Source organism: Tauraco erythrolophus, chromosome 23, assembly GCF_009769465.1.
Source record: "Tauraco erythrolophus isolate bTauEry1 chromosome 23, bTauEry1.pri, whole genome shotgun sequence".
Taxonomy (NCBI): Eukaryota; Metazoa; Chordata; class Aves; order Musophagiformes; family Musophagidae; genus Tauraco; species Tauraco erythrolophus.
In genome coordinates, this window is record NC_141487.1 from 3304712 (window position 1) to 3563399 (window position 258688).

General features: G+C 41.8%; 9 protein-coding genes across 16 annotated transcripts; 3 read left to right on the forward strand and 6 right to left on the reverse strand.

Annotated features, from left to right (window-relative positions):
- Positions 1-12109: 12109 nt before the first annotated feature.
- Positions 12110-115256, reverse strand: VPS13D (vacuolar protein sorting 13 homolog D). Its single transcript, XM_086625671.1, is given in 71 exon segments — positions 12110-12626; positions 13421-13661; positions 17848-17979; positions 35560-35755; positions 37429-37561; positions 50660-50827; positions 51166-51300; positions 53718-53866; positions 54751-54847; positions 55659-55808; positions 56753-56902; positions 57285-57401; positions 57668-57847; positions 59007-59115; positions 59471-59631; positions 60196-60304; positions 61072-61307; positions 62136-62259; positions 62387-62562; positions 62801-62931; positions 63790-63932; positions 64838-64964; positions 65491-65682; positions 66356-66603; positions 67564-67774; positions 68416-68566; positions 69434-69481; positions 70230-70365; positions 71061-71213; positions 71541-71646; positions 74044-74118; positions 74764-74886; positions 76490-76630; positions 77622-77711; positions 78189-78395; positions 79063-79137; positions 80122-80347; positions 80947-81102; positions 82043-82176; positions 82354-82619; positions 84611-84820; positions 85376-85488; positions 85919-86090; positions 86216-86426; positions 86902-87121; positions 89498-89680; positions 90704-90884; positions 91841-91967; positions 92510-92600; positions 93516-94115; positions 94117-94551; positions 95326-95477; positions 95831-98050; positions 99539-99671; positions 100589-100719; positions 101362-101532; positions 102040-102112; positions 102863-102993; positions 103429-103608; positions 104183-104393; positions 105124-105216; positions 106532-106700; positions 107315-107415; positions 108409-108579; positions 109148-109252; positions 109477-109593; positions 110911-110991; positions 111120-111310; positions 111548-111625; positions 112541-112711; positions 115216-115256. Coding segments are annotated over 70 exon segments (13182 nt in total). The 5' UTR covers positions 112638-112711; positions 115216-115256; the 3' UTR covers positions 12110-12494.
- Positions 115257-117461: 2205 nt separating this feature from the next.
- On the reverse strand, positions 117462-124980 carry TNFRSF1B (TNF receptor superfamily member 1B). The gene is made up of 8 exons (XM_086625507.1): positions 124878-124980; positions 122015-122164; positions 121427-121520; positions 121149-121342; positions 120302-120376; positions 119291-119328; positions 118560-118830; positions 117462-117795 (listed from the first exon to the last, which is right to left on the reverse strand). The coding sequence occupies exons 1-8, from the start codon at positions 124978-124980 to the stop codon at positions 117497-117499; spliced, it is 1224 nt and encodes a 407-aa protein (XP_086481633.1). The 3' UTR covers positions 117462-117496.
- A 3094-nt stretch (positions 124981-128074) lies between these two features.
- LOC104375675 (tumor necrosis factor receptor superfamily member 8) lies at positions 128075-149398 on the reverse strand. 2 transcript variants are annotated; one of them, XM_086625559.1, is made up of 11 exons: positions 149231-149398; positions 139439-139529; positions 135879-136004; positions 135308-135463; positions 135114-135207; positions 134396-134676; positions 134094-134204; positions 133484-133531; positions 132304-132329; positions 130233-130437; positions 128075-128504 (listed from the first exon to the last, which is right to left on the reverse strand). In XM_086625559.1, the coding sequence occupies exons 1-11, from the start codon at positions 149300-149302 to the stop codon at positions 128260-128262; spliced, it is 1455 nt and encodes a 484-aa protein (XP_086481685.1). In that variant the 5' UTR covers positions 149303-149398; the 3' UTR covers positions 128075-128259. The 2 variants fall into 2 exon arrangements, with proteins under 2 accessions (XP_086481685.1, XP_086481684.1); XM_086625558.1 differs by having other exon boundaries at positions 130233-130440.
- Positions 149399-159859: 10461 nt separating this feature from the next.
- Positions 159860-172448, reverse strand: MIIP (migration and invasion inhibitory protein). 7 transcript variants are annotated; one of them, XR_015222830.1, is made up of 12 exons: positions 168943-168973; positions 167426-167565; positions 167134-167321; positions 166080-166571; positions 165336-165438; positions 164764-164875; positions 164511-164575; positions 163946-164075; positions 163480-163576; positions 162521-162628; positions 161716-161880; positions 159860-159955 (listed from the first exon to the last, which is right to left on the reverse strand). XR_015222830.1 is itself a non-coding variant. In XM_086625823.1 (11 exons), the coding sequence occupies exons 3-11, from the start codon at positions 167302-167304 to the stop codon at positions 161845-161847; spliced, it is 1314 nt and encodes a 437-aa protein (XP_086481949.1). In that variant the 5' UTR covers positions 167305-167321; positions 167426-167565; positions 168943-168973; the 3' UTR covers positions 161258-161844. The 7 variants fall into 7 exon arrangements, 6 of the variants coding, with proteins under 6 accessions (XP_086481949.1, XP_086481947.1, XP_086481945.1 ...); XM_086625823.1 differs by lacking the exon at positions 159860-159955 and having other exon boundaries at positions 161258-161880; XM_086625821.1 differs by lacking the exons at positions 159860-159955; positions 168943-168973 and adding an exon at positions 172410-172448 and having other exon boundaries at positions 161838-162232.
- A 27-nt stretch (positions 172449-172475) lies between these two features.
- Positions 172476-182633, reverse strand: MFN2 (mitofusin 2). The gene is made up of 19 exons (XM_086625818.1): positions 182593-182633; positions 182124-182257; positions 181699-181877; positions 180858-180993; positions 180332-180494; positions 179678-179802; positions 179246-179354; positions 179046-179153; positions 178514-178667; positions 178215-178282; positions 177926-178047; positions 177476-177602; positions 176665-176769; positions 176059-176161; positions 175155-175375; positions 174862-175011; positions 173719-173915; positions 173213-173347; positions 172476-172545 (listed from the first exon to the last, which is right to left on the reverse strand). The coding sequence occupies exons 3-19, from the start codon at positions 181871-181873 to the stop codon at positions 172476-172478; spliced, it is 2268 nt and encodes a 755-aa protein (XP_086481944.1). The 5' UTR covers positions 181874-181877; positions 182124-182257; positions 182593-182633.
- A 1200-nt stretch (positions 182634-183833) lies between these two features.
- PLOD1 (procollagen-lysine,2-oxoglutarate 5-dioxygenase 1) lies at positions 183834-200627 on the reverse strand. The gene is made up of 19 exons (XM_009990252.2): positions 200546-200627; positions 195931-196022; positions 195280-195416; positions 193880-194043; positions 193280-193392; positions 191502-191565; positions 190788-190885; positions 190352-190453; positions 190106-190237; positions 189705-189826; positions 188912-189016; positions 188351-188476; positions 187388-187529; positions 186746-186859; positions 186403-186468; positions 185947-186051; positions 185387-185533; positions 184978-185103; positions 183834-184707 (listed from the first exon to the last, which is right to left on the reverse strand). The coding sequence occupies exons 1-19, from the start codon at positions 200625-200627 to the stop codon at positions 184552-184554; spliced, it is 2193 nt and encodes a 730-aa protein (XP_009988554.2). The 3' UTR covers positions 183834-184551.
- A 3284-nt stretch (positions 200628-203911) lies between these two features.
- On the forward strand, positions 203912-208904 carry KIAA2013 (KIAA2013 ortholog). The gene is made up of 2 exons (XM_009989456.2): positions 203912-204893; positions 205667-208904. The coding sequence occupies exons 1-2, from the start codon at positions 203912-203914 to the stop codon at positions 206524-206526; spliced, it is 1842 nt and encodes a 613-aa protein (XP_009987758.2). The 3' UTR covers positions 206527-208904.
- A 7203-nt stretch (positions 208905-216107) lies between these two features.
- On the forward strand, positions 216108-221212 carry LOC147527167 (uncharacterized). The gene is made up of 7 exons (XM_086625508.1): positions 216108-217142; positions 218668-218802; positions 219037-219211; positions 219654-219752; positions 219969-220060; positions 220591-220728; positions 220919-221212. The coding sequence occupies exons 1-7, from the start codon at positions 216108-216110 to the stop codon at positions 221210-221212; spliced, it is 1968 nt and encodes a 655-aa protein (XP_086481634.1).
- Positions 221213-248144: 26932 nt separating this feature from the next.
- On the forward strand, positions 248145-250601 carry LOC104371431 (natriuretic peptides A). Its single transcript, XM_009987270.2, has 2 exons — positions 248145-248711; positions 250281-250601. The coding sequence occupies exons 1-2, from the start codon at positions 248592-248594 to the stop codon at positions 250596-250598; spliced, it is 438 nt and encodes a 145-aa protein (XP_009985572.1). The 5' UTR covers positions 248145-248591; the 3' UTR covers positions 250599-250601.
- The last annotated feature ends 8087 nt before the right edge of the window (positions 250602-258688 follow it).

Below are 258688 nucleotides of genomic sequence, written 5' to 3' on the forward strand. Positions count from 1 at the left end.
TATTTTTAGTGTGTCTGTTATGTTTCTTTTGAGAGTCTTGAGCTGCAGAAATGAGGTAATGGATATACTGGGCTAACTGTTGTCTTGGAGATCATGAGACTAGTAGAACTGCGTGACAGTCCCCTTCAAGGGCTGCCAGAATGGATCAGGGCTCTGTCACAAGCGACCTTAGGAAGTGCTGCATCCTTGGAAGAGCAGCAGGGTGCAGAAGAGGTGGAGGTGCAGGGTGCGTACCATCCAGCCTTGGGAAAACCGATAAGCTTGAACGCAGTATCAGGCAATGTTGCTGACTGTGGAACTTTTCTGCTTGCTCCTGAGGATGAGGCCTGTTGAAGTTTAGAGCATAAATAATGATTGTCTCTCCAGTGCAAGGGCTCTTGCTCTGTGCTTGGCCCTCTGTCCCAGCCCCCGCGCCATTCCGCAGGGTCAGGGAGAAGGGAATAAGAGGCGGTGTCTTTGGCTGACACGAACCCGCTGGGGAGGGATGAGAGGAAGGGGGTCTTGGGGGCTGGGTTCAGAGCAAGGTTAGCCAAATATCGGATAAATTAAGCAAGAGAAACAGACAGCTCAGCTTGCAGTGAACTTTTCACCCAGCTAACCTGTTCCTCACCCTGCTTTGCACAGGTGGAGTACAACTCCAGTAGAGCACAACCCTTGCTCTCCCTGCCTCCTGTTTGTTGCTGCAGCAGGAATCATGGCCAAGGGGAGAGCAGGACCTGAAAGGGGTTTGATTTGCTATTTTGAGTGCAATTCTGGTTCTACTTGCTGTCTTTAAGAGCACTGAAGTTGACACCACTAATTGCAGAGGGGTTAGTCATTATTTGCTCCAGTGTAGAAAGAGGACCAATAATTTTTGGTCGTAGAGGATTGAATGGAAGAAATTCCGTACTGGGGAGGGCAAGGAACAAATGACAGTGTCTAAACAGGAGAGATTCTTTGTGGGAAAACACAAGACTGGTGGGAATTCAGTGAATTCTGGTGTTTTTATTTCTCTGACTTTTCTTCTGCAAGTAAATACAAATAATTGCTGTCAGATTTCGTAAAAACATAGCATTATGCTAACCATTAACCTTAATTTTTTTTTCTTAAGTTAATAATATATATTGATAACTAGACATGACGTACTTGGGCTCTCACTCACGTCACCTCTACGTAATGGGCTTTGCTCCAGAGGTGCGGTATGGAACCAAGAGCTGAATTTGTTCTTTTGACCCTTTCCTAGATCCGTACTGTTTCCTCTCCCTCTCTGCACTTCCAGCAAATTAAAGTTACTAGTTTTTCAGTAGTTGCTCCACCTCAATCAGTGTGTACTGGTGAGGCTTAAGTTTTCGATGTGCTTTCTTAGGCCTTTTTTTTTTTTTTTTGTAGTGTGGCAGATTTGTTGCAGAGTAATATCTGGTAAAGCACTTGAACCTAGTTTAAGGCTAAATCACTGTTTTGAAATTGAGACTCTCAAGTTCTCTTCTGATCTTTTTCACTCATCATAGGTCAGGAAGGTCTGAAACCAATACAACCTGTCTAATATACAGTATTTCCAGGAGTTATGTCCTATATTTTTCTGTGTGCATGCCTGAATTCCATAAAAAGGGTCCTTGCATACCCCCATTAAGAAACTTTAACTGGTAGTGCACTTTCAGATGGTGTCAGGAGCTGTGTGTCTAAAAAGGAAAGAATGTTGTATAAACCTAGAGATAATCTCTGACTTCAGGAAGCTGTGAGCCTTCCTGGAGCAGTGAATATTTTCAGTTTTGCCTCTTGCTCTGCTCAACACAGAATGATGTTTTGCAGCCTCCATTTTGGATCTAGGAGATCAGGTTCTTCTCGGACTACATGTAAATGTAAGTTCACATACAACAGGTTTACGGTAGGTGATTGACTGCAAAGTAGTACTGACAGCATCTCCCTTGGTATCCCAAATTCCTGGGTATTGAGGAAGGACAGGAGCTCAGAGTTCCATTGAGCTCCTGAGCCTGTGTGTTGCTGATGCTACTAGTTGTTTATCAAACAGTTTTTCTTCTCATGCAGTTGTTTAAAAAGATGAAAGAAGAAGTTGAAATCTACACAAGGCAGCACTGCACTCTGCTGCCCCTTCCCCTGCAACGACAGGAGCCTTTTTGTATGTTTGGCAAGCGCAGTCAGAGGATGGATTCTGTTCAGACTTATTTTTTATTTGCTTGTTTTGGGCTTTTGTTTTGTTGTTCTGGTTTTGTTTTCTTCCCTTGGGATGGTTCTGGCTGGCTAATTTTACAACCTGTAGTTTCAAATGCAAATACCACCGCTGGGAAAGGGATGGAGCAGGGACAAGTTCAGTGGTCATCAGATGAGCAGCACCACTCTTTTTCCATGAGTTTAAGCAGGTTCAGCAGAGCTCTACGTAACCTCATAATCTTCCTAAAGACAAATTTGCTTGTCTGAGCTGTCAGAGTGGATATTCTTTACAAAAGTTGCCCCCTTTTACATGTGTTGGTGAAGTTTCCCAGACCTGCTTGGCCATTCACCTTGTGGCTCGAAACCCTTGTGTCAGGGCAGGCTAGGTTCTTCTACTGTATTTTTTACTGCCCCTTGAGTGACATCATTTAAATGATGAGTCTCTGAGAGATGATTCATACCAAAAAAGATCTAGTAATTGTTACCAGTTATTCAAATCAGTGTTACTGATTTCCCGCATCCTCCCACTGGTCCCTTGAGCTCCCCCACCCACTCATTTTTCCTAATAATTCCCAGGCTTTCTGGCTGTTGGCTCAGTATGCCCTCTCCTGTGTTACTGTGCTAAGGTGTAAGCATCTCGCTCTCCCCAGAGGAACGTTTAGGGCTTGGCTTCAGCAGCTTGCGTAGGCAGAGGGAGCTGGAATTGAACTGGCAAGGTAGATGGACTGCTGGCAGCTCCAGTACGGCTTCAGACTGCGTTCACAGCACGTCTGCCTCGCTCTGCTGGCAGTGGTGGTGGGGCAGTCTCTGGGGTAGCTAGTTCGAAGCTAGATGGGTAACGTGTCTGCGGGCTACAGCGTTGGGAGGCACGGAGCTACAAACGGGATTCTTGAGAGGAGTTCTGCAAAGAACTGCCTGAATTTACACACTGTGCTAGCAAAGACTTGCATCAGTAGCAACCCCGTGTGCTGCTGGTGTTCCCATCTGTAGTTAGGATTGTTTCTTTTCTTTCACAAATCAAGATCTCCGACTCATGAGGCTTGTTTTTCCAGCACCATGAATTGAAATCTGTGTTGTGCAGTGATTCGTATTGTCAATGTGAACAGTAAGCTGCTGTTGAGAGCAGCCGTATTTTTTTCGAGCAAATCCTCTGTCTGGCCCTTTCTTCCCATCATGTTATTCTTTTTTCAGATCCCTGTGCATTCTTCCTTGATCTTGCCAGTCCACGTCCCTTCCACATGTGTTCTTATTTCTTTTACCTTCCTCACTCATTCTGTCTGTTAGTAATTTCTTCTGTTGTCAGGAAAACACTTGATTTTTCCCCAGAGTTGCGTGGATCTAGAGTCCCAGAGATCGAAAAGGTTAAAGCTGGATCAGTTTTGGATGCCCACAATGAAATATTTCAGAATACATTGACATTAGGGCAGTTGAAGTTACAAAGGTGATTTTAGAGGTATTTCTGGCTGTTTTAGATTGTCTCGTGCGAGGCCCAAAAGAAACTGAAATCTGTAGAAGTAAAGTTGTATGGATCTACAGAGTTATTCTCCCCTAAGCAAGGAAAGCAGCATTCACCCTTCCTATTTATTAGCCCTGGGGGTGGGTGTTAACCTGACTTTGAGGGGGTGGTGAGCTGTTAGCTTGTTGAAATTTGCGCTGTCAGAAATCCTTACACAGGAACTGAAAAGCTCCTTGTGTTGTGGAGCCCCTTTGTTCACTTGCTGGAGGGGTTGAGATGGCAACAACTGAAAACAGAATGTTCTTCCCCAGGTTTGAGGTGAGCTGTTCATTTCACAGACAGTGGCAAGGAGAATGACAAGTATATTGAGGGAACAGGGTGCAGAGACAAGGTCTTAGTTAATAAGAGGACCTCTTCATCTCCTAATAACCCAATTCTTCAAAGGTAAAAACCCCCTCGTTTGGGTTTTTTCCAATAGAGGAGATACGAGGATATGTTAATGCATTAAAGAAAGGAATGTGACACATAATCCATCCATCGCACAGGATTCCTGGATTTTTTAGCTCGCTCAGAGGTTATTTTGATGGTTCTAAGCCATGCAAATCAGTAAGACGACGGCAAGGGCTGTGGCTTGTTAGCCGTGTTCCTGCTGCCTGTGAACTTGGTCCCCCAGAGAAACCCACAGCTCTTCTGGAGAGACCCGCTCTACAGAGCACCTTCCTCTTGTCTTGGATTGTATCCACCGTTCTGTTTGGGGCTGGGAAGTCCTGTGCAGTGTATGTTGGCCTGGCAGAGAGAGCTCACACGAAAAGAGCAATATAGCTGCCCCCTTTCTTCCCTTCTGGAAAAGCCAGGGAATTTATGGCTGTTCTTGTGTATGTCGTGTAGCTGGCACCACAGCCCCTACTTTGTCAGCAGTGGGACAGTGGAGGGGAAGAAAAGCTTGGCGTAACCTTTGGTATGTTATTTATTATCACTTTGCAGCCCCCTGGAAAATGAACTTTAGAAAATTCTGAGCCGATGGTAACGGTGAACACTGGGAAAACCCGGGAATCAGCAAATCCATTGTGTTGTGCTGACAGAAAGATACTGTTACAACACACTTTAGCTGCCAACTTGCTGCAGTCACTCAATCCATCATGGTGGGCTGTTGTATCACAAGGCAGTGAAACTCAGCCTGGCGTGTTATTTTAGTCTTACATGGACTGTGAGATAAACGGGGCATGAACCGGCCCCCTGGCAGGGGGTCGACCCCTGGCGCCCTCATTAAAGTGCCAATCAAAAAGAGTAATGGAACAGGGAATGGAAAGCTGGCTTCTTCAGCCTGTTACTGCACTCAGTCTGAGCAACTTTCACAAGCCAAGGGAAACAGTTCTCTTCTGAATAGGAGCCAGACCTCCAGAAATACCTCCTCCCTGCTCGTCTCCGTGAGAGCACGTGCTGAGGCTCTTCTGAGTGTCTTCCTTGCGGTGGAAACCTGTTGCTTACTCCTGCCTGTTCAGTGCAGGCAGTGGGAAGAAGCGTTGCTGAATGCAGCACAGGAAGGGTGCAGGTGCCTGTTGTGTGGAAGGTGCCGCGCTGTGCTGGGCTCATCAGTCGGTCCGTGGTGTGGTTTCTGTGGCAGATTGCTCGTGTTCCTGCGTTTGAGTGTGACATGCAGAGAACCCTGCTCTGCCCCCAGAGCAGTCAGTTCCCAACGCGAGTCTGGAAGGCTTGCTTGTGAGCGCACGGTGCGAAAGTGGATTCTTGTGCTGTGCGTGGGTTATTTCAAAAACCCACAGCGAATAGATCCCGCAGTAATAGTGTAATCTTTGGGTGAATATACAGCTAAGGCTCAGGCACACGTGCAGTGCCAAGCTGCCTGTCATTGATGGTTACTTACTATTTCAAAAAGGCATGAAACCCCTGCTTTGACAATGGGTGCTTGTCTTTCAGATTCTCAGTGCGACCAGCTCTGCTGATGCTGTGGGAATTTCTGTATGTCTTGTGAGCCATGTTGGATTTCTGGTGTAGGAACACATGTTCTTCTGCGTGTCGTCTTCCCTCTGGTGTGTGCTTGGAGAAGAGGGCAAAAAGGTAGGTACCGAAAAGAAAGGAAGGTGGGTGAGGGTCTGTGTGTTATGTGAACTTAGCGTTTGAAATCAGGGAGGTAGCTCTTAAACCTGCTTATAAGTGTCAGCTCTTGGTGTGATCTCGCTGTGATTATGAACTTGGCAGCTGTTTATTTTTGCTCATAATGTTTTATCAAAAGATAGTTTTTCCAGGTGGATATTGGTTTGGTTTAAAATATTTTTTTAATGGGTAGGATAAGCAGTTGGAATTAGTCAGTGAAGCAAAATGTACAAGTAGTAACTTGTATGTAGTAACTTCAAGACCTAAGATTGAGCAGTGTGAGTAATAGATTCTCCTGCCACATAACTAACGAGGTGGTCAAATTTCAGGTTGACATAGTATTGCATACTGAGGCTGGTACAGATTAGAGAAGCCCTTAAGAAGCATTAGAGGAAAGTAATACAGGCAGCAAGGAAATAGAGATCAGCTTTATACTTCTGAGCTAGGTCAGAAAGAACAATTTTACCCATTTATGTACAGAACTGTGTTCTTGGGTTCGACATACACCTGTCTGAGCTTGGGCTGTAAGGGTGCTGTCGCTGCGTAATCCTCTGAAGAATCACAGTGCATGCAACTGCTGTTACACCACAAATAAAGATGTATTCTGGCACAGAAGGTAGTGCTAAATATAAGCTTTTCATTACAGCTGCAGCATCCAGGGGATGTTTTTTGCTGGCATTTTAAGTGTGCAGAAAGAATTGTTCCGTAGCTCTCATCCACGATCCTTGTCCTTTGGGTGACCCATCCATTTGTCCCAAATGTAAATGCACATGAAAGCTGTTTACTTCTCTCATGGCCTTTTCGTATTTTGGAGCGAGACCAGAGCAGGCCCGAGATGCAGGGTGATTCTTATCCACCGAGAGAACTCTTTGTGCCAGGCACATTGCTTGGGCAATAGTGTGTCGGCTACAGAGGGAAAAAAAGCCCAGAAACCTCTTGTGATACTGGAGTCCGACTGCATTGAGGCAACAGAGCAACTGTACAACCAGCCATTAACAGAATTGATATAATGCAGTAGGCATGCATCTCTTATGTAACTGCATTTTGCTCCAAGATTATTTTTATTTCTATACTAGAATGTGCTGTAGTTCTGCTGAGGAAAATAGCAAAAAACCCTGCATTTTCCCCCAATGTTTGTCAGTGGTTAATGAGTAACTTTTTTTTTTTTCCTTTTTGGCAAGCCTCCTTTGATACGATTAACCCTGCACTCTCTTAAACCTATGAGACACGTGCAAAGCCAGTCACAGTGTGGGGACCAGCCTTCTGTGCACATCTGGTGCTGTTTTTTCCTCCCATTCTCCCACTTCAGAAAATCTACTGATAGAAGAGCTATGAAAAGCGCAGAGTTCAGTTAAACTGATCTGTGTCCTCTGTTAGTGAAACATTTTCTCAGCTAAGGTAACTGTACGGCGTCATTGAGGCAGATGGCTTTGTGATGTCCCGACTCCTTTCTAAGGCTGTCAGAGCGTTGGGCCAACAACAATAAATAGGCAGTAATAAAGTTGAACCGATGATACAAGTGGAAAACTAAGCACCATAACGTGTACTGAGAGTCTGCTATCAAGCCTGAATTTTGCAGAAGCTCTGAGCACAGGTGTTTGGGGTTTTTTTTTCAGAAAAATAAGACTGTGTTCTTTCTTTGTAACAACTATGCTTTTAATAATAGAGGAGTTGTTTGGAGTATGGCCATTGCTTTTCAAGATAAGGTTTTTAAAAAAAAGTGTATGGATGTATATACATATGTGTGTGTATTTAAAAAAAAGTATATAAGCATACACACACAACATACAGTGTTACTGTTTGTAAAAAAGAGTTGTGTAAGTGGATTTTGAGCAGCTGTTGACTTAATTAAAATGTATTTTGGTTTTGGTTTGGGTTTATGTATCTTTGCAGCAGCCTGTATCCTGAAGACAGTATACTCCTTGGAACCTGCTTTTTCAGACCCAGGTACCAGAGGTGAAATCATTGTGATTAGCAAATAGAAGCATGTTCTTCTGAGAAGCAGAGCAAGCAAGGTTATTCCTGGAGGAATCATCATCTGGTGGTTCGTGTACTGTAGGAAACAGGTCAGTGCTCAGCTGTGTTACAGAGAAAAAAAGTTAAAAAATACATAGAATTGACCTAGGATCCTAGTAAGTGTTCTGTTATTGAGACAACAGATAAATGCTGAAAACCATCATGCAGTGTAGGACATGGGATGGCAAGTAGATCAAAACTTCCTTGGCACAGGGAAATGTTATGAATATTTTTCTGTTTTGAGATGTGGACCATTCAGCCACTTGTGTTCTCGCCACAAAAATGTAAGCACTGCACTTTCTTGGTAAACAGCATTTACAACTTGAGCTGTTCCGATAATACCACCTAGCTGATTTATTGGAAATCTGTTCAGGAGCAGAAGGACAGGAGGATGTTGTTCACATCTTGCACACTGTTTACCTCCTTTCAGGCATGCTTCATTTTGTAGTTCCTGTTCACTGCCTAGATTTATAAATGGCTGTGTTTAAGTAGGTAACAGAATTGTTTATGATGCAGTAATGACTGTAACAAAAAGTCTCTTTCAAGCTGATCATACCATAGTAGGACATATAAATAAATGTAGAACTACATTTATTTATGGTCTGACTAAAGTGTCTGAAAGTTACCAAACTTTTTTCCAGTTTATTCTGTGGCATCGGAAAGCAATTAATTTATCTTCTTCCAGAGGCAGCAAGCAGGCAGACACCTTATTTACTCATCCCACCTGTACTGTGCTGGATCCTGCTACCAGCTGAGGGCTGGCTCCAGGAATTACATGTGGTTACAGAATCATGCATTGATGTGGGATTTGCCTCTTTTAGCAGCGCTGTTGTGCACATGTATCTTTATACTTTTGCATTATCAGGTTGTTATATATTTCCTCAGAGAAAAAAAGGTCTCTTAGTGGCCTTATCACATTCCTGGTCACTGTGAACATATCATAGAGCTTAAAACAGTTTGATCCAAAATAGTAATTCTCTGTGTTTTGATTGCTTTGTCAGATATAGAGAGGTTTGCAGCCACAGCTGTGGATTTAGATCAGAACAGAAAGGACTTTTGTAGTTCTGCCTGTCCAGACTTGCTTCTAGAATAAAATGACATGGCCATCTGTGTTCTTCTGCGCATCTCACACATTAAAAGCTTGCCTACCTAATTCAGTCACAAGCCTGTCTCATTTTAGTGACAGTAGACTGCATGATTCTGGATAAGTGTTAGAAATATTAGGATGCAGTTTTCCCATATAAAATTACATTGATACCTAAAGTGCCATTTTTTGGAAGTTTATCTTTTGACCTAGCTTTGGCATTGTATAGCTTGGGTAGGTGACGTACTGTGAGGTGTTACTGTAGCACAAAGCATTTATCAGCCATGCGCGTCATCCAGATGCATAAGACGTCTGGATTTTATTTTACAAGATGTGCCTTTTCTTCAAAGTTCAAATAGCTTTGTGTCTAGATTTCCTACTCTTAAATGACTTTTGGAGAAGTAGACTATCTCAAACACAGATACCTGAGCGTCCATGTCAGAAAAAGCAGTGTAAGTCTGGCTTTGACCTACAGAGACACCAGCATTCCGGGGGTTGTCCAAGTTTTACCTCAAACATCAGAATTATGTGATGTAAGAACAGTCTTGAGGGCTGTTCTGCCACTCAAGAGGCATGCGTCTAACTTCTCAGAGAATTATTCCTTCCTGGCCTCTACACTTATTTTCTGTTCCTGTACATAACTAATGGTTTTGCAAGCAAGGGCACACGAAGCATGTGGGTGGAATGAATTTATTGCACTTCTCCAGAATGGTGGTGAAGTAACATTTATGTCAATAATCTTTATTTTACCTTTTTTTTTCAGTAGCAACTCCAGCAAGAAAACAGAGTTGGTCAGGGTAGGCAGAGAACAAGTGGTACAGTTCTCAGCAAAATATAGATAAAATCAAAGCCACTGGGCCAAACCAAAGTATTTCTACCTCAGCATACCACTGTATGGGTTACAGGGTTTTTGAAATACTACCTGCGTTCTTGATGGGTTATTTAATCTTTATTAATTAGAGTATGAATCCGAACAGTGTTTTAGAAAGACTTGAGCTCAAGAGGCATGAAAAAACATTGTCTTTCCTGACGTGTCCTGGCTGTGTGCTATGGACAGTGGGCAGAGGAAGAACGCTGTGTTGCTGTGTCTCATCAGAGAATCTTTTCCTCCCCAGCTTCTGAAATCTGAAGACTGAATCTGCTTCCGTTGCTGCAGCAGTCACACCTCCTCCAATGAAACCAGCCTTCATAAGGCTCGATGTGAAGAACTCCACAAAATTTGGTAAACAGAACTGTTATGTTGTCTTGTTTGCTTACAGCTTGTGTTTGAGTTCTTAAGAATTTGAGTGAAAGCTGGAGACTACTCTCCACATCCTCTGAAAAGTATGTCTGAGTGTGGCTTCTGGAATCTGAAAGCTGTATTTATTCACTGAGTAATAACATTACTAGTGCCAATAGCAATAGGAAGTCCACAGTAAGAGTTCTGAAATTATATAAAAATAGTTGGGTTTCGGCAATAAATAACATCACTTGCACTTTTAAAAAAACAAAGTTCTGATTCAATTTGTTTTGGAATGCTAACCGAGGCAGTATGCTTATTTCAGCTATGTCTGTATGTAATCAGTGTAGTCCGTGCTGTGTGTGTACCCTTCAGAGAAAACCTGCCCTTGCCTGTCGACGAGGGAGCACCTTCAGCCGCTGTGCTCAAGAGGAGCACACGATCAGGAACAATGTAGTAACATACTGGAGTAACCTCACCCAGTTACAGTCCCTGGTACTCATACACATCTAGGCTTTTCAAAGGTTTAAACAATGTTCTGTTTAATCATTAGCAGCAGTCAAAGGAACAGGTTAAGCAAAGGCCAAAAGAAATAAACAAATTCACAAATTGGATCCATTATCTACTCTACCATGGCTCCCTGATTCAGGTAACCCAAAGGGTGTGCTATCAAAGTGTTTTTCAGGTGTTTGGACATCAGCTCCTTACATAATTGTTACAAAACTTAAGTATTCAAGCCATTCGCCTTTATATTCTCAACACAGAGCTGTGAACTACTTTTTATTTTCCTTCCCCATCTACTTACCATCTTTAGCATCTAGATATTTGCTGGATTAAAAAATAATTTTATAGGGGAGAGAAGCGGGGAGTCTTGGTAGCAAAGTCCAACAGGACTGACATGTTAAAGCACTGTTGAGCCAATGCACTTGTTGAATTATACGTTTTACTTAAAAATTACACAGAGAAATATACAAAAGTGATGCAGTACATCAGTTTCATTTGTGTAATGGACGTTTATGGATTTGGATTTCCAGTCACAGACCATACACACATCTACTGAGACCACGTTTTCTCCTTACATGATAATCCTCTGCCTTTCCCTTTACAGGTGTTGAGAACTGGTTTAATTCCAACCTTCGGTTTAAAAATACACCTGTATGCCTTTATGAGAGGACATTAAAAGGTAAACTAAGTTGAAAATAAAGCTCCTTACATTGAGTCAAAGGTTTACAAAGTAACACTTTCAGAATGTAGGTTACTCAGCAGTTTTAGGGAAGTTTTGTGTCACACTTGAACCTTGCACGGCCAAGTGCTGTAGTGCACGGGGACGTTCAGAACAGTTGCTGAACTACCTCCAGGGAGCAAACATGAAAATAAGATTTCCTGGTTGCTGTGAATAAAGGTACATAAGTATGTTCATTCCCCAATCTTCACTTGGTTAAAGCTGATGAGACAAGTACTGATTTCATGTATGACATCTGAAAAAGTATGTTATTTTTATTATTTCAAAAAGTTTAATTTTGAAGAGTTGTCATGAAGACAAACGATGCAGTGATTTCCTCTCCCTCCACCCTCCCAGCATTTCCAGGGCTAGCAGAATTCCCTCCTAACCAGCTAACTATATACACCTCCTCAATCTGAGTGAAGGGCAAAAGAAGTCAAGTTAAAGATTTCAATTTCCAAGGCTGCTCGCTTGAACTGTTTTAAAAAGAACTCAGGAGCACGGGCCTTCAGAGGTGCAGACTTTGCTAGGTTTGAGTGCTGTATTCAGAACAGCACCAGCTTCTTTTCTAATATTTTGAAAATGTAATTGAATTAGTGAGTCCTCACTGCAAAACACAATTATTTTTGTTGAAAACGAGGATGAAATTCTAGTGGAACAAAAGGTGTACATGCATTTATCTGTAGTAGTGATTGAAGAAAAAACTCCAAACAATGCACCCTAACCTCAGTGTTAAAGCTCCCAACTACAGGACGTTTTTGCTCTAACAGCAGCAATTAACTCTTTATTTTTTTTTTTTAAACTTTCATCTACATTCCTGCACCGTGAAAATGAACCTTCTCAAGGAAAAAAAGAGAGAGAGAATGGCTAGTTTCAGGTAGTGCAGTAAGACTCAGTATAGCTCCTTTAATTTCTTTACACAGTAAACAGACTTTTATTTATACCAACACCCTGGTCTTTACTTTCTTATTTACATGAAACACTTTTACATATATACATGTTAGCAAAATACAGGGCTTCTCCCGGAACCAAGTGCATTGCAGCTATATCTTTGATATACAACTAATGATTCAAAAAAAAAAAGCCCACCTCGCTTGCTTTCTCATGGACAATGGTTCCATTTAACTACATACCAAATCATATTTATCTCCTTCCCATGTAGTACTTTCTGTAGTTATGAAATACCATCAGCTCCAGACTGATACTTGCAGTTCACTCTGGCAGTAAGGAAGATGTTTCAAGAGTCCAGCTCTAATTGTTCCTGATTTTCACTGAGTCTTAACATAAGCTGTTGTTCATAGTAAAGGCTCTTTGCATAGTTTATTTCTTGAGATAGCTTTACTGCAAGAACTTCCGATTTCACTTTCACCTGCAAAAAGAAACAGGATTTTTCTTAATGTGGTACTGCTATCACTTTTATTACTTCACTAACTGAAGGGATTACATTTGAAGTCTCCTGTAAGGAACAGGAAAGTTTCAGTGGAGATTCCTTCTCAGTGCTGTGGCTGAAGTAAGGAAGAAGTGAGAGACAGGTAAATAGAGAGAGGTATTTTAGGATGAGAGCAGAAACATCTTGCAATATTTTAAGTTACTTCCTTTGCTTCCCCTCCTACCTTTTATCTGGCTTGTCTGTTTGGTATGTAAACTGACTTGGGTCAGGGGTGAGCTTGTAACCTTGTCTGTAAAACAGACCCCTGAGCAACTACTGTAATGGAGCCAAGAACTGAGAAGGGAGAGTTCTGATTAACCTTTACATGCATGACAGTAAACATTGTTTCCTATCTTAGATACTTTGCAGTAAAAAAATATATGTATGGGAGGAGAAGACTAGAGCAAACAGACAGCAGAGTACTTCAGTGTCATGTATATATTGTAAAGTTAAAAGCCCTTCTCAGGTAAATACACACTTCTTATTACAACTTTTCTGCCTGCAGAAATATTTTAGATTTTGCCTTCAGCTTTTCTCAGGAGTTTAGGGAGCAAGTTCTGCTCTCACCTAAACCTTTTCAGCAGCAGCAGTTTTCACTGCTGACAGAACAAAGTTTCATTGTTACGTGGCACAGGAAACCAAACGCTAATGACTACAAACACCTTCAGCACCAGCAGCCCAAAAGGGGAAAAGAAATCCCCGAGTGAAGGAAACAGTAGGTGCTAGATCCTTACCATTGGCTTCTGTTGCGAGGGGCCTGGCATTGCCACGCCACTGCTTGTATTGACAGCTTTCCTGGTCAGCTGTATGTACACGTTCCCGTGGTCTTTGGAAACCAGGCAGTGGTAGAGATCATCATACTTGACTTCTAGGAACATGGCCTCGTGGACCGTGTAATCGCCATTTTTCAGGAAATAAACGGCTTTGGATGAAATGAGAACACAACAGCCGCCTATGTTTTCTACTGCTATGAAGCTGCAAAAAAGAAAAAAAGAAAAATTACTCACTTGAAGCTAAAAATAGTAAACTAACAAATGTCTTCACCTGTTATGTTCTGAGAGACCTTTAGAAGTCTTTCAGGAAAATTAATAGCGTAACATGTACGATTCATCTGCATTTAATTTAAACTGTCCTAAAAATGAAGCTGATGAAGTACCCTTTCACCCAGTTAAAAAAGATCATGTTGTAAATCAAATACTAGCACTAAATGCCTGGCTTCTAGCTGTGGACACTGAAGGGGCACATAAAAATATCCTTTAACAAGGCTTAAGAAGAGTAAGTTCCTTGCATTGAAACATTGCAAGACCTGATACTGAAGTTAAATGTAAGTTCAGTTCCACTGCTGACACACAAAATGTTTGCAGACATTTATGACAAGAGCATTATCCTTCTACACGTTGTAAACCTACTGTGCTTGCTTTTACCACACACCTCCCTCGCCTTTAAAAACAAAAAACAAGTTTAACCTGCTGCCTGGATCAGTAGCTAGAAAAGAGAAATTAGCTGTTTAACACTGGGGTGAAAGGTTAAGCAGCAAGCAGGTTTCCCCAGAGAGATTAGTCCGAGTGATGAATAGTGGAGGTAGAAAAGAGTGAATTAAGAATATTGAGAATTATGATGGCTGAAAAGGTTGATGTGTAAAAACCAGCAGTAAGGAATGCAAAAGTGAAATAGATATTTCACACATGAACACTTCTCCCCCACTTCTAAATTTACTACTGAAATGAACCAACTAATGAGGTTCATTGCTGAAAAATTCAAAAAATGAAATATGAATACAGAACTCGGAGAGAGTGCTAAACAGAACAATAATATTCTGTCAACAACCCATAACAGTAGAAGCATATCTGTAAAGCTAAGATTCTCATGATGTCAGGTAGGTTAAAAATTGTTATTTTCTGAACTGGTGCTTGTACAGATCTGTCTGCTGTTGTCCTAATACATTCTGAAAAATACTCCACTGTCTTTGAAATCAATGAAGATTGTCAGTACGAAGGTTTTGGTAGATCAGAAAAGCTTAGCATCACCCTAACTACTGTCAGCTCTACTGTAATTTAAATAACACTTTGCACAAAGTAACTCTGAGCTATATCCAAGTAAACCCAAAGCTATAAATGGGAATTTTAATAGCCAAAACTATTTCAAGAGGTCAGATGGCTGTTTCTTTTTGTGGTATAAAAGAATAATTCCAGTAATTTTCTATTAACAGTCTTCTGAAACATGGTATTCTGCGCTGAACTTGTCTTTTCCCTGCCCTGTGCCTCCCAGCCGTGTCAGCTGGGACATGCCCTTGGTTCCACAAACTTGAGGAAGGCATAGGCGCTTACTCAGGTTAACAACTTACGTTTTCCTTGGAAGTGCTGAGAAGAGCACCGCCATCCTATTAAAAGTAATGTACTTTGCCCAGCTTTAACCTTGGATAAAACTACAGGATACGATAATTGAATTGTGTTCCAAACAAACAAAAAAATGTGTCTTTAAAAAAGCCGAGGTAAAGACAATATGAACGCAGTTACTGAAACTAGCAATTGCCCTCAGTTTTCCATCAGAGTTCAGACACTTCGGGGTAAGGTTTTGTCTTTGAAATAAATTAATTAGGATGGAGAAGGATATTTTTTATGAAGTGTCATAGAAAACTTAATTTTAAAACAACACAGCAGTATAGCCTGCAGAATAATAATCTTGTTCTTTAGGACAGGCACATGAAAGCAAGTACCATATTTCACAGAGACCCTAGTTTTGAGTCAGGTCAGACTCCACTAGAAGTGGAACCGGAGGAAACTTCCTGGCACATTGGGTTTCATGGCTTTTTTTCCAGAGGGGAGAGAAGATGAAAGTTCATTATCAGACACACCTGATACTGTATCGCTGTCCTTTGCGACTGTCACAGCGAAGTTCTGAAACCTGAAAAGGTTTTCACACCCACAAAAGCAGAACAGCTGTTGCCCTGGTGTGTGGTATGACAGCCCTCTGTACGGGACATCCATGGAGAGAAGTGATGCACTAAAAGCTGCCATAAAGTTCAGTGGGAGAAACTGGGTCATCAGACTACAGGTTTATATTTTCTCCGTAAGACCAACAGATTATATCTCATTTTCCATACAAGATTCTTACTGGTGTCATGTATGCATGTTGAGGAGTGGAAGCAGAGGACGGTGATTTAATGGTGAAGCACAGAAACGTTAGCTAATTTGTAGTTGAGGCTCTAAATTTCTGTTCTAAGTTTGAGTCATGCATCATTACCCATTTTCTCTTGCCAGCTGTTACTTCTCTGTGTCTAGTTCTCAAAATGGGTATTTAACCTTTTAAGATACTACTTCAAGATACAATTTTTTTTTTTAAACCCATACTCCTACACTATTAAAAAGATCTCAAATTAATAAAATGAAAAATTAAACTAAACGTGATCCAGTAGAACAAAGTAGAAGCAACCAGATCTCTGGAGAATTTGTGGGTTTTTTAACAACATCAGGAAGTAATTACACAATATTTTCCAGAAGTGAAACAGTGAGCCTAACTGGAAAAAAATGTGGAAACATTTAGTTAGAACAGTAGAGCAAGGTATTAAACCCCCTTTTATGGATTTAACTCTGAAGGAAAATATGCAAATAATCAGGTCTTTAAATGTGTTTCTGATTATGATACTAGGATAAAAGTCAGAGGCATGATTTTGTACTTATTTTCCATGACAGGAAACACTGTTTTCTTGTTGAGTGATGTTCCTAGTGGTGAACATCACAGTGAATGAGCAGTGTGACTCGATGACAAAAGCCCACTGATCTACTTATGGGGTAACACCTGCAAAAAAGCTGACAAATTGCTCTTTTTTGATTCTCCCTACTTAAGAGCCAGACTGTATATCCATATTTCACCCTTAAATGAGGTGAAAATAGGATGACAGAGGGAAGATCACAGAGCCTCAAGCAAGTGGCAGATGATAAACTTCCTCAAAGGCAGCTGAAGGTGGAATCTAGCGTGGCCCATGGCTCTCAGGGCCTGACCATTGACAGTGGTGAAATTCAGATACTCTGCTGAAGGTACATCCCTCTACCAGCTTCACCAGCACCAGTTCCAACTACTTTGCCTTAGGTACATCCCTCTACCAGCTTCACCAGCACCAGTTCCAACTACTTTGCCTTGGCAGAGACTCTGAGGGATAATAGCTGCAAAACACAGTATCTTACACTCTCGACTGAAAACAGCTGTTCAGGTAGCTGTGGCAGGGGTCAGGTTAAGTAATGAATTATGCCTTAAGAACCCAGTTCAACAGATGGACATCTCCTGTAGAAACAGGTGTAGATACCTTCCCATGCATTCACTCTGCATGCAGTTGTTTTCCACACTCTCAAACCTGACCACTGATAACATTTATACATTTTCACTTGCTTTCATGCACCCATATCCAGGGCATTCAAATGCAGATGCGCCTTTAGTGTATTACCCATTCAAATTATTCAGTAGTGATTTTTCTGGGGAAAAAAAAAATAAAATTGTGCAGGTTATTCTGGTCATTAACTGTTAACAGCTGTAGCTTAGGAATAATGTGTACCACAGGCATCCAAGCTAGCCTCTCACAGAACCCACTCTGTGCAGGTTAGTGCTGGTTCACGTACTGCTCTCACGGAATCACTACTCACTCTCCCAGGCTTTGGGCTGGGAGAAATAGAAGATAAAGGACAGATCTGCCTGTAGGAGTGTTAGAGGATGAAGAGTACAGGGTTAAAGCATGTACTTATTTTAGCAATGCGGGTGGACGGTTGGACATGTATTAATGCATGTTAAATGACTAATGATTACCTAGAAACTTCCTGAGGTGTCATCTTTTGTAATGACAGAAGGGAACCAGGGCCATTACTAGGAGCAGAAGTCGACAAACCAAGGCTTCGGTTGTGCCCCAGCCCGTATGTGACGTGCCATCAGTGGCAGAGAGCAACGAGTGAGCCACAGCAGCCCCGTGGCACCTGCAGAGGCACCTGGACAGGCTGCTGTGGAAGCCATCAGGTGCTTGTACTGTCCTGCTAACAGGTACCAAGAGAAAACACATGAAATGCATGTGTGTGTGTGCCTGTATAAACCAGTTTCAGCCCCTCTTCCCTAGAGACACAAGGTACAACAGCAGCAAACAGAACTACTTAACATCACGGTGTAAGTCAGTACTTACAACTCATCTTGGATGTTGTCAGTCAGTTTGAAGAGCTGTTCCTGTCCTTCTGCTTGACTTTCTAAATAGCAGGGCAAGAGCCCTTGAGGTCCTCGACAGCAGCGTGGCTTTCTCACTCTCTCTGCTTGTGTCCTACACACAAAACAGACGCAGAGAAATGACTTAGTGCACCAGCAGTGCTCTTCCTTCCACTTAAACCCGTCAACGCATAAAGTTTTATTTATTTTAAAATATGAAGCGTGACAAAGCCTCTAAAAATACAAGATCTTCACAGACACAGCATATAGATTCTGTAATACTTGATCTGGAAGCCATGGTGTCTACTCATGTTGTTTTACATTTCCAAGAAACGTCTCCCAGTTCGCTTCTACAATTAAGGGGCAGCATGCTAAATTAATAGGAAGAAGCAACCTAAATGGGATGTACTGTCTGTAGATTTTGGGATCTGTTTATCAGCAGAATTTTACTGATTTGACTCTTTTCTTCTCACTTCTCTGCAGAAAATAAGAGTGCATCAACCTAGATAGAGCTCACACTGATGGACAGTGTCGGTATTTGGAAAATTGAAGGGTTATGAAAATATGCACATGCAGTTAAGACAAAAGAAAAACCCACAGTCTGTAGTATTTAGTTTAGCATACCTTACCTTTCTTGAGCATCTATTAAATAATGACAATAATAAAAGGCAAACGTGGCTTAACAGACATCAGAAGTTGATACTGCCCAGAGTGCTACAGAACTGCAGGCTAGGTTCCTCCCTAGCAGTATTTTGTTAAAAAATAATATTCTGAATTCCTTTAAGCTTTTGGAACGCCCTACCCCTGAAGAACTGTGTTCCAGGCTGCCTAGCCCTATTTTATTCTCTGTCCTTTCCCAACAGCATCACTCTGAGTCTGCTGCATGCTTTTTCATCTCTTTCAGGCTACTGCTGTTTCTAATTTTCCAAGCCAAACGCATCATTTTTGACTAGTGCTCTCTACTTCCCATCTTGATGCTCTGTAAAGATCCTGTACAATAAACCGCTTCTATCCTTTTTGATCAAAAGACCAGGACAAAATCCATGTAACAACACGTTTTCTTTTTAAGCTGCTTGGCAATAGCACACAAGAGTACTTGCCTTCTAAGCTTCGCTTTCTGCAGATGTTTTCTCTGGAGCCTTGTTTCTTTCTTACCTTTTACTTTCAGCAGTCCTGTCCCAGACTCGAAACCCATGCACCTTTTTAAAATTTGTTTTGAGTCTTTGACACCCTTACCTTTTAATGGTGTCAGACTTTTTTTTTTTGCCCCTTCCCTTCTTGGCTGCAGTAAATGTTACTGGAACAGAATCTCTTGCATGTCCTTCATTACTTAATTATAATTTTTGCTGCTCCCCCATTTGGCGACTGGTCTCTGGGTATGTTTCGGGTATCCTTGCTCTGCCTGGTATCAACAATGTATTTTGCAAACAAGGTGTGGAAGTGAAAGATACTGGCTTTCCAGCACAGTTGAGAAAAACATCAGCCAGTTTATATTTTTAATACATTATGACTATCTGGCAAGTTCTGATTTTGTTAATGAGATTATTGCATCCCTGACCTGTGTAACAAATTACAGTGGCTCAGAAGTAGTGCTTACACTGATCCTCTTTGAGAGAAACTTCAGGGGAGAAAAAAAGCTCTTGACTTCACTTCAGCTGAATTATGGTTATGTTAAGATGGAAAGTCAGTTTACTGTCAGCAGGGAGGGTGAAATGAAGAGTGGAAATTCTCCAACTGAAAGAATGCGAAACAGAGCAAGGGCTTAAGAAACCATAACAAATGTTGTCATAAACAGTGCCAGTAAAATGTTATCAGTCAAATTTTCAGTTTTACCTCTGCTGACAGATGTTCTCACTGCTTTACCTGTCCTGCTGCACTGCTTTTGCTTTTGGTTAGACATTCATTAATTAGTGTTATGCATCCAAGCTAAAAAACACCAGCATGAAAATTGCAGTTTGCTAGATAAAGGTACTTAGTTTTCCTCATTTGCAAATAAGTGCAATGTCTTGAACTGTATTCTTCCATTAGTAACATTTCTCCGAATCAGGATAACCTAAACACTATGCAAATAGATTACTTCCACAACCTATGATGACTTAAAATTATTCCACTGAGTAACAGCTGCATGCAGTGGTTAGAACTTCACTGCTGAGTACTAGAACTCTGGAGAAGTCACCTCTCCTGCCCCTTAGGGTTGTTTTTTTTTAGATATAAATAGGATTGATCTGTACCATGTACAGTTACATGACAGACTTGGTACCTTTCTGAACCCACACCAGAGGTGAACAAGCACCTGCTTTTACCTTTTAGATTCTTACAAAGTAGTAAATAAAAGTAAGTGTTTGCCTTCATGACATGTAAAATTTTGAGGTAAAGTTCCATGGAAATTCAAAGGTTCCAACCAATGTAATTCACATCTTGCTGCTTGTCCTACTTCCTAACCTCCAAAAGCAGTAAAATGGCAAATTTTCACTTATCCAAGAAGCCCTCATCAGCTGTTAAATCTCTCTACAGCACCTGTGGCTTCTGTTGATGAGTTTAAAGGTAAATGTCTGAAGCATAATATACAGTTTTTAATTAACTATTGGCCCATCAGTAACTTTTTACTTGGACACTTTCCTGTTACCCATCCAGGAAAGTTAGATAACCATCTGTACGGGAGCAAGCAACAACACTGCGTAACGGTTTTTACATTAACCACCTTTCAGATAAATGTTCAACTGTGCTGTATGCTGTAGTACTGTGAGAAAGGGGTATCTGGAGCATTGCAAGAAAGACTGCTGCAAAAATGAGGAAAGAATAGGGCCTTTTAATGAAACCTATTCCATAGAAACCAGAAGCCAACACTGGTGTCTAATGTCTGGCTTAGAAACAGGTCAGAGAGCAATTCACACTACAGAAGTACTGGGTACCACAATGAATTTCTGGAAGGCTGGGCAGTTTCCAAGTGTTGCGTTTGGTTGTGGTTGTTTTCAGGTTTTGTTTTTAAATGGAAAAAGTACTTAAGAGTACAGTGCTTGCTGTCCCCACTGCTCCTCCGTGCTAAAACGTTCATTGTGGTGACGAAAGATAATTCTCATCTTGGTGATAAGAAGGTCAGCTGCTTTTCAACTAAATGCCACTAGAGCTAGCGTAAATTGCATTGATAGTCCATCGGCCCCTTGGCAAACTGGTCTGTTTGGTCTGGACAGCTAAAAACATTCCACATGACTTGAATTTTTTAATCAAAAAATTTTTTCTACTGTCTCAAGTTACGTTCTGTAAATAATAACCACCGCTGATGAAATACAAAAAGCTGAAGATTTGTAAAGCAGAATGAACGGTGGTGTGCCCACATCTGTGTTACATTAAACATGCACTCAACAGATCTGCCGATTCTTTTTTAATAAGCACACAAAGGCAATACAAGACAGAAATGCCCTCACGTCTACTAGTCACAGCGGGGAAGAGTGCTGCTGAATGAAGACACAAAGAGATTGGAAATGGTGTCAGAAGGTTGAGGCACACACTCCAGTTCTTCACTGCTCAGACAAAGCTGAACACTGGAGAATCTCATTTCAGATGACTGTACGCACACTAAAAACAGTTAACACTGTTAATTGGTTGGCTTTTGCTTAGCAGTTCACAGAATTCTTGTGATTCAGTTGACCAGTTCTGAGCCAGAAGTTTGGTAATCAAACGTGTCACTGACCCACTGACGTAAGGAAGTTGTTCAGGTATTACTGGTGATGATTATTTGCCGACTTAGATTGAAAAAACTCTACAAGAGACACGGCATGTTTTACAGAATTACTTATCCCTGTTCCTTCACTGTACGTTCTCCCCCGCCACGTTTACACTGTCAGGTAGGTAGATGTGATTCTTGCTGAGGTGCATAAATACACAGTGGTTTTGAGAACAGTAACTTACTTCTCTTTGAGTGTCTTTTGGACCTAAAAAATTTCCTTCAACTGTACCTAGATTGCTTTGACAAAAACACTAAAAAAGTAAAAATCAGAAGGTATGAAACTTTGTATATCAACAGATGATAGTCTGGAAAAACAAAACATTGCACTTCTAAAATTACATACAAATTTACATCTTTCAGTTTCCTCAGTATCACACCCAGAATTATGATAAGAATAAAACAACTTTAGGAAATTACCAGCCTCTTCTGAGAAAAAAAAAAGCAACAAGGAAGAACCCTATGACGGACACAGCAAGCACCACAATTTTTCATTTAAAACGTCCATCTGTGGCATTTCTAATCTGTCCTCCTGGTAAGAGAGCAGCACTGGCAGCTGCAGATCTGTTCGAAAAGCCCAACTTGAGCGTGTGTACAGATTGCGATCCATAACTGGAAGAGCACAAGGACACCCGAGATCCTGCACAAACAAGAGTTGTAAGTGCAAAGAGATGCAATTCTGCATCTGAAACTGGAAGAGGCTCTTCAGAGAGACATCACCTGCTGCACTGCATGTCAGCAAACCCCCAGGTCCATTCCAGCTGACAAACACTGGTGTGCACATCGGCCCTGTCAGCCCTCCACAGAGACCTCGCTGGCCACAGGGCTCTCCCCCACACTCTCTAGTAATGATTTTCTTCAGCTAGACCCAGTTCTTGCTGCCTTCCAGCAACTGTCATCAATGTGTCGCATTCATAAAGGTGTTCCAGTTTAACAACCTCATCATTCCAACCCGTTTAAAGCATTAACTTACTGGTTCTGGTATAGCTCAAATTCTGTCAGTGTTTCCATTGTAAACTTGTTTTTTCAGGTTTGCATAAAATTTATTGATAAAAGCCTGCTCTGGGCTGTAAACTGGCATACTGACTTTCAGCCTGGGAACAATTTTATCCCCTTGAAATAATTATAAAACTACCTTAGTTCAAACAAAGGAAAATTGGCAGGTAATATAAGCCTATGAAACAATTCAATTGCTGATAGTATTTTGAAGAAATAATATCAAACCTGTTACTTACTTGGCTCTGGAAAAAGTCTGCTTCATAAATACAAGGAGTGCTTTGTTTAAGGAGGCTTTAGTGATTTCAGACATTAAGAAGTGACTTGATCTGGTTAAGTTGAAGGAGGAATGGCCTTACATCTTCTATCCTAAAATACACAACAGCTAAAATAGCTGCTACAGTTGCTCAAGTTCAAGACTGAAATGCACCTGCAGCCTTCCATAAGGGTCCGTCATCCCCCACACACAATTTCCACAAAACACACAACGAAGACAGTACTTGTCTCACCGAAAAAAAACCCACAAACATATGCCATTACTGTTATGGTCTATATTTCCTATCACACCTTCGCAAAATACCATTTCCACAATTCCTTCCTCACTGATGCCCTTGCTCTGCACTTTGTTTCAAATGTTGAACCCTTGCCGCAATCAGGAACGTCCCCTGCATTTCACTGAGCAGCATTATTTTTGTGTGCTAGTCCACTGCGTTGTGACAACATTAAATGACTTGGGCCTAATTTCAGAAAAACCTGTGGCAATCTAGATTTCTTGTCCCACTGTGACTTTACTGGCTGATGGTAATGTTGTATTTCAGAGGGTAAATACAACTGCCTCCTTCCCAGTGTTGGGACTTTGGGGGAGCAGCTCCCAACAGGCAGATAAGTTCTTGGAGACTGGACGCCTGAACGCAGAGATCTGGCACAGCTCTGTGGTGGAATTCATTCACCAGTGCGGACACAGATGCTTTTAAGGTGTGTTAAAAATGCACACGCAGTGCAGTCAGTCTGAGCGTTGGATTTGGCATTAGAATGTCTCAGTTAGATGCAAGAATGTGTAAAATCACAAGCCAGACAGCTCCCTGCTGACTGCATATCTGAGGAAGCTTATATGCACCGTTTATTCCAGCAAATGCATGGAATATATTGTGCTTGTTAAATGTGTTCCCAAAATGCTAGTTTCAGGCAGAAACATGCAAATAAATGGTGCCTAGGGTTAAAACCTCCCACTTACAGTCAAATCCCTCCTCTTTTGAGGGATCTTCAGCTCAGATGCTGAAGACCTTTATCTGACCCAATATACTTTTAGGAGAACTGCAGCATGCTGAAGAAGCAACTGTTTATCGTGTAGGCTGTTCCTGCCAACTTCTTAGAGATGTAGCTCTTCTCCCCCCTTCCCCTTTCTTTTGTACACAAGATCAAACCAAAACTGAACACTATTCATGGGGCTTATGATTGTTTTCCACCTCTTGAGGCTCCAAGTTCAAAAGGAAGTGAGAAGAGCTTAATTAAGACATCAAGAATCACTTCCTTAAAACTAGCAGAGCAGCAGGTGTACTTGCCCAAGTGGCAAGTTCTTATGGTGTCTGTATTGCAAATCCAAGATCTGCATAACCTGGCTGTGCTTGCGTGCTGCATGGCACTTACACCAGTCACACTCTGTGCATCAACCAGTGTCCACCCGTTGACCGTAATAGCTGTGCAGCAAACGAACACTTTCTCATGCGCTTTTGAGATCATCAAGCCTAAGAAGTTAACAAAATGTAACACTGCCATCTCAGTTTCCCATTTCTCCGAGTCTCTTCCTGTACTGATCACAGAGTGATGACCAGAGTTGTCACCTTAAAGTTTCCTGTTTCACAAACGTGTTGAAAAATGCTCCCATTCACCACCTGATTCAACGTAAAAGATACGGTTCTTAGCAGGGACCTGTTGCAAACACCCATCTGAAACACATGAGCTAAACATGCCTTAGCGAAGATTAAAGCGCCCAGGGCCATAATGTTACTTTGCCCGAGGGCACAGCGAGGTATCTTAGAAGTTCTGAATAGTCTGCCGTCAGACAGGGCAGCGTAGCAGATGCTGCATTAGCCTTACTTCTGTGCTAATGTTTATAATAGTCCCATCAAAACCCATCAGTGCTGGCCAAGCAATGCCCCTTTCTTGTAAATGCAAACACGGTCACGTCACTTTGAGTGTAGCAGAAATGTTTCCGTATTGTACTCCTACCTTTCTGGGAAAGCAAATCCACTTTGGGGAAAAAAGCAAACCAGTGGTCTCTGCCCAGCACCAGGACATTAACTGGTAGGTGTGAAATGAACTGTGCTGACTCTTGCTCTTTCTCGTCAGGCCCTCCTTTATAGACATTCAGTTACTACAACTGGGGCTGCAGCAGGCACAGCACAAACGTCACCTGACAAAAAGCTACTCAGAAAATTTGGTTTGATTTTTCAAGTTAGCAGTTGCAAGAACAATTCAAATCAATTGGCTGGACCTACAAAACTGATAAAAGAGCATTCCACATGTTAACAGCGACATTAGGGGGAAAAATTATCTATAAAAATACCAGCCACATGCTAAATGAGGTGACATCAAGGCAATAAATAACTCCATCTGTATGAAAGAGTTTGTAGAAACCCCAGAAAACATCCCTGAACAGAAAAGTAACTATGGATAAAGTAGTACTGGAAAAAGAGTGGGTTGGATTTTTTTCTTTGTAAAAAAAAATAAAAGATCACTTTTACATATTTTTCTCAGATCACTTTATAAATCTGCCGCACATTAGAAATCAGACACACGTGTATTTTTTTCCAAGTAAAGAAAGCTGAAGGTTTACATTTTTAATAGCAACGTGACTATTTCTGAATGGCAGCAGTGTATATTACACGCAGCGTGAGAGGGTTAAACAGGACAGCCTCAACTCTTTATAAACTTTTGCCCTCTGGATATGTACTCATTGGCTGCTGTACAAGGCTGGAGCTGTATTACACGCCTTAACGATATGGTTCAACTGTCGGTCAGGCTCGGGGCCTGGCAATGGGCCAGACCGCAATCAATGGGACACAAACCTCCCCCTTTCAGATCATCACGAAGGCTCACATTATCTCCTTTTTGTCGTGCTGGTTAAATTTATGGAGCAGAACCCCGAAGCTGCATTCCTTGGCTTGGGCCGGCCCACGCGGGCCTCCCTTTGTTTGGTACTGTAAGCGAGGCGTGCTTTGGAGGATTGCGGGGTTGTTAGTTCAGGCACTGACTGTTTGCTCATGACTGAAATGAAAAGAGTTCAGTGGAAGGGCAAAAGGACAGCACAAGTGTAAAACCCCATCCCAGCAGGCCCCGGGCTCCCATCTACAGACTCTGGACTGAGCCGAAAACCTCCCCGGCAATGACAAAGGGAAAAAACGCATCCAGTAACAGGGAAACAGCCTGGCAGCACCTGAGCACGTACCGTGCCTTCGAGCAAGGCTGCAGACGTGCACCTCAACCAATCTGGCCTGAAGCACTGCGCACAAGTGCTGCGAGTGTTAAAGCAACGCTGAATCTTCTCCTTTGAAAATAAAACCTGTCAGCACAAACAGTACTACCTGTCCAGCCACATGGTTCAGCATTTCTGCTATTTCAAACATGTGGAGTAACCTCCGAGAATCTGATGCCGTGATTATTTATGCTTGGGAGGAGGACGTGCCAGGTAATTTTAGTAAGACACAAAACTACTGGAAATACAGTATGTAGAGGAGAGGTGGTCTTCATTTGGTATGTAACTGGCATTTCCTACATCTTCGTATTTGGTCTCAGAATGGAAAAAGGACACCTTTGGGTACACTCACATACCCTCTCGTCAAAGCTTTATTACTGTGGCAATTAAAGGCCACTCCTTGACACAGGTCACAAAATTAAAGATGTAAAGAAACCTTTAACCTCATGGCAAAATCATCTAGGGTGAAAGGAAATGCAAAGACAACTTGAAAGACAATACTCCAAATATATGCAAGAGAAACAAATACGTAGATGGAAAACCACAAGGGCTCTTGCTGATTATGGCTGTAATATCAGGTACCCGTGTACTTGTTTCTCGGTGCAGAAAATATCCACGCTGACCTTCATCAGTGTAAGACTAGTAAAAGTTATTCCCAGAAAGCTGCCCCAGACCTGCTGTACCAGACTTCACCCTCTGGCACAACAGGCAGATATGTCAGGACATGAGGTCATACAGCCGCTGCACTGGCGAGCAGTTCATGACATTTGTGCTTTAGAAATAAGGAAATAAACAAACGCCATATTCCTATTGCATTACACCAGTTTCACCTTTCCTACTATTTTTATGAACTGAAAATACTAGTAAGAGGGCCAAAAAATATTATAAAAAGCCACAGAATGTGTGTGAAATTTTTTTCAGTTCTGGGGATCAAGTCCGACTGGTTTAATGCGGTCTGATGATTTGTCCTGGTACATTCCAACAGACACGTCTGTTTTGAATAAAGCTTTTGTTCGTTCCTGGTGCGCGTACGCGTTCAGCTTATCCCACCTAATTCTCAGCAAGTAGATTTGTGAATGGAAATGGCGAATGCTTCACTGCCTGGTCCTTGATGACTGTTTAGTTTGTCTGCTGGTGCTAACGCATGAATGTAATTTTTTTTTTCTCAAACTCTCTCCAGTTCCATTCTAGAAGATACCATTGCAGGCTAGTTACATCTGCAGCTCTGTAGTTGTTCCGACCCAAGAAAACCATGACATAGAATACACTGAAGCAGCAGCGGCATTTAGCAGAGTGCTTTCTGAGTAAGGCAGGGTCTACACAGCACGTGAATGCCAGAAAACAGGAAACGTACAACACGGTTAAAGGTGTTCCTTTCACTTTTTGGCCTTGATGTCCAACATATTTTGCTGAAATGTACGACAAAATATGCAGGCTCTAGAAATACAGGTATTTCCTAAGGAAATAAAATTTTCTCCCTGTCTAGATGCATTCCTTTTAGTTAATAGCTAAATACTGTGAAGTGGGCACACAAGTATAAGAATTTCATTTTGTGGAGCAAATGCAGTCGTCTTAATTGTCGATTCAAATGTAAGTAGTAGAATAAATCTACGGTAAATCCAACAAAGGATTTATCAGCTCTTTTCAGAAGGGAGTCCGTAATTGCGTAAATTTATGACAGACTATGCCAGGCTACATGATGGTGCCTTGGATTTCACCTAACTGGAAAACACGAGTTACCTATGGCAAATGCCTCCATGTCCCGAAAAGCAGCAGCTTCCCCGCACCCTCAGAGGCGTCACATTCGAAACGGAGCAAGTGCTGACCCATGATGTCCACCTTTAGCCATCTCTCCTTTCACACCAGACTGGCCTAATGCAACAAATGCCTTTTCCTCACAAACTCACACCTTTTCCAAACCAGTTACTGTACACAATGAAATCCAGCTTAACCCGGTTCCTGCTCTGAACCCAGCCACAGCAGCAGCCTTCTGTTTAATGCAAAAGCTATGCAGCTTTCACTCCATGCAGTACCCTTTGACCAGTGAGGGAAATACACGTGCCTCTAGCTGTAACTCACCAAGGGGCTACTAAATATTTTGGTTTTGTGGAGGCTGTCACAGTAAGAACTCTGTATTCATTCACATATCTGCAATTATTTGTTGCTAATGATGAATGGACGTCTTTAGAAAAACACAATTTCACATTTCATGCTCGGCTAACTACGCAGCATTGTTCACATCAGTGTTTTCCATTTTCACTCGCCCGTCCTCCCCTTGAAACATTCCCTTCCAGTGATCCTGGCCCTTAACCAGCCGTCTGAATGCATCCCGGGTATCTTTCTGCTCTCAGTGTCAAGTTAAACACTAATGTTTTCGTGGAAAGTCTTACGAAATAGATGCTGGTATTTCAGATGACAGTTCAGTCCCTCACAAAGTCTCTCTTTAATGCTAACAGACATGTTGCCAATGGTGAACCCAGTGACCACAGAGGTTTCTTAAAATTTTTGTTCAGTTTTAACAGTAGGATATGTCATGCCAAAGCAAGAACTCTTTAGACAAAAGAAGTTACACAAGTTTTAACTAAAGGTTTAGCACTCCCTATTGGAATTTAAACCACCTAGAACTTCTTTGCTAATATGTAGAGTGCTTTAATGAGCATTCAGCAACTTTAACCCTTGAGCTTGAAAAACTGTCTTTTAAAAAGAGAGTTTGTTTGTTTTCAAGTTTTTCTTTAAGTGTCAGACCCTGCTACTCAAAGTCTAGCTCATAAGCTCCAGAGGCTGATCAGACGTAATATATGTAAAATGTAGGACCTGTGTGATTAAACATTGCCTAACACAAGCCAGTAATTGCTTATTTTTTTTCTAAAACCTCCTGTTACTTAAAAACATTCACATACAGCAGATGTGAAAGTAACCACATCTATACAATATTAATGGAGCAGTATGCTCCTGCTGCAGGCCCAAGCACTGTGGGTTTTTTCTTCAACTCCTTCCAAATAGTTAAATTGAGTCAAGTTCAAAAAAGGGGACAACCAACTGCAAAGAGACCTGATGTCACAAATATTCCCAACAGAAATGGTATCGAGTCATACAGATGCCTAGCAGTAACCTCCTGGAAACACTGTTCAGATGTAAAACGAGGTATTTGCAGTGATGCATAAAAGGGCGTTATAGTTTGGTTTTACAGCGGGTACCAGCGTATGTCCATTCAACCCTCTGAAAAGGAAAGGGAGAGGAATATGTCAGCACAGAGTCTGGATTCTCCGAATCATCCGGACTCCTGTTGGGGGCTAAGCAGCTAAAGTGCTTTCCTGCAGTGAACAACATTCTGTGCTGGAAATTGTGATCGTTTTGTATGTGAGGCTCTAGAATTACAGACTTTGCAAGAAAATACGATTAAGCAGCTGAATGTTTTAAAGGTTCATCTTTCTTTACTAGATCTTGTGGATTAAAAAACAAAATATCATGAAAACTACATGCAAGAGAATTATTTTCTTCAACCACGCATAGCAAATTCTGCTTGATTGTGAAGAACGGAGGCTGTGCTCCAAGTAATTATCTTTCAGCTCTTTGTCCTAGAGGGGGAAGGCAAAGGGAAAAAACTGTGAGATGCCCAGCCTGGCAGTCCTGGAGGAGGGGGCAAAAAGAAAAAGAAAAGCTGCCCCCCATATTTCTTTCTCACACACAGAAGTGCTTGGCCTTAACTCTACTATCTTTTATTTCTAATGTCAGATCACTTTGAAAGTTGTATTTTTATTTCTCAAAATAGTCAAGTTTTACTAAGTAAAGAGTGACTTCTTTAGGATTAGCCACTGTATGAGTATGTAGAGATTCACAAGTGAAACGTGGGACAGCAGTGCGTTCTGTCCTCAATTCTCAGGATTTTAGGCACTCAGAAGAGTAACTGCATGTCTCAAGTGCCTGAATTCCTTCCATAGAGCTCACGGGAAGCAGACTGGTGGAGCGAATACGCAAGGCCATCCTGACAGGGTGCCACTCACAGTCAAATACAATCATTACCTGAGATTTTTCTGACAAAAAGCCCCATTATAGTTTCTTGATGTGCAGCATGTGAGACTTACTTCTGTGCAGTCTAGGGAAACCTGTGCTTGTTTCTAATCTGAGTCATTCCTTTGGAAAACAATTCTGAGCAAGGGCAAGAAAAACATAAAGAAATGAATTCTTACAGAAAGCTGTAGAAAAGAAAATCATAGTCACAACTAAAAGCCAGAAGCATCTCATGGCAGCAAGCAGCACTCTGACTAGGCAAAAAGAATAAAGAACCACCTTCCGTTCATTCGTAAGGGTAGCTTCATGTATTTAGAAATCATTTTGGGTCTTAGATGGAGGATTATTGTCTCTTTCTAGTTAAGAAACTAAAATAGCTGAGATGCATTTTCAGGAAAAAAAATAAGGTTTGGAGGTTAAATTAATCATACTAAAGAGGTACAGGGCTGCAGTTTGAAGAATTACTTCCCCCACAAGAAAATTACGTTCACTTACACAACAAGCAAGAGTAGACATTTGAAGAACAGAACAGGATCTCCAGCAGAACTACACAAAGTTACCAGTGATAGGTTAAAACCTGACAGAAGAATACTGAGCAGGTGAGACTGGTAACAGCAAACAATTACAGCAGGGAGCAGCGTCTACAGAGGTGCTGCAAAATATGTGGGCACAAAACCAGGCTTGCTGTACTTGAAGGATCTAGTAAAAGTAGCATTTAAAATTCTGTTTGGAGAGGACAAACTAAGAGGCGTTTAAAACTCCAGTGAGGACAGTGAAGTACTAAAGAACCTGAAAAGGTCAGAAACATGGCAGGAAATGAAATGGGATTCAACCTACAAAATTGCAACCTGCTTCATCTGGGGAAAAATAATCCAGAAACAAATGACAAAGAGATATTTGCAAAGCAATAAAATGAAACATAAAAACCCCCACCTCTTGGGGGAAAACAGCAAACAGAGAACTGGATATCAATTTGCAATGTGATAGGGCAGTAAAAGCAGCCAGCACAACTTTGGGTGACTTGTAGAGCACAGCTTGTCACAGAACAGGGACAGGATGGTCCCTTTTCACACCGTACTGATGGGAACTTGCAGACTAGGGGCATTTCAGAGTAACTCGACAGCAGCAATGGAAGAATCTGGATAGACTAACGACAGAAGAAGGTAAACCCATAAAATCAAGTTCAGCAATAACTGAAGATGGGAGGCAGGGCCAACACTGAGGAAAGCCCAATGTCTACAGCCATTTCACAGGGTGCCACAGGAGTAAAATGGGCAGTCTTGCTCCAAAGAGAACAGGTAATTGGAGAAAGTGGTTCATTATGAAGATCTGTTATCCCACTGGGAAAAAAAGAGAAGACAGAGGCTATGAAGGAAATCACACTGCCCAAGTCATTTACAGATTAGACTGATAAATCAGCTGAACTGCCCTGTATGCAGCCCTTCCGGATTTACACAGCACAATGAATACTGGCCGATAAATGCAATTTCTCTCTGGCTTCTAGGAAAATCTTGGGAAAGGCTTACCAGGAGAAGAATATCTCCTCCACCAGTTGTGGCCCATGCATGACTGACGTGACTGTAAAGACTCCTGAAGTGAGATCTAGATCAAGTCCAAGGTGAGGACAGAATCTGGGACACATACAGGTGCTAAGGCTCAAGCAATATGGATCTTTAAAACTTGAGAACCTTGAGAATACACACTTTGCAGAGTATTAGCTGAGCTGGTGCTCCATTCAATCAGGTGTGTATTTTCTACTACTGCTTCTCAGTGTCACTGATACTTATGCTCTCAAGTTACTGCTTTTGACATTGCAATCAAAATCATAGCTAGCAGAGAGATGGATGCACAAAGGAAAAAACCCATAAAATTAAAATCACCTGCTGTTGACATTGCCTCAAACTTTTGCAACCTCACTGCATATTTCTGAGTGATGGCATGAAAGTGGTGAACAAAGGAACAACCAGCACAGGCTGCCTCTTTCCAGGTGAAGTACATTTAAAAGAATCAAGTATTTACATAAGAATTTTCTGTGGCCATTAATAGCGTGCCAATGTCAAACTATTCTTAACTAATCCAGCCTGCTTCCCTGACAGAATTCATTAGAATTGGGTAGTCAGGAAGTTATCTCCTTGTGACGGTCAGAAAAGAACACGAACCCTTGCAACAGCAGTTCAGGAATTATCTTAAACTTGCACTGACCTGGCAGAAGCCTGAGAGAAAGCCGTCACGGCAGTTTCCTGCACTACTTGTTAAGTCGGACACACATCTAAATATAAATGTTCTCTACGTGTGCTGCACTAGGACTTACAACACGTTCCTAGGAGCGAGTTTTCCAAGTGTATCTAGAGCCATAACAGCTTTCCTGTTTTCAACTGGTCTTTAAGACTTTTGGCAGTATATGACAAATATGGAAATAATCAGAACTCTTGTGTGTGACACTAGAGTACTTGGAACACATAAAACCCACTCGAAAAAAAGGTATCAAGTCACAGGCATTAACTGTTTATGAATTAGATGTATGCTGCATTGTCAACAACTATTTTTTTTATGTTCTCTTCTGCATTAAAATTTAAAAGTATTAAGGCAGCTTTATACATAAATAACAACCATAATAAATTATATAATTACATAATAAGTTGTAAGATTAGCCTTGAAAAAGTCCAGCTTAAAGTCAGATTTAAAAAATATTTTCTTGTGCTTTAAACACATCACCTTTTAAACTACCCCCATGAGCTCTAAAGCCATCGTCTGCTTCTCAGCCGTGTGAGTTTGGCTCCGTGTCCCAAGCACAGGGTTGTGCTGGCTCCTGAGTCCCGACAGAAAGCAAGACCTTTTGAAGCCAGAGGAGACTTAACGGCCATGCAAACATCATCACAGTAACACAAACTGCAGAGTCCTCCTCAGTGTTCTACTCAGTGCAGTAACTTTGCTGGAATTTGAACATGCCCTTTAGGACACCCTACAACCTCAGTTAGAATTCTTCGTCTCGCTCAAAACTGATCCAGTAGTTAAAATCGAGCAGCTTAAACTCAGGGCTTCTACAAACTTCAACCATGTAATTAGAGAATTGCAAGGGGGCTATAATTTAGTTTTGTGTCACGCTATTAAACGCAACTGTAATTAACTGGTCGACCCAACTCTGCACCAGTACTGGAAGCTTACACAAACGCTGTCAGTCTCAAGAGAAGGTCAAGATGGTTCTTACCGTGTTATCAACTGACGTTCTGCAGTGGTTCAAGACCACGCTTAAGATCAGTCACTGCCATGAACTTATATTCGTCAGGTTTGGCTGTTCTTGTGTTCTTGCTGTTATTGTACTTACATTCTGTGTACTCGCTGTTGTACTCCCGTTCGTCGGGGTTAGCTGTCCGTGCGTTCCTGGAAGAGTCGACACGGCCCAGCATGCTCAAACAGTACTCGACTGGAGCCAGCAGCTCGGGCTTGGAACACTGTTCTCTCTTGATTCCAAACCACACATACTTGAACAGTTAACAAATGCGGCAGGGGGATATTGGTACACAGCAGTCTGAAACATGTACAAACCCTTTGTTGGGTTTTTTGTTGTTTTTTTTTTTTTAATATCCCCGAAAGATTTGGTTGCTTCATTATATAAGCATATGAAAAAAACCCTTACCAAGTAAAGCTTCAGTGCAAGGTTGCTTATAGGTGGTGGTGTGTGTTTTTTTTTTAATTTTTCCCCCCTCCTACATTATCTACATATGCTCAAGTTCATTTGTTTATCTAAAAAAAATTTTGATCAGATTCTGTAGACTGGAGAAATGTAGCAGCTGAGAAAGGTGTTGGGTTTTGGTTGTTTGTTGTTGTTGTTGTTGTTGTTTTTACCTTGTAGAAGGTTGCTGGGTTGGAAACGTTTTGCAGAGTGTGTGTAAACACTAAAATAATTTCACAGTGCTTGTCTATGACAACAGTACTTCAGAATCTAGTGGAAGCAGAAATGTGGTTCAGCTCATCTGTCTCAACCTCATCTCTGAACTGACAGTTAACAAGCTAAAGGGAAGTGTGTCACCCAGGCAAACACAAGCTGGAGATAAGGCTGGCTGGAGGCCCTCCCTTTCCCAGTTGCTATCTGGTTTGTCAGCTGTTGATAACATCATTGCTACTGTGTCTCACAGAAGTGTGTCAAAATGTGAATTTTAAGTATTTGCATATCTTGAAACAAACTATAATAAAAGCACAGCTCAGCTGGTGAGACAGCTGACAGCACAGTCAGGTGTGTTTCTCCCCACCTTGAAATAAACTAATCAAGCTGTACAGTCACAAAATTAAGACTTGTACAAGGAGAACAGTAGATGTGTTTTCTCAGGGATGCACTTAGAGTTTCTCATGTAATTTTGCATGTGCAAATGTACTTGCCCAATGGTAATCCTTGACCTCGTGGTTCTACAGATCAAGCTCAGTACCAGACACGTAAGACACACACATGTTCACGACACAGCACACCTCGGTTCGCTCTTCGGAGCGTGTGCACCTCGCTCACACTCCATCACGCTGACTGTTCTTTCCTGCAACACTGACGGTAGACACTTCAGGATTCCACGCGTGGCATAATAAACCACAGGAAATGGAAAATCCAACGGGAAGACAAAACAACTAGAAAATCCAACACTTTGCAAATATTTTTCGCTAAGCTTTCTGACAATAAAATTTACTTCAGCACACGGGATCTCCGTCAGTACAACAGGACTTCTTAGCACAGTATTATCTATTTATAAAGTAAACCCTTGGCCACAAAGAGTAGAAAGAGCCTTCTCTCAGAGCAGCCTTTTATAGCGCTCGGCCCTTCCCTCTTCCACATTCACCGTCAGTACTAATGAGCATTCACTGACTTTAAATGTAATCATTGTTGTTTTGTAGAGACGACGTTTTTAACGGAACACGGGAAGGAAGCCAAAGCTTCCGTCCTGATGTGCTGACTCTTAACATCCACCTATGTACGGGTGAACAGACAAGCACATGAACATAAGGACACGTATCCACACTTTTTCTAAGTGAGAACTATTGCACAAAATAAAAATTAGAATATAGTGACACTATATTGATGCCAGAACTCTTCAAACTTTTGAAGAATTGTTTTTCTACACAGCAAAATAGAAGCTGGGGTTGAGCAGGGAGAACAACTCTTCCATTTCAGGTCTGCATAAGAATTCTGTGGTGGAAGTTTAATCTCGTTACATACAGCCTTTTAAAATTTGTGCTTTAATCTAACGCTGTAGCTTAATAGTGCCTATTTTATGTTGCAGCTTTTCCATGCCAATTTCACTCCTGTTACAGTATCAACAAATGCCATCTAGTAAAGAAAAAGCAAATTGAATGAAATGGGCTACGTCACTAATAACAGCTCATAGTAAATTTGATTAAATTATTGTGTCTTTGGGCAAGGAAAGACAATCAGATCAGAAATTGCAGCAGGTATTCATACGCATTTTTACAGTATTAATGATCAGAAATACAAACTGCTTACTGACCTGGGGCCGCTCAGAGTCGCAGTGTCCCTCACTGCCTGTGCAGTTTCCGATGCGAAATCCAGAGCTCCAGCCACAGGTTTGGTTACTGTGCCCACCAGCCCCTTCCCAAGGCCCGATATGAAGCCACTGACACCTCCTTCAGTTTTCACGCCTTCGACCGTTGAAGTTATGACACTTGTCAGGCCTCCAATGATACCTAGCACAGACGAGACAGCAGAGTGGGCCACAAGTGTTACCTCTAAAAATTACAGACCGGGTCACAGCTTGTGTCTGCCTGAACGATTTACTGTCAGGTGTGACACAAACGAGCTGTGCGATTAACGTAATGCAGAAACTGTTTCAAAACTGGTGACAGGAGATAATAGCTTTATATGATGTATGTGCAGCACACATGTGCCTACACACAGACACTAATACCCCACAGATTTAATTCATTATTAAATACATGTTTTTTTTCTGTTTCTACACTGTTCTATTTCCCAGCTGTACTTACACAAACAGTCCTGATCTGTTCCTGAGGTGAAGCGGTTACTTACCAGGTGACAAAATGCTATAACCACAAAACCTTATACAATTTGAGATAGAATTAGGAAAGTGCATTACTTGACTGGAGAAAGTTAATGATTTTAAACTGGCCTTGTGTGATTTAACTGTGATGCTGCCGACAGATGCTTCTGTGCACATTACCATTGCTGAGAATCTGGATGCTCTGAAGAAATCAAGAACCTACTGAGGCTTCAGAAGACTTGGAACAGTTCTTGTTACCTGAGAACACGCTTTACAGGTTTCACATCTCCACAACTGGAATATCACAGTATTTAGTGAACTGGCTTAAGCACTCATTTAAAAGTGCTGACCACCGTCTGGCTCTTCAGCTTTCAGCAACCAGGTGCTCTTTTAGGGTCTGTAACTGAAGTACAGACCAGGCAGCACCTTCACTTCCAAACTCGAGAAGCACAAGGTATTTAAATCACTTCTCTTGAATAAATACAGTTTATGGTTAACTCCTGCATTTCAACAGACAGGATATAAGAATTATGTGCTTTTTTATCGAGAAACCTCTCTCATGAGCCACTTGAATACCTACAATGTCTCTTTATGAAAAAGTCCAGCATAAAGACTTGCTCAGCATAGAAAAGATTGCCTTTTTAGCAAAAAACAGGTTATCTTTTACGCAGGCCGCAACAGTTGCACTAAAAGAATGACATTTAAACAAACTTGAGTCAAGATGATGCAAAATATAAATATTTGATTTAAACTTGGCTTGTATTAACTTTCTTCAACAGATAAATCATGAACTAAATTGATGTGAGATTCTGGCCAAATTAAGACTAGTCCACTGCCTTTTACACAAATTCATTTATCTAGTTCTTAGTAGACTTAGAAAAACTAAAACAAAACCACAAAACAACCCAATGGGTGAAATGTTACTTTAAACTGATGTACTGATTCCGAGGAAACTCAGGTTTCTGGAACTGAAAGCAAACATAAGAAAGCTGCAATCCAGCCATCCTCATTTTTATTTTATTGTCTGACCCTCAGAAAGACTTTGCACGGGTATTCTATGCCTCTATAAAGAAACTGGAGTTTTGGATGAACTTTCTTTAAAATTTAATTTTAATTTGCAAAAAAGCTTTTACTTGCAGTTAGATGTGAAAAGACCTTATTCTTAAATGTGGTTTCTGTCAACTTAAAAACCAAACAATCCCCCCACCCCGACCCTGCAAGCATTCAAATTCAGATATAAAGCCTGCCACAGCTCCACTTCTCCGGCTTCAGATCATCGCCCAGGAGTAACTCAAACTGTTCTGTTCAGTCTGGTCGTTACTTTTCAGAGAGAAATGAGTTAATGTTACAGCTGAGGGTTACCATGTGCAAGTCCTTGGATTCCGGCTACAAAATGTTCTCCGCTCGTTGCAGCATGGTAGCGAATGTATTCTCGTTCTGTCTGGTGTCTGTTATCCATTGTCTTTCCCAAACCATCCGACAAGGTCCCAGCGAACTGTAAGAGAGGAACTTTTCTGTTATTAAAAGAACAAAAGGTGTTTCTCTTCTGTAGATTTACTGAAGAAAATTCTTAGATTCTAGTTGCGAAAATACAGATTTATACAGCTCATTTTGTTCCGCGCGCACAGACACTCCAGCTTTTTTGTCAGGAAGAAAGCTCTGAAGGACATTAACCCATGCTTTCCAGTGGTGCAACTCGAATCCAGAGGTGACAGTCAAAACCACGTAGGTGTCCAGCTGTAGTGGTCAGCCAGAATAAAGTAAGTCTGTGAAAGACGTACCAAAAGAAGTGTCAGTGACCCAACTGTAACCTTTCAAAAACGTGCAAGAATGTTACTTAGATACAAAGCTTTTCTTCTGCAAAGATACGTGAAAAGCTTCAAAGCAACTATGCCTGTCATGAAACTAAAACATTTGCAGGAGTTAATTAAATTCTTTTTAGTAACACAATGTAGAAACGTCTCTGTTGTGAAGAGAGTTGGTGGGTGAGCCATGCCACGTTCACTGCAGCACGTGGGACGATCTGCTGCGAGACGGCTGTCGATGAGTGTCCACAGGTACTATGGACTGTAAAACAAAAGTCTGAGGGGAACCCTGAATGTGTGCGTGGAGCGTTTTTACTCCTTACATTTACGTTTAACAGTATGGGGGAAGACTTGAGACGTACTTACAGACAAAAGAGGACATCTAAGCCCAAACAAGATTTGTTCTGAGAACTCCGACCATTGATGAGTACCAGTCAATGAAAAAACACCAAATAAAAATGATCTATTGTCATCTCTTGACCTTTAGTTTGATGTAATCAGATATAAACCAGAAGCTTGGTGGAGGGAGGGAAGCAAGAAAAGGAGACAAAAAACCTGAAACCTTACCTCGTATTCAGATATTACTATAGAAAATGACTCCTAGCAGACATTTTCCTGCAATGATCTCCAAAAACTAGCTATTTTTTGGTTACATGTAGTTGTTCATGTTCTGTACCTCTCTCAACTCGCATCAGCGTTCTTACAATCTTCTCTTTTCAATAAATAAACAAACTTTTTTCCCGCCCCCAAAGGACAGATAATTTATTGCTTTGTTGAGTCTTAGACGAGGGCTGGGGAATGCACCAGGTGCCACAGGAATGTCAAAGGTACCGGATGGCCGCAGCGATGCTGAACTTGTTGCCGTCCTGCATGATCACAGCTCCTCTACAACCAGTACTTCATGATTTAGGAGCAATTGTATTCGGACACGGCCCTTTCCATTGCTCCTTCTCCTTTGCATCCCTACTAGTTACGTTAAGGAGACCTACGTGATTAAGGTGTGCACCAGAAGACAACTAAAACCTGGTGTGAAATTCTGATTCTAACACACTAAAGAAATAGACAAGCAGTTAATTTACATGCTTAATGCAATGACGAAGTTCCCCTCCTTTTTCTGTCATTTTTTCCAAGGCTGTGCTTCTTTTTTACTAATGACATGATTTCCCAGTTTCAGCTACTTCTTTCCAGCTCAAAGGCAAACTAGTCCAGTGGCTCCAATTATCTAAACAAGTAGACTTTAACAACATGAACAAAAATTAAATCCCACGACCCTTCTTGTGACTTGATCATATGGACACTAAACAGAGCAATCAGTGACTGAATTACTCCTGGCCTCTCTGTGAACTTAATGTAAAAATTGGCCCAGAAATACAAACCAACCTGAAGCTATCTTAATTTAACTCTGTTTAAGGTTGGGATTTTTTCTGGACAAATACTTTGCTTTAAGAGGATTAGAGTAGTTGCTATAAAAATGGAAAGGCTCAATAGGCCTTCAAAATTCAAACCTCATTAAGGAATTTGTCAAGGCCTGAAAATGATTTTTCAAGAACACATTTTGAGAGTTACATTAGTGTGTGATCGCACAACCAGCCAGCAGGAATAAACCAACTTATTAATACTGATCAAAATTGGTAAGCTCTCCTTGCAGCTTTGGTTTCCTCCCCCCGTCTAAACTGGCCAGGCTCCATCGCATCAGCTTTCCTGGTAAATACAAGCCAGTCTTTCCTCAGATTTTCCTTCCTCTGTGAAGCAGAATCTCACACCAAATAGTCAATAACAAATCTGTTTTAGTGTATAGAAAGAATTTTAATGTAATAGTAGGTTATTCTTTTAGTAAGGAGGAAAAAAAGAAAAAAAAAAATCACATGCACACGGTTTAAAAGTCATAGTCTCCATTAACGGTAAAACCAAAGTTAAATGGGGACGTTTTTGTTGGTGGTATTTAGAAAATAACACTGAGTTATAGCTGTAAATGGAACAATTTAAGGATTCTAATGTACCAAATGAACGATGAAATATTTCCATTTTGTGCTGACTCAGGTGACAAAATCTAAACTCAACACGCATTAATGAAAAGCCATGAACTTCACGTGGAATTGCTTTTGGACCCCCCTCACACCGCAGGTACTGTTTGTTTTCCGGCCTCATCTGACAAAGACTGAGGCCAAACCTTTGTAGCCATCTGCACCATTTGTACCTAAACCAGCTGGTTACCTCAGGGGACACAGTGAACGGATCCCTCTGAACACCTTCCAGCCGGGACCACTGCGGCACTTCCCCTGCTCTGAGGTGCAGGATGGAACGTGGTCAGGTTTGCCAAGTAGAGGTAAAACACCAGGGAAGACAGAACAACTGAAGCCGTTTCACAGGCGTTAGCAAGAATCAGCAAGGTCTGTCAGGCAAGCGAGCAGCTCACCATCTTCTGCTGTGAAATTTAGACTCTTCTTTGCAATAAAGATTCAGACTGAGGCGCCAGCAGCAGCCCGATTCGTGATCTGAACGAGACCGACATCATCTCTCGTATCACCCAACAGGGGTGATGCCACGGCAGTCAGGTAACTGCTGGGTATCAGAAATTTTGAACCATCCTTTTCTGAGCACCTCAGAAATACTGTCCCTGGGATGGTTTCTGAAGCCTGTTTCAGCAAACAGGATTGTACCTACAGATATAAAAAAGAAAAAAAAAAAGATTTCTAACATAAACACCCCCCCCACACACACACACACACCTGCACAACACCTTATGTTCGGTCTGTGTAGATTATAATCAGTGTATTGCGAAAAAGTTACTCAGCAGTGGCAAGTTATTTCAGGATCAGAAACTTGAGTGAGCATCAGAAATTTAAGCAGTTTAAGTCCAGCTTAAACACCAACTGTGAAGGGAGACTTGAACAAGTTAAAGCACAAAAGCAGACTTGCCTTTTTCCCCCCAGATGTCTTGCTTTTAGATGCCTCCTTTGAGAAGTGCAGTATTAGATACTGGAATTAAGACACTAAGACTCGTGGAAGAGCAGCAGTGGTGGGTTGTTGAGCTGTTAACCTGGTCATGCAGAAAACAGTCTCCAGATAAACAAAGGTGACAACAAAAGTGCTATCTGCCCTTGTCTTCCTTAGCTTTTGTGACCTGAGGTGTGACCTGATAACTTCAAAGCCTACTTAAGCCCATGTAAATGCGACATAACTACACAGTCTGTGGGACTTCCAAAAACCAGTCTCCCTCTTTCTCTATCCTAATTTTCACAGCGAGCTCTTCATCTACTTGCGGATGAAGAAAAGAAATTAGTAACTTGGTCTTTTATCTCTGCATTTTTCCCTGTTTCAGACATCCTTTTCCTTGAAACAGAATTACAACATGATACATCAGTATCAGCTAAAATACGTTACCTGCTTCCTAACCCGAGCACACGCAAAGTGTGACTCCACATCAGGTACTCGTAAGGCGGTGGGTATGTCACTTGTCCACCTGGCATCTCCAAACAAAGCAGGGTATGGGTCTTCCAGACCACTAATGAAAAGTTCTGTCATCTCAGGTATTGAAAATATTTCAGCTTATCATTATCATTGTTCAGTGCTTTGCCTTATCCATTCTGCCTGGACAGAAAAAGGAGAATCTCTCCAAAAAGCTCAAGTCATCTGAACATTCGTCCACCTTCATTCACAGCTACCCTCTTTCTGCTCTGCCTCTTCCTGTCCCCAAAGCAGATGGTACTGCCTGCATTTCCCCTCTTTGGAGGGACGCTGCCCTTTTCCTCCAGCTCTGCAATCTAAAGACACTTGATCACTGGTTTTCATCCCACACTGGTTCATATATGATGCTGCCAACTGGTAACATACTGCAAGCAGCAAATGTGACCCACTACCCTTCATTAACCTCAGCCTACGAGCTCTGACAGAAGCTGATCTTTGCCAGGAAGGTGAAACACGACTTGCACGTTTCCCTCCGAAGCCCAGGACATTATGCTACTGTGAACCCTGCCTTTGGAACAAGACGTAAGCCACTCTCAGCACTTCACCATTTTTGAAAACGTTATTACACTTCCATAAGCCTGGGGCACACTGGCCTTAGCTGCCTCCTCCGTAGGCTCGAGTAAACAGCCGATTCATCATTTCTCGTTTTACATTTACGTAGTGTCACCCATCGATATTAACTCTCTTACCATGACCGGCAAAAGCAGCTGAAATAGTATCTGTACAAGAAACTTACTCATGTTTTAGTCTTTTTTTTGTGGGGGCTGTGTGTGTGTGGTTTTTTTCTCTTTTTAAAGGCCCAATAATTCAGGAAGTTTTGTCACAAAAACTTTTACTACTATGTACCCTTTGCTGTTTCAAGCAATAGAAGAAAAAAACAGGCATATACCCTGTCTGTGAAACAAAGCTGGTGCCAAACAATAAGGCTTATGGGGAACAAGAAGAATTCAAAGCAAATGAAAACTAATTCTGGACTTTGTACTGCATGTTCCCTCTAAGCCAGATGCATGAGGCACACAGCATGGAAATAAGTTTTAAGTAATCTTTTAAAGTCTTTTTAAGCTCTTGGCACTGCCTGGTTCTCTAAGGACATCTCAAAAGGATAAATACACAATTATGACTTTAGTCCAAACATTCCATTGTAATTCTAGCATCAGAGAATGGTACGTTTAAAAATATTATTGACTGAGCAAAGTAGAACATTCCAAGATGGAATTTTAAGGGAGAAAGTGATGAAATTAAATACAGGTCAGTTATAACTTCTGTGCAAACCTCACAATGAACTGCATTTAAATTAGAAATCACAGAGTTTACTCGGTTCTCATCTTTGCTTTGCAGAACTCCTTTTTAAAGGAGTTCTTTGCTGAACTTCATTCAACTCTCACTCCAGACCACCACCTTCCAAAAAAATCTTCATCACCACACACTGATGATGTTCATGCTTTATCTCCAACAATAAAAGCTGGTTCTCAGGGACCAAAGCAAAAATTTAAATATGTTCTTTCAGCAAGGTAGAAAAGAGTATTTAAAATTTATTTAAGTTAAAAAGTCTAATGTAAACTGTGAACTATGTCATCTTCAGTTCTCACACACACTCTTAACCGAAAATCCCTAGCCATGATGACTGAAATTCACTCCACAGTTTCAACAGTAACTCCCCTAAACACAATTATCTGTCTACGTGAAAGAGAAGAGCTGCTCATGGTGGGAAACAACGGCTGTGTAGGTGAAGGGAGAGCACTGCAGTATGTGAACAATGACAGGTGCTTATCTGCCCCGTGTAAAAGGCCCAGCCACCTGAAGGAGTTCTACACACCAGCGTCACCCTGGCTTCCGTCAGTCTCGGAATCACTCAGAGACTGAAGCAGGAAAGTGTGGATCCAGTCAGATGTACATGCTCTCTGCTTTCACACTTTCCTTCACACATTAATGAGCATCGTTAAATCCTGAACGGAAAGGAGGGTTCAGGCCAAGCCCAACGCACATTAATAACCAAGTCAAACTGTGCAGAGAGAGACGTGTAACGCAGCTATGAGCAGAACTGACATGGTCTTAATTTAGAAAATACCAAATCAGCAAGATGCTGTAATCAGCTGCTCGTTTTAGGAGATACATCAACTCTGACCCTCTCTAAATTACTGACAACCACGAGCTTTTCCCGCTGAACAAACACACATTTCTTAAGATTCCGTGCAGCGCTCTCCACCCCTGTTTCTGTCGTATAACCACAGTAAAGGATCTTTAATTAGCTCACATCCCATCGTTAACTGAGCTTCCTAATGCATCCTGACAACGGCATGCTGGCCGGGCGATGTGTGAAGCCCCCCGGGGCGCCGCCGGCACGGATGCGGATGAGCCGGGTGTCCCGGGGAGCCCCCGCTGGCGCGATCTCCATCTCCGCAGATGCCCGGAGCGGGGTGGGTTCCCCCAGGACCTCCTGGGACGCGGCAGCAGCAGGTGCCCGCTGGCAGCAGTTTAGTGTTACGGGCCGAGTGAGTGATCCCCGCAGGAACCGCCGGCTGTTTGCACAGACACACAAGGCAGTCAAAAGTCCACAGCATGAACTTGGAATGACCCCAATTGCAGAGTCACTGGCGGGTTCATCTGGAGGACAACTGCGCTTTATTAAACAACTAATACTCTTAACAGATAATTCCCCTCCCCCCTACTTCTGCTCTTACAAACCTTTAAGGTCTTCCTGTTTGCTTTTTGTTGGTTTTTTGGGTTTTTTCTTGAGAACTGAATTATTCGCCCTCCTCCACCCCCTCCTTAAAACCCCCTCTAGATACTGAAAACCTGAGAAAAAGTCTGAAGAGATCCAGCCCAGTTCCTTGAGTTAATACTAACAACAATGTACTGGGAGGGCAGCAGATGCATTTTGCTTTTTAGCATCATCTTTGCCAACTGTTGATGTTTATTTCCATAGGGCACTTGCTTCCAGCAGGCCACCCCAGCAGTTAGTCTCTTTCCAGCCAGTTTCATTTTCTGCCGTGGTCACCTGTGACCACGCTGGGGAGGTGAAAGAGCCTCCTCCGTAAAAAGCCACAGTTTTTCTGTGTGCCATGAGGTTTCTGAAGGAAGCCTCAGGCAACACGTCAGTTCAGCCTGCCATCACGTGTGCGGTGTGGAAATGGAACCGCTCGCTGAGGGATGATGCGTTCAGACCGTTGAACACCTATGGTTACAGCTTCAGAAGGCACCTTGGCCATCTCCCGGGGACACAAAACCACTGCTTTCTCTCCTCGGGGATAAGCAACCAAGGAAAGTCAAGCTGAAATCTGTGCTATCTAACATTCTACACAACTACGTAACTTTGCATAGTTAGCCTTTTGTCAAGACTGAAGTCATTCATTTCAGACTCACACCCTATTTTTTCTCCTTCAGGTGCTACTTGTGAAATATGGGATATACGTGCCTGTTTTCATGACATGCTAACCATTCAAAAACTGTTGGTTAAGATCAAATTTCATTTCCTCTCTACGATAAATGCTTATTTCTAATTTCAAAGTTTGTGCTTTCGGCAACGTTTTGCCTATCACATTTTAAATTCTCTCTTTTTTTTATTTAATTCCCCAATGAGTCAGCAAAACAGGGACGCTGTATTTTATTTTGCAAGCAAATCAGCTGGTGAAACACTTCAAAATAAAGCTTTAGAGCAGGTGTAAAACTTAATAGCTTTCTAACCCTCCTCCCTTTTTTTAATTGTCAAGACAGTCACTTGCGGATTTCTGCACACAGCTCAGCATCCCACTGTCTGCAGTTGTTGCATTGTTGCAGGATTCTCACTGCCTGCTGAGTAATTCCTCTGGAGAAGGCTCGTTCAAAGCTACCCCCAGTGTGCCAGTTTGATTTGGAATGTGCCCATTTTAGACACTGAGTCCGGATCAAAACAGTCTTCCCATAGAATGCATCACCGTTCTTGTTTGCTCTTACCCCTGCCCATTTCTGCACATAAAAATACACTGTAGTCGAAGCAGGTTCACAAACACACTGTGTAAGTGCAAAAAGGGCTGAATTTAACCTGAATTGTGAAGAAAACTTTGAACCAGGATACTGGTGATACACATTTTATCCCACGGTACAAATGAAAAACAGGAAGAACAAAATAATACTTCAAATTTCTCAAAGATGATCCTTTATCCCAAAACCTCTGTCAAAGATACTGATCACAGACACCAGATGTTCTGCGCATAAAGGACCCTTTCCACGGCTTTTGATGGTCACTGATCGGCATAAAACTTGCTGTCTTTTAAAGCTGCTAGAAAATGGGGAAATGGCATCATCTATAGTGCTCCTCCCAGCACTGAAAATTTCTGCCTGGGATTTTCAATTACTTTTCATCTCATAATCTGCACATTTTCATACCAATTCTCACTGCTCAGCACCGAAACCCGCACACGAACTGCTAGTCTGTGAAGGAAACGCGAGTTAAACTGGAGGCGATCTGCAGTGCCACCTGGGTGCATTACCCTTGGCAACACTGAGGAAGACCCGAGGAGAAAAATCTTAAAATTACACTGAAGAAAACAAAGGGAAAGCTACATTTGACCTGAACTCTATAATCACTTCACAGGAATAGAAAAAGCTATTTATGGCAATTGCTGCTAAATCCCCCAACTTCAGTACCTGGAGACTGCCCTTATAAAGGATGACTGTCAGCTTTCCCAAAGTAAAACCCAAATTCCAGCCTGTAAAGTTGCCCCGAAAGATGACATGTTCCAGCCTCTCTCATTTTTATCCAGAATGAGACTGCCAATAACCGTACACATTCTGCTGTTCCCAGTTAAACGGAAGAGCAGGGACTCAAAATTGTGAAAACATAAATCGGTGATACGCTCAGAACCCGAATGCCACCACGATCTTTCGACGTTACCAGTCGACTATTTTGTTTACTGCTTTCCTGAGGAAAACACCACCAGGTACTTGTCAGGCTTCATATACACACACTTTTGTCAGAAGTTCCCTGTCACCAAGATACAATTTTTGTTTTTTTTTTTTCCCCCAGCTACTTGAATTGCATTTTGAGCTAATACTCCCAGAACTACTAGCCCTCGGTGTCTCCAAAGACACAAGAATGTCAGTTCTTGCTTCTGGTGCTACCAAATAAGAGCGGCTGGTTACAGAAATTAAGAAACTTTAAACAAAAGGTAACCATCAGCTTTAAGTGCTTTAGAAACGTTTCAGTCTGTTCCTGGGCAGAACCTGCTGAAGTTGTACCCACCTTCTCTGCTCTGCTCCATCCACTTCTCACCTTATTTATTGCCAGTTTTGTTAAAGTTAACGTTCATACAAGTCAAACATTTGTTCATGATTTGTTTTAAACAATCCCTTTATTACTTCCTCTTAACTTTCCATTCAGTTATCTTTATTTTTCTGTCACTGCCAAGCACTTGAGATTCTGCTTTGATTTATCTTACAACGAGGGTTAAACTCCTATTTCCCCTCATGTTGCTTCCATGCTCCTTTTCTACAAATGCCTCCGTGTCAAACGCTCACCTGGAACAATATTAATATCCTTACTAGTATTACAATTTTCTCACCTAGTTCCAACACTCTACCTCTTTTCAGATCTCTGTTGATCACTTAAACACCTCTGCCATCACACTGAACTGAATTAAAATAAATATATGGAATGAAAGCCCAGGGCAGAAGTTCATTTGTGCCTCTTCCTCACCCATAACGGAAAACGCCCACTCACCATACGATTTGTTGCAACTCCTCTATGTGTAAGTTTTGGCATCTCAGGTGCCTGCTCCCCAGCCCAAGCAAGGCAGAACTCTGCAAGCTTCCACAAAAACCTAGCAAGGAAACGCAACTGTGGCTGATGGTTTGCCTTTCCTTAAGAAGCCTAATTAAATTTCACACTGGAAACTTCAAAGTTCCATATCAAAATTCAGGTCCTTCAAGAAGTTCTTTTTTTTTTTTTTATTTCAGGAGGAAAGGAGGGACACAATTATGTCCATCCTATATGTATCTTTCTCTCTATACCTGTATCTATCTATCCATCTCCAGAAAGTCTGGCTGCAGAATTGTAACAACTACATTACTATGTGCTCGGAATTCAGAAAAGACCGCAGAATTCCTTGTAAGGCTTGAAAGAATCAGACAAATTAAACACAGTATTGACAAGCTGATTAATCTTTTCACTCCTTTACTACCCGGAATTTCCTTATGTCAGCACAACAGGGATTTGCCAGGAATAGACACAACCAGGCTTAACTGTCCGTTTGGAGAACACAAGCTACAGAACGCTTTGGTTCAGGTGCTGATTTCGTGTTCCATACTCATTTCTAATTGAAACACCTCTGAAACAGGGATAATTTAGAGCTTAGGACTAAAGGGGTAAATAAAAAAAAGAATTCTTGCCAAGAATGCAAGACATTTCTACGCATATGGCAACTATAGATGTCTCCATTCAGAGGGAATGAAATTCCCTCAGGTGTCTATATTTAGGATCAAAGAACTTTTTAAAATACAGAACTTGGAGTCTCCAAGGGATAAAAACTACAAAACTGTCTGCAGTGAACTTTATTTAACCTAAGGTTTTGTGCCAATTTAAATACACTGCAGCTCTCCACTTGAAAGAAGGCATTACCCACTGCGTGTTCCGAAATGCATGGAAAAGCCATTACAGGGATAATCAACAGAACTATAAAATAGAAAAGCAATAAAATGACAAAACCAGATACAGCTCAAGCAGCTTAATTTCGATTCAGCCAACCAGTGCTACGTTTGTTTATCTACCCACTCACACCTTAAAAGCTAACTCATCTTAAAATCCAGGAAAGATTTTTATTTAAGACACTTTAAACGTCAGAATCCCAAACCAACCAAAATGGATGTTTTCCCCAGCCGTCAGTTTCTGTGCAGACAACAGGCTCATCCCATTTTGGCTGCACTGGTTACCAGCTCCACAGAACAAGCTGCAAAGATGAGGTCCTCTGGCACGGCTGAACCAGGTGAAAATACACTTTAAAATACTTTCCCTACAGAGAGCACCAGTAGCAAGATGAAAATGATCTACTGTTTCAGTTGTGTTTTTCTTGAGGAATCGGGATTACTTCTTTTCCCCACATTTTTTTCTTCAAAAAACTTTACGTATCCTAGACACGACCATAAGGCACATACACGGTAGGGCAGAAAGGAGTAAAAGACAAAGGTCTGCACTGTACCATGTACATAACACATCACAAATTGTACTGGAGAAATGTCCATTTTTTATCATACAGATGTTCCTGGCTTAGTTTTCTAGCAGATTTAGACACCTAAAAGCAGTGCAACATATAGGGAAGAATTAATCCGGATTATTTGAGCCTTTTTTACTGTCATTTACCCATTTTACGTTTTACTGTCATCTTGTACGTAACAGAATTAAGATCCATCCTTTGGAAGGAGGATTAAGCAAGGAGTTCCATAATGTGCTATTAAGCCTTCCTGAAGGATCTAATTCTCTCCTTGTTCTGAAAGGTCAAATACATAATCCATATAAAAAGTTTTAAAAAGGGAACTGTGTGAGACTTACATCACAGACATTTTGGATATATCAAGGAGAAAGAAAAAAATACCTGGGAAGACAGATAAATAGTACATGGGGTGATTTTCAAAGGTGTAAATGGGAAGCAGGCACTCGGCTCCTGTTGAATTTTGAAAGGAGTTCAGCATCCAACTGCCCTTCTGCCTTTGAAAATCTTCCTTCACAAAACCCTGGGTTACAAATGACTCCAAAGTTCAAAGAATGACCTTGCCCTTGTGGGAAATGTAGGAAGGCTCGTGCCTTTTAAAGAAAGATTTATGAGACTGGTGCTGCAGATGTGACTGCAATGAGGAAACAACACTTTATAGAAAGGAAACTCTGAAGAAACATACTCTATTGAGGGGAGTGGATGGGTCACAAGAGACTGGAACCACGAGCAGAGTATGGACAAAACCACTCCTCTGCACGGAGGGATACTGCCCTACAGAAACTCAGTAAGTCTTTGACCAGACTGCTTGGATAAGCTCGTATCTGCACTGCTGATCATCACACAATCATCTAGTATGGGATTAAGACAGAAATATCAACAACATGGTGTTCTGTTTGAATTCCTTGAAACTGTCCAAAATGGGCTAACACTGGGGACAATACAGTTATGACAGAGAAGGTGTATGTCATCCTTCCCCATGGTTCAACTCTCTGGGTTAGATATGCTCACAGCCATGCACTTGGTGATGGACTGGGGACCTCTATGGCAGTTTAACTAGGTTTGGTAGCGTTGGTCTTGAGCTAATTATGCAAACTACACTTCACCTTTCTCATCTTCTGAATTACCTTTTCCCACTAATGTGGGGAGAAAAAAGTAGATTTCCTTGTATACAAGTAAGTGGATTAGGTTGTGAAAGGATGAACCATAATATACGTGTACAAACTTACCAGTTTGGAAAACAAAACTAATAGGAGTAAAGAAATTTCACGAAAACAAATTTTAACAACATGTCCTTATGTGAAGAAAGCATTATTCCAATTCTACACACCATCACAAAGCTCATTTACAGCACGTGTTGACACACCATTTATGTAAAGATTGTTTTATCAAAGCCAACATCTGTTTGTTCAGCACTGAGCTCAGTATCAACCATGATCAAAACCACTTCCTGTTTTTGGCTGCTGTGTCAGATCATACCTCTCTCAGGCACTAAAGAGTTATTTTCACTGATAACACTGATATAATTGAATTCTCTCAGTCGTTATCAAAAGAAAAGTATGTTGACCATGCAGAGACTTTGGAATTAAACTAAAAATAAATGTGTAGCAATCTAGGAATTCCTGAACTTGTTGCTACATGGCATAGAAAAAAACCCCAACCAACTCAAGCGTTAGCATAACTGATATCCACATCAACTTAATCACTTTCAAAAAATAAAAGTTAGCAACTCCTGTTATACTAAATAGCTCTTTAAATACTCCAAATTCCTATAACGTGCGTGCTCTCTCCCTCTAAAATATGTACAATATAAGTTTGTTATTTGCACATAGGAGATGACACCACGCTTGAACAACATTTTAGTTCTCACTCTGCTTAACTACTACATTCAATCTACTAAATATTTGTACATCAATAATAAGGCCTTGGGAGGTTTCACTGACTCCTGCAGGGTTTCTGGCATTCCTGAAGTGATCTATAAAGTGTTTAAAAAAAAAATAATCTACACTTCAAACACAGTTTAAAAAAAAAAACCACAACACATAAAGCAATTTAAAGATGGTCAATAATTCTGTTTTACTTGTTTCCTGACTAGTTTTTGCTTCTTGTTTTAGTAAACTTTAATATCATAATTATTACCTTTGCAGCAGAGTTTGATACTCCATGTGTGACATTTCTTATGAGACCACCAACATTGCCGTACTTTAAAAGTCCAGTAACACCTTCTGAAACATCATTCAACAGACCCATAGGGTTGCCAAGGAAATCCACAGATCCCAGAATCCTTGCTGCCTGACTAAGCAGCTCCTGTAAAATCAACAGGAAGAATGAAGCATCACTTATGGATCATGTTAACACCAGCAAGGTTGACTGAAAGAAAAATAAAGGAGTCCCACCCACGTCAAAAGCATGTACAAAACCAGACAGTTTTACTGAAGCAATGCACACTCAAACACCAGTAAGACCAGCAATAGTTTCCTCTGAAAAGGCAGTCCTCATCACGTGTCCTCAGAAGCACGTGATGCTGTTTCCCTGTAAGCCAACGCTGCAATACAGCACAAACAGGTAAGAGTGAAGAAAAGTTCCCCCGCCCGAAGTCAAGGGAATTTCAGCCTTTGCCACAATAAAATCTGTAAGACACTTACCTCCTGGAAGTGTTTCAGAATGTCATTAATGATGAACTCCTGAGTTTCATATGGATGGACCCTAGTGAAAGGATCCAGATTAATCACGGCATCTTCAAATCGAATTAGAGGAAATCCCAGCGTGCTTTTCAGTGCCTAATTAAATAAAAGATATTGCTACTTTAATTTTTTTCTCTACTTCTCATTCACAGCACCCAAATTAATTACTTTTTAAGGGTAATAAACCAAAATTCTCTGAAGCTGCTAGAGCAGTTTACCACTGCCATGTAGATGCTTTGATATAGAGGGCAATCACTCCATAACCTTTGACTTGTAAGCAAGGATCAATTATTAGAGCTGCATTTCTGCAATAACTAGATAGTCACTAAACACTCCTCCTGATGCAATCTGTTTCCTATACTTGATTGGAATATTTCAAACCAAAATGGGTTTAAGATTCCTTGCTTAACACTTTACTCTAACTGCTCCAACGTTCAGTTAAATCGAACACGAAGTGAATTTCCTTGATGCGTAGCGAAGACAAAACCGGGTTATTTTCCACACTACTGAGGCTCTCTGAATGGATTGTGTCAGGATGAGCTGGAATAACATACATTATTTCCTGTAAGCCTGAGGCTTGTTTCTAAACATCATGTGTGGTGTACTGAAGTTCTTGAAACCAGGCTTTTCAATTATTTTCCAGGAGGAAAATTAAGATAGTAATTAGCTCATGTGTAACCTGTACAGTCTATACATAAAAAAACATATTTAAGGTGGACAAGCTATACATCTAAATATAATTTTGGAAAAACTACCAAAAAACTAATCTTTTAAGAAAGACAGAGATCCCTTCTATTTCAGGTCTTGATAATGGCATCTGTACAGTCAACAGCACCAGAAAATCTGAAGAAGGCAAGAAGCTGGATACTCGTGTTATATTTTTCTACGTTAATCACTAAAGCATGCTTGGTAGTAAGTAAGATGAGTTCTGCCATCTGCAGGCAATTAATGTAAATTACAGATTGGATTTAAGTGTGCAAGTAAGAAAGGACCTATTTGTTTTTTCAGTAAATGGATGACTAACTAGAGTAGTCCTCATTATTCACTTGGGCAGGAAGTGATTTCCTGTTTAACTATCAGATATTATATCAGGCAACTCTGCTAATACTGGTACCTAATAAAAATGATCTGTCTACACCAAACTGCCAGACAGCAACGTCCAAGCCAGAAACATTAGAGGTAGTTAGAGAAACTCCTACAAAGGCTCTACTGTGATTATTCTCTCCTGTGCTACAAAACTGTATTAACTGTGGAAGTTAATATACAGAACGCAGTCAGTGACTGTTGGCATTAGGGGGGGAGAAACCTATGTGCCAAGTTTTCTCTTGGGAGCAATGCTGGCGCCTGCCAAGACATTGCAATCATATTCCAAAGGTGGTAGGAAATCCAACCAGAGCAGTGCACATGACTAGTTCCTTAAAGGCACTCACCACTGACACTGCTTTCTCTCTCTAAATCTGAGCTAATCAGATCATAAGCATTTTCGTGTTGGAAGCTAAAGTGCAAACACATTCAAGACACTGCTGATGTTGTCCAGTGGTAAGGAATGTTACAGCTAGCTATTGAATTGTCCTCCTTTGCACAAGGACTTGGTAAAAACAATACAAGAAGGCAGGACTGATGCCATGCTGGCTCATCTTGGTAGGACTCTGTGATATACACCCATACCACAAAACTAAACTTCTTTAAAAGCTTGCACATCTTAATGTGCATACTAGCTGCACAGGGGGTAAAAGCCTGGTCAGTGCCTCGGTTTTGTTCTTTGAACACACAAGTTGAACAGGCAACAGGTCAGTTCCTCTACAGTGGGGAGGGTTTTTTATGGTTTGTTGGTTTGGTTGGTTTTGTTTCAACTCCCCAGCCTTGGAGGAAATTACTGTATTAGCTCAGAGGGAACTGAAACATTGCTGACTGTCCCAACACATGAGTTGAGAACACTGGACGAGATTATCTTCTTGCTATAATTTGGAACCCCTGGTTCACTTGACTGACTGTGCCAGAATATTTATTACCACATGACAAGGATCAGATTTTCCACCTAAGTCCACACTCAATCTGAATTCAGTTTCGTATTGAACCAAATTGCACAGTACTCATGCAAACCCTCCAATTACAATGAGACAACATTTTTGGATGAAAAGACTCAGAGTTGTCCTGTATTTCTGCTCCCTAAGTTGAGAAGCTTCTTATTTTTCTTCACCCTCACCTCAGCCCTCCCATAGGACAGTCATTCCCTTTACGCCTCTTTACACTGCCATTAACGTAACTACGATCCTTTGTAGGGTAGTGAGTTATTAGGTGCAGTTGTCTGTGCTTCAACTGAAATTAGGAAAATGAAAGAATATTGCAAAGGAGAGTGGAAATTATGCAAATTAAATAACAGACATTATTGGAACTTCTATTATTTGTAACTGAAATAACGGAAGAGTAAATGGAAATTAACTGTATGTTCCCTTTTCCTCCTCCAATAGAATCTCTTTGCTTGGAAGCACACTCTGAACGCACTGGCGTACCTTGAGATCCAGAGGTAGCTTGTTGGAAGTGAAGACACTCAACTTGATTTGAGGCACACTAATTTTCAGATTTTCAAAGTAGTATCGCTTTTGTCCTCCACTTTGTTCAACAACCTTTTCATGGAGGTTTTCATCATATTTTTCAACCTCTGCATCCAGACAAAACACAGGAATCAGAATGGATTACATATAAATAAATACAGGGTTATGAATGCACATACTCTATAAACAGTTAGTAGTTTCTCTGTACAAATAAAAAGTATGTGTAACTGGTAGTGTAGCCAGCCCCATTACTCACACTCACATGTGAGAAGGCAGGGGGAAAGACAAAGGTGACAAAGTCTTATAAAACTCAGGTTGAACAATTAAACACGTTGAATGTAAATGACAAAATAATTTTTGTCTGAATCTTGGATGCATTATAAAATAAATAAAATACGAATATAACTATAACCCTACAACAGAAGGATTAGAACAACATCTCTTGAGTCTTCTAATCTCATAGCTCTGTCTTGCCTCACTGAATGGAAGAAAACTGGTCTTACAATTAAAGCCGGGGGTACGGATGCCACAACTCAAAGGTCAGACAGTCAAAATTTTCCTTCAGTTAAGCAAGAGGAACAACTGAACAGAGATCCCATTTCTAGCCTTGGGGTTAAATAAACAAATGTTACTAAACGAAGTGGTCTGCTAAATTAATAACACAATTTCTTTTATCTCAATTTAGATGAATCCAGATACAGGAACGTAAGATGAATCCTAAACTTCATCCCACAGAGGCTCAGCTCAGCCACCGCGTCCCGGACAACGCGTGTTACACGGGTCATGACCTGAATGTACACACTGCAACAAGCACAACCCGCATCAACGGCTTCAGAGCGGCCGTTGAGACAGGAGCTTTTCAGCTTCCTCTTCAACACTGGGAGTTCCCAAGCAGCTGAGAGTTTGCTCAGCGTTTTGAACTTATTTTGCATGCAAAGATCATAACACTTCTGTGTACTGTAAAACTGGTCTTTGTGATTTCATGCTGTACCTGATTCAGACCGATCATAGCCAAAGAAACTCAACAGCTTCAGAAGTAGCTTCTCCTCAATTTGAACAGTGAACTTCCGAGCAGTGATCATCAGATGCTACAAAGATAAACAAGTCTCAGTTTACAGTATTAACACTGGAAATATGATCCATGTAAGCCATTAAATAGGATAATGTGTTCTACTTCAACAAATATTTTATTCAACAATTTGTAGTGAGATTGCTACCTTCAAAATGTCTTTGGTAGTTTTCTTCACTTAAAGTTACCTACAACTAGTGATGATTGCTTCAATTTTTTGGAAGGTATTGTGCTTCATTACTTATTACTAACACTTCAGAATCGGATGCTTAGCTGTTTTCCAACACTGAAGTCTGCTGTTTTTCCAAATAGTGTCAAAATACATGGGTGAAGATTCCAAGTGAGAAAAGAGGTCTTTGATAACCAACTGGGTTGCCCTCACCCTCACAATGCGTACCACAGTTGGTGGATAAATTTACAAACACCACCAACAACTGCAGTACACAGAACAGGGTCTATGCTGCAAGGTAACAGCAGGGAGAAGTAATAACCTTGCACACAACCCATGAAAAGCACAGATACTCTGGTTCGCTATGCTGCGACGGTACCCATCAATTCTGAGATGAGAATAATTGGCTTGGAAAGTAAGGACACAGACAGGAACAAACACGAGTCCTGCCTAATTTGTTATATTTTTGAACATACCATTCTGTTCATCACTGAACTTTAAACAGCGTGAACATGAGAAGCTGCATATAACATCCTTTAAGCCTCAGGATTAATTCAACAAAGTGTACTTCACAGATTATTTAATTCAGATTACTAGTAAAAATCAGGAACAGGAAAGGTCATCAAAACCTGCATGGCACCATCAAAAGACAGTGGTTTACCTTGTATATATCAGTCAGAGCATTTTTACTGGGAAATTTCATCGCGTTGACTTGCACAGCAGGACCAGTCTCCACGGGTTCGTTTTCACTCATCTTAGGCGTCAGAAAGAGAATGAAAGGCCGCGTGGTGCCAATAAGCTGGTTGTCCACCTACAGAGCAGACAACAAGATCTGAATGGGTGACAGTAAAGAGTAAAATTGATCCTCTTTAGCTGAGGGCTTAAAAGCTTTCAGAAACACATGATCCCTGAGCCAGGGAGACAGTGACTAACCTTGGTTATTGATCACCACTGAGACTGTACCAAAAAAACATTCAGAAGCATCCTCCATCAAAAAAAATGTGATACCAACAAACAAAACCTGTAACAAAATTGCTATGTTCTCTGTGATTTTTTTTTCCTTTGTCAAAAAACACAGCCAAAAATATTAAACAACAGCTTAAGCTGCTCCTGCATTTAAGTTTGACTGATGCAGGTAAGTATCCATTTATCTCGTGTAATCTCCATCAGTACCCACAATTCTCCTTCCAAGGAAATCTTATCTATTGGGAACAGAATTCTAATAATTTAGAGGAGTTTTTTTAGTAGAATAAAAACAGTCTTTACAGTCTTCAGTTTAACTTGTGAATTCTGAATTTCAAAGACTGAATTGAAAACAAAGGTAAAGGCAAAACTCTTCAAAGTCAGAAACAAAATCTAGTTGGAAAAAATACGAGAGTTTTTTGTCTTATTTGTCTACGATTCTATGATTTTCACTGCAGTACCATCAGCATTAGGACTCCTGCTTTCAGTGGTTGCTTTTTTGTTATGTAATGACAAAGAACAACGAACCAGGAAGGGAGAAAAATCTCAGTCTGACTTGCTTACAAAATTAAAAAAGATTCTAACTTGCCTAACAGAAATCAATGGCATGAAATACAATATATCGTCTCAGCTATTACTAAGTAAAGAACAATGAAAAAAGGAAACATCGATGCTAATCAAAACTTCCATGATATTTAGGAATTGACATCTCAGTAACAGCTCTAAACATTTTTCAAACAAAACCTGCAGAAGATCCATGAACAAATAAATTTGGTTCAAAATGGCAAGTACCTGTATGTCTTGCACACTGAGCTCCAGCACCTCACTTGTCGACAGCTGTGTGTAATGGACATTAATTCTTGTGAGGCTTGCAAATACCAGCTCTTCAGGAACTTTGTTGACCAAAGATAATCCTATTCCACCTTCCAGTTTCACAAGCACCTGAGACACAAAAAAAAAAAGAATATTTGAAGAGGGAAAAAAAGCCTCCACTAACAAACCAACACTGAAGAACCCTGTGATACTGAATACACACTTCTGCAAAGTAGTCACTTTTTTAGACTCATCTCCAGAGAGGCTGAACAGCTCATTAATAATTAGTCTTCAAATAAAGAGGTGTTAAGACATAAAAACCCAACTTCGAAGAATGAGGAGTTTTAGGAAGTAGATGATCTTTGAGGTCCCTTCCAACCCAAACCATTCTGTGATCTACAAGTTCATAACAAGAGGTCACCATGGGGAAAATTAAGGACCAAACACCTTCTAAAACCTCGAAAGGAAAATGATAAATGAAAAGAGACAGATACTAGTTGCAGTATCTTACTTCTAATTCCTGCTCTGTATCTGGATTTTTTAACTTGCGTAGATCTTGTTCCGTAACTGGAAGTTCATCTCCTTCACTGGATAAACGATCATTTCTACGTTGGTTATAATCTGTTATCTGATAAACAAATAAATTACTACAATGACCACTCTGCTATTTATAAATAACAGCTATATTGTCCTACCTTATAAAATGATCTTTTAAAAAAAATAAGTACAATGAAAACTTTTGTTGTAATTATTTCTGGTTTATGATATACCCCGTCCCCCTTCACATCATTGTAAAGGTAACTTTTTGTAAGAATTTAGAGATGCAACACAGGAAAAGCTATTCCAAGTTAAGCAAATAATGAAACTAGATTCGAGTCAATGAAGGACCTTCACCTGTAGAACTCTAGTTGGCCCATCCGAGATGACTCTAACAGCCAGTACTCCTGACCCGGGCCTCATCTTTTGGTTTATGAACTGCTGTTCAGGTGGAACCGGCCCCAAAAGGTCAAGTGAAGTGTCAGGACCAAGAACAACTTCTGCTCCATCATGAAGACCTACTATTCCTCCCTTTGCCTGGAGAAAGAAAGAACAGTACAGAAAAAAAAAAATTAAGTGATAGGTAGAGGCTTCAGATAACTATTTACACACATTAATTTAAAATTGTATTTTACTGTCCTCTCCTTACTCTCAGAACTAAAAGAAAAGCAGTCCAGCAGCATTTTACTTGGCATTACTAAAGCTTCTGGTAACGTATGTTTCATCAGTTTGGCAGCTAGAAGAAACAGCCAAGCACTCCCACTGCACGTTCAGAAACTGAAGCTATCACATTATGGGAACATGGGAAGTCCTTCCATTCCCTGAAAATGAGAACATTTTCAAAATGATAGAAAGCTTTTTAAAAGAAGAATTCTGGCTCTGCAGACGAGAAAGTAAATCCTTACTGAGTCAACACCTTGAAACAGCAATGCAGAGCTTCTTGCTTGCTTCAAACCAACGACAAGTCAGTTTGAATTATTAAGCTACAGTAATTCGATCACAAAACGATCAATGCGACATCATGTCACCAAGTCAAGTATTTTTCTTTAGATCTGTGTTTTGGTATTACACATAGCATCAAAGGTGGCAAAGGAACACTGCACTGCTGCTCTCCTTACTGTATCAATGCTACTACACTCCTTCAAAATTAATCAGAACAGAACCATAAATACATCCTTAAAAGGTTACTGCGAAGCCTTAGGAGTATTTTCCATACTTTTTCTTCTTCACTTGCATCAGAACAAGCATCTGATCTGAAACTTCAAAATTTGTTTGGCAGGGTATTTCTAGTTTCACAGCAGATCAGAACCATGATTCTGAGAAGTGCTTGGTTATACACGACTCGACTTTCACCAGTGACACTGACACAATCTGCAGCATTTTCACATTTGATATGTGTGAGAATATCAAGGCCCTGTTTATCACTATATTGTTCATTTTCAACAATGATGTACTATTAATTTTCTAATTATTTACTTTCAAATTAATAGTGCAAGAATTATTTGAAGTATTATTAGTAAGAACATTCAAACACGAATTTAAACCACACAAGCCCTTTGCACAAGCCTGGTTTCCTGTTTCCTCCGTATTCTGAATTTTGGCCTCAAAGCTTTTAGTTCACTTCAATACTCAGCCCAAATGACTCTGTCATCTGTATCAGCAACGGTCACAAGTTCACCATGTAATCTGCACTGACCTGGACAACAAGTCCATGAATACCACAGGTCAGCTTTCCATCACGAAAGCTCCATGTCTGGGTAGTACTGCGCCGTCGATCCGGCTTTCTCAGCATCAGGGGCTCGTACCTGCAAGGAGAACATGCCGCCCAGAGCTTTGAGGGTTACAACTTGTCAGTTTACTCTTGAGATGCGTTAACGATGAATATTTACTGCAATTTTGTTCAAGCTCATTGTCCTAACCTCACTTCTGAAGTGCTCTATTAACAGTCAGCTGCTGAACAGACATTAGCACTGCTTTTAAAAACATTTCCAAGTCACAGAAGCGACCGTGAGGTCCATTCACAAAGACGGATAAAATCTAGCTCTTCCACACGCCTTCAGAATCATTTATTTCCTCATTCAGAGAATATCATGTTAAGCATGTTTTCAAAGCCATGGTTAGAATCCACATCAGTTTCCTCAGAAATTCTATTTGCAATACCTGTTATCTGTGACAGCTGCCAGACCTGCGATATCTAAAATCATACAAGAGTCCACAGACTGAGGAGAAGGTTTATGGGGGTTATGAGGAACTGAAGAACCTTCATGGCAAAGCATTCCTGCGCCCATCACTCTCCAAAGCTGGGATCGTTTTCCTGGCTCCTGTTGCATAAAAATTCAACATTTACATGAATACAGCAGTATAGAGCAAATATTTCCGTTCTGTTTGCTATAAGATGCTTTGAATTATAGTTCTTGGAATGACTTGTATATATTTAACTTCGGACCCCTGAATTAGAATTAGGAACAAGTTTGTATAAAAACTTCTAATTCAGCTTTGATATTCAATGAATACGCACCCTGCATTAGCATTGTCAGATGCAGAGCTGTACTTCCAAGTTACTTTTAACCTCAGCAATGTTTAAATACCCTAACCTCCAACACGAAATTACTGCACTTGGTTGTCTTGGAGGCATTTACAGCATTCCTTACTACTTTTATTCCAGTTCCCTTTTCTGTCACCCTCACCCCTATAAAAGTCTTCTACAGAAGCACCACCATAATTCGAGCAAACTGAATTTCAATAATCTGTCACTTTCAATGGAGCCAGTCTCCATCCTTTAAAAGTTATCATGAAAATGTTTTTATTTTTACCTTCTCCCAGCATTTGATTTCACTTCAGCACACAGCAACAGTATTTTAGTAAAATCAAACATGTCTTTGTACCTTCTTTTTCAGTATAACCCGTTGAGTCTTTGGAGAAACATCAAGGACAAGCTCTGCATACACAGCATCCTTATTCGAGGCAACTGGTCTTACACTTGGCTCCTGTGAACTAGAACACCAAGAAAACATCATCATGTGTATTCAGAACAGCTGCTGCTTCTGTAGACTGAATTAGATCTGTACCAAAATCCAATCGAGGAAGCTTATGCTCCCAATATAGCCAATCAGACAAAAATTTATATTGTTTTTTTTTCCCCTCTTGTTATTGTTGGAATTACCAGTGTAATGTCAATTTGAATACATTCTTAAAAGGGGCTTTGATTTCTCACTGCAACTAGGAACTTCACAGGCAGAGCAGATGAATTCCAAAGAAAATTTTCTACCTTATGTTGAGGAAAGCAACAAAGCATGTAGCAATCTCCCATAGCTGTTTTCAACATCATATAAACTAGTGCCAATTTAAAATTCACAGGCGCGTCATGAACAGGTATGTCCTGCAGTTGAGTGTTCTTTACACACCAAACTAAATTAAGCCCCCAGACATCACCTCCAACATCCCTGCTCTTCCGAGGTCAGACAGCGAGGTCACAGCAGATGCCGTACGCTACATCCTTCTCACTGTGTGATAACATGAACAATGGCAAGCTGCACCTACAAAGGTAAGTTACCACGACCAAACGAGGTGAGATCCACAGCTTACCAACTGCCAGGCTCAGCTTCTGAATTTTGGCATTTCTTCTGCCAGCTACAAGACTGACAAAAGTGTAGCCATGTTGGAAAAACTTTCAAGTGGCAACTATTAAGAGAACATTAGCATAAAGCCTAAAGAAAATAACGAACACTCAAAGTATTTTCATCTAACATACAAAGAATTACCCTGAGAAAGTATGGGTAGCAGCAATATAAATGAAGTTTTCATAGTAAAGCAGACTGGTATCTTGGAAGTCGTTCATGCTACAGACGATTTCTGAGGAGCCAGCCCCTTTAACTGTCACCGTTACAAAGGGTGGTAGCACAGGTTCATCCCACGCATAATCCAGAGAGGTCATGGGCTTCACTTCAGTGTAGAGTCTTGGCTCCACAACACCGTGCTGATTAAAAACAACTGGAACCTGTAACAGTTACAAAAGAGGACATGGTTTCATACGAACTGTTGATCAGACAGATTTTTTGCTATCATGTGCTCATTTTTCAGGAGCTGATCACCGAAACATGTTCAGCTCCCTACTCCCTGCTCCTCAGTGGTTTCATATATGTTTTCTTCTGTCCCAGTCTCAATTAAAGGTAATCTCAAAGGGACAAGAAATGTCATCTTTGCTTTTATCTGTCATTCGTGATTCAAAATAGCTTTAGTCCCATGGCAGCATCTCAAATGCTCCTAATTAAAATTAGGAGACTTGCCTAGTTTTATTTAACAGTTCAGTACCAAAATCCAGAGTGAGAACCAGTAACTATTAAGAGCTCTGTCTCCTGCTCTGATCACAAAGCAGTCATTAAGTTACTGTAAAATACGCAAAGTAAATTCTCTGATTTTTATAATCGCTGACATGGAAGCCTAAAGACAGAGAGAAAGGAAGTGGCACCAGTAGCCCAAATTCTTTTTACAGGTTAAAAGTGCTGAAAATAACACAGAACAGATTACAAACTATCACCCTAGCACAATTTTCTCATCAGTAACAATGCTCTTCCTTATAAGACTTTTAATGCACTCATGAAAGCCACAATATTAGCACTATTGTTTGAACAAGATGAAGTAGTTGAGTACTACCAATTTTTACTAAAACCTCAAAAAAGTACTATGATTATATACAAATACACACTTTCATTTTACTTCATTATGCAAGCTAGTCAGCTCCCTCTTCTAACAAACATAAAAGACAACCTACTTTTTTTTACAAAAAAAAAAAAAAGAAAAAAAAGGTAATTTTTTGCTCTCTCACCTTGGAAAAATTGTCTATGCGGAATGGTGGTGGTAGCTGATCCGTGTCACTGAACGCAATGCGGTATGTGGCCCCTCGAAGAGTAATTTCTACTCTTAGGAAGTAACATTTTCCCAAGGTGTCCCTGAACAAGAACAAACAAGCACAAGAGTTAAGCTTCTGATCTGCATCAGCCACAGTTTTAAGTGTTAAACAGCTGCTGTTATTAAAAAATGGAAGTATGCTAAAGAAGACGGATATAAAATAGCTACCTCATATTAATATGGAATGAGCTATTTTTGTTGACCTCGAAGCCCCCAGACCAAATGCAGTTTGGGACATCCATCAGTCTCACGCATAACAGCTGATCGTAATCGTTACGTGGCCAGTGGAACACGACGCTGGAACCAGGAAGTGTGGAGATATAGCCATCAGGATTGGATGTTCCCTAGTAACAGAAATTGGTAAATACATATCCTACAGGAATTACCAGTATCAATCTATCTACCTCTCAAATATGAACAGAGCCGTTATTCTGTTAGGTGAAAGCTGGTGGTAGAACAAGAACGATCCTCACAACCAGCCTCAATGCTTTCAAGCATAATGTTTGTGTTCTTTTTGGTTAGAAGATGCTGTGACTCACTACAGGCACTGTAATAAAAAGTGACAAAAAAGAAGCATCTTACCCGACCTCTGGCAAATTCCCGCTGAACAAAGGCAAGCTTGTAGGTTGATTTATTATCTAACAGGTAACGGGGTGCAAATGTTACCATGCACGTATCGATATAACGGCCTCTGCCTTTTTTAACATCAATACCTAGTAATAAAAACAAGTTAAAAATAAAGCTATTATTTACAACAGAAAACAAAAGACATCTGCCACAATATAATTCATGTAACAAAAGTTCTTTTTCTTGGGTTCCTGAGATGCTGTTTCTGCCATACCACTGCTGTATTTCGAGGCGTTATTTTAAACAGTAAATGCACTTTTATGCCATCAGCTACCCTCTGTTTCTCGAGTACAATTCAGCACTTCATAAGCACTGAAGATACAACTCCCACCTATTCCCAATCACAAGTAAATCAATGCAAGTAATTATTCCACTGTTAAACATATGAAAAATTCCTCAAAAATCACTGTGGTGTAACTTCCAAACTGTCATTTGATTAAAAATTAAAAGCTTCCAAGGAAATTATACTTTATGTACGCTAGGAGTGCAAAGAAGACAGAAGTTGCACCGCTCCACACATCAGCCTATAGAGGCACCTGAAAGCAAAAACCACAGAAGCAGCACGTGGCTGACCAGTTACTGTGAACAGACACTCAAAATTATCAGAGACAGTAACGCGGCGGGATTTCAAGTGTACTTAGAAGTAACGTACAGGAGGAATGAAGACACAGAAACAGAACTTTGTAAATGCAGCTACTAACACTCAATTATGAAATGTAAAAATAAAGATAAGTGAAAACTGATTTTTAAGCTAACAAAATTCAAAATAAAGACGTGAAAAAACTTAAAAATACTGTTTCTCGTTTAATAATTTTCTCTGGATCCTCAAGAACCTTAAACAACATCTGTTTCCCTGCTGTTCCCCCACCGTTTCTGGTGTCACTGACATTATTACTCCTCACCAAGTTCTACAGTATTCCTCAAATGTTCCTATCAACACATACCGATGTTATAAACAAGGCCTGGCCGGTTCCCATGTTGGATCACTTTAAGGGCTCTCACACCACTGCCACCATCCAGGGAGAAACCCTGGCACCAGCCAGGCATACCTTCAGGATGGATTCCTTTTCCAACCCGCATTGTACAACTAAGGGTAAGAAGAAAACACAAAGATTTACTCATTCAAATGAAGGATCAGATATCAACATGATGCTGATGATCCAAAACACACACCCAGATACAAAAAGAACACTCGTGTTTTAATGTCAAAGCATTAGGCACCATGATAAATCTCTTCTTGTGTAATTTATTCTGCATTTCTGCCATAAGCCCTTAACATATTGGTCAAGAATCAGTGACTGTGTCATGTAAAAGGCTTGGTAATTTTCAGACTGATTAACCAAAAGAAAGAAAGAAAAAAAAAAAAGAAAAAAAAATTGGAATAAGTTTTTGTGATAAATTTAACTGTTCTGGGATTTTTGCTCAAACGAACAACGTTTCAGATAAATTTATTTTAAATCATGTTCTTATTTCTTATTTCCATGGAAAAAAGCAAGTTCTCTCCTTGAGGCCAGCTAAAGTAGCTAAAAAGTTTCCTTTCCAAAATCCTGCCATTTCCTGTTTACAAGAGAATCACAATAGCTCTGCTGCACCTTGACTTCCTACCCAGTGACCGAATGTTAACAGAGAAGTAGTAGCAGAGTTTAGGATTAGGGGTTTGGAGTGCGTTTTATTAGTGCTAACAAAGTAATTTATAGAACTGTTAGTTTCTTCAAAAAGGTTTTTGATTTTCTTACAAAAGAAGCATGAGTTCAAAACACAAAATAAAACCACACCTGCAGACACAACAGAATAAGCCAACCAAGGAGCTTTCAGTAGGAAACGTCTAAAGATCCAATATGCTTATTTCAGCATTTAGAAACGTAATAACTTAACAGGGAAAGACTTTCCCTGTGTGATATTTGCACTAATATATCAGCACCAACCCTCTGCGAATTGCTTTCACACTTTGTAAGGTCCCTTCTGCCTGCTCTTCTTAATGGTATTACTTACAAGTTTGGCTGTTCTTTATCAGCGTAACAGAAGAGAAGTGGGCTGAGGCTTCTAGCAAGCTCATGCTCTTCAAACTGCCCTGCAGCATCTGTTTTTGCATTATCTTGTCTGAAGATAAGTGGCAATCCTTTAAGTGAACACAAAAAACGGAGTGTCAAACCACACTTCATCTTTGCACGAATTAAAATGAGAATGGTAAAAACTACTTCAAATTAAGGAACCTAAAATACTTGAGCTGTAATATTAGCCATTAATCTGCATGCGTTCTCCCTCTCATCCTCCACCTAACCTGCTGAACAGCTAGAGCTATTAACAGCTGCGAGTCACGGAGCCTGGTCCATGAAGAACAGCTCCTGTAGCTCTGGAAGTGCCAATGGATGTTAATGTAAAACAATCCATGTTGATTATTATTTAGAGGTACAATAGGTCATCTTTGAAAATCTGCAATATAGCAACTACAATGTCTAAGTTATCTGCTGAAACATTCATCAAACAATAGCTGCAGGCATTGTAAAAAAAAAAAAAAAATTCCTGCAACTTTAGTTCCTTTTAAGTAGTGTTTAGAAGCTCTATTTGGCTAGAAAGCAAATCAAAACACTGCACGAAAACTTCCAACTCCCAGTTCACGATTACAGCTCTGAAAGAAAACTCACCTGTTTTGTTGATTAACCAATATGGTGCTGAAATCAGTATTTTTAGAGAACCTTCAGCACGACACACAATCCTTATGGTCAAATTTAACAGTCGTTTGCTGACATCATACAACCGCATCCGCACCATATAGTTCTGTGTCCCAGGAGGAATCAGCAGCTCTTTGCAGATTGGGAAATTTTCTAACAATACCCCTAGGAAAACAAAACAAAAACCAAACCAAACTAAACATCACCCACACAGAAACATTCGTTTCTGATAAGCATACAAATTGGTGTTTCATATGGCTTGATCTTTCTGAGTATTTCAGGTACCTTACCCAGATTAACTTCTAAATCTGCCCAGTGTAGTAGCCTCTGATCTTACGAAGAAATGCCTCAATTTAAGTCACAAGCAGCAAAAAAGTTCTGTAAAGAAGCCTGCTTAGGGCCAGATACTGCCTCAGGCATCGTAAGTCCAGCCAGTGTTGAGTAATTCCATACGTACTCTCAACACCAACTTTTTCTATCAGAAAAAAAAACAGCAAAACCACTCAAAACACTGAGAACTTATTTGATTTATTCCCTTCTTTATCACTGTTCTCTCCAGTTCCCACTGCTTCCGCTCTCAGGAAAACAAAAAAGCAGAAGGAAGAGACCAAGACAGGTGACAGACTTGGGGGAATGACCGCAGTGTTAGTATTTTTTTTGAACGTGTGCACTTGGTTATTAACTATAAGAAACCCTGTAACCCAATGAAATAATCATATAAATGCTTTCAATTTTTAAATTTTTCCATTCTTGCACCATAGCTCCTTGTACAAGAAACAGTTATATTGAGGCACTCCTCTAGAAGGATGAGAAAGTCGTATCTGAAAAAGCACCTTACCAAGCTCAATGTTCTGAGACGTATCAGCTGTGTGCAACGCTGCCTCTTTGCCAGGTTTTAACGTCCCATTAATCGGCATTCCTTTGACGTAGAACTCAAGTTCACAAGGTAGCAAGTTAGAGATTACCACCGTTGGCAAGAGATAGATGGTATGCCCAGGCTGTCTGAAAATCCCCTTAGCGCTGTCAGAAAATATGTTGGAAGGCATATAATCCGGGTAATTTTCCTTCTTTATAGCCACACAAAACCTGCAAATGCAGACGCATGTGAGAAGTCAAGGGAATAACTGAACCTGTCTTTGTGCACTGCACTAAATCCCGCAACACGCTCCAATTCCAGGACTGACTGCAAAAACAGCATTTAGAATTGTTCGCCACATAATCATTCCAGAGTTTGATTATAAGATATTTTGCATTTATGCCCAACATTAAGACAACAGGAGTTTCCTGATTTTAATCAAATAATTAATTTAGTCACTCAAAAAGCCTCATCTGTTGAGAGACCTAATAGAAAATTGCTTTGTCCACCTGCTGCTTCAGCTTCTCATTAGTTAAGGTAAAAAATTAAGTAAACCTTCATTTTTAAATAATGTTAATTTTCCTCCCTGTGATACATTCAAAACCAGCATATTATGAAATGAACTATGGAACTGACACACAGCACTAACTATGTAGTATGCAAAGGTCATTTCCTGAAACAACTTCCATCATTTCTTTTCTAGTATTTGCTAAATTTAGAGCATCCCTAAATCCACCGTATCAGATAATTACGAATTCCATTGAGCCCTCACTATTCAGTGACATTTTGGGGCTTAGAACAGAGCACAGGACATTCAGGACAAAGAATGAGCATCTGTGAACACACTGCGGCAAACCATTCGTCGTTCTCAGTGCAACAGACTAGATAACACAAGTCCACATTCTATTTTCTAACCTTTTCCTTTTCACAATAAATATTAATAGTGTGCTTATTTTGTGTTCTCAGACATTTGCTAACAGGCAGTGTCAAAGAGGCTTCAAGGAGCCCCACAGAAACGAAGCAGTTACGCTTCAATGCTTTCTCATTATTCCAGAGACCAACCAAAACGTCTCATTAAACTGCAGAAGCTTTCATCGCTGAGTATTCTCTTTCCTGTTATTTACTTTCACAGTATTTCATCTATCAGAAGACAAAACAGCTTGCAGAAAAATCGTCAGGTCTCAAATTACCTGAAAAATCGGCTGTTTTCAGACTCCATGGAATGACACTCTCGCTTGCTGCTACGAACTTCTGCCGTCTTCTGCATGTTAGTCCAATGAATTGGGGCCTTACAGAAAAAAACTCCCATTCCTTTTGGCCTGGCTTGCAAACGCCAAGATGTAAGATGTAATGGAATAGCAAAGGAATCTCCTGGCATAACTGCTGGGAGAACTACAGGTTCTGCAACCAGAGAAGAAAATACACATATGAAACAGGCTCCTTTACTGAAAAGCATAACATTTTCAAACAGGAAGTCTCAAATTTTTGAAGCAGTTTTTTCATTTTACTAAAAACACTAGCTACTTGATCTGTGTTTCAAATACTAACCTGTTGTTTTAAGCCCTATTAACAAATCTGGCAGCCGACAAACTTAGGTGTGTAAAGCTGAAACTCAAAACAGACTACAAACTTGCTGGAATTCAAATTATTTTCCTTGGATGCTTTAGTGAAAATGCTTATTTCAAAAAGACCTCATTCATTGCATTATGTGTACATTATCACCATATCACTACACTTCTAGACTGCACCTTTGCATGCTGAACACCTGAAACCTTCTAGACTACAGCTAGAAGACGCAACATGCTAAACACAGAAATAAGAGTCTGTCTTTACAGAGTCTCACCTTTGCCCATTTACCTGAACAATAAGGAAAAATCCTGCTGGGTTCTCTAGCTTACCTTGCTGATCACTTTCTTCTTAACATCACCCATTTCCCCTCCAGGGAAGTCTACTTTGTTGTTAGCCATTCGAGGCAGTGGGGAATCCTCTCGGGGAGGAAGCTAACAATTCCCCATAAAATGGAAGGAATATACAACACTTACTGTCAGGAGCAGAAGGACTGTCTAGTCTTAGTTCCATCGGGGTTTCCAGCTTGTTCTTCACGATCAAGGCTGAGCGCACTGTTATCACTTTCCGAGCGCTACCTTCCATGGTAACTTCAAACACCACACGAACTGGAGGCAATGAAGAGAACTGGAAGATATTTAAAAGCATTAAAAAGCTCAGGCAATGACTGTAACTGGAAGAGGGGGATTTTAATTCTGAAGCAGTAACTGCTGGAGTAAAAACTTGACAACCGAGTCCAACCACATGCAACACCTAAGGTATATATAGTTTCATAATAATGATTTATAATCCTGTACTGTCCTCATCAAAACACAGTAAAATTAACTAAAAAAAAAGCAATTCTACATACTACTTATTCCATTCTTTTTCAAAACAATGGCAGTTCAAATAAGAGGAATACAGATCCTAAAAGAACATTTTATACACTATCTCACTATTATTATTTTATAATACTATTATAGTATTATAAAACAAAATATTATAACATATAATATTTATATTTATATAATATAAAAATAATATATTTATTTTATAATACTATTATTATTTTATAAATTCATGGAGTGTGAATTCCAAGCCTCATATAATTTGAGCCACTCATCATTCCTATCTGTCAAAACTGAAAAATAAGATGGAGCTTTCTTAAAATATTGGTACTTTCTTCACTCCTAGCTGCCCTTCTCCTGTAGCGCTGTCATCTCCTACATAACACAAAGTCATTGCCACTTTGATCCTGAAAACCACGTTTTATATTGGCTCACATGCTGGAATTCACATACTAGAATTCAAGATCCATTCTTCAACCAACCATTTGCACTGGTGAGGAATGGTAAGTCACGTTAAATACTTGTTCTGCTTTGAAAGGTCGTTTCGTTTGCTTGACTTGTTTCCTTTCTATTGAAAAGGTTTTAGAAGGATGGAAAAGCCAGTTCGCTGGTAGAATTATGCTAGTCTTATTTAAGTAGCTCTCAAAAAAAGAAAACATATACTCACGTAGATTTGTGGATGTATTATATTTGTTCTATTTATTGGGCTTCCAAGCTGGAGAAATGTAAACAAGAAAGTTAAAATTGTTCAGCTTTTAAGATACTACTCTCAGTTGTAATGCAGAACACTACTACAGAAGAATAAACTAAATACTTTCATCACTTTGTCTTTCTGATTTTCAAGACAGCTTGGAAAACATGAGAACTATATTAGCAAAATCTGTTTGTAAAACTGCTTTAAAAATACATGAAGCTGAAGGAAGAAGATTGCTCAAAAAAAAAAAGACACAAAAAAGCTACAGAAGATATTCCTGAACAGCAATTCTCATTAATTTGCATCCTTTTCCTTCAAGAACCAAATTACATAGAGAGATGATGCTTTTCATGCTTCAATACGAAAACATCAGAAACCGTTCAGACTAGTGGCTCTTGTCAGTAGTATTATGAAATTAAATTCTAATCCTGTTTTATACCAAAAAGATCTCAACTTCCAATTTCTCCAGTGCTTAACCATTTTCAGTAGCTAGTCTCAAAACTAGTTTCAAAAACCACAAGATCATTTTTATCATTCAGCCTCAGCCATCAACTGCCAACCTGCTGATTATTACAATTGCATTCTTCTTACATGAGAAGTATATTTTGTCTGAGCAGCCACATATTTCAGCAGTCTCTAGGCTTACAGGAAATTGCCAGTGTTGTTTATTTTAAGTAAATTAAACACATGAAAAGCATTCCTGCAACAGAAGAAATAAAAATAGCTGCTGAAATGCTGTGCTGATGTAAAGCTCAAAATCAGAACTTACAGTAGAAGAGGATGAGTTCTTATCTGGTGCGGCGTATCGGAAAAACGTTCCAACTTTGTCTACAGATACTGGACTGACTTCTTCCCAGCCGTTTACTCTCACTTGCAACTGATGTATTCTTAGATCATGTGTGTGCCTACCAGGGTAGATCAAGTTAAATTACTATTAACCATTATTATACAGTGTAAACGTCAAACAGTTCAAACCAAGAACATCCTCTGGATTCTGAAAAAAAAAAATCTCACTGAAGCGTTAGAAAAAAATCTCACTGAAGTGTTAAAAAAAATCTCACTGAAGTGTTAAAAAAAATCTCACTGAAGTGTTAAAAAACAGAAGTCTCAAGAAATTTTCCATTTCATAGATAAAGGCAGACCAGATTTTAGATCTGTTCAATTGTTCCACCTTCCCTAACAAACACACAGAAGTTCGACTGTCATACAAGCAAAAATAAAAGCATGCTACGTATTTGTTAACAAGTTCTTCCAGTTCTTAACACTGATAACACTTATGCTAAAAAAACAAAGACCCCACCCCAGTCCTTCAGAATAAAGGACATACAATTTGTAATTGAGGCCCTTAAGTCTTTCTAAAAGCTTGTAATGATCCAGCTTACATCTAGGAACAGCTGCCACCAATAGCAATATATGCTGCGTACAAGACAACTGATAATTTCAATCTATAAATGAGTTTTAAATATCTAAAAACAAAACACTAACAGATTTTTAAAAATATCCACTTTTTAATTAATTATCTGCTAGTGTCCTCACAACTATGATCCTATGTGTTCCGTAGATGAGTGTGTCAAAACACATCTCAGCCTGGTCCCTTCACCTGTGTCTGAGTTTCCCTCTGGCTTCAAATTCAAACGGAACCTCTTCTCCAGTGATAACTTCTTGCCATTCACTGACATTGTGGGCATCATCCAGCAACGTCCCGTTTTCCTCAGGAACAACACCTGGACTCCCACTGTGAGACAGCGCAGCCCTGTGAAGAGAATCACATCATTTTACAAACTGACAAAATCACTACCTCAAGTAACAAGTGCCTTTTAGTCTGCCTCAGCCGACAGAAGTCCTGCAGTAAACACATACACGTCATAAATATATCTGACTGGTTTTCAATTTCGCTTGGGCCTCTCAAAAAAAAAAAAAAAATCTCTTTTTTAGTAGTGAAACTATCTCACTGTCAAAGAAAAAGCTGGGAGTTGCCTAAGTTTCTCTGCAAGAAAATAAAAGGATGTAAAACAATCGGGTTGACATGCAAGAGAAGCCAGACAAATACTGCAAAAGTGATCCCACAACGGCTTCTTACCGGGTCGGTGTTGTAGTCAGGGTAGCAAACCACAGAGTGCATCCAGTATGATTTCTTAGAGCAAACGGGACAAACGGTTGCCTACGTTTTGGAGTCTTCATTTCAGCTATAAAACAGAGTAAAGATTTGTCCAAATGCTTAAGAGAGAAGCACTAAGCAGATGTTAAAGTAGGATGAGACACAATAGCTGGAGAACCACAACCTGCACTAACTAAAGAAAAACAGTGAATAAACAGCACAACAGATTACTCAAATTTAGAAATTCAGTAACTATTACAGAAATGGTACAAAGCAACAGAAAGTCCTCTCCTACATCAACATCCCCCAGGAACTGAGCTTAATCTACATGTTCTTTTGCTTCTTCGTATCAAGTCTAATAAAACACTACGCCTCCAGTTGTAACTAACATGTAAAAACCTAACTAAAACCCCAATCATAATCAATAACTTTTCATGTACATTCATGAAGTGTTAAACACATATTCACTTGTAATTAACATCTATTTAACATGACGAACACAGGTACCCCCTTTAAATGGGACTTTTATCCTCAAAGACTGACCAAGTAGAAATATTTCCTATACAGGATAAAGCCTACTAAAAGAAAGTATGAAAAATAATTTGAATGCAACCAAAGGTAATCTGGTTTTGTTAAAATGCTGGGCCAGCAAAACCCCTGAAGAAGAAACTGCCCCTACCATTTCTGACTTTTTTCAAGTATGCATAATCAACAAGCACTACAAATGTTACTCTCATCTTCCACACTGCAGTTCATCATATCTGTGAAAATACTTACTGTGTTTGGACAGAAAAAAAGAAACGGTCAAATTCCATTAGCTTACTTAAAAAGGAAGATAAACGGCTGCCCCCTAAACACATACATGTTTTTGTATCAGAGAAGGCGCACACGATAAATCAGCTGCTTAATGAAAAGGTAGGCCAGAAATGAAATCTGCTACCCAGATTTTATCTGCAGTCACTCCAAAGGCTGACTGATAGAGAACAAGTTCAAGTTCTTCATGTTCTGAGACCCATCATCCCTCTACAGCACGTGTCTAACTAGGAATAACACAGGCACGGGTTTACAGAGGCAAGAGGCAGCAATGCAGGGTGGGAGGTGTTTTTGAAGGAGTTACTGATGATTATATACAACTTTCTTCCCAATCAATTGACAACAAATTCCTTCATACTTTCCGTTGTCACTGGGGGCTTAAATCTGATCTCTCTAAAGCTTACAGAGAAAATTCTTTCCAATTAAATGGCAAGAAGACGAAATTCTTGAAAAGGAAAACTCCCATTTTTGCCAACTGCAAATGAAACGATCTCTTTAGTGTTGAGCTTGACTTTACACCATTTTCTGGCTAGCTCAGGTTCTACAAAATTACAGACCAGAAGCCAAATGAACTTTTACTCCAGCATTTAATCGATTGCCAATTTGTTTTTTGAGACTTTTAAAAAGGAATTTTTGGGACTATGGCCTGATTTTTAAAAGAAAACACAATGTAAAAAGTTGCGTTTTGAGACTACTGCCCGAAAATAAAGACTACCACCACAAGGAGGTTTTTCCATAACTCGTTTAGTCGCAACACCTACTAAAAGCCAAGCAGCAATTATTAAGAGGTTTTGTTGGGTTTTTTTTCACAAAAAAACTTCTTGAAAAATACCTCAGAAAAATAAATCCTTCTATTTTTTCCCTTTTTTTTTTTTTTTTTTAAAACATTTGTGAACTCTCTGCCACCACTCTGAGAAAATATTTCTATAAGGGGCAGTCTGAACAGGTTACGGATGTACATTTATAGAAAGCTTTCTCTCCTTCCATCCAGCAACTTTTCTAGAGGGGAAACATACTTATCAAGTGTGCTGTTTTGTCTTCTATAACATCACAAATCTTAAAAAAAAATTTTTTTTTTTTTAAATCTTACTTTCAAGTGGATGATTTTTCCCAAAGATTGTATGGTCAAATATAAACCAAACAAATTAACAGGATACTTATTAGGAATGTCTTACTTCCTAGGGTTTATTGAAAACAGATTGTTCCTTCTGAAGGCATCTTAACATTTTAAGTAGCTAAATATATGTGCTGAATACACACGTAAGTATGTATATCGAACATATTGTTGGATATTTTTAGAATATAAAAAAAAGCCTTTTGATTTTATTACTCTATTTTTATCATGCTATACTGTCTCTCTGGAAAAGGGTCATTGAATAGTCAAGAATACATATAACCTTCCTCAAAAAGACAGTCTTCCCACCTAGGATTAATCACACTTCTCCCTTCTCCTGAAGGGTCCAGAGAGGACCATAAGAGAAAGACAGGATTAAATACTAAATTAAGCAGCTTAAAAGCAAAGCAGCTGTTATGTAGTTTGGTTTTGGGGTTTTTGTTTGTTTTAAATAGAGGCCAATCTACCAGCAAGTCACACACACAACACAGTATTTACTGTACAAGTGCCCTCCAGAGAGGACAAAACCCCTTTTTGTGTCTCTCTGCTATACAGTACCTCTAGCATAGATCTGATGCTCTAGGTTAGTCAAACTGGCTGTACTCCTAGTTCTAAGGTAGACAAGAGGAAGGCCTGGCAGACAGGAAAGACAAAGTTAGCAGGTAAGAAAAACCACACAAATACAGGTAGACTCTTCCCCATCATGCATCAGGAAAGATACAGACAGTTGGCATCATGCAATCACTCTATGACTCTCCAGCCATTTGCTTACACTAAGTTGGCATTTGGATGGCTAAAATTTCTTCCAGAAGTAACACTGGGAGAAAAGACCCTGACAAGACCTGCCATATATCAAAAGCTATTATTTAGAGAATTGTTTCACAAATACAACAGGATTTTTCCAGAAACCCAGTCATTTAGGTCTTTGGGGGGACAGAGAGAAAAAGGATCACCTCTGAACCACACACCCCCTAAGCTCAACACTCACTCTTAATCTTTGACAGGAGAGTCACTCATTAACGGAAAAAGTGTGACAAAAAAAGGAAGCAGCACTAGCAGTGCTAATTTCTCACTCCGAGCCAAGTAACCAGAAAGGTTTTGTTTTTAAAGAACTGAACACAATCGAACAGAAAATAACATTTTTGTCTTTTCTGCCAAATACCTCTAACAATTCATTGTATGCTCTGAAGACCAAACACTCATGTTTGTAATACATCAGAGAGATGACTGTGTGTGTCAGGACCGTTTCAAATAAAGTGTGATTAATGAGTATCATACTCTGCCCAAAACACGGGGGATCCACCGAAGAACCCATCCAGTCTTCTGATCTGACTACATTCACTTTTTTGTCCTGTTTGCAGTAATCCTCCATCCATGACTGCTTGGTACACGTGTATTGTTCTAGAGGAATATAAGCAGAGACAGTAAAAGTCTCCAAGGTTGCAGTAAGCAAAGTAAGCGAAAATTACGTTAAAAGTCATAACACTAACGCTATTCCACTGTAACAACAAAAAGATTTACTTCACTGCTTTTTCTATGAGGAACTTAGGTAAATTAAAAACAAACAATAGCTCCTGAAATCACAGAAGTGTCTTCAAATACAAATGTTTTTATATTCTAAAGATTTTTTTAATTTTAAGCTTTCAGCTGAATTCCATGTTCCTAAGACACTCCTGTGGCAATGTAAGAGCTCTCCCTGAGGAGGCAATTAACATTAAAAATTTTCATGTTAGAAGCAGTTTCTAGTTTTTGAGTTTTTTTAGTCTTTAAGAGGCACATGCACGTTACTGCATAAATATCAAGACACCAAGGGAGTCCTCTGGCACAATATCAATCACAAACTAGCCCGACTGCCTGTTATCACTAGCATTAAAAGGCACCACGGCAACTCTTAGGAATCACTGATTTGCATCTTTTCCTCCAATCCTGGCTCCCTCTTTCTGCCAATCCCACAGGCCTTGCAGGAGAAAGGAACGAATATTCAAGGAACAAGGAAGGCTCTGCTGTTACATTTGCGAGCTCAGACATTTACATTTTTTTTGTTATGACAACTAAAATATCCAGATTTGCATAGAGAATAAGCAACAATATTTCAGGGAAATACACACAATCATAGTCTCACAACACAAAAGCTTTCATGAAGTTTGAGCTTATGATGAACAAAATATTTTGATTTCCTGAGATGAGAAATGACAGCTCAGGTTTTCAGAGACTGCAAACTGAAATGAGTGGTTCCTCACTACGTCTGTTGATGTACCAAAAAATGATGAGCTTATCAAAATATTTTTAAGTACTGTAAAGTATGGAAAGCTTTACATGAAAGCCTGTTTCTGATTACAAATAAATGTCAAATAACATACAAATGTGATGGAATTCATATGACGGGAGAGAGAATTCCTACTAACCTCTAAACTATGTAGCCCATGTCTTTACACTTTCGCAATATCTGATAAAATGCAAGCTGCCTGAACGCACACCTGCGTACAATATCATAGAATCATAGAATGGTTTGGGTTGGAAGGGACCTTAAAGATCATCTAGTTCCAACCCCCCTGCCATGGGCAGGGAAACCCTCCACTACACCAGGTTGCCCAAAGCCTCATCAAACCCGGCCTTGAACACTGCCAGGGATGGGGCATCCACAACTTCTCTGGGCAACCTGTTCCAGTGCCTCACCACCCTCTGAGTGAAAAATTTCTTTCTTATATCTAATCTAAATCTGCCCTCTTTCAGTTTAAATCCATTGCCCCTTGTCCTATCACTACACACCCTTGTAAAAAGTCCCTCTCCAGCTTTCCTGTAGGCCCCCTTTAGGTACTGGAAAGCTGCTATAAGATCACCCCAGAGCCTTCTCTTCATCATGTGAATATCTAGAGACTGGTGCCAAATCTCCCCCTCTCCATCCATGGGACACCAGCAGGACTCAATCAGAAATGCCTGTCATCTTCAGAACAGTGAAAATTAAGACTGTGCAGTGATGCTCTCAGGGAACACTCCCACATACCTATGAAGACAGAGGTAATGTTTATATCCAAACGATGTTCAGCCTTTACCTCCAGCTTCAGGCGGGAAGGGTGGAGGCGGCTCGAAGCTTGTTGTTGCCAAGAAACCGAACATGGCCATGGCTCAATAAATGGCTCCCAGCCTGAGAACAAACAGAAAATGTCACACGTATGACACATCTGAAGGCTGCACTGGAACGCTGTTTACATACCTAAGTATTTAATAATGCAACTTTAACAATGAGATCCTTTACTTTCAATCCGTTTTCAAGATGAACTTGAAGCCTACAGATTTAATTTAGTAGCTAATACAAAGTTGCTCCAGCTCCTCCATTTGAACCAGTGTATACTACACGTAGGGTCTGCTAATTCTGAGGAAAGTACTGGAAGGCAACTACAGCTCCATATTGAAGTTAGCTGGAACTAAGTTCTCTGAAACAGTTTTGAAAATGATTTTCACACAATTATACATAAGTTGGCCTACTATTCAGTATCAAAAAAGACACAGGGCTAAAAGCTATTTAATAACAAACACCCTGTGTATTTTTACAAACAAAAAACTCCAACCTTGTTATTGACAGATAACTCCTGAGGTGGTTATCACCAATTTTATAACAGAAAATTTAGTTTCTCCATTCAGAGAAAACACACAACTAGATTATTTCTTTTGTCAGTGTCTGACCTGTATTGAGGCATAACTTGCTTTTTTATATCTAAAACATAAATTATGATGGTTGCCTTATGTTAATCCATTATCTTCAGCCTAATTGCCTACCCTCAGGTGCTTTTCCTTCCTGAAATAAGTAACAAACTGAATACATCAAAACAATTAACTACTAAAAAACAGAGAAACGAATGCAGAAACACTTGTTACATAACTGTCTTGTTCTTGGATAACTTTTTCATGCAATTACATTTGAAAACTTCAGTGCAACTTTCATATCAGCAATCTCTCTGCTTCCCACATCCCTCCATGTGCCATCACGTTAGGATATCTTGTCTAGGTTCCCATGCTCTCACACACACACCCATTCACATTCCTTTATATGCATTTCATGTTGGGTGACTTTCAGGCAAGGCTCTTCTCCTAAATTTAAATAAAGAAACCAACAACCCCTCGCCCCTGTATCTTACCTGAAAGTTCACGATTGTAATAATCTCCAGAGAGGGTAAAATGAGCGTGGCCTTCAGGGTTGGCTCTCAAATGTTGGAGAAAATTCAAACCTGCAAAAAAAAGTGAATGTTATATGAATGAAAAACAATCAAGTTTCCCGATTTCATGAACTGTTAAGTAAGCAGTGGAAGGTTTTGTCTTGTCTTGAATTGAAATGGTACAAAAAGCGTATCATAATGCTCTGCAAATAACACTCACAGATAGCCATGCTTTACAACATGGAGCCTCCCTAGGGTTCTGCTCAGGACAAATTCCTTTTGTTATGTGATGTATAAAGGGGAAACCAGAATCTTAACCCTACGAAGACTTAGTTTTCTTAAAAACAAAGCTTCAAACAAACAAACAAACAACTAAAACTAAACGAACTCCAAAAAAAAAAAAAAAATCTAAAACCCCATAGAACCACCACCACCAAAACACTGTCAGTTGAAAATTATCAAGTCCTAAGAAGCTAGAGCATGGTGCTAAACATACACAGTAACTGAGAGTACTTTTATGCAACTCACTCAGCAAAACAAGATACTCACGTGAAAAGGTTAACTCAGCAAGGGGAACGTCACAGTCCATACAGTCATCAATAAAGCAAATGCATACACTTTCTGCTTTTATTTCCACTCCAGAGATGAACTGAAAAGGTGCAATCCCCTGGCTATCTCGACCAGATGAGGTCAGGGAAACCGATTTCAAAGGTTCAGCATTCTTAAACAACCAACTTGCTGCTTTTTTCAAGTCACCTTAGATAAAACCAAGCAATCAATCAATCATCACCTACATTCTCAATTAAATATATTTAAAAAACACATGAAAGCAAACTAATTTCCTCTCTCTTAAGAAGTATAGCAAGGCACCAAAAGAACCTTGAATGTGTTCTGTTTAATAACACAAATATGAGAAGATTATAAATACACTGGTGTTTTCTAAGAATAAGAAGTATGTTTTGAATTTTGCAATCTGAGTGACACCATAATCCTATAAATAAGGTGGGAAACATGACAGTGCTAAAGAAAAAGAATCACTGTGTTAAAGCTTCATCTTCTCTTCATACTGCATGTAGAAGTAGGTAAAATACATGATTCAAACAGGGAGAGATGAAAACATGAGCTGTAAAGAGATGGATAACAGCAAGAAATAGGTATACCATAAAATAAAACAAACAAACAAGCCCCCAAACAAAAATACGAACGACATCCCAAAAGGCAAGAAGACTCTTTGAGAAGTGTGTTCTACACAGTAGTAAAACAGAAAAATGAGAATCCTTAAGATTAAATGCCAACACAGAGCCAAAGTATAGAAGAGGAGGAAATACTGCCTGGCATCAGCTACCTTACAGTCTGAAAGTTTTTACAATGAGTTAAGTAATATGAACAATCTGCAAGGCCAAGTAAGAATATTTGAGGTTACCTTGGCAGATCAAAAGAGCTTTACGACAGTCTTCCATACTGAATCCCAAGTCCTGGAGGCGAGCCAGCTGTACCTCTGTAATTGAACAGTTAACCAATCATAAATCCTTGACAGTTATCTACTTGTTTTCATTTCTAAAATTAAGATATATCTGTACGAAAACTTGCTTTTGTTTGTTTAAGATTGCAACTGTAGAAGAAGTGTATGATTCAGCACTGCTTTTACAAAAAAAAACCCCATGATGTTTACGTTCTAGAATATACGGGCTAGTTTTATTTATCTGCAGAGAGCCAACATACTTCATGAATTTAAGTCAGGACTAAAATTTTCCTTGTAAACCAACCCTTCATTCAGCAAACAATGACTTAATTCTTTTGAACCCCCCACATGACTCTCAAGTGCAGTAGCAGACAAGAAAGTCTTCACTAGTGTGTGTTTCCTCATCATTGCCAGGCAGTGGTTCTGACCACACACAATTTTTAGTTTGTTTTTGTTGTCACCAAACCAAAAGATTACTAGACATGAAGAGATAACTAGTAATCATGGTGGTTTCCATTTCACTACCAGTTTTAATGAGTGTGAAGAGGTGGCCCCTCTCCCCCTTTAAAAGTCTGCTACCTAAGCAGCACTCCATCATGATGATTCACAATGACAAGCGATGCTAAATAAAACTTACTATAAAACAACCCATTGTCATACTACGAGCAGAAAAAAAACCCAAAATATTGTTTTTTGGGTTTTTTTTAATAGTATCATCAGTATAATGCTATCATCAGATAATTTAAATCAAGGAAGGGTTTTACATGATGAAGATACCAACATCCCTGGAGACGTTCAAGGCCAGGTTGGACGAGGCCCTGAGCAACCTGATTTAGTTGGAGATATCCCTGTTCCTTGCAGGGTGGTTGGACTAGATGACCTTTGAAGGTCCCTTCCAGCCCTAACCATTCTACGATTCTATGATTCTATCTTTTGTGTTAAGCATATAGGCAAACTTCACACTGCAGAAACCTCCTTCAGATGTAAAAAATGGCTTCATCCCAGCAGTTAAAAACATACCAAGAACAGGATCCAACACACGTTTGGATATCTCTCTGTTTTCGTGTGCCATGGAGGAAGTCTCATTCACCAGTGCTGAGCTGGAAGGATTAGCAGTATTTTCAGCAGTGGATGCAGTTGAGCCAGGCAGAGCTGCACCAGTCTGTTGAGGAATTGACTTCGCAATCGCCAAGAACAGTTGAACATCATTGTAGGACAGTCTGATATCCAATGCTTGCAGCTGAATCTAAACGAAAAATTAAAAATAAGACTCAGTTACTCTTTTCTACATATTTTTCTTGTATATTTTGGATATTAACAATGCTTTCCCCGAAGGAAGACAAAATTTAACATTTAAATCTGATGACCACATTGTCTTAAAGCTCCAGTAATAAAATTGCCAAACTTGTATTATTCGTTACTATTTACTAACAGCCAACAGCATTAAAAACATATATCAGAGGGAAAAAGAAATTTTGCTTTGGTATAATGGTAAAAAGGAGTCTCCAAATAGTTTTCCTCTCTAACATACACTAACAATCAGATGCAGAAAGTAACCGTTTTTCTTTCGGGTATTAGTAACTATCTAACATGTCTGCATTACCAGCCCACTTTTTTCCCCACTATTAATCTCCACAATAATCCCAGAAATCACTCCGTCGTTACAACTAACACCACTTTCTGCATGTTTGTTACTTTGCCTTTCCTACTTGAAGAAAAATCTCTTTTTTTTCCTTATACATTTGAAAGTATCCTATTGAACCTTTGGGCATAAAAAAAATCTGTACTAGATTGTGATCCTGTATTCTCTATTGCATACAGTTTTATTCAGGCCTTTAATATTACCTCTAGAATAGGAGGAAAATCTTCACTATTGAAAGCATCCAACAGTCCTGAACCACTTGGGTAGGAAGCATTCCCAACAAGTTCCATCTGAATTTGTACCGGATCAATAATTGACAGCGCGGTCTCTTGCTCATTTCCTAACCGGCATGAAAAAACCTAAAATTCAAAAATGTCTTTTAAAAAATTAGGAACTCAGAGAACAGGCCTGGCAAGAACTTCAAAATAAAGACTATCACAAAACATGAACTACAGCCAAACTGTTCTCTACAGACAATTCTTTTGTAAACTTGAAGACAGCAGAGATTCCAAAATCTTTGCAGACAATTTATTTCAGTGCCCAGCTATGCTGTAAGTTCAGGAAAAGAGATTTTGATATGCAACCAAATATTCCCTTTACTGCTAAGCTTAACTCCACTACTCCTCCTATCCCAGATAGGGAACATGCTTTGTTATGCTTTGGTCTACAATAACCATTTAGGATTTACCACATCTCTGCACAGCCTCTTCTCTTAGGAGCAAGTTCCTTTAAACATTCCCAATACATTATGTACCCCTCAATTCTGAGTGTTCGTGTTGCTCTCCTCTCAATTGTTCAGAGCTTCTTCAGCTCTGTTTCCCCAACACTGGCCACAGCACTCCAGCTGTGGTGCTCCTGTGATGAAGAGGATGCAAGGATCGCTTCAAATACTCAAAATTCCCACTCGCAAAAGATCCTTACTTTACATATACTTGCATATTCCAATGGCATGACACTGCTTGTCCACCTCAAATCACTTATGATTCAGGCCTTTGCTGACCATGTGGGCTTCTGTCTACACAGTCACTACTCAGCTTTCAATTAATTTGCTGGTTTAGGACTGGAAGCGAGACTAGTAACTAGAAATATTTTGAGATTATAGTCAAGTGTTTCAACGTCTTAACAGAAACAATATAATACCATTCCTAAAACTGCTGTAGAATGAGAGCATTTGATGAGGAACTAACAAACTTCAAAAATCATCTGTGGGCTACTCCTGTATATATATTTGTAGTAAAGTATCTTCACAAGGTCCTCCAGTTTTACATGTTTTACAAAAGGAAATTTATTTCTTCTTACCTCAATGCCAAACAAACTCCCAGAGAAAGGACGATCCAACAACTTCGGCTTGTAGGTGAGAACAGTCGTCCCCTTCAGTATGATTGCGTTGGTATCGAAACAAGATGTGTCTTCAACAACCACAAATTCAGTTCCTTAACAAAACAAAACGACAAACAACAAACGTGGCAACTGGAAACACCTATGAGGTATTTTAAGCCCTTGTAGCAGGTTTCTTGATTTTCCATCCTTAAAAGGACATGTTTTTCTACTAGCATATGGATTTTAATCAGAAAAGCTCCTTAAAAAGCACCAGAAAAGAATATGTTTACCTGTCACATTAACCTTAACTTCCAGCTGTTTTTCTGTAGACACAGGCAGCGATGAGCGTTTCGTCACTACGCCACTTTTCACTGCTTTTGGAACTACAGTTGTTTCACTGCTGCAAGCGCGTTGCCGGGGAGAAAGGTCATTTTCCCGCTTTTTGGTATCTCCAGGAGTATATAAAAAGTCATGAACAAGTACCAACCAGTCAAATATCAGAAATACACGGAGATTGTTCAGAACAACTGTGAAACTGGAGGAATCCTTAGTAGACCTTTTAAGAAGAGAGAAACAAACCTATGAACTTTACGTCAAGGATACGTTTAAAATGATGCAGAAAACTACCAGCACCTAGCAAATAAGAGCCATACAGAACATTACAGGGATCACAGTGTCTTGCCTTTAAAATACATATTTATAAACAGATGGAAATTCACCAAGTTGCTGTACCCACAGAAACTCGACAGATCTGAACTGCATGAATTCTAAGCTGTAAAGATACGAAGGATGAATTGAAAAAAACTATGCAACAAGAAATTAACTTATAAAACCTCCTTTATTACATTTAGATTTTTTTGATACTAATTTGCAAAGTCTCGAATTTTAAAATGGATCTTTTTATTATTATTTTACATCTGTTCAGTATCAAACCTAACGTACTACGTGTGAAATTTAGACCTAGCTCCATGTCCCTCTAAAAGATTAGACGTACAAGCTGTTTCCTCTCACACCCTGACAGCATTTTGCAGCACAGGAAGCTTCTTTGTCATTCAGAAAAAATGCTAGCCTTACTGAACTTTTCGCATCGCATTTCCAATGTCTGGCTAGGAGGGATAAAGGCTTTTGGCTTATGATCTGGAATACCAATTATATACGGTCATGCTAACTGGAAAATAATCTAAGTGCTTAAATACCATGAAAAAATTTTATATCCAACACATTCTGACCTATAAAATCTCTACAGATCTGTAATTCCTTTGTGAGAAGCAGCCTGCCTGCGTTGCTTCCAATAGTAAAAGCCTTTAACCCTGCCTGGCTCTCCAGGATATTTCCAAAAGGCACGAGCCAGTATAACACTATCACTGAGCTCTGCAAAAGCTTGCATCTAGTGCCAAGGATGCTCTCACCAGTAAAAATGTAACACATGCTTATGTGGCTAAAATTTAAAAGCACAACACTTGGGAAGAAAATTCCTGAAACTATCACTCAGAAACCAGATTAGGCTATACTGTGCAAACTGACCTCCAATCTAGGCTGATACTGGATCAACGGTTATACGAAAACCACTTTTTTTTTTTTTTAAATCCCATAGCATTTTAGTTTTATTCAAACCAAAATCTTGATATCTTTCTGAATGCAAACTTATTAAGTACTTAAAACCATCACGCGTTATCCAAATCCATACAACAAATTTCTCTCAATTGCCTAAAGTTTCTTTTTTATTTTTTGATGAACAAATGCCTTCAAGATTTTCTAGTGGACTAAAATTGTTCACAGATTTTTTTTTTCTGTTACTCCCACAAGTGCTACAGAAGGTGTGGTACCTATAAAAGAGTCAGAAAGCTAAGTTTGGTCAGTGAACCTCATCAAAAGTGAAAGCAACGTCTCTGGTCATCTCATTTCACCTTCTTTTTGTTAGTTAACATCCCTCAACAAAATGCCATGCTCATCATATATATTATATATTGATACTATCATTTATATTCCTGTTTTCAATAGCAAATTAGAACTAAACAGATATCCACTGTGAAATCTATAAGCGTTCCAAGAGATCTGGATAAGGAAAAGCAAACAGGGTAGGATAGAATACAGAAGGAAATGTAGAGATTGTTTTTTGAAAGAGGTGCCATTTCTGTATTTATTTGTTTCTCTGAGAAAGACAAGTGTGACACCTACTGGAAAACAGCTTTTGTGCAACATACATTAAAAATTCTATAATATGGTTTTATGCAAACATACCAGTGATAAGCCAGACTCATCGAGCTCTAAGTACTACTGATTTTAATAGGTCAGAACTTTATTCGATACATTACATATTCAAACCTTTTTTTTTTTATTGCAACGAAGTAGGGGGGATAATTAAAAATCTAACAACCTGCAGTCAATTAATAATTGGAGACTTCAATCTATGAAGTACCACTGACCATCCTAAAAATGCCAGCAAGTTTATCTATGTTAATAATAGCTGTACTGAAAACAAGACAATCCTGACTGAGTATGTGACTACTAAAAATGAACAAACAAATAAATCCCAGAACTACCAACCTGAAGTGCAACTCAATCTGGATTGCTCCAGGACTACTAGTATTCTTTGATGACTGAAAGATGCAATTGAACACATTCGGCGTGCCTGCAGTAGACTTCTGTCCAGCATAACGTGTGTCAAACGCCATCATGGAATGAGAAACCAAATTTACACACTTTGTTCCATTTGAAGAGCTTTCAAAAAGCAACTTGGATTTCTTAAAATCAAACCTAGGAGAATAAAAAGCAAAACAATACATTTAAGAGCCTTGTAGCTCATTTAGTGCTAAAAGTCACTTGTTTTAAAAGTATGCATGGTACACTGCTGTACCTTTCATTTTCAGATTTTGGACAACTACCATCACATCTCACGTCACAGAGATAGAAAGTAGATCTATACTGTATGTACTTATGTTTTCCACTGATACACAACCTTCTGGATTAAAAAAATAACCACAAAACAACAGAGCAGAATTATTTTTTTTTTAACATTACCTCTCAATGTTTTCTTAATTAGAATACCATTTGTCTTGGGCAAGTCAACTAATTACTGAACTGTGATTTCAAGGACAGCTTGAAAGACACAGATGGTATCTTTTGAACAGTGTCATTCTCCTTCATCTTTCAGGTCATCTGAAACTCTCAGTCTGGACTCTAATTAAGAAGTTCTATTTCATTGCATTATTAAACCATAATTTCATGTATTATGTTAATTCCTGTCCTATAATCTCTTAGATGAGCATAATATTTAGGATTAGGTATTGATTAACAAAAGAAAATTCCTACCTGGCTAAAGAGCTGCATCCATCTTTTCCTTTTGGATCCATCAGTTCCAGACTCACATTAACCATGTCAATGAGGAACGACATGGAAGTATACACTTCTCCACTCAAAACTGTCTGAAAGTGGAAAAACACCAACATTCTTTTTAAGAGCATCTCTTTAACTTTCATTCCTGAAATAAATTTTATTTCAGACAGATGCAAACAGCTGTATATTTCAGCACACCTAAAACAAACTAACAAATACAAGCAATGACGGCTGTTTCTATATGTCTCTTCTAAAGATCAGAACCTCAGAAACACGAAGCAATCGTAAGAGCAAGTCACACCTGAAAGGACAATGGTATTGTTGAGACAAACCTGAATTCAAAGGAGTATCTACAGACAAAAAGATTCCTTCACTGTTTGTCTACCTAAATTTTCTTTTTATTTTCTTAGATCTATGAGACTGCCTGGCAAGCTACAAGAAAACAACAGGTATTCAGCCTAAAAGCAAAACCCCCAGACGTTTCAAGACAGAATTTCAACTGCATATAGTTCCTCTTACATGAATTCTTGGATCCTGCAAATCATAAGGCCGCATGAACTCTTCTACAGGCTCCCCAAGGTTGTTCTCCAGCAGCCCACGTATCAGTTTATACTTATTCAAATCCAGAGAGCAATGGACCGATGACAGATTCCCATGTATCGCTATGTCTGCAACTGCATGACTTAGCTCTCTACAACAAAGGAAAAAACCTCGATATTGCAAGGTGCTGATAATACTTTTAAAATACAATAAAGGGCATCTAAAACACTGGCTTTAGGCTGCCAGCACAAAGTGATCCTGTTTAGACAAACTCACTTGTCCAGGTTTCTCTCTACTTGTAACTTTAGTCTGAAAGGTTCTGTTAAGAGGCTTCCTCCTGTCTGCCTTACAAAGTAGGATGGAAAGCTCAAGTCCACACTTGTATCTTCCACAGCCTTTGAGTACTCTCTCTGGTATCTTTCGGCAGCAAATATGTCCATGTCCTGCAGATCAACCACAATGCAGTCTAAGAGGCAGATGTGATCCTCTGCAAGCGAACAGGAGATAACATATTAAGAAAGAAAGAAAAGAATCTGTACAAAACTAATACAACTTCCTTTAAAAAGAAAGTTAGTCTCTCCCGGAAGTTAATCCGATTTTTTTTTTCATTTTTTTTTATTCACACTCATCGGTATCTGTAACTACCAGATACTAAGCTCATTCACAGGTAAATGCAAACTCGTAATTAAGAGTTAAACTGTACTCCATATGTCTGCAATATGCACCTCAAAACACGCCCAAATTGCATGATTATTCTTCCAGAACTGAACTACAATTCCCCAATCCTTTAAGCTGCAAAAAAATCAACCTTGAAACTAAGAAGTCATTTCTTTCTAAATCTACAATCTTACTTTTGCACTGCCACATAAGATAGAAGCAGAACTGCACTACATATTTTACAAAGAAAAAGAAAAGCTACTCTTCTAGCTAAAAAGAAATAGTTTCTACTATTTATCACACACCTGGGCTGTCAGGGTTTGGTACAACAGGGAGCTTTGATTGTTGCCCTTGTTGCTTACTCAATGGATTCAGCACAGGCTCACTCTTCAGCCTACAAATGTTTGTTCCTGATGATTTTTTCATGAACAATCCTTCCATCACTACTTTTGATTCATCAGCACTTGTTGTTTTCTTCATGCTATGTTTCGGGGTTCCCAAAGGAGATGAAAATTGAACTGAATCCTGCTAACGAAAGTAATTTTGTAATTAACAATAGACTTTTCATTTAAATTCTGTGGAACCAATACACCGTGGCTCAAGCTGCAACAAATTCCTGTCAAAAAACTAAATGTTTATGTGAATGCCAGTTATCTTTTACTGTACAAAGATGGCCACCTTTTTTCCTATAAGCTTAACAGCAGATTAAAAAATTTTCTTTTAAAAAAAGTTTATTTCAGCAACATTTTAAAAAAAAGCTGTGAAATCTTTTCAATGAGAAATTAATTCAAAACCAGTGGGTTTTGCAGAAAACAAAAACCACACATGTAAATGAAATTAATACAAAAGAGCGGATAAGACTGTCACGATATCAAGCACTTCTGTAAAGACTGATAAATATTTAAAGCTGTGTTTCAGAACATCTTCAGGTGATGAAAACAGCATATGCCATGTTTTCTGAAAGATCATGTCAGCAACTTAATATTTTATTAGAAATAGACACTTCTATACATGAAGTTACTTTTTTAGGCATTTTAAATACTTCAGTCATCATACTGAACCATGTCCCAGAATTTTTCTGCAGTAGCTAAGTTAAGATAGAATAAATCCCTATCCTCACTGCTAAAATCCTCATAGGTGAAAAAAGAAAAGCTCATTTATATTGAGGTACAACATTTTAGACATTTTCTCATCACCACATATCCAGTGAAAATCTTAGGAGCTTTTCCACCTTCATGATGCTGTCTAGCATTAAAAACCTGCATGTTTCAATTTTACTCAGCTTGGCATGCCCCAGCAGACAGCAATCATCTGTCTTTAGTGATCCACTTGCCTCTTCCTTCTGTATCCAGCTTCTGATGTCACCGTACAGTCTTACGCATAAACTTTCCTTTCTGGTTTTAATTATTAATTTTACTTGCATTAAATAGTTTTTAATTATTATTCATTAGAAAAATTCTTTGCAGTCATGATCAAGGATTTTAAGATTAAAAATTTGAAGACATTAACATTTAACTTTATACTGTAAAGACAAGACTGAAAAGTACATGCAAAGAAAAATCATATCATCTATAAATCTATGAATTATGCAAAAAAAACCAAATTATCAGCTCCTCAGACATGCATAAAGAGCACACCACAACAAATTTAAATCCAATTCTTACAGAATTCAGCAAAGCCTTTAGAACAGAAAAATAATTTTTGATGTGTAAAGGAACTTTTAAAGTGCTAAATTCCACAAGAATTTTTTTTTTTAATGAATGAGGAGCACCTGAACACTACTATAAGGATGTGAAATACCTCAAATAAAACTGGATCCTTGTATGCATTGCCTTGTAAAATCAGATCCTCAAAAAAAAAATAGGACAGAGAAAAAATGAAAACAAAACCCAAAAACCTCACCCAATCCCACTTCAAAGCCCCACATTTCCACAGTGCTACATAACACAGTATTTTTAAGTTGAAATAAAAGGACTACGCACACATCCTTTCTTTTAGCTTCTAATATTAATTTAGGAATCTACCACTTACAAACCTTGAAATATGTCACCACACTAGAGTACAGAAGACAACTCAATATTACAGTCCAGTATTTTCTTACAGTAAAGACACTGGTAGATATAAATCAGATGGAGGTGACAGGTCACAAAACTGCTGTAGCAATTTAGTCCACCTGATTTCTGCCTCCCTTTAAAACAGGGAGTTCCCCGAACAACTACACATTTTGTTGTACAGATTAGATATAGAAAGCCATCCAAGATGGATTTTCCTTACCCCAATTTTTGTGGCTGCATCTCTCAACAGCAACACTAACTAAACCCCGTCCTGCACCTAGTCTCAGGTTCAAGCATTCACTGAGACCTTTCATTAGGTTTCACCTAATGAAAGCAACTACACACACTCAGTTTCGTTAAGAGCAGGAAAAAAAACAAAAAATAATTAAATCAATTCTGTTCTTCAGCATGTTCCAGTAAGTCTCAGCCAATACAGACCTCTATTCTGCTACTCACATTGCTGAAATCTGGTTTGGTGCAGAGTTGAAGCAGCTACTGAACAAGGTTAGCTGAAAGCTCGTTATACTCCCACGTCCAGGTGTGCACCCAGCTGGGTCCTGCTTCCTAACAAGGCCAGTTCTAGAGAATTCCACAGAACAGCCTCCCCTCTGCCCTGAAGCTCCCAGAAAGCCCAGGTGCAGGTGCAGAAGGGAGCAGCTGGGTACAATCAGGGGCAGGCCAGACCCAGAGCATCACCCAACACACTGGCACGGACTGTTTCACTACTAGTAGTACAAAGTGTCTACATAAAGTAAAACGTGCATTTTATTTCTATATAAAAACGGTAAACGATTCTTACAATAACTAGAAAAATACAAGCTGCTAAATTAAGAAGTAATGGTTTTACCTTGTTCTTTAATGAAAAAGTACCCGGCATTCCAGCAAACAGAAATCTGTTCTTGACTTTCAGTTTTCCAAGGTTTGCTACAATAAGACTGTTAGACTTTGAGCTTTCAGGAATAAGCAGAACAGGAGCACCAGCCTCAATATCAAGAAGAACTCGGGAAGCTCGCTGTGCTTTATCTCTCACCTAGAAAGAGCAAAGGTTCATTAAAAAAAAAAATAAAAAATACACAAAGCGGGTGATTATTTCACACTGGTTAGTACTGAATTCAGGAACACTATTCCTTGGATTTACAAAATTAAGATGTGATAAAATTTTATATGAAAAAAAGAACTCGAACTCTTGTTTTAGGGAGAGAATAAAGGCTAGTTCAAAAAGGACTATGATGCAAATAGCACACACCTGTGCAACAGGTGCAGCATTCAGGACTGAAGCACACTGTCACCGCTGAACTAATAGAGGCATAACAGACACTACTCAGCTCACAACTTAAGAGAAAAGATTATCTGAGAAAAATTATTTACAAAAGGAAAAAAAAATATAGAATACGTGTTTCAAAATCAGATTCAAACTTCCCAACTGACGCACAATGAAGCATTTTAATATATGCAAGTATTAACTGTCTGTCTTCCAATTATGAGAAGCAACTTTGTAAACAAGACTATTCCTACTAATATAATTAATCACTCCCACATCAGGTTTGGTACAAACTAGGCTGACTGTGAGGATTATTTATATACTCTATTGTGCACAAGTTCAGCATCTGATTTTCTCAGCCTATCACAGCCATCATACTTCATCACAGACATACATCTGAGTAGAACAGAAGGACTTGTCACTTGGTTCTCCTTCTTAAGTATGAGAACTACCTGGTGAACAGTGGAGAAAAGGCAAGATAAAATCTTTCGCCCTTTTCGTCCAGCATCACAAAGATAAGAAAACACCTGTAACAGCACATACTGCAGGATCCAGGTGCCAAAGTGTTAAGTAACGTGCAAATTTGGTATTCTATGCTTTCAAATAGCTGCAGGATGGTCCTAAGTAAGGTTTTGTAACTACAAAACGAGTATGAGCAACCTCCACTAACATCAGAACTCTAAAACCTCCCACCATTTAAACTCATCGAGTTGATGCATTAACATAAATTTTATACTGCATTTCAATTTCCAAAAGTACATCAGGAAAGCACAGGAAAAAAAACAGACATACTGTTTGTCCTTCAATTGCTGCTCTCTGCCGCCCCAAGACATCCTGAAGCTGAGTAAAATGTTGGATGAAAGACACCACCTCTGCCTGGAAACGCTGGGTATGGACATACTGAACAGATGCCATTCGCAGAGTGACACGAACATCACACTCCCTCTGGAGCAACGGATCTGGCCTCCCATATCTAGGACAAAGGTTGAAAGTAAAATTTAGCTATCTCAGCTCCGTTTTATAAATACTAAAATAGGGGTTTTTTTTCATTCATAACAATAATATAGAGGATTTAACTGATATTCACAGTATATAAATTAAAACTATTTCAATTATGGATATGAAAAACTGGTTTTATATTAACTATTTCTAAATTCTGTAAATTTAAGTGCTACTGAATTTTCATTAAGCAAACGGGAATATTCCTCATTTGGAATGTTACTCTCATCTCTACATGTAACAGATACACCTTTGGCGATTTTATACATCTGAACAGTGGCTTACAAAGTAACTCACTCAATTGCATGATAATATGTAGATTCGACTCTGCACCAGCGTGCTGTTACATCACAAATTAATTCCATAACATTACTTGGATAATTTCTAATCTGATTAATTCCAGTGAGTAGAGGAGGTGGTGGAAAAACATGAAACATAACAAAGTAAGAACTATTGCACTACATAAAGCAATACAAAGAATACAAAGAACTTCAAGAGTACACTATGACAAAAGCAAACCCTTAACTCCAAAATTAAGGAGCAATGGAAAATATATTTTGTCAGTTGAAAACCTCTTCCAATTTTTGAAAAACAACTACTATTTTACCTAGAACAAACTATCACCTAAATATTTTCACGAACAGTTTTAGAGGAAATGAAAAAGCGTTTTTCCTGATAAGCCATGTACATTGCAGGACAAAAAAACCTTAAAAACCACTAAGTTTATGACTGAAAATGTTCCAGTCTCATTTAAGTGTCCAAAGCAGAATTGTGCAGACCTGACAGTTGTGGGTTTGGGTTTTTTTGGGGTTTGGGTGTTTTTTTGGGGTGGGGTGTTTTTTTTTTGTTGTTTTTTAGTACTCTTTTTTTGGGAGTGGGGTGGGGAATTAATGGTGTTAATATCGAGTAACAAGAAGTTTAAACTCATACTTATAGACTTGGAAAATGAGTGCCTCTTCACCACTTGTAGTGAAACGTTCTCTGTAAAATTCTCCATGAGCTGTTAGATCACTTAAGGACAGACTTCCAATACTTCCTTGCAGGGCTAAATCTCCTTCTGCAAAATAAAAGACAGACAGTTAGGATCCTCTAACACAGATAAGTTACTAAAACCCAAAAGTTTCTATTAGTGGGATAAAGTCATTACAGCTAATTAAATAAATCACATTCACCTAGACATTAAACCTCACATTCGAAGAAAATCACATCTTTCTGCTACAAAGACTGTATTAAACCAAACATAACTCTATGCTTTACACACATGTGATCACACCACTTTGATTTGTGAAAACTTAGAACTTTTTTTGTCTAAAATGCTAATAAACACTACTGTTCTGCTCTGTGAAAATAACATATTAAAATCCTAGCCAACCTCAGCAAAAATGATCAAGGGTTTGACAAGTGAGAAGGATGCAAGGATTTAAAATCAGATTCAAAAAGCAGAGGAAGCAACAGTGGAAAGACAATGTGCATCTTCCCCAGGAAACCAACACACAAAAAACCCAAGGAGCACCAAAATAAAAGCATTTCAGATCACAACTCCAGTGTGCACCTCCTTTTATTTCAAACTGCACACACCTTAGCCCTCCAATTACTCACCAATCACTTCCAAGTGAGCTGCCAGTTTGGACACGCTGGCTTTGGCAAGCTCACTAGTCGTCTGATTCAGTACTAACGATAAAGAATGGACCTGGTCAAACAAAAAGGAACAAGTTGGCATTAAAGAGTACAACTGCATAGCTGGAACATCTTGTCAGGCTTTTTTCAAGACAATTGCACTGTAACACATAAATGGCAAACAAGAATTATCTGATTGGGAGACACTGGAGGAAAGCAACCTTTTCACTTTCTTGTTTGGATATTAACAGGTCTCCCAAGCAACTTAGGACAACCAGGTCATTAACAAATCCTACCACTCTTTATCTTTGTCCTTTTCTCTTTCAAGATTTGTCCTTTTTAAGTTAGACTGTAGGACCTCTGGGCAAAGACCATACATATATATACTTTAAAAAACAAAAAAACATGTTTATACATACATATGTACAGCCATATATGTATATATATTATACACTTTTTTTAAAAAATAAACTCCATAGTACCTAGAAGAGCACAGAGCCAATTTCAGTTATGTCAGGTCTTTAATACTGAAGCAACCTTATCACTTGAGACCACAAACATCCAGCCTGTGGCCTGTGTTATCTCAGGGAAGTCACAGCCACTGCCCACAAGACTTAGGCTTTCCTGAGACTCTGGGGCCCAGAGCAGACTGGATGGGGCTGGGGGTGGGTGTCAAACCCTGCCCATGACAGCTCCCTTGGGTGAGCACGGAGCATTGCACTTCAGCTTCCCTTCAAGTGGCCTGCGCGTGTCTAAGGGGAGTCAAGGAGCCAGTGCGAGGGAGCCAACAATTTTACAAATGTTTTGCTTTTCTCTAACTTCTGCACTTTTTAACTACATCTACTCATGCTTTAAACCTACTGTTTCTGAATTTCTGCGCCTCTTCCACTAGAATATAAACCTTTTGATTTGAATGTCACCTTAAGTTTCTATAAACCAGACGATTTATGACAGACAATCCAGTTACTATTTTGCATCTCAAGCATACCTTCAGATCCAGCTTAGTGTTTAGAGGCTCTTGGGCTTGAGAAGCTGACAAGGTATTTATTTCTGATTTGATTGTCTGCTGAGTATCTTCAGGTTGCAACTTCATAGCATGGTTATCAGCAGTGGATCCAATCCCAAAGAAATCCAGTATCACTACCCAAGTTTGCAAAGTTATTAAGACATCTAGACAATTAAAATCAACATCTACACTACGGTTAATTTTGTTATAGCGAGAAGAAAATTCAGGATGCTTCCTATCCACTAGAAATATATTGATATGAACTAAGGAATCATCAAAGTTACTTTTTCCACAGGGCAACTTGGATCTCTCTGCTGTTGGAGAAGGAGGTGGAGTCAGAGGATACTCAGAATCAGCATCTTCTTTTTGCTTCTTACGGGAGGCACAAACTGGTCTTTGGTACAGCTGAAAGACATTAGTTGCTTCTTCCATATGGGAAGGAAGGGAACGTGGCATATCTGGATATTCTACATTGGATACTGAGGGACAAGACTGTGAAAGATATTCCTTGTGGGCTAAACTGGATGGCTTGGGTGCTCCACGGGACACCATGAGATTCTTATACATAGAGTCTGGGTTTTTTTTCCAGAAGATCTTCCATTAGCAGAGAACGCAAGGCAATCTGAATAGACAAAGTCTGAGGATGATCTTTCGCAAACTCAACATCGAAATCCTGAAACTTCAGGCTGACAAGGCCTTGTGCACCAAGTGTAAGATCACCACTTAACTGAACTTGGAGCTCTGAGATATGAAAGTTTGCTTGAATTTGAGTAAAAGACTTTGTTTCCCTGATAGCTAATGACTTGTTTGGGACAGAATTAAAACTAGAATGGCTGAATAAGCCATTTTCCTTCCGTTCACTTGAGAATTCTGTGCCTGTACTATGCAGTGATGCTGAAGAAGAACTATGACATGTTGAAGATACAGAAGTGGTTGGAAATTTGTTCAAGTCTTCACTGTAAATTAAATTATCCAGAGTCTGCAGGACTTGTTCATATACATGTTTTGCTAACACCACCTACAATGTAGAAAAAAGAAACAATCATCACATTAGAGCCCTCTCTATTAACAAAATCAATACACACATTTTAAAACTCACCAGTGGAAAGGCTATGGAATTTCAAACCAGACAAATTTTAAGTTTGTCCACAAGTACAAAATAACCCAGAACAAGGTACAATGCAAAGTTGAAGTAAAACAATTCTTCTGTATGAGCTCTGTAAGATGAAACAATCTGGAAACCTACAGACTACGATCCTAGAATAGGTTGCCTTGTATTCCCAAGCAAAAAGCATCCACACAGAGTCAGTTAAAAATAATTCAGCACATAAACTAGTTTTATTTTACATGCTGAAATCATACAGTAATATATGGAAAAAACATTCTACATAACCATTGCTTGTCTCCTTAGCTTTAGAAGGTTCAGTCTCCTGTATTTAAAGTCTGCTCCTGCAGAGACTTTTTCAAGATAACGGCATTTTAATTCCTAGTTTCTACTAGAACTGCAAATAAACATATTTGGACAGTGACACATTTCTTTTTCTTTCTGTGACAGGTGTAAAGGGTAAGTAAAAGTTATGACTAATTCATAAAGATGTCCAAAATGCCCCAAAACAAAATTAAACGTTGATAATTATTATTACGACTAAAGGCTTTCTCTTCTAACCACGTGTAAGGATCTGATTTCTAAACTACCAACATGTTAAATCTGAAGATATTTGCCTGAAAAATACTTATCTTCTACGTAGGGAAATACTTTTAAATTGATGGCAGAAATACTACAATACTATACCTGAAGAGGATTCACAAATTTCCCTTCAATCTTCATAATGCTTGATATTCCAACGTCTTCATTACTTAGAGGAAAAGTTAAATCCAAATCTCTCTCTAGTGGCATCTTTTCCAGTTTAAACTGGATAGTGGTGTTATTCAGAATGTGGAACGCTGTTTAGAGAAAGTGAAATGAAAACAGCTTTATAAATGAACTGATTACCCCATAAAGGCATAACGTGGTAGCTATTTACCTTGCTCAGAATCTTTCAGCAATGCTAAAATACGTACGTATGGCTACGTTTTGATAAATTTCTGCATTTTTCTGAAAGGCACTATTCAGTTTTTGATTAGGAGACTAAAAATGGATATAAATAAAACAGCTTGTCCATTGTAATTAAAATTGAGCGGTATATTTCAGGAGGATGGGTGAGACAGAATATACAGTCAGACCTATGGTCAACACACATTTTTAGGACCATCTACTACTCATACGAAAATAATTAAGAGTCCTCTGATTAACATACCATGGCCTTTATGTAACGATTCAAAGAAGTCATGACGAGTAAAATGGGATTCTTCCTGGCTATTAATACTGGCAGGACCTGAAGAAGAATGCAGCCCATGAGACATTTGACTTGCAGGTTCCTTCCTGCTCGTAAATTGGCTGCTATTTAAAGAATACATTTTAATATCTTTAATTTCAACTTGCAGTCTATCACTTGTAGATTCATCTTCTCCTGGTATAAAATTCTGGATAGATATTTGTCCTAGATGACCTACAAGCAGTTCAGAGCTACCAGGCTTTCGAGGTATTGAGACAATCGGTGATTCGATGTTTACGTTTAATATGAGCTTAATGGTGTCAGCTTTGCGAGGTGATCCAAATGCACAGCCTTCATCATCTTCTAAGTAGGCAACATCTCTTGACCGTGGAGTCGTATCAAACAAAGAAACCATTTCACTGTATTCAGCGGTTTTGGTGGCCAAGACTGTGGTAACTTTTGAAGCTGCACTTTTCAGCATGCTGCAGAAATTCTCTTCCAATTCATCCATCGACAAAGTTAGCTCTTTCAAAAATTTAGCTGAGTGGTTGTAGTGTAAGGAGGCCATTTTGAGGTTGAGAGAACATTCGTCTTTTGACTTTTCTGTGAAAGTGAAACTTAAAGCATCTGGAAGGCTACTTCCATCATCAAGCCTAAAGAACAAAGATTCAAAGTAATCTACGTTGCCAATGAGACTTTCGTACCTTACTGTATTCCCTATGCTGACAACATACTGGTTCTTAACGCTCTCTTGTGTTAAGTCCATAAGGTGAAGGCACCCAAGAGAGCCATTGACATCAAATCTATTACACATGGAGACATTGACTTTGGTGCCACCAATACTGGCTGTCGCAATTTTCCTGCCGTATTTTTCCCCATTTGTCATGCCAACTGTCCTGAGAAGGAGTATATTCAGCCAGTGAATATCAACTGCAACCTCTGTATTCTGTACATACGTAGACTGGAAGGTTTCCTGTTCCCTCCAATCTCTTTCCATGTCAGTTATTAAAGGCTGAGGACTAGAATCTTCTTTCTCCTTCGGGAAAGACTTCTGGAGAAACCCAATGAGTTCAACAATAGTCTCTGGATTAAGGACGATATCCAGGTTGTTCACCTGTACCGAGATCACCTGCAGACTGCTATCCAAATTCATGGACGGGCATTCTGCACTCACAAACTGATACTCTAATTTTATCAGGGACTCTTGGTCTTCCCTGTTGTTACCAGATGAAGTATTTGAGGCTGTAGCACATCTCTCTGCCAAACTAGTTACATCAATGGGATGTGCATTGTATGGTCCATAAACCGGGGACTGAGCCCTGCTGTCTCGAAGGCTTCCTGTTGGCACATCAAAGCTCAGATTTTTATGAGAAGCCATCAAAAGATCAAAATCTGTTCCATATGTTTGCATAGTATCAACCAGTAACAGGCCGTGAACAGTCAGGGACACTTGTGCATCATATGGCCTTTTCACAAAACGGGCATTGGTGCCAAAAACCTTGAGTACAGAGATATATCGTCCATTACTTTCAACACCCAGCTGCATACAGTTGACTTTGAACTCGGCCAAAAGCAGCTGAGATTCAACAAGAACTTCCCTGGTACGTTGCTCAAGCATCACAACACTCTGTGTGAGATTCATTACGGAATCGTGCAAACTGCCAAGCTGGTCTACCTCTGCAAAGATCTTGTCTTTCCCTAAACGGAGGGCATCAGAAGGCTTAGTTTCAGATGTACTCAGCTGTGTACAACAGTTCTTCAGAGCAGAAATTTTGTCTTCATTGATGTGAATTTTCAAGTCTGGCAGACTGCCAGACAAGACAGCTCCTGGGTATTTTGGGTCAGACGTGTATATCAATCTGCACTCCAACTGCAGGTGAACATTGAATTTTTCTACCACATGAGTTGGACCCACATCACTATCTTGAACGTGTTTCCAATTGTCTTTTAGTCGGCCCACCATGATCTGAAGGTCCATAAACGAAAGTGTGTATCTCTCATACATTTTTTTACTCATTAAGTGTGCTTGTAGCTGCTCTTCACTTATTTCTACTCCAGTAAATTCAGACATTTTGATGCCTCTATTAGTGTTAGATTCTGGTGGTGGAGTATTGGGAGGAGTAGCAAGAGGTGTTTTATATTCCTCATCACTTAATTCATTGACTTCTGAAGAAAAAGTATCTGCACTCCTTTTAGATTCTTCTGTGGATTAAAAAAACAACAATAAACAAACAAATAACCAAAAGTATTCTCTCCTCTCCTTGGACGTTTTCCATCATTACTTGATCATCCTGTCTGAAGTTGTATTTTTTTTAAACACAAGCATACCCAGTACTGTCCTCGCCTCCTTCCACTGTCACTTTTTCTCAACAAGAGATCTACTACACTTCTTCTAGAAGCATGCAGATGTCAGTCACAATCCATTACAGAATCTATTAAAAGACACTATTGCTTTATTTTTTAACCTACTGACTATTTCTGTAAGTTCTATTTTTAATCAAGTTGTTAAAAAAAAAAATCCATTACTCTGCCAATGCAATTCTTTCAATCCTCAAAACCAACTGAAAGGTAAGAGTTAAGGAACTATAATATATCTATGATCACAAGTTTTTGTCCAATAAACTTTATTGCCTAATATTAACTTTCATTTTATTATCGTAAGAAAAGATTTTTTCTACCCCAAAAAACTTTCCTGTACTTTTTAAGCTTTTTTTTAAGCCCAAGCTACTCTAAACAGCCAAATGCCTCAATTTCACAGAGAAATACAAATCCATCGTGCATAAACAATTTGTGTTCTTTTTCTAGTTTGCCCTAAACCAGAATTTACTAAAAAGGCAGAACCTTGCAGAGATTAGTTGGTGCTAGAAAAGGTTTAATGATTCCAAAACACCCTGAGTAAAACCATTCCATTGTAGACAATTTTGGGCTTGGCACCTCAACTTTCCACTGTGCCACAAACTGCTCATCCTACAGCTGTACTTTTTAAAAAGGAAATGAATAGTACACAGATATCTCTTCCCATTTTTTTTAAACATATCGTCACACACCATGCAGTTCAGCTAGATTTTAAGTAGGTCTCATTTTATTTACAAGTTTCACTGTACTTTCTTTTTAATTTTCCTGCACTATTTTCCTAGTGGAACAGGGAAGAAGCAATGACTTATTTAATAAGCAATGATCTTAACTTTTGAGAAAAGCAAAGGACACCAGTTTTCCTTTCACTTTTCTTCAGTTATCTATAAGCACATGTGCTAAGAACAGAGATCCACGTGACTCCAAATTTGGAGGGCGTGTTCACAGAGAGCACTGTCCCAAAAAAGCGTTCAACAGTTACATCTCATACCACTCTAAGCCAAAATCTATGGCAAAGTGTCTGAAACACTAGCTTCACACCTGTTCACAGCCTTCTAGAGGCGCAAGATATCACAGGGGAGCCTTTCGTTTGAAAGTAAATCCCAAAACAACCCCAAACCTCCAACAAAAACAAAATAATTGCACTCCCTCCCACCTTATTTTAAAAACTGTCTATCAAACTTAATTAAAAATTTATTGATAATAGCAGAATTATTATGTGAAATTCTAGGCATATATGGGGGAAATAACCTTATGACATCTCTACTTTCTACACAGACAAAAGTTTCCGGGAGAAGGTGGAAAGAAAAGGAAAGCTCCAGTAATTCTAGAGCATACCTTGAGAATTGGTAAGTAATATTCTTCCCAGATCTACAACAACTAACACTGGATCCGCAAATTTGAAATCATCAGGAAAGATCACCTGGGGAGCAGAAATATCAAGGCACACAGTCCAGCTTTTGCTGTTTTCCTGAAAGTTAAGAAGAAATAAATAATAGTCCACAAGAAATAGCTTCCCCTCAAATCCAAAAAAAAAAAAAAGCTGTGTCAAACATCAATCTAGTTAGCCACTTCTCACCTGCAGAGCTACACTTCCCAGAGTTCATCCATACTAAAGTTCAGGAGCTTGTCAAACCACAGACTCTCATTACAGTCGATGAAAAGACATTTTCAATAAGTGAAACATCCTACAGATGCAATGAATCCCTCTCCCGAGGGACTTCCCATCTCCAAGCCGAGGAGAGCGAACCTACCTCTGCACAGCTAAGAGAAGTCACCTACCTTCTCCATGACACTGGACCGGGTAAGTCCTTGTCAAGGCTATCCATAAATACAACATGTGCCTGACTATTTTATCAAACATCAAACTATCACTTTTTCAGAACAAATATTCTTACACTTCACTTAAAGCAATATAAAACAACTATCTTGGAAAAATACAGCTAACTCCAAAGCTAGGGATTGATGATACTGACACATACACTAATACCACTTGAAAACTGAAGAATGAGCTAAAAAACAAATAAAGGCAGAACAATTTTTTAATTTAGAATATAATTTTTAAATAAGTTACACATAGATTTAATAAATTTGACACAACAGAGCTCCAACACACGCTGAAGCCAACAAGTTGGCATGAAGCCATTTCAGTAATGGGGCCAAGAATAGAAAAATATTATTTCGCCACTAATCACAACAGGTCTGCACCACAAAAACGGATTGTTTGACAGCAAAAGGAATACTACAATACCACATGTCAAACTCCTCACTTTCTTAAAAAAGAACACCACACAAATGAACAACACAAAAACCCCAATCTTCAGAGCTTCCAGGCCTAAAACATACGGCAAAAACGCCTACATAAACATTTTGGGGGCAAAAACTTACAATGAAGTCTCCTACTAGTAACCGATCAATAGTTTGCCTGATTTCAGCTTTAGTCTGCATTTTCAGCTTGTTGTACTGTCTTCTGGCAGCTTCAGCCACTCTTGCCTCTAATTCCGATTGATACCCAAAACCTGCACAAGAGATACAAGGTGTAATTTCGTTCATCTGTCACTGGATCAGGAAAAAAAATAAAAGAATGAAAAAAAAAAAAGATCTACTTTAAATTTTAGCAGTAAAACAGTTGAAAGTCATTGGCTGTACCTACACATCAACATCTAAAAAACAAGGTACCTCAAGCAGCTGTAACAAAGGTCAGACTTCATTTAACTGACAGAAAAGACACAACAGGAATCACAACACAATTTCCCCTGTGTCATTACCATAGAAAATATTCTGGTTTTAAGTGTCCTCTCAAAAAACCTGTTGTTCTCTACCAACTTCCAGGAGAGATTACAGAAACAGGCCTCCTTATTCATGCATTTTAATTTAGGCAGCATGAACATCCCCCATGTGGTACAGCAGCAACTTGCAATTCTACAGTAGAAGTTTCAGGAGTCTGCCCAAGCTGAATCCCAGATTCAATTAAACAAAGAAACAAACAAACAAAATAACCCAGAGAGGACTCAGAGGATTGCTTAATTTGAATTTAAAGGGGAGATTCTTTGATTAGTGCTTTATATTTCTAAGAATGAAAGTAAATAAAAATCAAAGATAAGATATAATACCACCAAAAAACCCCAACCCCATCAAAAAATATATAATTAAATGTTAACCTGAGGTATGAACCCTTCCCTTGTAGAAGAAGTTGGCTACTTTCTTAATGGCTTGTAGATTGTAAATAATATTTAGAGGTCTGGTACTGACTTCCAGGCGCCTCTCGAAATTGCTGTGGATTGGATTTCTTTCATAAAGCATCTCAAACACTGGGGCATCAGGATCTGCAACTGAATAAAAAATGAGTTACAAAAAGCAGTTGTAAAAAAAACCCAACCCAAACAAACGGACAAAAGTGAAAAACAAACCCCAAAGAATTTAGTAACTAATTTTTAATTGGTACTACTAGGAAATTAGTTCCTGTCTGAAAATTCTTCAGTACCAGACAAGTAATATGATCAACTTTTACGATCAATAGAATTCAACATGTTTGTATATACAAAAACATTTTTAGAACTGGGGTCCTAATGCTGAACTCCCAACAATTTATTTCTTTTTTTTAAATGAAGACAAAGAGCAAGTACAACTCCCATTGTCTTGAAATACCTTTTTTCTCACGCACTTTCTCTTATGTCTGAACAAATCTTCTATGATTTTATCCTTACTATTCACAAAAAGCATTTCAAACTCTAAACAACAAAAAGAATTCAAACTCTAGACATTCGGTTTTCAAATTTTTGGTTTGTAAGGATTCTCTCATATGCTTGTTATCATCAAAAATAAAATTAAATCTTTACCAGTGTTCTGATTAGTCATTTCTGAGGACAAACTTTGGAGTCCAAAGGAAGACACGCAGCCAACCTCTTTTTGCTGATAAGAATTTAAAAGAAAAAGATTGTTTAGATTAAATCAAGCAAGCCACTTAATCTAAGCAGAAAAGTCTTTCCTGTATTACATCTTATGGTCGCTTTGTAAGTGAATTATGTTAGGTTAGTACAGGCATTTTTCTCCCTTCGTGTAGTCAACGAGGAAGTATGACTAAGAAGCTAATGCCATCTACTCATGTAGCAGATAGATTGAGTCCAAAGTGCAAATTTCAGCCCATTCTCTACACATTACAAAGTACAAAATTTGGGAATTTTCATGGAATTAGATTCAAATTTTGTTTGCTCAGAAGAGATATTTGAAATCTTTTCAGCAATTCATTAGGAAGAAAAAAATCAAACCTGTATTCTGCTTTTTAGTTAAGAGTACACAGGTGAAATAAAATTTTACAAAGACCAAAGAGCTTTATGAAAAAGAACAATCACTGATTAAGCAGCAATGCTGATTTTTCCAAAAATCAGATCTTGTTCAACAAATTATCTTCTTCCCAATGCATGTAACTGTTATGTTGAAGTTACAAGCATACAGAACAAACAATTAAAAGTTCTACAAATGATCCTTGGAAAGGCAGGGAAAAGTTAAGTTCAACAAGTGAAAATTTTTGTTTAAGACTTCTGTGTTCTCTTTCTGGGGTAAGACAGAAACCAAGGAAAACGTGTTGACTTTTGGAATATGACTATTTTCATACACAGTTACACATTCTACATAGTATCCTCAAGAGTTTTTTTCACCTACAGGATTCGGGAAAACAAGAACAGGAAATATTGTCCCTTCTGTTGCCAAATCCCTCACAAAAAGGCCACCAAGCTGAACCTTGAGAAGGGAAGAATTTCTGCGAGGAAGGGATTCTGCTAAAATCTTTACACCTGGAATATAAAAACATAAAATGTTTTTAATTCTATTAATACACAGCATGTATTTAAATTGTACAGATGACAAACATCGTCCAACAAGCAAGTCTTTTGGAAGAGCTTATATATATTTATTTCTGCTAAAAAATTTAAACACGGAAATTCGGAATATATTATAATAACTGTGAAGCATATATTTCAATAGTCGTCTTACTTTCACACATAACAATGTCTAAAATTTTATTTCTGTGTGGAAATCACTGACACATCTGAAGGGAGACGCTTATTTTTCACTTGATACAACAACTTCTGCAAGCTATTTTCATATTTTCATTTTGAACTTTGTTTCAGTATAATAATTTAAAGAATTAAAAACAAAAATCAAAGGAAGGTCTGAAGGCGGACAAAGCTCTGATCTTTTCTGAGAAAGAACAGAAATTGACTTAATACCTGAAAACTCCAGCTGCATAAAAGCAGTCTCCTCAGCATGCGCCACCTTCTTCTCCTTGTGCAACAAAGTGAAAGAGCCACCCTGCAACTGTAGATTTAACTTGGCAAACACATGATCTCTCTTTGTAAAGGTATTCATACTAGAAGCATCTGCAGCAGCATCAAAAAATTCATCTGCACCTAATTAAAAAAAAAACCACAAACCAACACATTATATAAGTCAAGTTTCTGGAAGGCTACTGAAGAACGGAAAAGTTTCTCCGAATTTGAAAATAAAGATTTCCCCAGCTTTAGGGAAGTAAAATAAAAAAACAAAAAATAAAGCAGATACATCTTCTTCCTTAACCAAACTGAATACTCCATAGAAACCTTCTATTTCAATTAAGGTAATGTAAAGCTAAATTTAAGAAGACCCCAACAACCCAGTACTGTTCACGTTCCACCCAGTCACAGCACGCTACATGATCCCCATCCAGGTGACCGGAAAAAGTCCCAAAGCTCTTTGCCATAAATATCAATAATAGTGGAAGCAAATGTATCCCATATATCACTTCAAAATTAAGCAGGTACACCAGGTGCTGAGATTTTTTAACAGGTTATTAAGCTTTAGACAGGCTCTGCTGCCTAGGTTCATCAGCTGACACATGTAATCTTTTAACAGTACCAACCAAAAAGTTGCTTCTGCTCACCTTCACCAGGTATCTAACTATGGTGGCATTAGCAGCCTGAAAAAGAAATCCCTGTATTTCCATACCTAGCAGGTCTTCTGGATTCCACTGTTCCTTCGGGTCTGGCAGCAGCCCTTCAAAAGCTTCACCTTCATGTGTTTGTTGAGTATATCCATACCAACCTCCCCAACCAGGAAACCAAGACTGAAGATACTGCAGCATTCCAGTGCCACCACCATGTGCAGATTCTGCTGTAGGGGAACCTCCAGGAGAATCAGACAACGGCTCTTTAACACTCTGTTTGAACATTGAAGACACACACATTATTGCTGATAGTGAAAGAGTACCACAAGTTTCAAAAAAAGTCACAATAAAAATAAAATTCCATCTACCATTTACTCAGCACTCTTCAGGACGCCAGTGATATTTTCAAACGATACTTAGGAGAGCAGCAGCAAAGAAATAACAAACGTATCATCAGTTAACTGCTGCATATTCATATATGAAACCATATGGCACTACTAAAACCGTAGTCTAGAAACACTAAATAAAGAAAGAAGTCATCTGACATCATAAAACACAGCTCTACGTTTTAGCAACTGCATCTGAAATGGAGATGACATTGTACCATTACAGAGATGAGTCCGTATTTTCTGAAGTGTGCTCAGAAAGCCATTTACACGAGGCTCACTTCTGCCATATATCTATTCCAGGAAAATACTCATTACAGGCCTGCCTTTCCACTCTCTGTTTTTAAGATGAAGAGTACTTGCGCTAGGAATTCTGGCAAGGATACTATTGAGAAAGACCATCATATGACAAAAGATTTCCCTGTGCATGTGACACAACAGTAAAAACTAGAGGAACTGAGGACTGTTTGCAATTTTAGCATTAATGCCACACGTCTAAATCAAAACAAATACTCTCCTCATAAATGCTCATAACACTCTCCAGCAGAACAGAACACGATACCTCAGAATAATTCAGTTAATATCAAGTATTTCCCTGTATGCAGAATGTTCCTCACCTCAGCTAGGTCATGAAATTTATCATGAACTATCTCATACAGTATCTTCAACTCTTCGTAAGTTTGCTCATCCTCAATACGATGCATTTCTGCCTGAAAAGACAAAAAGGTAAAGTAACTGCATTAAAAGAATATAGCCTCTTGTTCACGAACACAACAAACATCTCTGCACTGAGTAAGTTAGAAATTCATACAAAAAACTAACATGGCATTAATGACAGTACCCGAGTGCCTAAGCACTTGAAAATAAACAGAAGTCATGTGGGCCACCGTAACACTGACATACCCCTGCATTACAAATAAAATTTATTTGCATGGCAAAAAGCATTAATTTAACACTTTTCATGGTAAAAATTCCTTGCCTGACTATATTCCTCCTATCATGCATCAGAAGCAAAGTTTGCAGCACAAAATTTAAGCCATAGAAAATAACCTGATTTAACAGAATGACTGGCCTAGCCAGGAGCAAAAAAAGCTGCTATCTTGAGTAAAGAACGTAGAGCTAATGAACTGCATAAATTAGGACAATACAGTATTCATATTCATTACCTAGGCATGTTGTCTTCTTTGCACTGATTAAGAAGTTGTCTGTGGAAGCTTATGATGCACCCAATTCTAAAAAATGTATCATGGAACAAGAAAGCAGAAGACGTTTTTCTAGTCCAACTGCATTGCCCTTGTTCCACTCCACAGCTCTGCTGAAGACAATATACACTACATGGAAGTAAAAGTCTCCCATTTTGCCAGGTACTGTCATGTTTCCAGTACATTGACCTACTCCTACAGTTCACATCTAAATAATACAAGTAAGGATTTCATCCAACTTAAAGCATCGATAGAATCGCACCTGTAATTATGACAGGTGAGGTACACAGTGCCCTGAACCGATTTAACAAAAAAGTCGCAACATACCTAGAGATAAAAAGGAGCTAATTATAATTCACAGGCTTTTTAATTTCTGAAGTAGGACACAGGTTCATTACTAGGGGCACTGGGGGAAAACAACAACAAAGCACCCCCAAACACACAATCACAATTCTCCCCACATTTTCTACCCAACTGTCGGGGTGACCTGACACACTTCTGGTATTTAAATACTTTTTGACTCTATAGAGAACACAAGTTAAGAAAGCATGTCACAGGCTGACATGTGCATTCTATGAGAGTTAATGCTATTTTTGGTGAAAACCAGTTACAGCTCGAAAAAAAAGACAGCTTTTGGCAGAGCAAAACCAAACCACAAGAACCCTGCTGCACACACACCTCCCACAAGCCCAGGTTTCAGGCATTAAAGACTCAGTTGTGGTCCAAAGACAGTCTGTTCAGCGAAAATGGCTGAACATTTGAGAAGATGTTCATCAAATATAAGATGATTAATCAACACTGTAGAAAACTCAAATCTAAGTACCTGCTCTGCAGCAGACAGTGGTTCCCCCTTCAGTTTGCTATAATACAGGTCAGTGTAAGACACTGCATCTTGGGCCCGATGTAGTGCGAACTGCCAGGTAGAACGTTGCCTCTGCTCCCTGATCTCCGAAAGACTAGCGTTCAACGCGAAGATCCACCATTCTCGGCAGCTGAAACATTTTTAAATTACTGTATTACCAACACTTCCAAAAAAACCAAACGCGTGTCAAACTGGTGAAAGGTCCAGGAGAGGGTCAGTGAAAAAACAGAGCACAACTGGTCAGAAAAAGCACCAGTATTAGAGAGAGCATTTATGGGCTCGTTCTACAAACTGTAAGGAAGGGCTCTGCAGAGTCCCCACCACTTTAGTGGCATTCAGTATAGCTGACATGCATCAGGCACAGACAACAAAATGCTGAGTTACACAGACTTCTGGTCTGAATCGATACCATCCTCCTTATTTATCAATAAAAGAAACTTAGTGAGAGCTCTTTCCATAAAGAAAATTTCAGCACATCACAGTGTGGGTAGAATCTCCAACTTAATTTCAGTTCTTGGAAGCTGTGAAAGAAGGATTTAAAGCCTTAGGTAAGAATAATTTTATTTGAAGTTTGAATTACATCTCAATATTTAAAACTGATTTATGAGGTAGGGGAACAAAACATGAAAACTGAAACTCTAATATATGATTATTACCTACTTTTTTATATTTGTATCCATTCTAGTCTCTCTGGTATAGTTTTGAATATCATATTAACACCACCATATATACAGATACACTTACTTCTCTGTTACAGTAACCTTTGGTCTCCACTTCCTGAATTTAAGCTGTCGTTCCTTTCTAGCCAGTTCCTTTAAAAATTCCATGATCTGCTGATACTGCATCTTTTAGTAAAAGAATACACAGATCAATTAGGAAATATTGGAGTGCTTTCCAAATCAAAGCAGAGGCAAAACCAAAACAAACAAAAAAAACAACCACAGGCTTAGTTCATCTGCACCAATAGCCTGCACGTGGCTTCAGAATTAAGATTAATGTTAATCCTAATTCACAATTTGCTTCTCTAACGTCACGTATGTTCTCCCAGTAGCCAGTAGTTAACATGTGACATTCAATTTACGGGCTTCCTTACTTACAAACACATGGAACAAAATCTCCTTCCATATCAGACTATCAACCTAACATCAGCTGCTACTGTACATTCTACAGACTAAAAAAACCCCATACGCATCCATCCTATTACTACGATAGATAAACAAGTATGTAATGGTTTTTGTTTATTACAAAAATAAGTTGCAGTAAAATAATCAAATTATTTGGAACGTCTGGTTTTAAAATGAACAACTCCTTTAGTATACACCTTTCAGTTGCCTCTAAAACTAAATCTTTAAGTATTAATTTTATGGCACAATAACTGGTGTTCACGCTGTTACAAACACTACGACAGTTTTATGACCCCAACAGGTTTGTTTGACACTGTTTGAATCAGCAGCTGTTTTCTTAGAGGCAGATAATTCAAGACAGCATTTTACCAGCAGAATCTTCAGAAGCACGGACACACAAACACCAGTTGCAGCATGTGGGAAGGAAAAAACCATGCTCTATGTCAAACTACCAATTTGAATTTGTAGACACTGTGATAACCGAAACATAATTAAAATCTTGCTTTAATCAGTCATTTGGCTAGAAGCTGACCACAAAGCAGCGTGCAATACAGCACACAGGTACCCAAGCAATCTTGAAGACTAACTAGTTTGGAGAGTCAACGCAGCCTAACATAATTAACGGCACAGAGCTCGCGCTGGACTCATCTACCCTACTTCTCAACCGTCTCTGTTCCAGACATTGAGAATTAAATGAAGACAGTTGGTATCTACCTGTGAAAGCTTCAAGGGGATAGTCTCAAACTGAACGTCACACTCAAGTCGCGGAGTCTGGCGTGATCTTAAAGGCTCCTTAGAACAATTTCTCTTCAGAAGAGCAGAAGTGCACACAGGTTCCATGATGTAATTATGGTCACGACTTTCCATACTTTTATCCATTGCTTCCTGTGGGTTACAAGCAAATTTGGTGTATAAGAAATGAGTGTATAACACTTAGAATCATCATACAATCACAGAATGGTTTGGGTTGGAAGGGACCTCAAAGATCATCTAGTTCCAACGCCCCCTGCCATGGGCAGGGACATCTTCCTCTGCATCAGGTTGCCCAAAGCCTCATCCAACCTGGCCTTGAACACTTCCAGGGATGGAGAAGCCACAGCTTCTCTGGGCAACCTGTTCCAGTGCCTCACCACCCTCTGAGTGAAAAATTTCTTCCTTATATCTAATCACAATCTTATTAGGATGCATCAGTTTCCTATATTAGAATATACTTCATTAGCATGCCAGTCCATTAAAAAAACCTCTTCCACATGTTCTCTCTTCAAAGGCAAAAGAAGGTATTTCACAGCATACTTTGTGTGCTGCACATGTATTCAGTCATCATAGCATGAAACCATAAACTTCCATTGCTCTTAAAAGCACCAGATCTAATAAACTCTAAGTTAATTAGGTCTGCAATATAGAAAGGAGACCAACAACAATCTCTTTCATATGCAAAATCTCTCTCTGGTACCTGTAGCTGACCAGGAGGCAGGTCGCCCAACAAAGTGCAGTTGGTATCCCAATAAACACTGAAGTCGGCAACATCCAACTGTTTCTTCCGCGTAAGCTTCTCTACCTGAAGTAGAAAAAGTGAAATAAAGTCAAGATTCACACACCACATGCCATGTGGTTTTTAGTTCTGCACGCTCAATACACAATATGAAATGCCCAGAATTGATTTATGACAATAACCAGAAGATAATGAAAATGCTACACTTGTTACTAAATATTTACTAGCACCCATAAAATGCAGCATCACATCTTAGCTGTCGTGAGTTCTGTACAAAAAGTTACACTTACCGGTTCAAATACCGCGTTTTGCATCGATACATTTTTGATGCACACGCCAAACGCAAATGGCTGCGAAGGATTCGTGACGCCATCTTCAAACCTCAAATGGACATCCTGAATTTTCAACTAGACAGAAAAAAACATTACTAGAGATAACTATTTACATCATTAGAGTGGATGGCAGCACTATTTATTAATGCTGAAGCAATTTAATATTTAATTTCTGTAATTCTCCGACGAATTTCTGGTAGTTATTTAGAGCTCATAAAAATCCTATTCCTCACTTCTGGTTTTGTACTCTCTGGTTCTGTCTTCTCCTCAGATGCCACTACTTCCTGCCCTTCTCCCCAAAAATGACCAGCCACTTTCACAAGACAGTGTACTTGCTACCCCACTATTCTAGATTTTAAAGACAAATGTGTAACTGCCAACCAAAGCCTCAAATTTGTTTTATCTATTAGAATCATCCTCATGGGCCACAATTACAAATTAATAACCATACGAGGTGACCCAAACTCATTTTACACTGTAAAGGCTTTGAGAGCACCAAGTTACTGTGGTTTCTCAGAGAACGTAGCGTGCAGGACTGAGAAAAGTACAGATACTCTCGCCTTGCGTTCCTGCACCAAATACGTTCTTCTCAAACATACTGGGAAAGGCAAGTAGTCTGAGGGATCTTGCTTCCAAAGCACCTCTAGTGAGCTGAAATGCAGGCAAATAACACAGTCAGACTATCTGCACATGAGGAAAAGAGGACAGCCCTTTCACGGAAGCGAGCAAACAAACTTTAGCAAGCAATATGTAGAAAGTTTCTGGTTCTTAACAAATTATTAATGATGTCAACGTTGCTGAAATGTCATTAACATTAGGACTTCCAAAGAGAAAAAGCAACAGAGTGTAACAGCCATACTTTTGAGTAATTTTGATACTTAGGAGACACATGGCAGATTTCTATTAATAGTAGACAAAAAAATAATTAAAAGAACTTGAGAGATAACACACAGTCAAATAATCAAAATCATAGATGAGCCGAAACTCTAAGATTTGTTTCTTTACAAATGATTTTTTTATCAAAACAAATCATGCTCTTCTGCTTCATAAACAATTCAGTATTTCGGTGGGTTTATAACTAAAAGAATCTAAATGTGAGCAAAACTCATCAGATTTCATGCAAATTCATTATCCACCTACTGTTACAAACCGAAAAAAGTCGATGTTTTCGCCTTGGTAAAAGCAGGATGGAGGGCTTTTCTGTTCCAGAAGTCCCCGTCAGGACTACTTTAAGACTGAAGTTTTGAAGGTTCAATCTGAAAAGTTACAGCCCTCTGCCAAACATTTACCTTTGCTTTACGTATTTCTCTCCTGAGGACTACACAATGTGAAGCACAGTGGGCACAGGTAATTCCTAACAAGTAGGAAAAGCTCTACAAAGCAAAGGCTTACTTCAATGTTTTCCACAATTCTTGTGACTACAGATGCAGTAACTGAGTACCAGTAAGATTCCCCTTTCTGTTGTCGCTCTTTCTAAAAGAGAAAAGAGGGATAAGCATTAGTCACCACTGTAACAACTGGTCAGGAAACCATATACCTTCTTATATTGAAATCCATCTACCATAGTGGTCTCTTCACCACGAAAGACAAGTGTGACTCACCTTCCATTTTTCTTCAAGAGCAAGAAGAAGGGCTTTCTTTTGTTGCGTTTCTTGCAACTTCTCCCTTTCCTCATCGAAACCTTCTTTTTTTTCTGGTGCACCAATTAAATGCAGTTTTGAGACAGATATCACCCACGGATCCACATGTGGGCGATAAAAAGGTATCTGTAGTGTTATTTTGCCAATGAAACCTAGATACACAAAACAGAGATGCTATCAGGTTCCCAGGTAAATATACTTGATCACCCTCGGAAAAACTGAAAGAAAAAGTGGTGCAAGAAACAAACAAGCTAAAATAGAACTGGATTACCTGAAAACCAGGTTACTAATTTGTTTAAGCTTCTGACTCACAGGTAAAGGTTCCTCTAAAACATGTAATACTTCCTCTTTATAAATATTTGTCCTGCACACACAAGCAAAATACAAACCTGCCTTTACTTCAAACGGTAACTCCAGTTCCTTCAAGGCATCTTTCTTTAGTGGCAAGTTTTCCAATTCAACAGCACCTACACCAAGCAGAAAAAAAAAGACAAGTCTGTTAAACAAAATGTTAAAGAATGCCAGCTTGAACATCATAAGTCTAAAATGATTAGCATCATGTATTAAAGAAAAAAAAATATCAAATAGGATTTAATGAAAAGAGTCAACCTAACACTTCAGGTTGTGTTACAATTGCAATGATTATTTAATAGACTTGTTAATTTTCCAATGCCATGTACTCAAACTACTTGATGAGGTCATCTAGAAGCAATCTTCTGGAAGGTTTTAGATCTGAACTTTGTCGTAACCAAGGACAAAACTTCTACTCTTTGTCTTTTCAACAGACATACTTCAAGTATTTTCTCAATATTACAGAAAGCACGCACAGAAGAGCTTTGAAGTGTTATAAAATATTATCTCCAAAAATAGCAGATAACAGCAGCAAAAGGTAAATTAGAAAGCATTGATTTGAAGACTCTGTAAAAGCACAAGGCTCATGAACATAACATGACATAATGTAAACCAGAAGCCTTAATTACAGGGGAGTAACTACCAGCACCAAGACGTAACAGGTGAAGACTTATAGAACACTTCCTGCCACGGCTCCTCCACAGGAAAGTTACTGAACAGTATTAAGGAAAATGACACTCAAATATTATATAAATTAAACATGCTGATAAGATATGCTAAGCATGCTTTTGAAAATTTCAGATAAACTGGTTTAACAGTGTCAATAAAAAGCTACAAAGACAGGAACATGAGAGAATTTACTATTCATTGCAAAGTACTAGCACAAAACCCTATATTAAAAGGGTTTATATAAATGTTAAACACAATATTGATTGTTTCTATTCCACCTTCCAGTTATTATAAACACATAATACTTTTTTTTTTTTAAATCACAGTATGGAAACACTACAGAAAGTACCACAAAGTCTCACCCTTTAGAAGAGCGACCGAAAGTTGGTCTGTGTTCAGGTTATTGACATATTTGCCCAAGTAGGTGTTGAGGACCCAGGCTACCAATCCTTCCAACATGACTGTCCTAGAAGAGGGCAACTAAAGTTTTTCTGTCATTTTGTAGATTTCTGTTCCATAATTACAGTCTGGCTCTGAAAGCAAAAACATGAAGAAAATTTTTGTTTGAAATCAACGCTCTCAGCAGAGCTGACATACTATCACTGTAATTCTCACTGTAATCAATCTAAAAAGCAGTAAAAAACACTAAGATTGCTTTCTACCTTAAAAAAATGCTTTATGCTATCCCTTTAAGTCTCAAATCAGTTTCATACACAGCTTTGATGACTACAGACCACTCCCATTTGCAAATTTCCTTCATCTTTCCATCCTTTTGATTAGAAAAACACCACATTTTGCTGCAATAATCAACAAGGCCGACCTACAATCCGCTTCCAGAAAAGGGAAGACCAGAATTCCGTCTTGATAGGAAGCAGTTTTGCACTGGCCTCCTCAGCTTCTGCTGCCAGTATTTTCTTCACATTGCCAGCATTCTGGTTTTGGAAGCCTGGTCTAAAGTAACAGACCAGAGCCTTTGGCTGTAATTTTGTAGAATTCTTGTATGACATCTGTGAAACAACCCACCCTACTCAAACCCATTTTTTTGGAAGAACAAGCGGATATGTGGAAAGTAATCAGACACAAGTCCCATAAATAGCTCATCAACAGTTACTCTAACAGGTTTGCAAAGTGATAGCACAGATTACTGCATCAGGGAAGGAAAAAAAGCTACATTAGAAAAGCAACACTGGTCATACAAGCAAACATTTCCCTTCACACTCTTCTCCAACCATTTCTGTTTCAACTTATGTCGCAATCGGACCATTAAAACCTCTAAGTCCCTCTTTGAGTCTGTAACCAGCGAATTGCAAAACTACTATTAGCTTTTGCAAGGGCAGGATCAAGCACGTTATTACAGTAAGGAAAAAAGCATGCAGGCTGTGTTCTGTGGTTACAATGTAGTAAATGCATCTGTGTTTAGCAAAGCCTCCCAACCCCACGCACCTCCCTAAACCAGTGTACGTAAGATTCAGTTCTACAGAGCAGAAAAGCAAGGTACGTCAGACTTATTTACATCTGATAAGAGAAGAAAATGATGGCCCCAAGAGTCACATTTTAAATTTTATATTCAGATTCAGGGTTTCCCCATAATGAGGTTTGCTTGATTTTAGCCATCCACATTTAAGCTTTTATTTCTTTAAAAAAAAAAAAGCCAGTGAAAATATTTAATAAAGTCAAATAAAATAACCAGAATTAATCACATAATGAAATGCTGAAAAGTGAAACTATGCTGTCACGCAGAATGAAACACAGACATCATAAATTATACAGGGAAGTTACATTCAAATAAAGCATATCTTCACGTTAAACATGTTCAACGTTTTTATCTTTGCAAAATTTCTCAGCGTTTTTCAAAACCAACAGCATTATTCCACATAACAAAGATCAACCATTCGTACACACGGACCACCACTTCATATCACAGGTTTTTATTCTAATAAAATTCAAAAGAAAGCTGAAGACCAGAGAAAAGCAACTACAGTAATCCTTGTCCTGTTACTCCTCAAAAAAAAAAAGTAAATAGAACAGGAAATCTACAGGTGCTAGGAACCGAATCAGGGGAAAGATCCTGAAGGCACATTCAGAAGCAGCGAACTGGTCAGCATCCCAGCGACTGGAAACCTCTGGTGCATGAACAATTCCGTGCCTCAAGTCATCGTAAGAACTGTAAATAAAGTCATTCACCCCCTTAACCTACACTTGTGGAACGTAAATAGCTGTTTAGGAATCTTTCAAACGTTCCAAGGCTTTTACGTTTGTAACTTTCCAGTCCGGTTTGGAAATAAACCCAGAACGCTTATTTTCTCTGACAACATTCCTGTTTTCTCCACGTGCGCTGTACACAAGGCACAGTAACACCTATCGGGACAAGAACCGAAGCTCGAACCAGCACCTCGCTCAAAGCCGGCTCCGTTTTTCTGGTAAAAGACGCAGTTTTCCGCGCAGGGAGGCCGAGGCGGGCTCTGACGGAGGGGCGCGAGGCGGGACGGCGCTGCCCGTCAGCGGGCATTTCCCTCAGCGACCGGCCGCCCAGAAAAAGGGCGGGGAGGAGCCCTCGGGCCACTCTCCCTTCTCCCTCTCCGCGCAAACACACCGTGGGGAGGAGGAGGCGGGCCGGCGAGGAGACCTGTTGGCACACGGCGCCGGCCGGAAGGTCACCTTGCCCGGAGGCGGCCGGAGCGAGCCCTGAGGAGGCCACGGAGGGGCCTCCCCGCGCGGGGGGCGCCTGAGGGGCACCCCGGAGGCGCGGCACGGCGCTGAGGGCGGAGGCGCCACGCGGAGCCCCGCCGGGGGCGCGCGCTCCCCGCCGCGGCCCCGGCCGCCAGGCGCAGGGACACGGGAGCGCGCGGTTCTCCCTCCGGGACGGCGGGGCGGAGCGCTGCGAGGGGCGTGAGGCAGGGAGGGGCCCCTCCGCGCCGGGCCCGCGCCCGGCCGCCGCGGCGAGTCGGGAGCAGAGGGTGACGCAGGGAGAAACGACAGCCAAACCCCCCCCCCCACCCCGCCTCGCTGCCCCGCGCCCCCGCCCGCCGGTACCCACCTGCCCTCCCGCCGCCGGCCGCCTCCTCGGTGTCGCGCCGCGCCGGCGGGCCGCACGCCAATCGATCCCGAGCCAACCCACCGCGGGACGGCTGAGTAGGGGAGCGCCGAGCTATCGCTGAGCGCCGCCCCGCCGCCTGGAGGCGGAGCCGGCGGGGCCGGTCTCGCTCCGCCCGTGGGGACGGGAGGGCGGGACGGCGGCCCGCCCGGGAGAGCCGGCTCTAGCACGGCCTGCAGCGGGTCAGTCCTCTTCTAGTCGGGCAGTAACAACAGGAAATAAAATTGTTTGGAAAGCAGCGGCTTAGCCTGTGGAGTGAAAGAACCCCTTCTAAAAATTCGAATTTTGTTTAATGGAGAGTTCGGGAAACTTGAAGATACACATAATTACAAAAATAGAGGCTTTTTTTTTACTTTTTGTAAGCAAATGCGAGCACATTTTTCCTACTTCAACATAAAACTTGAATTTTCCTTCTGTCACATAACTTGAAAAACCAGAAAATTAACTGCTATAATGGGATCTTCCTTTTCAATGCTTCAAAAACTTCAAAAATCTTCCACTGTTTCCTCAATGGGATCTCAACAGTGGGAGCTGATGGACAAGACTTGAAAATACTCAGTACAGTGCAAGAGGTTAAAAGCCCTGTATAAAATCAGGTTCTTTTCTTGCCTAAATCCTTCAGTTTGGTAGTAGTTTCGGTGTGCCCATTTTGAAAGTCTTTTCTGAAAATTACTTTCAACTACAAGTTTAATACACAGTTGTAAAAGGTTTCTTATAGTAGAAGTAAAGACCTGTTTGGCAGTTCTCAGTTTCAGAAATAATGTTAATAAACCTCATAGCTTTTGTGGAAGTCTAAAATTTGTATTTAATCCATATCTCTTCTGTAGCTGTAGAATAAATGCTATTGCAAAATACCTTTTTTCAGTCTAAGGCTTCAGAAATAACGACTGCATTTCGTTTCTCTTGAGGCAGAACAGTTCAGTTGGAAGGGAAGTGCAGTGATCATCTAGCCCAACAGTATGTTTTTCTGGCATAAAAGAAAAGAGTTATGCCTACTGTATGACCTCACACAAATGTAATTCAGACACAGCATTGCAAACTCTGGTTGAACACACATGCCACAATGGCTGGTAAAGTCACATACGTAAAATATAATTATGGAAGTGGCATCACTTCCAAAACCAAAAGACTGCCACTTGATTCAAGGAGAACCTCTACTAATTTGCTGTAAGAGGTGGTTGGATCTTCAGCGTCAAGCAAGAAGTGACGGAGAACAGGATTTTCTGGTTCTGACATTTGAGTCATTTCCACTTTTTACAGATTATGCTACGCAATCATCAAGAGAGAGCCCTTTTCCTGAGGTCAATGGGCGTGAGCTATCTGGCACACGTATTCAGATGGATCTTCTCTAATATTCACTGGAACACAGGGAAAAACATTTTTGGGTTTCATGCTGACCTCATTTTTTAGGTTAACCATAATCAGGGAACCATATTAAATCAGCCAGGACACAAAGATGACAAACTTTAGAGCTGTCAATAAAAGGAACTTACTTCCTACTCCAAGATAACAACTATGTAATCTAGATTTTCTTTTCTAAAATAAAGTGAACTATGTACAGGTAATGAGATGCTATTGTTTAGACATAATAGTTGTAATGTAGTAAAAAAAGCTCCTGTAAAAGATTTCAGTCCTTGATATACTTAAGATTGATTGGAGAAGTTTGGTCCAATAATGAGCGAAAGCAAACTGTAATAATAAAAGAAATATCCAGGAGGATGAGGAAAAGAATATCCATGAAGATATGTGAGAGGAAATGGCATTCAGTAGTTTTAAAATTAAAATCAGATGGATAATTCATTACATTAAATGAATGGTAATTTAAATCCAGTCTCTCAGAAGTGCTGGTTGCAGCCACGTTCTTCACAGGTGGCATACCTGACCGAAAATTATCATCACGAGAAGTCTCAGCAGAAAAATCAATGGCATAAAGTTATAAAAATGTCCTTTTCCAAATCTGGTAAAGGTCTCTCTGAGGTATCACAGAAGAAAGGGAAGAGCTGGCCATTCAGTTTAAAAGAAAAAGCATTCAAATTCTTTTAAACTGCAAAGATCATCCATCGACTCTCAAAACTGACAAAAGAGATTAAAAACCTCAAAAGCATCAGTGTCCATATTTGTCTGAAATATCAAGTCTCTGCAGGAATGCTACATTTAACATAACGTTTATTTTAGAAGACTGATTGATTAATTTGATCAATCACTACACAATCTGTAATTTCCCTTAACTGGTTTTCATTCCTGCATCTTGAATACCCACAGGAAACTTCTTTTCTTCTGGCAGTAATTCTTGAAGTAAATTGTCCTCATTTGCCACTGAGATCTGAATTTCAGTTTCTTTTTTCAAGGGGTTTTCTTCTTTTGAAAAGGGAATTTTTTCCCCTGCTGGGGAATAATAGGGAGCATTTCCATAATCCATACTCGTTGAACTAGTCTGTTCTGGGAATTGGGAACTGCAGTCTGGACTGCATACTTTAACAATACAAGTCACATTCACCTGCGTTCCTCCGTTGCCAGAATGTTCTGTCAAATGAACAGAAAACACATTAAACATGGAAGAATGAAACTCAGAACAAGACAGCTGGGTCTTTATCCAGTTCTTTGACTTAAAGTTAAAACAGACACTAAATATCTTCTTGCTTCACTTAATTTAGGTAAGCTGGTGGAGTTGTGTAACATTTTAGGGTTTTTTGGGTACCATAAAATCCACACGTCATCCCAGAAATAAAAAAGCCACGAAAATTAATACAGAGCCCTGGCTCACAGCCAACTCCCTGGCCATCTATTGCCATTTCAGATGGTTTGTTCTTACTGCTCCCTTTGGCTCTTACTCCCACTCACAGGTAAGTGCCTACCATCACACTGATCCTCCAGTCTGCAAATAACTTTTTCTGCCTTGAGCACACTCTTTACTGTCGCAGGCTGATGACTTAAAACAATCGTTTCTTCTTTTCAAAAGTTACTCTCTCTGCTGAACATGGGTCTGCTGTTTTATCTTGCCATTTAAACTTCTGCTAAAAAGACTCATCGTTGATAACTGAATTTCTAATTGAATTGATAATCGAATTTCGAATTGATAATCGAATTCATAATATCAAATTGATAATCGAATTCCACTGAGATCTGAATTTCAGTTTCTTTTTTCAAGGGGTTTTCTTCTTTTGAAAAGGGAATTTTTCCCCTGTTGGGGAATAATAGGGAGCATTTCCATAATCCATACCGGTTGAACTAGTCTGCTCTGGACTAGAACAGACTAGAGGTTCTGGATCATTCTGATACATTCTTACCTGAATTTGCAGAGTTGTGTCTGTCTCCACTCTGAAGCTTACAACCTTCTGCAGCTGAATGTTGCTGCTGAAATCCTTCTGTTTCTTTCTTTTCATTGTTCTTGTTACTTATTACACTGACTCTTGCAGATCCAGCTGGTTTATTCAGGGAGCTACTGCTGGACCCAGAAGTTTCCAAGAGATGCTGTTCCTCCTGTTCAGAACTGCTGGAGTTTTGCGATCCTGTATCCCTTACCTTTTTGTCACACTGCTTTTCCGTAGGGGAACAAGGCTGGAACATTTGCAAAACATTAATCTTTTTAAAACATTAACACAAACCTGGTCAGTACTTAGGCAGCTAAAGAAACCACTGATAATTGTCATTTGCATAGTGATGACTGGAAGTAAAATTCATACCAGCTCATTACGCATTCAACAAAATGAACCTCTCTCCTGAAGGCACCTACAGTACTTCCCTGATTCCCTAGGGAACACAGGCGCTAAAATCTGGTCTTCTGAACCACTCCTCTCTTTTACTGCTAACACAGCCCAGAACAAAATGAGGATGGTACTGTGTGTAGGTTATGTAAAGTACATCTTACACTCAAACTGGGGGACTAAACCACCCCATTCTCACTCCAGTTGTCTTTCTGCTGTGCAGTTTTCTGCTGCTTATAATTAGATGAGACTGCATAATTTCTATATAACTTTTAAAGAAACGGAAAAGATGGAAAGGAAGGAGTGACGCTCACCGAATCCACTTCTGTAGTCGGTGGAGAATACACAGGGGCTGCAAGTGAGAAAAGGCAGAACTAGCACCTAAATTTGTTTCAGTTGCAAAAGCTGCTCTCTTAACTAGTCTGAATGATATCCTTTGCTCCTGGAATAAACTCCAAATGTACATTTATTACACGTTTTTTTTAAAGTTTTTGAAAGCTATATTGTATTAATTTTATAAGATGACTTAAATTTAGCCAGCAAGCAAGGAGGACCCTCTGCAGGAATTAGTAATTTTCTAGTATAGTGTCAGTGAGAAAAAGTATTCCTGACAATAAACTATGGTTGTGACTGTTTAATGATAACATTTGATAATGTCCAATATTTAAATGATGAAGTACAAAATATTTTACAAGCTCCAGTAGGAGCACAACTGTTGTACAGTTGTCAAACTCCACTGGGATGTTGTATGTTTAGACAATTATCTAAAATCTGAGGAACAAGAGAGATTTGAATGGGACATTTGCCTCACTGTATCTCTGCATGGAGATTAATTTCACCCCATCCGATCTAATAAAGATACTTTTACTCTAAATACATATGGAATTCCTGGAGTATTTTTTTAAATACTATTATTCTGTAGCCACGAAGCTTATGCAATCAACTGATCTGCATGAGTTTTCTCTTAGTCTCTCTTCTAGTGACCTTTGAACCCTTTGGCCAATTTCACCCCAGTATAACAGGGGAATGGGCAAAAGCTCCACAGGGTTTCATGAAGCTATAGATTCCCAGCTAGTGAGGTAGAAACCTGTAAATCATTGCCTCCTCCCCTTGGAAAAAAAAAATAAATTCATACATTATTAGACACCAAAGAATCACCAAAGAAATGTTAATGATACTTCATCCATTTCTAGCCATTTCCAAAGAGAGGTAGTACCTTCTAAGACGCTAATGTCAGTCAACCACTAGGCTCAAATTAGTAGGAAATAAAGTGACACTCTTTCCAATATTTACAGATCTGCTTGTTCTCACTTCATGAATCTTACCTTTTTTTTTGGAGACTAAGCAACATCCCAGAATAGTGATTATCAGGACCAATAACAATGATCCTGCTACTGATCCTGAAAATAAATTAAAAAGATAAATTATTTAGCAAGTTGATCTGACAAAGGATCTGATTAGAAAGAGGTAGTTTTGTAGTTTCAGTCCATGGCTACAAAAGCTAAATTTACAGTATCAGGTGTGTCTGACATTCACATTTGATGCCTCTATTGTCAGATATCAAGGTCTTATTTCAGTCTCCATCACTTCATAAATCTGAATTTTCCTGTCCTGAAAAGCGAGGACAGACTTTTAGCCTCAGTCACAAAAGATACCTCTCTAGGCTAGCAACAGTTTGTTCAATACAAGGCCAGGCAGTCCAGAACGCTCCTAAACATACATGCCTTCTGGACAGGTTGTGAACAGCAGAGAATACATCCACACTTGTGAAGTACAGACTTCCTGCCTCAGGAAAGGCTGCCAGAAGTCTCCAAAGACCTCTCACCAGGAGGTTTATGAAGTCAAGCTTGCCTTGAGGTTCAGGATCTAAGATACAACCTTTTCTACCTGCTCCTTCTTAGTAGCAATTCTCAGGAAACACCTTCTATAATCTAGTTTCGGGATTTTTAGAAATATTTCCAGAATTACAAGGACTGTAGAATTCATGGGGGTAGTACAGATGCTTAGGTAAATATTACAGAACTCACTACAAGCAGTGTCATACTGAATTCATTCAGCTGTTCTGAGGTTCTGCTTGGGTACAGGTAATTGGTCTTGGAAAGAAACTGAGAACTAAATATAAACCTACTTCCCAGCCAGCCAAAAATGACATGGAATGAGATAATAGCTCACCAATGATGTGAGACATGTCAGGTACAGAGTTTAATATGACAGGTCGAGTCACTATTTCAGGTTTGTTGTAAGCCAAGCTTTGGGTCAGGAACAGGTTCGAAATAGTGTGAGGTAGAACTGTGGCAAGTGCTGTTCCTGAGTCGCTGCAAACAGTGTCATTTATGCAGTTTCCAGGAACAGCCACTGACTTACAACTGCAAGAAACAAAAAGAGAAGTTAAGAAAGAAAGCAACCCCATGCACAGTTAAGGTTGCTATTAGACAGAAACACTGGCTTACACTGTATGTGGTACACAGTTGGTATCGTAAGATTCCTCACGTGAACAAGTGCCAGGAGGACAAGGTTTACATTCTGTATCTGTACTATCTGTCCCTTTAAACAGACAGAGAAACTCCAGTTAGTCATCTAGCGAGAAACAAGAATGAATAGTCACGGTCTGCGGTACAGATCCTGGAAGTGATACAGAGGCAGTACACAAAACAAAGACCTTAACTGTCACAGAAGAGATTAATTTGAAACACCCAGCCCAAACGCAACTCAGAAGATACAGGCTATGAGTCTGGTGCCCTTGAAAGGCAGTCTTTTTCAAAGACTGTAAAAACCCACCAAAAGGTTAACACGTGGTACCGCGGAGCTGAGCTTTTCTGCTGTCCCTGACAGGCTGACCACCCATTCCATTCTGTTGTAGTTCTGCATCTTTGCAAATGATTCTTCATTTCTTAAAAATATTCAGTGTTCCACCTCCTTGAATATTATTTATCATCTTGAGATAGTATCAGTAAGATAAATAATTTATTAACACAAAAAAAAACATGTATTCATACAGTAAAACTATTTTGTGTGTAGAGTGTTCAGAATTAAATTACCTCTTCTGGAAACTCGGTAACCTTTTCCACATTTTTTATGCACTTTACACATTTTGCAGTACTCGTATATTTTCGAAATGCAGTACTCATTGGGTGGGCAGCTACAGATTCTGTCCTGTGATGTGGTGCATGTTTGATTCTGCACAAATCCTGTTTTTAAAACAAGAATAAAGCAAGATGTCATTAGCAACATTTAAAATCATAGCCTGCAATGTTCCAGGGGAATATGAGGTGATGTTCACATACCACAAACTGAAGACAATTTTGCAGCTTTTGGCTAGTATAACATCATAAACCAAATATGTTATGTCCTCCAACATCTACATTTTCAGAAGTGTTTTCTCTCTCTCTCTAGGAGAGGAGAAATTTGCATCTGTAGAATTCACACTTGGAACTCCATACCTGCAGTTGCATTGTATTGTGTCATATCCATAGACATGCACATTTGTGTTACCTGTGCTCATCACTGCAGTATCTGGGGGCCATACTACGACTTGTAGTCTATGCAGATCATCCAACTGTATTTAAAGTGATTGGAGATCTTACCACAGACATTTTCATACTGTAATTAACCAGCTTTGTAGGATCATCTATTTAGATAAGACCAAAGGTCCTTTGAACAGCTTAGACTGTATCCTTAAAACTTACTTGCCAGCAAGTCAAGTAGATAACTTTCTACATCAGTTTCCATTAGAAATGATGGTGTAAAAAGTATTCATTTGATTCATGTCAATATGGGACAATGGATGTGCAAATAGGTGGCTACAGGTCACCCACAGCCCTCCTAGCTGGGAGGGCTAGGGACATCTGAGCAGTCTGCTCAGTTTTATTGCAGGGTTCTTCCACCAGATCTCCTTTATGCTCATCCTTTTGCAGCTCAGAGTATGCGCATGGTTATCAATACACCTTCCACGTACCAGCAACATTCCCCTACAGCCAGTCAGCAGCACCCATGGGATGAATTTCTCTGCCCACATCAGGAACTCCGCTGCAGAGCAGGCTGTGCTCCTTTGCAAAGGACAGTTATTTAGGTTTGAGGCTATTGAGAAAGTTTCCTGTAAAAATATTTGCTGACTGAGTTATTAAAAATAGCAAAAATATGCTCAGTTCCTGTGAGTAACGCAGGGACTTGGGCTAGAATCTTTCAGATAATTTCAGCTGAAGGAGAAAAAACAAGAAAAAGTGTCACTCAAGAAGTACTGCTTTGCCAGCTTCTCTCCCTTAAAACCCAAAAAAGTTTTCTTTAACTGATCACTTTTTGAAATTGATATATCAGGCAGGTATTTTCCAGCTGTGTGGCAGATGTGGTATTTCTGAAACTACTGGGTTTGTTTTTCTAATTTATATATGGACTTTTCTTTGGTTCATCACAATGCAAAAAGCGATGCTGAAAATTTCCTTCATGATTTCTACTATTATGTTTAGGTCACATTTAGGGCGAGAGGAGAGTTAATTCCTTTTGAATCAAAGCCCTTTGTGCAGCAAGAAGCATGACAAAACTTTGCACCTAAATTTTAGTGATAAGTTCTGCTACAATTCTGAAACTCTCCCTTCTGTACCTGTTCTACCATATCCACTCCAAGGTGTTCAGTGAATCAGGTTCAAAATACCTTACAAACCAGGTCAGCATTCAAAATGAGCACAAAGCAGTTACAAAAACTAATTTAACATATTATCAACCCACTCCTTAAAAGACCACTATGTAATTCCAGGTTCAACATACATCCTGACATCCTCACCCAGTTTCACTGAACCTCTGTCCTATCAAGGCTAAATTAATATGATTAAATAAACATGTAAATAACATGCACATCCCACGAAAAAGCAATGACCTGGACATCTCAGCAGCATTTCCGTATTTATCGTCACAATCCAGGACACTTTGAAATCAGCCAGAAAAATGCAATCAATATATCAGTACAGCATGCACACAATCAAAGTCAAATAGCTCTTTGGTTTAAACAGTTTGAAGTCATCAAGCTCTCTGGTCTGAACAGTTAAAAACATGCATTGCCAAATTGTGGTACAGCTGGACAGAAAAGAGAACAGTCACAGCTGCATCACATCAAGTCTTAGATGTAAATTAAAGGGCTTTTCTATGTCAATAGGGAATAGCTTTAGGGATCCAACAGAACACAACAAGCTCTTCCTGTTTAAACAACGGTGTAAAATACATACAGATTTACACTCTGCACTTGCCAGGACACTCACGGTTTTTGCAAGTACTCAAACAAGCTTCAAAAATCAATCTATTTCCAATGAAAATTCAGGAAAAACTATTAGCCATTGCTTTGGGAAGCCAGGAAATAAGAACGATGTAGCCAAAGGGAGCAGAATGAGCTTTAAAGAAGCCGAAGGGTGGGACGGGAGGCTCCTGCAAAGATCGCGCGGAGGGAGACAGGACCGCAAGCTCAGCGGTGACACGATGCCCGCTGGCATCACACCTGCACGACGCCAGGCGCGCTCCACCCCTGCACCGTGACAATCCCAAAAGCCGCCCGATCCCCCCCCCCCGCCTCCCCCTCGCGGGGCACCGCAGGGCCCCCCGCACTCACCCGGCCGCCCGCGGCGTGCAGGAGCGCGGCTGGCAGCGCCCAGCGCGGCCCCATCGCGCCGCCGAGTGCGGGACGGGACGGGGCGGAGCGGAGCGGGCACCGCCCCGGGGCTGCGCTGCGGGCGCGCCTGAGCGGATTCCGCAGGTTGGGCAGCGGTGAGGCCCGGTGGCAGCACGGCAAAGTTACTTCAAGGCTCTTAGAAGCGACTCTCGGCACGGGCAAGGGGTCTCCTGAGTCGCGTTTATGCTCCTTGAGCCCCGGAATAGAAACGCGCCTTCGGCAGCGGTCTGGCACTCGTTAGCACCCACCGCACCGCTGCGCCGTGTCCGCTCGTGTCTCCTGCACGCTGCCGTTGGAATGTAAATTCCGACCTGCTCGCCTCTTGAGAAAAACTCCAGTCGAGTTTCGCATAGCTTCATAAGCTTTCAAATAGCTTCATGAGTTTTGAGCAGCTCTCTTGCAAAAATACTTTTTCTGCAACTGATACATGTTCTGAAGTCAACAGTGAAACGTTTCATATCAACATCAACAATGAAATATTTACATATCAGACAAGAAAAGTGTGGCTATGGCTTAAAATCCATGTAATTTTTAATTCAAACGTTACCAGCGTTATTAAACAAAACAATATAACACCTCTAGCAGGTCACATCTAGACAGCTCTTCCAGTAAAAAAGATTAATTTGTCTACAAGAGGTGAAATACACAATGAGCTGTCATTCCAGAACATCCTTTACCAATCACAGCCAGGGAACACAGTTATTCCTACTCTGTGGATACACAAATTGGTGTTCTCTAAAATGAAACGCAAGTTCCTGTATTTTTCTAGAATGAAGTGTAGGCACTGGAAAACAGCGAACTACCCTGACAGGAAGTTAGGAAAAGTCTTGCAAGACTCAGTAGATGAACTAAAATATACAGTGACAGCAGCTGGTTTTAGAAACTATTTTATGTTCTGGACTTGCAGAGAAGAGTGGAAATCAGAAAGTAAGTACTGGAACTAACAACACTTGAAATTACAACAATTTTCAAATGTACTACAAGTAGATTATCCACTGATGAAAGTCAGTGACTAGATCCCATAATGCTGAGATTCTCCCACTTCGTCTCTGTGGTTCCAGAAAAGCATTAATTTATCTGGATTTATTTCTTCAACCACAAAATCTTGAAAACGTACCTTCCCTTACATTGCGAGGCTTGACGGATAAACAAGATGCAGTAGACCTACTACATGGCGATTTTCAAAAAGCTATTGATGACATTCCACACCTAAGGTGGTGGTAAAACAAAGCTGTCACAGGATTGGAGGAAAGGTCATTTTATGGATTTGCTAAAAGGTTACAGGATACAAAAATTATGGCAATTTAAAAGGCAGGAAGGAAACAGCACAGCGTAATGGTAATTTTTCAGAATAGAGAACAGTCAGTGAGGATTGGTGGGGCCAGTGCTATTCAATATCTTCATCAATGACCTGGAGAAAAGAGTGCCTACACAATGAAGGCAATACTCAACTTCTCCAGGTAGTTACATCACCTATAGAAGACAAATAAAGCCAGGAGGAGCTCATAAAAAGGTGGCAAATGAGCTTCTACAAAGACAAACACAAGGCAACACATTTAGGGAAAAATAATCTAAACCACGTGCATATGGTGCTGAATTCACATCTAGCAGCTAATACTCGGAAAAGCAATCTTTAAGTCATCCTTGATGGTTCTCATCCATTCCTTGATGGAATCATCTGCTTAGTGTGCAAGGGCAGCCAGAAAAAGCAAAAAAAAAATAAAAATAAAAAATGGTGGGCATCATGTAGAGAGGTATTGAGAACAAAATGGAGAGTATAATTCTGCTATGATTTAAAATCTTGGCCCACTCCTCTTCTTCAGTGCAGTGCATGGTTCTGGCCTCCATATGTCCCAAGGAATGTAGTGAAGCTAGAGAAGATGCGGAAGAGGTCAACTAAAATGATCAAGGCGATGGAGCGTCTAACTTGCATCGGAAACATAAAAAGGTGGGAACTCAGCTTGAAGGCTGAGGAGTATACAACCAAGAATCATAAAAGCAACTCCGTATTGCACTAAATTCTGCAATACAAGAACTAGTGGCACTTGCTGAAACAAGTAAGAGGTCCATTTAGAAGTGGTGAAGGTACTCCTTTACACAATTAATGGTTTCTATCATCTGGTGCCACGGGTGCTTATGGAGGCAGATTGCACCAGGAAATTCAAGAGAGAGAAGAAAAATTACTGGCAATGTGAATGAATACTGAGCGCTGGGACAAACTCTTTAACATCCTTAATCTAATTGCAGCTGATGCTGCAGAACTACGAGGAATGCAAACAGCAGATATCAACCAGGCTTACGTGCTCCTCCTAAATACCATCTCTTACTGCGACTGCCAGAGAGAAAATGATGGGCTCGTACTACTAGTCTGGCCCAAGACGGTGGTTTTTTATGCCTTTATGTTCCTTTTGTGTGCTCTGAGACAAAACACGCTGAAGTTGCACAGCTGTCATTACAGTAGTCTGACCAGGGTAGAACTACAAAGCAAGTCATTGTTTTTGTGGTTCCTTTTTTTGACTATTAAGGCACACTTTGTCACCTTGCTCATTTTCCATTGTCATGTGCAAAAACAGTCAGCACTATTACATTTACTTTTATCAAAGAAGCAGCACGAAGACTGGGAAATAGCATAACACAAGCCAGTTGACCACAAAACAGCTCTTTTTAAAAAGAATATTGTAGGCAAATCAGTGTCCCCCTGACGATTATGAGCAATTCTAAAACAAACAGATACTAAAAATGTTATAGAAAATAACTGCTGTGCCTGTTTTCCAGTCCTCCTTTTTTTGTAGAAAACTAGTTTATTTTCTTCTTTTCCCTTTTCACAGACTCCACACTGGGCTAAACTCATAGTTCATCCAATATCCAAACGTTGAGCCGGTTCGGCTTCCATCGGAAGAGGCCATTGGTACACTTAGTGATGATTTGAAGTAGTCAAAAGACATCAATCAGACTTCAAAACTTAGAAAGAATGGCCTAAAGTACAGCAGATTTCAATTAGTTTTATTTGCCTTCTGTTTTCTGAGCCTGTGTGGCACCTTTCCTCAAGAAACATCAAGTCCACAAACTTAAGAGTTCTGTTTGCGTCAGGCAAACCTGAAATTGTCATTACTTTCAGTCAAGAGTTGAGGCCTTAAGAAAAATACCAGATGTTGCAAAATACATGACAAAATTTGAAGTACTGGTAATACTGGAATAGAATCAACATATGAAACATGGCCGATCTCAAGCTTAACTCAGAATTCTGGCCAGAATTTTCAGAGCTAATAGAAGTAATCAGACATAGTTTTCAATCCATTCCTTCATGCAGAGAAAGCAAGCTGTGAAACTTGAGTTGGCATCCAGATGTCCTCTGAATTTTGTAGCTTTGATTCAAATTTGTTCCCAGCATGATACTGGGAGAAAGAAGGAAAGATAAGTATTTCATGTCAGTTATAAAGGCCAACGGTTTGGATGATCCTCCCAGTTGTGAGATGAAACAGGTTCTAGCACTCCTTGTTTGCAGGTGTTTCAGTGTTTTATGAGTTTTCAGATAATCTAAGGCACCATGTATTTACCTCCCTTGTCATAGATTAGGCTTAGTGTCACTCTGCATGTTTCTGTAGCTTCACACATCTCCTCAGAAGATTATCACTTTTCAGTGGCAGTGGTGGGGTGATGAAATTCCTTTCCCTCCTCTTCCACGGGAACCATTACATCATTCCCTGCAAAAGACTCTGTTTCCTGCTCTGGATAGTGCATTGCCAGTTCCTCTTCCATGTTTTCCTGGGCATCAACAATACTTTCACTGCCTCTAGCAGCACAGTTCTTGCCACTAGGCACTTCCGAAATGGACCCCACAATAACAGTGTCGGCCTTCATGATGTATATTTTTTCTGAGGAAGAAAAAGAATAGTGCTGAGCGTAGTTAACAATCACGGCTGGCCCTAGAGATGGTTCCTTTTAATGCACAATTTTTATTTCGTACTCAGTTTTCCTTTTTTTCTCCCTGTTCCTTTACTAATCAGAGGCATGCAGACCAAGCCCATCACTGTGAAAACACAGAATTCACTAACCCACTAAAGCTTTTGGAACTCACACATTGTAAGTTGCCTATTTCACTGTTTATTTATAATGTGCTTTTCATCTTGAAATCAAAGCACTGAACATAGTAGGTGATAAAGGAGGTCAGCATATTTTATACTACACTGTCTCACTTTGGACCACAGTCAATGGGACTCTGGGCATTTTAGATCAAGCAGATCTAGCTCCTGTGTGATGAAGCCACTGTGCTATAGCTGGGACTACAGGAGAAAGACAAATTTGAAAAGTCAGTAAGATATTCACAAGAGTCTGTTAGAACTCTGCTAGAACTCTGTTAGAACTCAGGATATTAGGAAAAAATTTTTTACTATGAGAGTGGTAGAACACTGGAACAGGTTGCCCAGAGAGGTGGTGGATGCTCCATCCCTGGAGACGTTCAAGGCCAGGTTGGACAAGGCCCTGAGCAACCTGATCTAGTTGGAGATATCCCTGTTCCTTGCAGGGGGGTTGGACTAGATGACCTTTGAAGGTCCCTTCCAGCCCTAACCATTCTATGATTCTATGATTCTATGATTCTAGGATCTGGGGAAAACAGATACAGAGAATCCAAGGTTTATGCTTCTGCTGTTCTGAGAAGCAAAAATACCTGCATTAAAAGCAGCCTTTGGGCAAGGATCAGCACTGTACAGAAATTCTGAGTAATCATCTGGAGTCTTAGGACCAGCAAAGAAATGAGTATCTTTCCAGCAGAGAATCAACTACAAAATTTTCTGAGATAGACTTGACCCTTGTGTCCAACTTGTTGTAAACTAGTGTTTACAAAAGGTCAGTGAGGCCTTTGCTATGGCTTGGACCACTACATTTCATTCAGAAGGATGCTGCAGATCAGACACTGGAGGTTATTGTTCACAATTGCTTGGAGATATTTGGGTATGGTAAGTCAAATCAGCACATTCATCTCAAGTCCCTCACTCACAGCAAAAACAGAGGGCATTTAGTAAGGAAAAGTCAGCTCTAGTAATACCAAAAAAAAACCCTTCAAATAACTTCAAAATTGGGGTTGGAAACATTGCCAGAATGTCTCATGTAGACTGTCTCTCAGGTAACAGTTCTCCCCCTCTGAGTAAGCTTCCTTGCTTGACTTTATCTCCTACCCTGTGAATGGTCAAAGACTTGATGGAAACAAATGAGAGACACATTTCAAGCTATTACTGTGAAACCAAGAGAAGAAAATGAGACATGTGAAGTACAACTCTCATTAAAGTATTACAGCATCATTTTCCAGTTTTCCAGTTCAAATTTCTTCTGCAGATTTACATCCTCTGGAATGAAAAAGAGGAAGGAGAGCATTCTTCTGTCAGGTTCATAAGTGACTAAGGCAAAGGTGAAAATAAGAAAGCGTTAAATTCAAATGAATAGATATACCAGAATTTGTGTGCCAAAGATTCTGGAGATTCAGCCTTAGCCTTTGTTAGAAGCTTTGGACACTTTGCAGCTTACTAATAATCTCACAACGAAATCATGTGCCCATGGTTGAAAAATTGAAAAGGCAAGAGAAAAAACCAAAAAGCAAGACTCACCAATTCGATTATTTGTGTGGTCTCTGACTCGAGAATCGATAGGGCAATCTGGTGCATTCCCATTGCTCTGTGTCACTTCACTCAGACTCAGGTCAGGACTATATGCTTTTTCCGTGCTGCAGACCAAGTTATTGTTGGCTTCCAAAGGGACGGTGCTGTTGATTAACTCCTTCTCTTCTGGCCCACCGTCAGAGGTCAGTATGATCTTCTGTCAATACAAAGCGGAGAGTAGAAGTGGAGTGGATGTAAAACCAACACTGTGAGGATTGCAACAGGTCTACAGACTCCTTTGTTGCAGACAGAATAACATAATGTTATTCATAGCACCACTGTCACAGGGAGTAAAAAATTCCAGAGTGCCTACCTGATATAGAAACTTACGTTTCTTTGAACTAAGTTCCCGCATCACTTAAGGCCATATTTAAAAACAGCGTTTCTAAGCTAAATTCACACATTTTCAATGACATTCGCAAGAATGTACCTCGCTTCCACCGAAATCCAGTTTCCTGGATCTGCTTGGATGCTTTGGTAAATTCCACTGCCTCGTCTGCAATTTAGATGCTGACGAATCTTTGTCATGTGACTTTTTGCCACAGGTCTTGTACTGAATGCTCTGCTGCAGAGTTTGCTGTACTGTAATACAGCAGCAGCTGCATTTTAGGGGGTTGAAGCTCAGGAGCACTTTTCAGCAAAGAGTATAACATCAGTAAGAAAGATAGATGCTGGAGGTAAGAATTTTAAGGGACTTGCTCAGAAAGAACTTTAACAGGTATTTTTCATGTTTAGTTGTGAGATAAGTATCAGAGGACAAACCTGTACAGATGTGTAGTCATATGGTGAGAGAGTCAAACAGTCAAAACTGAAAATATATGGTTTAACTTCCTCTCAGATTTTGCAAAGACCTACCACACTCCTATGGAAGGACAAAACAAGCCAGAGCTTGAACTGTTTGAACCTCAAAATGGAATTGCCTCAGTAGAACCTCAGGTAGGAGAAACAAGCTCAGACTACCTATTATGTGAAGAATTAATGACAAACAGTCCTTTAAAAGACAAGCTAGAATCTAAGAGAGGCTAAAGATCCTGCATTACAAATTTCTGATGGTTCCTAGCTCTGTTTCTGTTTCCACAACGTTGAAAAAAAAAATTAAGATTTTGAAATGTGCAGTTTAAAACTCTTGCTCATGTCTGACTTGCTAAAAAAGCAAGAGTGGAAGCTCCCCACAATTCAGGAATTAGCAATGACACACTGAAATTATGATAGCTGATTGCAACCAGATTTATTAGAATAAGTAGCATCTTGTATGTGTGGTGATGTACAACATTTAAAAGCAAACTGATCTAAAAAAAAAAAAAACAACAAAAAAAAGGAACAGTCTAAAGAGTGTTTTAGCAAATATGGACGTTTAAAGATACAAGCCTAATAAACTGGGAAGACTCAGAGGATGCAAGTTGCTGTAATTTCACTGAAAGTGGGGGAATCAAACAGAGCTGTGATGATTTCAGCAGCTGAGGATCTACTTTCTGTTGTTACCATGTTGACTGATGTTCATCTTGCTCATCTGCAAACTATAATGATAAACCAGAAGCTGGCCCTGCTAGAAAGTCTTCCAGATAAACAACACTCACTGTGTACCCATATTGCAGTCGTGCCAAATCCTACAAAGAGGGAAGGTGACTTGGAGGGAGACAGAAGAAGAGTACAAATCCCACTTGTGTGACTGGAGCAGTAAGATAAAACAGGACTGACAGACAAGTTCTCCCAGAAGGTAGAAAAGGCATGTTCATCCTGTGATTTTGGACCTTGTCCCATAGAATGCAACATGAACAGCATAACACCAAACCAAATACTCCCTTCACAAGCAAGACTGGCACCATCACATTATTTAATACCACATTAAACAGCCCAAGACATGACAGTAGCAAGTCCTAGTACATCTCATAGCTGCACTTAGAGGATCACATGTTTTAGAGGAAAGTCCAAACAAAAAGGCTGGCACAGGACATTTAAAAATATCATTATTTACATTGGAATGGAAAGTGATCTGTTTTGGAATATTGTTCACACTTACTGCACATTTGCTCACTAGATCAGAACCTGCAACGGAAAGAGGAAAAAATTATCAGAAGAAAATTCATAGCAACCACAAGAATGTTAATATTTGCTCTGAAATATCACCTAACCATGTCCTAAACTGCTGCCCAACCCACCTGCATTATGCTTTCTTTACCACTGAGGGCACACTTACATGACACGGCTGCGAGGAATCAACAACATATTGCTGCCAAGACTGTGAGGTCCTGCCCTCCCCAAAGCCCTTGGTGGCCATCCCTGTCACTCTCCTCACATGACAACTTGTATTCATCTAATGAAATAATGAACTGATTAAACTTCCTAGATAAGCAAAGACAGGCTTATTTAAAAAAAAAAAAAGTTAAAAAATGTTAATAACTTTCTACTGAATTAACAAGTTGGATCAGTTCATCGTGTGGTCAGATGAATATTAAGGGGATGAGATCTTATGCAAGGATGGAGGAAGGGAATGCTGGAGAGAGAAGAGAGGTGGGAAGAAGGCAGTGTACAGTGTCCTTCTGCTGTGCCATGGAGCTAGATCAGCTCAGGCCTACTACCTAATTTCACCCTGATGCACCATCTCTAGTTTCAATGCATCAGCTCTATAACAGATTCTATTGCGTTAAGGCGAGTGAGGAAGCAAAAATTCCATTCTGAGAAAATTAAGCTGCACACAGAGGTGTTAAATCGTACCCCTGAATAAATGAGTAGAAAAAGCTCTGACGTGTGGTGACTGGGAGAACCTAACACAACAGAAGAGAACAGATCAACCAACGGATACGGAAGTGCTGAGAGAGGATTAGTTAATTGGGCAGAAGGTGTGTACTCCAGGGGGTCTGTGCAGGTTGCCATGGCTAACACCCGCGTTTTTTGGAACACGACTCCCACATCTGAGTGCCCAGCAATGAATTGGGCGTTTTTTCCAGGGAAGACTCCCTGCACTGACGCATGGCGCAGCCATCCAGGGGCGGCGGGGACACGGTGCCACCTGGTGGCTTGTCACATCCTGCGCAGGACAGACAGCGGGACGGGCCCTCCACATGTCCGCAGAGACACACATTTGACACAAAATGTTCCAAGTCTTAATTTAAAATTCCATAAAAAGGTTCCATGCTAAAACTATCTACTTATTCTTTAGACATATGGATTACACAATTCCTGGTCCATCAGTTGCTCACCTTGAGATCTGAGCCCGGATTTGTGTGAAGTGACGGAACGCAGATGTGCTGATAGAAGAAATCATGCATTTAGCAAAACTCATCATGGAGCAAACAGGCTCTAACAGCTTTACCACACTCACAGCTCTACAATCAACCTACAACGTGCACATCCTGCTTTCTATAAAAGAGGGAATGTGGTTCCTCAGGCACACCCCACGTGTAACTCTAGGCAAAGCTACTGAGAGTCCGTAGCAGTAAAAATCACTCTTCTTCTCATGCTCAAAGCCCAATCCTATCCCAGGATCCAACAAATACTCACAAAACACTTCAGGTGTCATTTAATATTAGTGTTTTTGCTGAGAGAAGAAACCACCAGTTAACCCTTTCCCCACCCATCTGGTAGTATCTTCCTCCATAAATGCATGACTGCTTCAATCTTTCTCTCATGTTCTCCAACACACTGCATGAACAGTTTGCCTAGAACCCTTATCTGGCCTGCCTCCACCAGGCAGTAGAAAACATTCTCCTCCCCAGTGACCTCCACAAAATTTTGCTATATTTGAATTCCCAGTTGGCATATACTTGGAGATCAAACAGCATGCTATGTATTACAGCTTTAAAAACTCACGCTTTCCTTTGAGGATGAGGATCTGCTTTTTGCAAACCTTCCATTTCCAAAATAACAGCATGCCTGCAAGCAGCACTACCACAGAGAGAACCACTCCCCAAAGAACTTGACCTACAGCACAGAAAGGGAAAGGCTAAGACAAGGCCGAGGGGGAGCTATTCGTAGATCTACACGTTTGGACATAGAACCATGGACAACATTTCACAAGTTGTAGGGGATTTGCAGCAAGCTCACACGTAAAAACTGCATTTATCAAAGATATAGTCAAATAAAACATGCTGGACAGAGTAAATCTTTGTTACCTCCCGTTGTCACCTGCCCCTTGGCTGAGGTAGGAGAAGTGCCAGCCAGAGTTTTCTCCTCAGGAGTTGAACTGGGGTTTTCAGTTGTCACGACACTTAAAAGGATATTAGCAGTGGTCACCAGGTTTTCCTCAAACCTCCTTAGGTCAGAGTTATTTGTTTCATTGCTGAATCTCATGGACAAAGTGCTTGGGGTGAGGTAGGTGGGCAACTGGTCCAGGCAAACCTGATCGTGTGTGGCATTTCCTTTGCTTAGTGCTACTTTGTTTAACTTGGCACAGCTAGGGAATGAAAGTACAGTGTATCAGCGCCAGAGGAAACTGCCACGCTACAAGATAAGAGCATTTTCCATATGACAAACATCTCTTCGGTCATCTTTATACAACCTGCACTTATTGCTTTCAGTGAAAAAGTCATTAACCTTCTTCTTACCTCTGTGGCATTAATTCTTGACCTGGATGCAAACCTGATACTCACATGCATCCCACTGTACTCAGAAAACTAAAAATGAGGCGAGAGAGATTCCTTACCTCCTCCAGTACAGAGCTGTGCAACAGGTATAAAGACAGGCCTCCTAAACTCTGCACGCACGCCCAAAGCTGTGCCATTGCCTCTAAGATAAATGTGTGTACTTTGCACCAGAAGTGACAGGTGTCCCTTTCAGTCTTTTATTAACTTTAATTAATTAGTTAGTCACTTTAAAGAACTATGGACTTACTCTGTGTGAGGCTTGCAGATGTCGGTGCTGGAGTTTTGATCAGAGAAGGTCCCAGCAGGGCACTTTTCACAAGTAACATCACTTATAGAGGTCCCTGAATAAAAATAATGGCTGAGGACCGACCAACCAATCCATCAGGTCCAGGCCTACAGCCAAGATCAGAAAAGGTAATCTAGACAGGGAGGAATTCCTACCTCTGACTTTGACTCCAAACCCAGGCTGGCAAACCGTGTGCTGCTGGCATCGCGAGCAGGTGTACTGAACCGCAGTCTGGCAGAACAAGCCCGGGCGGCACTCACACACGCGGCTAGAATTGAAGGAGCAGGGCTTTTTCTCCACAAGGTCGGATTCTGCGGGGAAGAAACAGATGTGGTAACAAAGGATCACCCTGCAAGGAAAAGCAAAGCAGGGACCAAAGCTGAGCAACACTAGTTCAAAGGCTCAGGAAGCAGAACAGGCTGCTGGCGCTCTTCGTGATGGTAACTTAAGTCATGGATAATTGGAGAAGCCTGTAGGCAACAGTTCCTAATATAAGACAGAAAGCTGAAATCAGACTTGGATAGCACTGGATGAGAGAATTTTTAGGTAGTCCCAGGTCATACAGGAAACAACACTGACTATGCACAAGGCAGCATTCCGCTCTATAAATCAGTAACCAAGGATGGATAATTTTGCTGCTGGAAATTCTAAATGAATAAAATATAAATCAAGTGTAAATAAAATACACAGAATATAACTGTGAGGCCCGTGTGAGGGAAAGCAAACCTTTTGCACATGAAACGCAAGCGTCACATCGTGGCTTTGGGAATTCTTCATTCACGTATTGTTCAGGTCCGCACGTCATGCAGTCTTCACCAGGGTCCTTGGGACATGCTTTCTTTTTAACGTAGCCTGGAGAAAGACAAGCAAGGGATCACAGCTGTCCTGCTGCAGCAACACTGAACATGGTACTACCCCAGTCAGTAAGGATCGTTGCAGAACGGGCACACGGCGAGCTGTTGGCTGACAAAAAAGACTGCCAAGTCTGCAGTAAGGGTGATCTTGCCTTGCCATTACTAAGTTCCCAGTCAATGGTTTTTCAAGTTTTCTTCTGGACTATAGCAACCAAGTACTGATATTTTGCCACCTAAGGCATAAGTTTCCTTTTATAAGCTGCCAGAATCCTTAGGTGCCCATGGATTCACACAGGGACAACGCCACCTCCCATGTTCAGAAGGGGCAGTTACAAGACAGTACTTCTTGAGCTGTGCCCTTTATAACCCCAGCAGGTTTGCAGTAGGTTGCTTTCCGAGCAGTCCTGCTAATTTTGCAGTTGTCTTGACAGTTGTGAGATGGTTTAATTTTCCAGCTGTTTTCCTTGTAACAAATCAAATTACATACGTATGTTTTTCTGATGCTGGATGTATACGCCATACACTTCCTCTGCTCAACACTTCCAACTCACCTGGACTCATTGCTCACAGTTTGCAAGCACAAGACCCTGGGTCTCGCAGACCATCTGTGTATGTGCAACATGCATGAAGTTGAGCAGCTGGCTGAATGAGATGACCTCTGGAGATCTTTGCCAAACTTCAGCTATTCTATGACTCTATGTTTATGTCTGGTAATCATTTTCTATTGATTAGCTTTTAAAAGCATCCATCTGACAAGCTAGGTACAATAACAAGCTAGAAGTACGGGAAAGGCTGGGACAGAAGCATTCCTAATGTTTCAACTCCTGAAGCAACAGATGAGGTATTCTACCACCAGCCATAGTGCCAAAGAAATTAGAAGGCACAGTGGTCAGCTGCGACGTTGTAGCCTTGCCAGGAGGTGGAAATAACTACCAGAAGGGAAGGAACAGTGACAGTCACAGAAGCAAAAGGAAAAGATCAAGCAGCAACATAAAGATAGGAAGAGTTGAACGTTTCACAGGTGGAAAACAGGAGAGAAACAAATCCCAGTTTCATCATCTAGCCTGCATCATGCAGTCACAAAGAGTTAACCACAAGGAGGGAGAACCTGGCAGGGTAATAACTCCTTTACTATACATTTTGGCAAGCAGGATGTAGGAGTGCAGGTAAAAAAAGCTGTGCTATATTTGGCCCACTAAATACCACCAGACAGGCCTGAATCACATCACTCTCACCTCCTCAAAACTACTTGTCTAAGATTTTCAAGGTGGGGGCTGGTTGCTGAATCTCAGCACTTAAGCTACACTCACATGCACCTGCACGTGTGTCATTTTCCCCTTCCTCCCCCAGGGACCCAAAAGCTTTAACTTCAGTTATTTGAGATTTCCTGTACACACGAGTCCCTCCCTTGGGGAATGTGTGCCTCAGATGCAGTAGCTTTGAAGCTTGCCTAACAGTGTCTTCTGGTGCTGTTCTCCACCGATCAAGTTCATAGCTCAACAAGCAGATCAAAGCCTGAGCAGCAGGAATACCAGCTGCAATCACTTGTACAGAAAAATGCACTGAAATAAGTTAATGAAATAAGTGGTTTAAGTGTTTTTGTTTTGTATGTGCATTCATTCACTCCTGAGGATTTGCTGTTAACTGTGGGTGGGAAATTGTCTCCAGTGTTGACTGAAACACTATCTTTTAGAGATGAATATCTTATTTAGAGTGTAAAACAACAGAGCAACCAAACAAAAAAGGTAAAAAAACATAAACAGAATAAACAGAAGTGGAATACCAACTTCTGCATAACATGAGCTGTTCTAGCATATAGCATTATTTCCCATGAAAGCCTCTGTTCCTCCCCTTGACAGAAGGGAAATACTTTGTTCTGTGACGGCAGAAAGAAAATATTCTTCTGGTATATCAGGTATGAAGTCTCATTTTACCTGCACAGGAATTAAGCACATGAGAAGAGATGGGGCAACTGCAGAAATTGATTACAAGGATCTTTTGAGGTTTGGTTTGAAGTTTATTTTGAAATTGAACTTGAAATTAAGTTCAAAACAGAGGATGGCTTGCATGTGGGCCAGTGCACTCAGATCGAAAGCTGTAAATCTGTGGACTGGAACACCAAGGAAAGTAAAGCCAGGCTGCATCAAGAGTTTGAGTTGCTCCACTTTGATTAAATGGAATTTTAGAAACGCTTCTCTTTCTTCACAGTGAGCAGTTGAGTTAGTAGCAGATATTAACGGGTTACTGCTTGAAGAAGTAGTGGAAAATTAAAATGAAAAAGGATTCTTAGGAGTTTTTGTCATGAAGGAGGCCCTGGAGGAGGGGAAGAGATGTCCAAGACTGACATGAGGACGTGGCAACAAAATGAATTTCAAGAATAAGCAGAGGTGAAATGATTGAGACTGGTGGCTCATTACAGCCAGATGGAAATCAGAACTCTGCTTTTCACAAGACCTCACTATGACACCTGTTATTACGAGAGCTTCTGCAAAGTATGGTTTTGAAGGAGAAAAAAGCTTCTCTTGGGACTGGCTCAGAGTCAGATTCCTGCCCCTCCTCTTCTTTTATGGGACCAGTTTCTCCATCCCTTGGTCTCATTTACTTACACGGCTTCTGAACGATTCTAGTGGTGTGGCCAGCAGTACAAGATGTCCCAGTGGGAGCCACGATGTAACTGCATGCAAATGCTAGCAAACGCTAGCAAACAAACTCTAAAGCCTTCTTATTATTAGAGCACAAAAAAGTCAAAAATTTCCTTAAAAAAAAAAAAAGAAACAGAAAACATTTCTATAAGAAGAGACTGGTGATGGTGAAGTACCATAAAATGCCCCACCCACTGAGGGGTTTTTGGTCAACAGGGGGAGTTTCAGACATTTCCAGAGCTCTTGTCTCACCAAAGTGTTTCCTGCTTCTGACCTCATGTGCCTCTGAGTCACAACTAGCTTCTGACAGAGCTCACTGTGTCCCCTGGCAAGGGGCTGTTCCCTTTCTCATGTGAGACACTTTCTAAACTGTTTTGACTATGAGAATAATGACAGATTTTCCACACCTGATTTTATATTTTTTTTCTCTCATCAGAAACTTATTTAGCTGACTTACACTGTGTGATTTCACACCCTGAGGCAAGTTGGAATTAATTCTTAGACCTGCCTACTTCTAGCTACTTCAGAGTGTCAAGTCAACCGATAAAAAAACCCAACTCATTAAAGCCTCTAGTAAGTTATCTTGTTTGCAATGTACAGATTACTTACAGACTGAACAGGAAACAGGAGCAGGGCAGTGGAGAACAAGTTCGTATCGGGATCCACACTGGATAGTGATGCATGAAATGGCACTTCGGGGACAAAATGCAATTCTGCAGATCAACATGGCTCCTACTATCTCTGTGAGAAAGGCTCCATGTTAATTTGACTGAATCACAAACATACTGACCTGAGGGACACTGGTAACAACAGCTCCGTGAAGTTTCATCATAGAACCAATTCTCAAGCGTATCACAGGAATGAGCTGAGGTTAACGATGTCTACAAATTGAAGCAGACAAAAGACACAATTAGAAAACAATTAGTTCTGTATTAGAGCAGATCCCAGTATCTGTCTCAAGAGATGGTAATTGCAGATGGGAAGGAAAAGCCTACAGCTTTTTGAAAGTTCAAGTATCTCCAAAGCAACTCAATTACTGTGGCCCATATTGCTTAAGCAAAGATTGCAACATTCACTGTATTTAGTAATAATTCAATAACTTTATATGAAAGTCATTTAAACATGGGAATGGAATACTGTAGCCCAACTGTGTATCAAGCATTTCAGCACTCATAACTCCTTGTTTCATACAACAAAAAGGGTAGTGGCATAGAATCATAGAATCATAGAATCGTTAGGGCTGGAAGGGACCTTCAAAGGTCATCTAGTCCAACCCCCCTGCAAGGAACAGGGATATCTCCAACTAGATCAGGTTGCTCAGGGCCTCATCCAACCGGCATTGCCCTACAAAAATGTTTTTCAGCCAATGCTCCAAACACCCTTTGAAACCTAGTTGTAGGATGACTGAGATCACTAAGAAAAGCTTGTCTATTATTCTGTGTCTCCTTTAGAAATCTTGTAGCTGTTAGCAAATAATAAAAACAAAAAGGCTAAAAATCAGTGTCCTGAAATGATCCCATGTTAATTCGAGATAAGGAAAATAATAATAAAAAAAGAATCCCTAACATCTGTAACAGATTTCCAGCTCTGTGTGCACTGGAATAAGAGGTAGTGTCATAGTCAGCATCATCTAAATCTAGCTAGACTGGCTGTAACCCACAAAGATAATTCTTGTTTGCAGCAAACAGGTCGTTACGTTCAGTTATTTACGCAGTCATAATGCTTGAATTTAACCACCTAAAGATGTGTTTATTATAAACCAATAAATTGTTTTACTTATAATTTAGGGACAAATCCTACACCAAGAACAAGAGGTTTCTGCCTGGAAAAGAATACTGCAAACACTCACACAATGAAGCCCTTATTCAGATAACTAATTCTACTTCTATTGTGAGTGAAGGTTTCAGGATCAACCTTTGGTTTGACTACATAACTGATACTTGTTTAGTTAAAAAACCCTCACACAATAGTTCTAATATTAGCTTAGAAAACGAGACTCAGCTATAAATTGTCTCAAGAAGCATATAATAAGGCTTCATTTTTGTAAGCAGGGCCATTACATGCTCTGGGAAATTACAGTGCTACAAGTTTTCTGACTAGAAAATCTGATTTTTGAATCTGGCATCTCCCTTAATAACCCCCTAAAAATGTTATCTGAATTTCATTTTCAGTATTTGCTAGAAGGTATAAACGACAATTTTTTTTTTAAAGACTCAATCAGCAGATTCCCCAGGGATTTTCCCACATGATTCTGGTAGAGCAGTGTAAATATTTCAGAAAACCTACATCTCACTTTCTGCAGATGAATTTCCCTTTGGCCTCTGAAATAATACCTACTGTCTCCTACTGCCTAAGTGCAGAATCTTACTACCTAATTAATTTCTCAGCCATATTCTCCTGTTTAATAAGCTGTTCTTTTTGTGGCAGGACCATAAAACACAGAAGTTATTTAACTTGCCCCAGGTTACATCAGAAAACAGGCACTTTCAGTCATGGAGGAAATTAACAAAAGGATAAGAAACAGAAACATATTGAAACCATTAAATTTCATCAAGCTCCAGTAACAGAACTGAGAAATCCTGCCTGACACATTTCTGCACTAACCTCTGGGCCACACAGCCTCCCTAAAAAGCATTTTTTTTTAGCTTCCTGTATAGAGGAAACAGCAGATGTCTGCTTGCTCAGCTCAAGTCAAGTTCACAAATGTGCACCCTGCATTTTTCTTTTCTGAAGAGGAAGCACCAGGCCGTAGGAAAAGGAAGCGGAATCTCCTTGCATCTGCGTGGAGAAGCACCCTGGTTAGCCAGTCACTCTAGGACTAAATTGAATAAGAGGAAGTGACACGAGACCAGTCACTAAACTAAGGGTCATTCAGGAGTCACTTCAGAGATACCAAGTGAATTAGCTAGTTTTATAAAGAAAATTTAAGAAACAACAGCATCCTGGCTAAGTCATCCTGGATGAGTTTTCCTGTAAGAGCTATGGGAAGTGACCACAAAAACCTGATCTCTTCCTGGTTCTCCTGGGCAACCAACTGCGGCTGCAAAGGATGGCGAATTTTAAACCATGGTGGGAACAAAACTCCTGAATGATTTATGCAGCACATAAGCTTACAGCTTATTTAATTGTCTCTTTTTGGGGTTTAAATAAAGGAATAGTGTCTGTGTAAAAGTGTGAAGGAAGAGCTGCTTTTAAAAAAATTACCTTGTCTAAAATATTGAAATCAGGAGTTTAGGATTAGATTCTGCTCTTAGTTACAGCAATGCAAATTCTGATTATTAATTGGACCTGATGCTAGTGCTGTGATAAACTACTGCATGAACTATGCACACATACTACACAAATTATGAAAACAGACATACAAAAGACAGTACTCAACCCCCTTTTTTTTTTTCCTTTCCACAAGAGGGCAGCTATATATTACAGCCAGCTACACAACATGGGACATCCTCGGCTTCACAACAAATGCTGCTTTCAAATATCCAGTTACGAGCGCAGCTTTGGAGCCACCTTTACTGAGCCAAGCCCAAGGTGCTCTGCTGCAAAAAGAAGTCACTTTAACAAATCATGACGGGATTTCTATGGCTGAGAAACCACCTTCTGAAGACCCCACCACTTCTAATCTGTAGCTACCTGCAGAATGTCTGTAAGAGCTGCCATCTGTTCGGTAGAGGTGTTTCATGAGAATGAGACTTACTATAGATCCTTTCAGGGATAAATCATGTACATAGCAACGCTCAGCATCAGTCATTATCTCCCCATTCCTGTAATTTTTTTCCCCTCTAGATCCTAAAGCTCTTTGATTCCTGATGTGACCTGTAACAGCAATGCTACGATGCAAAGTTCTGCTCTTAAACTAAGCAGAAAGGTTGGCCCTCTGTAGACAGCATACTTTAAGGTAAGGACCTGAGCATAAACCAAGCCTCCATACCCCTAGCACTTCAGGCTTAAAAGCTCAAAATAAATTACATAAGTAAAACTGGCAGTGTGGAAAGGCAAGTGTCACTAAAAACCATATGAGCTCTGCTTCTTAAATTATGTAAGGCGTTTTGCAAGCTAAATTTCAAGCTTTCGTGCATCTGGAATAAAAAAATCTTTCACTAAAAACTCACCAAAACTTCCATGGGTTTTTGGCAGAGCAAACCAAACTGGTGCCTAAAAGCAAAGAACATGCCTTGAAGAAATGGCAGAGGTGAAGGGCCAAGGTCTCAAAGTGTCTTAAGTCTTCCATACAATGATGGTGCTAACTGATTTTCTGCAGAGGTTTGATTAGGCTACTTCTGGGAAAAGAGGGAAGTCAGCCCTACAAGGAGAATGTAATTTTCATTTTTCTGTCTTCTACGCGTAATGAATATCAGAGTAATAAGTTAACTAAAACCAAAGATAACCAGCCAAAGATATGAAGTGAAAAGGGAACAAGAATGTGCATTATTAGTGGGTAGCAACGGGCCTGAGCAGAGGTCATTTAGCCACACAGTGACTGAACATGTGAATGACCTCAGTTTCGCCACCTGTAACTGCTCTTCCCACATGTACAATACCACCTCCAACACCTCTTCTACAATTAGGGAAATTAGGGTGCAAGTTAGCAATAAAACATTGGCTTTTAGCTTTTATTTTTATAAGCTCAGTATTTCTAATTAGGAAGAGATCACTAGAAGCAATTCACCAAGAAACACAGGGAATTCTAGATTACAAATGTTCCAGTTCCACTCCTTTCAAGACTCAGTGCTTCTGGAAAGATGCCTTATGCATTTTCTTGATTTGACCATCATCTTAGATCTTGTGTACCAGAAGACTCCAAGCGATAGGATTCAAGTGTTTGGGTTTTTTTGTTCCTCAGCTGCTGGCAACTCCTTTTTAACAGCAGAAATCTAGACACCAACCATCGAATCCATCCAAATTTGGAGGGACTGCAAAATACTTAATGCCTGTTTGTCTTGCTGTTCCTAGACAGAATGATGACTGAGTGCTGGAGTTATGGAATATTTTAATGCTGATTAACCAATATTGTTAAAAACCAAAAAATATTTCAGTGGCTTGGCCAAAAAAACCCATTAGATTTCCACAGAATTATAGAAGCAACATATGTGCATAACTTGTCAGAAATTAATGCTGTTGAAACAACATGTCTGTTTTCAATAGCACCTTCTGATTTCTGTGTAGTGGTAAGCCTACTACAAACTGCAGCTGGAACACAAACTGGATTTCTAATCCTCACCTGGTAAAAATCAAAATTACTTAGGTGAACTCCTATTGTCTGAGTAGCCCAGTACTGAGCTTGGACCTCCAGGCTCAACCCTATACAAACCGACAGCAACGTTCAGCGAGGCCAACACAAGGCTGAGGGCAGGAAAAGGCCCTGTAGCTGAATGTTCAAGATTGGTAGTTCCGTTCCTGGCTCAGCATGAGATGTGTTACTTCCAAGTCCTTGCTGTACTAAGCACAATGCCTGTCTACAGTTATGGGTATTTTTGTGGTGGTGGCACCAGGGATCCCAGACAGGCTTTGTAGGACATAAAGGATATACTGCCGCTCCAGTCCCACTGGGTCTCCAACTTTACAGTTGCTTGCTTTTACCAAACCTTGTCCAAACTGTTGCCCATGGTGTTGTAAACACTTCTTATCTTGCCAACACTCACAGTTCGTTTGCTGAGGGAAAGACAACAACTATCAGGGTAGGTCCGGCTGCTACAGCAGAACTTAAAAGTCTACGTTCTCGCTAGCTTTTCTACTGAAACATAAAAGCATCTTTTCATTCAAAAACTTTGGGAAGCAGTTTGCTCAGGAGGACATCACATGCTGTTTGTAATCAAAACAGATGGGGGAAAGCTAATTGTCTTCTAACATCGTGGCTACGAAGGAATCTGGCGACAGCACAGAATGATCCTGTTTAGATGAGGGAAATTTTGAGAAAAATTCCCACCAACAGTAGCAGCACTTATCTCCCCAGCACAGACACATACTGTTTTGAGCTACATAGTCCAGTTTTGAGCTGCATTACCAACGGCTGCAACTGCAGGAACCTGTTACATAGCGGGTTTCCGGTATTGTGACTGAGATGATGGTAGCCAACAGTGGAAGCTGATAAAGAAAATGTCCCCATTGTCAAGCCTTAACGAGAACAAGGATCACCTAAAAGAAAGGAGGGGATCACAAGGACAGAGAGGAGAAGAGGGAAAAATTCATGTAAAAAGTGGTGCACTTTATCATATGAGGGCTCAAGAAGAACACAGCAGGAAAGAAAAGCATATGTGCTCTTACTGCTCTCATTGCCAAGAAAAATGTCAGCATTGAGACATTTCTAATATATTTCTGGTTGGGAGTGCTTGGACAAAACTGAGCATTATAAAATATTCAATAAAATACATAAAGTTTAACTACAAAAGAGCGAAAGTCTTCTACCTTGGACCATTACTCCATTTGTTTGTATAAACTTAAGTCAAATAATCCTTTTTTAATATGTTCTAGGATGACAGCGGAAATTTAACCATACCTCAGAAAAAAGAAGAAAAGAACTTAATTAGTTTGACTCAGGATTATATGAATATCACTAATGAAACTCATTTTTCCCCAACAAAACCAGTTTATTTAAATTAAGACTCTTTGCTAGGCAGAAGCTGAAGGTTAAGGTTTGACTTAGCAGGTCCTAGTTGCTCATAAATAGCTCTTGAAATGAAAGGAAGGGATAAAGCAAAGGAGACAGAAAAAACTTTCAGCCTCACATGAAAAAACCTCAGTGCTATCACCTTCTCACAAAAAAGCATCAGCTGTGAGCGTCAGGGTGGAAGGTTCACCTTCTTGGTTCCATGGTGCCTGTGTGTAGAGACCCACAAAAAAAGCAAGTGCTAAGAAATTCTCCTCTTACAGTGTTGGCCCTTTCTCCTGGCTCCAGTGTGCTTACAGAAATTGTCAATTAGCCAGTGAGAGAAGATTCACGTCATCATTTTTGCCCCTTACTATTTATTTTGAAGGGAAGGATTTGTGTGCAAGAACTTTCACTTCTGCCCCGTTCCCTCCTCTTCTTCCTGGAATGCCTAGAAACACTGAAGAGTATGGTGTGATCCATACTCAGCAGCAACTGGCATGCGGCTTTGTTTCATCAAGGAAATCTCCAGCAAGTTTTACAGAGCAAACTCTTCTCACTTCTGCAAGGAACAGAATAAAATGCAAGGAACCTCAAAATCGTGTTTAACCAACATTCAAAGCAGTTTTCTCCTTCAACTTTTGACTCTCCCTCATCCTTAACCGCTCTTGTCTGAATCTCAGACAGAAACAGAACTCAGGTTCTGTCAGGGAAATTCAAAATTCTAGCACAATTTCACTTTTTAAGGCACCATTTCCTAGTGTTTCCTGAAGAAAAGAGAAGCAGACGTTGTACATTTCCCTATCCCCTCTCCAAAAGACAATGCAGCCTCAATGAAGAAATACCAATTTTATCCTAATGACATATAGTATTGTCCATTAGTACTCACAGTTCTGTTCCTTCATATGTATTATAAAAAACCCTTTAAAATTCAAGGAAGCTCACAGCAGTATTGTTTGGTGCGGGTGAGGAATCCAGCTGTGGTGGCAACCAGGTCTTTATCCTTCCCTTTGGGTCTGAGGAAACTCTCAATGGATAGGTCTGTACTAACAATGGATTAACAAAGTGGGAATGTGTGTCTATTACAGCTTTGCTAATCCCATGGCTCTTTGCTATCCAAGGGTGCAATCCCACTTCCCCTCTCCTGCCTGTACCCACATTCTCCTTCCCCTCTAACTCCTTGATCGTTTAAGACAGAGCAATTGTGTTTCCAGAGGATGAGTCAGTGCTAGGAGTTCATTTGACTGAAAACTCTGCTTTCTGAATTTGTGAAGTTGGGTTTCAGGGCATTACTGCACTGAAACAACTCACCCTGTGGCTGCACAGTCACTTGCACTAAATTCAATGCAAGAAAGTTGGTGGCAACGTGTAGCCAGGAGCAGGGTCTGCCCTTTGTGTAACAGGTCTCTGTTGATGGGCACAGCTGTAACAGGAAACCTCACAGACACTATTTCTGCGTCTGTATCCTACATCAGAACTGATTTGACCTGGATTGGACAGGAGGACACAATGCAGAGTTAATGCTGCTTTATGCCAGCTGTAGAGGAATAGATAAATATTTAAACTAACAAGAAGGTAAGCGGGTGTCCTGAACAACCGCCAGTGCAGCAGAAAGTCTGTCACTACAAAGTTAATCAGTCCACGTTTTCTGAATAAATTTGAACAAGCCATGAGTCCATATTAGACCAATTATTTACATTTGGTTTTGCTCTAATACAAGGAGTTCTTAAATTGGATTCAGTGCAATTTGTTCAGAGACTTAATTTCACTCATCTTTTCCTGCATGCAATTCAAATGAAGCCGGAATACATCTTGTGAAAGAAAAGACCACAATTCGTATCCTGTTTAGACTGCTCTGTAACAGGATGGCCAGGGATCCCTTGGCTTAGTGCTTTCATCAGTGTATCAGGCCAATTTTTTTCTTTCTTTCTTTAAAGTGTTGCATCTGGCTTTTTTCAGTGCTTGCTTTGGAGAATTTGTTTTAGAAAAAAGGCTTTTTGTAGCTATCCTCACTTTCCTTGTATCTACAAACACATTTGCTATTCCAATTTAAATAATGGCAATTGTAAAGATAGTGCTGAATTCAGTGGGCTACTCTGCAATTCAGTCAGGACAAGGTTTGACTCATTTATTTATGGTCTTTTGAGCTCATAGAGAAAATTGATGGTGAGGCAGAGTCAGAAATCAGCTTGCTACAAATGAGCTGTAAGTCAGGAAGAAAGCATATTACGGTAAAAAAAAAAAAAAAAAATCCTCTACCAGCATTGGCTATTCTAGAACTGACTAATACTGTAGCAAAACAGTTGACTCCCTTTCAAGCTTCTATCCAAATTCTGACAGCACAAAAGAAGCTGATAATCTAAGACTTCAAGTAGTCAAGCTGCATCTGCTTGATAGTAAAGACATCATTAACAAATGAGAGTTAACTGAACATTAAAACAAACAAAACCTGAACTGTGGACTCAAGTGAGGCGGAATATGGTTTAAAATATGACTGATAAGCTATGACTTGCTCACATTGAGCAGTATCTCTAGTACTCCAGTAGAAGAAAAAGCAAATGTTGCTGAAATAGTGGCCACACAGACAGCAAAAAGTCAGTTGCTTATCCCAGCAAGATCTACATATTTATTCCAGGTAACTGATGATTTTTCAGTGAGTCTGAATGTTGACAAGGAATATCAGAAAACCAAATTTTCTCTCTGTCCCTTCCATTTTGTGAACAAAACACCAAAACTCATGTCAAATAGCAAAACCACTTTTTTTTCTATTGCCTTTCTCCTAAAGCAGTTTGCATTCAGCAGACTGGGCAAGCTTATCTGAATGTCCCCCTAAATATTCCTCAGGTGGGTAAGGACTACAGACTCCAGTCCTACAGAAGAAACAGTGATTCTTCTACATTTCAGGAAGCAGACAGATAACCAGGGCAAAATGGAGCAAACTTGCAATGTGGGAGGGGAATTTACAATTAAGACACAAGGCCAAACTCCTACTCTTACCAAAAGAGCCAGGAGGATCTTTTTCAAATATCTATGAGGAGGATGCAGGACTTGGTTATTTTCAAAGATCTAATCGGAGTCAGTTTCTTGTTAAAAATCTCCTGATAGCCCAAGTGATGTGCCATATCATTCACTTACAATGTACAGACAGGTGTCATGTTTCCACTGCAAGGAAAAATAAGCCAATTTCAGGATCCAACACAGTGTGCAATTATTCACCTACTTGACTTTACCTGTGCAAAGAACCTCTGCAACTGACATTTTTTTGTGAGGATGTGCATGTTAGCCAGGGAAATTACCTGGATTTATGCCAGGTGCTGAGGGCTTGTTGCCACGTGGTCCACTAGGGAGGAGGGGAGCAAACCCACAAGAGATGATACGATCTGAGCAGGGAGCTAGCTTGTGTCTGCAGCATCGGTTGAGTGCGACTAGTGGGCTATGTCTATTTTAAGTCAATTTGATACAGAAATAATAGCCCATTCATGAGGAAGACAGTGTCAGAGGGGTGGGTGGTTGTAGAGAGGAAGGTATTTTATTGTTTTTGCCTTTACAACTTTCAATTTGCCAGCCCTGACTCACATCAGCAGAGTGAGCAAAAGCCCTCTGAATCAAGCTTTGCAAGGAATATGCCTGTCACAGAGCACCTGGCCATCCAGGCAAAAATAAAAGCCACTCACCCAAACAAATGAGAACAGTCCCCCACCCCTGCCAAATCTTTCCTTATTCCCTAGCTGTGATGTGCCTGCAGTTGCAGTAACACTAGCCAACAAAAAGATGCAGATCATAGCTTATATCCCCTGCTCCTGCCTGCAAAGTTCCCAGAGAGTGCAAACTCTCCTGGCTGCTCTCCCTGTATTGCACAAAGCCTGTTTCTGTGGATGCCCACTGCCCAGCACCCAGCCTACTGGCAGGATAGCCCTGCTGCCCAGAGTGCCCCCAGACCTCTCCAGGCTCTTGCATCCTAAGGGGCTGCAGGAGCCTGGTGCCACTCTGCCTTACCTGTGGGGCTGTCTGGATATCCCGGAGAAGCAGCAGGAGCCACAGCCCTAGCGCCAGGTTGCAGGCAGCCATCTGCAGTGGTGTTAAATCTCCGTAGCTCCCAGCATCGCAGGTTGGACAGCCAGGTTGCTCCTCGTGGAGGCTGAGATCCTCCCAGGGTCCAGCCCAGTCTTGCTCCGTGTATGTTCATTCAGTCCAGAGCCATTCCAGCTGTTCAAGACAAGCAGAAGACAGTCTTTGAGACTCCAGCAAGCTGAGAAAACAATTTAGAAGGAAGGGGGAGGGGGGGCTGCCCAAAAAAGAAAAGTAAAAAGAGAACAAAACAAAACCGCGTCAATCACTGGTCCCGGAGCTGTCGAGTTTCTGAGTTGGTTGCACACATCAAGGTTGTCACCCAAGGCTTACGGCTGGCTGTGCAGAAACATAGGCTCCTGAGTCATCTAGGCAGCCCTCAGAGAGCACTTCATCACCCCAAAGCCTTGGCCAGGCATGAGTCCAAGCCCTGCCCCATCAATCTACCGCACTCTCAAGAGCTGCAACCAAGCCTCAAGAGAGTTCCCAGTAAGAAACACTCATTTTTACAGTAGAGTCATTTTACTCCTGTTTGGATGAGTGTGTGAAAACTCACAACCAACCAGGGTGACTCTGCAAAGGTTTAGGCTTTACACATCGCTGTTTAAACACCATCATACCACAGACCATCCTCTTGAGAATCCTTCTCTTTCCTCCAATCCCACTCGACATCAATTCCTATTGCTGACAATCATCCCTTGGACTGCTACTCGTCATTTCACTCAATTTCATTTGCTATTCTGGATAAAGTTTTTTGGCTCCAGCATCCAGAAAGGTTTCAGTTGGTTTAAGGTGTCATGAAGCTTTCTTATCTGCCCTAAAAGTTTTGTCAGAAGTAAAAGTTATCTACTTCAAAAAAAGGGCGGACAGCCTTGAAAACCCCTCTGAAGTGCTCAGGAAAATAATGAGAATTTGAGTTCTCACACCCATGGTTTTTTGCTTTTCACCCTTATCAGCAAAAAGAAAAACACAAGAAATGAGAAAAGATTGAAACTCTGATAACTGATTATTTCAAAGACCCACAGCTATGTCACTGCCACCACAACAGACTGCTAAAGATGAGAGCATTCCCCAGGGACCCTGGGATGATGTAGATATCTTCTTTAACTCACAGCTGTAACTCTTCTTTTTAACTAACTGCCTCTATTTCTTCCTCCAGAATACCATCTGATAAAACCCAGGCATTTTCAGAACATTTCATATTGTGTGTTTAACACACAAATCAACCTCCTTTCTTTACTCTGCCAGGTTACCTCTCAGTTTCTAAGCTCTTTCAGCTATAAAAGCTGATTGTGGTAGTTATGACAAGAGACAACTAAGTATTTGAATGTCCAAATACTACATTCTTGTTTTTTCTAATCAAATAACAGGCTAGAAATGTCTTAATCTTGTGCATGCCACTAGGCCATTCTCCCAATTTATGAGTGTGGTTTCAAATGATGTATTAGTCAGGGCAATTGGTGAACTCTGTCTTTTTTTTTTTCTCTCTCTTCCCTCCTCCCCCTCCTTTTTTTTTTCTGTTTTTTTTTTTTTGGCCTGTTTTTTTTTTTTTTTTGCCTCTGATCAGCTCCTGTCTAAGCTTTTCTAGCAAAAGGACAGGAATTCAACAGAAGACACAGACTAGAAAGTTTTAGCCTCTGTAAATTGACTGCTGAGGTCAACGTATCTGATATAAAAATAAGTATCCAAGTACAAAAAAAGGTGTGTGAAAGGCTTCTCCGGGACTGGTAACGGGAAGAGTTTTCTGGCCTGTTTTCCAGAAAAAATAAGACTGAAATGAGCATACTGAGCATTTTGTATATATACACGTCGGTTCCTTTTTAATCAATGGTGTCAATAATCTGTTAACCTATTGGATAACTTCAATCAAGTTTGGCTGACGATGCAATGTCATTAAGTTTTACAAAGTCTCATGGAAGGAGAGGACTTGGATAAATAGGAAAGATTCTAGAAACACTCTCACTGAGGGAAAGGCTGCAGTGGGAGACCAGTGTTCCTCAGAAGGAAGAATCCATCTCACACGTCCAAAGTGAAACCAGGCTTCCCAGCTGCCATCCTTAGAACTTATTCTTAAATTTATTCTTGATTGAACTAGATATTTAAAAGGATGGGAACTGGAAAGCACTTATTGCTGCTGCTGGCTTTTCGGAAAGGCTATTACATTACACAATGCTATTACAAGTCTGTAATAAAACCAACAGCAATGAAAAAGGTGAAGAGGTTGTGTTTTAATAGGAAATGGCATGCATTTTTAACTGAATGCATTAATTTCAGACTTGGTATGTTTTGATTTCAAATACAATGGAAGGGGCTTTCCAAAAGAAGCCTTATCAGTAACTGGAAGAAGCATCCCCGTTTTATAACAAACCCACACTACTGTTCTCTAAACGTTGCCTATACTTCCCAGAAAATAATCCTCTGTTATTATGAAAAAAAAAATAAAGCAGAACAAATAGAAGCAAACAACCAACGCCTGTTTCTCTGTTCTTCCATCAGAGGACAATGTCTATCAGAAAAAAAGAGGAAAGACCCTATGAGCATGCTGTTATTATTTATAATGTGTATTTGATCACATGCATCGGTCTCTAACATCTGAATCTCTTTTTGTTACAGGTGTTAAAGGTAGCAATGCCCAAGGACAAGGTTGCTTGGCATTTTCTATTTTAACTAACTTAGTTAATGCGAAGCTTAGCTAATGCTCAGGTGAATTTTATACCGGGTATCTGATCTATGCTGATCAAGGCCAGGTGGGATGAGGCTTTGGGCAACCTGGTGTAGTGGAGGGTGTCCCTGCCCATGGCAGGGGGGTTGGAACTAGATGATCTTTGAGGTCCCTTCCAACCCAAACCATTCTATGACTCTATGATCTATCTGCACGTGTTGCACGGAGCTGAGGTAGAGGGAACAGAGAAGTTCCGGTAAATCAGCAACTATTCAAATGTGGCTTGATACCTGGAGCAAAAGAATGCAGAGACCCAGCTAAGCCAGGAGGGAAAGTCTCTTTAACACATGCCCAAGATGTTCTGTCAGCATTGTCTATTCATTGTGCTGCTAACAGTGACAGCCTAGTAAAAAAGGTAGTAATAGAATAATGTAGAAGTAGCATTGTTACACACACGCTCAAGCAAAATTACTCATGACATTTTCTAATTTTGAAGTGACTGATTTTAGTCTCATACTGTACTTTTAGCATGGTTCCTTTTGTTTTTTAATATGTATGTTCAGTTAATATCTATCTAACTGTATCAGTGAAAATAAAACAGAGAGAAGTGTCATCTCTAAATATCTGTCAAAGATAAATGAGACCACTGAATTTAAAAGGATACATATTAAAATAATCTTGTCTAAAATCTGTATTTCAGTGTCTGTCAATGTTGCTATTTATAGCATTGCAGTATACTGGTGAAAAAAATCACTATTCTTGCTACTTAGCTAGATGAAACACCACCAGATCCTAAAACTTCACTGTGAGTCTCCATAGCACCAAAGGCAGCGCTCGCTGGGATACATGCTACATACTACAGAGGGTACGAATAAAAGGTGGAATTCTTAACAAATTAAAAAAGAAAAATGAAAGCATTACTGTAATAAAAACCAAAGAATCTCATGGATAAAGGAAGGAAAGCAGGTAGTCACCAAGAATTACTTTCTTGATTTATTTAAGCATTTTGGCCACTGAGGAGCTCTCTTCCCAGAGATCTGTGAAGGTGACACTGTGGTACAACAAGCAGGGAGAGCATTCAGGATCCCAATGACTTTAGGCATTATAAGTGAAGTCAACATACTAAACTGCTCTGGAAATCTTTCAGTAGCCCAAAAAGGACAGACAGGAGGGAGGGCAACACTGGTGCAATGGGATCTCATTGAGAAATCCCAGTCAGTGAGCAGGCAATCGGAGTTTGAACTAGCTGTAGCTGACACAGTATTTGAACTTGTCTGAACACATAAAAAAGGAACAAAATCTCATTTATGCCAAGTACGCTACAGATTGGTAAAATTCTGTCCCTCTTTGCCACTCTGATACTGATAATTATTGTCTGGCACATACATTTCTCTTATTCTTAGAATTAAATATTCGTCAACACATTTAATTATGTCCCATCAGTCAAAGCACTCTGCAATATGTTAAATACACTGCAGGTGCTCTTGACAACATGATCTGCAGAGCTGCATTGATTTACCTTGGTATATTTGTCCACTGTGATCAACAAGGGAGATGGTTCGAAGCTCTTGTTGCATACTTGTTGAAACGTAGCAATGCCTTTTTAAGACAAGAGTTCCCAGCAGGAAAAACACTGGTTATAATGAGCTGGGGTCATAATAAAATCCCAACACATAGGGGAAATCCCAAGCCACTTCAGTAACTGTAGTTTCAGTAGATGGACATTCTCACAGGGTGTTTCTGTTCTCTAGTAAAAATAATAGAAAAAGAAATCAGCTTCTTTGCTTTAAATAAAGTTTCACACATATGCAAACCAGAAATCTAAAATAAAAGAACAGACTAACTCTTGTTTGTTTGCAACTCGGGACTTTTGTCTCAATCAGCTGTGCTGTTGCTGAGCAGTGAAAATTTCTTGGCTATTAATGAACAACCAACGGAAGGAGTTGCATCCTGGTCTGTTTCCAAGCAACAATAAGGTTACTTTTTTTTTTTTTTAATTACAGACTATAAAATCAAAAAGTAATTATGTGAAACAGACAATTCCTCACTGTGGGAAGCTCAGAAGTGCTGTCAACAATAACTGGTTTTGCTGACTCTGGGCCACAACATAGCTGCTGGAAGAGTTCTCTGGACAGCAGAGAATCTAGGTGTACTGAGAAAAAAGAATCTTCTCAGCTGGTATTAGTCTTACTGCAGGAATTCTTAAATTCCCACACACAAAGCCCACTGACTCCATTCCATTCATGTTCCCTAGTTTTCATTCCAATTACTTCCACCTGAGCTATCCTCAGTTTTATTAGCACAATATATGGCAGTGCCACACTCTGGCCTTCCAGACACAGCAAAGTCACTCTTATTATGCATAAAAAGTCAAATTTTCTGGAAGCGTAACTGTACATTTCTGCTATTGGACATTTGGATTCAGTGTTTATATACAAAACAAGAAACGATGATATGTCTGTCATTTTATTTACTTTTTGATTGGGTTAAGTCATTCAGAACTTTGAAACAAAAATTTAAGCAGCTAAAAATGTGTCAGACTGATCATGTTAATAATAATGACAACAAGGCTTAATTTTCAAATAGATTTCTCTTACAGGTGTCATTTATATAGAGTTGATGTGGACAACAAAATCTTATAACTGTTTTTGTTATCTCAACTAATACTACTACCTTACATAGAGTGATAAAGTAACCAATGTAACAAAAAAAGAATCTGTATAAAATGTCTTTTTTTCTGATGCATAGTAGCTTCAAAACTAAAGTGCACTCTGAGTCAGACTGAAAAATGAGAAGAGCTGACAGAGAACTCAGTGCTCTCAGGAAAGACTTGGCTTCCATGAAAGAAACCAAAACCATATCACAGAATTACTATGCCACAGGCTGGCTGAGACAGAAAGACAACCTTAGAAGAGAGATCACATCATGTCTGTACTTTCAGTAATTCTGACTACAGCTTCTGGAAGAGTGGTAGATTTACATGTCGTCATTCTCCACAGAGAAAGCTCTTGACAAAGATGTTATTATTTGAATGTCAGTTGTATTACACCCTTCCTCCCATACCTTGCTAGAACTGGAGCTGCTCAAGGGTGAATCTTCCACAGTACAGACAGGATGGCCACTTGATCATTACAGCTGTAAAGAAAGTGGTGGCTAGTAAAGGTTGGACAGGTAATATCCTGTGAAGGCTGAGGCCTTTCAAAGATCCTTTCTTCACACCTCCCTAGCACTGGCTTAATTTAGAGCAGAAGTCGTCTCTGCTGGTGGTTTGCTGGAGTAATCATAGCTTAAACGACCCACCCACAACAGCATTATTTGTTCTGGGCCCTGCTCCCCAGCCTTTGGACGGACACAAATTAATTCATGAGAACCAGCTTTGACTTTAGCTTGGTCTTACCCCATGTCAGAGTCTTTGTCTGGAGTTCTGCAAAGCTCATGGCTTTCCCTGCCTACCAGAAAGTGCAGGAAGGCTTCTATAAAGCCATCAGTTATATTAGAGGACTGATAAAAGGCAAGAAACTAAGCACACGCTTGCCTTTAGTTAGCAAGTTTCTAAATGCATAGTATGTCCACACAGAGCGCCAACAAGCAGCAGCCAGTCTGCAGTAAATTCACACCTTATTTATTTCATAGTCATTCCCCCCATGTAAAAAGTCTACAATAGTCAAGTTCTAACCAAAGAAGCACGTTCAGAGTTTACATTATTTGATTTCTGACTGCATAGTTATTCTTCATGAGTCTGGCATTGAGCTTTATCTGGCACTTAAAAGTTTTTCAGCTTGTTTTTCAGCTACTTGCAAGCCAGTCAAACTCTGAAGTGTCAGGGCAGAACTGTGTCAAGGCAGACGTTTGCCTCAGTTTGAATTCCTGAATTCTCCTACAGCAAGGTAACTCTTGTATCAGGAATGTGCCTTTTGAGAAGCCATGAAAGTCTGCCAAAAACTGACCAACCTAAAGCCTCATAAAAATCCAAACCTTGCACAAGCTCGATGGCAAACGCATCTGACTTTCAGCGGGGAGATCTCTAATAAATTCATTTCTCTCAGCATTGGCAAGCCACTCACAGCTCCAAAAGTTGCCAGTTGTGCAGTATCTTCACATTATTGAATTTCCACACGGAGTTCCAGAAGCAAAACCAGATTTTCTCTATAGCAATTTCTCCTCATCAGTAACTGGGAACTGGAACTGAGAAGAGGAAGGCTATCTCCTTTGCTTTCAAGGGCACCTTCAAAGTAAAGTTTTGGAAAGAAAGTGCCATATAATTCATATACAGGACAAAGACAGAATCAACTGAAAGGATCGAAAAGCTTAGACTAGGGAGACCGGCTCACTAGGGAGGAAGACAACTGGTGAGGGAAGCTTGGACTGACTGGATACTATAAATAAAAACCGTGTTAGAGAGAATGAGCATGTGCAAAGAAATTTTAATGCTAGCATTTCTTAAACGTTGAGTATCAGACTGAGTGGTTTCCTGTACTCCAGTCTAGGTGTTAATTATTTGAGATTCGTTGAAACCAAAATCTAGCCCATCAGATCCAGTTTTCACTTTCAGTTTTTGGAAGATGTGAAGAGAATCAAACCAGAAAGTATACTTAAGCACTCAAGAATTTCAGTCTGCAAACTCTTGGCAGAAGATGCTAAAGAAAACTTTAGTGAAAGGTATTATGAAGTGAAAGATTCAAGCACAGGACAGAAGCAAAGTGAGAGGTAAAAGAAGTCTTTGCAGAGCCTTGTCAGTTCCCAAACAAACCAGTTGTTTCAGGATGAAACACTATCATTTATTGGAAATTACTTATGATCTTACTGCACTCCCTGTATTAACTTACTTTTTTTTTTTACTTTGGGAATAAATACACACTTCTAGAAGATTACTGGAATTATGAGCATTTCACTTCCTTCTAATAACAAGAAATTCTGCTCATGTTTATACAAACATAAATCCAAACAAACTCTAGTGAACTCCTCAGAGTAACTCAGGATCTCTATTACTCAAAAGGCAAAGAGTCTTAGTAAGTTCAAAATTATAAAGAGATATGCCTGAGTTTTCCTTCTTAACTACCCTTTGTGCAAATATTTTACTTTTTTTCACTGATAGGCAATTTTTAATGTTACTGTTGCAATTGAAATGGGTTCTACGTATACGCCTGGGAAGTAAAACAAGGAAATTGAAAAAGCACCAAGAGTTCTAATTCTATATTTTAATCCAAAATACAAAATAAAAATGTTTGGGAAGACTGACCATGTGGTTAAAACACAGGAGTAGTAGTTACTAGCACCCAGTACTGCCACAGACTTTTTGGGTAATTCACATCCTTTCTTGGTTCTCTGGTTCTCCTCATCTAGAACCTGAAAGCTATAAAGCTCATCTATCAACAGAGGCAAGACGAGCTTTCCTTTGCTCACGTAAAAGTAAGTCAGGAAATATTAAACCATTTTTGTGAAAGAAAAGAATGGGAATATTTTCAGGACAGTTTTTTCAGAATGTAAAACTTTTTTCTATGACTACTGTTGAGCATCTCAACTCTTGACACTTTAGGGCCTTATTTTCCTCTTCCTAGCAGCATGTTTTTGCTCTGCCGAAACCAATGGAATACACCAGCTGAAGCAGCAAAACTAAGTCCTTATGTTTGGTCTGCCATTACTCAGGAAACTGGTGAAATTTAGCTTTTTAACTCTGAAGAGAAGGGGAAGAATTCCTCTTGTGTTTCCAGATTTGATACACTCTGAAAACAAATTCTTCTGAGCTTTGGAAACACAGTTCCAAAAAGATGAAAGCCCCAAAAATCAAAGTTTGCAAATCATTCTAAAAGCAAGCTCATGCCACATGCAGATGTTTCACCCGAGGGCTCTGGAAATAGTCATTCCCTGACATGCTGATAACAGAATTAATAAATCAGCTCTGCATTCATTCATTCAAGACTCTTGATATTAATTCTCACAATGTACTGGCAGCAAGAAATACTCGATCCTGAGACAACACCACAACTGTCTTACAATAATGCCAGGGGAAGCACACAGACAAAACTACACTGATGGCAGCCTAACACTGTTACCGAGGGCAGACGGAGCTACGTTTTAAAGCATGAACTACACTTCTCTGTTAAAACCAATCACAAATGCATTTTTTACTGTGTCTAATCTGTTTAATTAAGCAAAGCTGGATTTCTCAGTTTATGAATCAGTGTCATACACATGTAGTACCATCAGAAAGGAGAACTAAACCCCTAGGTTTACCATCAAAGCATCAGACAGTCACCACTCTTGCCAAAAGAGAAAGAACACAAACGGGCACACGCACTGGAGACAGCCATTAGCAGAGTCACAGCTGCACAGACTAAGTCAGCGTGTTCCAAATGTTATGAATGGAACAAAAAAATAATCCAGGTCAAGTCAAGAATGCTGGGCTTCACTTTGGCTATTGCAACTTCTAGTGCCATTGAAGTGTGAGCAAGACAGTTGCTTCCAATTTTTCCAAATATTCTCCCAGTAAATTCTTCCACTGTAATCACATGGACCAGACACACATCAGAGTGAAGAATCCCTGCCTTCTCCCTGAGGGATTTTATGCCCTATTGCAGAAGAGAGTTGGGAACAGATTGCCACCTCTCTATGGGCACATTTGAGTTCTCTCTTCCCACCCCTAGCTAATCAAGATTAAAAAAATTTCATCTTAAAACCATTACAACAAACATCTCCTGTCTGTAACGTAATGGCAATGCAAACAAACCCAGGCTTAAGTGGATCCTTCCTCACAAACCATTGTAGAGAATAGTTTCTCCCCAGGGATTACTGTGCATCTCAGGCATTAGGGGGACATACCTCCCTAAATCTTGGCCACAGGCCATGCAGCAGCATGACTACCACCAGGAATGGGAGACAAGCTACCCCAGAGCTCTGTGTCTGCACAACAAAGTTCAGTACTTGTATTATTTTGCACATGAGGACACAGCCCTGGAGACACTGGTACACTATTGGGAACTCTTCCTTATCACATTTTGAACCCCAGATCTACAAAGGTCTCCCTCCACCCCATATCTTACATTCCTCCTTTCCCAATCCAGCCCTCCTCTCCACAGTCCCAGTATTTCATGCCCTCTGCCTCCTCCCAACACACCTCTCACCACTCTGGCTTCCTGCTATATATTCCCATGGTCTCACCTCTGCTTAGCCTTCTCTCCAGAAATGCCCCCCCCTCAAAACCTTCCCTCTTTTCCAACATGCCAAACACACTACCCTCACCCTTTTTTCTCCCCTGGAAGTGCAGATTCCAGCACTGTCTCCATCACAGCTCAGGCTGCTGCCGAGTCCACGGTTCAAGTGCAGAAGCTGCTCTAACACTGGATGAAATGCAATTTGTCAACCAGAGACTAGATGTATTCCTTTACAATTACCCCAAGGTGACACCTCACTCTCTCCTTCATGAAACGGTGTATTATCTTGCATAACATTTACTGTAGGACAAAGCCATTGCGCAAAACCTTGTTATTACACTACAACTCATCAATGTGTCCACACCCAAACTGCTCCTCACAGCACATGGTTCAAAGGCCTCTTGTGCAGGCCTGTTTCTTATCATTATTCTAGGCTGGATAAAACTTCCTTTGCCAGTCTTTTGGATTAAGATTTCGCCTCACAGTCAGTACCAAAAATAAAAAAATCTGGTTCTCATGAAGCACGGCCTTGCTGTCTAGAAGTGACTTTTCTGTTGTTATTCCTTACATTACTACTGTCCAAGTTAAACTAACTAGGATTTGTAACTTTGGCATTTTGAATACAATCAGCACATAGCCTTACAGACCTAAGCAGAGCAATTGTGAGAAGACAGATAAAAGAGGTACATGTTTACCTCAGCTGCAGGCCACGTGAAATGAGAGCAAGCATCTTTTTGGTAACTCTATCGTGAAGTGACATTATGATCAGAAGCTTGACTATATGTGAATCACCTTCTTACTAGTAGATGAGGCCTCCATGCACATCCATGGCCAGGTGTCCTAATTAAAAAAATACAGGTTTACTCACTTTCAGACCTACTGTCTCTCTGAAGCAGTGCAGCTAGAAACAAAGGGTTCTAGATAAAATTCTAGATCATGTAACAACAATATTAACCAAGCTCCAATTGCAAAATCTTGGGTAATTTCCATTATGAATGGAAAGAGAAGACCAAGTCGGCCAGTAGAAAATCTGTTTCTGTATACTATCAACTACAAACTGACCTAGGCACTACCCAGGTAGAAATTTCAAAACATACAGTCTGCTTAAGCTCTGCTGGAAAACCTGAGTACACCGGTTAGATTCCCTCTGCAAAAAGGATCATGATATAAGGTAAATCTGTGCTGATATGGAGACACAGCTATAAAAACAACATCGAAGCATCAGGTCATTCTCTAAGCTAACAGGCAAATCAGATACTCTGCTCTGAAAGAGTAATAAACAAAAAAATAGAGGTTCCATAAATGGGTAGTCTCTTCAGTCTGTTTCAGCTTACAAATGAGGGCAGGACCAACCAGGCCAGAACCAACACACAGAGACAAACTGAGGTTAACTGGGTAAGCAGGTGCAATGCCACTGACTTCTTTCACCTGTTTCTAGGGGAGGAAGAGAGTCATAATCACACTTTCAATACTTTCACAAGTGTAAAAAATTGAATGTATTTCTAGCTATCACGAGACATTTTGAGTTCAACACTGGTTCTGTCCTGAATTCACCAGACAGAGCTGACACTAAGCTACTTAATCTCACAGTGCTTCATCTGCTCTATTTATAAAGCGAGCAGGCTGGCTGTAACTTGTTTCAGGATAAATTAAGAAGAGGTTTATGACTTCTAATGCTCTGAGGTGAAGGTAAGGTAGTAAAAATCTTGAAATTTGCCCTATATAGTATAACATTTGGCAACTAGTGTTTTATAGTCACTGGATTAATTTCTTTTAAAATTAGTATTTTCAACAACAGAAATAACGTCACCAATTCCATTCACTTTACCCTACACGTGCACAACCCAAAGCTAAACGGATCAGTCACGCCTTTCATTTTCCATCCTAAGTCTCACACTGAGATTTCATATACTTGCAATATTCCTTTCCTTGCTTAAAAAGTCTATTCATACATTTGATTTATAAATAATGTATTTGACATATAAATAACAGTGAATGCCAAGAAGCTGAAAATATCGTTGGTCTCAACCCAATTCCTTCTGTCGAGTTAGCTCTCAAAAATAAATGTGATCCAAAGTTTCTGAATGCAACTGCTAGTAAAGATTTCACAATAATTTACCAAATTCTTAAGGCAGGAATTTCTGTTTCAGGCTTATTCAAGGCAAAATAAAACATCAGCTTTATTGTTTTTAGACAAGGAAAGTAAGATGAGTCTACAAAGTTCAAACAAATCACATTACATAATATATTTTGGTTTAGTACTATTTAAAAACTCCAAAATGTTTTTGGTTTATCTCCAGAAAACTTGGAAAAGCAGAGGCAAACTTGCAAACGTTTTAAGGCATTATCAAGCATTTTGATGAATAAAACCTCATTTTACTTTAACATGTTTTTCACGTTCATAATCACTCTGATGTAATGCATCCTGAAGGTGCAGACATGGCACTGAAAATAAACTAGATTTTTTTTGTTTTAACTCAACTATTGAGTAATTCAAGTTTAAGGCACTAGCAAATTACGTGTCATGTTTCAAACGTCTGGAAATTAACATAATTGTATGATTTCCACCGAACCAGGCAATTCACAGACTAATTCCTCACCCTGGCATTCAGAGTTAACGTTACACTTCTGGTTTACTTAGGTGAGGTGGCAGATGAACTCTGTTGCTAGGGCTGTCCTAGTGGTAACAGTACTAGTTAGTCATCTCATACAGACCACTCCATCCAGACCTAGGTGGGAAAGCTCATGCATCTGCTTAGAAGTAGCTGCAAAAAGCAAAAAAGAAAAGTGAAAAAACATACGTGAGAGTTTGTACATTCAGGTACGTGTATTGGTTGCTCACGCATGCACACAACTATAGGCAATATCTGTTCAAAGATTTATTTTTCTCCAAATAGAGTTGTTTCCACACCCTGCCCTTGTCCCTTCCCCAGGGCAACCAAGTCAGTGGTTCACAAGAGTTGAGGCGGTCGGATCTAAATTTGGAGCTGCTCTGTAGTGCCCAGGTTTGGTTTGCTCCCTCTGCTGAGAAGCACTGCTAAATCTGAAGTGTGCCAAGTGCGTCAGGTTCAGAAGCTGGTCAGTTCTGGTTCCTCCGGACACTCTGGACACCAAGTTCTGGAATCCGAACAAAGAGGATATTAATCAAATGCCAAAGTGACGTTTTCCATTTTGATGAAGACTGGTGACTGAACAGGCTTCTGCCTGTTATCCAGGTCCATTTGTTTCTTCATGTCTGTTTACACAGCAGTAGAAGAAAAATGTTTCCCTGTGGAGATAAGGAGATAATCTTCCAGGCATTTTCGTTTGCTCAGCCATCGATGATTATCATAACCTTTAGACAGATGCAATTCCCGTTTGTGCAATTCACAGCATCTCCAGGGTCTCTTAATAGGCTATTCTTACCAGGCGAGGATGGTGAGAAGGCTTCTGTTCCAGTGAAGCTCGCAGATCCAAACTGCTGAGTGTGGGATTGCTGGAAGAGATGATATTTTCCCAGCCAGCCAGGCAATGCTGTAAAAAGAGACAGAAATGCTGCACTGGAGTGCTTTACATTTCTTAATCTATTGTGGCCTGTTACTTCTGAATAACTTCTGCACAGGGAGGTTTTAGCAGGTAATGAATTAATTTTTGAGGAGTTTTATATGACTAACAGGACAGAGAAGAAACGTCTAATGAAGAAAAACTGCATAGTTCTCCCCTCCTTCCACCTCTCACAGGCTAATCATTTCCAAACCGATCTCCTGTTTTGTGAACTCAAGCACCTGACCTCTCTGAACCAACTCATCCAGCTCCCTAAACCTCAAAACCGAGCTTCCTCCTACCTCTTCCCTGGAAACCTCTAGACCAGGGCTAGGTCTGATTAGTAACACTGCCTGCAGCACTGCCTAGTGGCTGGAATCCAGGACCAACTCTATAAAAACAAGTTCTAAATGCAGCCTTACCACTATTGATTTTGCCTGGCCTCTATACACCATGAATACTTCACAGAAGCTTGTCTTTGAACTCTCTAACATCTGTAGAAAGAAACACAGGCACTCCTAGGCATGGCTTATCGTGTTGAAAGGTCAATGCCTGAAATAAGTCAGCTGAATCATGCCCCAGAAGTATAGAGCTCTATATGGCACTTTCTTTTTCTCAGTGTAAAGTATTTGGAGATATGTCATACACTTTATGCCATACACAAAGGTATGAACTCAGAAGCACACACCAATGGCTTTTCTTACTATCTCAGTGATGTGGATAAGAAATTTTAGTGAAAATCCTGCCAAGGGGATGAGTCACAGATTCTCTTTCCTTCTTGTGCTGTAACAATGCCCAGCCTGGGCTGTGCTATCAGTATCAGCAAGAAGACAGCAACTTACCGAAGGTAATGCCAAATTGTCGGCCGGTTCAAAGCTCTTCCTGCGATGGGCTTTGTATTTGTAGGCAGGCTTAAGGGTAGACCTGGGAATGCTGACCCTGCAACCACAAGGAGGTAATTGCCTACACCTTCCACAAGGCAGAGGAAACCTGCATGCCTTCCTCACTCAGAATCCAAGGGTCTAATCCCAAACAAAACAGTTTTGGATTAGGGTGTTAGACACGTAACATGTACATTCAGATTCTGGACCAAATTCAGATAAAACATGCACTTCTCATTGACTTCAAAACTGTTTCTGCTTATGGAAAAGATCAGCAGTGAGTTTTAAGCAAGAGATATCTCTGCCTTGACAACAGCAAACTTCTACAGAGCTATTTTGATGCTGCTTTCTCCCTCACATGATCAGCTTTTTCTTCCCCACCGTTTCCTTGATTTCTGTGTATTTCAAAGCAATAATTCTTATCTACCTGACATAGGCTGGCTTTTCCAGGATCTCTGGGGGCTGGTGAGTATGTGGGATCTTACACACAGAGCAGGCAGATTCTGAATTCACAGGAACAGGAAAGAGGCGCTGGTTTAGTCGGTAACAGTAAACACCTGCCACACAGTAATGAAACGTCACAGTTATTTCTAGTTTGTCAGAAGGTTCCTCAACACAGTCAACAAAGCTAATGTTCTACCACAGTGCCAAACGTGCATTTTATAGAAAGAGATGCTTTTCCTGAATTATCTTTTACATTTCCTGTCCCCAAATAAGCTCCTAAAAAGCAAACCCAAAACTTCAACCTCCTCAACTTAAAGAGAACATCAGCCAATTACAAGAAACCCTGACAGAATAAGATGACACTGATTGAGAGAGGATCCCTAGAAGACTCAAGTATCTTCGGAGGAGGAAGTTGAATCTGGTTTAGAAACTGCAGCTAAAAAGAACACATTCTTCCTTGTCTTGCATGATGCGGGGCTCTCATAACGACAGGCAAAGACTACTCAGTTGTTTGTTCACAGAAATTGGATTAGGAAATCTGATCTTACACTTGTGGGAACTGGTTATCAAATCTGGTTCTTGTTCAGGAACTATGTAATCCAGAGCCTCGGGCCTAAAGAAATAAATGAACAAATCAGTTAGTGGCCTCTGAATAGCCCCACCTTTTCCAAGCACACATTCCTGACTGGGAGGCAAAGGCCTACAAAGCCACCCTTACAATTTCCCACTCCAATCAGACTATACTCCTCACTACTCTGAAGGGATACATTGCTGCTCCAGCCCGTCCCCATGCCCACTTACTCCAGGTGCTGCTCATGAATACACGCTGCTCTGTTGGCCTGTCGGAACTCGTGCAGCTCAGCAAAGTATTGATCAGATTTTTCTGCTGTTGAAGAGTTTGTATCTAGGAGTCCTGAGAACACCAAGGAAAGAGAACAGTTCAAGGATTGACTGAACGTGGGAAAGCACCAAAGCAAGCCTCACACAAAGCACCATGCAAAATGGTCAAAACCACCAAAGGTCTGAAGTACCAAAATGAGAAGAGCACACCACCACATCGAGCCAGAGATTTACTGAGTGGTTTAAGTCTCTCATGGCATTCATTCATTCTGGTTACTTGGTGTCCTCTCTGACCTCACTCAGCTTTGCCGTTTGCTGCCTGGATTCCCACATCACTGCCACTTCACCGTTCCAGGGAAGCACAGGTCACCTCTGGCCTGGATGGGGAATGGCTTCTGACAAAACTGCAGCTCCTCTGCTGAGACCTGCTACATGGTCTGGTTTTCCATCACACCCCAACTTAAAGGGGACATAAACTGTGTTTTAACTCTTTATATTACTACATCATGCTGAGAGCTTTGTTTCAGGTTCACCTGCAATCCAGTCATAGCCCAGGAAAGGACGCACAGACCAGCTGCTCACAGGTATGGTATACTCTTCAGGGTCAGTCTGAAAAGCCACATGACCAGCTTCCTTCTGGGAAGAAAACAACTCATAAACACTTCTGATATATCTAGCAGGACATTCAAAGGTACAGCTTAGGAGATAACTGGCAGCTGCTCAAATGGGACAGCTGTGGCTTAGTTTGAGGCTGGATTCTACCTCTGTCTCTACCAGTAATTTGCTCACCAGCCCTCTATCTTCTCAATTCATAAAACAGAGGAGGCAGGTGACTTGCCCAGGCTAATGCAGTATGTTTTTTCAGGGCTTTAAACAAAATGCTGACTTCCCTGCATCACACATCCCCAAACATCAGGCCATCTCACTGCCTGGGATGATGATCACAGCAATAGCCTGCCCTTCAAGCCGAAGGGAACAAGCCATGCAGCCGCAGTGCTGCACCAGGTTGTTCTCCATTGAGCACATGAATCACATTTACAAACGACAAGGGGTCTGACAGTGAAGTGCTACAGTTTTCTGGTCTTTGGTTCACAGGCCAAGGAAAGCAAGGCCTGAACAAAGTGCCAACAGCCCCTGCCTGCTCAGGCTGGGAACAGTACTGACCTCAACTTCCAAGTTACACAGTGGGAACAGGGCAAGGAATATTCTCCTGACCCTTTCTCCCCATCCTTCTCTTGACTTACAAAAATGAGCAAAGCATTGGTTTCACCATTTACCTTCAACTCTTTGGACTGAGATGTCAGCAAGATTGATTTACAAATTACGGGCCCTCTAATGACTACATGCTGCTTGCTGGTCTCTTCACTTCGTATTCTGCTCAGTGATGGGTCCAGGTGGTCCTTAAGCTGTTTTTTCTCACGGAAATCATGTAGCAGAGCGGACTGTTTTCTGTTGTCTCCATGTTCCAGAAGAAAGGATTCTTTCTCTGGACTTCCTTGAGCATAGCCATCCTTGTCCACTATAGAGGCTTCTCTGCCACACGTAATGATTGCAGACACTGGCGTAACATTCTTCTCTTTCCCAGGAAAGCTGGAATCCAAACCTACAGCTTCCTGCCTCTTCGCTTGTTGTTGCTCTACCCCTCTGTCATTGCTGCTGTGTTTAAGAGATGAACAGAGGGCTGCTCTGGCTGCGTAAGCTCCTGGTTCCACAGACACCAGCATTGCAGGGTCAGCTGCAGACTTCGCAGCATCGACCTGATTTTCCTTCTGTAAGGACAGAGACTCTCACACCACATGGCATTGTACAGATTACAAATACCTTTCATTCGGCCATTTCACTCAGTAAGAGAAAATCAACCTCTCATTCTAGTCTGCTCATCCCTTTAAATCCCTATGGGGAAAAAAAGCAAAATCCTTCTATTATTCACAAGACATTATTAAGTGTTTAGAGAAGGTAAGAAAGGGGCCTACCTCCAGCTAAATCAAGCTTTTCCCGATTTGAGGAACCGTTAAACTTTCAGCCTTTGTGCTTAGAAGAAATAAAAGGATTACATTCCACAGTGTTCATTCCTATCTTAGATTAAGAAACCTACATTTCTCAGGCAGGAACTGATCTCTGAATCCTTTGCAAGGAGAACATATTTGAGACCACAGGATAAACAATACAAGAAACTCTAGCTACTTTTCTAACAGACTCCATATTCCACCTTCTACCAGCTGTTTCATGTCCATACATCTCCTTTACCACAGCACTCTATAGACAGAGCTGCTGCCTACCACACAAGGCCCATTTGCTTCCCAGCACTTCTAGCACAGACACAACACATACCCCTCTCTTGGCCAAGGGGACAGGTCTTTCAGTAGCTGTTCTATTATGAAGAGATGCCGGAAAGACTGGCTTGCTGGGAAGTCTTTTTCTGATCTCTTCCTGCTTCATTCTGAGCCTTTGTAGAAGGTCCTGGTTGGCCTGACGCAGCCTCTTCAGGTTCTCTAACTCCATCCTATGAAAACATTTTCCTGTAAAGGCAGAGGAAGGCTGGACTACATAAATGGAAGCATCGAGTGAAGAAGCAGACTCAGGAGAAACCACTTGCAGAGGATTTTTCATAAAAACCACTTACAGCTGTTAGTACATTGGGAGTGTTGATCATTGCTCCCAAGAAATCAGCCTGTCTCTTTAAGCTAAGAACTAGCACCACTGCACACTTCTCTCTCCTCAGATGCACTGTCAAGTATTTTGCACCCAGAAACTGGTAGCTGACTGAACAGGGAGAAGACATTCTTACAGAGGAAACAGTAAACATGAAAAGTCACATCAAAAAGCTAAATAAGAGACATTCGATTCAGAGGCTGGTATTTAGGGCAACCTTATGTAATTCTGCTTTAATGTTCTTTTTAAACATCAAAATTTATATTGTGATAATACCAGGATGCTCGTAACTTCAAAATATGAATGAGTATGAATGTATTTACTACAAAAGAAATATTGAGTCAAAACTGTCCTCCGTGTTCCCCAGAAAGGAAGACTCCAAAAGGCTCAATTATCACTCAGGATTAGGGCTCAGACAATTCCAATCCCACACATTAATCACTAAGGGTTACTTAGAAGAGGGAGAAAAGAGGAGTTAATAAATAAATAGATAAAGAAATAAAACCTTGTTTGACTAGAAGGCTATCATGCTGTTCAACATGTTTACAACATCACAAGCTCCTCTAAATTTGCAGAAAGTGTTTTTTCAAATAAAACAAAATGAAACCCTAAACCCAAACTCTCACACTGCTGCTGGCTAGAGTGATTTATGTTCTCGAGAAAACTATGAGCTTCTGCAGGACCTATGAACCTGCAGGATCCCTAAACCCTTTTCCAAAGCTCATCTGATTTGTTTTTGGGTCTGCTACCTTGGCAACTGAACATGAGGAATCAAATCCACACGTATACAACAGCACTGGGAGCAACAAAGAGCAGTGCTAATGATGAAAAAGCTACAACATATCTTTTTGTTACAAGAAGTAAGTGAGAGGTGCACTACTGGACATAAAATAGAAATACCAGTCTTAAAGCACTAAATTTGAGATCATTTTAACAAAGCATAAGTTCTCACAGTGTTCACAGGACAAAATTAACTGCGTCCTCTCATCGTTGCTCATCGGAAAGCAAATACTCTGAAAATAACATTAGTCAAGGGACTTTCTGGAAGGGTTTTACCAGATGAGATCCACTCTTCGCTGTTAGTCCCCTTCCTGCTCAGCCCCAGGGGCTCAAGCTTATGAAACTGCTTTAGTCTGAATCCTCTGCGAAAAGGAGCTTAGCTTCTCGCAGTTAAAAACAAACAACGGTTGTCTCGGGAGCTGCGAACTCTCGTCTCTGAAGGAAAGTTGTCTTAACACCTGAACGGGGCTTCCCAGAGCCGTTTTGGCACAGACGCGCCGTTCCGACTCTCCTGTGCCCACGAGGAAGGGGAGGCGGCCCTGGGCACTGCCAAACTCCCCCTCGCTCTCCAAGAGGCCGGCCCGGCAGCCGGCAGCCCGCTGGTTAACGCTCCCTGCGGAGCGCGGCGTGGGAAGACGCGAGCCCAGCCCGGCCGAGCGGCTGCGGCGGTCCGAGCGCCGAACGCTCTCCCCGCGCTTCCCGGCCCACCTGCGCCGCGCCGATCGCCAGGCGATCCCTGCCCGGGGCTTCCCTGCAATCCCGGGATCGCCCCGCGCAGCCCCGCAGGGCGCTTCCGCCGCGGCGGGGCCCGCCCCGCGGCTCCCGGCATGCGCGGGCCCGCCCCCGGGCGCGGGGCGGGAGGAGCGCGGGGCCGGGCTCCGAACGGGCTCGTTTGGGTTCGTGGAACCGCCACGGCCCGTCCTCTGAGCGCAGCACGGACCCCAGCGCCCTCAGAGCTTACAAGGGAACTGTTCCCAAAATTCAGCGTGGGAAATACCACCTTCTCCTCTCACACGCACCGTCAGAACACATCGGCAATTGCAGCCTGTTAACGCAGTACTTGCCGGCCGTTACTTCCTACAAGAAATCCCTGATTCAACACCAACTTAAGAAGGAATCTCCCAAAGCTTCCATCAGCTGATTCCGTAGCACTAGTCTTTGTTAATTTTCACATTAAGAATGCAGACGAAGAGTCCCTGTTGTCAAACATGCAATTTACTACAACACAGCAGCGTGTCATCAGCTGAAGGTATTATACTTACACTTGAAGACTTGGTATCACAACACAGCAGGAGAAACGTTTTTCCCATTCGTTTTTATTTTGGTTTCCATTGCTTACAGCATTGATACAGGAATAATTCATGCAAATTTATCACCTTAAATACAGCAGAGAGAAACCTCACTGGTAAGAGTATTTTGAAGAGCTCCACCAACATAACACAAAGAGGAAAATAAGTAGCAGCAATAAGATAAAGTGCATTTAGCCGACCTTCTTTAGTTAGAGTTTGGGGAAGACTGGTTTTGGAATCACCTGTTCTGAGGATTAATTTATTATTCTTTATGAAAAGTAGAAGAGAACTGGCTCCTTGCTGATAGTGTTCATTCCTCCACTACTCTGAATTAAAGAAGGACAGCTGTATTTTGGTAAAGAGGAATCCAGCTCACAGGCCTTTCTGTTAGAAGTCGGATTCTCCATCACTCGGGCTTCTAGGGACAACAGTTAGAAACACATTTAAAAATTCTCCCCTCCCATGTTAGCAATTTTGCTTCTTAAAAAATTCAAGTGGTTCTTTCCCCCGTTATCTAGGTTAGGTTTCAGGACTACAGTGAGAATGTAGTCTCATCACCAAAATCTGAACAGCCTCAGAGACACACACGTTGGCAAGTCACCAGATTCTAAGAACCCATCAATCTCTCCTGCCTTCACAGATCAGACACCGGCTTAAAGATCAGCTCATTTATCAGATTTCCCCTAACGGCCTGCTGCAGAGATGATAACGCCACCTCTTCAAAAGCAAGGTCAGCATTTCAGGCAGCCTAGAACTGCTGAGCAGTAGAACATCATCATCCCCCTCTACCTGGAACTGACAATTTCCTGGAGTGTTAGGGACACGCTTAGTGTTTTAACTCCACAGCATAGTACATAGCCTGTTATAAACACGGATGTGACAGCTGGAGAGACTACAGAGACGAATTTATTGACATAACCCCTGCAGCAGAGTAACAGTGGATGACTCCACACACTCCAGTATACTTCACCACAAGCCTAGAGAACACTTTCCAGGGGCAAGGACTCAAATTTCTTTCTTACTCATTCTCAGATCTGATCCAAGCCATATTTCTGTCCAGGAGGTTGCCCAAGGAAACCGTAAGGCCAATGACACCCTCTGATGAAAAACGCTTTTCAGTTTGGGTTGGATTCAAAGCTGTCTACTAGAAGTGAAAGGTTGGTTTGTTTTCTGCATTCCAGGGACATAACAAGAGTCTCACTGCCAGCTCCTACATGACCAAGATACTTCAAGCCTTACTGCAAATCTCAGAACAGCCTAGAGTACTTACTGACATGTCACTATTTTTTGTCCCTCAAGTATAAGGCAGCTTCTTCTTTCCGGAACTTTTGCGACACACAAGACAGGGGACTGTTACAGGCACATATATTCACACCTGAGCGTGCATGAGAAATCCTAAGGCCAGCTGATACCATGTTCAAGTGAAAAGTCTCATTAATAAAAAAACCCCACTGCTTAGTCGCTCTGAATTCAGCTGCGACCTGCTCAAAGACAGCCCATATTCTCTAAAGTTGATGCTGAACAGATTTAGGTTGTCACTAACCTCAGAACTACAGGATCTGATTCTGGATTCCTCAGATATTTTGTGGGGAACAGGAAGGTTATACCCAACACATGGCAAAATATTGACCCACCAAGTGGAAAAGAAACTGCAACGCAGGAACCTAATCCTGGTACTACTGAAATCAGTGAGAGTTTCTCTATCAATTCCAACAGGAAGAGACTCAAGTCCTTACAATTCCCAAATCTTATACTCCGAATTCAAAATTGCTTCAGGGCAAACATCAACAATTAATTTCATCTATTAGGAAATAAAAAATGTCTTTAAAAAAAAAAAAGTTGGTTTAGCCCGTTCTTGCCCAGGCATGAAATACAAGGGACAGGTCTCGCCCCTGCCCCAGAGGTGCACTTGCCAGCTCATTCTCATCCTTTTCACAGAAGCGAAACATCAAATCACATTACTGTACAGACTGCAACATCCTATGGGAACTCTACATGAAGCAAAATCTCTTACAGCTTGTAAATCACATGCTGTTCTTGTGGCCAAACAGTGGTAATGAAATTCCCAAATCCTGCTTCCAGAAACACAGCTGTGCATTTCCAAAAAAAAACCAAACTCACATTCATCAACTTATCTCATAAGGCAGTTCGTCACATGCTGTCAAGTGGCTTTCCTTTCCTAGTTTTCTTCCTCAACAAGTTGCCAAATTATCAGTGCTACCTCCTTCACAGGAGCTAGTTATGCCTTTGCAAACTATAACTTACGCGAAACGGGCCAGACTGCTGTATTAAAGAGGTCTTAAGAGGAAGAAACTCCAAAGACAAGTTGCTTACCAAAGCAAAATCGCAGTCCCTCTTGCTCTTGGAAGAGAACTGGGTTTTGTTCGTAGTTTTTTTACTAAACCTTTCTAGGAAGGGACACAGTGATTCTCTGCCACGTTCTATAATAATATAAACCTAGCAGACAGGCCTGCAGGGTTATAAATGCACTGTGAAACCATCGAGACGTCTGTGTGCATGGGATCTGTGTTTAGACAAACAGCTGCTTTTGAACTTGAGGCTTGGAAATCGATAGTTCTGTCTTTATGTAGTAAAATGGATGACTCCATAAAGACATGTCAGAATAACTTTCAACCTGATCAACATGTATGTTTGTTTTAAATCTGCTACTGTACTTGACTTTGCTCTAAAAAGCCCACTATAAAGGTATGAAGCACACATTCCTTCTGAAGTGGCCTGGTCTCACAAGAAGGAAAAAGAAGTTATTGAACAGCTAGTGTTTAGAGGTGGGACACAAAACGGGGAAGCAGAATCCTATTGTTCACACAGCAACTGGAAACAGCAATAGGCTTTTGCTCACTCCCTTTAGGGAATTCCATCACCCACCATGTTCTCTGCAGTAATTAAGTGAGCGCCGAAGGGAAACAGTGTTGTTTTTCTCTTCTTCCCACACTATCTGCTTTGCTGCAGGTACTGATGTGTGAACATGTTGAGTTCACTGTCAAGCCAACCCGCTTTATTCCTGCAAGGACAAAAAGTCTCCATTAGGTGAGTGAAACAGCTCTTCTCAAGCCCATCTGAACGAAGCATGACTAAAACAAGTTAACAGCAAGGCATGGAGAGGAGTGCCAGAGGCCCATTCCAAAATGCTGCTGCCATTCCTTGCCCTTCCTCAGGTCACGAACACTTGCCTGCTAACAGTCCCTAGGCTTTGAGGCTCAAACTGAGATCTTGGTTACAACTTCGCATTGATCTTATTGTGCAGATAAGGAATGTTTGAAAAATTCTTCCCAATAGCCTTTGCAGGATGAAGAAAAACATCAGACAACTGTATATGAAGGCACGGGTGACACTTTTTGCATAATTTTGTAATAGCCTGAAGGAGTTTGTAGGAGAAGAGGACTGTTTTGATAAATGGAAAGGAACTGTAATTCCAAACAAACCAAAAACAAGAAGGAAAAGGTGTTTCGTGAGACAGAAGATTTAAATGATTGTTGACAGTATATGGGAAAGTTTATAGTGAAAGGCAACACAATTTGGTAGGGAAAGATGCGGATGTCTGCACATCAAATGCTATGACGGATGGAGGACTGCACCCAAAGATACACCCTAATCTGAACATCTTGGGGTAATCACGTGAAAAACAATTGTATGCAAACATCAGTTTGTATGGGATAATAAAATTTTACCTGAGCAGTTTTGCTTTGCTCTGCAGTGAATCCAGAACTTCAATCTTTTTATTCATGGCAGAAATTTCCTGCTCAAGATTCTCCCGTGTGACATCCACTTGCTGACATAAATGAGCAAACGTTCCAGCAAGCTCTCTACGAAACAAGGACAATAGTTGGATACAATGAAAAGTAAGATCAAGCAGCAAATGCAAGGAATAAATCCCTTTGATGTACGGTGATGATGATACTGACTCAGATGTTCATCTTTCCACTTCTGCACAAGACATGTTAAAGCATCAGAGCAACTTGATTTGAGAGGTGGAAGTACATGAAGACTAATGCTAAGATGAATACTACATTGGTGGTTCAAAAAACTGTAATACTCTTAAAACAAGTGTATCACTACCCATTTTTAAATCTGGAATTCGATATGCAGACTTACTTTGTTTTAGCAAAGAGTATCATTAAAACAACTCCAAACAACAGAATTTAGGTAAGGTTTTAGCTGAAAACAGGCAACTCACTGTTGGACTTGGTGGCTGCAATTAGAACCGGTGTAACTGACGATGAGCTGCAATTTCTCACCAGCATACTCTACAAACTGCCGCTTGAAAGCTCTCTCTTTCGCCTTTGTGGTCCAGGTGAGGCGCTCGTACACATAGAGGAGCCCATAAAGGCCAAAAGAGAGAGCAATCAGTCTCCAGCCCACAGCCTTCCAGACCTAGAGAAAAAAAAAAACACAAAGAAAAACAAATGACACGATCATCATCTAGGAATCATGCCAACTGCCAACAACGGTATGCAGAGCACTGCACTTACACGCTAGGCACCTGAAAATGAGCCTAATTAATAATCCTGACTTGCAAGTGGTTTCATGGGTCAGACAGCTTTACCACTGATGCCCAGTCTACAAATAAACATACCTAAGCTACTGGGGTTCTGTATAGGTTAAGCTTTCCAGCACACCTAAATTACATCTGCAAGAGCAAACGAAGTTTGTCTGGTTCACAGAATCCCTGTTTCTGTAGTAAAAGACGTTTTTATGCTACATCTACCCTTTGAGAATTCATCCACCCCTAGACACTGTGACACTAGAAGAGCACGTACGTATGGACCTGGCACTACAGAAACTTAAGTTCTTCCTGCAACAGGAACTAGAGTTACCGTGCAACTTGGGTTAGACCTCTTACTCCTCAACAGTTTGGGGAAATTTGAGACTCAAAACATTCATTATTTTCAAAAGACAGAAAAGCAGGAAGAGCCGATTTTCTCTGAAATAAATTAGGCATGGTATCTAAAGTTAAGCGCTCTCTTCCCCTTCCAGGGAGGAAGATGCACATGATCAGAGGCTCTAGGTAGATATTTCTGTCCCGATTCCTCTGTAAATGGGAAAAAAACCCCACCAAATTTTCTTTTATTCTCACAAAAGAATCAGAGACTATTTAATGCTTTTAAAACATACTTTGAAGGGTTACCTTCACAACAACCCTCCAAGCCTAACTATTATGCAAAATAAGCTCAGTATTTATACTCAAATGGAAGATTGAAAGAGAAAGTATTTCACTGTCTGTGAATAGCAAATATCTACAGGACTCAGCAGTGCAAGCGCTTTTCAAATCAGTGCTCCAACTTTATTCATATAAATGCTGCTCAGATTGCCAACCTACCACGCCACCAACCACGATGATCCCCATGGAAGTTCTGGAAGTCAATGAGGCCAGTCCAGTCACCATTGACACCATGAGCTCCTCCTGGGTCATAGAGCCTTGAGGCAAAGGAGGCAGACTGGGATTTGCTGGTGTTAAAGGACGTTGAATCTAATTAGAAAAGCAGTGACAAAACAAAAGCAAAGTACAGAATAAGAGAAGGCAAGCCGCTGCCCTTCTCACCAAAACGACTTCAACAGCCACTAAAATATGAATATCACATCTATCTCTGACCACTCAACGATGTATCTTACCTGGTCATTATAGCCCATCAAGGCCCGACGGCCATTCTTTGGTCCCAAAAACCTGTTCACCAGCATCGTCCACCCGAGAGAGAAATGGAATTCTATGTCCTCTTGGAAGTCGGCACAAAGCTTGTCACAGTTCAGATCATAGCTGAGTGTGAAGCACTGCCGGGGAATTAACATGTCTATCTGGCCCCGCAGAGAGACTGGGAGAAGGGGTTTTAAACCATCTGCATAGACAGAAAATAAAAACATTCAAAAAATGGCTACTGACTTTACAGAATAAAGTTTGGTTAATTCTTGTGATCAAGGAGGTTATGAGTTGTTCCATCCTCCACGGTTACTTTTCTTAATATCTTAAATTTCCTAAAGCTGAGCACATTGCAGGGTCAGAGATATGTCACAAATTACTACTCAATTCTTAGATCTTCTGCGTTAGATCTAACTCAGAAGAAAATCTTTCCATGGACTCTCCCAAATCCTTACAGGTAATTGATGAAGTTTAGTTTAGAAATAGCTTGGAAAACAGAATCTAAAGGCCATTCTAAAAGTGTCTAGACACCATACTTCTATTAAAGCTTACACTCAGACAAGGACCTAGTTACAAGTTGTTCACATGTCATTAGGATCTTGGTCTGAGAATCTCTCAGGTTTCCAAAGTCACAGATCCTCTCTGGCATGAAGGATTAAGCTGACTGTACGTAGTTGTTAGCAAGTCACTGCACAAGTTCAGACACAGAGTGGAAAAAGCAGAAGTAACTAGTCCTCTACACAACAGCACTACTAATCAAGATGGAAACTAAGATAATGCCAATAGAACATCAGCCATCAGATCAAAGAGAAATCCAGAACATCTACCTCGTTATGTAGCACCCCAGTCAAAGGAAAGGGAAACACTGCCTGCTGAACTGACCTATCATTTCTTGCTGCATTGTCTGCAGGGAAGCTGTGATTGCATTAGAGCAACGATCTGACATGTTACGGCCCAGGCCTTCCTCAATGTGTTTATGCAGCTCCTGATAAACAAAGAAAGGGTTATTAAGCTTAAAATAAACATAGGTAAGATACTGGCTGCAGGTGCTAGAGCTTGCCAGTTAAAAAAACCCTCCCAGAACAGGAGCACGCATTCTACCTGCCCACTGTTCTAACATTAGTTTCATTTTTTTCCCCATTCGTCAGTGAAGGAAAGAAAAAAGCAAAAGCAAATGAAGAAATCTGATGTACTCTGCAGTCTAGGCAAAGTTCTGGTTGATCTATATAATGTGATACATCATAAGTGTATCAATTTATTGCCGAGATTATAAATAAAACTTTTTTTTTTAAGAAGTTCACTTTTTACAGAAGCTATCCAAACACAAGAGACACTCTAACAAAACATTTTTCATAATATGAAAAGCTTAGCTCATATCTTAGTTGGAAGAACGTTAAGCATCCCAAAGAGCTGGTGTAACTGCTGACTCAGCAAAGAACGGCCACTTTAAATTGCTTAAGCAACCTGTAAGAAGCAAACAGCACTTACACTCTTGTAAACTTTAAGAACAACTTGAGATGGATGGAAGTCTGCTTGGTATTCATCTACCAACACTGAAAGCCGCCTGATTTCTTCTGCCATTGCATTTGACACCTAGAAAAACAGCACAGGACAGAGTTTCCATATATTCTGTCCTGGGGAGAGCTGGAAAACCACCACTGAAGACACGCATTTCTTTGTAAGCACTGCTGAACATCAGACACTATGATCGTGCAGCGCCACGCGGCCACTGTATGCCCACTGCAAAATGCAATACTGGTGACTTGCGAACAAAGATGACGGCTGAGAAGTACGTAGATTTATGCTCTGTACAACAAACAGTGCAGACAGAAAAAGCCTGAGGCAATACATGACTTGTGGAAAATGAACAGGCCTTTTCTGTGTATTCGTAATAGTGAAAATGGCATGTTATTATTGACAGCAAGACTGACATTATGCTAGAATGAAACAACGAGGAAACTTATCGGAAACATTTCAGTATTTTAGGAAGCATTCAAGACTGAAATATAGTAGCAATAATAATTCAAATGTTAATCAAAGTCTCATTGTTTATTTAAAGCATCTTATATGAGTCTCTCTGAAAGTTTCCCCCAAGTATTCTACTTTTCATTACCTCAAAGAAAAACAAAAACAAAAAACAACAACAAAAAGACTTCTTCTGAATGCATTCCTTCTCTTCCCATCTGTAACTCTAACATTTCTAGTACTTCAAACCTTTGTAAGCCAGCGCTTGGCATTTTTCCCACCATGCTGGTAGCTGTTTCGGACAATCTCTTCTTCTGCAGCCACTTCTCCCTACCTGCCTCTCCACTTCTTCTGTGATCTGTTTTATTTTCCGCTTGTAGTCTTGAGTAAGGAGCTCCAGCTGTTTGTCAATAAAACCTAAACGTTCCTGTCGTTCCTCTCGCATCTCCAGACAGTAAACTCTGGTGGAAAAAAAAGCACCCATCAAAAAGCCAGATAGATGCCTTTTTGATCTACAAACATAATTTGAATTCCAGAACAAACGTGCCCAAGAACAAAACGTGACAGTATCTACAGTGCATTACACAGGCATGGCACAGGAAGCAAAAAGAGGTTCCTGTCCCGATGCTTTTACAACTCACGAGAATCAAGACTACTGGTACTTGTTCTTCCCACTCCCAAACATGCTGTGTTCTGCTTTGCATTTTAAATGCTCATATTTCCTTAAATTTCTCCCAGAATACGAGCTTCTGTTATGTGAGAACCAAGCATCAGCTCTCCTCACCGCTGTTCCTGGGCAGCAATATGCACAGAATCCATGATGAGACGAACATCTTCCGCGATCTGCTTTGCTCTCACCGTATGCTGCTCAAATTTTGTTTTTACTGCTGACTGTGAGATACATTCCTGTATGCAAAACGCAGCCGAGATTAGCAGCAGGCAGAAGCAAACGAACACAACTTCTCTTCCTGTGTAATCTATTTCCAAAGAGTAGTCCCACTCCATGTTTCTAAGCTCTAGTCCCCAGTCTTTCAGGAGTAAAATCTCAACAGGTTTGTATACATAACACTCACCTCAAATCTTCTCTCGAAGTTCTGAAACTCAAACATTCTTACTTGAAATCCATCTGCCAATGCTCCACCTGAGAGAAGGAAAGTACAAACCAACCTACTTAAGTTTTGAGAAAGCAATCAGATGTTGGACATCAAGAAATGCTCCTGCTTTACCTTGAAGCCAATGTAAAAGTGCTGCTAAGTCACCTCTTTGGTTTTGACTGCTCTATTACCCACCCCAATTTTATCCATTTCTTGGAACAAGATATTCTCTATTTTCTTCCCTATAAGAAAATGGAAAACTTGTTAGCTTTCCTTACCTCCTTCTGGCATGCCTTGAGCCCTCTGAATCCTGGCATTCAGCACTTCCTTCGCTGACACAAAGAAAATTCGATCCCCTGCCTGGGCTCGATCCACCACACCCAGCTCATCTACCAGGAAACTGGTACATCGCTCCATGTGCTGTCGCCGCACCTGAGGGATAAACAGGATAATTAAACCCACTTTACACTCCATCTCTTAAAGGTCAGACCAAGCACCCAGATGCCCTCTGCTGGTCTAAGCTACCAATGCAAAAGAATAAGAAAAAAACTTTGATGTTTTATGGAATCTTCCAGAGGTTATCTAAGTGATTTGACTTCACAAGGCCCCTGTGATTTCCAGGTCAGAAATTCCAAGAGTCATGTCCCGATCACTAGTCTATATTCCCTCCAGTCTCCACACTACGGTAATAAAAATCCAAACTGTAAAACAATCACATACAACGCTTGATGATTCTACCCACAAGGACCAGAGTCAAAATGAACTCTATAATATCCACACAAAGAGAAGGAATTTAAACACATCACAAACCTCCTCCATGTATTCTGGTTCAGAGGCAGATGCATCCCAGCGGTTATTTAAAATAAATATATTGGGTCGAGAAAGACGTTCATTCACCTTGTGAAAGAATTGTTTCTCCTAAGCAAAACAGAACAAAACCTCTTAGGATTAATACGTCCAAATATTTTAACTTTTAGCCAAATTTACTGAACAAGTGGAGTTGAACATACAGTTTGCATCAATGTTGATTCAGAATTTGCCACCAGGACAAATACATCAGCATCTAGACAGAATTTGTCAATCCAACTGTCCAGCTCTGTGGTTACATCAATGCCAGGGCTAGCAATAAAAAGAGAAGAGACATTACTGTGCTGTGGAAATGGCAAAAATAGAATTAAAATAGTTAATAAGAAATGTGTTTCAGCTTTCGAGGCATTAATTTCCCATGTCTGAGCTACATGTCCTGAGGTGACACAGAGTACAGACTAAAACGCAGTACCAATCAAGAGAAAAATCTGACTGTTAACTACAGCAAAGGACTTAAGTCGCAGTCATAGATTAGAACAGGGTCAATTTTCCTTGATGTTTGTTAAATTTGTATTTGAAGATGTTTCTGTAACTAATCTGTGATAAGCAGGAAAGGAAAGTAAGGTATTTCTCACCTGTCCATCAGCACCAGGTCATCCTTTAAGAGAGGACATTTGGAATTGGGCCACATTACGCTGACTAGGCTGCCAGCATTCAGGAGTTCATCTTGATGAAGGGCATGAGCCAGTTGGTTCACCGTCTATTAAAAAGATGGAAAATTTATAACATTTCCTGTATGCTAAGACCCATTAACACAATCATCTCCCGTCCAGGGCTGTTCACAATTTAAGATAAATCCCAGCTCCAAAACACTTTCTCCCTGGGAGGTTTTCCATATGAAACTTGCTTGAGCCTCCTAGTCAAAAGGCACCCACCTCATGACAGTTTATGAGAAATTTTCCTGTCAAGGAAGGCTACTGAGGCATTATCAGGAAGCCTGTGCCTTCTGTCAGTCACACAGAGCTCAGAACATCCTGAGTCATGTTTCAGTTCCCTGCAATCACTAACAAATACAACATATCATCTTTTTCATAAAACAAACAAGTCCTGTCCTATAACGTGCTCCATTTCTCCCTTCCTACACTTTCTGTTCTTCATCTCTACTCCCTCAATGATTAAAATCCTTAACTGTGAAATTTATTCATGGTGATTCAATTTTCTTGTTCCTTTCCTTTTCTGGCACTTCCAAAGAGCTGTTCTCCTTTATCTTATGCTTAATGAAATTGTACCTTAACACTCTTCTTTTCCTCTGAGCCTTCAGTAAGCAGGAAAGCTTCATGTCCATCTGTCCCTTCTACACGCAGGAAACAATTAGTGGTGTGTCCGATTCCTGAAGGAAGGACTTTGTCCCACAGCATGGCATTTATCACAGTGCTTTTTCCATTGCTTGTCCTAAAGTCAGATTAAAGACTGGTGTAGTGAGGCGTCTGAGGTTCAGGTATGCTCATTTTGATATTACAGAAAGCAAGTTCTCTAAACCCAAGCAGTATCAGACGTATTAACAAATTAGGTGCCATAGGCGACTTACAAAAAGACTCTTCTATTTTCTTATTTTAAGAATTTTTCCAAATCAAATAATTACGTGCTATAATATTTGTTTCCAATTTACGAGAGGACTAGAACCAGGGACAGGCGCATTACAAGCAAGAGCTGGAGCACTAATGTTTCTATAAATATTTTTAACTGGCTACAATCCTAAAGATGCCAGTTGCTTTACTGAGTGAGGAGCGTAGGCAACATAAGCACGTGACTCACCTTCCAAAAAAAGCAACTTTCATGTGTCGTCTTGCCAACACTTCACTAATGCCACTCACTTTTGACAGGTAGCCTTTGACTTCCAGTACCTGCTCTTCTGTGGTGACAGGATCGAGCTCTATGTTCCTGTGTGTTTCTAAAATCAAAATACATTACACCTCTGAACTGGAGAAGTCACTCGTCTCCGTACTGGGTTAAACACCTCTTCATGATGTAACACACATGACTAGATGTTTATCCGTGTCCCAAAGATCGTGTGGGTAATCTTGAAACATGCAATTGCACCCTGAGGCAATTTTGTACCAGTGTTTATCAGCCGGTCTCTTTCGTGTATCTATTAACCATTCTCATCCTTAGGACTGCCTTAAACAGAACACAGCCAACACTTCAAACATTACAACACCCTTAAAAAAAAAAAATCTTCTGCCTGTGTCTTAAGCTCTTAAAGCCAATTATTAGCATATGCTACATGTCACTAGCAATTACATGTCCAGGCAAGAGTATTGAAAGAATTATAGGCAAAAAAACAAAAGGGCCTTGTTTAGTTGATTAAAAAAACTCCTAAACAACATAAAAATCAAGCATAGCTTGCTATCTAGCACAGTTTTCTAACACTGTGAACTTGTCAGCTTTAAAACATGAACCCTGAACTCCACCCAAATTCAATAAAATAGTTTTCTGTTCTTCTTACAAACATTGATATATCAACAGACATGCACGTATAAATAAGCACAGATCTAGTAGAACCATTTAACTCAAAGAGGGATTTCTGGCGTGTGTTTGGGGAATTGTGTGTGGGAGAAGCCCTGTTACACACTTGTAGTTCAAGAATTCAGCTTACCTTCCAGGAACGAGGAGCTCTCATTGATGTATGCAGCCAACTGTTCAAAGATACCATTGATTTTCTTCTTTGCAGTGACAAAATGTTTAAGCGGAGAAGCGTTTACCTCAGCCATGTGTCTTTTATCCTTCTTCACTGCAACTATTGACTTGGAACGAGTAAACAACAGGGACATTGCGCTACAGGGAAAAATCCAGTAAATAAAGGTGGCTCAGCAAGTCCCAACAGCTAGGCAACTCTGCATCCTATCAAGCACTAGATAAATATACGTTTTAAAAGCAACCTTCTTTCTTTCACACAGAAATTGTTCCACTTTCTACAACTCAAACTCCATTACTCAAACATCAGAAGAAAAATATTGATCTTTTGCTCTCCCTTCAGGACAACAGGCTGCCAACGGCCACTTCTCCCCTTCCTCCGCTTACTTTCGGGATGAGTTACGTTTTCACAAGCCAGGCATGGTCAGCTCGAGTCTCTCGCGAACAGGAATGACTGCAGTTTTCCTGCCTTCTCCCTCGTCCCACAGCTCCTTCAGCGACGCCGAGTCCTGTCTCCGTCTCTGCAGCAGAAGGACCGGGGGATGAGGGACGCGGGCTGCGGAGCTCCCTGATGGGCCGCGCTCGGCTCCCCCGCCATCCCAGCGCCCGGCGGATGCACCGGGCAGACGCTGCGGGCAGCCGCCGCCGCCGCCTTCTCCTCACACCTCAGGAGGCGGGCGGGCTACCGCCGGCGCGCGCCGGGCGAAGGGCGGGAAGCGCCCCTCTCCCGCCCCCTCAGCGCGGCAGCGAGACCTCCGCTGTCCCTGCCGCCCGTCAGGCGGCCCTTCTCGGGACTCCGGCCCGGCCTGCAGCGGCTCCCGCCTCCCCTGTCGCCAGGCACCGCCCCACCTCTCACCTTCACCACCGCTGCCGTAGCGCCGCCATGTCACCCCCGCGGCACCGCCACCCGGCAGGCGCAGGCGGCGCGTGTCAGCGCCGCGCGCCGGGCGGGGCCTGGCGCGGGGCACCACGGGAGCTGTAGTCCGAGGGGGCGGCCGCGCAAGGCCTCACGGGAGGCGGGGGCGCGACGGAACGGCACGGAGGGGGTTAACGCGGTGCGTCCCGTGGGACAGACTCGTCAGTCATCCCGACCGCCGCACGGGCACCGCGAAATCAGCGGGAAAAACCGCGCTGAACAAACACACACGCCTTTGGGCACCCTCCCGACAACCGCGTCCCTTCGCTCGGCCACAGCGCTCCGGGCTCACTGTACAGCATTTATTATCGCTTCGCTTTCCAAACCGATTGTCCCCGCCAGGCTTTTTCCCCTCGGGCACGCGTGAGTGTGTAGCCCTGGAATACACTTTAGCATGGGAAGCAGCAGGAGAAGGTCTGTGCCACCTTCCTCCGGTCCATTCCAACTGTACGGAGTTCCCTGCCGGAATCCACGCTTCCAAAGCTGTTCTGCCGCCGTTAATGGGACCCGTCCTGGATGAAGGAGCTGTACGCCTTACAATTAGACAGTAGAAGCTGGAGACACAGAGAACTGAGAGGAAGGTTTTTTCTTTCTCCTAAGGACAACCATACTGTGAGTTTACTGCTCGTGAAACATACTAGTTTGGCAGATCCAGGGAATAATGGTGTCCGATGAGCAGAGCAGGTGTCTCACACGCAATGGCAGAAAAGGTTTCTCCCCCCTTCCTTGGTTCGGAACCATGGGTCTAGTCTAGACACATATTTACACCTCCCAGTTCACCACAATTTCTCAGCACTTTCCAACCACTCATTTCTATCAGCCTTGACCCCACCAGAGAAGTGTTTGCAGTGGAGTGTTTTGGTTTGGAATCTCAAATAATAGAAACAGTGAATAATTATTTCCTCTAAGTACCAGAGAACAGCTCTTTCATGGCCCATTCGAATTAGATGCAAATAAAATTATCAAAACAATCTCTGAGAACTGGAATAAGGCCACCAAAGACCACTGGGACCTCGGGGTTGTTACCCAGCGATTGATTAGAGCTTTAGACAATCTTAACATGGAACAGAACAGAGACAATTCAGCAGTGAAGCCCTCCTGACTGATCCTAGTTGTTCCCAGCCTTCCCTTTCTTAGGCTTTACCTATGCACATCAGCATGGTCAGAATTTGTCGAATTGGTCGAATTTCTCGTTTTGGCTGCCGTAGCAGAAGACAGGGAAGCTATCTTTTATCTCCTCAGCCTAATCCCAGAGGTAAAGTATCATTAGTGGACCTTCTGTTAGCTAACCAGAAGCATCTATATTGCCACTGCTGCTGCTTTCAACTTTGTGATATGCTTCCAAGGACTGCAAAGAGGTAAGGAATCAGATGATCTTCAGGCTCTTATTACTGAGTTTCATCTGGTATGACATTTAACGGTTATGAATCCTGGAGTCAGCTCCCTGATTGGTTTGTATTTGGAATAGTATCCAGGAATTATTGTCTAATGTCCAGTCCTGTATACACTGCGGATGAAAATGGGCTTCCAGCTACTTGGAGAGACAGCTTGTGACTTGCCTCCAAAAAGGTGGATTTCCAGTCCAAGAAAGCATTTTTGTAAAGCCAACCAATCAGTGAAAGTTCAAGTAAATTGCACTTCCAAGAAATGGAGGATGAGGAGAAGAATCAAAAACGAAGGCACAAAATCTCCTTCCAAATTCTACAGCAATATTCCTAGATATTACCTGCAGTATCAGAGAGGGAGGTCTTCCAGTAGTGGAGTCTTAAAATATCATTAAAAATCAATATCCAAATAGCCTTGATTAATGCCTTAGAAACTCTCAGCAGCATTCCCTGTTTCCACTCAAAGTCAGCAGTGAGCAGGGCCAGGGAAACGTCCTTCCTGTGAAGCATGGCTCTAGGGGTCAAGAAAGGACACTGCGATGTAACGGGTTCCTTTGGTGGTTGGAAGACCTTCATGATAGTGGGTCAAGCGTCCCGGATGCATAAGGGTCCACCCTTTCCGTGGAGCTCGAATGGAGCAATTGTAGCGCAGGAACCTGCAGCCTCCTCCCTGATGGGAACAAGAGACACATCAGCTTGGTAAGAGCACCTCAGGGAAAGGGTCCCTGCCTTCTCCTGGCGGCCCTTCTGAAAACGTAGGGAGGTGCTCAGGGAATCTCCTGTGTTCTGATGCATTCAAAAATTTTCTTTCTACCCTAGCCCAGTCCTTGATTGCAATCCTTAGCGTGAAGGAGTCAGATACGGATAAGGAAACAGTTTTTAGCTGCCTGGACTGTTCAAGAGGCTGCACTACACTCTTGACACACTGGCAAACACTCACCTCATAGTCTATCCCAACTCGGTTCAAAGCAATGTTAATGGTAAAGGTGGAAGCGTCATGATGAGGCATTAAGGAGGGCTGCTCGTCCGGTTTGTAGCGAACTACAAAGGCTAGCTCAAACTGAGTCTGCAGGAGAGAAGAACAAAGTGCACGACTGTTACAGGGCTATAGTAGTCCACGGCTACGGAGCTGCAGAGCAGGGTCTAATATTTAAACTGCATCTCACTGCTAAGAGAGAAAGGCAACAATAAGACAGGAGAATGTCATTTGGAAACTGCTTATTTCCTGATGCATGTACTTAGGTCATACTCCAGGGCCAGTTCCTTCACACTCTAGCAGTCTCTTCACACAGTTGCAACTGGAGGAGTTGCTGAGCTGACCACCAGTTTTGATGCTAAGGAATACATACCTTGGTATAGTATCCTGGGTACAGTTTCTCTGTGATGGGTGCAATATAGTCCAGAAGAAACTTATACCATTCTCTTTCAAAGCCAATTTGGTTCATGTGTATGTCAATAGTTGGGACGTTCTCGTATCCTCCTTGTATTCTGCTGTCCTGAAATAGAATCGTGAAAGTACCCATGAGGATGGGAACTTTGGAATTCAGGAATGAAAAGCACTTGTTTCTGTAACTACAAATAAAGATGACATTTATTTATCAGAATTTACAGGATGGAAAACTCATTTCAAACAATAATTAAGCCCTAAGGTTTAAACCAATATTACCATCAGAAGGGTTGAACACTGTAGCTTCAGAGAACATTAAGGAGGACTCAGAAAAATTAATTCACATTAAAGAACAAGGGCAAAATCACAGAGTTAATCAGGAACAATAATATTAGAGTATTGCCTAGAGCGTCCTCGTTTAACTGTGAGATTTAATGCCTTCCTACAGGAGGCACTGCTGCCACCAAATACAGATGGCCAATGGTGTGACCCAGAAATCAAAAAGCTCCTGCTTTTTCTTACCGTGTTGTCACCTGTGGACCACTGGCCATAATGTTCCATTTCTTCCACCAGCTCATCGCAGGCAGTGTCAGTGAATATGGGGAACCAGTAAACGTCTGGGCAGGGCTGCAGAAAGTAGACAGGTGAGAATGGCAGAAACAAGGACGGGTGCTGGAGGCAAAAGGAATAAGACTAAACTGGCTGTAGACTGACTCAGTTTAAGTGGAAAGTAACTAAAATATTGAGGATAGAAATTTGTTGCCTGATTTATGTGTCCACTTCCACTTCAGAGAGCTGGAGATGTACTTCTAGAAGAATGATTTGGCTCTAGAAGTACTTTCAAGGTCATGTTTCCTCTGGATTTGAAAGACTACGAGGTTGTGCTGAACTGCTTATTCCCGAGAATGCCAACAGTGCTGGTACAAGCGTCCTGATGCTCATCTCCCATTCTGATGCATATGAGCAATGTTTTCTTACCGTTTCTACCAATTTCCCTTTCAGAGCTGCTGTGTAGTTTTCATGGATGTACTTTTCTCTCCAGTCCTGCAGTTAAAAGATAAGCAAACCAGTCATTCTGTGGAGCCTGGTAAAAAGAGGCAGTGAAAAGCCAGGCACTCATGCAGCAGCATTTCACAGGCTTTGAAGATCCAGATGTTATGAGCTACATAAACACACTCTCTTTAGATTCTGGGACTATGCTCCTCATCACACCTGAGAGACATTGTTAGTACATAGCCTGGATCTTCCTTCCTGGTGAAGCTAGTCATCAAATCTTCACATGCCACGTTGCTAAGCCTGCTAAGCATGCAGGTTATCTCACCTCAGGATTGCTGAATATTTGCCAGAGGTCATTGTGGAGGTGAGTCGTCTGATAATTTTCCAGGGACAGTATGTGTCCAAACTGATGGCGATTTGTCAGGTACATAAAGACTCCCTGCAGGACAGAGGGAAACAATCAAGCTTTGATTCCAGGCCTCACATTCCTGTGAGCCACTATGAAATACAAGCACTGGACAGTTCTCCAGTGATGATGGCTCTGCACAAGCTGTTCATTTACTCATTCTTTCTCCTGTGGGCCTTCAGTTTAATTTCCACCCTGGATATGAGGAACTTTGAAAGGTTATAGCCAGAGCCAGTAATTCTATGCCTCCTGTCAGCCAGGGTTAGAAGCAGAGCAGAGCAGCTGCTGTGAGATTAGGTTCTTCCTTACTCTGTCAAACCCATTTAGAATAGCCCTGAATAGGCCCAAGAACAAAAATGTTATCCACATCCATCCCTGGCTCTGTGTGGTTTCGCAGCAAGACAGAAATCCCACACTGTTCCAAGCCTGCACAGTATTGAATAACACCAGTTCATCCTGTCCCATGCCCTGGCAGAGATGAATGCCTTGAAACTACTTAATCTTGCCACCTACACCCTGGCATGCATTTCTCCCCTGCCAGCCTCTCTCTCCTTGACCGACCTGATTCCGAACGTTGTGGCAGAAAGCCATGTCAGCATCCAGCTTGCCGCTGTGGAAGAGATCTCCCTGGTCGAGCTCCGATCGCAGAGCCTTGGCTTTAACCATGTAAACGCTGCTGATGTAGGGAACATTCCAAAGCCCGCTGAAACACAGGGGTAGGAGAGTAAGACTTGAAATACCACTAAGACAGAAACTGCTGGACTTGATGGGATGACAGGCAGCACTGCAGTATCAGCCAGGCTTGCCTGAGCCAAATCAGAACAGTAGGGAGAAACCATACCAATAGGAATTCTCATTCCAGGAAAAATCACTTATATTGCCCAGAGCTTTTAAGCTGCACAAATGCTTGTCCACTGTGAAAACAATTAATTGCTACTGTGTGTTTTTGCTAGGGACATACTTAATGGCTTGAATCTCTTCCCAGAGAGATCAACTTCTTTTTTTTCCAGTGATTTAAAAAAAATCCTGAACCAGCCAAAAGTGCTAAGCTGATTTCCAGCATATAATGGCCTCAAAAAAAAAAAAAAAGAGGACCCCTTAAGAATATGAATGAACCAACAAATATATTTTGAGAATCTTCCATTCCGGGATCACCTGGTACTTTATGAAGACTATCTGATAAAGATTAACAGCACTTTACAGGATTTTAAGGATCACACTAACTATAATCCACAGGTGGGAAAACATGACATGAGTAAGATGAAGGGATTTCAGCAGAGTCAGGACTCTTAAACCCTTACTCTGATCACAAGAAAATCTGTCCAAAGTATCTTATGGTCTCTGCTCAGGGGAGAATATAGAGCAGCTTCCAAATGGGAGTACAGACTTCTTTTCCGGAATTTTGTATACACAGACAGTTCTGCTCTGTGGTTACTTGACGTTAGCGGGTTTGATGATAACGTGCTGCAGCAAGCTTTACATTGGAGGGATTATGTCAGTAAGAAACTCTCTTTGCATACTCACACCCTCCGCCTTTGAACAATATCCACATAATCTTCTGAGCGGGCATAGTATCCATCAGGGCTCAGCGCTCCCCAGAAATTTGACCACAACTTCTCATGACGGCTTACCAATGGGGCAATCACCAGCCTATGAGCACAAAAGAAAAAGGAATTGCAGGACAGGAAGAAAAGGAAAAGATTTACAAACTACAGCACAGTAAGAGTTAGATTCTCCCTCCCTCACAGAGTTGCTGCTTTTGTTAACTCTATTGGAATAAAGTTCCACATAAGAAAGGTCAAATATAGTCACGATCTCCTATCTAACTGCACCCTGTGTAGGTCTCTTAGAATCTGATTTGTTCTAGCTACTATATAAAGGCAAAACTAGAGACAATTTACATCCACTGCCTAAAATCCAGGGATTACAAACGCAGTAAAAAAAGATCCAAGTAAGAGGTGTTTGTCTAACATTCCATCTCTGACACAGTTGTCCTAGTGCCTTACACATCTCAGTGATAAAAAAGTTACTGTATTCCTTGTGTGAAAGATGACCAGTAGGGATTGCTCAGACCAAAGAACTTACTTGTTCTGTTCGATGAGGATCCTCAGAGTCTCTGTGTTCTTCAGAACTATCTCAGCATCCAGGCTAAAGTAATAGTCACAGTCCGGATCCTTCCTGCACAAATCCCTAGAGCCAGAGAACAAGAAAAGTCACACCAAAATCCTCCTAAAAAAGAGCAAGACAAAGGACAGAACACCAGGAATTTCTTCACCTTGTAGTCTAAAGGTCTTCTGGATGCTCAGAAAAGTTCAGTTTAAATGTAACAACCCAGAGGGCTAGCACAATACAAGCACATCAGATTCAGTATCCAATAGCAGACATCGAGACACAGCCAAAATCAAAATTTAGTAAACTGTTTCTTTCCTCAGCTCAAGCTGAAGAGGTTCCCATTTAAGGCTGGGCCAATTCCAGACCTGAGCTCAAACTCACGCCTCCTGATCACAGACAGGAAGATACTCTGACACTAGCTCTTAGTTTTACTACTACACAGCTCTTCAGAGATATAGGTGCATATTCTTTGTCATCTATGACGGGACATACAGATCGCTTGACGAGGGTGGGAGGCACAGGGCTATCCTAACAGGATAAATGAGAGCTTTGTTTCTGAAACTGGAGCATCAGCTGGTGTCGAAGCTGATTTTTTTTTCCAACTTATAATGAGCATGGGGAGTTAACGCTAGGAAAATTGAAAGAAAAGAGTGCCTGAAAGAAGAGAAGCATCCACTTGATAGTGATGATCCTCAGAAAAACCAGACTGCCTTAGTTTGGACACAAGCTGACTCTGCTGGCTATCACATGCAGCCTTTTCACTTACATGCCCAAGTTACGCGCCTCGGCATTCTCCACCTCATCATCTGGTCCAATCACTTTGATGGCGAGATATTCTTTGCCATGCTCTTTAACAAAAGAGTCCACCTGCATCAAGTGATGTTGCTCCTATGCCAAAGGAAAAATAAAGAAAAACAGATGAGAAGGACTCATCCCGGGCTGCTCAGTCTCCTGTTCTTGAAAATGCCAAACCAGATGAGCAACAGCTCTTCCCACTTCCACATCTTTACAGTTGGATGGAACTATTTTATAGGTGCCATTGCAGGTAAGTACTGGGATTACATTGCCTGGAAGTCTCATCAAAGGTTGCAAAGGTGCCTGAAATGCAGGAGGAGTTATACATTTTCCCCACATTTGTTAAGACCATCACAGGCCAACTTTACTTACGTGGTTGTGAATGAAGAGCTGGATTCGTTGCTTTGGGTAATGAAGGTTACGAAGCCGCAAGAAAAACTGGGAGAGGAATGGAGTGGGCTGCTCGATGAAGATGCCAATCAGAATCATGGGCAATGCCTCATCCTACGTTCAGTGAGAAGAGGAGAGAAGTGGTGACTCATGTACCACATCAGACACAGAAGATCCCACTATATTTTAAGACTTGTCTTGAGAGCTTTGAATAGACATCAGCCTTACCTTAAACCCTGTGAGGCTTCGCAGACCTTCATCACACACAGTGCAGCCAGTCTCAAACGTCCATATTTGAGGAATGTAGTTTCCCAGGTAGTTCAGCTGCAGCTGCGAAAGGCAATTTGCCACGTTACACATTACAGGGCAGGGAGTTTCTCTGCATCCATTCCCAGTGTAAGATTGCGCTCCATCAGAACTTCATTTACCTTCTTCTCAGAGTAAAGAATCTCAGAAGCATGACAGCCTGAGGGTCCAATTACATGCTGATCTGTGAAACAGGCCCATCTTGCTGCTATGGACCCAGACCACTTATTGTTTCTCAAATATAAATGCACATAGAGCAAGTCAATGTATGGGAAGACTGTAACCTGATACACTCAAGCCTAAAGCGTCACTTTGCAACAAATACATACCACATCTTTTTCTGAGGACGTCCACTTACCTTGGTGGGTCCATTTCCATGAATCACCACAGGCAGAGTGTCATATAACAAGTTTCTTGCTCTCACTCGTGAGTTTTCAAACTTCAGAACTACCTCATCTGGAAATGACATTGCCATTATGTTAACGGAGCAAGGCTTTTATTGATAATTAGCAGCACAATGCCTCGTTTCTACTCAACAAACTATAAAGTGAAAACATTAGGCAGTAGTGTCAGGAGAGTAAGTGAATCGCTTTTGCCAGGACTAGTAACACCAATCGATCAGCAGGTCAGGTCAGACGCCTGGTACAGTCAGCGAGTGCTCATAGGCTGTATCTCACCTTCTGTGGCATTCCAGACACGGTTCTGAAGCAGAAAGACAGGCAAGCCCTAGGCAGAGTTGTGTGTTATTACTTGCACTGAAGCCCCTCCCAGTTTCAATCCCCAAGGCTAATGCAATCCGACATGCTTGGAGATCAAAGTGGCGCGGAGGTGTAGGACGGAAAACCTGACCTGCATTCCCCCAAGTGAAGAGGGAATTGCAATGAGAACCTAGTCGGTCGCAGTGGAATTGCAAACAAATCCCAGAACTCTGGCAGAGGCTTTTTACTGAGGCTTATTCTGCAGGGACAGGAATTTCTGAAATTTAATCCCTTCAGCCACAACACAACTTTATGTCTGGTGTCAGCATGCACTTGCATTCCAAGGAGAAATGAGCTTCCTTCTTCCATCTCACCTAATGCTCCATTCAAGTTTTGGAAGATCCGGCTTCTTTGGTCTAGACTGATGTTGATGCTTTCCTTTAGAAGAATGAGATAAATAACCTTAATTAGAACACAAGTGGGCATCCACTCCTTACATGCGAGAGACCTTATGCTGAGCGAAGATCTATCACATTCCTATAATCATTTCCAAGCTTCCAAGCACTCCCTAAGCTCTGAAGCCTAGAACGCTCTCAGCTAATCCTCATTTTCACTTGAAACTAGGACAATTCACCATGTAAACATATTATATTAGGCAAAACCATGCAAATAAACATTTTAAAGCTGTTGTGGGTGTGCCAATAATAATATGCAGCATATTAATGAAGCACATTTGCAGCACAGTTGTATAAAACCTATGTATAATATGCAGGAATGCCAGTATGGCAAAAACATCTGCTGTGAAGAAAGCTTCTCACCATATCCACAGGGTGAGTGTTACCCCAAGTGTCGCCCCAGGTAATGGTGTCAAACCAGAACAGAGTAAGGGTGCAAGGCCAGCTTGTGCAATCTTTGGTTCTATCCCCTGCTGCAAGTCACACTCTGACCGGATTTTTGTCAGACTAAAATCCAGCTCTGACTTAGCAGAGTCCAGTATCCCTCTAGGCATCTATTAAGATTGATTACTGGAAAGGACAGCGGGGTGCTAACATCTGCTGTCTGAACGCCAAGGCAGTGGAATTACTCAGCCTTGTATGGCACAGGGCCAGAACTGCAGATGAGAACACTAAAGGAACTGTTCATGTTAAAATATCACGGGCCATATTCAGATTTGGGAAAGTAAAAAAGCGCAGCTGTTCTGAATTTTTTAGCAGCCCTGCTGGTAAAAAAGTGCAACTCCTTCTCTAATTAGTCTGAAAGCAGTTTCCTATTTCTAATGTTTCCTCTTGACTTTACTGTCACCGTTCGACTTCTCAGTTCCCACGCATTTGTGGTGTCCCTCAGGGACAGACTGTACTGCGTAACGCAGAACTGGGCAGGGACAACGGAAGCAGAATCACCCTGTGGGCTGGATGATTCGGCCAGCGCGCCACACAGTGCTGGAGTGACAATGATGCTTCCAGGGTCCATTCCAGGCTTCTGTATGATGTTACGTGCCATGCTGCACAGGCTCATGCAGATTTTGTCAGCCAGGATCTGGAGGTGCTTGCTGAAGGCAGTGGTCACTTCTTTGTTCCAGATGGGCTACCTACTGTAATGCCTACGGTCCCTGTTCTGTGGCACAACAGTGGCTACATGAACCTTTGTCCCTTTCATCTCCTCAAATCTGCTCAGGCCCCATCTGCCCTGTTACGTAAAATGTACATTAGTGCTAGGTTGGACACCTCTAAGTCAGTTCTGCACTCTGCAGGGAAGATACACACTTAACGACTGGGTTTCACATCTCCTGGGAGCAGCCTGGTTAGTTCTGCCACACTCAATAGCTTTAAATATCAGCACATACAGATACTGGTATGAGTTTCCAGTAAGACTTGTTTCAAGGCATCTATCTTCCCATTAACATTTTAAGCTTAAAGATAAAAACTGCTAATAACAGAACAAAGAGGCAGTGGCTAAAATGCAGATTTCCAGAAGAGAAATGGGTAACTAGACATACTACTGGCCTTTTCCATGCAAAGATGCCAGTGCAGTAATTAAGGGGCAACATGTATGTGATTAACTTCTTTTACTGTCAACAGGGATACTGCACAGAGGACTAACAGCAATGCTTCTCAGATAACTCCTCCTAGACCCAAAAGCTAGCTACACCTACTCTTTTTTCTGGATCCAAGAAGACATTCGTATAGAAGAGCTGGTCACTGTCATCATCCTGTCCTTTCCACTCCTCCACAAGCTTCTTCAGGTTTGGAGCATAACCTATGAAGCCTGTGGGAATAAGTATGAAGAAGTGTTTCAACTCCGACAACCAAAAAAGGGAAGTACTCCTGTATACACATTCTTTCACACACAGTCTCACTCCACCCTGTGCTGCTGCACAGATACTCCAGCTTTCAGCAAAGGCATGTACAGACTGCGTTTCTCAACGCGGAATGACTCCAGGATCAGACCTGTAATTTTCAGCATCAGAAAAGCTCAGCTACCCACACCCTGAATGACAAGTCTCACTGCAAAGTGAGCATAGACGGGGAGCAGGCTCCTATCCTCTACAGGCAATTCATAGCTATGTCCCCTCCTGCAGGTAGAAGACAGGAGCAGTTAGTCTTTCCCTTATGGCCAGTTACGCACATGGCTTCTGTCTGCACCACCTTCTATAAAGATGCTTTCCACACCTTTTCCACGCCTCCCAAAGACCTTCTAACAGGAGGGAAAAGCTGAGAGAGGTTCTCAGCTAAAAGAAGGTTCTGTGTCTTACCTCCAGAACCCAGGAAGCGCTTTCCATCTCGCACCTGAGGGTACTTGGCTTCCAACTTCCTGTCAGGATAGATGTAGTTCTCTGCTGAGAAGACCACCTTGCTCTTGGTTTGTTTGAACTTCTTCAGCAGTTCTGTGGGGCCCGAAGCAAAGAGTACATCATAGCTAGAATAAAAGACAGACAAGAAAGGGACAGAAAGGAATGGAGTCAGAAAAACATGTCAGCGTGAAAAGTTTCTAGAAATAGCTAATTCTTTAGGAATTCTTCTCTTTCAGTTCTGCTTCACAGTACTACATTTTTTGCTATAATTATAGCTAATTAAAGTGCAATCTTATTCATTGAGTGGAAGACGTTAGTTTCCACCACAGAAGATTCCACACAGGCTTGGGGCAACTTACACCCATTCTTATTTTTACAAAGTTTTCCCTGATGATAAAAACAAATCTTTCAAGCTGCAAAACATTCTGATCTCTTCTTGCTTTTCCCCCACTTGGAACTGTGGAGCCCTGGTGCCCTCACTGTTTCTAACAACTTCTTACTTTTTGGAGGAAGAATTACTCTGCCATTCCTTTCTACATTAAACAAACCCATAGGTCATGCTTTTTACACCTTTTGGCATCCTGCCACTCTCCTCTGAGCTCCCTGCAAATCTTCAGGAGGAACCTGTATTGGACACTAGTCACTGGATGCCGCACTCCAGCTGCTAACTCTTCAGTACTGAGTAGAACTGACTAATTCCCAGACAACACTTCCAGAACGAGACCTGCATTTTCTGCAAGAGGATTTGCATACCTCAAACTCATTTTTGGTGAGCGAGAAAGTTGCTCATTCCAGAGATTAATAATTCCCAACTTCTCTAAACACACGTAGACACTCAGGGCTGCAAAAGATGATCTCCCTGCCATGGGAGCTACAGACAGATACAGGGATCCCAGTCCTGCCTGTTGCTGGGCATATGAAACGACACTTACACTCCAAACCATCCTTTTCCCTCTTCACATTTCTCTGGCAGACTAATTCTTGGCTCTCAGGATTGCGTTGCAGCCTGTCTCACCTTATAAAGCAAATAATTCTAGTAAGAAAGGTCTGCCTAGATTCACAGGAATTGTCTGCTCATTCTCTGCAGATAGAGGCAGCCAAATTCCACCCTGGCAGAGGGAGGTATACTGCTATCAACTTCATGCAAGAGTTGGAATCAGCCTGTTCTGGTCAGATCTTCCCAGCTGCCACGGATGCAGCTCTGAGCAACTCTCAGGCAACTACAGAGAATTCATGGGGAAAAAAATGGAAAGGACACACCTTCCAAAAGCAATCTACTTCACAGTTAATTTCTTCTTAGTAAGAACCTGTCCAAACAGTCTTACAATTCCGTTCATGGCAAATACTTTCCAACCCATTACCTTTCTACGAAAAGGATGATCAAGTCTTCCTTATCCGCATACTGCTTCAAAGCTGATTTCAAGAGACGGACCTTCTGCCCACCTCCTGCTGGCTTCTTGTCATCTCCACCCTGCCATTCCTCATCCAGCCCCAGCACCTAAAGAACGATAGGCACAGTTTACTGAACAGGTCACTTTCCCAGCAAGACTCACAGGAAAGGACCAGACCCCACAACCTTACTAGTCCTGGTAACTCTCAGTGCAAATCACAACAAAAAAAAACACCATCAGGACAGATGGACTAGGTATATACACCAGCCTTTGAACCATTCTCTGGGATGGACAGTCAGAGCAACACGTAGCACAGTAACAAAGCACTCTCAGCAACAGGGACAGGAGCACGCTCCGTACTGTGTGTTTTGGCACTGCAATGGAAAAGTTTTGCACTGCCATGGGGCTTCCTTGAGCAGGAGTTATGGATCTCATCTCAAGCCAACACTCAGATGGAGTGAGACTGCTGCAGAAATGCCCCAGTCACAGTATTTTACAGCCAGATGAGTAGGGGTGTCTTCTCTTGAGCTTTTATCTAGTCACTCTGTGGCCAAGTCTTATGCATTTCACACTTCAAAATTCCCTTTGACAACCACCACTGAGGCTGCTAGCCATCATCACCTGGACTTTGTAGTTGAAGAATTGGGCTGATCTTCTAAAGCGTTGGAATCCCTCAGTCTGCTTTGTGGCAACAGTAAGAACCAGCAGGTTTTCTGCATACAAGAGAAAGCACAGGAGACACATTCAACTTGCATTGTTTTCACAACCAGTTGTTCCATACTTAACTAAGGGGCTCTACTTTCAGATACGGAGCCAAGGTAGGGATCAGGAGCCTTAAAGGTACTTGACAGATTTGACAAAGGGAAGTCAAAATCCAACCACTGAGAAGCAAAGTGACTTTCTCCATATACTCTTTATGTTGATCATAAATCCAGCAATAGAATCCAGAAGTCCCAACTTTTGCGCAGTCACTGCTGTTCATGGACACAGGTTACGTCTGTTTTATATGATATTTGCAGATGTCCAGGTTCATTTTAAATCAGGCAGGGGAGGTAAACTAGCTGTGGAGCTACCACGTTCTACTGTGAAGAAAACAGTTTGCTTACACCTCACCCAATTATCTCCACACTGTACAATGTTAAGCACTATAGGTGTTCTCACTGCCCACAAAGCTTCAACCTCAGGAAGAAAACCAGCTTCAAATCCTACTTATTTACCGGATTTTCTTGGCGCCAGCTCGTCAAAGATTTGTAGAGGAAAAAAAGAAAGTGTGGAGTAGCCAATGTTTTACTAGAGAGGGGACACTGGGGACAGAACAGGGGACAGAACATGGCAAAGTGGCCCTCAGATTTCAATGTTTGATTGAAGAACCCAAAACCAATTGCAGCACAAGCAAGATTATTCCTTTGCATTTGTATTTATGCAGCAGTGATTGGAACTCAAGTCCTGGCTAGAAGAAGAAAATATAACGTATTGAGTGTTTTTTTGCTCTGTTATTGAAAGCTACAATTCTCTTCTCTCACATAAGGGTATGAAGGAAATTAAACTTGAAAATAAAAAATAGATTTACTATGAAATGCCCATTCGGAAGTCATCCATTTAGTGCAATTGGCTTCCTGTTCCCCACAGAGTTGCTTTTATGTCACCCAGCATTGACTGCGTGCAGGGAAGACCAAAATTAGGCTGAATGTTATTATTCCCTCTCCGTGGCTGCTCCCATTTTCTACTGCATTCCTGAGGTGTCTTCCATTTTTTTTCATACCTACACAATGTGAATTTAATTCTGCCATAACTTTCGTTTACGTTCTCCTCCCATACTTGCTTTTCATATCCAGTCCTTTAAAAATGACATAGCTAAATCCTGAAGTTCTCTTTCCAAAGTTTTTCTATAGTACCACTGGAATATGACTTTTATGTAGAAGCTCTGCTTTCTTCATTGTAATGATTAAATGCTATACTTCATCTGAACACTTTTGCTTAAGTAGGAATTTGGATAGGCTCTGGCAGCAGTGCTTAAATGAGAATCCTGACCATGCAATTTTAACATCAGAAAATACCAGGAAAGACTGAAAGCACATTTTCTTGGCTTGAGCAGGCTTTTTTTGGAACAATGATTTTTTTCAATGGATGTACCAGATGCATCTTCCTAGTGCACCCAAACTGATACTCTGCCTGATCTTAGAGAGGATGGATTTAGGAGCTGGAGTCCTAAATAGACCTGACAAAGGCAGCAAAAGTGAAAAACAAGTGTAAGTCTCCAAGTTAGGAAGAAAGAGGATGTTCCCAAGGAAATTCCTAAAACCCTTTACCTGCATCAGAATAAAGAGAGGAGAGATTGAGAACTGTCAGTAGAAGGCCAGCTCTAATTGTATTTTGTTAGACATTCACACAGACAGATAAAAGGAGTCACAAATAAAAGAATATGAATCCTGCATTTGTGTAGTTTTTAAAGGCAGATTTTTAGACGCATGAAGTGCATTCCTAACACAGCTCCTTCAGCACACTCCAGTTCCTCGTATCCGGTCCAGTCAGAGGGTGCAAACAAATGAGTAAAATTATACCTCCTCAGGGGATATGTTAAAGCCATTAAAGTTTCTAGCCCTACGATGGTATGCAGATAACCACGACAGCTTTATTAGATAGCTCTGAGCTCATGGTTTCTGAGAAGGTGAAGATCATGCTGCCAACGAAGAGGGAGGGGGGCAAACGTGGGCTTGCCAGAGAGGAACGTAAAGACAAACACCAAATTCTAGTACCTGAAAGGAGAGGAGAAAGCATATGATAATGATGAAAGAGCCCGACTGCTATGCAATTATTTCAGCCTGAATTCACTAATTCATCTTCATGCTGCCACCCCAAGAAAGCAACAAACTGTTTATGATATCACTGCCAGAAGTTTGCAGGCCAAGATTGAGAGCTAAAGGCTCACATGGAGCAACAGGAAGGGGTGTCGTGTTTCTAAGACAGAGAAGGTTTCACCCTGCGAAGGGTGAACTCGCTGGAGCATGGAACAGCCAACAGACCACTCTCCTCCCCAGCAGAATTCCAAGTTACAGATTCCCTTCTCATTACTGGTCTGTGGGGGCAGGACTCTGAGAGACATTAAGCTCAGTTTCTGTTCTGAGAAAACTCTGCAGTAGCGAGAGCTTTCCATCCCAAGAGACATTCTTTCAGTCCAGTACTAGAAGCTTGTGCTGAGCTATGCTGCCTCCGCTCCTTCTCCTTTAACCCGTTTTTCTCTTCCTCAAGATTTTGCTGAACACTGGCGCAGCTGATAGGTACTTCCAGAGACACAGCACTAAACCCTTTTAATTTCAGTATCACGTACAGGCATTTTGAAACCTCCAAAAGCAGATTTATGCTTCCCTATTGTCCTTGTCACAGTTACTTGTCACATGTAGAAATGGTGGCCTGTTAAGTTATGCCTCCCGGACTCAGAGACTCCTTAGGCCACGCTGACAACAAGAAATTGTATAAATATGTTTAATAACGGTATGGCTGCAAAATCCAAACACAGTGTGGTTAACAAAGCAAGCACTGGACTAGGAGTCGGGGGAGCTGGATTGTACTGCTAGCTCTGCTATGCAACAAAGAGCCAATCTTGCTATCCCTCTGTTTTCCCATCCATAGAATGAGAATAGAGGACATTTACGACTTGTGTGAGGTTTTTTGAGCACTACAGACGAAAAGGATTCTGTAGGAACAAAGCATTTGAACACAGACTCTGATATCAACACCACAGTGAAATGATTGGGTAGATTCCTGAGTTTTTACAAACAGTAAAAATCAGGGACGGGATGAGTTCAGTAGCAAAAAATTTTAAGAGTTATTTACTTCTGCCCTGACTCTACAGGGAAAGCACAGCTGCAGCTGCAGCTGCATTTTAGGACAAGGAATGAATTTATCCCTAGGCTGTGCTTTGGGAAATCTTACTGGGCTACTTCCTGTTAAGACGGTGTTCAAGAAAATACCATTAATATGGGGATCAAATAGAAAAAATCAGTGTACAATTTAATAGTGGATAATATAATCTCTGTATTAAATTTACATTTATGAAAGTTTTTTTAAAGATTCAATTAGCTGCAAATAACAACGCTTAGATCTTTCGCAGAGATCTAAAAGAACGTACAAGAGAGAAGACAGGTATCATTTATTACCCTGGGGAAGCTGAGGCACAGAAAAGGTAAGGCATTTTTAATTCCAGCCATGCCAGAAATGATGAGTTCAGAAAGCAGTTAATTCCAAATCCCTCTTCCTAAACAACATACGTCATTCTCTTTTACCAGCACTCAATTTTCTCTCTCTAGTACTCTCTAAAACTTTACTAAAAATATGGAAAATTTCAGGTGTGTAAGGAAGGCAGGATAGCACAGAGAGAGTAATCTTACTTATATTTAATAGTTACTCTGAATGCTGAAATTATCTTGCTTTCGTTGTGCCACTCTAGCTAAAGAACTCCCCTTCCAGCCCTCCCATGGAAACACATTAGCTGTATTATTAAGTAATATATCTAGCAAAGGTAATTATACCAGAATCACGTATTGTGAAGGGAAATATTCTAGATAACGCGATGAAATCTCCTCTTAATTGTCACTTCGCTAATGAAGACAGAGATAATTATCCAAACTTCTTGGCAGAGTGACAGCGTGTGAACCTCTTTGTCAGCCTGGCTGACATTCTGTAGCTGCCCCAATCCCCTGCTGTTCTACCAAGTACTTTTCAGAGCATCCACCAACTGTTTATGTGGGGACAGACTGATGTTATTTTAGGAGCATCCCGGATCTCAGGTCACAGTGCAGCCAGTCTGGGATCAAATGCTCTGTCACCTAATTCTTGAACTGTGTAACTTCAAAAGCAGGAAGGGCTGATCCAGGTGGGATGCAACCCAAGGGACTGCAAGTACTTACTGGGATGAAATGGTGTCCAAGGCTCGTCTCACACAACTCAAAAGCTATAAGCGCCGGTCTGGTAACCGAGGCGCTCAGGAAGCATGTGCGGAGGCCACCCCCGCCAGCCTAGGCACTGCCTCAGAACCCAGCAGCAGGCTCGGGATGCCGCGCAGGAGGGGTTCAGACTCCGCAGCGAGCACCAGTCTCCGGTCGGGCACCGCCTCCGAGCTGGACCGGGGCGGTAAGGACGGTGGTGGCACCAACAGCGGATGTGCCCGTCCACCGGCCTGGCCACCAGCTCTCCGCGCTGCCGGCCCCCCCTCTGCCCCGGAGCGAACCTCCCTTACCTTCCCGCTGGGAGGCACGGCCGCCGCCCGCCCCGAGCAGCGCCAGCACCGCCCAGGGCAGCAGCACCGCCGCGGGCACCATGGAGCCGGCTTCCCCGCCTGGGTCCCGCTCCGGGGCCGATACCGACCGGCGCGGCGCTCCGCTCCGCAGGGACCCGGCGGACGGCGGCTCTGGAAGGCTCCGGGGCTGCTGGAGCCTGTGCCACGCACCAGACCCGCCCGGCGGGGACGGGCGGAGGAAGCGGGGAGGCGGCGGCTCCTCCTCCCGGGCCGCCCCGGCCCCGGCCCCCGCAAGAGGCGGGGAGGCAGCTGGGGCCGATCGGGGAGAGGGAAGCGCCGGGGCTTGTGCAAAGCGCAGGAACATCTGCTTTTGCAGGGACGCAGAGCGCCCGGGGTTTGGTGCCAGAGGCGCAGCGGGTTTTCCCGGGGTGCGGGGTGCAGCAGGGCTCGCTGCCGGGGGCTCCGCGCTGCCGGGGAACCTGGGCAGGGGTCTGCGGAGGAAGAAACGCGTTAAGGAAACGTGAGCCTGCGGAGGAGGAGGGGGCTGCCTTCTGGCCAGCTTCAGTTAGTGCGGGCCTGCATCTGCTGGACACGTTAAGCGTGCAGAAAGCAAAGCAGAAATGGATTATGCACAGCTCTGGAAACTAGAAGCCCTTATTAAATACCTTCTTTCCACCTGTCACCTCATATATTTCCTCGGCAAACACAAAATCTACTGTGGTCTTGTCTCCTATACTAACTGTTTTTCTCTGGCCATATATATGTCTTTAATTCTCACATTTATCTCCTTGTCCTTGTGCTGGGTTTTCTTGCTCCAGCCCTGATGACTTAACCCACGCATCTTTTTCTACTTTATTCACCTAAACTTTGAGAAGAGGCGAAATCAACCTGTCCTATAAAATTACATTAAAAAAAAATGGTTTGGGGTCATTTTCACACTGCAGTGAATTAAGGAAAACCCTTTTGAGCCTGCAGAACACCAGATGAGGAGCTACCACTGACACAGACCTTACGTGATGCCTTCAGTAGCACGTTATTTCTACTAAAGCACATACAGTGCTGTTTTCTTAGGCACTGTGTATAATTAAATCCAATTTTGCTTCCATTACTGAAAGTAACATTGAGGTTACTTATTTTCTTTCTTGTAAGGTGTGAACAAAGATATTTACTTATCTGCAAAGAACTCACAGAATGACAGCGGCTGTGTAAACCTTACGTACTGTTCTGTAAGACATTAAGTAGATGGAAAGCAACGCTGTGGTATTCTGTTGGAGCCATCACTGAAAGAGGCACCGAGGCCCCAGCCACATCTGAGCTTGGCCCGTGGAGCACAAGTTTCAGCAGGAAGGTAAAGTGTCAGGGAGAAAGGAGCAGTAGTTTAGCAGAGGCATAAAAAGTGAAGGATGTGTGCCGAGCGATGGTGTGGCACGTGCGTAAAGACAACACAAATGCAATGCCTTGGTGCAATATGTGTCACTTAGCTGGCCTAGGGCTATGGATTGCACAGCTGGAAACATCCAGGGCATCATAAAAGCACTGGGATAATACAGAAACCTTCCTCATTCCAGAGTTCAGTTTTAATAAAAAAATTGTCTGTGTAAAATTTTGAGGCCCAAGTTTGCTTTTTTCTGCCAGTAAACCACCTCTTTAATTAACAGAAATCACAGATATTATAGGATTTGGATTTTCAAAATAAACCCAAGAAGGTATGATCTTAGAGGGGGAAAAAAACATGTTAGAAGGGCCACACTGTAGCTAATATTCTGCATGCTTCAAACCAGCATCTTCCCAAAGAACTACCCTTATTATTTGTTCACTGAGAATATTCTTGTGTTCAAAGCACTTCTACTTCATTCCCTCTCCCCATAGCAGGAATTCCCTCATAATTACCAGGCAAAGAGTAGTTCTCATGCTCAAACGATGTACTACAGGCAACAATCCAAGAAAATACTAGTTCTCCCTAAGATGGTGATTTCAGAAAACTTCCTTTTGCAAAGCCGCCAGTTTCAATAAATAAAAAAAAAAAAAAAAGAAGAAAAACCACAACAGACTTTCACTTTAGATTTCTTCAGTACTTTGCAGACACGGACAAAGCCTCTGATAAATCTTTGGCAGCCTCAACCCTCAAGCCAGGAGCCACAGTAAAGGTGTTTGGCCCCTCACCTTCAACCCTCAGACTGGGAACTGTGACTCGATTTAGAGTTTTAAAAATTGCGAGTTCCTCATTTTAGTGAAGTTACATCTCTCCGTTCTAAAACGAAAGGGGTTCTGCACACCAGAAAACATGAATGCATCATTGTTCATACTGCCATGCTCAGACTGCCCCTGTGTGACAGCTCTGTTTGCATTCTGCAGCTATGCCAACGCAGCAGGCATATTTTTTTTTCCTGTTTCTATGTTTGTACTGCTTTGTGCGCGCTGGCTGCAGCCGGCTGCCTGTCTTTTCAAACAGAGGCGGCTGCCAGTGCAGATGTTCCAAAGAGTACGTGCAACACGTGCTCCAAGCAAAGCAGCAACTTCCTAAAAACGGAAGGGCTCAGAACTCTGTTTTTAAAGCAGCCTCAAAGCACACCAGACCTTTTCAGAAAACACCAGCCCGGCTGCATCGTGCAAGGGACGGGGTCTCACCCACCGTTCTACGGATTCCAGTGCTCCCGCGATCACACAGCTCGTTTGCAGGAAGGAGTTAAGGAAATCTGCTCCCTGTCACTGTGCTGGTTCACTGGCTCTATCTGGTCAGGAATTGCAGAGTTTTAACTCACAGTGTTTCCCTACGGCTTCTGACCGCCTTTGGAGAGCTGCACTGGAGCGCGAAGCTTCCCCGGCCTGACGTGCACGTCTAAGTCACTTCCTAAAGTTTGTTCCTCCATTTGCTACACAGAGCATTAAAAGTCTGACGGGACACAACATGCTTCCCACACTCGGCTCTGCTCTGAGGAGCGAACTGCCACTGGAACGACGGAAAACGCCTCCAGGCCCGCTCCGCGTTTCCTCCCTCGGCGCAGCCAGCCGAGCGGGAGAGACAAACCCTGACGGCTGCAGCTGCTGGCTCACCGCCACCGTCATGGCGCCTGGGGCGTCCCGCCCTGCCTCTGCCGGCAGCAGGGCCGCAGCCAGAGGCGGGCCCGCAGCCAGGACCGGCCCCGCGGCGGCGGGGCTGCCGGCGCCGCCCGCCAAGCCCCTCCTCAGGGGGCGGCGCGGCCGTCGCAAAGCGCCGCAAAGCACGGCGGGGCCGCCGCGCGGCGCGGCGCTTCCGGCGATGGCGGTGTGAGGGTCGCTGCGCCGCGGCGGGATCGGGGCCGGGCAGCGGCCGCGGGGGGCGCCGAGGCCGCGGGACGGGACTCCCGCGCCGCCCCGCCGCCGCCCATGTGGCTGCAGCAGCGGCTGAAGGGGCTGCCGGGGCTGCTCTCCAGCAGCTGGGCGCGGCGGCTGCTGCTGCTGCTGGTGCTGCTGCTCGTCGCCTACTGGTACCTGGGGGCGGTGCGAGCGCGGCGGGGCGCGGGACGGGGCACCGAGCCCCGCGGCGCCGCCGCCCTCTGCCTGCAGGCGGCCACGGGCGCCTGGCGGGCGCAGGCCGAGCGCGGCGATGCGCTGCCGCTGCCGGAGGAGGCGGCCGGGGCCGGCGGCGGGCCGGGGCCGGGCCTGGCGCTGGCAGGCAACGGGTTCCTGCTGCTGGACGTGGCTGCCGGCCGCCTCTGGGTGTCGGCGGCGGGATCCGGCGGCGGCCCGCCGCTCGCCACCGAGTACCCGGCGCTGGTGCGGCTGAGGGCGCTGGGCGGGCGCGGCGAGGCGCGGGCGACGCTGACGGCGCTGCGGGACGGTGCCGTGCGGCGGGTGCGGTGCGTCCAGACCGGGCCCGGGGCGGGCGCCGGGGACTGCGTGACGGTGCGGGAGGAGGTGGTGGCCCACCGGGGCCGGCCGCGGCTCTACCTGCAGCGCATCCGCATCGCCAACCCCACCGAGCGGGTGGCGGCCTTCGAGGTGTCGGCCCCGGCCTCTGCGCCCTCGCTGGGCGGCCGCTTCGCCACCAGCCTGGAGAAGGTGGAGGAGCGGCAGTTCCTGCTCTCCTCCGGTCGCCTGCTGCTGGCCGGGAGCGCCAAAGTGGTGCTTATGGTGGTGGCTGCCAAGAAGCTCGTGAGCCGGGTGCAGGTGGCACCCAAATCCCACTTTGATGAGACCGTGCTCTCTGTGGTGTACACTTCAGAGCCCATCGAGGTCTCCAGGCTGGAGGAGACCTTCAGCAAGCTGAGGGAGTCAGCCAAGAAAGAGATGCTGGAGGTGATGCAGATGGGGGTGGAAGATCTTTTCCAGGAGCACCAACAGATCTGGTCTGACCTGTTCATTTCAGGTAAGGAAAGCAACGCTCAACTTCCAAAGGCTTGCTTTGGAGGGCAGCTGACAAAGCTCAGTGACCTGGTTGCTGTGAGGTCTCCAGAGGCTCTGTTCTTCCTGACAGGTTTCTAGCAGGGACCAGAAGGCATGTTGTGGGATAATAAAATAGCGTTCCTGGTGTGGAACCCAGTGTACTTTGCAAAAGTAGAGTATTCCTTACTGCTTAACGGAAATGACAGAAGAACATTTCTGATCATAACTCTGGATGTGCTGGCTTTCATGTCTCTGGGAACTTCACTGATTTGCCCAGCATGTCATTTCTAAGTTGGAAATAGCTCTAGTGACAGTATAAAGGACAGATTTCTTTATGGAACTTAAGGACTGACCTGCAAGGATGCTTTTTCTTACGATTTTAATGGCCTTGCATAAAGGAGTAGCTGCCCAAGTAACACAGAACTTGCTGTTTTATATCCAGTAAACAGCTGCATGTTCCTTTGACAGATCATTCTCACGGAGTCTTGGTGACAGCTCCAGAAGGCATCTGTGTGGCAAACTAGCTTTGCCATTAGTGAGAGCTTGGCTTTGAAACTTCAAGTAGCAGGGAAAGTGTCTTAAGAAAATACAAGGAAGCATTTCACCTCAATGTTTCACAGACAAAAGATTCTTAGATGTTATTAAAGAACACATGTGTATTGAACAACGACATGCACGTTTGATTTTCTTTTTCTCCTAGTTAATGTCATATTCTTGTGTGATCCTCTGACTTTTGGTTGTTTTCTTTTATTACAGGGGTTGAAATGAGAAAGATCACAGATTCGCATACACCATCCAGTGAGACTGTTAACATGACCCTCTACTACATGCTGTCAACCATGCCAGCTCCTCTGCTTGACCCGCTCATTAGTGGTGAAGACAGAGAAAAAATGGAAGCCAGCTTGAACTATGCTGACCACTGCTTCAGTGGCCACGCGACCATGCACGCAGAGAACCTGTGGCCAGCAAAGCTGACCAGCGTCGCCCAGATCTTGCAGCTCTCAGACCTGTGGAAGCTAACTCTCCAGAAACGGGGGTGCAAGGGTCTTGTGGCAGCTGGAGTCCATGGACTTATGCAGGGAATGGTGCTTAGTTTTGGGGGTCTGCAGTTCACAGAAAACCATCTTCAGTTTCAGGCTGACCCCGACGTACTTCATAACAGCTATTCCTTACGTGGGATCCATTACAATAAGGACTTGATTAATCTAGCTGTTCTGCTGGATGCTGAAGGAAAGCCCTTCTTGCACGTGTCTGTGAAATTCCAAGACAAGCCAGTTAGACTATATGCGTGTGAGGCAGGCTGTATGAATGAGCCTGTGGAGCTGACCTCAGAGGCACGAGGTCACACGTTCCCTGTCATGGTGACTCAACCCATCACACCACTGCTTTATATATCAACAGATTTGATCCACTTGCAGGACCTGAGACACACGCTCCATCTAAAAGCTATTCTGGCTCATGAGGAACACATGGCCAAGCAATACCCAGGCTTACCCTTCCTGTTCTGGTTCAGCGTGGCCTCCTTAATCACATTGTTTCACTTGTTTCTGTTCAAACTCATCTACAACGAATATTGTGGGCCAGGAGCCAAGCCGCTCTTCAGGAGTAAGGTATAAGGCTGCTGCTTTCGGCTGCTGTCCACCGAGTGTTGTCAACCTGATTTTCTGTCAGCTGTGCCTAGGGAGGTTCTGTCTTGGACTGAGAAAATCTTCAGTCTCTCTTGCAACAAGTGATCTGTGACCTCTTCTTGCAAGATGTAGGATTAGGGCAGGGATTGGAGCGGTCGGGCTCACAAACATTAGAAAAGATAAATCCATTGTGTCTGTCCTTAAATACTTGTAAGGCTGCAGATCGAGGCAGACGCAGCTTTTCTGTGCTTTTCCCACACATTGGTGTAGGACATCGCTTGTTTTTAAGCCAACAGTTGCAGCTGTGTCTCGAGATGATGTTTCTTGTTATGAAGTACCGGAATGCTTGTGAGGGAGCTGCTATCCTTGTCTTTACTACTGTGTGGGAGACCTGCCCACTTGTCTGCCTGGTTTGAATGTGTGACATGTCATACAAGAACACACACATGCAAGCTAGTGTTCTTAGGTGAAGGTGCTGACTTGTCGGGACTACTGGTAAATGTTCATAGATTTATAGACACTGTGCAGTCCTCCATCAAACCACATTTACCACCATCATTTTGGGAAGGTGCTGAGTTAGTGTTTCTCCCATTCAGACAAAATACACAGCTGTGTTAAGAAAAGCACAGAGTGCTTTTTACTGCGAGTTGGAGGTTCTGGCTTCAAGCTCTACTGCATCTCACTTTGCTGTAAAGAATTTGAAATTCTTGTTTGGAGTTGCCTTAGAAAACTTAGTTGCTAGTGAAAACTAGAAGAGACAAAATAGACAGTGATTTCTGCTCTTAGTACTGGTACTTTCTGGTTGTGTTTTGATACGGAGTGGAAATGAAAGACAAGACTGGATTTGCTGTGTGAACTAGCCGTAGTGTTCAGAGACATCCCTCCTTAGGGTTGAACAGAGGTAAATGTAGCTTGTGTTTAAAAAAAGATAAAAATAACAAAGGACATAGTTAAATATAGCTGTTGGAGAAAAAGTTCCAGTCAGTATGTAAGGGGTGGTTAAACTGGCTTGGCAATTTTCCTCTGAACTCACTGGCTTTGTAATGTTGAGCACTGGAGATCAGGCGTGATCCCAAGCAGGTCTAAACACCTGTCATCCATTGAAAGAATGAGAGTGGAAGGTGCTTGTGGCTAGACAAACTAACCTAGGAAGAAGCCCAGTAGGCATGTATATCAAGCCTACAATCATGATCAAAACCTTCGTGCAAAAGGGGGAAGCGGTCAGGAGGTAATTTCAATTATTGTATGTACAGCTGCACCCTGACACGCATCCTGAAATGTGTCCTTGAAATTATAAAAGTATGTCCTTTTTTCACTGCTGTCTGGTTGCCTTTGTCACCTACAAGACTTGCCCTCTGCCTTTTACAAATGACTTGTTAACCATTAGTGCAGGTAACTGTCCCTGGCACTACGCTCTGCAATGCTGAGAAGCTTCACAGCTACACGGCAGGGCTGATGGAACACCTCTTCCTTCCTGAACCTGCAAAAAGCCTGCAGTGCACAGCAAATAAGCCTGTGCCTCGTCGTGACTGGACCTGCTTAAAATGAAGATGATGCAGACCTTGATTCCAGAAACAGGGACGGAGTGGAAGCCGGCTGAAGCTCAAAAATCTCTGTAGCAGCAAGCAAGATTAATGGTGGTGTAATAACATCCTGTTTCATTAATTGAATGGGAGCATCCCAGTGTCCAAGTGAACTTAGTCCTGCTTTCAGCCTCCATTTGCACATGACACCTGACAATTTTGCAGCTGAGAACAAGGACCTTTTGAAAGCAACAATCCTTTTGTGCCTTGTCAAGAGAAGAATCTGAGACTTGGAAGGTGTGGTTATACAAGAGTTTATCCCAGAAGCTTGTGTAACAGATGTTTCTTTTTCCTTGTAAGCTGTTCAGTTCCCTAAGAGTAATCCATTTGGTGAAAATACTTGAAGATATATTAAGTCCTTTGATATTTTGATTTGTTTGTTAATTTTACAAGAAAATAAAGAATGATGATTCCCTTCAGAGAGTTAATTTAACTAGAAAATTTTAGTGAACTTCCTTCCGGTATACATTTTTTTAATTTATTGCTTGGGGAGAAAGGAGAGGATGTTAATAATTTTGCCTCCACTGCAGTAACAATTCAGTCAATTGAACTGTAGATATCTAAGTGCTGGTAACAGGTTTTTCAACCTTTATGATTGTAGAGTGCAAAACCAATTTAATGAAATTGTTTTCTGGATTTACACTTGGAAATTCTGATCTGCAGGTTTCCTATTCTAAGCATATTGAGACTTTGTGCATCGATTTGTTTTGGCTGTGGGGGGAGACATCCCACTTTCTAGTGATTTAAAGGTTGTTTGGTTTTAAAATACCAAAGCTGTTGTTTCTAAATAAATACCTTTCAGTCTAATCTGATCATCAAAGTGTGGTTGTTTTTCTTTTTATTCTTTTTTTTTTTTGTCTGTGTCTCTCTTCTCCTTGCTCCCCACCCAGTTAAAACAAGCAGAGCCTTATGTTACATCTGGCCAGTACTGACTACAAAAGCACTTGGATTAAAAGGAAATACAGCGTGGAAAATAGTACATAAATGAGTCTAAGCTGGGAACAGACAATTTGGAAGGCACAGTAAGAGACAGAAACACAGGGTGGTGCTAATCTCCATTTCCCTGGCTCTGTGTAACCTTGTTCTATCTTGAGGCGTGCAGGCCGAGCTGTAGTTTTAAGAACACACAGAAACAAACCCAGGGAACAATCAAGTAGCAGATTTAATGGGCATCCAGCAGATAATCTGGCACGTTTAGCACTCCCAATTAAAAGCTACAACAGTATGTAACTTTGAATTTTTAAATAGGTTACTGTTTAGTATCAGATTAAAAACCTCCCTCAGAAAAGTATATTTCAGTGTCTGTTACGTATCTACAGATGATTCCACTTAATAACTGGTCTAGCACAGTTACTGCCCTACAAGGGATTAGATTAAGATAGTGAAGCGACGGAGTACATTGTGAATTGTACATTGTGTAATGAAAGAGATATTAGCTATTGAAATAGAATATTGAAATATTCAGAAATCTATGCATCTATTGTGCTTTAACAGAACATACCATAAGTTCCTGCTCTTCCTTACTGAAACTCCATGAGCTGCTTAGTTTCTGTGAAATATCTAGCATGAAGATGACAAGAGCTGCCAGGGTGCTGTTTCCAAGCCATCGTAGTATCAGACGGAGGCTGAGCCTTTTGATGTTCTCTTGTAGAGCTGCAGACAGCATGATGCCCACTGAGTCCAAGAAAGATACTTCAGCCTATTTAGACTAGACCTGGAAAAGACAGATAAACAGTCGTTACATAAAGCAGGAGTGGAACCAAAAAAAAAAGCTTTGAGAGTATTTTACATTAAAAATATGATGATTCTTATGAGCCTTTGCTGCATATAATAAAAGAACTGTTTCAAAATTCCTTTACAAAGAAAGGGAAAAAGAAAGAATAGGGTTTCTCTATTACCGTGCGCAAGATGGCAGAAGGTTATTTGTAAAATGATTGCAGAAATGCCTAAAAAAACCCCCAAAATTCCATGTTTACAAGCACATCCATAAAACAGGAAAGTTGAAATAGTAACTGAACATCCAAAATTTATATTGAATTTTTAGTTGGTATTCAATGAAAATGACAGTGGCATGAAAGTTAAACTGAAAAGCATTCTATGTTGTTTAGCTTGTAAATTCAGACTTTAAGAAGAGAGCCAACTAATTCATGAAAAATATTTTTAGACTCTCATTTCTGTACTCAGTTAATCCTGATTTATGCTTTTGTCAGATAATAAATACAAGATGCCAGAACAGAGTTTGGCTGGTTCCATTTGAAATTCAGAATGCAGCTTCTCAAGCACTATTGTTTGGGTAGGATAATACATTCTTGAGAAGCAGACAAAACAGCAAAGCATTATATATTTCTGCCTTCCACATGTGTGCTCCAGGCATCTTTCATCCAAATCAGTACCTACTGCTGAATGGAAGCTATGAAAATCAGGGATTTGCTGCTTGTTAATATTGACATTAAACAACAGATTTATTTCAGCTTTTCTGAAACCTATGGTTTGGTCTGCACATAAAGTGCAACTCTGGTTACAAAAACTGGCATTATGGTATTTGTTTCTATTCTACTAAGTTTGCTCCCTATGCATGACCTGGCTTATGGGACAGAGATGTTTGGTTTTTAAATAACCGGTAGCTGTTTTACAAGTGAAGGGTAGGCAGGTAGAAACATGACAGAATATGGAAGATTCCTATAGTAGAAGAAAAAAAAAAGGAAGAAAGAGACACAAGGGTAAGTGTTGATATGAAGTCATTGATCTCAAATGTTCAGGAATGAATTGGGACACTTTCTTTCGTGGCAGCAGCTCTGTGGTGTTCTAAATGCCTGCTCTTGCACGGTTTGTCCTATGGCTGAAAATGGTTTACCATTTTTCATTAATAAGCTCACACTGCATTATACCACAGGTCAGCATGCTGATTTTGGGTGTAAAAATGCTCATTTGCAACGCTACAGGAACCCTGTTCTCCTCCAGGGATGTGCTACTGATCTAATAATTAAAGGTAAACAGGAAAGAAGTGAAGTCTGGCTCACCACGCTACACCAGTGTTTCTCTGTCATCACGGACAGCTGGTTCCTTGTATTGCTGGGAACATCTTCCGCTTCCAAGTGACTACAGTTTGTTTTGTTGAAGAAGTATGGCATGCTAAAACACACGCAACTTGATCTAGAAAAGAGGATACAGGTTTTCCATCAGTACGAACTGGTCGTTACCACTCAGTCACAAAACAAATCAGAAAAAAATAAAATCTCAAGCAATCGTAGAATCATATGACAATTAAGGTTGGAAGGTGGCCTCCAGAGATCATCTAATCCAGCCCCGCTGACATGCTAACTGCTGACATACCATCAAGCGTAGGATAATTCATTTAACATATTCCTTCTGAAAACACCTTTGTGTTGAACTTTCAAGGCAACAGGAAAGCAAACAGCTGCTACGGATAATGCGCAACTCGGAATTTTTTTTAACCAAGTTGTTTAGACAGCCTGCATCCAAGGCCCATCTAAACTGGTTGGTTTTAGGCACTTGTGCATATAAAAAATAATCCCCCAATTACACAAGTTGTCCATTGGTATCAGAATAATGCTCCATTTTTATAAAATGGCTTGCAGAGCAGAACCTGCAGCATACAGCTCGCTGGCATCATGCTTGGAGTCCTCTTTGCTGGGTTGACTCTGGCAGCTGCAGGTATGTACCCAATTTCAGCATTAGTTTTAAAGGAAAAATGAATTAAAATCTAACAGCAACTTTCCTTTTTTAGGGAAATTGGACATTCTGCAACAAAGCAGAAAGAGATACAGCATAGGCAGTTAATAAAGTTATCTCAAAACAGTAACCAGGTGCTGTGCTGTTCTGTTCGTATTACAGGGGCTTGATTAGCATTACTGCCCTCAGCCTCTAGCAAATTCAAAGTTATTTTACACTGAAATGCAGTTAATCCACATCAAATTGTTGCATTGGCTAAGAGCTGCATCTCGGCTGACACATAAGAATTTGGTTAAGCCAACTTGATTCGATTACCTGTCAGAGAAATGAAACCATTCAAACAGGCTTTCTATAGCATTGGCCAGTCTTGACTGATGGCTCTATCTTCACTTGTATCACATTAAATCACAGCTTATATTTGTACCTTGCAATGTTCTGTACAAACAGTCTATATTTAGGAAGAAAAACCCTCTCACAGACATTTTTTAAAGCCTTCTACTTATAAAAAACCCATCCTATTTTGTGCGTCTTCTAGCCTTTGGCTGCAGGGCTCCTGCCTACCCACCTACTGTGTCTGGAGTTGTTGCAGGGCAAGACACAAGACCATACAGGGCAAGACACAAGACCATACAAGCTGGTCCTGGCAGGTCAGTAATTTTGTGCTTTCCCTGGAACAATGAGGGTTGTGCTACCCCCACACAACACAGCTGAACAAAACCAGGCCCTATATTTCATTTGATGTATCTTGCCTGTCATGTCTTAGGTTTTGAATATTACATTCTGATGAATCCTAAAGTTTCCAATCCTTTTAAGAAAGCTCTGAACGTGCCACCTCTTGCTGATTAAGCAGGCTTTCATGTTCTTTCAGTAGACTTGGGCACCATCCCATATTTAAGCAAGACAACCGTGAAATTCAGTGAAGCATACAATGCCTACTGGAGCGTAGTCATACATGGAGTTAAAAAATACATTTCTGAAGCAAATTCAATGCTCTAATTGGGCCAGGATTAGTGAGAGCTTTGGAAGAAAAAATATTAAAAAAATAAAGCTTATGGATGATAGGGAAGGTGGGAAACCTTTTCTGTGCCCAGGAGTTGGAAACTTGTTCCCTAAAAACCTCCCACCATCTTCCAGCAGCAAGTTGTGGGCTGGGTGCAGGAAGAAAATGCAGCAATGAGAAAAAAAAAAATCAGTAAGCAAAAATCTGAGCCTTATTGATACATTGATCCTAGGCCTCCCTTCAATACGGCTCAAGTGGTATCACACCCACGGAGGAACCCCGATTGCAACCAACTAGGTGATGACAGCTGCACACTGCATCAGGTAATTCATCGGTTTTGCTAAGCTCTTCATATCATGGGGCAGTATAACAAAAAAATGATCAGGTACAGCTATGCCCTTTCATCATCAAAACTACTTCCACAAAGACAATCCTATTTTAGTTTGGTAGCGTATGTCCTTGAATATGTACGTACAGTTCTTGGTTACTGTAACACTAAGTCATAGAAAATATCATAATATGAAATAAGAAGGATTGGCTGCATGTTATTAATATAAATCCTACATATTATATCTATCACATAGCTGTTCATCAGTGAAGCTGTTTATCGCTGTCAAAAAAGCAAAATTGTTTACTCCATTGAAGAATTCAAGCTGAATCCTACAGAGATTGGAGGCATCTTGAGCTTGTTAATGAAGCCTCAAGCAGGAGGCGACAGGACAGCACGGAGATGAAATTATTATTCAGCCTAGCACGTAATGCTTTGTCCTTAGCACCTCAGTCAGACAGTACTCATCAATAACACCGATTGCTGCAATTGCATCCTAGAAGGCAGCGCATGCTGCTCAAGTCTGGAACATCGATTGTTTTTTAATTTAATGTAAACTTTAATCTAAAAGGTGACTGAAAAGCAAAAGTCTTATTTCAACTATTTAAATCCTGCGTCTTGGATGCAACATATACTATTCACAAATTCCTGGGTCTCATGATCTGATTTTTCACTTGTTTTACATTTTTATAGGTTACGGCAACCAACTAATCCAAAGAGAACTGGATGATAGATGCCAAGAAGGAAAACAGTTTGAATAAAGTCATAATCATGACACCTTTGATCACAAAGAGCTGGGAAATTCTTTTAACAACACAAAAATTATACCTAACCATACAGCAATAAACAGTGTTTTTCGCAGCATGAAAGAAAAACATGCATCCCTGTCACTTCTTCCTGAGTATTGTCAGGACCAGAGCCTGTATTCAGGGATAATGCTGAAGACCTTTTACAGCCTCTACCCTGCCTTGGGCTGGAGCTTGCTACCCTCACCTGGAGGAGCCCGGTGCGAAGAGGCTGGGCAGTAGGAAGAGTCAGAGCCATAGGAACATCTCCAGGGGGTTCGGGATGAGAAAGCGAGGCACTGGCGGGGCTGAGGCAGCAGGCAGGCAGCTAACAGGACTCACCAGAGCAAGCAGTGGCAATGCCCAGCAGGAAGGCAGCACGGGTGCAAGCAGGTCCATGCAGGTGAGTGTGGGAGAGCTGCAAAATGCTTTTAGAGAGGGGTTTTTAACGCCCTGTGATCTTGGGACTTAGCTCTGCAGAGACGCTACCCGCACTCGCTGCTGGATTTTACCCTTCCCTTTGCTATCTCCTTCGCGTCCCCATTGCTCATTTTTGAGTCGTTCAGATGCCAGGTGAAGACCTCTGAACTGTCACTGTTGGCTGACCCACAGACACAAATGGGGATTTTTTGCAAAGCACAAGCAGAATTGCCGCCTTTTAGCCTGGTACTAAATTAAAGCCCCTATTCATGTTTCTTTCATTGTAGTAAAAGGTAGTATAAAATCAAGGTGGATTTTTGTTGTGTTTTTCTTGTGACTTCTGGCACATATTTTTGGCAGATTCAAAAGTATAACAATTGTTTAAAGACTGAGGACAAGCAACTCAAAGGTAAGCAGTAGATAAAGTATGGAAAAGATGAAAATTTTGTTGTGAGAACAGAAACACATCTGGGTTGAGAGACAAATTTTCCTAGGCTCTGGTTCTTTTCAGTCAGACGTTTTGCAGTTGCTACCTTTGGATTGAAAATAAGTAAATAGATATATTATTAAACATAAATTGTATCAAATAAGTAAGAGAAAACATGGCTGTTCATCTTTGGGGATTGTACTTTTATTACTTTTCTTCTACTTTACAACCATTGACCGCTATTCTGCTGCAAAAAGCCCAGTAGGAACTTGTTTTGCCTAATATCAGCCTCTGCTGACAAACAGCAGGCTTTACTGGCTTTTATTTATCTTATTGAAAATGTAATGTCACCCATCAGAAAGAGCAGGGGATTGGGGAGGGCATTTTTCAATGACCTCTACTATGCTGAGGAAAAAAAAAAGAAAAAAAATTAGGACTGAGCTGAGTGGACTAATGGACTGATTGGCAATCCAGTCTCAGTTTGTTCTTTATCAGTGGAAATAAGAGTTGCCCAGTTATTCAGGAGTCATCAGCTTCAGCATAACATCCTGAGTTGTTTTCATCAGTATCATTAACACAAAATTGTAAATGATTGATTAACAGTGCTGAAAATGAAAATTGCTAGAGGTTACTTTGCTGTATGGATTATGGATGTCAATTATGTGCAGCATGAAAGAGAAGCTCAAACAGTGAAAATTGCATAATGTACATGCTTCTGTAAAAACTGAAATTTGATTCATTTTCCTTTTGAAATATTTAGACAATATTGTTGAAACATCTAAGCTCATTTGAATATATCAACACAAATTATAATAATCTGGAAATTCCCATTAGGAACAAATTCTAAAAGTTTGATTAAAAAAGTCAATGTTGCAGTTTGTGATCACTGAAATAAGTAACCCATCTTTTCATGGCCTTCTTTAAGATTTGGATAATAGTACCACCGATAATAAAACCTACACTAAATTATTTTACCAGTCTTAATACTCACAGAAAAACTGCATGATTTCATTCATATGTTTTTGCTGCTCTATCATGGAAACAGTCTCTTTACTACAACCTTTCTTTTAAAATAAAACATCAGGTGGAACAAAATATAATAAAATAAGTCTTTCAATGACATTCAGCTAATGCATGATCCCTGTACTTTGTTTCAGAATGCACATGAACTGTGAAATATCATGATTAGCTCCAGCTATGTTTTCAGGAGCTGCAAAAACACCCCAGGGATCAGACAACCCCACTCTCTTTTTTCTCCCTTCCTTTTTTTAGATGTTCTCCTTCCTCCAATGCTGGTGGTAGAAAAACAGTTCGACGGATTTTGACAGCATGCATGGTCTCCCTCTGCAGCCTCCTTGGAGCCATTTCTTTTGATTTGAGCAACAGCTTGGAAGTAGGGAGAAACACAGGGAAAGCCCTTCAGGAACTTGCCTCCTGTGAAAAACTTTGGGCTGTTCGCTTCATCTATCTCCTGCAGGAAGAAAGGCACAGCTGGCAGTTCCCAGCGGCAGACAAGAGGAAGAGATCATTTCATGCTCAGCTACTGGGGAATTTAAACTCCCTCTGTAAGGCAAGTGAAGCAGAACTGTATTGTGAGAATTGCCAATGCAAGAAGGAGAAAACCTCCATTTGTAGATTTTACATCATTGACATGAGACAAAAATTAAATAGCACAGGGGAGAGTGAAGCCAGCCAGGTGCTATCCAGAGTGATCTCTGAGCTGCTGGAGCATTTTAGTAGTCCCCATGAAGACCTCAAAGCTATGAGACACAATCCTGACTGGGCAGACATAGTAGCTTTTAAACTCATCCTTCAAATCAGAGAAGCCATGCTTAAAGCTCATTTAACGCCAGCATCCACAAGCTTTCAAACAAAACTGCATCAACTTTTTGCCATTCTGAACTATGCTATCTTCTCATCCGAGAGTGTACATGAGTGCTGGGTGGATAATGTCAACCTATCACTTCATTTCACCTACTATGAAGGAATCTCTTTTTCCATCCCACTCCTGGGCTCAGATGAACTTGTGTCCATTGAAGCCTTGGCAAAGGGACTGCATTATGTACAGAGCTGCCTACTGCTGAAGGGACAGGAAAAGCTCATCAAGAAATCTGAAGAGATTTGGTCTACAATGAGCCTTAAGATTGGTCTGTTAGTGATAGCCTGCCTCATTTACCCCATAATCCTGATGTCCTTCAAGCAAACGACAGATTGGATACACAATTATGCCAGGAATCTCAAGGAAAAGACAGAGGATTTGAAAAGGGAGAGGCGGCTAGCTGAGGACCTCTTACACCAGATGTTGCCAAAATCTGTGGCCAAGCAGCTAAGGAAATGCCAAAAAGTTGAGGCAGAAAACTATGATCAGGTTAGCAAATAGAAAAGATGCTGTCACTGAAGATAGAAAAGTATTCACCTAAAAAAGCACCTACCTTGCCATCATTTTGAGGAACCTGGTTTTGCATCCATAGTTGAGTGTGGATGGAAATCCAAATATTCACAATGGGTTTTGGAAAGAGCCGTGCAATGTGCCATGAAGCACTTAGGCTGATGGGGAAGGAAGAAGAGCTGAAATTTCCACAAGTGTAGGTTTAGATGTCAAAGATCCTATATTGGCAAGTTGTCTTCTTTGGGTTTACAAACCTACTCATGAGAGTCAGCCAGCATCACTAGATCATGAGTACCTAAGAGCAAGAACTGAGTTTCCTCCTTGTAAAATGGGAAGAATCACGAAAAAACAACGTAGGACAAATTCTGCCAGTACTTGTCAGTATGATTCCATAAAAATAACTGAAAAGAGAGCATGGGACTTAGAGAAGGATGAGAGGGACGGATGATCTCGTAGCATCAAGTGTGTAACTGTGACGAAGCCTGTCGACGTAAATAGAAGAGCAGAGTTTGGCCAGGCACCCATTTGTTTGCAGCTCTGCCTCACGGCGTGGATGCTGCTCTCAACGCTGAGCGTAGCAGCTGGGCTGCACAGCCCACAGCCAAAATCCTCATGCTACAGTAATTGCAATTCTATTCACGCTTTTTTCCCCTGGACGCTCCGTTACTTTCAGCTGTGAAACACAATAATGTATGTTTGCATCCAATTTGTAGGTGTCATTATCGAAACAGCAACCTGTAATTGCACAATTAATTATAATTCACAACAGTCATGACATCAAAAGTAACTGAACCAAGGCAGGGAGTGAAAAGGTGGCTCTTCTGGATTAATGGGTATTACCAAGGATGAATAGAAGAACAATTTTAGTTTAAACACTGACAAAGTTCAGGCAGCACAGAGAAGAAACACTTAATTCTTTGCCAACAGCTAGAACACACATTTCCCTTTCTCAATTCAGTTATTATGGTTTCTGTTGTACTTTCTTTTATAAATTTGATTGTTTTTAAAAGTGAATTTCTCTGCAAATTACTTGATCATAACAAAGATAAATATGATTTGAAGAGACATGAAATCCAGTTAGTATTTCCTAATTCAACAAAAGTAGAGGCCGTTTGTTCGGGTACCTAGTTTGATCTCTATCACAGTTTAAACTGCTTTAGAAGAAAAATCAGGCCCTACTTCCACAAGAAGCCTGTTGATCACTGCTTGCAAGATTCAGAGCATTTGATTTTCAGTCTCCCATTTAGTACAAGGTATTCAGAGGAGCGCAGATGATAAGCTTTGGAGATAAACATAGTTTTATTTATCAAAGTAATAGAGAACAATTCAGAGCCAGAGCCCGTTAATTTAAGATTGTATTATGCAGTTCTGCAACACTGGTTCTACGTGCAGCCTGGGCCTTAGGCAGTTCTGCTCAGAATTTCACAAATCTCCAAACTCTTCAAAGGCTCTGCCACTGTTGCCTGGAGACCTTAGCTTCACACTTTCCTTCTCCCTGTGACAGGTGACTATCTTTTTCTCGGACATCGTGGGGTTCACAAGCATTGCTGCCTCCTGTACTCCCCTGCAAGTTGTTGAGATGCTCAACAACTTGTATGTCTGCTTTGACAGCAGGATTGAGTCCTACGATGTTTACAAGGTGAGTACCAACCTGCAGGCAAGGAATCTGGAAGTTGCAGAAATCTTCCTTACTTTGTTCCCTAGTGAACATCAAATACACCAAAAGCCACGAAATCCAAGACCTGCCACCAGGCAGGGACTACACAGCACAGCTTGGCAAGTGGTGGACAGCTGAGATATATTTTATTCTGATCTCCTTTTGAAAGAAAAGCTTGGTGCCTGCCCCTTAGTGACACATGGCCCTTCCCATCAGGTGGAAACCATTGGTGATGCCTACATGGTAGTGAGTGGCCTGCCAGAGAGGAATGGCACCAAACACGCTGACGAGATTGCCAAAATGTCTCTGGATCTGGTGGCAGCAGTTCGTCAGGTTGTGATCCCTCATATGCCAACGGGCAGACTGCAGCTGCGGGCTGGGATACACACAGGTACGTGGGCTGAGGTGGAGACATGAGAAAAAGAGAACAGGACACAGTCTAATTGTGTGAAGAAAAAAGAATTCTGTGTTTCTGTACGAGCCGTTGACTCTCCACAGGACTCCAGGATGAGTATTTCTCCTAATTCCAGCAGTAACAGGGGGAGTGAAATGACTTTTTGCTTGCATCATTGTGGAAAGGGCTGTGAAACAATTTAGTATTGGCAAAGTGCACCTTCCCCTGATATCAGCACCAGTTGGCTACAGCTAATCAAATCATGATTTCTTTCCTGAAGCAAATACTCTGCAGCCAGGCCCTAGATGCACTGAGCATTCCCAACTCCCATTGCTCTCCGAAGATCCAGAGTGACTAGCAAAGGTGTCTGCATTTAGCGTCTCCCTGCGCTTTTCCCACTTGTTTCTTATTGGGGTCTCTCTGCCCCGTGTTTTCTCAGGACCCTGCGTGGCTGGAGTTGTGGGGTACAAAATGCCTCGGTACTGCCTTTTTGGGGACACCGTAAACACAGCCTCCCGCATGGAGTCCACCAGCTTGCGTAAGTGACTGGGGCACAGCCTGGGCGTTCCTTACACACCAGCCAGGCTCATTCTCAACCAATGTTTAAGGCATCTTCCTCTTCTTTGTGCTTCTTCCTCAACCTGACATTTTCCAAAGAGGAGGTGAAACACTGGGCTGATAAATGCAGGAGAGCTGGTGTGGTCTCTAGGAATAGGGGAATCATTCACTTTTAATGCTCTGTTCTGAATCCTAGCGCAGAAGATCCATATCAGTTCTGCTACATATGATGCCCTTCTCACAGATGATGCATATGAAATTGAACTGAGAGGAGAAATTGAAGTCAAGGTAACAGCTTTTCTGTAACTTTGCAACAGTAAAGGAGTTTAATGAGGTAGGAAGGAGATATGACAGATTTGTCCGTTGCTCTTCTGTGAAATGCAAGTCAATTTTTAACTGTGGCCCCAACATTCTGTTGCTAATTCAGTTGGAAGTGGCTATACATTACTTCTAATTGATGTAAAAGTGTTCGTGTGTGCTTTGAAATACAGCTGCTATGTCTGCACCTGCACAGAATCACATGAATATGAGTGAAAGTGTTAGGGTTCAGTTGCAAAGACACACAGGTGTAAGGCTGATTTTAAACCCTAGCAATACTGCCAGTGACCAGAAAGGCCTTTTTCTGAGATGAAAGGATTATTACTACCCAACCTGCATATAACTTACAATTCTTTCCCAAAACAGCAGCCACTTATGAGAGAGGAGAGATAACAAACGCAGTACAGGTAGTAGCCCTGATACTAGTGTAGCGATTCTCTGCTCTGCTTCACATCCCATGAAAATAGCCATTTTCTGCTTTCTTCTCTTTCTGGTCCCAGGGCAAAGGGAAAATGAAAACCTACTGGCTTCTTGGTAACAAGAACTACAGTGTCCAAAATGACAGTCTGGTGTGTCACTGGAATCCAGCAATCTCCAAGAAAAAGAAGATGGAAAGTAGCCAGGGATCTGTCCAACAAGTAAGGAGGCAAATGTTTCGCAGGGTGAGACTTCCTAGATAATGAGCCATTCACTAAGGGCTAAGACATGTAGAACTTGCATCTTTGGCCTACAAGTAAAGGGGTCTGCTGTGTACAACTACCAGCTCTAAAGTGTGTTCCTCTCTGTCAATAGTGTAGTGCAGGGACTGTGGGAGCAGCACTGGCTGAGAAGAGCCCTGCAGCACCCTGGGATGAGCTGAGCCCTGACGGTCACACTCAAGGGAGTTCCAGACCAGCCTGGATCCCTGAGAGTGCCACCCATGGCATGAGCCCGAAGCAGAGGAATGGCTTTAATCAAAGCTCCCCCCAGAGCCTCCAGGAGAACTTCACTTCATCGGGTTCACCTGCTTTGGAGGAAGGTGACAAAGGTGTCAGTTTAGAACACAGGACACAGCTTGGAGACCATGTTATTAAAGCAATGTCGAAAAATGAGTTTCTCCCAGGTTTTGTAGATGAGATGTGACAGGATAAGAAATTACTGGACTGCCCCAGGCACACACATTTCTTTTAAATAACATTCTCTTTTTGTTCTTAGCCATAATTCACATTTTTTAACTAGCATGTTTGCTTGGGAACCTAAAACACCAACAGAAATTTGGAAAGGTGACTCTAAACAAAGAGAAGCTACAAAAGTGCAGGTGGAGTTCCATCAGCAGCAAGAATGGCAGATAAAAGAGGTACAGCAACATGACTCTCTTCACTCCAGTAAAGCTATTCTAGATTTATATTTGTAGGCAACACAGAATCTAACCAAAGTCTAGACATGGTGAGGACACTTTCAGAACCTCAGCCAGCTTATTTCAAGCTAGCCTGTACATCTCTCCAGTAAAAGATCGCTTGCAAGGCTTGTATAATTATAGATAGTAGAAGAGGGAGTAGTAAGACCTTGATGGAGAAGACAACAGACAAATAACTCTTCGATCATTGTTTCAGAGATACAAAGTGGGAACAATATTAAATTACTTCTCTTAAGTCCCTGCAGTGCTTTATCTTTCCAGCTCCACCACAGTATCTCCACTACAGAGGAATCCTCTCTCCATATGTGCATTTTTTCCCCTTATCCAATCACCCGGGGAGTAGATGGTGAGACAAAGATGCAGTCTAGCTGTATGGAAGACATTAGAAGGACAAGACATTTCTCCCATCAAATTGTCACTTGCTTTTCTTTCCTTGTTGGAGGAAAAGACACCTCCCAGTGATGAGCACAGCATAGTAAATTTCTCTTCTATGTATGACTCAGAGAAATCAAAGCAAACTGAATTACTTCCTGACGTGGACAATTAGCAACTCTACACAGAGTTCAATTTATCTGTAAGTGGGCAGCACATACCATTAACTCTATCCTGCTAGCTGCCTTCTTAGAGCAATTCCAGAATGAGGGAATCACTCTGATGGGAACAGAAGCACAAGTGTGGGGGAGAGTGTGCCTGACTCCTCTCCCAATAAACAGGTTGATGTAGAGCATTATTACTGCATAAAAGAAAGATCTTAGCAGATTAAAGCTCTTTTTAAGACAGGCAAGGCAGTCCTTAATGATTGCAAAAGGCAATAAAAATAAAGGTATGTATTTAAGAGGAAGTCAAGCTTGTAAAGCTGCAATGATCTTTGGTTTTAATTTTTTTTTTCTAAAATAAAAATAGCTTTATGAACTTCAAAGGAAGCTGGCTGGGGTATCTCTTTGTCATTCACTTGGCCAATAAGAACAACTGAAAAACTTCATATAAGTTGTCTCCTTACAGGATGAAAGCCAAGACCTGCTTCTTTCAGTCAGCTCAGAGAAAGTCCCTGTAGGAGTGCCTATGTGGCTGTATGTGAAGCAAGCTCAGCCTGAGGTGATGAGGTCAACTTGCTGTCAAGGGCTGGGGTCTCAGAAGGTCCAGGAAAGAACCATTTGGTCTTGCAGATAAGTAAGCCAAAATTGGAGACTGAAATATCCACAATGAATGTAATACGCATGTTTCTACCTGAAAAAGAATGAACCACAGAACTAACTCTATCACTAGTGTCTTATGAATTAAGATCAGGTGTTGCTCTAAAAATACATTCACCAGCTTAAGTAAGAATTATTTCAAGGAAATTCAGTGGTTCAACTCATGGAGGGTTTTGCTTTCATCATCACAGTGGTCACTCCACTCTCATAACCTATAAAAAACTAACAAGATATTTTGCCCATCTCAAGTACAACTTCCATTCCCACCTTCCCAAATCTCAGAACTTTTCTACATGGAATACTTACATGGGTGCAAATAAAATTTCATTTCTATTAAAAGATATCTGCAAGCATGTGGTTAAGATTTTCCCATTAAGGTAGCTGGTACGTTTCTCCAATAATTTCACACCAAAGAAAACAAATGTAAGTCATACCACAGCAAGCTGCATCACAGAAAGCCATAAAGAATACAAATCAAACAAAATTAAAAAAACCACCTCTTTTTAAAGTCAGCCTCTTGAATCCAAGGGGATGGTGGTGTGTTGGGTTTTTTTAACTGCTTGATGATGGTATTAGTAGAGATGTATGGAAGCTGCACCGGCATGCTCACACAGTGTTAAACACACAATCACATGTACTCAAAAACCACATATATAAATCCAGGCTGATGCCCAGAACAGACACTGAAAGGCTGGAATCCTTTCATCTGCTTCCTGTCAATGGGATCAAACGTGGAAAAAAAAATAGGAAAGGGTCATAAATGGTGTTGGCAACCATGACTTTCAAGTCAGTGAAGGAAAATGTCTCAGGTGCATGCAACCCCTCACAAGCAGGCATGAAAGGAACACCACCGGGGAGAGGGAGAGGACAGCTGGGTACCGCGGGGCAGCTCAGAGCCACAGGAGCCCCACGCTGTCTCTAATTGTTATGAAAATCCTGGGTCAAGATCAGAGGCAAGTTATTTGCATGGAAAATCGAGCCTGTTCTGATCTTCAGAGGCTTCGATGTGTATTTTTAATTTAGAAAATAGTAGAAAACGGCCCTGTATGCTTGATGATAGACAGCAATTAGTGCTTATTAGCGAAACATGCTTTAGTTGAACTCTGAACAATCCCTCTCCAGAGAGGGAGGAGGAAGTGATGAGCTGCTTTCTATACACAGGGCTGATGCTTTGATACGGTGGCTTGGTTTCCAAAGACTTTTGAGTTGTCTACACCTAACATACAATAAGGCTTAGAGTGGATGAAGGCTGAGGTTGGCCCAGGTTGGTTGGCCTAACTCCGAGACTGACTTTTGGTAAGATGAAACATTTTCTGGACTTAAAACCTGGGTCTGCATCAGACTAACACAAAGTCTCAAGATTACTATGATGGGTAGTGGATTTCAACCTAGTCAAAGGCACAGAATACACCTTCAACTAGACAAATCCCGTAGGGATAAAAACAGTTTCCATTTTTGGGTTTGACACATGAAGTCAGTTTCTCCATAGCCTTCCCTGGAAACACCTCATTTCCATGAAGATCATATGGATCATATTTAACCATCCTGCACCAGTCATACTGCTGAGTTACATGGGATACAGAGACTGGAAAATAAGCTGTCCCAGTCCTCTCAGCAGATCTAGAAAGAAGAATCTCTGGTTCCCCCTGCAGCCAGCCCGTTCACATTTGAATTCTCACAAGGGCAAAACCATAATCAGCATTTTCCTAGACTGAACACCAGGTGTCATTACAGGCCTGTCTGATAAACGGTGCATTCACAGTCCTCTGAGCATCATTTCGGGCTGCCCAGAGAAGACCGGACTCTAGTCTCACACACACTTTGTCACAAGCAGTGAAAGGAGAAGGGAATGTCATGAGTTGTGACAGCATTTTCCTCTTGAGATAGAAAAGATGAACCTAGAAGGGTTCTAAAGGCACTAAACAGCAACATGCCCTCGAAACCAGCAAGCAGGTAAAAAGGAAGGCAGAGTAATACGATGAAACAGAAAAGAGCACATATCCTGGAGTATTTGGCAGCTTCTAGCTGGTCCCAATTCCCAAACCCACTCTGGCAATGACTGTTCCCTACTCTCACATATTCCAGGACAGTTGGGATGATCTCTACGGCCCAGATGCAGAAACAGAAGGGAAAGAAAAAAAAAAAAAAAAAAAAAATCAAGGCTGACCACTTGACTCTGCTTAACAACTTGTCCAATGACCTCCATTAAGTCACCCAACCTGTGGGCTCTGCACTGCTTTTCAGGGTGTTAAGATGATTGTTGTTAAAGACGTGTCAAAATGAGACGGTGGTGGGAAGCTGGAAACAAAGAGTTCATTGAAATTAATGAGTTTGACAAAGTTCTTGCTAGTGACATTTCAAAGATCTTGGATGATACTGCTAGAGAACGTGAGCAAAAGCCATCCCAGACTGTGCAGTGGTTGGGGTAATTCAGGTGTTTGCCCAGAATGGAGAAGTCTTGTCCCTTCTGTCCTTCCACTAACATGCTGGAATACTCCCAGCTCCTCCTGGGATGCTCAGCACATGAAGCCCTACTGCCACTTTTGTTCTCACCCATTAAAGCCCAGCTGGAGCCAGGTGCCAGGTGTTTGAGCCTTTAGAGTATTCAGTAACACCAGCCACTTTGCACTCACCTTATGTGAGCCAAGAGTATTTTTAGGCCTCAGCTGAATGCTAGCAAGCTGAGAAGCTCCCCTGGCTAATAGTCTCACATCCTGTAGAGGCTAGACCATATCCCAAATGACCCCGGAAAACCCCAGGGTAACAACCTCAGGGACTATTGTTCTTTGTCTCACGTGCCTGCTTTCAGTACGGATCAGAAAAGGCCCCATGGACCAGTCAGCCTGGGATCTGGTTGCGTCCCCAAAGGCTTTTTGCCTTTTCCTATTTATCCTTCAGGACAAGGTGCATTGGAGACTGCAGGGAGTCCATTAGCTGATCAACTGACCTGCAGATACAAGGAGCTGCTTAATTAGCAGGTCTAAAGGAACATAAGGAGTGTGTGTCCCTCCCAAGAGGGCAACATAAAGACAACAGCTGCCTGAAAACATTTTTTCCTTTCCTATTTAGAGAGTTCTTCAAAGATGTGGCTTTTTACTCACTGCTAATTAAAAACAGCAGTTCAGGCTTGCATTGATTCTTCAGTACAGGAGCTCACATATTCAAGCTCATGGAAACACAAAAGGCAGGAGCAGAAAAGCCCAGTGATTTTGTGGAGTTTGTGCTCCTTGTTCTCATCTCACAGTAATTCTTAGTTCTTCTATAAGTGCTTTTTACTCATTTCCAAAGCAGGTCACTGCTGCACATGCCCTTCAAGGACAGCACAGGCAGATATGAACTGACTTTGCTACGGGATCAGAACCCCAGTTTACTGTCTCCTAGGCCACTGATTATCTAGTTAGACCCCAAAAAGAAAGGATGGTGATTAGAGCAACTGTCCTAGGCAAACCACAGGGGACACTGAGTAAGTCCCTTCACTATACTTGTAAATGTCATATCTGGCTGCACTCAGTGCAGAAAAGTTCTTTCTATTGCAAAGTCCTTGAAATACAGAACAATTCATCCAGGCTGGACCAGATCCATACAACTTTGCGATGTGCCATCACCTGAGTTTCTGCCTCTCTGGAATATTCCTGTCCTCACTCAGCTCAGTATGGATCTAACAGTGACAGTAGTTTCCCCATTGCACTGCTCAGTATTCCTAACTGCCCAAATTTAGGCTGGCAGAGGCCTTAGCTGTGGACCCTAAGGACCAGCGATTTTGGCTTTAAACTCTCAAGAACATGCACAAGTCAGGAGAGAGTCAGAGTCTATTTCAGGAAGGTGTTTGTGGCAGTCGGGCTAAAATTAGACCATTTGTTCCTAAAAAGACCGCGTAGAACGACAAGGATTTGGCAAGAGGCTCTTCAGTTGGGAATGTGACACAGGAAGCGCCTACACGGCTTTTGGCAGTGATGTCACCCGGCTGCCCAAGGGCGCCACACTGCACCACGGGGGCCTGGGAAGCTCCGAGAGCACTGGAACTTGTTCAAGCCACTCTGTATCTGCGGGCGGCTGAGTGCGGAGCAGGGCGCGAGGCAGAAGTGTCGACAGGCTCCACCGCTCAACGCTCCCCGATAAGGGAATCTGTAGCCATGACAGAGAACTGTTATTCTTGCACTATTTGTGATGGGCTCTTCAGCGACGTATCAGTCTCCTCTTCCTGTCATGCCCCCCTTCTCTTGCTGCTCCAGGAATTCCTGCCTTCTGAACTTTCTGCCGTCCACACTGTGGCTCACCAACACTTGTGCTTAGCGAGCTGCCAGGATCATTAGGGAACAAATCAGTGGGCACTGGGCCTAGAAGCTCAGCCTGGAGGGACGGGACATTGTGTTGTCTCAATGAAGGTACTTGCTTTGAAGCTAAGGGGTACCAAATCAAGCTCTCAGACCTGTGTTAGTAGAGATCTGTTCAGAGGTTTAAAGTACAGTAGTATAATGATTAGGAATGTGCAAAAAATAGCTCTGGAAGGCCACATAGTGTTACAGTTTGGAGGTACAGAAGTTTTAAATGCAGCCTCTCTCCTCCAGCAGAAGCTTTCTGGTCATCAGGCAATTACTGAGTATCTGCAAAAGCTCTCATTCATTCTTGCTTCTACAATGCAAAGCTGCTCAGACAACAACCTAGTTTCGTGACACCCACGTGAAGCAGGGGAGCATTATACGCACTTGTGCAGGAGGAAAACAGAGACAAACAGCTGCTTAGACTGCAGACAAGATCATGAAAGTGATCCACGTTGCCACTTCTCAAAACAATACTTTAATCACTGGCCAATCCTGTGTCCCACACAATTACAGAATAAAAGACCCAAAAGCAACTAAGTCTTAGTCTAAATCATCCTGCTGTCAATGCTTGACGCAAGGAAACATGGAGAGAGAACTACAGAGAGAGAGAAATGTGCTCTAGCCATTTGGAGAGCAGATTATTTACAAAATCAGCAGCAAAATAGCACGAGATCTGTCTGCGGGTCAGGTCTGTTTGGCCTTTAATGATGCCTCCCGTGCTGTGGGCAACATGAGGCTGACACGACCCAGCCCAAAGGTTTGTCTTGGCTCTGACTTCACTGATAAGCCCCACGGCTGTTAGAACCTTGGACCAAAACAAGCCCTCAGCTTTGTAACCCACAGAACAAGACCTCAGAGAATGTATCTTACCAACCTTTCCTTCTTTTTTTTTTTTTAAAAAAAAATTAAACCGACTAACCCCCTTCTGGTTTACATCGGTAGAAAAATGGTTGAAACTATTCAGTTTATGAACCAATGCTTGCAATGATTTCTTGTTGCAAAAAATCACTAAATTTTCTAGGAAATATAATTTGCTGGTTTTCTCCTATTACCACCTTCTTTCCCTTCCACCCCTCCAAAACAGCCATAGCCATTAATATGCAAATATGTCTTTCCTTACTGATAGTTTTGATGTGTCTGGAGGGAATTATTGTTCTAGCTGTGGTTAGAGATTGGGACCTAGAATTCGTTTTAAGCTTCCTAGAGTTAAAGAAAGGTCACATTTGTGGCAGCCTAGCTCTTCAGGCCCATATCCCCCTTTACACCTTATTGTCTAAAGGCAGTTCTGATTTATTAGCATGTCATCTACCAGATTTGCACCCTAGTTCACCTCTCCCTCTCACAAGCCACCTCTCTGCCCTAAAATATCATCATGTGCTAATGTGTCAAAGATCTCCTGGTCCTATTAACACTTGTCAGGTGCATCTGACCTATCCAGGCTAAAGAATGTTGCTGTATCACATCCCTTCTCTCCTCCATTCATTCTTCCCATGGCCAATATTTTAGGCCTTCTTGGTCATTTCCTGATCGGCTCTGGCCTGAGATATGATGTCATGGCTCACAATGGTCTTCACACTTCAGCACTAGGCAAAAAATGTGCTGTTATCCTCAGGGAGGTGACATGGTAAAACAAATCCTCTTGGTCAAACAAGGCAGAAGTTATGTGAAGAATCTCCACTGGGCAAGGGATACTAAAAGCATTCTCTGCCTCCAAAGTTCTGTGGCATCTATCAGCTGTGCAAAGAGGAGCCATACTAGCATGTAGCATGTTGGTTTTAAATAAAATCAGTCAGGGGTTTACAGCACAGACACTTGTTCACAAGATGGGTTTTGAGTGCTCAAATGAAGACCCTTTGGAGGGTTCTCCCATATTTCAGAAAGCACCGAAGCACTATTTCCTGTAAAAAGGACTAGTAACACGTCCAATTCAGACTGTGTGGCTGTATTCTTACCCCACCTGTCCATTACTGCTTACTATTGCACAGCTTTCTCATCCAGCTTTCAAAGCAGAGCAGAAAGAGACCAGTCTTGAGGAAGAGAGTGAGTGGATACATATAAGAAATCGCTCCCAGATCAAGGAGTTCAGATAGACATGGATCACACTCACTGTTGGACCTTCTACTCACTGCAATGGGGCACAGCAATGTAACCAGGGAGTTAAAGGTCAGGCTTGAAGGTAGTATCTAGGGCTCCCTTTTAGCAGGCCACAGAGCTAAATCGCTGTCAGGATAGTGAGTCCAACATTTCCTATAGCCTGTCAGGCGTGCACAGACTGCACAACCCCTCCATGTGCAGCTGCTACTCAAGCCTGATCACTCCAGCGAATGCAACTGTGTGTAAAAATGCTACTTGCTGACTTGTACACGTGAAGCTGTCTGTGCACACACGGAGCTGTGAACCAATTATTTTTTTATTTGTGCAAATGGCCAAAACCTTCCTATATCAATAGCGCTGTATCATTTATGACAGTAAAAAATTTAGCCTCATACAGGTTGAAAATCCTTCAAGGTCTCTGGTTATGCAGTGATTAAACTATTTTGGTTTGAGGAATGATTTTTTTTTTTTACCCATTGACACAGCCCCAAGGGTTTCAGCTTTCTAGCAGCATTCAGTTGCTTAAGACAACTGCCTTTTGTCCCTGTAAATTAATTAAATGAAATCTTGTCATTCCAGAATAACTCTATCCAGGCAATAGCCACTAAACATCTCACTCAAAACTAACTTTTGCAGAGAGAGGGGGACTGTAAGTAACTTGGAATGAAATCATTGCTTTCCTTTGCATCCACAGGCAGATTTATCTGCTTTCCCCCAATCTCTGCCATTTCAGACAGTGCATTTTGGTGTTCGCATTCACACGAGGAAGCAGCCCCACTACTGCACATCCCCTAACTGACACTGCAAGCCCTGACATACAGCTAGTCCACCCATTTCTCTCTTGTCCAGACAGCAACGGCTAGACAGTGCATCCCAAGGGGAAATGGCAGAGTCTAAAAGTTCAGGCTGACAATCTCTGGTGACAAATCTATTCCAACCCACAGTATTTCCTCTAGCCACCTCAATGTCACCACAAGGGCACATGGAGCAATGCAGCCCCTGGGGACTTCGTAGATGAAGGTACAGGGCCTGACACCCCTGTGCTGAGGCTTTGTAGCAAGTGACTAGTGGGAAAGGCAGGACACCATGGGGTGCCTAACGTGACAGGGCAGGTGTGAATGCGATGCTGACAGTGGAGTTTATCTCAAGCATGAACACAGGCTCCAGCCCTGTAGCCTGAGCACCTTATCATAGCCTTAGGAGTGTTAGTTTTTGAAACACTACTCACCCATCTCGCTGTGCTGACAAGCAACAGCAAAAATATCCTGCCCCTCTGGCCCATGGCCATGCCATCCTCCACCACAGAAGGATGTAGCTATTTCCAGAAGCCTGGTGAACACAGTGAGTATTTTCTGGGAAAGCAAAGAAGGGTTGTCAAATCAAGAACAGTGGGTGATAAGAGTCACCATAGCTACACTGAGTTACTAAGAAAGAGCAGCTTAGCTAAGCTCTGGATGAGGCTGCATTCCTCCCACTGCAGCTCACCCACCCAAGGCAGGAAGGAGCTCTCTCCCTGCTCACACATAGCCTAATGTGCATCCACTGAGGACTTCCAGGATGGTCTCCCTGGCACAACCAACTCCTTGCAATGCTGTGACATGAAGGATTTGCCTTCTAATCCTAGTGAGCAAGCATAGGCACACGCAAGTATCCAGTTGTGCCTGAACTAATGAGAAGCATTGATGAAGACAACTGTAAACGTTAACAGGAGGAAGAATAATACACACATGAATTTTCTGCCAAATAAAAATTGGGACAGTTTACCTCTGTGTTCTCAAAAAGCAGGGACCTACCTACACAACTCTCTAGTCAAGGAAAGTCCATCTGTCTGAAATGTGTCAAAACTAACAGACAATTGGGATACTGCTCTGGGAATAAAAAACTGCGGTTATGCACAGCGCCACTTTTTTACAGGCTGGAGAAAATCTACAGAGTGTTTAGTGGAGGGCAGGCTTTATGTAATGGCTACATTTTTATTTAGTCAAGTTATTCTTAGGTTCATCACCAGTCCATTAGGGGAGGGAGGAGGGACGTAAACAACCACAGCAACTTCCAGGACAGATGCCATTTCATTCCTGTAGCTGTTTAGCCATTTCCAGAAATGGCTTCTCCTTCTGCACGCTCTATACTGACAAATGGCATGCAGCAATAAATAGCACAATGGGATAGTGTGACCTCTTCCCCCTTTATTTGGCTTCTTGGCTAGCAAACCTTCTAGATCAATGAGCACTGCTGACACCACTCCGAGCTATTGCAGGATGCGCTACGTTGCAAAGAAAAACCTGGCCAATGTTACCCCAGACAAAATACTTAAGAAATGTGTGCCCCACTCCCACCTTACATTCTGCAAAATCCATTATAAGAGTTTGAACCAACACATCTAGTGGTGGATCTAAACTTAGCCACCCACCAGAACACCTGACACTCAGCTGTACACACAAACTTTTACATATCACGGACGCGCATTCATACATCACCCGCATCCCATGTGCTTTCCCAAGACACAACCACTCACACATTCCTCCTGGCTACTAAAGCCTGCAAAAAAGCCACTCAGCCCCTTCTGGTACTGCTCGTACCATGTTCTCGAATCAAAGACTGAAGCAGTCATTTTATCAATACCTCTCACAGTGTCTGATCTGTTTTCTTTGTTTTGTTAACCAGAACTTGTTCTACCCGAACTTGGAGGCATGTTCTCTATGCACCAGAAGAGGTCCCCACACACCTCATTAAGGACAAGGGCAGCCGACCCGAAGTGAAGAGGTTAGGTGGGATCTCAGGAATAACCTAGCTTTGCTGGGGAAGTCTCTCTCGGCTCAGAACAACTGGGGACTATGTAATCTCCATGCTGCCCAGGAACGGTTCTCTTTCTTCCTCCTGTCAGAGGTTACGAACTGCAGGCTAACGAAGGTGCCTTTCTGCTTTCAGCTGCTAATTAGCTGTATACCTCGACATACAAACAATTTTACAAACTAAGGCCTGACCTAGCTCCCACTGAAAGTCCAATATTTCTGAAGCAAAGCAGTGATACGCAGACTAGTTAGACTTCAGTTCAAATACCAAAGGTATCTAACACAATGCTGAGAATCAAAGACTTGGATTCTGAACAGTTTAGTGCAAGATCAGCCTAGGAATTCCTGAGGACCACCTCAAAGATCAGGGGAAGCAAGACTGGCTGCCACAGGACTGAAAAGACCTACACAGTCTAAAACCATGCACAGCTAATCCATGTTTTCAGTTGCAGTGTGAATACCTACAACTTGTCTGTGCAGACATTCCCACTTTTCCAAATCAGCTGGACAGCAGATCCTGGTCATCTCGCTAGAGATGAAGCTTAGCCAGAAATACAGTTTCAGGTGAGGATTTATAGAACATGAGTACTTCTTTAAGCCTCTGCCTCTCACCAGGCACCAACCAGGAGTCTTGTGCCATTGCTCCAAACACCTCGGCTTGTTTCCTATTTGTGTCAAGATCCATTTTACTAGAGTCTCCAAAAATCTTGAATTTTGTTTCAGCTGATCCTATAATGTTTGCCTAGCCTTCATTCCCTGCTTTCTTCTCACATTTGTGAGAATACAAAACCCCTCCTTTCTTCCCATCAGGATTAATCTGAGAATCTTCTCTAGTACTGCAGCCTGTAAAAGCCATCTGTGCTTTTCATACCAGTTCTCCAGCAGTTTTCACATTTCATCTGCTTTACACTGCTCTATGACTATTGTTTACATCTATAACTTGATCCATTCCCTCTCCACTTTTTCCTTTGAGAGCTGAGGATATAATTTGCTGAAGAGTGCTGAACCACAGGCAGTGGGACTCTGTGTGCTTAAAGTACCTTGGGAGAAGCAGCTTGCATCTAGATGTCAAAAGAATTTACAGCAAAATTGTTATAAACATCAGCAAGACTAGCACAGAGCAAAGTCAGGGATCTTTAGCATCAAGACACACAGCAGGAACACTGAACCTAAAAATGTCCTCATGCATGAAGAAAAAGCTCTTTTGGGAGACAAATCATTGGAAAGGGAGCCAGGAACACCCACCAATGAATCAGTGGATGTTGCACTTCTCTCTCTAATGCCATCCAACTGCCAGCCATGGGGGATAACGAGAGAAGCCAGACACAAAAGTCTCATGCAGCTTCTTTGTTCCTACCCGTGCTGCGGCAGAGATCAGAATTGGGCCCAGCTCCTCTCCCAGCAAGCAGCAGTGAGCCACAGAGCATACCGAGACAGCCATTTGACTAGCACTAAGCACGATCTCCAGCTATTTCATCCTCTCCCTCACTGCTGCTTCCCTGCTGGGCTTCATTAGCATCAGCAGAATGTGATAAATGTGCCTGACAAACCTAATATTAAAATTTTGCCATCAAAACCCAATGCTCCAGAACCACCTACAACCTAGGACACCAGGAGATCAGAGTTCCTCCCAGTACACAGTTCCAGCCATCCCTGTGGTAGGGACCAAATTCTGCTCTGGATTGTGCTGGTGCAGATCCAGTGGATAAATTCCAGCTTTACACCAGGTAAGGGAACTCAACAGTCTCTGTACCAAGTGCCTTTTCTGTAGGGAGAACTGCTGCTGCAGACCCTCTGTGCCCTGTCCTGCAACAGGGCCTTGCTGTCGGCACACACCCTGAGATGAAGGCTCTGGAGTGCCAGAAGAGCAAGCAGAGCACCTGCAGCTGGGTAATTACCAGCCTAGCCTGGGCTCACGATGATGCTGTGCACTCAACTCTGCCTCAGCTCAGATGCTGGACCACTCGGGAGAGCACAAGGGAGGGGGACAACCAGGCAAATGCTTGGATACCACAGCTAAATGCTAATGTCTTATAACCAGGGGCCCCTGGTGCCAGCTTCCATCACAGACTTGGCGATCTCGCTTTGACAAAAGCGCTACAAATACGTCACTGCCCTTTCAGCCAGCTGCAGTGAGCCAGGAAATGCTGGCCTGAGCAATTGGGAAGGACGGGGAGGCTGAGGGGGTCACTGAGCTGGGGGAGAGTGGGATAATGAGTTACTGCAGCACTGCTCCGACGGTACCTATCTAAGCATGCCACATGCTGTCGACTTCAGAGCTTGGCTTCCTTGCAGCAGGCTGTAGAGATGAGGCAGACATATCCCCAGAGGAATAATATGCCTTAACCCTACTCTTCTAATAAGAAATAAAATCTCTGCTGGTACAGGAGAAATATCTCAGTAAGCTAGGAAACAATTTACTGTTGGAGATGAGCAACACACGTCAACCTGTCACCTTCTCAATACTTCTTTCCACCCTATATGGAGGATTCACCATACAAAAGAACACTCAAATCATTTTAGAAGCCATTTCGTGTCTTCCAAATATTTTCTACTGTCCTCAGGGGTACCTCCCTTGTTATAGACTGAAGTTTGTTGTTGAAGTCTCTACCTTAACTACACCATCCCAATGACAATTTTTGAAATCTCTGTGAATATTTAGACACAGAGTTTCAGCGCTACTCTGAGCCCTGAGAAGATCCAGAACGTAAAGCAGAGACTTTTGCTGGATGGCTTTCTGTTTCTAACTATTTCTTTCCACTGCACTAAATCTGATTTGAACTCAGCTGCTGACTAGATGGACTGAAGCTGTCCTCATTGTCTAGGTTATGCAGCACTCTCAAATGCACTCACACCGAATGTCATCGTTTTGGGAGATGGAACATCCTCTTGTTCTGCTTATGGACAGCATCCAGCTGCACAACATTAGGATGAGAAGAAATGACACCAGTTGCAACAAGGAAAATTCCAACTAGATATTAAGAAATAATTTTTTCTTGAAGATTTTCAAAACTCAACTTCACAAGGCACTGAGCAATTTGATCTCAGTTGGCTCTGCTTTTAGCACAAGATTGTACCACAGACCTCCAGAAGTCCTTTCCAACCTTGATTATTCTGATTTTACTAATGTAGTCACAGATGAGGACTGTGCTAGTGTATATATTTCCAACAGTTTACCAGAAAGACAATTCCCTCAAAACAAGTTCAAAGATCTTGAGGTCAAGAAGATTTATTATCCACATATATGCAGACTTGTGACAAGCCAATCAAACCAACAAAACAACCCTGGTTTTTTTCAAGCCTGAAACTGTCCTGACCTTCTCTCTACTGTCTTGTTATACTGGAAAGTACGTAACTTACGCCATGCAGAAGCTTTCTGTGCACGTCAGCCTGGTTTCAGCCACACTACCTGGTACCCAGGCCAGTAACTAACACAGCTTGTCATATTTTTAGAACTTAGATTTCCCTCCTTCACCAAATCACACTTTCATCTCATAGGTTACTAATGTCCTATTATTATGTTACGTAATAACACTTCGTTCTTACATAGCGTGTTTTATGAGACCCTGTCCCTCTGATTTGGTACTTGACAGTGACAAAGGAGCCAGGTAAATGTGTAGTGGATATAATTTGCTTCCTGTCTCACTTTATACCTCTCTCACAATTATTTTTCTCTGGCTGGAAAGGGAAGGTTTAGCAGTCAACCCAAGGAACACTCAGCTAAGCAAACTGACATACGTAAGTGGCACTAAGACAGCAGGCTGCAGGGACCTTCAGATTCACAGCCACAGAATGATGCTGCATTGCCTAAGTCTAAAATGCTCCTTTTATTCACCATCAGAAAAGGGAACTATTTCCTCCCTCCTCCTCCTGGGAGAATGAAAACATATTAGAACCTCAAACCAATCCTTGCACTGGCAGGAACTCAAAAGGTAGACTTGGGAGGGGTTGAAGAAAGATATAAAGGCTGGTAGCTGGAGACATAGAGCAACACTGAACTGGAAAGACTCAAGGGGAGGAAGAATCGACACCAAAACACGAAGATGAAACTGAAACTTCTTTTTTGCCCTGGATTCCTTCTGCTGCTTATTTTCAGTCAAAACCTGGCAAGGGCCAGGCCCATTTCCAGCTTACAGGTAAGTGACTGGCTGCTCAATAGAACTGAAGGAAGCTGATACTTCAGATGAGCTCCGTTTCTTGCATCCCCAGCTAAAGCAGTAGGAGACACTCACAGAGATCACGACAGCAGGAACAGACAAAGACTAATTAAATGGAGGGAAACTAAAGTAATCGATTACTGGATTTAAATTTCTGATCAAATGAGGCAATTAAAAGGAAAATGTTTTTTCCTATGAGGTCAATTTTGGGATTGCAGATTTAGGGTTATTCTGTGACTTCGTAAAGCAATAAACTTTCAGAGTAAAAGAAATTTTTCCGGAAGAACTCCTATCTAGAGCCCTAGAGCAGTCACCTGCATGCTTCACCCTGAAGCCCCTGGTTTAAGCTGAAAAAGGAATTAATGGTTTGTACCTGCATGATCTCTGTAGTGCAGTAATACAGTCCCTGCTTGAGAGTCCCAGAGGTAGAATTTGAGAAAAAGTCTGTCTGTGTGTGTGTATTTGTGAGTGAAGAAATTCCAAGTCATCAGGAAAACACATTTCAGCTACCTAACTAGGGATCTGGTACTCCCAAATATGAAGTAACCTCCCAATCTGTAAAGAAACATGTAATCCTTCTAGCACCAATTTCTGCATGTCTCCTGTCATTGCATTGCTTCTCTTCTTATTCCAAGGTATAAACCATTTTTTTCTTGTTCCTTATTCACCCTTGACAAAGCCTCTTTCACCATCTTTCACAATTTAGCCCATACCCCAGATCCCCAGCTCCAGGAAAGACTTAGTGGCAGTTTGTCAGCTCAGAACTACAGAATACAGTAACAGCACAGAGCCCTAGAGCATTTTCAGAGAGCATACAGCGTTAGCTCACAGCAGCTTGGTCAGCTAAAAGAAACTAAAGATAACCATCATCAGCTTCAGAAATCACTTCAGTACTTTAATTTTTTGATAAACATTCAAAATAAGTTTCTCCAAACTTAGCACTGAGCATGGCTTATATGAAAATAATGACAGAGTTCCCAGAACCCCTCCTTTTTCTTCTCTCCTCCCTCTCTACCATCTATCTTTCCCTTTTTTCAGAGCCTGTCCAAACTATTAGATGAGGACCTGGAGCATTCCCTGCTCTCAGAAGAGAGGGACCATGAGCAAGATGATATGATCCCAACAGGTGCCTTTGATCAGCAAGACACTGAATTCCAGTGGACCCGAAACACCATGGACCAGCCTGAGAGCATGTCTATGGGTGATAGTGCTGTCCAGAGGTTCTTCAGTGACCTCCTAAGTTTACCCCGGAGATATCGAGGCAGAAGCAAAAAGGGCCTCACTAGGGGCTGTTTTGGTGTCAAGCTGGACAGAATTGGGTCACTGAGTGGACTGGGATGCTAACTGCTGACTATGGTAAGAGAAAGCCGGGGCAGGTGGTCTGTCTGTTCATGTACAGCTTGCATAAATATGCATAAAAGTAGATTTAATTCAGCTTTAAGGAAACGATGCCTTAAATTAACTTTTACCCTCCTATCGCAAACACAGTTTACTACTTTTACCCTCCTCAGAATTCGCTGTCATCAGATGTATATTTAAAACCTGTGAATGCCACATCTCTGCTTTACCTGCTTTCGCTCCCTTCTCCAAGTCAGCTGTATGCATTTCATCTTGTCACAGAAGCCAGATCAGAGAGGTTTTCACCAGCTCCCCAGGGATGCTTGTGTCAATCCAAAGAAACTCTGAGCAGAACAGTGGAGCTGAACCTGGCCCTAGAACAGTAAGAAATTAGTTAATTTCCATGCATGAAATCCTGTCCACTTCTCTTTCTTTTACTTATTCCTCTGCTTTCTTGACAGGACTGACTTTGAGGTTTCCAAGGAACTGTTGCCTTTCAGTGGGATACTCAGCCCTTAATCGCATTGGCTCCACCAATCCATCTACTACATGACGTACTGAGCAAATTCCACCCCACTTCTCCCCTGAATTACTTGGCCAATAGAATATACCATTGCTGTACTGCCTATTTGTATCGGAGTAATCATTTGTGAACAACTACCTGAAATTTAATTACAAAAAACATTTGTACTGTTTGTGTACTAAACGTATAAATAAACAAGTCTCGTTACATCACAGATAATAAACTGTTTTCTGTAATTTGGTGAATTCGCTTCAAGCCTTTGCTGTGATTCTTTCCTGCATCATTCCTGAAACTGAAACAATGTCCCAGTTTGCAGTTAGAATTCCACTAGAATTCAGAAGCATTTCAGAGGGCTGCTTTCTGGTAAAAAGGACTTTTTAGCTGCTCTTAAAAAAAAAAAAAAAGTCAGACACACAGCCATAAGACTGACATAGCCATCCTCACAGAAGAGTCATCAGAAGCCAGGACACAAAGCCCCACACCTTTGACACCACAATTTGAACTAAAAGGGTAGCCGTCTTAGCTGACGTCAGCAGAAAGCTGTTACTCTGCATTTGGATCAGCCACTGAGAGAGGAAAACAATTGTTTCACACTAGTATATCTCATCTTGTCTGAAAAAAAACGCTACCCTCTTTGAAGAAAGTTCAAGGGCACCCTACTCTTCCATAGGCAGATCCACATATCGCAAAGCATTTATCTAACAAAAAAGTAAAGTCAAGATTATACAAAAAAACGTATCTGACCAGTTCTATTTTTTTAGCAAACCAAGTATTCACTGAATCTAATACTGAACAAATTGGAGAACAGCTACTTGGCAAACATCCTGAGCCGAAGGAATTCTGTATGAAGGCTGGTTTGCCAAGATCGTGACTGTGCTGTCCTGATATTGATGGGAGCTGAACTCTGCAAGCAGCTCCATGGAAATCTGTAAGGCTGTTCAAAATGTCCACACTGACGGTCACAAATGAAGGCACAGCTGTTCACTTCCAGCCTTTTCTTGGAGTGGACAGATGTGCTGCACAGTTGTACTCCTCTCATTTTCTTGCCCACAAGACAGATGCTCCTAGAAGAAAATATTCTGGTAATAAGCCTATTCCCGACAGGATCCCTGGATATAAACTGCAACATGGAGCACAAGCAGGTATGCAAAGCAAGTTCACCAGAGCAAGCTCTGCACCCCTGGCAGTTCAGCTCTCCTTAACAAAGCCTGTTTGCACAGAGCAGCTAGAGGTCTAGTTTCTAGGACTGCCTCAATCACTTAAAATCTATGATTTGGTTCTGCTCCTTCTAATCACAATCCCACAGAATGAAGGCAATCCAGGACTTGTCAGAGGGCTACTCAGAGCCAAACCAGAGAAACTTTTGTTCTCCTCTCATGCTATTTTCAATATATAGCTTCCACCCTGAAGCCTAAAGGCTTGCTCCAGGAAGGACATCAGTACAAGTTTATAAACATGAACACTTAAGAGCTGACTATCAGAGACCAGAAAGCACAGAATGATTTGTTAATGGAGATACACTCTCCTTGCACAAGCTACCAATAGCTTCTCTATTTTCTTGCAATCTTTTACTATTTCAATTTCAATATCTCCTGCACATTTAAAAATTACAATTAATTCTACCTGTCTATGGCTATTCCATCCTTCAGAATCTTTCTCTCCTCAGACCAGTAGTTATGAGGCTATCAACACAAATCCTGAGCAGAAAACTCAACAACATATCCTGAAGGCTTCTCTAGTTCATAGTTTTTGTTAGGTCTTACGCTGTTTGCTACTTACTCTGTTTAAGTTAACTTTGACAACAAAGCATCAGCAACAGCAAAAATGCCTTAAACAGACACTCACTGGCAAGGAATGGGCTCATCACTTACAGAGGCACCCCTGAGCACAAGCTCTCAAACAACAGAATAGTCCATACAATGAATTTATTATACTCTCTGTTTTCTTTCCTGAGCAAAGCAACAAGAAAATTAAGCATTTCACCAGTCAGAGGAAGAATTAAAGTGGGGAACGGAGAACAAAAGAATAAATGAGTTTTCAGCATAACTGACATATCAATAGACAGGCTATGCATATCTGAAAACTAACGTGCTCTGATCAGCGTGAACTGCTTTTCTAGATGGAGTCCCCTAGACTGCACAGTAATTCATGGGCAAATTCTCCTGGAAGCCTGGAATCTTGTTGGGCCATACAAATAACACTCCCTCTTGCTGTAGCTTCCATCATACAAAGACCTCTTTCCGGCACAAACACGAACAAGGAGATTTCTGATTTGTTATTCTAACTTAACTCACCTTCACCCAGTCAGGAAGAGATTTTCACTTCTTTGCCCCCAATATACAACAGTTTACTTATACTAAAAAGAAACAGGCACACTTAGATGGGGGAACCTGACAGGAAGCAACCAGCTTTCTTAAATAGAGTTCCTCTTAGGTATGCTAGCCACAGGGCTGGCCCAGGTGCAGCCTAGATGGGGGAAAGGCTAATCCACACAGCCCACGGACATTAAGGTGTCAAACAATGACGAGCTGGTATCTTATGACAGTTGGTGCTAATGAGAAGGTTACAACCTCCTTCCTAACAGTCCTGGCTCTGATAGCTTGCTCCCAGCTCTCAGTAACCCTAGGAGCAGGCACATTCTCATAGGCATAAAAGCTTCCTGATGCAGAAATTTCAACACTGAATACTCTGAAAATCCAGTGAAGGGTAAGTGGTACTGGAGTTTGTTTCCTGAACATCCTGAGTCTGTTTCCAAATTCAGTGATACTAACATAAACTGTGGGTCACTGAAATTATTTGCAGATAAAATAACAGAGATCAGATGAGGTTGAAGACTGTGAGCACTTGTGAACAGAATCCTACAGAAGATGAATAAGAAACAGATAGGAGCTCCAATTCCACAGAGGCTGAGAGGCTGAGCTGGTAATGTGCCACCCCACACCTGGCATTTTGTGTGAACATTTTAAAAAGCCACTTTTAGGAAAGCAAGAACAATTTATTTCACATAAAAGGCTCCATAATTAGATCCCTAGGACTGAAGCCAGGTGTGTTTGTACTTCAGGTAATTTTCTGAGTTCTATTAGCATTTAAATAATCAAAGCCAACCTTTGAAGTCAGCATGCCAGTCAGATGGGGGAAGCTCATCTCCAGCTGTGTTATTTCCATCTTCACTAAGCAGCAGTGCACGAATTTACAGACTAGGATTACAGAAGTTGCCAAGGAGAAAAGCCTGCAATAAAATTACTTCTACATAGAAAGAAACAGACAGATATCTCTCCCAAATGTGTCTGGTTTTGGGGTACCTGTTTATAAGCGATGTTAGGCAGCAACCAAGATTTGGTCTCATCCAAGACTCAAGCCTGCCTAGTTTATAATTAGAGGGCTAAATACTGTTTACTTCCCTTGGTCATCACACAGATCTTAGACACTCTCACTGCTTTATCTCTTTCCACTCCTGTCAGTCTTTACTACACACAAAATCAAGGATGATGCACATCCTTACCTTAGCTTTCTGCTCTTATTCTGTGTCAACATAACACTCCCACCTGACGCCGAGCTTCCTTCACTCAGGTACATACTTTCAAAACACACTCTTCATTTCTCTGCCAGATTCTTCTTTGCTGCAATGCTTTAAACAAAACCATTTGCTAACTGTTAAGACTGCTGGATGCAGAGATCATTGTTCCACAAAAGCTGACGTTGCTAGTTTGCTTCCAATCTGACATAAATCATGTCAGCTGTAGGTAGATTTGTGGAACAGAAGGACAAGAAAATGAGGGAAGGAGATGTAAAAACATAACATATGTTGTTACTTGTTCATACAGCACCTAGCAGCAGTAATAAGTCCACAACAGCTTGGAGTTCAAAACTCTCTGAACTCAGAGGAAAGGCTTTCTTTGGCTTTGCTGAGCTTTAGGACAGACTCTGAAATAAAGGTGTGAGCAGAAATCACTGCGTATCAAGTGAAATCAGACAGATTTATGAGTGTACAGGCTAAGCAAACGGGAAGGGCAGAAGGCAGAGACTTAATTGCTTTAGTATTACCCAGGCAGTGACTGAAAGGGCCCTGTCTGCTGCTCTACCCACAGGATATCACGGGTTCTGCCTTTCATTCTGTAAGGATCTAACAGGGTCATCTTGATTTGCACCCCAGGACCAATGGAAATTGTACTCATTTATAGTTGAAATTTGCCACTCACACAGGAGAAATGCCAGAAGTTTTACTGAAAGTTAATAAGAAACTGCTGTAAATCTCTGAGGCAAAATAAGAGAAAGTTTCATACAAACAGGCTGCCTGTTACAGTTGCCAAATTGGTAATTCAGACACTTTTATCTGGGGAGTCTAAATCCAAAGATCTACAATATCTCTTTCTTTGGGCAAGGCCCCTGGGCTTTCTGGAAAGAACGTTTGTTCCATAGGAGTTTCTCACTCCAGCCTAAGCTAAGGGGACAGAATACACCATCGTTTATGGGAAAGATGGTGGGATATGAGGACAGGGTGGCGACTGGTTTACTGCTGCAGCCAAGGCATGGCTGCAGAGCAAGTAACGTTTATAGCAAAGTGTCAGCATGGCTGACATGGCTTATGGCAGACTTAGGCCACTAAAAGGTTAGTGCCTCTTAGCTGTAGAGGGAAGAGTTTGCCAACAATGCTAAAGGAAAGCAAGAACCATCATCACATGAACTTGCGAGGAAGGAAAATCTCCTAAATCCAAATCTTGGGATGTGGTCTATTTACATAGCACAAAAATACGCATACAGAGAAGAAAAAGCTGTTGGAGCTGCTGCAGACAGAGCAAAATTTCTAACTGCCCCCATTTGTCTCCATGGAGGAGAAATGATCCATCCTTCATCCCCCTGGGGAGGAAATCAACCCCCTGCTTGGGCCAGCTCACAGCTCCTGCGTGCCTGCAGATGTGAGGCAGAGCAAACAGGCAGCAAGAGCAAGGTGTTTTCACTGCATCAACTCCTACCTAACAGTGATGGAGAGTGGAGGGTGGAGGGAGAGGAAATCTCTGGGAAAATGAGTGCTGCCAGGGGGGAAGGAGATGACTCAAGGCAGTTCTCTCCCTCTGGAGGAGTTGCTGGACCCTCTCCTGGAGGGTCACCTGTGGGGCCAGTTGCAACCAGTTCTGTTATCGAAGCTGGGGGGCAGAGTGTGGCACTCCGGCTCCTGCGGGGATCTGGCAGGAGGCAGCTGAGCTCCCTCCGGTCAGAGAGTGGAGAATATAAGGAGAGGCATCCATGGGCAAAGCAGCGGCACGGTGCCGAGCTGGAACAGGACAGGATAGGATGCAACTCCCGGCTCTGTACTGCGGGACCTCGCTGCTGCTGCTCGTCCTGCCATGGGCGGGGGCGCAGCCGGCCGGCGGCGAGCACGGTGCGGAGCGGCGGGCCCTGCAGGTACCGGGGCGGGCCGGGGCTCTCGGGGGGCCACCCGCACTCGTCCCGCCGGGGCGAAGCGGGCAGGAGCGGGGGTCCCTGTCCCCCCCTCTCCAGGACCTTCTGGAGGCGCTGGGGCAGCTCCGGGAGGAGGAAGGGGAACCGGGCCTGGAAGACGAGCCGGTGGCCGGGGCTGAGGACGGCGGCCCCGAGTGGCACCTCCCGGGGGCGGAGAGCGGCCCGCTCCCGGCCGCCGGCCCTCCCCAGCCGGCGGAGGGGCAGAGCCAGTGGAGGAGCCTCCTCTCCTCCTACAGACGGAGACACTTCTCCGGCTGCTTTGGGACGAGGATGGAGAGGATCGGCGCGCAGACGGGGCTGGGATGCAATCAGTACAAAGCCCGTAGGTCCCGGTTAGAGCCCGCGGCTCCCCGCGGCGCAGGGAAGCGGGGCGGCCGAAGCGGAGGCGGCCGCTGTCCCCGGCTGAACGCCTCGGAGCGGCTCCCGCAGCAGCTCTCTGCCCTTCTCTCCCAGGTTTCTGGAGGAGAGGGAGAAGCTGAAGCCGGGACCGGCTCCCAAGAGCTTCCTGAGCTTCCAGGCCAGTGTCCAGCAGCCAGACAGCCAGGATCCCCCCGAGCCTCCGTGGGGCTGGGGTACGGAGCAATAAACTTCTGTACAAAGCCTACATCGCCTTTTGTGAGTGTTTTTTCGGTCACGGTGTAGCACAGTCAGAAGACACAGAAATCCCTTCCAGAGCGTTCCTCTCCCTCTGTCCTAAGGGCTCAGTCCCGACCCTGGCCAGAGCATCCCGCCGGTCTGGACATGCCTTTGCCGGAGGGTCGGAGCAGCACGAAGGATGGTGGTTGCATCCTTCTAGGACAATGATCAGTCCAGTGACCCTCCTCACTGCACTGAATAGGCACTGCCAGGCACTGATGCCAGCTCTGGGACCGTGGCAGTGAGCTGGGATGCCTTTCCTGACGAGTTCACCACCGCCAGCTGCGAATCTTCCCAGGAGGTGGGCACTGGGCTTGGCCTTAATTCCAGGTCCTGTCCTACACGCGCCCCGGTCCCACGGGCGAAGCCGCTGGTCTCAGTGCCAAGCTTGGCACGGCGGCCTGGCACGGGGTGCCACCGAGGACAGGAGGGCTACGTGGCTCTAAAAATACCCGTGGCCGCGCCGCGGGGCGTTCAGCACCCGGGACAGACGCCGGTCGCCCCGCACGCCCGGCCCGGCCCCGGCGGGCCGCCCCGCCTGCCCGCGGCTCGGGGAGGGCTGCCCACCCCCGCCCGGGCCCGGGGTGCCCCCAGCCCAGCTCCCCCGGCCCAGCGCGGCTGGCATGAGCGCTTTTCCGCAAGCTCGTGTCGCTGGGCTTCGGCGGAGCCCCCTGGCTCCTCTGCCCGGGGTGCAAAGCCCTCCCCGGCCTCTCCAGACCAGGCTGTGCAGCACAGGGGGCCCCAGGCAGGCAGAGAGGCTCCGGGCATTGCCAGACACTCTGCTCCAAAGCAGCTGGCACAGGCAGGGCCCTGCTGCCTGCATGGAGCCTAGAGAGTCCAGCAATGGAAGGGGCAGCCGCATCATAGAGATAATGCATCCCCATCAGCCAGAGAAACAATCCATGTTTGGGAAGAAAGTAAGTTTCCTCCTCTATGGAAAAAGTGAGGCATCACTTAACTATCTTTGTAGTATGGCCTATTCTATGATCTTAGCGCTGCACCAGATATTACTACATTTCATAGAATCATGGAATGGTTTGGGTTGGAAGGGACCTCAAAGATCATCTAGTTCCAACCCCCCTGCCACGGGCAGGGACACCCTCCACTACACCAGGTTGCTCAAAGCCTCATCCAAGCTGGCCTTGAACACTTCCAGGGATGGGGCATCCACAACTTCTTTGGGCAACCTGTTCCAGTGCCTCAGCACTCTCAGAGTGAAGAATTTCTTCCTTGTATCTAATCGAAATCTCCCCTCTTTCAGTTTAAAGCCATTGCCCCGTGTCCTGTCACTACATGCCCTTGTAAAAAGTCCTTTTGCTCCCCGCACTGACGGCCTTACCTCTTCATTGCCCTCTTAATCCAATCAAATTGTGAGGGAGGGAAAGGGGGCTTGGGTGGGGTTCCTGTCAGAACAGGACTACAAAGGCTCTTCACAATCAGCTCACACTCTAGCACTCTTCAGCTGCAAAATGGCAACAGGAGAACGGGCATCACCAGAAGGACGTGCAGCAGGTAGGGGCATCAGTTAGGACAGATCTATCGGCAGAAAGAATCCACATGACACCAACCCTGAGGCTTACAGTCCTTAGCCTTACAGGGCTGAAAACCAAGGACATCTCACCACCCTGCTGGGAAGGGGCAGCGTCATCCTCAGCTGAGTTCTGACCATGTACCATCCTCCTCCTCGCAGAGATCCACACACAGGGCTGCCAGCAGCACCCTTGGTGCTCTCCCTCTCTGCTCTGAGCAGCTGGTGCTGCTTTCTAATGGAGCCTCATGTCCCCACACCTCCTATCCCATACCCTGGGATGCTGGGAAAACGTGTCTGTTTCCCAACCCTAAAACCAGTCACACTATGTTTTTATAAGAACCTGCTGCCCTGTTAAAAGACTCCCAACAGGGTTTACTAGGCTGAGCATGGGCAAGGCCTGGGTCTGGACTGTCCATCGCTGGGTACAAAGCCTACAGTTCATATTAATCTTGCTGGGGTGATGATACTGAGATACCACAAGCAAACAAACAAGTGAGCTTTACAGACGCAAAAACGATGAGCTGAGTTCTGATATTTCATGCTCCGTTTGCTTTGGCAGGACTGTGAGATGGATAACAGAGGGAAGAATTCCACTTTGAAAATACAATAGCTACTGTGACAGCCATTTTATCCCACCTACATACATCCATACATACTACATGAAATAGTGCACAGAAATCTCCCTGTCTTAGAAAAGTGTTGTCAAGGCTGAAGTCAGGCCCCTCCATCTCATTTATCTGCTGTGGAATACGAAAGACGGAACATGAACAAACCAGTAAAAGAAAGGAGTATCTCTGGGTGCACGTTATTGAATACAATCCTGGAATATTACCTTGTTTCACAAGGACAGGTCACTCAAAGCTAAATATTTCACACCTGTGACTGATACTGTGTTCCCCAGTTTCTCGCTGCTGGGTTTGTGCCCCAGGGGTTGCTTTACAGATGTGCTGAGCTCTCAAGAGAAACTCAGATCAAGCGACAGAGGGTTTTGCAGAGAGAGCGCTAGAGAATACTTGGGGTGTGTGTGTGTGTGTGTGTGTGTGTGTGTGTGAAAGAAATAAGAAATAAAACAGTAACAGATCCTAGTTATCTTAAATTGGACACTCAATATTAATGAATAATTCTGGTTCATCTTCTCACGCTTTCTTAGTTTACAAAATGAAGTTACACCCTGGCGCAAACAAACATACACACCCAAGAGCAGCAGTAAGAGAATATTTGTAACTAATTAGTGAATTATACAGAGGCTGCAGTGTGGAGTGCTAATTAAAAGAAAGCTATCAGGATCTTGGTTCTTTCTAAAGCACAATTCGAACAGCACAAAATAGGAGTGTGTTAGGATATACAATAATATAAAAAATGAGTACTGCCTCCATGTACTGAAAAAATAAAGCATTGGGGAAAAATAGGGAGTGCTTTTATAATAACAGACTTGATGAGAACACGTGGAGTTGGGCTGACTTCAGGCTATATTAGGAAAAAGTAGCATTTGAGCTTGACTTCACAACCTTGAGAACGTCCTTTCTAGTATAATTTTGGTAGCTGATCATGTGAACAGTGTGTGCACATGTTTGTACACAAACACCATGTTAAGACATTTAAGACACGAAAAATATTTTATCGTTCTATTATTATTTAGAAACTGTACTCAGGAAACTCGAAATGTCAAGACCTATATTTGTATTAAAAGTCAACAAATTATTACTAGACTGACATATTCGACTTGCTCATATATTCATTCTTGTTTTGATTTAGAATAACAAGAACATCAGGAAAACGCAGGATAAGCAATATACTTCATGATTTAGAACTCTCCTGCAATTCTGTAAAAAAGATTTATTTTTAGTTGTACTATACCAACAACGACAACGCTGGAACAGGAATTCGCAGCAAATCTGCATTTTCGTAATTTCTCATTTAAGCACAGGCAGCTTTTAGCTAATCTTGAAAACATCAGCTCTCAAAGAAACAAATAAGTACTTTTTGTTTTTAACATGTTAAACTAAATGTTTTATTTCAACCCCTCCCAAAAACACACATAGACACAAATTCATTCCTTCTTCCTTAGGGCCAGATCTGATACCTTTGCCGAATAACACCGAAAGCTCTCGCCGAGCAAGTTGCTTTCTGTACGGTACAAGGATTATTCCTGAATCTGACCATCCCTTCTTCGTATTTTATTAACGTAGGGTCAAGCCTTACCATCGAGGTTTAAAGAAATCCCACTGATTTAAACGTTTAGCTGTCAATACAGACTAGTGTTTTTCAACGGTGCCGAAGTCAGCCGTCGTGGGGGGCTGGAGGTACTCGGTGTCCCTGCAGAGTCAGCCTAGAAGTTATCGTCTGTATTGAGGTGCAGATCGGGGCGCCTCTCTTGTTGGCAACGTACAAATACCAAGTCTCAATGGTGATATCACCTCGACAGCACTGGGAAAAGAGAAGTGGCCCAAATCTGGGATTTTCAGCACACTCCATGGTATGCGGTGGCTGTGCATATTCCATATATAGAAGGAAAGTGTGCGCGATGCTTTAGGTGTCCTAAAAGTAGATTTATCTTCAGCCTTTGCTCTCCACCAAACACCCATCTGAAAAGCCTATTGTTTTCCCTGTAAAAGGTGATTTCCCTATGGAAAGCTTCTAACTGAGAGTTTAGAGCAGTTTCAGGGTTGTTTCCCATCTCCGTAAATCTGACCACAGGGGTCTCTTGAAAGAAAATTGCTAAGAATTTCCAACTGGACTATGTAATCACAGCGCCTGGTATCAAGAGGAGGGGGAGTGACATGAAATCACTGACTTGTGACATACATTCCTCAGCAACAGCAACGGCTGCCTAATGACAGCTAATAAAGGGAATCTTCCCTTGGCAGAGCTGCATGCCTGCAGTGGGACTGGAATGTGCCCCAGATAAATCCAGTGATAACCTAGGAAGCTGAGATCACACCCAAAGAGTATAAAAGACAAGCTTCGGAAGAGAGAGGATAGGACAAGGAAGAGAGAGACCTGAAGACACATCTCAGAAGAAGAACTTGAACTTCCCTATTCCCAACGAACCCAGCGCCATGGACACTAAAAGCTCATTTTCCTGTGGCTTCCTCTTGCTGCTGCTCATCCAACTCCAGTCCAGCAGAGCCAACCCTATCTACAGCCTCAGCCCTGCCAAAGAACTGGCCAGCATGGAGGTGAGGACTCTCTCCTTTTGCAAGGTTAAACTTTTGGGGTGCTTAGCAGAGTGTGAGGTGGTGTTTTTGCCTGTCTTTTGCATGGTCGGATAGCCACATCAGCGATCACATACCAGGGGACAAAGTTTCAGTTCTTCACAGGGGTTCAAAGAAGCTCTATAGAGCAATAACCTCCAGTGCTGGGCTCACCTGAGCTCCTGGGTAGCAGTAGGAAACAAAATTCTGATGTTGTGGGATGTCTGCTTTGGGTTTTTGGTTCTTTTTCTTAAAACACCATCCACTTTCCTGGGAGCAAAGTCTCAGAGAGGGAAAAAATCATCACAGTAGCTCTATAAGAACAAATAGAGAACTTCCAGGTGGGCTCCTGTTTATCCCGCTAAACAGCGGGAACAGTGAAGCAGGACAGCCATACGGCTCTAGCTTCATGGATTTAAGAGAACTGGCTGCATGTGCATGAAAGATGAGGAGGTAAAATCGAGCACCCAAAGTCAAACTTTTAGAAAACTTGCTAGAGGAGCAGTATGATCATGTAGCATGACTAATCCAGAAAAGCTTCTAGAGCTATGAAATTACCACGTGTGTTTTAATGGACGATACTTAGAGAACATCCATTGTTGCAGCACGATACGAGCTTAAGACTCAGTCTTGCGAGATGAAGTCTGAAAGCTCAAACATTTCCTTGGACTGGTACCAGTGACCAGATTCTCGCCACATCAGACCCTGCGAACAAACTCCCCAAGATGATTAGAACAGTGTCAGCCAAAGCTAGAACTGCCCCACGCTTTAGGCTGTTTCTAGCAGGTAGCCAAGTGGCTTCCAAATGCATTCACTGTCAAGCAAGCTGTAAGGCTCACTCCTCTCCACTCTACTTCTAGAGACTGACAATTAGATTCTTCTAATTGGTTGAGCTGCCCTTGAGGAGGTTGTCTGATCCCCGTTACACAAAGCTTTAAAAATCCTGAGGACGGTACCCAGGAAGAAGTCATATAGCAGACATAAACATAGCAGACAGGTATTTTCAGGGAGATGCATGTTACTTGAAGGAGCAGCAATTCTGTAACTCCTGGAGCAGAGATTAGTGAAAACACCAAGAGCTTCTCCAAGTGACGTGCACTGAAACAGCCAGGGGTGACAAGCAAGCAGACAGTCTTAGCCAAAAAAAAAAAAAAAGAGAAAGCCAACTGCTGGCAAGCAGCGTTGCAGACAACTTCTGAGACCATGGAGTGACTAGGGATTCAGAGGTACCATTGAGTAGTATCTCCCTGTGCGACTCAGATCTTGCTTTTTTTCTCTGTCAAGAGCTTTTCTAACCTTGCCAGTAAAACACACTTCTGTGGAAAGCAGCTCTAATCAGCTCTCTGTTAGAGCTACCCATTGGTGGAATTAATGTGAACAGGGATTTACTGCAGAGGACAGAGCTCAAGTACCACCAGCAACCCTGGGGTCCAACCTGACAGTCTCCCTAGGGGTGTCTATGGGACCATCCATGAATGCAGAAATGGATGACTGGAAGAGCTAGCAAATGACCACAAAGCCAGAAGTTTCATGAAATTAGTCCTTCTCTTGTAGGCTCTGCTGGAGAGACTGGAGGATAAGTTTGCAATGATTGAAGCCCTGGAGTCCAATCCTGACCTGCAAGAGCCCAAAATCCAGGAGGAGATCCCACCAGAACTCACAGATGACAGTGATGACCAGAAGGCTGAACCTAGACTAGCACCCAGCAGCCCCCTGTCCTACAGGGACCCCTTCCTCAAGAGACTGCGGGGGCTGCAGATGCCCAGGATGATGAGAGATTCTGGCTGCTTTGGGAGGAGAATCGACAGAATCGGCTCCCTGAGTGGAATGGGTTGCAATGGTGAGTCCCGCCTCAGACGTGTCACTGAGTAGAGCAGACTGCATCTGCGTTACCTGACACGGGAGGAGAAGGTTCTCATTTAAGTCTTTAATAAGAAAGTTTAAGAAAGGAATTAATTTTAGTCTAACACTTAAGCTAGTATTGGTTTTACACAAGAAACCTTGTGTGTATTGATTTGGCAGGTAAAAGCACTGCTGACAATGGTGGCATATACTGGGAGAGAAACAGAGTCTAGTAACATTTATTTCATGTTTGCCTTGCAGGTTCCAGGAAGAATTAGGACAACGTCCCTACACCTTACTCTGAAGAATGCTTTACAGCACCCGTTCCTCCCAAGATGAAAGCCGGACGCTTTCTAAACTCTTCAACAGAAAGTTATTCCTATTTTTATTTATTTATTTATTTATTTATTTGATTTTTTTTTTTTTTTTTAAAAGAACATTTCTTACTCTAGCACCAAGAGACCATCTTTAAATAAAACTAACACATTAGACATCTATGCTGGACCTCTCTCCTGTCTGTTGCATTAAAATTTCTTGTATTTTCCTGAAGTCAAAAGCCTATGTTTTATTGGTACTCTGGTACCCACAAGGCTGGATCTTAGTTACACAAGACGGAGAAAGTATGAATTTAGCAAAAACAAAAATAAGTTTTTCACTAGAGTTTTTCCCTCTGCACTAAGAAATTATAACAGATTAGCAGGAAAAAAAGCTTGCTCAACACTGAAAGACCTACACGAGTCCTCCTATAGACAGGATTTCAGTAACAAGAGAGTCCTTTTGCTGGTATAGATTATTCAGGCAAGGGAACTGGCACTCCACTGCCACAAATCCCTCACGTAAGCAAAATTTACATGAAAACAAATAAGAAAAATCATACCACTCCACAAGTTTCAAGATAACCAGAGGGAGGAAATGGAATTCATTGTATATGCTTTCTAGCACCGACCAAATAAAGGCTACGAGCATCAACAGAAAGATACATCATGAACTGTGTCTTGTCTCACTCTGCATGTGGCTGAAGTGCTGATCCCCAGTGTTTTTGATGGATCCTCAGTGGGCTTGAATCCTATCTCGGTATTTCTCATGTGAAGGCAGGTGGGATCACTCCAATTACAACGCAGCTCGTACATAACATTTGTCACTTTCTGGGAATGGCTGCTCATACAGTTGTTCTCAACATGGCTAACGGGAACGCTGTAAGTCTGATAAAGATTTCCTTTTAGCTTTGTAGCTAGATTTCACACCTATGGTCTGAATTTGGCCCAAACCACCTTCTCCCCCTGCCAAACAGGGTTATGTTGCCCTGACCACATTCAGTTAGCACCCCAAGGACCAGAGAGCTTGGATCCCCCAAGTCTGCCACAGCAATGGCATTGAGCCCGGGCTCACACAACCGTCCTGGGATTGCACATACCCCTAGAAACTCCATTACTTTGAGCATCTAATTTTGGGTCTCATTCCCAGCATCCATTACTTGAGCACCCTGGAAAGCTCACTCAGGGCCTAAGAACACAGCAGCACCAGGATGGACTCATCTGCAGAAGTCCAGTTCTGACTTTGCTTACGCACACGTCCATAGGGAGAGGAACGGTACGCGGCCAAGATAGGCTTTGGGGAGGTGGATGTGCCAGAGCTGTGACAGTTACTGACAAGAGCTCTCAGGAACCGTAGCTACAACGAAACCATAAGTCTGAGTGCTGAATGGCACCCCACTCCTGCACACGCCTGTTCACAGCCAAGGCTGCTGTACCATGTTCATAAACCTTATGTCACGCATCACATTTTGGACAAGCCGCCCTCCCAGTCACTCACTGTACTGCTGAGACGGCCTCCGAGAGGCACCTGCGTGCTCCCTGCCACACTGGCCCTTGGGATTCTTCCCTAGGAAGAAGAGCAGAAGCCTACTCTGAAGGAATCATTTTGCTCCACTCCAATGGGAAACAACACCTAGTGTGATACAAACCGCGTGTCAGCGCCTCTCCTTCCAGCAGCACCAGCCAAAGATAAAATACGCTGTGCAACAGTGCCCAAATAGGTTTCTCTGGCAGAAGAACTGCTTCCCAGGTCAAGACTCCCAACAGCTACTATGAGACATCTCTGCAGTGAAAAGCTACAGTGACTTTGCATTTACTCAGAGGTGGTTTCACAAATCAAGGTGGTGTGAAGTCACCCTTTGGAGACCCTTTGTGGGGACAACAGGGCTCTGTCTTCCCGAACAGGCTTTCCAAACACACGCCTGCAACCACCTGTTTCCCACTGCAGCAAGATGGGAACACGCAGGTGGATCCCTCCACACTAGCAATGGGCAACAGCCTGACTTCCCATGTGCTGCTATAAAGGAAAGTAAAAACAATCCTCATACTCTAACAATAACAGCCCTTGCTGGAGCCGAATTTTACCCAGCCAAGCAAAACTTGCATAGACACATCAAGACCCTGTAAATTGTCCCTCCCTGTCAGCCCCTCAAGGCACAAAACACTAATGAGTTCAGTGGAACGTGCTAAAAATGGCAAGAAGAGTTGGTGCTGCCTGACCCAAAGCCAGGTGGGTCCAGTATTAACAGCAAGCTAGTTCCTGGTGGAACAAGTCTGTATTGGCTTGCAGACAGTATGTTAATAGACCCTGCAGCCTGGGAGAACCTAATTGAGAGTCGGCAATCTAGGAAAAAAGCATCTCTCTGGCTGGATTTTTACTGCTACTCCCATAAACACACTGAGCTGTAAAGTTCCCCCAGGGAAATCTCACAGTCAGGTCAGAAATCGGACGGCACGTAGAAACAAGCACTTGGAAAAGCTGAATGAGGGAAACTTAGCACTGATCGGCTCTACAGGTAAAGAGCATCACCCCAAAGGACAAGCAAAGTTACCACCATTGCTGTGAGAGCTGGATCAGAGAAAGCAGGGAACAGGCTTGGGAACAGCCAGTCCCAAACGAGCACACAGACAAAAGCAGCCCACTGCTTATGGAGAAAGCAAGGACATCTGAAAGCTGAACGTCTCTCCAGAGCTGTACTGACTGCTTTCTAAAGAGGGCACAGAAAGGCCGTGGCCAAGAGGGTGCATATAAAAAACCACAAAAGGCTCCACTAGCAACTTAGTTTCTGTGAGCCCAAGAATTTCAGCCTGTAGGTGCAGAAACAAAGGATCCTGGAGCGAGTGACCAAGTGAATTCGTTTATCAGCTGTTCCACAGAATTGCCACATACACTATGACCCAGCAGTATCCATGGCAAGTGCCACAGCTCTGCTCTTCACCCAAGGTCAGCAGGCTGAATTTCACAGCAGGGGAAGAAAAGAGGCACAAGCAGTTATCACAGCATGGGATGCTTTACACATTCATGCCCTCCCATACTCTGCAGCAACTTGGACTTCTGTTCCTGGCTCAAAGATTCAAAGGACAGTCCTGTTGTCCCATATACACATCGGGTGCTAACCTGACAGCCTTTTATTTCTTCTACTGCTGCTGCCACTGCAGTGGATTCGCACAGTTGCATGTATTATCCACGAAAGGATGCAGGCATTCCTCTTAGCTAGGCCCTGCCCTCTTCCAGCAGTAGCCAGTTCTGCACAGACCCACGGCTAAATGTGAGGTAGCTTCTTTCAGGTTTGTCGGGGATCTGCGTTGGTGCCTGTAAGTTTTGGAAACTAATCCTGGTAAAACTTATTGGAGGAAAATATGGGCCTAGACTAGAGGAGAAACAAGCAGTACCAGGCTCTTGTGAGGGCATAAACTGAAGATTAATATTCCTTGAAAGTCTTCACACCTATACAAGATACATCTTAAGCCTTCTAGAGAAGCTTCCACTAGGGGAAGGTAAGGTTGGTGACTTGTGTCGATAATAGTGCAGAGCTTTGCCTCAGGAACTGTGCTGAGTCAGCTGCAAGACAGGGAATCAGCATAGCTTGTAATCACAAGCAATTCAGAAACAGTCTAACCACAGGATGCCTTTGGGACAAAGCTATCACTGCAAAGCAAGAGCTGGTGTCAAAAACAGCTAATGCAGAGTAGGTTCCAAGCAACTGTTCAGCACGAGCATGGGGCAGGGTCCTGAAATCCTGCCCTCCTCCACTCCGTCAGGCATCTGAGTGCTTTATAAACCCCAATCGACCCCTCACAACACCGCGCCTAGAATGCATCTAAGTGCTATGGTGCTCATTCGTCAAAGGAAATATCCCAGTGAGATCAGAGAAGGACCAGGCTAACCCACTCTCATGTCAGTTCTAATGACATTTGCCACCTCCGGCAATGCCAGACTTCCTACTCGGCTCCTGGCAGTAACCCTGACTGGCAGTGCCTAATTCAGCAGCCTTCTTAACTTTGAAACACAGTCACTACACTCGCATGCTTCATACGCACTGCGAGCACAAGCCTCATTTGGAAACGTGGCCCAGTTGGCACGGGGTTTTTTTTTGCAAATTAGATTTGAGGGTTTCTTCCCCCCTCAGACACTGCAGTATGCCTTTCCAGCTTCCCACCAGATTAAATGTTTCACTGAAATCCCAGTCTGCAGGCAAGAACGCCAAGAGAAGCTGTCACCATTGCTTTGTTTCTCGAAGAAATCATATGGGAAGTATAGGGCACGCATCCTCCACTGCTGCAGGGAAGATTAGAGCTGTGCCAATTTCCATAACAATCTGGCCATATGCAGATTGTTTGATTTACTTCCACTGAAGCTTGGCTCCCTAAAGTCTTTGCTGATTGACACCTGCTTGATGGGTGTCCCCCAGTCATCCAAAGGAGAAACTCTTTACAGATGCTAGCATGCTGGCACCATGCCCAAAGACAGAGGCTACCAACAGTGTGGTCATACAGTTCAGAATTTAGCAGAAAGCTTGTTGACAACTCTGCTGTGTTGAGAACAGCCTCTCTCCGAGTCTCTCACATGCTTACCCAGAGACACAGCTCCCATTAGACAGTTGGCACCCAGTTGTCCAACATGTCTCAATTTTCACACCAAAGAAGGAAGAGTCCAGGGGCCTTGCTGAGAGATAGAGGAAGGGGGATCTTTTCTGGTGCTTTTCTCACACCTTTGAAGTGTGAAGCATCTTGAAACAGATCAAGAATGTTTCTCACAGCAGACGTCCCTGTACTGTCATTCCCTGCTGGAGCTGAAACCCTGCCACTCCACTGACAGCTGCTATGGACAAATAACTTTAAAAAGGAATCTTCTGCTGACTTGAATCCTCAGACCTTTACCAGTGCAAGTGACAGAATGCAGAGGGCTTTGTTCTTTCAGTCTTATTCCTGCCATCATTGCAAGTATACAGAGAAGAGGTCTCAAGATCAGAGTCTCTCAGTGAGGAGAAGGAAAACACCAGGGTGAAACAAAAAGGCAGGAAGAAACTTTTAAGACGACAGGATGGGCTCTTGTACCTCACTGCTGGCAACCAGAAACAGCCTTTGGTCCTTTTCATGAATCACTTGTAACAGTTTGTGAGGCCAGTCTTTCCATCATCCTATCTGAATAAAACAAAAGGAATTCCAGCAACTGGGGTTCCTACTTCAAAGAATCCTGAGCATCTCAGTTCCCCTCTCAGCAGTACAACTCGCCCGTTGTAAACAGCAGGTTATACCACGCCTGTGTTTTGTTTTCCCAGCAGCAGATTCTATCGCTGAGTGACACACTTCAACAAAAAACGACCAACAAAAAGGTTTACAGTTGTAATCACAGTTTGAGGTCTTTTATGTGAGAAGCAATGAAGGAAGGAGGATTTGTAAAACCTTCTCCTTGCCTTCCTATCTCCTGAATGCTCCCTTGGAAAACCAGCAGAATCCTGTATAGAAGAAGAAGCAGAGTTGGGAGGAGGGCAAGTTTTAAGAAAATAGAAGCTAGTGAGAAGGCAGCTAGGGTCAGGCCTCCTACACTGGGAATTGGGAGGAAGCAAAAGAAAGAAAAAACCAATGTGTAAAGTCCGCCATCTCACAGAGATATTCTCTAGTACAACCATCAAGGATCTGCTGAGGGAGTCAGCAAAGCTCTCAGGGTCGTCCTGTCTTTTTCTACTAGAGTCATGAGCTCTTCAACACAGTACTGTTTTTGATGTTCACCTATTCAAACTGGTATATATGGGTTCCACTCTCCTGCTCCTAGATGCTTAAGAATCACTAAAACGTGTCTTAAGCCATACATAGCCCATAGAGCAACTCCTATTTCTGCAGTTTTTAAACAGTCTGAAGAAAGGGACATCCCGACTACTTTTAAACTGTGATCTCAATGTCTAAACCTCACGAACTGATAGCCCTCACTTCCCAGGTGGTGGTGGAACTCACCGCCACCTCATTTCAGCTACGAATAAACTTTTTCACACGCTGCATTTGAAAAGCTCCCGTGGATGCTGAGGAGGCTGCGTGTATCCCACTGCCGCCTACGAGGCTTCAGCACCCTGGACAAGAAGAGCAGCTTCCTTCTCCCATCTCGCGCTCCAGCGCAGCCAAAGCCGAGGGCGGCCATCCATCCTCTGCTTCTTCCTGCGTGTGCTGCACGATACACACCAACACACACCTGTATGTGTATGCACACATGCTACAGTAGGCAGCTTGTAATCTGCCAGCAAAGCAAAACAAACAAACAAAAAAAGAAATCTCACTAAATTCTTCTGCTAGAGGCTCAATTTACAGGTACGGGGATCATGACGGATGGTTGGATTTAAGGAGCGTATAAGCCTCAGTAGAAAGGGATTTTAATCTAAACACAAAGGTGGTTGCTTTAAGCATAAAGGTTTTACACAGCTTTTCTAGTAACCACCTCTACCACCCGTGACAAAATGCAAGACAAACCACCTCTTGTAATGGTTTTTGATCTCTCCTTCTTCAGGCAAGAAACCTTGCTGCTTTTTTTCTTTTACTGCTTTTTATGCATATAATCTTGACACCCAAAGCAGCTCTAAAGCTCACAAAGGCTCCAACCAAGTGTCTGGTACCTGTCTCACTCCAGCTGGCTGCTTTAGAGTTTTGGCTGTGAGGAAGTTGCCATAACACCAAATTGTCAAGCTGTGTCTGTAAGCACGGACAGACACATCCCTCCCACCCCTTTTTTCCAGGGAGTGTGAGGTAAGAAAGCAGACAAAAGACAGTATGTTTCCTCCTGTATTGCTACGCTAAAGGGGCAGCTGATGTACCTCAATTTCAGGAAGGAAATGCTTCTCTCATTCCCTCATACGTTACTGGATTCATGACTGAAGGCAGCAGCAGAGCTGATGCAGAGCTCCTCCCGCTGTTTTCTCCGGATGCCTCTCTTCTCCTCTGCTTCCTCGCTAGGAGCACAGCTCAATTAAGACCACCACGGCACTACTTATTTAGCTCCCAAACACAGATTTTTCTGCCATCCACTCCCAACAGATGCTTTTATTTCAGGCTTTCCCTGTCATTACATACACACCAAGCAAGAGACTGAGGGCAGGAGCCAGAGGAGCCGCTGGTTAACTTTGTGTTACTGCACACCAGAGAGCTACTACGTGCGTTCTGTACAACACAGCCACCTGATCCAGAAAAACTGGCATGAAAAAGCACTGAGCTTTGGGGTCAGATATTTCTACACTGCTCAAAGACTGTACTTGCTCACATTTTTGGCCTGTAATCACGTAAAGAAAGATTAAAAATTGCCACAAGTTCTCTTCTGTAAGGCACACAGGAGGATAAAGCTGGAAAGATAGCCACAAACTAAATAAAAGCTAAAGATGAAATCAAGACTTTTCACATCCTGGAGAAGCCACCTGTAAAACAAGAGGTGCAACACTGCACTCTAAAAGTCTTTCATTAACTTACTGGGAGGAAGGTGGAAAGCAAGAGCTTTCAGGTAAGAAAGGCAGCAGTCGCTTCTAGCACAAAGTGCACATTTGGGCTCCTTATTGTACATTTGATAATTCCCTTCTTTTAAACAGCGGTTGTGAGAGAACACGGGACTAGAGTGGTCACAACCTAAAGGATTACACTAATCCCTATCTTTGTCCAGCCTGTCCTACCTTCTACACAAACTGTTAGATCCAGACAGCTCATAAATAGCAACTACTCATCTACGTCAAGTCATGTTCTTGGATATTGCCATGTTCTACTGGTTTTATTACAATAAAGGGCAAAAATAAGACAACACTAGAAACATCAAAAGGCCTTGAAAGTGCTGAA

Excerpts from the sequence above, each read along its gene's own strand:
- TNFRSF1B (XM_086625507.1), bottom strand. The coding sequence starts at position 124,980 with ATGCGAAACTCGACTGGAGTTTTTCTCAAGAGGCGAGCAGGTCGGAAT. Across the intron at positions 121,343-121,426 it reads AACTGTGTACCACATACAGT|TTGTAAGTCAGTGGCTGTTC; the intron begins GTAAGCCAGTGT and ends TGTTTCTTGCAG. Across the intron at positions 117,796-118,559 it reads ACACAACTCTGCAAATTCAG|AACATTCTGGCAACGGAGGA; the intron begins GTAAGAATGTAT and ends TTCATTTGACAG.
- MIIP (XM_086625821.1), bottom strand. The coding sequence starts at position 167,304 with ATGGAGTTAGAGAACCTGAAGAGGCTGCGTCAGGCCAACCAGGACCTT. Across the intron at positions 162,629-163,479 it reads ACAATTTGGCATTACCTTCG|CATTGCCTGGCTGGCTGGGA; the intron begins GTAAGTTGCTGT and ends CTCTTTTTACAG. Across the intron at positions 162,233-162,520 it reads CTTCTCACCATCCTCGCCTG|AACTTGGTGTCCAGAGTGTC; the intron begins GTAAGAATAGCC and ends TTCGGATTCCAG.
- PLOD1 (XM_009990252.2), bottom strand. The coding sequence starts at position 200,627 with ATGGTGCCCGCGGCGGTGCTGCTGCCCTGGGCGGTGCTGGCGCTGCTC. Across the intron at positions 190,886-191,501 it reads AAACTTGAATGGAGCATTAG|ATGAGGTAGTTCTGAAGTTT; the intron begins GTGAGATGGAAG and ends TGTCATTTCCAG. Across the intron at positions 185,104-185,386 it reads ACCCAGGATACTATACCAAG|ACTCAGTTTGAGCTAGCCTT; the intron begins GTATGTATTCCT and ends TCTCTCCTGCAG.
- KIAA2013 (XM_009989456.2), top strand. The coding sequence starts at position 203,912 with ATGTGGCTGCAGCAGCGGCTGAAGGGGCTGCCGGGGCTGCTCTCCAGC. Across the intron at positions 204,894-205,666 it reads GTCTGACCTGTTCATTTCAG|GGGTTGAAATGAGAAAGATC; the intron begins GTAAGGAAAGCA and ends CTTTTATTACAG.
- LOC104371431 (XM_009987270.2), top strand. The coding sequence starts at position 248,592 with ATGGACACTAAAAGCTCATTTTCCTGTGGCTTCCTCTTGCTGCTGCTC. Across the intron at positions 248,712-250,280 it reads AAGAACTGGCCAGCATGGAG|GCTCTGCTGGAGAGACTGGA; the intron begins GTGAGGACTCTC and ends CTTCTCTTGTAG.
- MFN2 (XM_086625818.1), bottom strand. The coding sequence starts at position 181,873 with ATGTCCCTGTTGTTTACTCGTTCCAAGTCAATAGTTGCAGTGAAGAAG. Across the intron at positions 180,495-180,857 it reads AAAGTTGCTTTTTTTGGAAG|GACAAGCAATGGAAAAAGCA; the intron begins GTGAGTCACGTG and ends ATCTGACTTTAG. Across the intron at positions 178,668-179,045 it reads AACCAGAATACATGGAGGAG|GTGCGGCGACAGCACATGGA; the intron begins GTTTGTGATGTG and ends TTTATCCCTCAG.
- LOC104375675 (XM_086625558.1), bottom strand. The coding sequence starts at position 149,302 with ATGGCTGCCTGCAACCTGGCGCTAGGGCTGTGGCTCCTGCTGCTTCTC. Across the intron at positions 139,530-149,230 it reads ATATCCAGACAGCCCCACAG|ACATCGTTAACCTCAGCTCA; the intron begins GTAAGGCAGAGT and ends TTCAATTTGTAG. Across the intron at positions 135,464-135,878 it reads TTGCGTTTCATGTGCAAAAG|AATCCGACCTTGTGGAGAAA; the intron begins GTTTGCTTTCCC and ends TCTTCCCCGCAG.
- LOC147527167 (XM_086625508.1), top strand. The coding sequence starts at position 216,108 with ATGGTCTCCCTCTGCAGCCTCCTTGGAGCCATTTCTTTTGATTTGAGC. Across the intron at positions 217,143-218,667 it reads AGGCAGAAAACTATGATCAG|GTGACTATCTTTTTCTCGGA; the intron begins GTTAGCAAATAG and ends TCCCTGTGACAG. Across the intron at positions 220,729-220,918 it reads GCCAGGGATCTGTCCAACAA|AAGAGCCCTGCAGCACCCTG; the intron begins GTAAGGAGGCAA and ends GCACTGGCTGAG.